The sequence below is a fragment of the Aythya fuligula genome, chromosome 2 (assembly GCF_009819795.1).
Source record: "Aythya fuligula isolate bAytFul2 chromosome 2, bAytFul2.pri, whole genome shotgun sequence".
Lineage (NCBI taxonomy): Eukaryota > Metazoa > Chordata > Aves > Anseriformes > Anatidae > Aythya > Aythya fuligula.
In genome coordinates, this window is record NC_045560.1 from 150,242,246 (window position 1) to 150,530,603 (window position 288,358).

Consider the following 288,358-nt stretch of genomic DNA (forward strand, 5'->3'; position numbering starts at 1 on the left):
GAATGGCTATGGCCACCTAGGTTCCCCATGTAGTCACAGGTGCCTTCAGAAAGTCATTGATCTTGTCTGCCTAACCATCATATGATAGGATGAATCAATGTAGAGGAACATCTCTCTCTACATCTCTCTACATAGGGAGCTTAGATGAGACTCCTGCTTTGATGTAGTTGAGGGTAGATTTGATTAGCCCAACACAAAAAGACTTGCCAGAAATGAAGGTGTTTGGGGGAACCCATTACCCTTTAGGTACCTTCATCTTCATCTCTTCAACATCCAGTTCCTTCCATTGCATATTGCAAAGTGCCAGTGTAGCCATCCTTGACTGCCCAAGAGCATGAGGAGCACAGGGAAAACTCTGTCCTGGTCAGGCTGCCTCCTCCCTTCCCTCTACTCTGGCTGCCACCGCTGCTGGGCATGAAGTCACTTTAATCCCAACTGAGGCTGAACCTGGCCTTTTGTTGGCCAGAGCCAAGCAGTGAGATGCAAGAGCTAAGAACGCACCCCGTCTTCCCAGCACACCATTTTGCAGAGATTTCCTCACACCTAGACTTTATATTTGTTTGTTTGTTTTTGTGTGTGTGTGTTTTGTTTTGTTGTTGGTTTTTACCATGATTAATTTTTACTGTTTTTATTTTATTTGTTTGTTTCTGAAAGATTCAATGTATTATTTCTAAACACACTCATGATTTTGGGGACCACAATCACCAGGATGCTATCTAAGTGAAGTTCTGAATAATAAGGGTCATGTTATTTCAACCACTGACTAATACAGAAATGAAAGACAGATGTGGGGAAAAGTTCTTTAACTGCAGTCAAAATAATGCCCTAAAAACTGGAATGACTTTTTAGTGTTCATGTTGCTGAATCTTTAGGTTTCGTATCATGGAAAACCATGTGATAAGGTCCCTGCACAAGATGCCAGGCATTTCCAGGCAAGCCATACAGACTGCAGTATCATTAATTTAATTTTCCACTACTCGACTCTTCTCCTGACTGAAAAATCAATGCTAATAAGGAGCTTTGGGAAAAGACTGTGTTGATGCTTGATCTCGTATGGACTAATTTTAACCTGCTATCAAATGACTAAGTGGCTTTAAAGCACCTATAAACCCAACAAAGAGATTTTTAAACGTCTCTTTCCCAAACGGTGCTCTCTGCTGATGAAGACATCTAAATGCATGAGGATGGGTTTATGTGTGCTACCTCAGCCTCTCCGTCAAGAGCACTGGGGACGATGGCCAAAGTCCTGTGCTTTGGCTGAGCCATCCCCGGCGCTTGTGTGCAGGAAGGCACCAGGCGCTGCAGCTGGCAAAGAGCAATTTCAAGCAGTCAGAGACACTAATAGCATCCGAATCAGCTGTAGCTGGAAGAAAAGAGCACCGTGCTATCTGCTCATTCAGATAAATTGCCTGCTAGAGCAATAACTGAAGCTGAAGAACAAGCGTGGTTTTAAGCAATAGCTAAGATGGGATAAAGAACAACACCGCAAGTAGTCTTAATGTTGCTCTTGAGCATCCCCTCCAGCACTGAGTCATGGTGCCTGCCTCTGCTTTCAAGGTCTTTGGGGAGGCAGCCCAGGGGGTCACAATGCACCCAGGAGACCATTCCCCACCTCTGGGAGCTGCAAGACAGAGCTTTGCTGAGTCACACAGCCTTTCCCCACCTTTTAGCAAACTTCCCATCAAAAATAGCCACGTGGCCACATTACCTTACTTTAAGTCATGCCACAATACCTGTTCACTTGGGGACACTGAGCCATGTCCAGAAGACAACAGTTAGCTGAATTAGGGTATGATCTTTCCTGGGGAACTTTCTTCATTTCACAACTATTCTTCATTTGTTTCTTCTGTTCCACCCTGCATCCCAACATGTAGCCACTCTATTTCTGTTGATCTAAGCACCAGAACAGTAACCCTATTTCTTATTTTTTATACAGCTCCTAAAATTAAATCAAAGGTCATGAGGTACCACTCGAATACAAATAAACACACAGACATTGTTAGCAGATTTTTAGAAAGACACAGCCAGCTTTGCTTGCTAAAGATGCACATGTTGGTATGATTAACATTGGAAAGTGCCTATGAATTTTTTGAGAAAATGCAAGGCTTCCAGTGGATAGCTTATTCACTGAATATTTACTGAACTTTCAAAGTCGGATTGTTTCCTTTTCTTTCTATTCAGCACCTTTGACCATGAAAAGAGGGATAGGAAAGGATGGATCCAGGTTTAAATATTCACTCAGCCTGGGAAGAGCTCAGATATTATTTCCCTCATTGCAAAATTGCCGCTTAACACCCAATTTCAATATTCCCTCCTGAACAGGGTAATTAACTTAAAATATTGACTGCTATTTGTACATATAAAAACAAACAAACAAACAAACAAAAGCAAAAACACATGGCTGTGGAATACAGCAGTTTATCCCAGCTAAACATCAATGCCTTACCATTGTGAAAAGAGTGAGGAGGAAACCAAACTCCACGACATCAATCCAGCTTTTAACATTGAGATCCCTACTGATAACATCACGGCAGGTAGTTTATCAGCAAGATTACTAACTCCTAATAGGGAGTCTATGGTGAGGTTATCATCCTACCAGAACCCCTTTTCATTATCCCAGTGCCTCTCTTTCATCCAAGCAATAACAAGCCTGACAGAGACCACTCCAAACCCCATAAGGCTAAGCCCAGAGGGGTGAGGACTCCTCTGAAAGGCTCTGTACACTGAGGCCTTGCCAGCTACCTTCTCCCTTGCATGTGAACCAGCATCATGCCATGCCTTGGCTACAGCTTCCCTTTGATGAGGCAGCTCTCAGGTATCTGTTGAATAGTGCCGCAACCTATGGCTCATACAGAAAACATAGCCATGGTCTTCTGTTGGTACTGTGTTCAGCATGAGCAAGGCATTTGGCTATTCAGTTATCAGAAAAGCAGCTGCTGGGTGTGTGCATGCAGCTAGGCCATACACCCCCAGTCACACCAGGCGAGTCCAGCCCATCACACATCACCACATGCTGGCATCCTCATCTTAACCTGTCTCACCTCTGCTCCAAACATGGCCAGATCACCCACCAGAGACACATCTGCCTCTGTGACGGCTCAACTCACCTGCTCCAGGCTGCATGAGCTCCCCAGTATGCTGTGCACAGGCCTTCCAAAATTTCACAGCTCCAATATTTCCATGGCTGGATCATTGCTGGTCCTCTTGTCTGCACCCTGCAGGCCAACACTTGCCGTTCTGCCCCAGAGATCGACCCTGAGTGCGTAAAAAGGAAAGGGAAGGCAATTGGGAAGGGGCTGCTCCAGACCAGATCTCGAACCCCAGCACCTGGGGTGGCTCTGGGCCAGCAGCACATCACAGCTGGCAGGTGGGCCCCAGCCTCGGGGTCTCCACCAACACAGAGCCATCAGGCTGGAAAACAAACCCACAGCTAACAGCACAGCGCCAAAGCCTGTGCTCCTGCTGCAGTGAGTTACATGACATGGAAAAAACTATATATAGGAAAAGTTAGTTGCTTTCTGACAATTTCCCAAAACAGCTACCATTCTTTTTTTGGGTTATCGTATAAATCATTGCTCTCACCCACCCTTAGATCATCATGCAGCAGGAAAATGGGATGAAGCTGAGAGATAATAAAACCCTGGCAAGACTCCAGCCACGATTGGACTTTCGTAACGAGCACGACCAGAGTTACGGCAGTAAATATTTAAAGTTATTTTTGAAATGAGGTCTCAGGAAAGATATAAACTCTCATGATTTGAGGCATTAGCTAACCTCTAATTACAGAGGGAGGAATGGAAACTTTTTTGGAGATAAGGGATAACCTAACTGCTTGGTGCAGGGTTTCTTGGAACGCACTCTGACCGCCCCGCTCTGGTCAATGTCAAAATCCTGGGCTAGAAGGCTCATAGGTCTAAGTGAGCTTAGCAGTTCCTAAATTCCTAGAAATGCAATTGTAGCTTATACTTTGCTTGCTACAAACATTTGAACAAAATCATAGAAATATATTATTATATAAATCAGATGTTTTGTTGCAGGCCAACCATTACCATAACTACCATTTTTTTTTCCCTCAGGAGTTGCAATTAATAGTTTGTCCGTTACAAACATCTGGTTTTTATTTAATGTATACATTATATATATATATACACATGCACAAAAATCAGATGCTGAAAAATATTTATTAAAGTGCATATGAGACAACTTGTAGTATATGAGACAGCTGAAGTGAGAAAACAGTTCCCCAGCACAGGAGAACTGAGCTCAAACACCTTTACTTATTTTCCTTGTGCAGTTTATCGGCAAAGTCCATGCATGTACCAATTCACAAGATGATCTGTTCAATTCACTGGAACTCTTTATTACACAGCCTGCTTTGCTTCACTTTCCTCCTAGTAGTGTTGGATCCATTTATGGTTTCATTGCAAACTTCTCAGCAACTTATTTTCACCGCTGATTTTGTTATAGCCATGGCAAGAGGTCTCTCCCTTGGGTTGGGGCCTTTAATATCAACACTTCATGGTATTTCTGAGTTAGGGTCAGAGTGGACCCGGGCAGACTCCATGTTGAAGCCCATCACATCTGTGCCCCAGGAAGAGCAAGGCCAGGGCCTAGGCCAGCAGCAGGGGCAGCAGTTGAAGAACGAGGAGGAGCAGAAACCAGTGAAAGGCACAGGCAGACATCAGTGCAACTGAACACTGGTGGGTTCAGGGTAAGAAAAATGAGGCAGAAACCAGATTTGTCAAGGAAAAGGCAGAAAGAAGACTCACAAGCTCAGCAGCAGTCAGTCAAGTAGCAAAGATGTTTTTTGTGGTAATTTTGTGGTGCTTTTGTGGTACCTGCTTTCTGGGACACCATCATGGCCACCATGCACCACAGTTTGTACCCGGTCAGGCTTTAGGACTGCTTTGGGACTGTCTCACAGTGTCTGGGCCCCATCCGGCCTTAGCTATAGGCACATGGTCTACCAAGCCTTCTGCTTTCAGTCTGCCAAGGCAGGCATGTGTAGGGTGGTTTGTTGCAGAAGCTGCTGGGTTTGGGCAAGTCTTCCGTAAAGGAGGTCCTAAAGATGCTTCTCACAGAGGAGGAAGCTTATGGTGGTCCTCAGGTCTACAGCTTCAACACAAGAACATTTCACCTCCTGCCCAGATGCACTTTCTCTTCCTGTAGCAGGTCACCAAAGTAATGTAACGATCGACCAAAAACCTCCACCCCCCAGCATCTAGTGTTCTTTGGGTGATCTTTCAGTGATCTTAGTGCTCTGTAGAAGGGGTAAGATGAGGAATGTCACAGGAAACCAGCACACAGGACCAGAATAGATGTGCTTGGCCAACCAGCACTGATCCAGTAACATACACCATTGTGCAGACAAGTGAGAGGCCAAGCTGAGCCGTGACCAGAAGAAAGCAGCAGTCTGCAGAAGAGGTGCAGACTGCCCAAATTCTGATCCCCTTACACAGCCCCCAGGAGCTGCTCCGGTGCAGCACAGAGCAGGCATCTTGCTCCAGCAGGAACTGAGAGCACCAAGCCCTTTGCTAATGAGAGAAATCAAGCGTCAGAAAGTGTGGGATATTCCTAACCTGAGGCTAGTCAGGCCCCAGAAATTTCCACGCATTGGATGTTTTGTCTGTTGTTATCAACATTTAAATAAAATAAAATAAAATAAAATAAAATAAAATAAAATAAAATAAAATAAAATAAAATAAAATAAAATAAAATAAAATATCACTTTGGGGAAAAAAAAATGCAGCCAAATCCTGCCCCATCACAGGGCTGGGTGAGAAGCAGCACACTGTGCTTGAAGAAATCACTGCAGTGCACAGTATCAATCCCTCGCTTTTACCTGCAACAGAGGTTTTAGTGTAAATTTAGTGATATCACAGCAAATTTAGTAATATCACAACATATTTAAAATATACATATATAAACATATTTTATAATCTATGTGCATGTGTACTTTTATATATATAACCATTGCTGTTCACTGTGAACCCCTCTATGAAAAACTCAAAGATTTTCATGCGTTTTTCTGGAAAAATTCCTCAGTGAGATGGTCAGCAGCACTCACAGACACCTACAGGATGGGAGGCGGTATTTACAGCCATCTCTGCTAGGGATGAAGGGGGACAGACACCGAAGATAAAGGTGCCCTGTGAGGCTGAAGGTCCTTCAGCAGAGCGGCTGATTGAAATGATCCTGCTCTGCGCCCCAGGCAAGACCTTCCCTCACCACAAAGACCTAGACAGCACCTCCCATAACCAAACCCATCCTGTAAAAACTAATTAAAATGTTTAATTAGCTTTTGATTAACAACATATTTCAGACTTGCAGAATGAGGAGGCAGAACTCCGGGGCCTGGGCTGCTGGGTTTGTACACGAGCTGCTCACTTCAGAGCTGACACGCAATTATGCTGCAGCACCAGTTGTTCCCCATTTGCAAAGCCTGAGCGTGAAGCAAGTTGTGTTAATGTGTCGAAATGAGGGGAGAAATAAAGAGAGCAATGGACTACCAAGCCTTTGAAGGGAAAAGTAATATTGCAATAATTTATAGAAGGGAGAGTTGGTGGGTGGGACAGTCACTCTCAAAGAACAGTGGCATTTAGCCAGGAAATATGGCTCATTTGAGAAGAGCATCACTGCCATCTTCAGGACAGATGCTTTCACTTCACGGAGGTGCGACGGCTTTTCCAAGGCATTTTTTGGTTCATGCAATATATAAAAGAAAATGTTTGCTGCAACTCCTGCCAAAGTTGCATTTGTAGTTGTTATGGATGGGGGTTTGGTTCAGTGCCTCCCAGCTTCTGAACTGTGGCACCTCAAGGTACCCACGCAGGAATGCTTCATAACTACAGTTTCCAGTGCAAACGAGTTTAAGATGGAAAGGACCAAGCAAGTCAGCGCTGCCCGGTGTGCAGTGCAACAATATCTCCTTACAGGCACCTCTCAGCCTTTATTCAGTCTCACTCCAAGGTCTCCCAGGTGCCACCTTCTTCCCTGTCTCTTGCAAGATGCCTATGTTAGCGTAAGAGCTGTGTTAGGAAACTCCTCGTGACATCAGCCAACTTTCCTTCCCTTAGCATTAAATCATCGTTCTCCTAGCCTGACCACAGCCAGCCAGCTGATCAGCCCAGCCAGCTCCTCCAGCCTGGCTCTCCCACTGGCATTCCCCTCTCTCTACGAGCCATTTGGAAGGATACACTGTGCTAAATTCAGATCATCACCCTGAAAACAACAGTCAGGATGCTAAAGAAAAAGCTAATTGCTTAAAAGCTAGGAAATAGCACAGTCAGGACTTCCACATTACTTAAGCAGATGCACTCTCACACTGCTTTGAGTTACACCAACACTGACCAGGGGTCACAGAGCTGGTGATGGAGACATCCCCTTTGCCCTGCAACATATCCCTCTGTGCTGCAACGGGACGCTTGTCTCCTGTGCCCCTTAACATGATGGGCTCAATCCCAGCGGCATGGGATGAGCTGGATGAGCACCCGGCCTCCTTTCCCAAGCCTGGACACCAGCCAGTCATTTGGCCAAGGTTTGACACAATGGGCTCGTGTGAACAGATGCAGTGAGGGAGGACGGGGAGCTGGGATGAAATAAGCAGCTCAGCCTCTTCCTTGCCTGCATCCAAGGGAAAGATGGGCCATGGATCAGGCCAGCTGTGACCTGCAGCTGTCTCGGACTCCCAGGACTACAGAGCTCACCTGTTCTTCTCTCTGCCCCAGACAGTTCATGGAGTATGTAGCTACCTGCAGGAAAACCCCAAGCCTTAAAGGTCATACTGCAAGTGGCACCTGCAGCAGGAGCTCTCCACGCCTCTGCAGATTGGTGATTTGCACCAGATGGCGAGGAAGGGGAGAGCATGCAGAGAGACCTGTGCAGGTCACCTGTGGAGACTTTGCTCTCAAAGATGTGCCACCAGCTAATGAGGAACCCCACGGCAGGAGCCAGGCACAGCTCTCTGATGTCCCACTCCACCACCACTGGTCACCAGCTTCTTGTAACTCCCCACCTTGATCATCAGGCACGACAGGGCCCTCTACTCAGGTGTGAGCAGAGTACATATATCCCCAGGGCAAGAGCCTGCGGCGAGGAGCAGACCATGGTAGTTTCTAGCAGCCTGCTCTGGAGGAGAAGACAACTGCACCTTCCTCAGCCACTCCCAATCATAGCCACATGTGCGTGATAAAACAGCACCAAAGCTTTTCCATGTATGTTAATGAATGCTTTGTTTTTCCAGCTGTTACCAAAAAGAAAATAAAGGTTTTGTGTGGAGGTGTAACTGTGAAGCAGCACGGCAGTGCTGGAGAGGCTGCAGGAGACAGTGGCCCCAGGAGCTCCAGACCCTTGTCCTGTGAAGAGACAGGACAAGGGGAAATGGCTTTAAACTTAAAAAGGGTAAATTTAGATTGGATATAAGGAAGGAATTCTTCACTGTGAAGGTGGTGAGACACTGGAATAGGTTGCCCAGAAAGCTGTGGATGCCCCACCCCTTGAGATGTTCAAGGCCAGGCTGGACGGGGCTTTGGGCAACCTGGTCTGGGGGGAGGTGTCCCTGCCCATGGCAGGGGGTTGGAAGTTGTTGATATTTGAGATCCCTTCCACCCCAAGCCATTTTATGATTGCCTTACTCCTTACCTTGCTAACCCCAGCTGGAGAGCTCCAGCCATTGACCAATAAGCAGACCTTACACTGGGGCAGCACATCAGGAAAAAGAGTGAAAAAAGCTTTGGGCCATTAAAACACAGATGGTTTTGAAATACCTTAGTTAGCTACAAACTCAGTGCTCCTTCATAAAAGATTCCTTGGTAATTGCTTACACCTATGGCACAGATGGGAGTTGGGTCACGATGAACACACCAAGCCCACCAGCAAGGTTCAGGAGCTCTCCCTCTGAATCTGCTCCAGCCTTGATAAAAGGATGACCTGCACTGCACCACTGGGACCAAGCTGGCCTCAGGACTCACTGCAGCCTTGCATGTTCATGTGTCGAGCAGCCCAGGGAATCGGCTGCATTTCTGGCAAAGTGAAATCTGATGCGGTTTAGAAGTAGAAGGTAGAGTGGAAAGGATAGTTTTTTAGGACAGACATTTCCATCATTTGGGTATTTTATATGGGAAATTTTAGGATCCAAGGCAGGATGGCTGATGGAGCAGAGCATTGATTTAAACCACCAAGTGCCACCCTGCCCAGCACTCTCAGACTCCATGCGACTGCTCAAGCCAGGCTGGTGCCATCCAAAGGCAGGAGCGAGCAATTCCCCTTCTTCCTCCAAACCTACATAAAGCAGAGAAGCTGTTCAGCAACCAAGAACTAGTACTGTGCCCAGCAGCTGCTCCTGTCCACCACCATAGACAGCAGAAGAACTAAAACAAAGGGAGAAGATTAAGGAGTGGTTTTGCAAGGAAGAGGCAACAAAGCTCCAGTAGCAAACACCCAGCAGTTCCAGGTCAGAAACATGAACAGCTGATGCCCCATGCACCAAGGTCTATGCTTTTCCCTTGGAAAGCTCCCAAGCAGAGAAGCTGAGAGCTGCAGGCCAGCCAAAGGAAGGGCACACAGCTCTAATCTCCTTGCCCAGCTGCATACGCAGAGAAACTGCGGAACACAAATGCTGGAGGGAAAAAGGAAAACACCAATTATTCTCTGTCCACAACCACCATGGCTGGGAACTACGATAGCAGCAGGCAGCAGCAAAGATCTGACCACAACAGTTGATGTAAGAAATTCTGGATTGTTTAATCCATAGCCATTGAGGCAGACAAACAAAAAAGAAGTCTATGTTGCTAGTCCTTCGAAAATGGGACTCAATCTGGATTTACTATTTCAAGTGTTCTTTAATGAGACCAAAAATAAAGACTGCCCTATACCTAAGCAATGCTTAAAACCTGTTCTCTGGAAAATACAGTTCCTTTAAAATGCCTTAACATGTGACAGGACAACTATGACATGATTATTTAATACCTATTTTCTATAGCAAGGCTGAGGTGAAACTTCCTTTTTTCTCTAAAGGCAATGAACTCAGGATGATGGTTACCATTTCATATACACGCAGAATTGTTGGTTGCATACAGATTTTAATATCCATACAATCCTAGGAAAGTTGGTTGTGTTTTTTTTTTCTTTTTTTAATCAAAAAAGTTTTGTCCCTTCTCAACTAGATTCAAGTGTGACACTGACAAAAAGACATGGGAGAAGTACCAGTTCTAAGAAAATTTTATTCCTCTCCATAGCACAGCACATGGCTTGCCTTCTCTTCAGCAGGGACCTCTGCTAAGCATCCTTGACAGAAAAAAATAAAAGTTAATAAACGGAGAATCTTTCTCGATGCATAAGTGTGCCCACAAGAAGCCTAGTACAGTCACACTGGTATTTTCCATCTGTAGCCATGGAAAGTTACATCAGCTGCCCAGCAAATGAAGCTGAGTGTGTTCTTGCTTGCCTACAATTTTAAAGTCTCCTTTCCTCCTTTCCAGGATGCTGACAGCTTGTTTCAGGTATAATCACAGCAGAGACGTGTCAGGTGCATTAAATGTTTGCTGACTAATGCAAAATAAATCTTCCAGGTTTCTTTACAGCAATTATTTCTTGTTTTCCCCTTCAATTCTTCCCCTCCCCAAAAAACTTGATTTTTTTCACCATAGCTTAACTTTGTTCCTGTAAAACACTAGCCAACAACCAGATACCATTATTTACTGTGCTAAGAGAACTCAGATTTTACACACTGTTCAGATCATCTAGCTCTACAAAAGTTTACACCGGTATACACGGAGAGGGAAGTTGATCTCCCCACCACTGGAATGGAAAGAGCCAAACCGGCAGCCTGAGCTGGGACGTCATTCCTGATGGCTGTGCAAGCCACCAGAGGTAGTGATGGTGCGGGTTCTTCAGCAACATCCACTGGGACCTGTACAAAATGGACAGTGTTCTTCCCCCAGGTCTCCTCAAGCCCTGTGCAGTATTTCTGGGGACAAGGAATCAACGCAGTGCAGAGAGCAGGAACCCTGCCCCACGCTAGGTTTAAATCAGCGTACTAGACTCTAGCGGTAACTGGTAATGAAACAGCAGAGTTTTCACTATATAAAATTTATAAATTTATTTTTTTGTAAAAATCCAAAGAGCACGAAGACATCTCACTCAAAATACTGGTAAATCAAACCACACTTAGAAAAATGAAAGCTGATTTTATTATCTTATCCACAGCCAATCATTTGACATGAACATGCATACGTAATTTTGCTACGCACACACCACAGTTTAACGTTAGTTATTAAAGGTTAAACATACAACATACATCCTTACAAAAATGAGTCAAAATGCAAACGTAACTTTTAAACAAAACAGTTTTTACTCATTTAAAAAAACTTTTGTGTTGGGTACCATTTTGTACAAACACAGTTAATTTAAACAAATCTGCTTTTAGTTTCCTCATGGTTGCACATGAAAATAAGCTGCAATAGAAAATGAAGTCATCAAGGGATTTTTAAATAGCAGAAGTAGGCAGTCTTGCCATGCAGAAGAAGCAATATTAAATATTAGTTTTTCAAAAAAAGAAAAAACCACAAGTTTAAAAATATTTAGTTCAAGTCACAAATCTTTCCCCAGTACAGAGAAATCCAAATGCAACGCATAATTAGCTGCCACTTAGGATGGCTATTCTGAAAAGTAGAAATACTTTCCAGAATTGATAATTTCATTGATTTGGCACAGAAAAGAAGTCTGAGCTTACTTAAGAACAAGAAAGTGATAAAAAAAAAAAAAGGGTAAACAGGAAGAGAGAAGAAAAAAAAAAAAAGCAAGAATGAACGAGATAGTAGTTGCAATCACTAAAAAAAAAATCTGTGCATCTCAGTCATTGCAGAATACTGTCTGTCTACAGCAGGTGCGAATTCCAGGTATTTGTTATTGCAACATGGATTTAATTTGCTTGGAGGTAGTCTCATCATTCAAATGCTTTGTTGTGTACCTAAACATAGAAATAAAAGCCAAGTTTAGAAGAGTTTAGATGCTATTATGGTACAGATAGGTTGAGCCATAATTGAAGAAATTATGTTTGTTAGGTCACAGTAAGCCCCTCGACCACTGATCACCCACTCCATGGTTACCCCAAGCACACAGATTGAACATTCAGAAATTTGTTATCGAAACTATACCCCAAGAGCCTTGCAACAAGAGGAATTAAAGAAAAACCTTCAGCTAGATGTTGGCTCATATGGTCATATACCAGTTTGTAGCAGTAAACTCATATGAGCAGTTGTGGTAACCAATCATGAACACTAGCACCAGCTCTGAGCTCTCTGTCCACAGCAATATCTTCAAATAAGACATGGTTGCAGAGATTTTTCTTCCACATTTTCATTGACTAAACCATTTATAGATTCCTTAATGACAATGGATTTAACCACTTTTTAGCCTAATTTCCTGTTTAGCTAAGAAACTGTGCTCCTAAACCCAAAGGGTATAATATGCATATTATATATGTATATTTTATATATACATATGCATTAAAAATCTCTGCTTTGTCCATGTCCCTGTTTGTTAGGTGACTGTCCTCAACAAGTATCAGACCAGCCTTTGCTCTGGTCCTCATTTTCCTGTTAACATACTTCAAAAGGCCTTTTTATTGTCCCTCACACTTCTGGTCAGCTTCAACTCATGACTCTTGGCCACACAAAATCTCTCCCTACAAGGCAAGCATCATCCATATAGTCCTCCCATGTCACTTGACCTTGCTTCCAGAGACCATACACTTTAATTTTCTGCCTAAGCTCTAGCAGAAGATCCCTGCTGAGCCAGGCAGGCTTTCTGCCCTTCCTGCTTGACTTCTGACATTTTGGTAGTGCCTGCTCCTGCACTTCTAGGAGGTGGTATGTAAAAAAAACAACTGACCAGCATCAATGAATCCCAATGTCTTTTAAAACAGTTTCCCAGGGGACCTCACTAACTAGTCTGAATTCTGCTCTCCCCCAGTCGAGGGCTTAAGTTTTGGTGACAGTTTTTTTTTCTATTGCCAAAGATTTTAAATTCGACTACTTCATGGTCACTACAGCCAAGGTGGCCATCTCTCGCCACCACTTCACCCACAAGACCCTCTCCATTTACAAGCAACAGGTCTAGGAGAGCACTTTTCCTAGTCAGCTCTCTTAGTACCTGTACCAAGAAATCACCATCAAGGCACTTCAAGAATCTCATGGGCCTGTTTGTCTCCAGTTTTGTAACATTCATAGTTGACATTTAGGAGGTTGAAGTCCCCCATAAGCACAAGGGCAGCTGTTCTAGAAGTCTCTCTGAGTTCCTTAAAGGATAATTCATCAGTCATCATCCTGGCCAGGTGGGCTATAGTAGACTCCCACCAGAAGTCTACCCACAACGAACTGAACACAATTAAAATATTTCTATGAAATTAATTCTGAACAGCTGATCTCCCTCCAAAATCCTTATCACTTTTAAGACACATTATTTATCTCTTGAGAAAACAAGAAAGCTTCCAACACTCCTCCAGAATCAAAAAGACTCAGGTTGACTTAATTTCTCATAACATCTTGAACCTGCTTCCACCTTGCACACACATCACAACTCACCTCTGCATCTCTTCCTGATAATTCCAAATGTGATTAAAAAAAGTATATATATAATTTAAATATCTTACCCAAATGAGTCAAATGTATGAAATACTAATATCATTAAAATATTTAAGTATGAATTGTGTTAGTGTGGCAAAATGTCAGCATGACAAAATTCACACTCCTTAACACAAAATACACAATGGAGTGAAGATGTGAACTACACTTTCTGCGTACTTTACTAATCAGAAAAGAAGTTTTAATATAGTGCTTTCTCTCTATAAACCTGTGTTTATACTGATCACAAGAGATTCAGAGATAAGTAACAACACAGGTACGGAAACACTCAAGTCTCAAACCAAACCCATTTTTTTCTTTAATAATCTGAAAAAACTTTCAAAGTGAAACCATCTATGCCACCACATCATTTCACTTCTCACCACATCTTAACACAAGGAAAAACGAAAACAAATTTAAAGGAGTTTCACTACTGATAAGAAAAATCAAAACTACCCACTACAAAACTAAGAGAAAGACAAATTAAAGCTTCCACACTTCAAATGAAGTGAATGCATGGATAACCATACCCAGTTTTGGTTAACTATTAGCAATGAAATATGGTAATTTTTCAAGTAAGGACAAGAGCAAAGCCTTCACCTGCCCATCATGGTTCAGCATTTCTTGCCAAACCTCTGATGCTGGACACCAACATGAAGAACAGGTTACTGACTAGAGATACGGCGTTGTGACCCAATTTGCAGTTTCAATTTCAAAGAATTACTCATTCTTTCTCTCTCCAATTTATGTGGTGACTTCTCGTCTTGTATATTCTACAGCAGAGACATTGACTCTCCTGCTTTTTTACTGGGAGGGTGACAGAGCCCTGGAACAGGTTGCCCGGAGAGGTTGTGAAGTCTCCTTCTGTGGAGATGTTCAAAACCTGCATGCCATCCTGCACAATGTGCTCTAGGTGATCCTACTCGCGAGAGGGGATGGACTAGATTTTCTGAAGTCCCTTCCAACTTCATCCATTCTGTGATTCTGTGAAATACCTCGCTACAAATACTTTGTGACAGAGGAACAAGTTTTTGCTGGGTACCTAGGAAATATCTGCCTTATATGTCTTGAACTATTAGCAAAACAAAAATTGTATTACTCATACTCTACCAATAATACATAAAACACTTAAGACACTGTCAAATCACACACAGCTGAGGATATAGCCAATACAAACCAATCCAGCCATTTTTTTTTAGGATGCTGGCAGAAGTCACAGTGCACCTACTGCAGCTGCTCACTTGCATGTTTGGAAGCTCAGTCAGTAGATATGATCAGTTAGTTTCCAGTATGTATTGTACTTCATACCTGAAGGTAGTAACACTGTTGACCAAAAGCCACTCTGTCACATTTACCTCTACACTCAATCTTATACTGCGTGCAGTTGAAGTATGCAGAAAGATATCTTAGAATGAACAAACATGCAACCTAGCTTTTTAAACACTGTTTCTTCACATGTCCACACCTCCAGACACACTGGAAAAGAAGTCTGAAATAACTACATTCACTTTTTTCATGTAACACTGAATGAACACCTCATGGCTGAAGGAAAGACAATAGACAACTTCTGAAAATCCACAGAAAAATATTTCAAATAAAAGAGTACCTGAGAGCATTTAGAAGACCTTCTACACTGTTAGGAGGCTGGTCTTTAAGAACTTTGATGCATCCTTTCATCTAGAAGTTAAAAAAAAAATTAAACATTTTTATATGAATACCTTTTAAGTTTACAAAAGTATTTTATATTGCTTGTCAGTAAAAAAAAAAAAAACTTATTTAGAAATTGCAGCAGCATAGATACGCTTTCTTGATATTGGAAAAGAATTAAGCTTTCAGTATTACGTTTTCCTACAACAGAATGGCTCAGCTAAATTCAAATCTGTTTTATCTTTACACAACTTTGATATCACGCTCTGCTGTATCAATATTAAGAAAAGCAAAGATTGTTTACAGCTCCTTACAATAGATCCATTGAGAACGCCATTCAGCCAGTGAAATAATGACAAAATCTGTAGCTAATACAATCAGAGAATAGCCTATTTGAAACAATCACTAAGCAGCATATGTTAACAGCATGCATTCCACAGACTTTTACTATATAACAAAAGCAGAAAGTTAGACCTTTAGACCTGAAGACTAGTGGACAACGAAGCTAGCATTTTACAAGAAAGTGAGGAACAAACCAGATGCTACTGTTATTTTCAGTCATTCTGATTTGTACCTTTCAACACGACTGTTCAGTGTATTTCAAGACGCTACCTGAACTCCGTTGGATTTTTCATGACTTGACGATAACCAATATGTATCTGAAGGCCTGTTTTGTATTTCTCACTACTTACATTTATGTTTTGCTGACAGTTAACACCATCCTTTTACTATCAATCTGAAAGGTACATCTGCCCATTTGCCCCTGCCCATGGCAGGGGGTTGGAATTGGATGACCTTTAAGGTCCCTTCCAACCCAAACCACTCTGTTATCTGTTAGTAAAACCTGGAGGGAAGAAAGAAAGCCTACAGCAGCTTAAATATTCAAAAGATTATTCAGTAACAATAAACTTACATCAATTTTTGAAGTTTTGGCAAAAGCGCCCACCGGATGCACATGGTCATAGAGTATGATGACACCCACCATTACCCTCAGACAGAATGATACTGTTTCCTCGTTTGTAAACCTGCTTCTATATTCACTGCAATTGAAAAATACAGAGCATTATCTATCAAACAAGACAAGAGATAGCTACTAGTAATGACCTAAAAAAGATTAAAGAGAAATCCTGCTGTATATCCTCAGAGAAAAATACAGTTTTGAGAATTCTCCTTTTTCCTTTCAACAATATGACTACAAAAGTCAGATCACTGCTTAGAAAGTGTTAACTGGAAGTTGAAGATTCTCAAACTTAAAATAGTGCCTTGCTGCTACAATATTCCACACTTTCCCTCAACTCCCCAGGAAAAAAAAAAAAAAAAAGATTAAAACAGAACACACTGACTTTGCTTTGAGTGCATCCTATCCTTTTTCCCTGCACCCTCTAATATACAAGCAACACAAAATTCTGACTCAGAAAAGGAGGGTGGGGGAATGCAAGCCTAATGAACAATGCTTAACCACTTTCTTGAACAGGTCAAATCATTCTTAGGCATGGTAATAATATAAGTGTTTGAAGCTTCTAATAGGCTTCAAAACAAAATTGTGATATTTGGTCTGAAAAAAGTAAGACATCATACCTCCTCTGAGTAGTTTTATCAATGGGAAACTAGATCTCAGAAGAAACACAAAGCATAGTTTGACTTTCTGTTCATACTCCCAGAGCCTCTCCAATTTATAGCAGACAATAGACTGACTTCATGCTTAAACTTGTCTCATGAATTCCCCAGAAAGGGACACTAATTTTGTTAGTCACTAGTCAGTCCAACTTCCAAGAAGGTACCATCCAAAGCACTGCCCACAACCTCTCTTCCAGAAGGCCCCAGGCAATCATGCTCAAATTTTCCTGAATTATATATGAGAGAGCCTTTTATAAAAAATAACAAGAGGTTGCCTAGCTTTCAAAGCCAATCTATTTTAAAATATTAATATGTTCTGAAAAATAGACGTGATTCGCATGGCCAGCAAAATGAAACAAGTTAGTTGTTACCCTTGACATGAAACTAAGTTGGTAAAAAGAAAACAATTCTTAATTACCCAAATTATGTTTTTTCTTATGCATCATGTCTTAAAAAAAATGGATGTAATTCATATACTATACAAGCACTTATTGTACTCACGGGGTTTCCAGCATGACCCTGCACACACTGGCCATGGTGCTTAAACAATCCGTAGTATTCTCTATTGGTAAATTTTTATTCTGCAGAGAAAGATAAACAGTTTCCAATTCAACTACTGTGAAAGATTATACTACAAAACCTAAATCAAATCAGTAATCTGCTGGCACAGAAACACAGAGCAATTAAAAACATGAATACAGCTAAGGTAAGTTAGGTACTGTTGCATTTTTGTTTGTTTTTAAACATTACTTTAAAAATTAGCAACCCATAGAGCGTAGTCTACACTACTGAAGCCTATTTTTATAGGTAGAACTATCACACACCATTGCTTGTAGAACTATCACACACCATTGACTTTTGGTGAGTTTAAACAAAAATCTAAGAAGTATTACAGAAATTACAGAAAAAGTAATACAGAAATTTCTGTAGTAAAACATGTGCATGTGCTGGAACAGTAAGACTTAAAATTGTTTCAGGTGAACATTTCAGTCAAAGAAATGTAAAATGAGATGCAATTTTTCAAGGCATTTCAAGTGTAAAGCTGAATGAACAAGTTATTAAATGGTGTGTATTCTTCCCATTTAGGACAAAATTCCTCGTATAATTATCAGAAGACAATCACAATACTTGTAGTGACAAGAGTCTATCACTGATATTTAGATAAGAAGGAAAAAGGATGGATTATGATCTTGGAATACTTGTTCAGTTCTGTCTCCTCTCTCCTTCCCCAGTAACGTAAGCATACTTAACATTATATAGTCAAGCACAAAGGTGCTTTGGGAAGGAGAAAAGGAAGCAACATTGCAATTCCCTTCCCTATTTCAAGCACACGCAAAAAAAACAAGCTGCTTCCCTCAAAATTTTAGTTTCTGATCCAAGAAACCACCAAAGCATAGGTGACATACTTACCTCCCTCACCTTCCTCCTGGAGAAAAGCTTTCACTGGGAGTGTTGTCATTTATTTTATTTATTAAAAAAAAAAAATAATAATAATAATCCATAGGGACCCTAATTCCTACAGCATCTGAGAAAGACGCTTCATGTTTCCTGAGGACCCAAAAAGCAAGTTTTGTTCCTGGATGACAGATTAAGCCTAGTAAAAGCTTTGTGTTTCTAAAGCAATGTCTGTCCCTGCATGGTTTTGAAGTACACCATCCAACCGTAAATTTATATTCTTACCTCTGACACAAATTTTGTTGTAGCATCACTTAAGGTTTTCAACATTGGTGTTGCTTCAGCGTAAAATAAAGACATTCTGTTTGCCAACTCATTATTTACTTCATTTTCTCCTTCTGCCTATAAAACAGAAGGAAAGAAGAGTTCAGTTGTTCTTTATACGGAAAAAATAGGTGATAGTATAAAGGTAAATCTCATCTCATCTAAGGGTTACCTACTGGGACATTGTTAATCCTCATACGGCTCAGAGTTCTTCTATAGTAGCTGAAGTCATTCTGTATAGCAGGATTTGTCATCTACATAGATATGGAAGAAAAAAAAGTTGTTCCAAACATCTCAAGAAAGATATAAAGACAAGTTTTCATAAAACTTAATACTGAGATCAAGAAACATTCAGCCTTCTGAAGTAAAGTCCTGTGATGTTGCAACAGAGATTCTCACAGCAAGACCTAATGAGAACATGAAAAGCAATTGGTCTTCTAATAGGAGTTTGAGATTAGTAGGTTGAAAAAAGTTCTGGAAATGTGACTTGAATTAGACCAGTATATTAATGTCATCTCAGCTTAGTTCCTTGCACATTAGTAATAAAATAGCTGAACAATTGGATGTGCATATAGAAGAAGCAGCGGCAGCATTATCCCAAGAGATCTGCCAAATTCAGCTTAAGAAACATGATTAATATGTACCAAAATGTAACGAGTGCCTAAAGCTAATATATTTCTTCTGTGTTCCAGTTAAATCTAACCATAGGATGTGTGAACTAGCCATACATAGCAGGTATTTGAGCATCTAATACACGATCTATTCTAGAACAGAACTCAAGACAAACTCCTTCAGCAAGCAGACTATTTTCTTCTTCTGAACATTTGCACTTACAAAATCATGTCAAGTTCTTACCTTAAGCTCATCAAACCGGAGTGTGAAGTGAAGAATTTCTGCAAACTGCTTAGCAAGAGCCTGCTCTCGCTCCAGGTGTTGTGTTGGTGAATATGGAGTGCTTGTCAGGGCTCCCAACAGACCTCGCAATCCCGCCTCTTAAATCAGAGAAGAATGTTTTGCAATATACATCTGCACCTGCACCTTGTTTCTGTATTCACTAGAATTCTGCACACTACACTTAAAATACCCATCTGCCAAGACACATGGCAATTAATAATAAGCAGGATTGATGAATTGTTTCTATGTGCCACTGTTACCATATTTACTTATAAACCACTATAAAAACTAAGTTTAATCAGCACTATGACAGCAATGAAAACTTTAAAAAGTTTTAAAAGTTTTGTCCAAGCCCTGTCTGCAACGTGTAAAATATATTTCAGCAGTCTGTGTTAGCAGACTGTAGACTTTACAAGAAGATAGCATGAAATTCAAGGCATATACCTATCAGCAGAAGCTACATTTTGTTTGTTTTTAAGATAAACTCAAACTCAATGCATTAGCCTACCAGCTGGTTAGTGCTCCTCAGAGTTAATAAAGGGGTAGGGAAAGAAGATGGCAATTATACTCCCATTTTCTCCTCTCAGGTATCCACTAAAATATGTTTGCTTTCACACACAAAAGGTGGTACACATATATAATAAAATCCAATCCAGTGCATGGAAGGAATCTATACAGTAAGAGCTTTTATCTAGTAACAAGTGGTTGACCTGGATATGATCCATGTCTCTATATGTCAAGTGTACCAAATGAAGACAAAAAGCCAGTTCATCTTACCTAGTCTTTGAGAAAATTCATAGAATTTTTTTAGTTTGCCTACTAGTGGAACAACTGCGCCCCATGCCTTCTCTTGCAGCTTCTCATCGTTGGGATGCTGTATTGCCTTAAATTAGAAAGAAAAAGTATGCTTAAATTAAAGATATCTGAGACTTTATTGAAAATTCTCTGTAAGGTGATTGTCTGAAGAACTACTTATTTAGAATTCTACCGAGAAGTTCTTGGTAAAGAGACAAGTGCATGCACTAACCCAAGACTGTTCCAAAAGGATCTAAATATTTCTGTTGAAAATAAGTATCCAGGATACCAGGAAACAAATACCAAAAAATCATAATGAAATCGTTAAAAATAAAGCTACTCAGAGTATGAAAACTTATATGTATCTAGTTAATTAGAATCAGTAACTTCATTGGGTTATCTGCAAACTAAGCAGTTCAGTGATCAAAGACTCTTTGTAATGTTAATATCTATCACCAGTTTCTGAAATTGTGAAAAACCACATATTCACTGTGAAATTCAGGCTAAGTATTACAGTAGGAACATTTAGGTATAATCAGCAACTTAAAGACGTGGAGCATGCCAGAGCTTTAAAGCATAAATGCATAGACCTTATCTTTAAGGCTTTTGGCTTGGAAGCTTACTGTAAATTCAACCTCCCCACATTTTTAAGACAGAAACTAGCACTTTGAAAATTACTAAGAAAACAAATAGAAGTGCTCATAACTCTCCTGTTCAATCTTTACAGTCAAGTCTGTGATTCCAAAAGTCACGTTTTCAGTCAACTCTGGGCTACATGTTTCAACACACTCCTCTCTGGGCCCTAAAAGCTTACTCCAGGCCTTGTCTACCTCCTCTCAGGTAGATGTCTCTCTCTCCTTTCCACAAGGGAGCTGCAGGCTTTGGTGTCAGATCCTACAGCCTCTCCTTGAACAAGCTCCTTTCTTGAAGGATAAATGAACCAACTCCCCTTCTGCGGGTTTTGTGTGGCACAATTACCCTTCCCAAACCTAACTTACGACTTCAGAGAGGGAATAAAAACATCATGTTACTTATGAAAGATGAATAGCTATAAGTTATCAAATTTATGTCAAATTAGCAGGCTTTTGTCTGCTAGGATTTCTTTGACTACGATATAGCAAGTACCTCCTCATTTTAGGAGCATTTATTCCACTCTCTACTGAAGATAAAAGAAAAACAGTGACATGCTGTACAGAAACTTTGCTCCCATTCCAAACTCCTACTGTAGTAAATAAAAGCCAGTTAAAAGGCATTGGAAAGGTCTCGTGTGCTAGGATTCCCACACAGACTTCTTCAATTAGCACACAAAAAGATGTTGACATTACTGAATATTGTCTTGTAGTCATACCATAATCTTCTCAGATCAGACACTAACTCAAGAAGAGCTTATGTGGTAATATAAAAAAAAAGTAACAGCAACAATTCCACAAAACATTTGAAGAGAATCTTTCACTATTACACAAGTGCGTTAATATTACTGAAAAAAGTGACATCCGTTTTGCTGTTAAAAAAGGAACATTCCAGAGAGGGAATTCATGACAGCAATTTTAAGAGACAACATGCTCTGCCAAGACAGCTCCTGCAAGCAAAGTTACATCCAGTGGTACTGTTAGGATCAACGAACAATCACAGGCTGTGCACAATCGTAACGCTCTGGCTCACCTCTCGTATTTCATGGCCAGCTCCTCTATATGACTGCAAGTCTTCCAGTATTCCTTCTGCATCCTTTAACACTACATTCACCTGATTATAAATTTCCTTTTCAGATTCTGTAGGTTGGGCATCTAAACAGTAGAACATATTACATACATATATATGTAACAACATTACGAAATTCAAAAGGTAAACCATCAGCTACGGACAAATTCTTCATGTATCAACTCATTAAGAATTTTTGTTCTCTGAAGAGCTATAACAATGTATGAGGAACTCCAAGAGTAATTGCATTTACTGTAGTGGTCTTTTACATTAATTTAGCACCCCCAAAATCTACCTGGAATCTATTCTGACTTATTTACAATTAGGTTAGGAAAAGAAATCCTGGCAGGTTGCCTTTATATCAAGGTAACCAGTCCTCACATTGGGCAAACCCTCACCTGCGCTACAAACTCAGTGGATAGGACTTGGTTAAGTACTCAAAAAACACGTTCACTGCACATATGCTAACCTTAGCAGGAGGCATTCAATTTCTACTGTTATCTGGAAACACTGGATCAGGTTATTTTCCTGCCTCCTCTGTGGCTGGTTGGAAAGCAGCTGTATCTTTTACTTTTTAATCTATTTAATTCACAAAACATTCTCTATTGCACTAATTGCAAAACTAGACTTGAGAACAAAAAGATCTAATGTAAACGTGTTCTTTTTTTTTTTTTTAAATCCTTTTCATTTAAGGATATATGTTGTCTCTTTTTTTTTTTTTTTTTCAATAACGAACTAAAAACTTTCCAAAAGCAGATTTGATCATTTCAGAAAGTTACACGTGTTTAAAGAAATGTCATTCAATAGGAAGTAAGTTTTGAGAAAACCAAGGCTCTAACATTTTAACAAAATCTCTTGGTACAAATCTCTGAGACCTGGCTTACCTGACACAAGATCAATTTTTCTTTTAAATTTCTGATGGAAGCTATAAGGTTAGTTCCTCTTAGACTGATATAAAAAAAAATTACTGTTAGTGTCACTTATTACAAACGAGATTCTCATCTGTTTAAATAGGAAAAATATGATACTAAATAAATAAATATTAGGGTACTTTAATTCAGGATATCCCATGTTGGAAGTCAGGGGATTAACAATAAATCCCTTTTTTTTTTTCTTTTTTTTTCCAGGGATAAACAAAAGCTATCTATGGACAATATATCCTCATAATCTTGTGCTGTTTAAAGAGACTGGAAAATATCTTTTTTAAATGGAAGTGCTTTTTCCATGACCCACATGCACAACTCCCACTAATGATGATGGAAGTTAGGGACATTTAAATGGAAAAATCACAATATTGCAGTGTTACACACTAGAAAAAGACATTATAAAGCAGAGTGTGCATTGGGAGAAAACAAAAGTTTCACATGCATTGCTTGTCTGGATTTTGCTGTAATTTGTGCATAATACTTATTTTTATGGTTCATTGCAGAGAAAAATAAAGGAGGCATTATTAGTAAATATGCTTATACAGACTCTGCAACAATTTTCCTGTGCTATTTTGATAACCACCAAGAATTATCGTGGATGAAATAGAACAGGTCACTCCTTTAAAGAAATAAAATGTCTAAGAGCACCACATCGATTAGGCATCGAGTAAAAGTGGCCAATGCGTTTCAGATCATCACAAAGGTCATTTGTAATTTTGAAAGCTGCTGAAGACTGCTGTAAGAAATGAAGACAAAAAAAAAATGAGGGAAAAAGAGCAGACAGGTAAGCACCAGTTGACTGGCAGCGGTTCATGCGCAGACATGAAATGCTATAGTGAAATACAGACTAAGACGTGAAGCTCCGTAGCGTTCCAGATTGTGCTGTTAAATAATGCAATCAAGACTTGCCACTTGGATTGTCTCACGCTGAGCACCCCTCCTGCCTGTTTAATTTTTCATCGTACTTTTTCTTCACGCTCTCTTCTAAGGACAGTTTGTTTTCCTACACTGGGGTCGGGGGGTCTGCCCAGCAGAAGGGCCCATGAGAGCAACTCCTCATTTCAAAACCCCCAGACAAGCAGCACAGATGTGGTACTGTGACCTTCCACGTTCAGAAACGATTTGGATCTGGGAGATGATTTTCATGTGGTCATGAAAATCTTCATCTCCACAAGTCCACCAGCTGTATTTTAGTTCCCTAAAATGTTCCTGGAAGGCATAAGCCATTGTTTTAGGTTAATTTGTTGTGGGGGGAGGAGGGGGTTTTTTGTTGTTATTATAGCAAACTTCTAAATATACCCATTTTAAAGTCCAGTAGGCACTGGATTATTTCTTTTGGTATGTATTTTATTTTGGTGCACCTTCGACAGACAAAACCTATAGCTTGCTTTGTCCCAGCTAAGTTCCTCATCCACCTGCAATTCCTCCTGGCCTAGACATGCAATGAAGCATTACATTTTTATTGAGAAAACAGCTCAAATTTAAGAAGTAAACCTAAAGGGATTGTGAAGTGAATGTAAAAGAATTTAGAATGGATTAAGATGGGTTAAAGTGAGACAATGTAGAAAAACTTCAAACTGCAGAGCAGGCTGGCTCAGAGCAATTGACTTCTTTGCTCCCTGGCGTGCTGCATCCTGAGAAGCCCAAGGTGGGAAGAGGGAAAGGTGAAGAGGGAAAGGTTTGTCTTTCCAAGCACTGCTGGAAGCTCAAATAAACAGAGGTAGCATTCCCAGATACCAGTATGTGTCTGAGAACTTCAGCTATAGGACTTTCATTCGGACTTGAACTTGTTTCCCTCACCACCTAGGGCACGGAGCAGGAAAGCAAGCTGGAAATCGGTTTGGCAACTGAGGAAGAGCAGCCAGCAATGCCAGGTATCCAAACAGCAGGATGAGGAAGGAAATTTCAGGGATTCCCTCTTTCCCCTTACACAACTAAGGTCCTGTTACAACTTCAGGACAAGGTTTGGCTTTTCCCTTGCAATACTGTCCATGAGAAGAATAAATTGGCAGGTTTGATATAGTTGCCAAGGGAGCCAGCCCCTGCTCATTCATGACAGCTTTCCACTTCTAATCCAATATTAAAATAAATAAGTAAAGACTGAGGTCCTTCAAGCAAAAGGGGAGTTCTTTAAATGATTTTTAGATCTAATCAGACCATTACTGCACTAAATGCAACACACATTGAGGGTTCAGAAGGCTCACATGATAACAAAGACAAAAGAGTAGACCTGAAAGAACATAGATGCTGTTATGTGAATAAAAAGCTATGAAAGTATGACAACATATTGCATGCTGGAAACACACATATCTAGTGATTATTTAAAAAACATACCTAGCTATCCTAAAGACTAGTGAAGGGACATAAAATCAGGGTTAAAATTTTATGCTGCACAGCAAATGCTATTTAAACTGGTATTTTTCCCAGGAAAGAAGTCATCTAAAATTGGCTGGGACAAAAGCCACCAGTAGGGGGGAGAAAAATCCCAGACTGCTGAAGATGAAATGATTTATGCATCTCTATCATCATTACTCCAGAGAATGTTATCTTTGTGGCTTTTCTGAAACCCAGCCAAGTTCTTTGGAGGTAATGCAGAACACATTCAGGGCTAGCTTGAGATCACTGTCTGCAAGCAAGAGTACTCTGTGCTTTAGCTACTATTCAAATCAGGAAATTTGGAAAGGATTTGCACTGTGACAGTGGTGACACCAACATAAAAGTTGAGCTCTAAGCTTCCAGTGTTGCAGGTCGCTGGTTTAAATTTATAACATTATCTTCACGAAGCTGGGCACTTTGCTCTGCTCACGTCCAAGCAGCACTGCAGAGACATTAGGAGAATATTTGAGACAATTATTTGTTTGAAGTAACTGAGGTGGATGACCAAAGAAAATATGAGCTTAACCTGTGTTAAGGCAGGGTAAAGCCCATTATATCATTTAATTAAATATTTTTTGCGTGTATTTTAAGTCACAGAAATAACTGGAATCTATCACCCAGCTAAATATCTGTAAGTCTCATAAACCTGTCTAAAGCATTTCCAAATTCAGCATCTGTATCCCTATAAAGCTTTATGGACATTTGATTTTTGTCTCTATGGTACTGTGTCAAGAAACATTTAACTAGCCAATTCATACCTGGATTGAAAAACAAAATACCTAAACCTGTATATTATTGGGCCAGGCATAACATAGCATTGGCAAATTTAGTTTTAATACAGAGCTTACTTGCTCATCCCCATAAAAACATAAACTTAAGTATCACGAGATTAAGTGCCAAGTCTTGAAGAAAGATCTTGACTGTGTCAGAGCCAAGTTTCTGTCAAGGCAAGCTATCTGAAACAGAGGAGAAAGAAGCGCAGATACACAGTATAGCAGCAGAAACACACACAGTGCAGAGTCCAAAACGAATAAAGAACAGTCTAACAACTCAGCCATAATACAAGTCATTTCATTTGACTGCGAATGTAAACATTTCATGTCAGCAACCTGCTTACTCTCATGCCAAATCTTGTTCATGCTCAAAACATGCACTTAAAAAAAAAAAAAACTGATAGATAAAAAACTGACTTTTAAAGTAAATTAGCAGCAATTATCGTTGTAATTGATTTTTAGAATTATGCCCCTTGCATCCAGCTAATTTGAAGTAATTTAGTTCTATATAATGGTTAGTATTTGCAGATGAAGCTGGAGCTGCAAATTTCCCCTGCATCATTTCTTCCTACTTCACTAAATTGCAACTACTCTGTGAATATGTAAGACTTGAACTGTTCGTAACCAACACTTTCATTTGCCAGTTCTTGAACACGACCCTGGATTATCTTCCTTTTATGGCCAATCGGTGTGGCTACCATCTTCCCATAAACAAAACGTTCAGAACAGACAAATGATAAAATCAACAGTACAAGACAAGGGTTTAGAAACGTTACAAGTTCCAAAAGCATTAAAGCAAAAACATGTTTCTCCAAGCATTCCTTTTTCCGTTACAACTAATGTAACCAACTGCCACTGTTTCACCAAACAACTGAAAAATAATTTAGAGGAAGGAACAAAGATAATAAATCTCATATTATCCATATCACAATACTTTTTTTTTTTTTTGTTATGGTATCCCATTGTATTTTATTACAATGTCAAAATGCACTTGAAGATTATTTTCTTATTTTACGCTTGCTGATGCGCAGCTGGGGTAAAGCAATAGCGTATCCCAAAGCCAAGTGATTCAACATGCAGAGCAGCAGCCAACGACACTTACCTGCCATTCTTAGGCTATGTTATAGCATGCAACAAAAACTAAAAAGCAGAAATATCAACAGTATGTGAACCTTCCAGAAGGCTTGGCCCTGATCGAAAAAGCAACACGTCTCTTCTTTTCGAAAGCAATTTCATCTCTACGCATTGAGCCTCCCCTTTAAGGAGGGATGAGGTTAACTGTCAAATCCCAGAGCCAAATCACGGAAGGTTTACATACACACCTGTAACGGGGTGTGTAGAGAGCTATGAATAGCTGTTGTGAGCCAGTCAGCACACGCAGCGTTGTTCTGCACCTGCAGGCACACTGGAAGTGCACAAAAAATAATTAGGTTTAATATTTCATCTTTCCTTTAAGATGCACGTATCTCCTTGTAATTTCAGTAGCTCTTCAAATAATTCCAATTCTTTAAAAAAAAATATTTTACAAGTTCTGATTAAAAACAAACAGCATTTTTGTTTTTAAAATGGGAACCATGTCAGATTCCAGAGGTCAAAATGCAGTTTGAAAGGCTTCCCTGAAACAAGGATTTTACATTTTAGAAACTCAGGGTATTTTAAAACAGATCATCGCTTTCATCAAAAGCTCGCTGAACAATTATTCATAGCTCAGGCATGCAAAGCTGTTAGAAAGATGGCAAAGTGAAAACATACATTTAGTACATGACAAATGCAGTCTACTGCAGGCAAAGAGTAATAGGTATATAAAATCATCTTCTCACTTTCAAAATCAAGGAAAAAATTTGGCCCCTGCTCAAGGTCTGTGCATGTCAAAACTTTAAGAAGGTTCCCCATGTTAAGGTACCTGCCAAGACAAGAATGAGAGAAAGAAAAAAAATATTCCTTTATAAGAAGGAACAGCCCAAATGTAGTCGAATGAAGCGGTGGGGGAAGACGACCAAAGGCATCCATCAGGCATGAACCCGTCCTCCAGGCTCCAGATGGAGGGAGACCCCACCTCGGGGCCCTACAGCTGGTGGTCCCAGAGATGCAACGCAGCTTCCCTGTCACAAGTGACGTGTGTCACCACCATCTTCTGTCTCCCCTTGGAGAAAGGGGCATGACTCCAGCTGAAGGTGACTAATTCTGTCCCGGTACACCCTAGCACCAGTGTCCTGAGCAGGAGTGCCACGGATTGAGGGCCAAGTACCATATTGGCAAGCATTGTCATGGTAGCCATGCTACAGATTTTTACCTGATGGGACAACAGAAGGGAAGAGCTTTCATTTTGGCAGCCCTTATAATTTTGTCAGAAAGCCATTAGAGAAAGCTGAATCAGGATACATCATTTCAGTGTTCAGAAAATGCTATCACAGGTATGCCCCAGATCTCTGACATGAGGTGCCTAAAACATTTGAGCAGCTCAGACGACTCCACTTTGGACTTCTGGGTGTCAAAATACACATTAACTGCACTGTGAATGAACAAACCAGAATCAAGAATGATTTCGTACTCACTCATATGTAAGATAGGATTACAGAGAACAACTGCTCAGCACAGATTACCATGGCATACTGACAGAATTTTTCGTTTTATGATCACTCAATTTGCAGGCAGATGGACGGACATCACTGACCACAGAGACCCAGAATGACTAAGCACACGAAAAGAAAATTTACACAGCAGCATGATGGTGGCTTGGCTACTACTGAAAAATAATAATAATAAAAAAAAAAAAAAAAACACAAAAACAAACCACATGCAACCCTTTTTCAATTTGCAGATTTGCAACTGAGTCCCCTGGCCTTCATTCCAGCAGGTATAAGCAACCCTAACGTTACCCTTTTAAACGCACCAGCTGTGAAGGGCTGAGAGACTTACTTTCAAAATCCAAGAAAAAATGTGCTGCATTGTGGTCTATGTCCCTGGTTAGCACCTTAATGAGATTACCCATGCCAGCAAACCTAAAAATAAAAATGGCAAAATAATTTAGTTCCAACAACCGACTCCTGTGTTAATGACACACCTGGGGGCAGCTGGAGCAGGGCTCCCATCCAGCTCTGCATGCTGCAGATTCATCACCTGGTGGTGGGGAGCAGCAAGTGTGCACTGGACAGTGCTTCTCTTCTCCCCTTCTTCTCCTCGATCAGTGGAAAAAAAATGAAAAGTAATAGCTTTGGCAAAAACGAAGTTCTGAAGTACTGGCTCTTTTTATTGGAGTTTGATAGAATTAAAGAATTGTTACCTATGATGACTGAGCAATTGCTTTGCATAGCTGCTACAACCCACAAAGCAATTATTTCTTAGGAAAAGAGTAGCCTCCAAAGGACTGGTGCTGCTACAAGCCTGATTTTGACTCTCTCTCCATAACACAAAACAAAACTCAGAAAGCCTCTCAGCAGTAATCTGTAGCCAATGGACAGTGTTCCCCCCAATAAAATCAGGTAAAAGTGAGAAGTCGAGAACAAGTTAGTCTTTTCCAAAAACAGGAGGTAATCAAGTTTCCACAGCTCTTCTTATATTTGCTGTCACATCCCAGCTAAAAAGAAATGAAAAGTGGAAGAAAAATTAAAAGTTATTAATCTAGGTCAGATAAATTCACAGAAGTTTCAAACTTTACTGTAAGTTTCTGAAATCAATACCTTCAGTAGGACTACGAAAATAGCATTTCACAAAGAGGCAGCCTTTTCAATGACCTTCCAGTGTCTTAGAGACTTACAGAGGCTAAAAACACTTCAAGAACTACAGCCCTGAAATATCAGTTCAGTGGGGTACTGCTGCAAGACAAGCTAAAGATACTACCTGAATATATATTTCAAATCTTTTAAAAATAAAGTTATCAGTCTAACGTTGGTCTCAACCATCAGATCTAAAATCAAGTGTAAGGTTAGTCTAACTCTGCTGATCTACCAGTGTCTGCTCGTTTGTCTTCTGCTTTAAGATTGATGTACTTGGATGAAAGAAGCAGCATGGCAGTAAGAATTGTGAGTTTATGAGGAATTAAGAAAACTGAAGCAGTGTGAACCCTACACAAACTGTTTGGCAAACCAAGTCTTTACATCCTGCGCTGCCAGATTTGTTGAGTTCCAAAGGCAAATGCAACTGGTGTGTGAGAAGAAGCCAGCCAGCACTAAGTTATTTGCTTTTCAGGATCCACAAGATTCAACAATATCTCACACAATCATCAACAGCTGGGGAATCCGCAGTGAACTAATCCCTGGCTTTTTTACACTTGCTCAGGGCCAAATCAGTAACATTAGTCTAACAATTTCTGCAGAACAACCAAATGGGTAAAAATCCAGATTTTTAGAAAAGTTTCTTTGACCACAGTGGATTCTGCTCATAAGATCCAATCATTATGTGTGTGCTTGTTTTTTCTGCACATTCAGCTTCTCCCTTGGATCACCTGAAAACACAAGTCCTGTTTCCTCAGCATGTGAACTTAAATCAGAAGTCCAATCAGATCTCCTAGCCCTTATGTGTGAAGATTTAGATTAAGATGTCCAGATTCAACTCTCATTTTCCAAAAAAAGAAATCAATCTAAACAAATGTTTCTTCAAATAGACAGCTTTCCTGCAGCTTTCTGTTCCATAGCTTACTGAGCAGCTCACGCATGTGCCAACAACACTGTGTAAAGAAGCAATACCAGAAAGCAGGTTATTACTCTTCATCTCACAGGAGCATTCTGTAACACAGGATTGAAAGAATTACTCGGTCCCCTCCCTCAACGAGGACATTCACAGTCTGGAAAATGCTGAAATGGAGACATTCTGAAACACTCTCAATGACAGCAATCAAAGGCAGAAGTACAAGCCGCCTGATGACAACCAACTCTGCAGGTTCAGCTTTAAGACTGAAGATTTAAGATTCAGCTTTAAGATTGAAGTTTTTAAACTTCAATCACAAAACTGTGCCGTAAGTGTTGCAATTCCAGTTAACAGAAGAGTAGCTAACACACAAAAGTGAATGGTGTTAAGAGATTAAAGAGAACTTTATGCCTAAAATTACCAGTTACTGACATGCTTCAGCTCTTCAGCTGCACTATCTCCTCCTCCACAAAAATATTTTCAATATCTCATTTGAATTCTCCCACGTAGGTTTGATATCAAGTGGCCTCCTAACAGCTTACAGGGTCATGCACGTGGTGTAAATATTGTATAACATTATTTCTGAAGGTCAGATTAGGGGAAAGCTTGTAGGGCCGAAATACTTCAAAGGTGAGATTGCATGTAGCCACGGCAGAACAGATCATTTCCTTGATTCCCTACCACTTCCTAAAATGGGGGGTAAATAGGGGGCTGGGGACTCAGATTTGCAATGTGAACAGCTTCATTCTGACCTTTATCTCCCAAAAAAGTTAGAGCCATAGAATATCCCAAGTTGGAAGGGACCCACAAGGATCACTGAGTCCAACTCCTGGCTCCACACAGGTCTACCCCCCAGAAATAAGTTAGTTTATATTCATACACAGTTTCTTTTCTGGGAGTGAGATTAACCAACAGCAAAGCCCAACACAAGGTTGGACACTACCCTGGAACACTAGGCACAAAAGAGACTTCAGCAGAAAATGCAACTGACCTACTGACAGCAGGTTGGTGACCAACCTCTCCCAGAAAAGGAGAGGAACTGAAGGCAAGAATGAATTAGTTCAACCGTGGCAGCAACAAGACAACAGGTGATGTAGGAATGCATTCAAATTTACACAAACACAGAGCTGCACGGACACTTTGTAGTAACAAAGCTCTCAACAGACTTCTTCTCCCTTGTGTACTGAGCACACTGAAACAATCTAGACATACTTTAGCCATATCACAGTTCCATGCAAAAGACACGATCACATTTGCTTTCTTCACAGCCAAATAGCTGCCACATGTTCAGTTTGTATGGAGTGAGTGGAAATCTGGCAGAAGCTGGACAAATGCAGTATCATTTCCGACACTTACCAAGGTGAGTTCTAAGTTACTCAAGACTCTCAAGTATTCCTAAACATCACAGGACTTGGTGTGCTTGAAGAACTGTAGAAATGACGATTCCTTTAAGTTGTAATCTAAAAAGCTAGACCTCAAGAAACTGGGAGAATTAAAAAAGCCCAATTTAGACCAAAGTTGAGGTGATATAATGGATTTAACATTTCTTGGGAGGACAGTTTCTCTCCCCTCTCCCCTTTTTGCACTCCTTGAAGCAAGGAGTGAATGCAAGGTTCAAGAGATAGAAACTGACTCTTGCTGTGAGGCTAAGCACTAGTTTCTTGAGCTCTGAAATGGCCTAGAAGTGAGACAGTGGCACACTGTTACAGTGTGGAGCCCCCCAGATTCATGGAAGAAGCTGTGGATCAACATGCAATGGCTCAGCTTAGATGACTCTTCACTTCTGTGCATTATTTTGCTTCGAAAGGTATGGCTGAGCAGCAGAGCTGACCTGTTGCACATACACATGTGGAACCTATAGAGGCAAAATTAAAAGTGACCGTTCTGTGAGGCTGTGGTGTCAGCAGCCCACCTGAATCAACCCCAGGGTACAGCAATGCAGCTCAGAGATGCCTCAGGCTCCTGAGGAATCCAGATTTAGTAGAGTCTTGTTTTGTTCAGGATGCTTATTTGCATTTCTGCTGGTCCCAAAACACACGAAATTAGTCCATTACTGGCTCTAAGATTAGAGGTGATGACAATCTGCATGTTGGAAAAGGAAACATTGTTAGAGACCAGCCGCTGCAGTCATCTCCAGAGCCCTCTTCTGCTATCTGATGCCCTGTAAAAGCATCAACACAGAAGATTTTAGCAGCTCTATAAAGACTTATCTTGGTAAATTAATACCACAGTGGTACGAACAGATTTAGAATGGATTTACCAAGCACTCTTCCAATTTCCTTGAAAGCCCATGTCTTCAGCTCAAGTAAGTACAACTACTGTTTTTAGAAAGTCGGATATGGTTCCAGTTGCCCGGCCCTGACCTTGCATCTACTCAAGCAGATCTTCCAGTATGAACTGTGTCCTTCTTGAGCACGTTGCCACATCAGTCAGCTCTGATTCAAGAAAGATTTAAGCCTATAGAAAGATCAAAGCCAACGCAAGCACTACTACTGACTGCATTTCCTACCCTGCAGTTTGGCTTCGTCCCAGAGCTGACTCAGAACTGGAGGTGACTTCTGTGGGTGGTGCCCCCTTCTGACCCACCATCACTCAGCTGCAACTGGAACAAAAGCCACACTGGGGTTACCCTTATCAAGAGGGATTTTGCACCTTGCAATCAAAAAATCAAAACATTCACAAGCCCAGTCCTAAGTACAGTTTAGCTTACTACCTATTTGCTCTTCCACAGCTTCAGATCAAGCTCTGACACATTTTATTGAGTATTCTCATTCAGAAAAAAGCATGCTTTAAAACCAAACTTTCCTCTGAGGGGTCTTAATCATTAAGATTTTATAGTACAGTGCCCAAAGGTAACTCATTAGGAAAACAGACAGCGTAAGATGCAGTAAATACACATTTTACACTATTGAAGTTTTCTGTTGCCACGAATCCATCATCACAAAATCAGAGTAGGGAAAAAAAAGCACGCTGCTCGTCCGTGTCCAAAAGCCTCCCATCCCTGTGAAGCTGCCCAGAATCCCTCCTGGCATGCTCTGAGCGCCAGCACAACGCTCGAGCCACGTGGAGCAGGTTGTGGGAAATCGAAGCCCTAGCCAGGAACAGGCTTTAAACTTGACCTACTTGCGCAGAATAAGACATACGGGATGCCACATCTCATTACAGTGATTTGGCCCATTACAGCCTTATGGGGTTGTATGATGTTGAGGGCAGTGCCATGATCAGACAAGCGGAAAGCGAAGGCATATTTTCAAAACAAGTCTTGCACGCATGCCCTTCATGCTGAAAACATCCCTGACACATTGCAGTGCTTTTTTTCTAAGCTAAGCCCAGGGGAAGTTTAATAGAAATACACGATGCAACTAAATTCAGGCGAGCACCGAAGACATTGCCCCCTCTCTCACCTGAAAGAAAAACTGTACGTTAACAAGGATTGTTTTCAACTGGGGAGCAGCTGAAAACTTAACTCTTTGTAAAAGGCAAAGCACCAGGAGGATGTTCACATCAGTCTGAATTTTGCTTTGTTCTGCTGGCAGAATAGCATGCTTCCAAACTAATACCAAGTTAAATAAATGTGAAAACCCATGGCTGTCATCAAAGAACACCTGCCTTTAGAAAATGCCAGCTGACCTTTCGGAAAAACCATACACTATTCCCTGACTCCTTTTAACAAAGCTTAGGACTGAACAGGAACATCCAGAGAACAAAATCTCTGCTCAATGAGAAGCCTGTATCCATGCTCTGGAGTTTGGAGGTGCGTATGCAAGCACACACACAGAGCATGCACTTTCTTTTGGGGATTGAGTTTAAAATTTTCAGCTGGTCAGGAGTGTGTGCTACAAACCTCTCATCCAGGGAGATTTTGGTACAATTCAAAGTGGAAAAAAAAAAAAAAAATAGTATTAACATTGTAGTATGACACAAAGTGCTTCAAGTTATAATCTGAGCGCTACCACTACCAGAAGCCCAGCTGAACGTCTCCCTGTATTGTTCCTCCGAACGATAATCCTATCAGCCCAGCAATTGTTTCAAGGCTTACTGAACATTGCCTGCCTCCAGTATCTGGCCACCAACAGGAAAAAAAAAAGCCAGTGCACAAGTGGCTGCCTGCATGAGCAGAATCAAAGGGAGCCCTCAGCAACACAAGAGCTCACGAAGCAGACAGCCCATCAGGCTGAGTGTTGTTTTCTGCCCCAATGAAGCAGTTCAGCTCCACAGTCAGTGAGAATACAGCTGCCCTCAACCCTAAAAAGCCAGCGAGGGCTTGTGAACTACATTGCAAGATTCCTTTTTAAACCTTTTTAAGAAGTCTTAATATTTTCCTTGGATCCAAACGCGTTTTTCTTAGTCTAATGCACATTTTTTTTTCTTTCCTGAGAAGTGCCCGAGAAGCACAGATACCCTCTGACATTCTAATCCCCACTGCTGTTGTTATCGTGGTGCTTAAAGTAATTAAACACCTGACATTAAATGAAGTCCCAAAGTAACAAAACACATTGCCCAGACAAGAAATAATTATTAAATATTCATTATCACTCAATCTGGAAAAGACCAGAACGTGAGAACTGTTAACTGTGGATTTAGGAAGGAGAAGCTGGTGCTATGAGCTTGAAACGGGTTAGATTTTGGATGAGCTGCTCTCATATTCAAGACCCATCAGAGCTATAATAAAATTATTAATGTTGAAGGTGTCAGTCCAGATGCTGTAATCTGAATCTAAGTGCTGAATCGAATGCATATAGGAATTGCCATTCCAGTCACCAATTCCACATAAAATGTGATATTTCATTCACCACTAAACAATTTGTTCTAGCAAAGGGAGGATTTCATCATTTTACACACACTTTTACAGCATACTTCAGCCTAAACCTATGCAAAGGCCCACACACTGCTTTCCACTACTGACATCTAGCGGTTATTCTTCCACACACCACTAGTTACAAATCATTTTTGATTTCATTCCCATGAACAATTAAAAAAGGGGACAAAAAGCCACTGAATTTCCTATCTTACCCAAATAAAGCAAAAAAAAAAAAAAAAAAAAAAAAAGTACAAGAAAATGTTTCTCTATAGAAAAGGAAGTATTCGGGCTAGCCTAATAAAAGTACTACTTAAAGGTTATTTAGAGCTTCCTCTGACACCAGTTCTTTTGGCTAAACTGCTTTTGATATAATGAACTACCTTTGCTGAAACTGAAGTTACTTTTTTTTTTTTTTTTTTTTTTTTTTTTTTTTTAAGATCACACATCATCAATAAAGGCTCCTTTCTGAACAACAGTGAGAGTTCAAAACCTGCCATATCAGGAAAACGGAGCCCTGCCAGGGAAAACAGCCTAGTGAAAAAGGCTCACATTCCTTGAAACCAGAATTGTAAAATACAGGCAGCTCCGTGTTTATTCAGACCATTTTTCCATTTAGAGGAAACCTAGGGAAAGGATCTGAAGACTCCACAGTTCCTCTAGAAGTGGCAGCGTTGAAGTCTTGTTAATTTGGGAATATTTTAGTGGCACAGCTGACAGTGAACGGCTTAGTTTATCATAGTTCATGTCATTATGGAGTGCCAGACAAGTTTGCAGCAAGACCTAGTTTGTCTGGAAGGATTATTCTGATTTTTAAAACAGAATTTGTATTGGAAAGGGGAGAGATGTGAAAAGTCCACTCTGATTTACCCTTGAGTAACTCTGCAACTATGCCAAGGGGAAGCCTGTAAGTAAAAAAACAATAAATAATAAAAAATCATAACTTTTAGGAGACAAAAGGCTTTCTCTAGACATATTTATACCCAAACGCAATTTACACTTCACTTTCTCCTTAGAAGTTTAAAATCTCAGGAAGTCTTCTGCAGTGCTGTAACTCCTCCAACAGAGGTCACTGCCTTACAATTTCATCTTCCAGATAAAGGGAAGCGTATAACAAATGTGTTGACACTATTTTATACTATCTTAGCATCTTACATGACTGAGAGCCAGCAATTTCCTTCCAGCCCAAATACAGTATTTAACCAACTGAGATTATCAAGGAAAAACTGGCTGATCTTAAAGTATTTTTTCCTCCATACTGATAAAATGATAAAAACTGAATGTTCTCAACTTTCTTTCAATAAAGAAAATATTGAAGGTACATAAAGATAAAAAAATACATTCAACAAGAGATGGAGATTGAAATTTTTTAGAAAATATTTTTACAAAAGCTCTTCTTACTTTACAAAAGAAGGTATGCCTATTAAAACAGCTCTGTTTCTCTATAATAATAAGTTTCGTAATTCAAGGCTATGGTTTAAGAACTATCAAGCTCCTTTATCAAAAATAAACACACAACCAAAATAATTTGTGTGCCAAGCCCTCCTCCTGTCAGTTTTTCATCCAAGAATAAAAAAACTAAGTTCTCCTTTTATTGTCTGGACAGCAGTGAGATATGTTCAACCCCTATCTTCACTACAGGGTCTAATACAATTGCTCTACCACCCTGCGTTGGCATTTCACTCGTGAAAAAGCACTCTTCTGCAATCCTGAGTTTATATGGAAATGTGTTTTCCTTCAGAACAGCTCCATTTCCATCCATGCAAATCAGGCTGCCATACACTTCAGTAAGCAAGCTGGATGAAGTTTCCTCTGAGGCTCTGACAAACGGCCTGCCCAGTACTGCCATCTAATGTACTCATGCAAGGAGTACAGTCATCTGCATTGCTCCTCAATACTGAAATGAAACGTTTCATTTTAGTTTGGCTCTGAACCGCTACACTGAAGCCCTTTCAGTGCCTTGCAGCTCCTATCCTAACAATGTTATATTATCTAGTCAAAAAGCTGATGGATATATCTAGTCATTCACATATTTTAATCTCAAAAGATTTTCTCAGTATGTGCAAAAGCAATCTCACGTGTATGAACCTGATGCTGACTGTCCATTTGAGAATTTCATTGACAACCTGTCCCTGGCCAACCACAGAGGAATAGATGTCCTATGGCCCTCCAAAACTCATAGCAGGGACGGCAGAACTGGGTATTCCAGGAAAGCTTTCTGATTTTTCTGTAGAGCCTTCCTTTACCAAGCCACCCGTCAGACAGAGCATGCTTGCAGTCAGCTAACGAAACCCACCAGGTTCCTGATGGTACAACAGAAGACGATCAGCAGAATGCTACCCCATCCATCTGTTTTCAGAACAGAAACAAAGTCAGACAGGCATTAGGCTGGGAAAAAAAATGGTCTCTATGTGGTTGTTTGCTTCTTCAAAATTTCACAAGAGATTTCTTGCAAGATCAGGTTTCTGCAGCAGTCTGTTATTTCCAGTTAGTTCTTCAGATTGTCTCACGAGGCATAGTATCAACTACCTAGAGTCTCAATACTATTTTTTCCTTGTTAGAATGGTAGTGTGGAAAAAAAAGCCTAGACCAATGCGAACTAATCGTGCTGAATATCTCGTTTTATACTTTTTAATTCCCACCTAGTTTCCACTATTGGAAATACAGGGGAACGGTTGCTATTCTCCAGAGATCACAGAATCACAGAATCACAGAATTTTCTAGGTTGGAAGAGACCTCAAGGTCATCGAGTCCAACCTCCAACCTAACGCTAACAGCCCTCCACTAAACCATATCCCTAAGCTCTACATGTTACACATAGATGTTACACAACCTGCAATCCTGTGAGATCAGCAGCAAGTATGAGGAGCGTTATGTGGAGCTCTGATTTCCTGCACTGGTCCCTCAGTGAATTCTGCAAAGCCATACCGCCTTGCACCACAAGATGTTTGCTCTACAGGTCTAACAGAAAGGGACCTAGAGACTCAAAAATCATCAGGTACTTTAGAGGAGACCCTCTTTGGTCTAGCTATGATAATGCAAAAAGAATAACTTTTTAAGAGGCGATGATATATTACAAAGATCTGTTCTGGGGGCATTACTGAAAGGAGGGCTATCAAAGTGTAGTGAGCCAAGCCAATCAGTAATCCAGCTGACATAAACTAGCTGGATTTTTGCTAAAATTACTCAAAAGAGGGCTTTTAAAGGGAAAAACAAACAAACAAACCTACAGGATAAGAAGGAAGATCCCTGAACAGCCAGAAGAAAGAGACAAAAATAGTAAGTGATCAATTCTCACTACGGAGGGATGTTACCAGTGGGGGGAGTTTCTCACAGTAATGCTGTTCAATACATGGGCAGATGACCTGGGAAGGTCCAGATCAGTAAAGAGAAAGTTTGCAACTCATGGTGATATTCAGGCTAGTGAGGAAAAAGGCAGGCAGGCAAAAGAACCTCACAAAGCTAACATGACATGACAATGAAATCCAATTGTGGAAGTGTGAAATGATGAACCAAAGTAAAAACTATCCTAACTTTATACTGAAGATTCTCAACTCCAAGCTATTACAATTCTGGAACAAAACCTTTAAAGTCACGTTCAGTTTAGCTAAGGTTTGCATTTAATTATGCTCATAAACAGCTAAAAAAAAAAAATATACTTAATCTAGGTGTTCAGAATTAAGAAAGGAATGAGGAACACCATTACACTTCAGTATTGAATCTGCAATTTATACAAGGAAATTCTGGTCCCTTAATCTCAAAAAAGAAATGGAAGAACAGGAAAAAAACAATGAAGGACTGCACAGATGATCAAAGCTCTGCCACAACTTCCACAGAAGAAACAGTTCAGCTGTCTTATTCTCCTCATTTGAAAGATTTTCTGACATGGGGAAAATACAACAAAGAACTATAAAGTCATAAGTAATATGAGGAACGCATAAATAAAGAAGCAAAACACAGACTCTTAACATTTACCAGTTGCACTAAACAAAACTAGAAGGAAACAGGCTGAAGAATAAATAAGGAGCTGATGGGTCTTTTTGCAGGTCAGCGCAATTCACTGAGAAAGGATGCTACAAGTCTGCAGCTGTGCTAGGGGAAAACCAGTACATACGTGGAATTTAAAGCCATTAAAGAACACTGAACACATTTAGCAATTACATTTGATTCAAGAACACTTGGTCTGAAAATATTTATAACCTAGAACCATCATCAATATATTCCCTCCTGGTTTCTGTTCATCCCTAGGCATCTATTTATGTTAAAGGTTCAAGTATTACTGTATTTTAAGCTTTTTCAATTTTTAACCTTATTCAGAAAGTGCCATCTAATTAAGTTTGCCGCATTCTTTAAAGGCTTTAAAGTTTTCAACGGTCTCTAGAACTTTACCATTGTTATCTTACTGGTGTTTTCCCCGTTCAAAATGTTGCTTGGTTAGGGCTTCTACCAGTCCCTTCAAGCCCTTTACACTGGTGATCCCCTTTTGGTTTGAGATGCCATCAAACTTTCGGCAGCTGTTTTGTTTCAGCACGGTTGGAAAAGGTGAAAACATTAACAGTCAGAGATATCTGAACTGATGGGCTGCTCAAGTGGCCAACATCATTTCTGTTTATAACCGATTTCCCTTCAACACCAGAAACGTTGATTCAGTTTCTCCAAAGAAAACAGAAGTTTCTTGCCATGTGCTGTAGCTTTTCTCTGGGCAGCCTTTCCTCCTGCAGGCAGCAGCATTTCCAGCGATACCCTGAGCTTTGCTAGCTGTGAGGGATGACTCACCTTCCTGAGCAGAAGCAGCACTGTCCTGGTAGAGGAGTAAGTGAGGAGTGGGAAAGGATTAGCAAAACCACGTGCATGTATCCAGAGGGAAACAAAATGGTAATTTTTAATGGTACTTGGCTACACAGCCCCATGGTCTGCTTCAGTTACTCTTACACTGTATCCTTTGCAAATGCACAGCCTGCTGTAAAGGTTTGCACTGGTTCAAATTGCAGCTTTGCTAAAGGACTTACCCGTGACTCTGGATTTAAAGGCTACTACCAGGTGAAAACACTACTACTGCTAACACTGGATCTTCTCCTATCCATCTGTTGCAGATTGGGAAAAATATTACTGTATGCTTGCCCAGTTCCTAGACTCACTTCATAACACAGGCAAGATAGTAGATTAGATGGACTGTTTATCTGATCTGGAATCACTATAAGCTCTCCAAAAATTAACAAAAAACGATACAAATCTCAACAAAACCAGTGTTGTTGTTGTTCTTTCAAAGCAAGTCTTTCAACACATTTACCAAATACTAAAATCAGGGAAAATTATTTCTGTGACATTTATGCCTTATATTCTTAATTTCTGAATGGGATATCAAAAGAGTTTTGGACATGGCACTCAAATGTTTTCCCACTATTGTCAATAAAACTGATGAAAAATTAACTGATCTCCCCAGAATTTGAATAACTTTTTCATGATTCATCAGGAATGGAAGAAAAATGAATCCCATCTCACATTTGGTAGTTACCTTACTAATATGACACAAAAGACAGCTATGCTGGCACAGCACAATAAACACATACTATAACACATTGTGAAGTAGCTTAAAAAAGTAGCAGGTTATAAACCTAGAAAGGAAAGCCTTCACATGAGCATATACTACCTGTTCAGATTTATAAACTTTCTCAGAGTAATTGCTTCTGGCTTAAGGCAGGTGGCTCAGAAAAGATTTGAAGTTATGCAGTAACATAAGTAAAGAGACAAAAAAAATACAGAGGAAGAAAAAACATTCAAATTTTCCAAGAATTTTAAACATGATCTTCCAGGATAAGTTTTAAAGTGTGGCTAACTACTGTGTTCTACACACTAAAAATGCACATTGCTACAGTGAGCCTTCAAAATCATTACTAGGCTGTGTGGTGATGTACCAGGTAAACAAAAATCCAAATGCTTGCAACCCATTTAGTATCTTTAACCACAGGGACACATGCATTAGGCTACAGATCAAGGGCTTCCCAAAGAACATGATGGCTTGCAGAAGTTGTGGAAGCAACTTGGGGAAAAGAAGTTCTTGAAGAGAAAATTGCTAATATTCAGTATGGTCCATTTTACCCGTCCATATTAAATTTTTCATTCCTTATGTGTCGGGAGAGTTTTCAAGCAGGTTAAGTTTCGGTTCTTACCTACAGCCAGTGCTGCACTCTGTTCTTGGCCTCCACTCTGTTTCAAAAGAAAAAAAAAAAGATTATGAAAATACATTCCTTAGCACCAAAAACCTTCAGTGTAATGCTATGCAGCCTTGCAAAAGCTAACACATCTGTTCCAGACAGTACTATTCTTCAAAATCTACTTCATAAATGTAGTTCTGAAGCTATGTGTTACTGACTTTTGAAAAATACATGAAAAAAATAGAATGCAGAATTGTTCTATCTGTAGGCATACAAATAAATAGGGAACAATTATCTGGCAACAAACTTGTTTCTAGGGAAAAGGGCTGCTGGTGTTAGATACTCTGAAAGAACACATATGCCATAATAAATTTAATTACTAGAGGGTCAAAGCTGTAATAAAATATCAGTGGCAAAATTAGATTTAATTCATATTCCCCTAAATCCCACCTACTCTCACCAGGTACTTTATGCATGTTTTTTTCCTTCTCATGACCACAGACTGCTCAATTCACACTTTGAGGCAAAACAACAAAAACCAGAACACTAACTGGAAAATGTTGGTCCCCCTACAGGTCGGGGCTGAACTCAAGTTGTGAACAGAAACCAAAACCAGTCAGATCCAACAGAAACACTACTTCAAAAAGCTCATTTCCTGAAATAACAGAAAATTGAAATAAAAAAAAATCACACAGGAAACAACATTTAAGAACACAGAAGTTTCTACCTAAAAACAGATTTCTGGGTAGTCAAGAGCACCGGTTAAGATTATTTTGACTGGAAGTCCAACTAAATTTAGATAGACTAACTAAACAGAGCTATTAACAATCAGGAACAGTCCAAATTCATTAGAATGGCCAAAGTATATGAGTAAATGTGAAAATAACAGGCAGAAAAAGCACAATAGGAGCAAAGGTAGGAAAAATTTAAAAATCCCTAACAGTATTAGTTTATTGCTACAAATACACGACTAAATTTCCAATTGATATAATTATTAGAAAAATGAAGAACTGCTCAGCTCTTCACATCTTTCCATATAGAATATCTCATTTGTAAGCGCTGAACACTTTTGAAAGTGTGCTGATGCTCAGATAGCTCGTCCTCAAGGCTTCCGAGAAATGAGTGAAAGTTGATTATTAACAAAAGTCTTCCAGGGCTCTTGTGATAACGGAGAGGAGGACAGAAGTTTAGAGCCCTTAGGCAAAAGGGAAGCAACCAGGAAAGCTCAGAATTATAGGTCTGTTAGACCAAACAACAGGCAGAAAGACAGGAATCCACTAACTGGATTCCCATCTTTGTCACAGAATCACCTCAGTTGGAGCAGACCTTCAAGATCACGAAGTCCAGTCATCGGCCTGACCCAAAGAGCCCCATCACTAAACCACGTCCCTGTGTGCCCTGTCCACATCTCTTCAATACCACCAGGGATGAGGACTCCACCACTTCCCTGGGCAGCCCGTTTCAATGCTTGAGAGCCCTCTCCATGAAGAAATTCCTCCTGATGTCCAACCTGAGCCTACCCTGGCACAACTTGAGGCCATTCCCTCTGGTCCTATCACTGGTTACCTGTGAGAAGAGGCCAACCCCCAGCTCCCCACCCCTTCCTTTCAGGCAGTTGCAGAGAGCAATGAGGTCTCCCTTGAGCCTCCTCTTCCCCAGACCAACCACCCCCAGCTCCTTCAGCCGCTCCTCACAGGACTTGTGCTCCAGGCCCTTCACCACACACTTCTCCACACACACTACAGCAACTCAAAGTCCCCCAAACTGAACACAATATTCAAGGTCTCACCAGTGCTGCATACAAATGGACAATCCCTTCCCTGGTCCTGCTGGCCCCACAATTTCTGACACGGGCCAGGATGCCATTGGCCTTCTTGGCCACCTGGGCACGTTGCTGGCTCATGGTCAGCAGGCCACCAACCAGCACCTCCAGGTCCAAATTTAGTCCCGATGAGCACGCCTTCATGCAAAACAGACTGAGAATATTTGATGCTATCAACTTGGTTTATGCTGGCAAGCCGATCGGTATGAAGTCACACTGCAAAACCCAGCATCACGGGGTATTTTAACTGTTGGTATTAACACTATGCTACACAATAAAGCACAGTGTAAATAGGTAAGGAATTGACTTACAGATTTATAGCAGTCAGTGGGGAATAATCACCAAACATCCATTAAAAATGGCAGGATGTGAAATTAATGGCGTGATGGATTCTTTCCAAGTCTAACTTCGGGATGCACCTCAGTTCAGACACAAGCGAGTATCTGAATAAAGATGAGCCAGTGGTCAGGGTGCATTACCACATCTCTCTCAGCAGAGAGGACCTGCAATATACATCGCATCTCCCTTCTGAATCTGATTCTCAAGGGCTGGATGTGAAGATTGATACAGACAGAATACCAGCAGGCAGAAGATGAAACATATACCATGTAATTCAATAGGTAGTGAAAAATGAGTAATACAGAATCAAGCATTTTGCTTAGATTTCACAGTTTTGAGGCAGCCAAGTATCAAACATTATGTCACAGAGAGAAGCAGTTGTGAGGAATATTACCTTTTATTCAATGGGTTACCAGCTTGTGGATTTATTTTATTTTAAAAGAGTCGGGCAGCAGAAAGATTGATGCATTTCATTTTTTGGAACCTCTGTTACACAGACAACACAACCCCTGACTTGCAGCCTAACTTCACCACAGCAGGAGGAGGCTGAAGCATATGCTAACAACTCCTTAGGCCAAGTGGAGCAGGAACTCAAAGAGTTGTCACAGCAGTTGGAGAATAGATGGGAGAAGGCCTCCACAGCCATTAGTGCTGGGTAGTGAATCAGCAAGTCAGGAAAAGCCTGGAGTTGACAGAAGTTAAATGCTACCCAAATAGAAAAGAGGCACTAAGTAAACTTGGCATCCTGCAGATAATGAAAAGATTGCTAACAGGCTAACCAGGGGCTAAGCTCTGTGCTTTGGGTATCCATCTCACATGGAAGTGATACTGCTCAACTCAGCAGTGCATGAGAACAGATCCCAGAAGAGCACGAGCTCACCAGTAACTGCCAGCATGCAAACAAGGTCCTCTGCCCAGCTCCCTTGAACTTCTTGAGAAACCCCTACACGTAAGCACCGCCTTGGCAGCAAATATAACAGATGTGGACTGGTAAGAAAGGGGATTTTGCAGCTTTCCAACACCATGGTGCTTCCGCCTACAAAGAACTGAAGAGACTGAGTAGTAAGAAAAGACAACTTTGTTAGAAGGACCTTGATTACTTGCTGTGTCCTAGCTTGGTAGCTCAGCTCATCAGGAAACTTCAGTATTGCTCCACGAGGCAAGCTTCCACCACTAGTCAAAGCAAGTTCACAAAGGATTCCTGCACTCCATTAAGTGTTAGGCACGCAGGCTTTAGCTTAATACTAGGTGTTCAGAGAACAATGCCCTTTGATACCTTGACAGATAAAGTATTTAAATCACTTGAAGTTCAAGATCGCACTGGGATTTGCCTTGCAAGCATCACCAACTTGGACTCCATGCAAGCCCGAGGTGGGCTGTGGCAGAGATGTCCTGGGTCCAGGAACCTGAGCATCACATAAGTCTGAGGAGAATAGGACCTAGCTCAAGGACTGCACTGCTCAGGCATTTTTTTAGACACTCCTCCTCTACTGCTTCAGTTACAAGCTTGAAATGAGCTTGAGGAAACCACTCCAAAAACTGGTTACTCTTAGAGCTGGAAGTACACACTGAAAAAGAATACAAAAAACAAGCCCAGTCCAACACAGAACCACAAGTCAAATACATCCCACATGCTGTGGGTAACAAAGAAAGAACATTAAGAAACGTTTAGTAATAAAACTTGATTTTTGACTTGAGTAACAGCAACTGATGGCTAAGCTATCAAAATAAATCATACCTAAGATTATGTTTAAAAAAAATTCAAGGTTTCCGCAGATGAGCCCAGATTCAATCCTAGGTGGACATGAGCTCTACTGTTGATATTAATGGTGCTAAAAGAAGACTGCTAAATCTGCATGGCAATCACACATTAAGTCTCTGCAGAGGATGTCTATAACTACTTATCTCAGTTCTTATAACAGAGCAGGCAACCACTGGATTTACTTTAATACCACCTTTCTGACCTCTGGCTGTAGAAAGCATCAGCTCCGATCTTTCTTCACTGTTCGTTTTCAATCATCCCTCTAAAGCTAAGTTGGATCTTTACAGTTTGGGTGTTGTTCTCAACTTTTCCCAATCCTACATCATTTCTCAATACTGCTTTATAGAATCCCTTATAACTCAACCCTGTTTTAAACCTGTAATTTCATGACAGAAATGGTGGTCTGATATGAAAGCTTGCTCATTAGTTCTGGACCTGTGCTAGCCACCTACCCAAAGCACATGCTATGCTTCTGGTCCTTTACTCACCGAGGAAAGTTCATTTATGCCAACACAGCCGCTGTGCTATACAGCTGTATTAGCATTCAGCTCTTCACACTTGTCATCCAGACAGCTACGGGCACCCTCAGGTCCATGTGCTCAGCTAGAAGCACAGTTAATTATTCAGCATGCTCCCAGAGAGGTCCACAAAGCACTGTTTCAGTTTCCCTAATGCTTAGCCCAAAGTCCTGGCCTCAAAGTAGTGTGGCAAATAGCTGTCAGGTTTGCTTTGAAGCAAATATTTCATGGAAGTTGAGATGCTGCACTATAGATGCACAAGAAGGGGACAGGGTTGTATGCATAAACCCTTCCATCCAAAAAGGTGGCAAACACAGATAATTCACAAGCTTGTATGGCATAAGAGGATATTCACATGCAGACAAGACTAATACTCAGCATCTAATTTGGCATTTCATCCACTTACAACTACATTTTCCACACAAAAACATTATTTTGGCTTAGCAGTAACCGTAAACCGAACCATCCTAAGCCTAGTTTTTGCATCTTGTCAAATATTGGTATAGAAAAGAAAGCTGTAAGTTGAAGTCCAAGTCCAAGGGATTCCTTACACCAAATCAAAGAGTTCCAAATAACCCTTTTGATTTCTCCAAGCAAGCGAGAATTATGACATGTTAGGTAATGAGAACACAAATAAGGGCTTTCAGGAAAACAGAGATTGGATTTGGGGCTACGCATGGGGCAGGGGAACATGAACTGCTATATTCTGGGCTAAGCACCTTCGTGCCTTACTGCAAAAAATGGGAGAAGGGGAAGAAAGCCTGCAAGAATTATTGAAGCAAGTCCCGTGTCTAATAGCCAATTACACAAACACCTGAACTTGCTGTTTCTGGTAGTACGTTGTGTCCTGTATTTCTTCCAAACTTTCATAGGCCTAAATCCTCAAGCAATTCAGTCCCACACACGTTACACAAGCAGAATTTTGAACAGCTCTGTAGCAGTCAGGTTTTCCGTCCTCTCAAAGCGTTCAGGCATTCCTTTGGTAGGCACAGATACTGAATACCTTAACACCATTAAGTGATATTGCTGTTAGCTGTCTGTTTATTGTGTGTTTAACTTCCCTATGACTACTTAACCTTGCTATTTTTCTGCTATTAATGCTTCCTTTGAAGTTTCACCGTTAACACCCATTTGCGAAGTGTTCCTGAACGCCAGCCAAGTGATTCAACAGCTCTTTATCTGAGCCCTGTAAATGATGCAATTTTTTTTGGGGGGGAACATGACAGTTGAAGAGAGTTGTGACTCACCAAGATGCGAGTAACAGAAACAAAGCCGTACCCTGTCCCAGGAAGCTTGCAGCAATACTCACCCACTTGCATAAGGAAAACATTAAGACAAGAAAAGGTCAAAAGGGCGTTCCCATTCACCATTATTAGGAGTATGTTATCAGCTTTGAGCAATCCCAAGACCCGTGCCCCATTCAGCAACACTTGCACAGAAGAGCCCTTATGTCTTACAGTCTAGATTCCTACACCCAGAGTAAACCACTTTCCTCAGGATTACACTAGGCCCTATCAACAAAAGGGAACTTCTGCCATGAAAGGGAACCAAGGGGGGAACAGAACAACCTACCACCCAAAAGATCTTTACTGTTGCTTTATTTATTTTGGTGAACTTTAACCATAATCCTCAACCATACTAGAAAATAAGAACTGAAGCCCCCATTAACACACCACCAGGTAGAACTGTAGGGTGACTCCAGACGAAAGCAGCTTAGGGTAGAGCTCCAGCAGCAACACAGCAGCATCCCAGCTCTCAGATGCAATGGATTCAGTTATTCCAGATTTTAAAGAAAACACATTGGTTTTTAAAAAGCTTGAAACACTCTTCTGACTGAAACTAGAAGCAGTAAATGCTTCTCTCAGGCTCAAGGGGATACCTATGCAGCTTGCTTCACCTCCTCCCAAAGATCCCTATTCTTCCCCACTAAGCAGCTCTCGGCAGCAGCTCACTCGCAGCAGTTCCTCATGCACAAGCCAGGAGCAACAACATGCAGGTGTCTGGCTCCGTGGCAGAGCCTTGGGTCAGCAGTCAGTTGTGCTGGGAGCCGTCAGAGCAGATCCCCTGCAGCCAGAGGAGCCATCCCACAGCGCTGGCAGTCCCCAAAGCACCTCCTACCTGCCAAGCAGTGCCTTCACCTCCACCCCGGCACCCGTCCAGAGAGAGCGGTGATAACCATTCCAGCTCTAATTACATAAAGGAAGCTTTTCACATCAGCTGAACGGTAATATTTCACTAATCAAAGATCATGATTACTCTAATACAGAGAAAAACATGGGTGATTGCATGCTAGTAAAGAATAGTACGTGAGAAAACTCAAAGCAATCCTATCAATGTGTGTCCAGAAAGGATGAACCTAACCAAGTTATTTTAACCTGCGACCTAAATGTTTAGTCAGAAGCATTTCAGATGAAAGCATGGTCAAAAATTCCATAGTACAGACAAAAGACACAATGGGTAAATACCAGAGTCTGGGCCTAGCTCCTAGGGACCTTCACGTGCATTCAACAGCTTTGTCCAACAGACAGGGAAAAGAAGAGAAGCTGTAAAACAAAGTCTTAATTGCTGCACTGTAATTTAGTGATACGGAGTCTCAACACCTGCACAATATTTCTGCTCAATAAAATCCAAAATTACTTCCAAGATGAGATAAAAGGAAGCAAAAATAATAAAACTGCAGCTGCGGCCAAGCAGTAAGCTGGGCATTAACCAGATCTGATGGGACTACATGGTAGTGGTCCAGCTCCCTACAGAGCTTTTTTTAAAAAAAAAAAAAAAAAAAAAAAAAAAAACCAAAAAAAAAAAAAAAAAAAACACAAAAAGCATATAAGAGCCCTTCTGTAAGCCAGGAAGTGAAATAAGCAACATCTGACATCAACCTCCTAGAACAGACCATATAAAATGTAATGTGAAATCTCAATCACCTGTCTCAACAAGCACAGCTTTTCGGGCCAAATGCCGCTCTAGTGAAAAAAGTTTACATATTTTGCAGGTCTGTTTAAAAGTGACTTTTGAAAAAGTCAAAACAACCCTTAAATTAATGTCTTTGATTTGAAGGTTCATTGAACAAACAGAACTAAACAGTTCATGTTGTCCTGAGCAATTATTTACAGGTGAAGAAAAATAGCAGCTTCACCTTCATAAACAAAACGGCATGGCTCAAGTCTCGAGCAGAGCACAGTGTGCTATGCGAGCCATTAGACCAGACTGAAAACCTCGCTTCTTTTTCTACTTACTCTACTAAGCGTTGCAGCAGGACTACTGCATATAAAAGAAGAACATTTTGGAACAGCTCAGCATTGAATTCCACTTGATCACAGTCCAAAAAAACAACAACCTGTCATTGATCATTTGCAGGTTACTGCCATCTTCATTCAAGGTTTTCAGTAACTGTATGCCCACTGTGGGAGAAAACATACCATGATACATTGCACCAGCACAGGCAGACTAAGCACATATCAGCAGTGAATGCAAAATTAGGCTTTCAAACCAGGACTGCACAGAAGATTATAAGCCTTTGATCTATTCCCATGCTATTGCAATCAGCCGTATTAAACAAGCCCCAAGACAAAATCCAGCAAATAGGAGATGGCTCAGTTCGACCTAAAAACTGCCAGCTATTCCTCTTTCCTGCCTTAGATACCAGCATTAATACAAAAAAAATGCATGCTGATAAAAAAATGAATAAAACCATCAGGATTTCTACCAAAATCTTTTCCAGCGAGTGACAAAAAACACAAGAGGTGTGTGTGCACCCAAGCTCCATTTTCTTAGAACCATTTCAACAAACCCACAATCACAGAGGTGACATCAGTTCAGGCTCTGCCAAACTGCGAAGAGAATTTATAGGCAAACCTGCAGCAATACATTTAGAGCAACACTATCAAAGGAGATGGTTTTTAACTTTTGCCACAAATGGGAAGTAAAAGCGGTTTCCGTTGTCGGAAAGATACTCGTTTTTCTTTATGTATTTACAGTATGTGACCTTACGGTGATGGATTATTATTCTTTTATCCTGGTGGTTTCCCAATATCCTACTGTTGCTCTCTGGTAGGCTCTGCAGTGAAAGCTTTTCACGTTACTCACAAGCACTTGGAATTTCATTCCTTTCTATACTGGCTACATAAGGCTTCCCCAAATGAAAAACCTCCTTCTGAGCACCCACATTAAAAGCTGCAGGTTTTTTAACACCTATTTCCTTGTTTAATAGAGGAAACATTTAGCACTGAGCAAAACAGAACAGAACCTTGCTTTATATCTCTTGCAGCACGTTTAACTTTTATATAAACTTCCCAGGCAGTCAAAGCCATACAGAAGCCTGTAACACGTGCAATATGGCCTCGCTCAACAAAGTGCCTCTTCTGGATGAGATCCCTCATTACTAACCTTCCGTAGGCACACAGGTATGGGGACAGACAGAAACAAACCTTCCTGCTCTTTTCAAGTCTGACAGATACCAAGGGATCTGCACTAAGAGACTGAAACAACTGCTGAAGAAATTTTAAGGATTCTGCCCACAAGGAAGCAGAACATTTAAAGTCGTGTCAGCCAGACAAACGCTACCCTTGGAAGAGCTATACAAGCCACAACAAAGAGTTCCCAAAATTAATAATGAAGTGACATGGATGCGTTTTGTTTCCACTCGGCAAACATTACAGCAAAGGTGTTTTCATGCTTATTAAAATTAGCACAAAATGCAAAACCTGTTAATCCACACACAGTGCAATAGGAGCGCTGGAACAGACTCCACAACATGTTAATCAGTTTAAGACATCTCCCCGCCATCGTTTTACAGGGGAACAAGTTTAAGTTACGTGGAAAGATTTTTAAATCTTCAAGTACGTGCACAAGTTCAAGCTGCCGCTGAGAGAAACAGCTACAGAATAAGAATGAATAATTACGACAGATTATAGCTGCTCAAAAGCAGAAGATGGTTAGCAAGATCTTCTCTGAATGATTGATGCTCTGAAAAAACAATCCTGTACGAGGTAATACAATGAAAAAGAAAAGCTACTACATGAAAAATAGGGCAAACACTACAATGTCCTTCACTGCCTGTGATAATGGAGTGCTGAATCATTACAGCCATTTGGGCCAGCCTGCCCCACACTAATGCCCAGCTGGCTAAACATTTCGATCTCAGTACCAAGATGCAGACACGTTGTGCCCCAAGTGATGCAGTGCTCGCAACCACGTTCTCTTTTCAGCATATTCCCAGAGTTGGGAGCTCCAAACTGAGACCTCGGTGAGCTCTAAGATGTGCTACAGCTGAGCAGGTCCTCACCTGGTGTCTTCCCAGCCTTTAAAGCTCATGCTGGAAACAGTGAGATCAGGTTTACGCAATGCTACCCCTGAGCTAATAAAGCCCTGCTTGGTCCTAAAGGAAATACTGAAGGAAGACAAGTATTTTACCACGGTTGCAGACAAAGAGCTCCCTTCTAGAGCTACCCAGTTTCACTCAGCACAGCCATCCTGTTTAACTTCTTTTGGCAAGAGATGGGGCTAGGGGAGTGGGAAGGGAAGCTCAAGTAAGGAAACACACAGATGACCTCTAGCACTGCCCTCACTGCTGGGCCAACAAGCTTTTCAGTTGTGCCCAGGGCAAGCTGTGCACTCAAATTTAGATGTATCATTTGTTCTATCATGTATGATCAGAATAATCCAATACTTAAAAATGATTACAATACTTAAAAATGATAATTACAGTGCAGTTCAAGACTGATGTCAGTGAAGTACCTCAAACTGTGACGTACTAGAAACCACAAGGCTTTTTTTGCTGTAAACTGAAGGGGCACGCACTTTCAAACTGGGCATCTGGGAAGAAGTTTTATACGCATTTTAGTATCTGGAGCTATTTTACAGAGCTCAGCACCAGAGCTCTCCAAATTATAGCTCACAAATAGCTGTAGCATGCAGACTATATATAAAAAAAGCCTAGACGAAGTCAAATGTTCTCGCTACGTCATTTCTGACAGATGCACATATATTAATGAGAGCAAAGCTCTGAAGGCTTGTAGGCTTGGCAGAGCAGCAGGACAAAGTGTTTTAATATTCTCTGTCAACCCTGGTTATTAGCAAGAGCTGTACAACACAACTTTGTTCTATCTCCAGTTGTTTATAAAACTTCGGTAAATTAACTGGCATGGGAAGCTTAATAAGCATCTGTAAATATTTGGGTCACTGAAGCTTAATGTTTCCTTACTGGCTAGGACGCTGCTTCATTTCGCGTTTATCCTTGGACCCAGCTGCTCATCCCATTCTGGGCTAACGACTGTCTCCTGGGTTACTCAGCCCTGTAGCTCGAATGGTAGCACTAACAGAAGCACAGGATTCAAGTTTTATAGAAGGTGTATAGTAAGGGATAGTCACAAAGGAAAATTGCACACTTAGTTTCCATCTCTCTGGATGCTTCCCCTCCCTACTGAAGACTACTATTTTATTTATACTGAGTATGTGAGAAGTGAGCTGTTAATCTGGTACCACCTATGGATGCACACATGTCAAGTCACATTCAGATGGCCTAAATTCTCATGTTTCCTTGTGACTGGCTTGGAACAGCATAGCTCAACCCCTTAACTGGGTTGGTACGCTGCCAGTAAGAGGTTGTAGCTCTTCCCTGATGATCTTTTTACTGTTCTGAACCTACTGGCAACCTACAAATGATTATAAATGCCTGTGAATTATGATACATCCTTAATTATATTATCATGTACTATTTTCAGTGAAAATTATGTCTCATTGAACACCCTTAGAATAATTAAAAGCACACTAATAACATCTACTAAAGCACCTGGAAATTTCAATTAGCATGCTTAGCCATGTTCAGCTTCTAAAACAGATTTCTTTTAAGTTTCCCTTTTTCTCTCCCTCCAGGCTCTGAAGCATCAGATCAGAAGGTTCAGTGTTCAGTTATGTTTCAAGTAAATAGCCTTTGTATAGTAAGAGGCACTGGTACATTGTATTGGTCTTACTGGAAAATGCAAATAGATGATGTTCAAAGTTCCACTCCAGAACAAAAAGGTTAGTCTTTTTTCTCACTTGGTAGGGAAGAATTTAATCACTCCGTATTCTATTTAAATCCCCACATGCTATTGACCAATATTTTGCCTTTTGTCTGGTGAGCTAGAGCTAAATACAATAAGTTACTGCATAGATTATTTTTGGATTTAAATAGATCAAAATAATTTGCTCTTCTTGGCCTAAAATATTACAGAAAACAAACACTCAACAAGCAAAGACACCTAAAGCAGTGTTTACCAGTTGGTAGTATCTTCTTGCAGTCTTAACAGAGAACTCTCCTTCCTCAGATTACCGATGCAGCAGCTTCTCTTCAGAATCTGAACAAACAGAAGAATTCCATTAAAATGAAACAATACACAGCATTTCAGTTACATCAGCCAGTGCCAGTGGTAAATCAGTGTTAAACCTGTGGTGCCAAGGAGCCAATGTGCTTTAGGGATCCAAATAAAACATAAAACACTTGTGATTTTATGGAACTGACAGTACAAGCAAATAAACAGGCTTCCTTACAAACTGTTCTGTGAGTCAGTAAGGCAATTAGCTATCCATGATCACAAGCATCAGAAATAGATTATTACATCTCAGCATTACGGAGCCAAGTTATATTTCATTGCAGCAGAAAAAAAGGAAGTCTCTATGGACACATACGTATATATTATATATGTATATATAGTACATAGTGGGGGAAATGCTTTGTTGCTACAGTTCTCATCATTTAAAGACAGATGAGGTCAATGACAACTTACACCTTTCTGAACTTACTAAGATGACTTACATTTGCCACTTCAAAATTAAGTTTCTGGTTTAGAAACTTAAGACTCTTACAGTGCAACTGAACAACATTTCCTATGGAAATGTTCCACTGAGATCTACTGCAAGCACTCCAGGTGTCTTTCTGTTTATTTGGAGAAGGTTTACACAACAACCAACGCCTACCTTTTTTAGTGCAGTAACTGGGTGATGAACTAGCCAAACTAATGCCTTTGTGTTAGGGTATTACATAAACCTGTTCCATGGGAGGTTGGCAGGCTTATCTCTCAAGGATTTCAGCTAATTTACCTATAGTTGAGGTGTGACACTTCACCTGCCTCCAGTGAAGCCACTGCAGGCATTGCTCCTGGTACCAGAATCTACCCTGCAGATACTTCACATCTCAAGGGTTCTTTTAAAGACTGATCCTCCCACTTGATCCTACAGTTCTCTTTGTTTCAGTAGAGAAGTCAACCCATTCCTGCAATGCATCTCATATTAGAGATTGTTTTAGAAATATAAAATACTGTCACATTAATGACATCTGTAGATCCAGCTGAAGAGACATGAAATATTCAGTGATAATTTGTACTACTTCAGCTTCTTTTACCTTAGATAATCCTGATTAACGAGCATTTAATAGGAAAGTATGCTGCTTCACAGTGAAATTTCTAATCAGAAAACATAGTACTACGGATTTGTCCCAGCTCAGGAAGGAGGAAGGGAAAGGGAAGGGCTCTGCAGTACTGGGGCTGGCGGATTATTTGAGTTTTCTGAAAGCTATCATCAGAAGTTACTATCCATTCCCTCCTCCCCTTCCCACCAAAGAGTACTGAAACCCAAACAGCACAGCTAGGAGGAGAAGGCAAGGACTCTAAAGATTAGTAGGGGTCACTATCTAAAATTTAACTGATAAATAAAATAAATTTGTTCTATTTGCAGTCACACTGAAAAAGTCTTTTGCTACAAATAGTTCAAAAGTAAAAAAAAAAAAAACAAAAACAAAACAAAAACACTGTTAATCAATGATAAGTTTTGCTAGTTTGTGTGCACATACAATAAGCGGTACCTGGCCAGTTATCACCCGCCCCCCCTCCCAGCACTGTTGTATGAAGTACTGACTTGTTCCCCTGAGGAAGCAGAAATCCAAGAAACATCCATGACACCTTACTCGTTTTGTTAAAGCACAGGCTTTGTTTCAACAATTGTTCTCCTAGCATATTTCAGGCATGGCTCCTGCCAAGGAGCTCTCTAAAGTTAACAACTCCTGACAATTCAGTTAAACCCCCCTGATGGAAGCCGTAAGGTCTTATACTCACACGTAGCTCAGCACATCGCTGTCTTCAGCCCTGACAACTGGATTTGAAAGTTCTCGGGGCTGTGACCACTTATGCAATTGCAACATGCGTAATTTCCTTCAACACTCAACAAATACTTGGATCCTACTGCTACGCTGCAATAGAAAAAGCTTCCTATTCAGTACTAGAAAACAGATTCTTTTTCAAGCATGACTGCTGATTTCATTAAACAGAAAACTTGGGTTACACTTCCACTGGACCAACTCACATCGCCAGCTTTGTGTGTTCAAACCTCGTCATAATTACATTAAGTAGCATGAGGATTTTGTCTTACTGAAAGCTGTATCTAACCCAGCGTGGAGATCCTCCTGCCCCATGCTACCCCAGCACTGCTCTCCCCCTGTTCAGCGCTCCCCATGCTGCAGCTTCCCCCAACACCTCATTCCTGTGTGCTGGCCATTCAGCCCAGGATTTACAGCTCCAGAGCAACTCCAGATGGTAAAAGTCAACATAGTAGAAGAGCAACAGGTAGAGAGGAGCAGAGAAATCATGGCAACATCCACTCCCAGACGAACTCTGTGATCTGCTGGTGCTGAGCAAAGAATAAAGCCTGGTGCAACATGAGGAACTGTTGAGGAAAGGCACTGCTGCAGATTTGGTCCCTACAGAAATTTGGAAAAAAAAATGAAATAAGAAAATAATAATCGAGCTTTCAAAGTAACTACCCCTTATATTCTTTTATATGGTCTAGATGATCTGTTTCCATTGATAAAACCTGTCAAGAGCTGGTAACCTATGATATAAATGACAACACTGAAGAATTAAGCAGCTGCCAGTTTAGCTCTTAGCTTTCTGTCAGTATTCATTCAAAAAATAATTTTCTTTATTTCAATAGACCTCTGTGAAGCAAATTAACACTGTCTCTTTGACAGGCTAATTAGAATAGCTGGTAAACAACAGCAGAACACGCTCATTCTCAGAAGACATCCTTGCTTGCCCTCTGCATACTGCCCTGGCATGGCTTTGTAAGGACAAATCCAAAAGAACGAAGCAGACAATAACCCTACCTGTTTCTGGCAAATTAGGGAGACCTCACCTGTTTACTTCAGCACCCATCCCTCACACCTCACCTATTCATTTAGGGGACCATCCCTTACCTTAGTTTTGTCACTGAAGGGGAAGGTGGAATTCAGCTCCCCAGCACAGTGCCCCCATTAAATCTAGCCCTCCATACCAAACTCATGCTCATGAAAATTATTAACCATAAAGGTGCAAAGAGTCTTCCGTGAGTCGCATGGTGTTTGTTTTGCTCTGGTGTACGTGTTTCAACAGGCACAACCTCAGCCAACACCTCCCAAGCCTCCAAGTGTTGCCCTTATGTAAGCTACAAGAACCTGCTGCCATTAAAGGCTGCATCCTCCACAGAAAATAGTGAAGCCAGTAACAGGAGGTAATGCATTTTACTGAAAAAAAAAAAGAAATTCAGAGTACTCCATGCTACAAAGTTTGCTGAAATATTGTGGCAAAACAGCCCTTATTGCCAGATACAGCAGTTTCTAGGCAGGGGTTGAAGTCACCTTAAGAGGTTTTTCAGGCTTTGCCAGTGTAAAAGCAAGAGCCCACTCATAGGCCAAGCACGCCCTGTGTTAGAGCTGGGCCCACAGCATCACAACCAGGTAACAGGGATTGCTTGGAAAGAAAATGAAGTCAAAGTGTTTCCTTTAACTCAGCACAAACCATCAGCTGCCAACCCAACAGCCTCCAGTGTTCTGTCTTGCTCGCTCGGACACTGGCCTCACAGAGACACCAGCATGGTGAGGGCCTGGGGCAGCCTGAGCTGCCATTTCCTCCGTGATCCCTAGTGATCCCTAACTTGGACGGCAGGCAAAATTTACATCTCTGTGGGCTTTCAAACAACTTGACAGGGTAGGTAATTGTAACTAAAAGCTCTGCCTGGCTCCTATGTATAGGAATATTGAGAGCAGCCCTGAGGAGAAAGGCCTGAGGGTTGATGAGAAGCTCGACATGAGCTCTGGGGAGACCTTCAGGAGACAGCGCCCTTCAGGAACCTAAAGGTGGCCTACAGGAGAGCTGGGGAGGGACTCTGTCAGGGAGTGTAGTGATAGGACAAGGTGGAATGGCTTTAAACTAAAAGAGAGGAGGTTTGGATTAGATATAAGGAAGAAATTCTTCACTCAGAGGGCAGTGAGGCCCTGGCAGAGGTTGCCCAGAGAAGCTGTGGATGCCCCATCCCTGGAGGTGCTCAAGGCCAGGCTGGATGGGGCTTTGGGCAACATGGGCTGGTGGGAGGTGTCCCTGCCCAGGGCAGGGGGGCTGGAACTAGATGGGCTTTAAGGTCCCTTCCAACCCAAGCTACTCTAGGATTCCATAAATAACTCCACCTGGCATCAACCTGTATACCCAACACTGGTGCAGAGACACAAACCGCATTTAAAATCACGTGTTAGACACATCATTATCTGTGCTCGACTTTGCTTAGCCCAAAACACAGAAAGTGGAGAAGACTGCAAAAGGAATTTGAGGCAATGCACCCTCCCCAACACGGATCACAACAGACTGTGAGTGACAACAACCCATCAGCAGGTTAATGTATATCTGAAAGGCTCAGCATAGAAAGATGGGTTAGAAAATCCCTATAAAGATCCTTAAGGATAACTAAGTGTCAGAAGGCTTCTGGTAGTTTATAAAGAATTCTGTTGCCAGCCATAAGACAGCAGGCAAACCGAGCAGTCAAAATAACCCCTGCAGAGCTTCTGACAGACTGCTTGCTCTTCATAGTATGGCAGCTATGAAAAAAAGATCCAGTCCCCTATAAAAGCAGGAAAACCAATAAACACTAGCATTCCTATAGATAGTTTCCACAGAAAACAAAACTTGGTTGAAAGCTTCCATCACTCACCAGAATGATGCAAAGTTATTTTTTCCTTGCCAACTTACAATGCCAAAACTTCAATTTCCAGTTGGAAGAAGAAACTGTTCTGTGACTTGAGGAATTGCTGGTCAGAGAGCTATTAACATATCCCCAGTAGTTCCCTTCTACACAGCTGAAAAAGTAAGTTCTCATTTCTTTATTTTCAGGAGAGTAATGAAGCTGTTTAAGATCAAAAGAAACAATACTACAACTCAATAGTCTGAGCTTCAGCTGCAAATCACACAGTTAATAATGATGATGCTCCAGTGCATAACAAAGATTAAACGAGTTGTTTCCAAAACACAGTCCAGCTCTGCTTCCTCAGAGCTCCATAGCACTCGAGAGGTGCTCTGACCATTGTCAATTGCTAATTTTCTTTATTTACCAGACTTTAACATTTGATGATACTCCTTATGTGCTTGAGTGGGAAGGCACTGAAACATTCACGTACCAGAAGTTAATTCTGTGTGTAAAGTGAGGATTGTTCAGTTAAATTAAGAGTTGCAGAGATGGAGACAGAAAGCACTCACACATAACCTTTCCCTGTCCCCACAGCAAGTGTTTGGCGTGGGTTTATAGTACTACCAGTCCAACACAATGCATTAGCTGAAGTATAGTTTACCAAACAAAACACTGACCAGCTTTTCTCTGTGAATTACTCCAAAGTCACAGAAAGGATTTCCAACTGTAAATGCTTTTCTCCTTTCAGTGCCATATCTCAGCCATCAAACACCAGACCTGACATTCTGAGCTCACAGTTGCATGGCTTAGCCACTGTCCTTTAAAACATAGGTTCTCAGAATAACCTGAAGTATTACAGAGGGTCTGAATCTGGGAATACTGCCCTTACCAGTTTTATTATAAAAATCTCAAGGCAAACTCATGGGGAATAGCTCAAGATGCAGGAGAGCTCATTCACACTTCATGTGCTTTGGCTACCATTAGACCATCCATCCATCTTCCAGCCTGAATTCACTCACCTAGTTGGAGCTCAGGAACCTGTGCCTACATTTACCATAAACACAGCAGCAGAAACATCACAGATCTTGCATTTAACATAAAACTGAAACCGCTAACAACAGATCTCTTTAACCATACAATGAGCATATTTCTTTATTTAAAAGAAATGTGGAACTGGAAGTACAGCTGTACTGATAGGAATCATTTGAATATTCAAACATGAGACAGAGAATTTAACTATGGGCAGCCAGAATATATCTGAGGCAGGACTTGAGAAAAACACAAACATAACCAGTATTTTATTCAGTTCCTCTTTAAAATAGTTATTCATATAGTAAGGAGGTCAGCTCCTCGAGTGGCTCAGCTCTGAGGTGAGCAGGCAGGACACAGATGAAGCATTCCCCAGCTTAGTAATGAAATAGGTTTTCATAGCAGGATGAAAACGGCAGGTCCACAGTTATACAGACTGAAGTAGGAGCAATCCTACTACTGGTGAGAGGATGCTCCTGATACCAGGCGAGGAAGAGAATATAGGAAAAGAGAACTTTGAAAATTTCTTCATTCTGAAGCACAGGCATCACATCTTTTGACCTGATATCTCAAGTTAATATTTTCTCCTTAATTATACTACACCTGGCCACGAGACTGAACAAAACACATTGTTAGAACTAGGAATTAATCCACAGGATGAACACAGGACCAGTCCTAATTTGTCTACTCTTTAGAGAGGTGGAATAAAGGAAGGTCTGTGTGACACAAACCAGCAGACCAGCAGTTGGCATTGACTACTCTAATGGTTGAAGATAAACAGCCTACAAGAACTCTTCCTAAGTAAGGCTCATAGCAAGAGGATAGCAGTTGCACATCCAGGCTCCAAGAACAGTTTCAGTTTTCCACTGGACAAAGACCTATTGTGAGCAAAGATTAGAACTGAGCCATTTCCCATGCCATAAAAATACCTTCTCACCAGGTCGTACTGCGCTGAGCCTTCCCTAGACCCACCCCTTAAACCTCTATTTGCAAAGTGCCCCAGCTCCCGCCGGGACAGGCACCAGCCAGGCTCACACAGGCGCTGAACTCCCCAAACAGATCAGAGGTTGGTTTCCCAACTATGCAGAAGAGCCTGCTTCTTTTGCATTAGGTGCAATTTAAATGCTCTTACTACTGAAACCAGGTAGCAGGGAAGGTGTACGAAGCCCTTGATCTAGATATCTGGTCAATATAGCCTTTTTTTTTTTCCTGTTTCCTAATCAGCTGGATTTAGACAAGCTTGTTATCTAGTCTACAGGTATTACTTCAAGCTCTTAGCCTTGTTTACAAGACCTAACTTAATCTCATGTTTAAGTAGCCTGAACTCTTCGCTTAGATGGCCTGAATGATCTTTTTAGGGCCCAAATATTTACCATTTGCTCTCTTAGATACTGCAGTGCTTCAGACCTCGAGTAGGAAGTCTCACCCTCGGAGGGCTGTTTGCACGCTGCCTCAGCTCTTACATCCGCTTCTCACCAGAGTCATTAGAGGCAACTGGACTCCTATTTCTGCACAGGAAATCTGATGAACTTTAAGCCATTCTTACACTCCCACATCCTCCCAGCACTTCAGTCTGCATCTACAGTACAAGATCTTTGTTGACAACATAGTTGGAAGGGCCATCATCTCCACAGGCTTTGCACCATGCATTCAGCGCATGTTACAGGCGAAGTCAATACAGCAGCTCTACATTTTTTCTAAATTGCTTTGTATTTGTGGTGACAAATGAAGCATTTAACAACAATTGCTATATTTTCCTACTGAAGTGCAACAACACCAACATTCAAACAGTCACATACGTGTTATAGAGGCTACGACAAAGGAATCAGCTCATCCTTTCCAAATCAAAGTATTCTGGAACAACAGGTAGAAAAAAAATCTACTTTTATTTACAGACTGGTTGGACTGCAAAGCATTTTTGCTACTATGAGGCTAGAAATACTTGTTTCAAGATTAACACCTTCTGGGGTACAGTTTTTCACAGAGAAATGCAGCTAAGAACCTGACGTTAAATACACACATGAAAGAAAGGCCCCGTATTAGATGAAATTCACATTGTAGAGTCACACCCAGCACAAGTTCTTGTGGATTTTAAGTTGCTGTGCATAACTAAAAGTGCAACAAGAGACGGACATTACGGCTGCACTTCATCTACTTACCAGTAAATCAGAGTGGATGAAAGCACAGGTATCATCAGTACAAGCCCTGTACCCACCTGCAGTCATTGACACAAAGTTCTAGGACCACGGATTTCAAGAGTAATAGAATAACAGGAATAAATGGTATGAATAAAGCTTAACTAGACTTGAAATTGAAGCGCCTGCCTTCTGGAGTCTCCAAATTTACATCAGGGACTTCATTTGCAAAGAGCTTTACAGCCACGTGACAAGCGAGTTGCTCTACAGGTGGAGCACGCTCCCAGCTGCTCCTTCCTGAGCAGCCAGCAGGGCCCTCACCCACCTCATGTGGCCAAATGACGGGCAGCAGCACCATGTAGGAGCCCCACACTCAGTCCTACAGAGGCAGAGAGTCGTGAGCTCTTCTGAAACACGGCATCTGGAGGAGCGTTACCTGCGTTGTGCAACAGGAACCTGGGAGCAAGCTCCAGCTTGGCAGGAGGTACGAACAAAGTACGCACACGCAGAGCAGATGCATGCCTTCTAGGAAGGAGCTGGGTCCACCGTGTGGTGCTGCAGTGCTCACCTGCTCCAGGACTGTGATTCAGCGCCTACAGAGCTGCGCAAGGACGATGATTCAGTGCCTACAGGGCGTGTTGGATGGGGTACAGCTGCACTGATGAATTGCACACAACATACGTGTCTGGCTGCTGGCAGGAAAGGGCTACACATGCAGCGTGGAGCACTCAGAAGTTATCTGCTACAGCAGGATTGATTAAAGTCTCCTTGCCTTCAGGTTCCTTCAAGATTTTCCTTCAGAAATCTTCCGTATCATCTATTTTAAAGGAGCTTCAGAGCAAGGGAAGATAGTTAACTGTCACGAGAGACAGGATTTAGCTCAAGGCCTGTCACGCCTAGCATGGGCTAGAACAAACATTACCTACTATGGGATTATTTGCATTGCCATTCATGAACTTAAGCAATTTATCAGGGACATCTCATGTGGCAAAGGCACTGCCAAAGAACCGGATGATTTATTGGTGCTCCTCTAGCAGAGCTTCCTATAGCAGGAACTTTCCAAACACTGCAGACGTTTGCGAGCAATCTCCGAGTATTGGAACACGACAGAAACAAGACCGAGGAAGTGAGACTTACAGAACTATAAATCCCATTAATAAAGATATGCTTGTCACTGTGACTGCACTACAAAATTACTTTAGCATTATGGCGCTGTCATGAGCACCAGAGAGAAACTAGAACAAACAAGCTGAGTTTACACAAGCGATGCAAAACCACTTGGCCAATCAAGGGGCTTTTAGTAGCTTTCCTCAGTCTATCTATAAAAATGAATGTGGTGTTACTAAGCCTCTGAAAACCATAAATATTAACCGTATTCAGTGTCTTATCATCAAAATACAGAAGTGGATGTTGGCCTTCTGTGCCTGTATCTCTCATATTTTTGTGGAATTTTGGTTATTTGCTTAAAAATACAAATAGCAGCAAAAATAGCATTACAAATTTGAGCAAGATCTACCAGGTCTGAGAGAATGAAAGCTTTTCACTTGGACATGCTTCAGTCAATGTGCAACTGCAGAGAAAACAGAGGAGTTTCACAGATAATTATTCATCTTGCTCTTATCTTACATTAGAAGGTATTTAGCTACAGGAACTCCATCTAGCACTGCAGTAACACGCATTCAACCCCAGATTTTAGCACAGGCTTCCTATTTGCTTTCAGGTAATTAACACTGCTGTACCTGTACCTGCAGCGAGGCTGCACATACACCACCAAGCATCACAGGACCTGAGCCAAGCGTGCAGTCTTTGAACTCTGCTACAGGAAGAGATGGCAAAGGTAAAATTGGGTGAATCTGGAAAGAGATAAGCGTAGCAGAGGCTGCCTAGAGACCTTCTGGCAGTCCCTGAGGACACACCATGCCGAGCACAACAGGTAACAGATCTCCCCACTGTTTCACATCAAGAACACCAGCTGCTGACACAGGGCAGCTCCAAAAATCAGAGTGCAATTATACCTGACAAAAGCACTCACGTTAAACTCTTCGGCATCAACTGAGAAATAATGGAAGTTGTTTTATTGTTGAAAGCTCTTGTCTTACAGGCAGTAAAAAGTTAACTATGTGAGCCAGTCTACTCTAATCCTGGACGTAACAGTAACTTTGCTTCAACATATGAATTAATATTCTACCCCAAAGATGCTTTATTAGTACTATTTCAAATTAAAAATCATGCAAGGCATCCCAAATCACTGATCAAGTCATCTTTTCACAGAGGTTACAAATAAACATAAATAAAAAAGTGATGAATATATGTCAAATATGATATACATGGAAAAAAGTTTCACCCAGCTCAAACTGCAACATTGGTTGTTTTTGGATTATTAGAGGAGTGTCTTAAAATGTTGGGAAGTATCAGGTTAATGATTTTTAACAAATGAGGACAACTTTTTAAGATCAAAAATGAGTGTAAAAGTACAGTTTTCATTCTACTAGGTGTATTAGCAGTACCATACGTATAAATAAATTGCTCCACGGGCAAGCCTTAGATTTGAAGATAAGTTTGTGGTCTCTGTGAAAATGCTGAGCTAGACTGAAGCCATTAACAGGATCCACCAGCTCTGTCCTTTCCTGCCTCCCTGGAACAGGGCCACCAACCTCTTGGCTGGCTCCTGGTCAGCCCCGCGGGCAGAGCCCTGTCCCAAACAGCAGACACCATGCTTATGGCAGCTGAGAGCACGAGCAGTGAACAAGCTACCAAGCAGTTCCAAAAAACGTGATCAGGATTTCTCAAGAAGTCAAAGAAGTCAAGAAGTCAGTCAAAAACTAGGTAGGGAAGAGATGCTTGCTCTGGAGGGTGGTCTCTCTCTCTCTCCATAACCCCAGAGTCCACGCGATTTCTGTATCACCACAAACCCCTGTACACACACACTTAAAATTTTGATTACCATAAGAAATTTCACCAATACAAACAGTGTTTTACAGACATTTAGGGTCTGCCATTGCCCACTCTGCCCACAACACCAACGAGCTGCTTCAACGCTACCTTACCCCAAGGATCACTGTTCCAAAGAGGCACTTTGTTGTTGGGTCGAGCTAGTGCAACACCTGCAATGATGGTTTCTGAAATAACTTCCCTACCAGCCACTAACAGCTACCACCCCAAGGAGTGGCTCAACCTTTTTGAGTTGCAACTCTCTCTACTTTGCGTTGTAAGCCCATGCTCTGTAAAGCCAAAGGCAGAACACTTACGTTCTTCTAGACTTTGGGGTCTCTGTTCTACCCTTTCTGAATGCCGCTGTTGTCGGAAAAGGTTTTCAGCCTGAGGTCACAGTACTTAGAGCACCCTGGGCTCCACAAAGGTGTTGTCACACATGCACACACAAGAAACAGAGCTGGAAAATTCCTGGTTTAAACTGAATATTTTAAGCTATCAACATTAATATATTAAAGCCAAGTTGTGTGTCCTGGTAAGTGAATATATATATTTTTTAAATGCATTTCATATCTTAATTTTAGATGTTTCCAATGAAAACAGAAACAACGACACACAGAACAACTCTGCCCTTACACAGACGTTACTCCAAATTGCACTCAGCCATATCAGGAACTCCCAGGAGCTGTCAGGGACACACTAGACGAGAGGAGACACCAGCTCGGAGCTTTTATCCGAACTTAGCGCTGCGTTTCATCACAGCTCAGTAGCTCCCCTGAAGGTTGTGTTTTTTTTAAATAAAATGTTTTGAAAGCTTAAGAGTTAGCAATGGTTTTAAGTGATATTATTTGTCATTGTTCACGATTTTGAAGCTGCCAAGAGCAAATTTCAGCTGTCATCAAGCTCCACGGTTACCCTTAACAGGCTCCTCTGATGCGCAGGCATTGTTATCAGAAATATTCATCACTAAGGCATTCACCAGTGTTGCAACAGTTCAAAGACACCACCGTAAACACCAATCCCAGCACACAAACGTGTAGCTTTCAGCCCTGTGTTAAAGGATAAAAACTTATTTCTGCCTTGCTTACTCTTTAAAACGCCTGAGTGGGTATTTTAGGGAAAAAAATGAGTGCTTGTGAAGTAACTGATCTTCAAGACTAGTTGTGCTTTCCAAAATCCTAACCAAGTCTACTCTTATCCACTTACAAAATAAATGCTCCAAGAGACTGAAGTCAACACCACTGCAACTCAGAGAAACCTGAAACCTGTCCACACTTTTTTTTTCCCCACTTGTGAAGGCAGAGGGCAAGCAGCTCCTGATGCACACTAACAGTCAGAACCCCTGCAGTAACAAAGTCAACAAAACCCAGTAATTTCCACTCCTGTCACTTGGAAATCAGTGGGCACAAGTCAAACTGCCAAGAAACCCAAGCCACAGGGCTGGCTTTAGTTAGAAGAACTAAAAAACACACACAGCACATCACCAAAACAAACCAAAACCTGTCCCAGGATTATTTGAGGAAAAGCGACCAAGCCAAAATAACACCGTTGTTGGAGAAATCTCAGCCTACTGGAGCTTCACGCTTGGTATCGAGGCCTTGACTGGGGTTTCATGGGCAAATCAGTCAAACAGTAAATGAAGTCAGCCCACAACTTACCTGAGGTGCTAGGTGAGGAAGAGGAGGCACCTGCAGCTCCCAGCTTTGCTCTTGTAAATCCTCAAGCTGGGAACCATTTATAACATGAAGTTACACAGCTGGATCACATTAAGGTAAGTACAGGCTGGCTTTTTTAGCCTGCTGCTGGTATTTGACTGAAGGGGGAAGTTAAGCCCTAGTATCTGCTCCTTCAGTCGAGGTGAACCTGCTTCTGGTTTCAGAGCACTGGTTAAATCACACTGCCTGTAGCTACACTCAAAGAAATACAGAAAAGTATCCCTTACTGGTAGAAAAGTCTGGCTAGTTAGTTCCTTTCCACAGCAGAAAGGAGATGAAAAAATAATCCAGGAGTGCCACTCTTAGATGCTTTCAACACTGCAATGGCATACGAACTACAAAAACAATCTTGTATGTATATGAGCGAGCATCCATAAAACCAAAGGGTGAACAAAACACCTCCTTACAGCTTTAGTCTCCCAAAGCACACACAAAACCAGTACCTGAAAACAAACAAACAAAAACCTGGTACGAATGCACAGAATTCAAAGGCGGCACCAAGGCCCCAAGTAGTCGGTCCCCCCGTTATTCCTGCAGTCACACTGGCAGGGGAGCTGCTCGTGACAATGATCAGAGGATTGGATTCACCTCCCAGCTTTTCTTAAAAGCATTCACCTTCACAGCTCTAATGGCTCTAATGGGAGGACTGACTTTAAAAGGTATTTGCAAGACTTTCAGTGGTTCCTAGCTTAAAGCTCTGTTATCAGACCCAGAAGTGCTCATTTCCCCTTCCCATGACAAAAAGATTAGTTGGCCAAAATGACCAACTTTTTTTTTTTTTTTTTTTTTTTTTTTTAATTAAAAACAAGAAGGATGCTGGAATTGCCTAGGACAGCTCTAGACATTACCCCTTTAAGTCCCCCATGAGAAACGTGTTGGTTTATCCAAGCTGGACCAGTAAGCATTATTGTTGCCTCTACACAAGTCTGATATTGTCAGAAGAAAAGCCTTGAGATACGCAGACCTAAAAATACCTGATGTTGAAAATCAACATAACCAACTACAACCTTGAGAAGAACTGCTAGAAAATTATTTAAGCTTAGAAAGAGCAAGCAGGCAGCAGGGGTGGCAGGAGATAACATTAGCCACTTTCTCACCTGTCCTCATTACCTCCCAAGGGGAGAGGGGAACACGGCCTTTGCTGCTGCAGGACGCAGGAGGTTAGCTGCAAGGAACAGCAGGAAATGAAAGAGACAACACCATGAAAACTGGGGGGCAGTTGTTACACCAGAACACAGAGCCATACCATAATTAAGAACGGGATTGTTGTAGCTGGATCCAATGAAGCAGCTGAACTCATGGTGTTGGCTGTAACCTTTTATTTTTTTATTTTATTTTTTTTTTTAACTGGAGTCAAGCTTTCATCAACTCCCGCGTTACGACAGTTTGTTCAAGGAGTCGGGCCTGTCAAGCCCTCTTGCAGGACTTCAAATCCGTACACACTTACAGCTTCCCTCAGTCTAACCATTATAAATAATCTCAGCTTCACGTTAGCAGCCTAGAGTCAAAGCCGCGCTTTTCATCACCCTCCTGTTATTCTAAGGTTACTCAACACATGCCCGTGACGTTGTCTTGAAGAGACCTCCGTTTTGCTTGGTGTACTTACTCAACGCAATTCCTCCCAGGATTAACCAAGGCTCCCATCTGATTTACCCTTCAGACACCGCAGCGGGGCTGCCTGAGTAAAGCTGAAGCTCAGCTCCTCCCCCAGGGTCGCGGATGCAGTGAGGCTGATCTATCTGCCCAGTTTCCAGAGCAGAGACTTACCCCCAAACAGTGCTTTTATTTATTTAAACACCTCCCATCCTATCTTCCACAGGACAGAGCCTCTGCCTTCCAGTTACCCTAACTTCCAGCTGCATCACAGGAAGAAAAATCCTGTTCATGCTCAGGAGCTAGCATTCATTAAGCACTGCTTGATTAGATGTTACTGCAGAAGGCTACACTCAAAACTCAGGTACACCAGGATGAAAATAGACAACAGAGACAAAAAAAAATTGCTGGAATGTATAAAAAACTATTTCGCCATTTATACTCCATTTATAGCACTCTGCCAGTTATTTTCAGAGCAGCTCGCAGAATAACCCGCTGCACAGCGGGGACTGCAGCCCTTCCCTGCTCATCTTTATACACACACACACACACACAAAGCTCCAGCTCAGCAACCAAAATTATAAAAAAAAAAAAGGCATAAACAAATGTTTCTTCAGCTGGATTACTGCTTCAGGTACTCGCACAACTCCTGCCAGCGTTAAACTAAAATACGGCTTAGAGTTTTGGTGAGGGTTTCTGTGTGAACACGAAGCCACTACAAAGACACGGTGCCCAATTACACTTAACGCCGTTTGTCAGAACTACCCGGGGAGGCCGATGCTTATCTCAAGGTTGCTTTGAGGCAACAGGTTAGCAAAACAACGTCTTAAGTAAGGACCACATAGAAATCTATTCTGAATGGGACTCGATTGTGCTGAGAGGATCGGAAGCACAGCATCATTTTAACACAGATCTGAATCAGAAAATGTGCAGTTTAACTTCCCAGCAGGGCTCGTGTATTAACACAAGATGCAAGTCAACCAAATCTCGGGGCTTTAGGATATCCCACTAACCGCTAGCACCACGTACGGCTGCAGTTTCTACGGCTGCTTGGACCAGCAGCACAGAAAATAAGCAGCAGAATCAGCTTCTGCTGGCTTTCCTCCTTAACACGTTATTGACCATCTTTTGATGACCTTCAGGTTAGGATAAACAGCTCAAAGACTTGATCTGGTGCAAGGTTAGGGTATTTCTGCTGAGCTCTATAAGCACATTCAACTAAATGTGTGGTGGTGAAACTGTTCCTTCCTTACCAAAATTTAAGGAGACTTGGGAATGTACTGGTGACTACAACACGTGAGTCCATAAGTTAGCCTGTACCACACTGCTCTAAGCTGTCCTTTCTGTTCTGATGACCTACTCGTCCTTAACAAACCCAGATGGAAACATGCAATCCAGGCTGTGAAGAAACAAAATGATGCAAACTTAAATCACCAGACAGCAGAAACATCTGAAAATAAGTTTTCCCACCCCGTCACTCGCTGCTGGAGAGGCACACGAAGCTATGTAAGGCTCTTAACTTCAGGGAAACACGAAGCCACCAAAATAGCTGCAAAAAGTCAGTTTACACACGGCATGTGAATACCAACAGGAATCACGGTGACAAAATTAATCTGAACCACACCTGCTAGCAGAAAACTCCCATCTTCAAGCAGAAAAAAAAATCCAGTTTCACGCACAGAGCATCAACAACCCACTCCTAGGGCAGTCACCCAAAGGGAAGAAAACCAGAGTACCGGCACTGAGAAGCAACCACCCCACGAGCCAAGCATTATCTCTAGCGTGGAATTTTGCAATTCTGCATATTTTAAACAAGTCTGTTTAACACTGAATAGCGTTAGGAGCAGCTCTGTTGGAAAGCTGCTGGAGCTTTTAATTGGCAGCTCCATTCCTCCTGCCCCTGCACCCCAAAAGCAAGAGGAAGGAGAATTTGGTTTTTCCTCATTCAGCAGGTTAACCTGAGCTTCTCCTGCTGGACACAGCAGCAAAAAGACAAGCCTAATTCCACACAGAGGCTGGATTTGCAGAGCAAGAGATGCTAAGACTGATGCAAGTGATCTGGGAAAAAAAAAAAAAAAGTATGTATACACCCCCCCCCCACACACACAGAGCTTTACAAAGTCACCTTCCACACAAGATGGTGAAAAATGAACAATCCCTTAGCATCTTTACTAAGAAGGAGACCACCACATGAAAGACTCTCAGGTCCTGATCTAGAATGACTTCCGAAGCAGCTCTCAAGGCACAGATTTCACATCCAGTGTGATTTACCAGGATAAGACTGGCTCCCCTCCCACGCTATTCTTTGGCATAAAAATATCTCACAATCGATCTCACAACCAGCACTACCACTACCTTTAAACACTGACTTTCAGTACTGCTATGAAAACAAGTACAGGAGTGTTTTGTTTTTTTTTTTTAAACTAAATTTATAAACACAAGTGTCACAGCAAGTGCCACAGTTACATTATTATGTGGAGAGAAAAAAAAAAAAAAAGCCTGATTTAATTTATTTCACACCTATTACGCCTGCTAACTGGATGCCAACTTCACGTACCGCGACGAAGTTACTCATTCCTTGTCACCCTGTGCCGTGTTATTTATTCCATATCCCTTGATCACATCACCTCTCAGGTGCCTTAACATCAAAGCCTAGATAAGGTCAGCATCCTGTCTCTGCGCTCCAAGGTTTTCAATCATTTTAAGCATCAGCTCGGTCTGCGATCAGATTTTACAGAAAGCAGACGTGTCTATTAATTTACCAGCCAAGAAACTAGGTCAGCCATTTCCTGAGGTCCATGTAGATTCGCTACAATCAAGCAGAAAAAGCCGACGGTGGTGCACGTGGACAGAGCCCCTCTGCCCACCTGTGCTCCTCTCGTCTCTGCTGCCATCGAATCTCCCCATCACTTAGCCTGTTCCTCAAAGGGCAAGGTCAAGAATGAACTTACAGGGTGGAAGTCCTGCAGCAGCCTCTGATGAGATATTTCCATCGTATCACGACTTTCTGGTCCCATGCTGAAATATCGGGCATTTCCACTCCCCTCAGCTGCAGTGAGTGCCAAGAGCGGTGTTTGTATGGCTGTGAGAGCCTCTCCCTAGTTCAGAGGGGCCACCAGTTGTGCTTTAAAAATAAATACAAGGCTGCTTTCAGCTGACAGCTCCAAATGGCAGTGCTAAAGGCAGTTTAGTGACCCACCAATGGTCAGCAAGATTTCCTCAGTGCAGGCACGGACAAGACTTGCCACGTTTCAGAACAGCAAGGGGAGTTCGGTCAGTGATTGGCACCTGTACGGTGTGGATAAAATCCATTTTACACCTCGACCAAGGAGTGAGCATAGCTGGTGCGCCAAGTCACCAGGGTGTGTTTGTTGTTGTTTTATTTTCATTTTTTCCATTGTATAACCACGCTTCACAATATTATCCATACCCCACTTCAGGGAAGAAACACCCCTAGGGTACTACGCTCAAGAAGATGTTAATTCCTTTAAATCTGGAACACCCTTTCAACACTAACTGTAGAATAAAAGGAACAAAAGAACCACGTTTTGCTATTGTATCTTCTTTGCCTTAGCTAGCAGGCTTCCTTTAGATAAAAAAAAAAAAAAAAAAACCTACCATAAACCAAGATGTTTAATACTGACGCTTACCACTTAGGCTCCAAAATTGGTACTGATCCCAATTTCATTTGGGATCAGCAGATGCTGAGAAGAAAAATAAGCAGAGCTAGCAGCATTGCTGTCCTCCTGTCCACAGCTTACCCATTTGCTGACTTCCCTCACCTCAAACCCCCACCTGATACAAAGCAGGATCCATGGCATTTTGTGTGTAGAGAAGAAAGCGGGAGCAGGGCTGATTTCAGACCCCTTTGGGTTTAAATAGCTTAAAATAGGGTGTGTGGGGTGCTTTTTTGTTTTGCTTACATGCAAGATGACATTAACAGCCAACGTTTTTTTCATAAAGCCGAGAACACACACACACAGCTGCGCTCTCCCTATTTTTCACGCAGAGTACAGCAGTTCTGCATTTATTTAGCAACAATACTGAACCCTCTGCAAAGGTTTGCTGCAAGTTCAGAACAGGAGAACAGCCTTCATTTCATGTTTCCTTCCTTCTGTAAGGTTGAGTCACATCCTTCGGTCTCCTTTTAGAAAGCTAACAGATCACGTTAAAAGAAAAGAAATATCTTTTATGGAAAAGTCTCGCATCCAGGAGAACACACAGCACTGGCAAAGGCCACAGTTCAATTCCTTGGCTCATTTTCCACGATGACACAGACAGAGAACTGCACACCTTCTCTCCTGCTGGAAGCAAAGCCTGGTGCTCCTCACAGCCAGCCAGCTTCGTCAAAGGATTTCACAGCTAAAGGAAAGGCTTTAATGTTTATTAGGAGTGAATTAGCGCAAGCCAATTCCTTGAAATGACCGCATTAAAAACACACCTCACGTATGGGAGAAAGCAGAGTTCGATTGCCCTTGGAGACACCAACAGAATGCCCTCCTAAAGAGTATGAAATTTGAATAAAAAATGAAAAAAAAAAAAGAATGAAAAGAGTAGGAAAATCCAAATGAAACTAAGATACGTATTTGTTTCCTTCAGTCCCTCTAAAACTCCACATAAAACAAAGCTTTTATCCCACTACACTTTAAGCCCTCACTGCCAGCAGAAGGAACACCCCTTGCCTCCTTCCCTCCGTGGTACCAGCACGAACCCCGCTGCCTTCACACAGGCAGAGCTCCCCGGTTACAGTACCACAACCCCAGAAGTTGGCTGAAACCTGGACCAGTTTCCCCAGTCAGCTTAGCGCAGCCTAACTGGTGCCTGGGCTGGGACAAGCAAAGCTGTTCACCTGCAAGCAGGTAAGTTTCAGCTTTACACAGCTACTTCTAGTCATGCAACACACTGCTGTAGCCCTCTTCATCACGCTGGAATGGCCAGGCCTCTTCAGTCACTGCATGCTTTTATGATTGGCACAATTCAGCAACTGGAATTAAAGGAACTCCATTAAAACCAATGAAAAAAACATTCCAGACCTGCCGGAATAAGTTGTATTTGTCAGTACAACTTCCCAATGAATACACTATCAGATTCTGAAACAAACAATTACTCACGTCCCACGTACCATGTAGCATTGTGTTTAAATATTTTATATTGATAAACAATAAGCCTGTGTTTATATTTATCACACATTAGGTTATGCATTACTATCCACACCTGCCACTGAGTCAGGATATGGGCAATGAGACAAATGCAAATACAATAATTTTCTTATAAATGGGACAGCCAGAAAGAGCCGATCCCCTGCTACCAGGGGGACGAGGCATTTCCATCCTCCCTGCTCTGAACAGGCAGGAGGCCCTGGTGCACTGTTTCAGCCCTGATGTGCACCCTGGTTTCCTATAAACTACACCCAGGTTTCACTGTAAACCCACTGCTCCCATCGCTTTTAAGTGGCGCAAGACTCTTTAAGCATGAGACAATTCCAGGGCTGCAACTTTCAGCAATATTTTCAAAACTCAGTTCTTTGAAGTCTGGCTGGCTCTTAGAACAACAATGCAGCACATTTAGCACCACGACCACACTATTTCCATGTAAAGATTAAACTGGCCCCATTTTGCAAGGTACACAGAGCCAATTATTCGGAGCAGGTGCTACAGCAAAGAAGGAACTAATAGTTCGGTTTCCTGGGCTGAGGACATGGCTGTGTCAGAGACGAGCTTCCCCAAAAGGTTTCTCTTGCTAATTGACCTACAAAATGTGGGCATAAAAACAAAACACACACACAAGCAACCTAAGAACAGAAGATTCCCTTTCAGACTTGGTCAAGACAAACACCAAAAGCTCAGCCCAAGCAGATTTTCAGAATGACTCGTGCACAGGTCAGAAATTTGTCACCATGAAGTCTCAGGGAATAAGAGATGCCAGCTAGGGAGACCTGCATCTTGCAGCAGTGGTATCTGCAGCCTGGGACAAACACTGCTAGGCCTATTAATGATAAAGATAGGAGATACCAATTTTACTTGTACTGCCCGATATCCTACTAAAAAAGCTTATAGTACCGACCTTGAAGATTAGTTTCACTGAAAAAGCAAGCATTATCTTCCTTTTTTTTTTTTCCAAAAAGAATGAAGAAATTCAGTTTCCTTTTCAGACAGCGTTAACAATGCCAAACGTAGGAAGCAGCAGGACAACCAGCGCTATGGTACTGCCACATAAGACACTGCTCACAGCAGTTCCCCCAAACATCTTGGTTTTATGAGCGTTCAGGGGACAACAAAGCAGAGAGAAGCGTGGTGGATCAAAACAGAAGGAAACTCAAAGAATGTTCCCTATGTCAGATATTTCCTGACGTACGAGCGAGAAGAACATTCCCAATAAATGCCAAATAAAGAGGATTAGGAGGGCAATGAGTGAAACTGCCCGACCAGAAGACATAAGGCAAGGGCACGAGACCCACCGTGCAGTTACTGCTGTCACGCTGCCCACAGGCAGGACAAATTTCAAGCCCATCCTGTAGCAGCAGTCTCAGCAACTTATAAAGCACAGCACAGCTGCCAGCAGTAACGAAGAGATGTTCAGCACAGTAACTGGCTGAGGAAATAAAAACACACTCCTTAGGTGCTCCCCTTCAGTGAAGGGCAGCAGCAGAAGTGTAGGAATCTGTACTCTGAGACCTCCTAAGGAAAGGGGGAAAAAAAGGAATGCCTCAACTCAACCAGCTTTAAATCAAAAAACAACACGAAAGTATCCTGAATAAACAGGGTCTTTATAAAACCTTACCCTAAACAAGAGAGATTATTCGGACATCTAACAAGGATTTCACTCACTGTCCTTCATTTCTTCCCCTCAACTTCCAAAGATGAACCGTAACAGCAGTTTTCATTTACGCTGACCACTGTCCTTGGAAAAAGATACACTTAAGTGCCTTCGTAAAATAACAATCAAAAGAAAAATAAGTTATAAAAAGTATTTCAAATCGTTAAATGAAACTTCTGCTCATTTACAACACACGATAAGAATGAAACACCCTATCACTTCGCCGAGAACAGCAGCTTACTAGGACTAAAGTAAATACTTGAAATTGTGTTTTTTTCAAAAGCTCTGATTCAGAACCAGGAACTAGACCGATTCTGAGCACCACAACTGTGCTTGTCATCAGAAAGCCTTTGGGTTTTGTGTTTATTTTTCCACACACCAAGTACTGGGAGATGTTCTGCGAGCAAGTTAAAAGCTCTATGCTTGGGGAAGCCAAACACAAATTATTTGAAGGTACCAAATTATTTTTAGGTCTTTGTCTGAGCATATTACACATACACCAAGACAAAATCAAGCAGCATTGAGTCATTCTAGCAGCGGCCTAAAGCCAAAGCATTGTGAAAATTGCTCTATATTGTACTCGGTCGGTTTTATTTCCTGACAACTGTCAGCAACATGCGGCGTGCCCTGATGAGTGCATGCAGGCTTGGCCCCTGGCAGCGGGGATCTGCCCTCAGCATGTGGAACAAGAGCATAAGCAGCGCCTGCACCGCTGGTGTACCAAAATAGAGGCCTGAAAATCACTCAAGTATTTTGGCCAGCAGTTAAACTATACGTTTCCTAAAAAGACACGTGGGTTCTACATCAGCTCGAGTGCGTTTGGGATCCAAACTGCCCTACCGGAGATGCTATTTTAGGATATAACACAGCTAACTATACTGCAACGTATGTGGACACATATGGGTCCGTGGGTGCGTGTCTGTGTCTATATATACCCACCAAGCTATACATGGAGAGCGATGGGAAGATCCCGAGGACGTCGCTTCACTGCGCTCCTGTCCTCTGGGTTTGTTTGTTTGCCTAACTCGAGATGAAGTTTTACCATGACTGTACTTCCTCTTCTTCTTCAGGGCTGCTGCTCCCCGCTCCCTCCTGACTCAGCCGCACGCAGCCGTGCTCCGGCACGCCGTGCTCCTGCCGGGTGGCACCGCAACGCTCGCTCCAGCCGGCGATCCCCGGGTTGCATAAATCCACCCACGGAGGTGAAGGTGGGGAGAGCTGACAGATCGCGTAGCTGAACGCACAGAAAGCCTGCAGAAGGCCAGAAAACAGCACCCGAGGCTCTGATTGTTTGATCTTTGTTAGCTCAGCCATTTTTACACGAAGTATCTCCAGTTTGAACGCCGATGTTCAAGTTGTTTGTCACCTACCCTGTACCACATCGCAGCCAGCTGTGCTTCTAAGAAACCCCCAGCACAGACTTGGCTTTTCAGATCAAAACCATTCCTAGGATCACTCCACTCCCTAACAGGGGTCAGAAATCTCAACTTTAAGGGCTCAATAAGATATTTGTCACTGGTGAACGCAAAGCTTTCAAGAGAAACCTAGAAGAGAAGCGTTCTTAGCCCTGCTAGCTGCAAAGCTGATCAGCCAAACATGAACTGAACGGAAGCCAACACAGTAGGCCTGGCAAGAAAAGGCAAAAAAACCACAGCTCCATCAGCAGAGGCTGCTGTTCTTTTCTTTACCCAGGAGTAAACTCGCTTTTTCCTCCTTTTAAAGTACCACGCAGCTCTCTAACCAGCGTAAGCCACGTTCGTAGGGCTTGTCTTACACAGAAGCTCCCTGAGCACGTTGAGCTAGCAGGAGGATCCAAAAAAATGGAGCAGCAAAAGCGTTTTTACCCTTCCCTCTAGTGAGGGAGCAAACAGATAGGGTTCTTCTAACGAGAAACTCGAGAATGAAACAGCAAGCGGTGGTGGTTCCTGCCTTCCAGCGGCTGCAGCAGGACTGCCTGTCAAACGGAGCAGCCGAGCAACGTGGAAGGCTGAAACAGAGCCCTGGCTGCAAAACAAGGCAGCTCACCCCTCCTTCGCCACACAGAGAGAGAAAGGAGCTCTGTTCGTAAAGCTGCACCCCCGCTCTAACTTCCCCCTAGCACCTGAACCCTACCAGGTAGCTTTTTCTACCCCCTGGGAGTTTGACCCCAAAGCTGCGCGCTGGGGAATGCAGGAACCAGCGCTATCTGCAGCGCAATCAGGGGGCTGGGGATTACTGATAGCACACAGCTCCGGGGAGCCACACAATGCCAGGATTAATCCTTCCGCATTTCTCTGAGCGAGCAGCGTATTTACATGAGGAAAAAAACAACTCCTAGGAATACCTTTGCCTTTATGACAGCGAAATGGCAGCGTCCTGCCGCAATAAACCGAAAGACCTCGAGCGCTGCCGTGTTCTCCAGTTGGGTTACGGTGGCTGCAGGTCCCAAAAGCAAATTAACACGAGATGTGAAGTCAGAATAAAGCCTTAAAATAGAATCATGGCAAGAAACAGCAGCGGGTTTGGTAGGGATGTGGCTGCAGTATGTAAACTAGTCTGAAGAGACGCGGGTTCCAGTCATTTCCAGCCATGCATGCAGAACTATCTGAACTTCTCTTCTTCGGGCCTCTGCTCCTCCTGTGTAAAATAGGAAGCAAGCCACTTCCTCATCTTGCTAGGCCATTCTGATAATAAATAACTGCACAGAAAGCGTGCTATACTACAGTAGAAACTATACTAGAGAAAATTAGTTGCATTTTGGGAGCGAGAACAAGTGAAAGCATGGCAAGGACTGAATTAACGAGCACCTGGCACTGCACCCTGGGACAACACAGGGCACGAAGTGAAAGGGTGGCACAGGGCTGGGTGTCCTGGGCTGCCCTCCTCCCAGTGATGGGTGGCTCAGCTGCAAAGGAAAGCCCAAGTAGACAGCCCTGCCTAGCAGGTAACTGCAGGCACCTCACCTCTGCACCTAAAGGGCACGTACTTGTGAGAGTTAATAGTAGAAACTGGAACACACTCACTTAACAATTACTTGTAACTTCAAGACCTCGTGATAATGTATGAAATGTTATAACTAGGACCAGGCAGCATGAAATTACTACAGAAATGGTCTCATAGAAAATGAGATGTTCTTGCGACAACTCTGATGGAAAGGAGAGGCAAAACTATCTTTGTCGTGTGTCTGAAAAGCTGCTTAATGGCTCAGTGCTCCAACTTCTACCACCTTGCCACGTATTGGGCCAAGGCAGCAGAGACACGCCGGCTGCTAGCGGTAGTGGAAAAGACTCAGTGTGCTTTAGCTGCAGGCCGTTCCCAACAGCTTTCCTGACTAATTTTTCCTGCAAGAGCTCTTTGTCCCAGTGACTGATTTCCCTCACTGACCCCAGCAGGCTGGGTGAGCACGGACCAGCGCTGCCGTTCCTACACGATCCCGCAGCGCCTGCCCCATGTTCCTCACAAGGCCAGCGAGCTTCCAACACAGCCCTACACTAGTTTTTGAGCACGTTTTTCCCAAGGCAGCCCCAGATTCTACTTAGCATTTTTTCCTATTTTCAGCTCCAAATAAGCTGCTCCTCCTCCTAGCTTACTGCTACCACCCCTCACCTCAGCTCATCCCCATCCAACCCCTTTTCTACCCCCATGTTGTCTGACTGGACACGTTTATCAGAGCATGAGTTGTCATGGGGTTAAAACAAGGCACACTTTGGACGAGGGATGGGGGGAAAAGCAAAGTGAGATGCATAAACCCCGCAGAAAAACCCTGCTGCAGAGCTCAGGCACGCCAGAGCTCTTTGAAAAGCTGTCAAAAAATTTAAAGAATAGTTACAACATCTGTTCCCAAGCCTCACTTTTGGCAGCTACTGAAGTACTTTGACTGAAATTCTCTCGAAAACCTGACACAATATTAACATCAATATTATGCAACATTATTTGCTCGAAGTATTAAGTCTTCCTCAACAGTGACTTACACCGCCAGCCTCACCTACAGGCAGCTCCCTGCTGGGACACAATCCCACCCCGTGCTGGCTAAGAAGCCTTCCTCACTGGATGGTTTCTCCAGAAACAAGGTCGAGCGTTGCTAGAAGTGGAAACTTCAGAAAAGGTAAGAAAACAATTTAGGATTTGTTAGGATACTCAAAAGCTCCTGTAAGATCATCCTCTGAACTTCTAGCCAGGAGATGCCAGCAGGTCACGGTCTTCTGTCACTGCTGCTAGGTAACAAATTCAGCTCTGAACTCCGAGCTGCAAAGTTAAGCACTGCTAAAGCACTCCAAGTACCCCTTTAGCATGCAAGAGAATTACATCTGCTTGCTTCTTGTTCCCACATGCAGCTGGCCATCTTCTGCAAGAAGCACCCAGAGCAAAAAATTGCTAAACCCTTCTTACGGTTCAGTTGGCTGTTCACCTGACAGATCCACATCCCTTCCCAGAAAGCACACAAACAGGAAATCTAAACCCTAAATCAACTGAATACCGTCCATCACCAGCCCCTGTGCTCTGCCTTGTCCATAAGATCCCCACTTCTGTAAGAGGTCAGCGATTTTATCTTTAAGATGAAGCTTCATGGAGTCTAGTGGTTACATATTTCACTTCCACATGACACCAGTTGCAAGTAACCATATGCCTCAGCACAGAAAAGGTGCAAAGGCAACACCAAGAAGCGAACTGGCTTTTCAGGCTCTTGCCCAGGACACACTTGGGCTGAGAAGTTTCGCTCTCACAGACGCTAAACAGGGAGGTTTTGTTTGTTTGTTTTTAAGAAATAAGAGCCATGAATATATTTCGTAGTCAGACTTACAAGGTTTTTTTTTCAGCCTACCAGTGCCTTTGAACAGACAGCCTAGAATTCATAAAAGCACACTTTTTGCAGTAAAAAAGATTAGCCTGACCTGTACATCGGCAGAAGTTGAAGCACACACCCTGTTGTCCAGCACAGACCCCAAAATCCCCTTCTGCGTGAGGATGTCACCCTCAAGCCTGCCATAAATCCAAAGAATGGGAGAACCAGTAACCTCCCAGTGCCACACCTGGCTGGAAGCAGACTCAATTACATTTGACTTTTGAAGTTCCACGACTGCTAGATCCACTCGTCACACAAACAGGGCTTTCCAGTCAGCTCATTTACAACTCGGGCTCCTAGGAGCTCAGCTCTTACCTTGTACAGCACCTCAGAAGAAGTTACTCACGCTAGCACTGCATTTAATTTAGTCATCCGGTGCTACAGGAGAACCAGAACCGCCTCGTGGCTGAATTTCAGAGGCTTGTGAACCACACCAGTTGAGCACAACTCACTCACGGAGCAGCCTCCTGCTACCGGGGAATGGTTAAGCACGCAGGCTGGAGCCGGCAGGGCTTTTAAAAGATGTATCTAGGGCAGCCTTCTGCCGGGTTTCCTCCTTCCTCGACTGGTTATTGGCGCTGAACTTCTTTTGCCTGGTGGTCACTGATTCAGGCCGAGCCTGCTGATGAGAACCAGCCTTGCAGACAAGCATATGAACTGCCTGCGGGATCAGGCTCTAGGTTTTGGTGTGGGTGGCAGACAGAAGGCCTGTTTTGCAAGGCAGGCTATTTTGGGAACGACAGCCACACCAAACCGAGGGCGCTCAATCCCACAAGCTAAGCTGTCCCAGACCCAATTCCTATTTGCACAGAGCCCACCTGGGAATCCCAAGGGCTGCAGCACCGGGCAGGCACTTGGGAAATAACTCCACAGACCATAGGGCACTTCCACCAAACAGGAGCCTCCCCCTGAAACGTTATCAGAGGAAGTTTTTATATACTTGAAGTTTGGACTTATTTTGTTTCAGAGATGTTTAGTCTCTGATTTTTCCTGCAGGCCCATGAAGACCCCGTGTAAGAAAAAATTCTGGCTTTGGTCAGTCACACACCATGCCCTACATGCAGGGCTGGAACCGTAGGTTAGAGCAAACAAGGCAGACAACGATCTTTCCTCACATACCCAAAATGGTTAAAGAACACTAAGAAAGAAGAAGTCTGGTACCTAAAGGCCTTGTAAAAATTAAGATTTATTTTTTTTTATTTTTGAAACCTGCAGAGCTCCTCAGAAGTACACAACTAACCATGTAGCCAAGACCACAGGACTCAGTCGGGAGCAGATGAAGGCAGCACACCTGATGACAAAGGTTGTAAGAACGAACGTGAGTGTGTGTTACCTCAGGATATCGTCAGCCTTTACCTCCTACCTATGACTCTCTTCGAACCACCCTGAAATTTAAGCTATCAGGAGTGAAAGGCAAATGAGCACACCATTTTGCTTTCACCTTTCAAAACGCTTTGTCTGTGACTAGTTTCGCTGTCTCCACAGTGAAGGTATGCTCTGTGCGTCAGGCTTTCACATGAGAGGGGCCACAAAGCACCATTTCTAAAAAGGAGAATGCAATTAAAACCACAGGAGACGGGGAACACAGAAGGAAGTACTGTAACTAAAAATACCTCCTGCTCTACCTAGTCAATTCTAAAGCTACTCATTGTTTGTTGGTGGTTTCTGCTAAGCTCTGCTGCTCACATAATCGCCGTGCTCAGACCCCCAGTAAGAGCTGGAATTGCAGACGCAGAGCAGCGCCTACACCAGGCAGCTCGTTACTCTCAGCAAATTTCAGACGGTTTGAAACGTTCTGCCAGCTGCAGCAGCCAACTTTTGGCGCTCCAGAGAACATTCCTGAAGCACAGAAGGAGGGAAATTGAGGTGAATTTCGAAAAGACCCGGGGACTGACAGCAATCTGATAAGCCACTTTCTTCGTACGCGTGAAGAGAAAAAGCAGGCTTCTCCTTGATGGGTACTTAGAGGCATTAAATTAGATAATCACAAGAAAATATTAATACTCTTTACATAGATTAACATTACAGGAAGACTTATGATTTATTTATACCTGCTCTTGATACATGCGAATGAATGGGTGTTGAAAAGAAAGGTGCAGACAACTGGTCCTCACTTACAGCTGGAAAATGCTTTGAAATAACCCTTGCCCTGCCTACCTGATGCACCTATCCCAGGTGCCAGCACCTCACACCCCCAACTCCTGACTCCCTGTGGTCCAAACACTGCCTGGTAAGCACAGGAGCGCAGTGCTGACACTCAGGTCTTGGGTAGGTTCAGCATTTGTGTTCGCTTGGGCTTCACACCTCACCTGTAGCATTTTTTCTTGACTACTGATAGTCCATGAGATGCAATCTGACAACACTCGAAGTATTCCAGCTTTGAAGATGTATTTCCATTCATTTTTATGGTAACCCCCATAATATTGGCTTATAATATACTTCAGGGTAGCTAGCAGCACCTTAAGAGGCAGCAGTCATCCTTCTCAACTGAAGCCTGACTACATCAATGACTAGAACAACTCTTGTAATTACAAGAGAACAAGTGTTCAGGAAGGGCAGGCAGAGGTGATAACCTTGATTTACTCTAGCACAGTTGTTTCTTAAAAAGAACAACCAAATCATCCAGCGACTGCTTAGAAAAACAACCTGGCTCCTCACACATAAGCTTTACCTCTGCCTGCTTCTACCACAGGGCACTCCTGACTTCCATCCATGCCCCAGCTGGCAGGGGACAACAAAATGATACTGCAGGCAGCCCAGGCACCTGTGTGCTCCTATGCACAACGTGGGGGGAAAATCCTGTGTTTACATTCACCATGCCTAGGCAGCTACCGAAATCCAGAGCGGCCCTCTCCGTACTCCTGGAGTGTACACATGATGAAGTCAGTTCCTATTACTGTATCACCCAATAATCCAGCAGGCAGCAACACAAACATTCCCCACCTCTCTCTTTATAACATCCAGGTGTCTAGTGAGCACCAGCAGAAGGCTGGAGACAGACACCTCGATTCTCTTCCCCACCTACCTTTCCATGACCTCCTCATTTCAAAATTACTGATTCCGCTAAGAATTATGAGGAGATACACCGTAAAATACTTTCCATATTTTCCTTGATGTAGACGTTACAAGACTCACGCAAAACTCAGGGAAAGGAGCAGAAGAGTTATGTTTGCACGAAGAGAAACAGCTAACATCACGCTTCTGGAGACAGCGAGGCTCCTGCAGGAAAGGTTTCCTAGGAAGAGGCAGAGGATTTCAGAAGACAGCCTCTCCACTCATCAGTCACCTCAGGCGGCCTCAGCTAAACTGCAAACAATGAAGAAAATCTGGAGCACCTGATGACAAAGGGAAGTTATGTAACAGAAGGGATCCAATTCATTCCTCCCTTTCACACAATGGTGAGGCTTCATGACAGGGGTACCCTAAAACCGATCCTGGGATCACTTCTTTCTACAGACCCTATTCTCTGGCACCCAATATATGTAGCCAGGAACCTCACAATCTGACTTCAGTAAAACACTACCTACCTTCCTCCTAAAACCTTGTTTCAGTCATGAAACGCTCTCTCTAGGTCAAACAAAAACCACTCCTATTTCAGGGAAGAGCGGTATTTTATTCACCTGATTTAGGTTTTTACAGTTACCCTTGCCACGCAGAATTGAAAATGTTTTGCAAGCCTAACGAAGTATCTCACTAGAAAAAGGTATTTGTCAGGCAGAAGCTGACAAGTTTAAATACCAGTTCCAACCCTGACAATTGTAACCTCAGGTTAGTGGCTAAATCCCTCTGTCCAGCACCCTTACCAACCAGACCCTATTAGAGAAAACGCTCATTAATTTACAGGTATAATCAGAGTCCATGCAGACAGAACACAATGAATGAAACTACTGGTGTACAAAAGGGAAAAAAAAGTTTGAGTAAAACAAACTTCGCAGTCCATAACAGAAGCGGTAGCAGGGAAGGAGACAGATTACTGTATTAACCGAGATGTTTTGCTGGTTTAAGGATGCACGTACATATTAATGCAAGGCTTGTATTTCCCCATCACCCCGTCAGAAATGCAGGATGACAGATTTTAAACGTCGCTGCGACTCTACCACCACAGCAGAAAGACAGCTGTCACGCCGCCACTGACATTTGGATCCAGGGCTTGCTGATGCAATGGAACAGATAAAAAGGGGAAAAAAAAATAATAAAAAAAAAATAAAACACGTTTCAAGAGCCGTGGTGACTAACAGGCTCTTGATTTCGGCGGCATCCAAGGCATTCCTGGGCAGGAGGCTGCTGTTTATTAATAAACGAGACCTCAAAGTAACAAAACCGGGCTGAGCTGCGTGCGCCCTCGTTCTCGGGCGGCACAGGGCGAAATTCAGCCCCAGCCCGGGTTTGGTTTTTGGTTCAGTCGCTCCTGTAAGTGGCAGCTTGAGGCCACCACCTTGTCACGCCGCTGCAGCGAGAGCCCCAACACCTCGGCCACCCTGAAATGGGGCTGAGCACAGTGGGGGGGCAAATCCCCTCGATTTCTGCATTCCCCCAAAAATTTCCACACCCCCCCTTAATTTCTGTATTCCCACCAATTCCTGCATCCCCTCCCCGATGCCTCCACTCCCCCAGATTTCCGCACCCCCCCCCAAATTTCTGCATCGCCCCCCTTACCCCTGCACCCCCCTCAATTTCCACATCCCTCCCAATCCCTGTGTGCCCCCCCAACTCCCACATCCCCCTAAAAAATTTCCACACGCCCCAAAATTTCCCCATTCTCCCCCAAATCCCTGCACCCCCCCCCCCCCCTTCCCCAACCACCACCCCCAAGATGCCGGCAACACCTTCCCCAGTCCACCCGCTCCCAGCAACGAGCCCCCAATTGGGGGGGGACCCTAAATCCCCCTGGGGACAATCCCACACCGAGAGACCTGGGGGACCCAAACCCCCCGGGGGGACCCCAAATCCTCGGGGGGGACCCCAAATCCCCTGGGGGGACCCCAAATCCCCCCGGGAGCGGGGAAGGAGGCAGCGAGAAGTTGCGGGGGGGCTCCCTGAGGTGGAGCAGCGCTGAGGTAACGGGGTGAGGGCACCAAGGGGGGACCTTCCTCCCTCCCTCCCTCCCTCCTCCTCTTCCTCCCTCCTCCTCCTCCTCCTCCTCCTCCTCCTCCCCGCCACTCACCCAGAGCTTCAGCCGGGAACCGGGAGCCGCTGCCTCCTCCCCTCCCTCCCTCCCTGCGGGCCGGGCCGGAGGCAGCGAGCGGCGGCCGGGAGGAGCGGGAGGAGGAGGAGGAGGAGGAGGAGGAGGAGGAAGGGGAGGGGGGGGGGGGCAGCCGCAGGGGGAGCGCCACGGGGGAGCGGCGGTGCGGGCGGGCGTGCGTTGACCCGGATGTACCGGTGGGGAGGGGGGGGAGCAGCGCGCATCCCGGCAGGTGAGTGCGCAGGCGCGCCCGGCTGCCAGCGCACTGCGCATGCACCTGCTTTGACTCCTTGTGTCTCGGGCACGGGAGGGGGGGGGAATGGAGGCGGGCGGGTGGAGTAGGGGGATGTAGGGGGGTGAGGGTGAAGGGGGTGAAGGGGGTGAAGGGGACGAAGGGGGGGGTGGGGGGAAGCAATGCTTCGGTGCGGGGCTCCAGGCTACCCTGAGGGTCTGCAAAGAGTGTGTGAGGGGGTCTAGGGGAAGTGAGGGTATCCACAGAGGATGGGGGGGTTGTCCTCAGGGCATCTCAGCCAAGCTGTGAGGGCTGCTGTGAGCACAAGAGGTGTGTGGCCATATAGAGCTGTAACGGTTGGGGAAGCCCTCCAAGATTGTCTGCGCCAACCATCACCCCACAACCAATGTTACCACTAAAGCATCTCCTCAAGCATCACGTCCAACCTCTCCTTGAACACCCCCAGGGACGGGGACTCCACCACCTCCCTGGGCAACCCGTCCCAGTGCCTGACTGCTCTTGCTGAGCAGAAATGTCTCCTCATTTCCAGCCTGAACCTCCCCTGGTACAACTTGAGGCCATTCCCTCTAGTCCTATAATATGTGAGCAGAAGCCAACCCCCAGCTCCCCACAGCTTCCTTTCAGGCAGTTGCAGAGAGCAATGAGGTCTCCCCTGAGCCTCCTCTTCCCCACACCAACCACCCCCAGCTCCCTCGCCCGCTCCTCACAGGACTTGTGCCCCAGGACCTTCCCCAGCTTCGTAGCCCTGCTCTGGGCACACTCCAGGGCCTCGATGTCCTTCTGGCACTGAGGGGCCCAAAACTGAACACGGTACTTGAGGTACATACATCCATTTACCCTGCCCCTCCAGGGTCCCATCCTGCCCAAGGAGGTGGCTGCTGAAGGAGAAGGACACCCAAGTTCACCCAAAAATGCCAGGGGTGCAGCACAGCCCTGAAACCTCCTCACACACCTCAAAGTCCAGGTCTTTGTCCTCGTGAGTCGCCACCGCCATTTGTTTTGACATGAGCAGCCTTTGCAGGTGAAGCATTGAGACTTAGCACCCTAAAGCGAAAAGCCACAGACTCAAAAAATATGCGTTGTGCCCCAAGCCAACTGTGTGATTTATTTATTTTTATTTTAAGGCCTGACTCAGGGGTTCTAAACGCTTGCTGTGGGCAAAACTGGGATGGGAAAGGACATAAAGCTCCTTCTTGGTGAAAAGCAGGATTGCTGACTTAAAGGCGTACGTAAATCTCTTTGCAGGTGGGTTGTGTTTTAAGAAGTAAGCAGAAAAAGGGAAAAATTAAATCCTTTGGTGAACTCTGAGCTGCCAGAGCATCCTGAGAAGGAACGTCCCACTACAGCAGTGGCAGGAGTCATCGTGCTCTCCGTTTCCCACAAAATGTAAAAGATATGCAAAATGTGTTAACAAATACAAAAGTGTCCTTTAATGACACTGTTGATTTACTTATGTAATTTCCTCTCCATGTAGACATCTGCATGCAAAAACTAAATTCTGAAGGTTTCACCTTTTCCACACCTCTCTCATAACTCTGGTTTTGGTGTCATTACGCTCTGGGACATGGCACACCCCGAGTTACTTTTACTCCTGGTAGAGACTAATTTGCAAAAGCAGAGGGATAACATCAATATCCTGTTTTGGGGCTTGCTTCTTTTGGAAAATTACATATACACACACAGGAAGACAAAAGTTCTGCTTTTTTTTTTTGCTTTTTTTTTTTTTTTTCCTCTTAACGTTATCAGGAATCTAGACAATTATTTTCAAAACTTTCCCATGAAGTCTCCTCTGACCTTCGCATTGAGTGGCTGAAGAAGCCAAAGGCCAGTTTACATTACGTTTGGTGAGACTTCTCACCTGATGGGTATCAAAAAGCCACCTTGGTGAACACAAAGCAACTGCAGATTTCAAGGCCTTGACTGTGATAATTGGGTGCTGCCGTGTACTCTCCACCAGGAACAGCCCGGAGAATGAGAGGACAGCGGGGCAGGAACACACAGATACAGCCAAGACAAAACAGGTGGCTGGCTCTCCCTGCAGCCTCGCATGCACAGCGTCCAAAGGTAAAGCGTTATCATCGACAAAGGTAATTACTCAAACTGAAAGAGCCATACAAGACACCTGAAAGTCTAACCACGTCAGCTACTTTCTCTTCTGAAGCCAAGCGTCAGTTTGATAACTGTCAAGTAATAGTGAATGCAGAGCTCTCCCTCCCCAGGCCAGTCCGAGAAAGAAGAAAAATAGGAAGTACTTCAGAGATTTACATGTCAGTGTATTTCTCTTCTTTGTGTTTTCACAGCTGTATATATGTTAACTTGAACTGATAAACTTAGGTTTTCTCCTAACTTGGCAAGGGGATTAGCATAGATGATCTTTCAAGGTCTCTTCCAATCCCTAACATTCTGTGATTCTGTGAAGTACAGATTCAATAAACTAATGATTTGAAAGGACTGTGGATAAGATAGGATCCTGGGATATAAAGGAAGCAGTCCGTGAGGATAGTTGAGCACCAAAACTTGCCTGACGAACTAAATTTACACTACACTATAAATTGGGTCCTCAAAGAGCATTCAGGCAATACCAGGGCCGGTAAACCACGCTCCTAATTGTCTGCTGCCTCCACCTAAACAGGGAAAGGGGAGTGCTCAGGCAAGCCTGGGGGGGCTGTTACAGGTTAGTACAGATTGGAGCAAATAGGTGAGATGTCCAAGAAGATATGAAAGAAGATTTTCAGAGAAGAAGCTGATGAGCAGAGTGGCAGAAGACCAGAAGTCCCAGTTCTGCTTGTGTTTGATTCCTGTAGGTGGGTAGGCTAAACTGAAAGTGCCTGACATGACTTTTCACTTCTGCTGCAGTAAGAATTTTTTTGCAACCAGCAGATAAAAAAATCTGCACTGTAGGAGATCGATGCAGCCTCCTTCCTGAGATGCTGGCAGGTCACTACCACATTCTCTCTTCTCTGAAGACATTCAGAGTCTGCTTGCCAGGCAAGGAGAGATCCAGGTCCCACTGAACTGGATTCAAGGGAAGCAGAACCACGCTCCAAGTTTATGCTGGATTCATCACGTGGGTTTAATGCGAGCCTGGGGGCTCTCACCTCTCTTGCACAGAACTTTGTCCTGTTGCGTGGAGCTAAGGAAACAATGCAACCGGCCTCAGAGAAGAATGATTTTTGATGTTCATGACACTGTGAACTGCAAGGAGTTTGGGGAGGGGAAGGCAAAAGAAAGCCTCTCCTACTGAAACTATAAGGAGTTTTACAGTAATATTTACTCTTTAGGGCTCTCCCAAATTTTAACATACCCTCTCATCTTTCAGGAGTACAAGTAAGAGTGCTCAGAACCTGAGCATCACTGATGCTTTAACAGCAGCTGCACACTAAGACATCCACATCCCATGTAATAATTGAAGCATGAAAATTATTGAACAATCTGGAAAATGTTACATGACTTAAAAACCTGCCAATTCTCAATTAGTTCTGACTTCGCTTTTAATTTCTTAATTGCTCCTTCTGAATAGAAAACCATTTAACCAGGTTAGTACTGGGATAAATATATATATATATGTATATATATATATATATATATATAAGGTGATATTTGCCAGTTTGCATGATAAAATTACAGAATGGAAATAGAACATAACTGCTGCTAGGGTCCTAAATGGCTGTTGATTGTTTTGTTAGCAGGAGTAGTGTTGCTGGGTAGGTAAAATTCACCCTTAGGAGAGAAAATGGGTCAGAGCATGTTCACAGAGCAAAGATTATTAAGCTCCAAAAGTACTGTTGGATGTACATGTAGCATATACACGTCCATATGTACCAGTGACAAGAGATGACTTTATTTTAGCTATAGATAGCCAGACAAATTAAGACAGAGAAGCAAAACTGCCCTTGGGTGCCATGCACAGCTACAATACTTCGGCTACTTTTAGGCTTAATGGTAGCCTAGGGGAGAAAGTCAGAAGTAGAAAAGGAAGTCATCTTTTCTCATTTGTACTCAGCAGGGACAACAGCGTGCGTTGTCCACTGACAAGTGCTGTTTGTGTGGCGGGGGGGGGGGTGGGCAGCACTAACTTTTCCATTACGTGGATGAAAATGGTAAGTAAGCAGCCCCTATCCATATCCATACAGAGATTTTAATTTTTAAAGAGACGAGATTTCTCGCAGCAAAATTTCTAGGCTGGAAAACGGCAGCAGCTTTGCAGAGATCTTTTGTTACGCTGCCGTGGTTCATAGCACCTTTCAGCCCGGATAAAGCTCCCATCAGGTTCTGCCCTCCCTCTTCCAGGTTCCTCCACCTTTTCGAGTGCATGCCTGGCAGATGAGGGATTGCAGGAGCAGTCACATTCACACTGCAGTGTCCTTTAGGGCTCTCATTTTGGGTAGCAGAAATCCTCTGATATAAATGCAGCAGTATAAACAGTTGCAACAAAGTGTAGATGATCAACATAAATTTCAGAAAAAGCACAGACAAAACAAAAAGCCAAGGTCGAAGCATTCTGTGCTTACAAGGATGCCTGAAGTGCTTCCAGATACCATAAGAGCAAACAATTACAATGTTTTATACTTGTGTTTTATACTTGTGTGGAGTCAGGCAATGCCATCTCAAACTGCCATCCCTCCCCTCAAAGGTCGTTTTGATACCTAGGTGGCAAATGGGAAGAGCAATGCATTTCAGAAGCTCTTTCTTTTTACCCTAGCAAACCTGGAGAAAGTCCACTGTCTCCTGGTGCTGTGCCCCAGTCACTTCACGTGAGTACCTACATTAGTCACCTCCTCTTCTGCCACTCCAAATCTGAGATTATTTTCGAGTTCTCTCATCTGTTGATGCAATTGCTCCCTGCAAATGATCAGCACAGCCTCTCGGCATGCCTCAGCTGAGAGCCGCGACGCACGCTCTGTTAATGAACAGCTCCTCTAAATCAAATGACGCAGGAGACTTCGGTGTTGGATTGTGATCAAAGATAATAGGGATTTTATACAATAAAGCTCTTTTGTTTTTACATTTTGCTGCCCTCCCTCAGCGGAGCAGCTTACCCGTATGAGACAGGGAAGCAAAAAGAGGAATAAAAAGAAAATGGCAGGTGTTAAGCCTGCATTTGAAAAAAGAAAAAAAAAAAAAGACTGTAGACCAGTAAGCATAAGGGAAGGTGGAAAGAGGAACTGCAGCTTCTATTTTAATCATATTTTCTCTCTACTGGAAAATAGAAAGACAAATTATACTGGTAGACCTGTCAGAGAACAGAGCAGAAGGCAGCCTGAGATGCTAACATCTTCAGGCATCTCATTCAAGTCTGTGATACGCAGAATTTCTTCCCTAACCAATGCATGGATACCAGTGTGCTCAGTACTCTGAACAACCACAACGGCAAAAACGCTGTGGGTAGCAAACAGGTGAACTGGGTGAACTGGGCAGCAAGGGCCCTGCCAAGCACGGGAGATAACCCAGCACGACCAAGGGCAGCGGGTCATGGCAACAGACTGCAGTTCCTCACTTACAGCACTCAGGTGGGAAGAAACACGAAATGCACGGGCTTTTTGTGACCTGTCCAGCACCCAGAGGTCTGCTCCTGGTCGCTCAATGCAGTGGAGAAGCCACGACCACTTCAACAGGTGCTGGGTCATCACCTCTGTGTCTGTGGAAGCACCCGAACGTCACCGCACGGGTTTACTCTGGGGGGCAGCTTCGGTGCCTTGCTGAATCGGGGTGCGTTGGAGAGTGCCAGGCACTTCACCTGACCTCCCGTTAGCCCTCAGTCAAGTCAGTCTGTAAAACCGAGCTAACCACCAGGAGCACCACAGGAAACGAGCACCCTATGTGAGCTGGAAGCTCCCCACCAGCCTCTTTCCCTTTTTTTTTTCACAAAATGTTTCGGGTCAATCAGCAGTGTAATGGTGTTCCAGCTAATGGATGGAATCAATGCTTCAGAGAACAGGGGAGGCAATATTTAAGAGGGCCAGACTGTTTCATTACCCTCTGGAAGGGAAAACAATTTTTGTTTGGTGGATTTCAAGCAAAGGTAATAACGCCACCCTGACGGAAACAAATATTCATCGATTTCGTCGAGAACTCTGCCTACCTCAGGAGCAGGAGGCTGCATGAGGCTGGTATTTTACCTTTGATCTCAGCCTTTGTAGTGATGTAATCATTTTGTTTGGCTGTTTCTGGGTGTTGTTTATCAGCATTTGGTTCATAAGTGGTTTTGGGGCCTCGTCTAGTTGTTACCAAGGGATGCTGTCAAGACGTCAGGAGACCATTTCACTTCGTCTCAGCTGTTCCCTTTGCTGCCGTGGCTGTTACTTTCCTCTGGGGATCGCAGGGGATGCTGAAAACTTCCAGCAGGGAAATCAGTAAGGTAATTAAAGCACCTCAGTGCAGGGCGCTGGAGAGGCAGTCTCAGGGGGGCCAATTTCAAACCCCAGTGTACGAATGCAGCTTCACAGCCCAGGAGTGGCAGCAGGCATTGCTGGGGGAGACTCAAGCAGGGACACGCTAAAGCCACTGGCTGTGTCCCTTGGCTTGGGTCTCCTCCATCGCTGATGGCATGACCGCGAGCCGAGGGTGCTCTGCACCCCACGGGGCTGCAGTGCCACTTTTGAGGCTTTTTCTGTCCTTGTCCCCCTCGTCCATGTTATAAAGACCTGGCTGCTTGTGCCCATCTGAAATGTAGAGTTCAATTTAGCTGATCAAAACCTGGAGTGGTTTTGTAACATCTACTTGAAGAACTGCAAAACAAAACTCATCTCCATTTATGATCTGAGCGATGTTGAGTACAAGGCTGCTGAATAATGAGAGAAAAAGGATTTAGGGTTGGGTTATTGGCTCACCAACTGTTTCACCAACTGGATCAACTGGATCTAAGAAGTCTGGGTAGCCACAACGACAGCAGCAGAGTCCATACTGCTCATAAAAGCAAAAGTCTCTAACGGCGAAGAGGACTTTGCCAGCAGAGGAAATAGAAAGCCAGGACTCCTTCCCATGCGGTAATCTGTGAGGGACAGACTGGGCGCAGATGAAGGCTGCTGTAAAACAAAGCACTGGGGCATGCCCTCCAACACTTCCTCCGCTGAGCAGCAGAAGGGCTGCACACCAGACATCTCCCTCTTCCTTCTTCCTGAGCGTGGACGTGGCACCTTGGGCTGAGCCCAACCCTGAGCGCAGCTGGCCAGCATGCAGTCAGCAAGAAAAGGGGCTAAAGCTGATGCTGCACGTTTCGGTTACTTAAACATACTCCGAGCTTACCTGATTAATGAAAAGCTAATAGTGTTCATGTCCAGATGAAACACCCCACGCATGGGTTGGGAAACATTCTGCTCATACCAAGCAGGACACAGCCCTGCTCAAGGCCGGTGGATTCCCCAAGCCAGAGCTGAGGTGAGGTCTGCTGCTGATCAGAGTGGAGCCTCTACCTGAATGCATCATAAACCTTTTATTTTTCTTTTTTATTTTCAATGGGTGGTCATATCCACCTCGTTATAAAAGATTACCATCTCAGGCAGTGAAAGACCCAAAAAATTGAAAGAAGAAAAATAGTGTTCTCCTGTGAGGTGCTAGGCTGTACCTTGGAAGAGCTTTGCCCACTTTTCTGGCCTTGGACTTCTTGTTAAGCATGAGGAGAAGAAGCCTGGAGGTTTTGCAGCGAGAAAGCTCCAGTGGGAGACAGAGGGTGCACAGACCCAAATCCATAGGGATTCCTTAGTTATCCTTTTCACAAGACTTTTTATTTTTTAATTCTTATTCTCTTCCAGGCAAAAGCAAACAGTATCTGCTTCTTCATGCTTCTGTTATGTGCCCATTCTTATTTTAATCCTAATCACTTCTATGATAAACTTTAAAAGTGTGGGAGGGGTCGATGTAAGCAAACAACGTTGCTCAGAGAAGACCAGCAGAGATGTGAAAGGGTCACGGGAACCACGTGGGAGCAGAGATGAACATAAGGACAATGAGACGATCCTAAGTGTGCGTGCTCCTAAGTGGTTTTAATGGGGTCACTCCTGTCCTGAGGCACAACACGCTGCAGCTCGGCTGGCAGACTCCGGCCCGGAGCTTGTGAAAGGCTTTGCAGATGATTTTAGCATGGAGGGGAGTGTGCTCAAAGAGGCCCCGTGTGTTGCCAGATGGCCAGGAGGGGCACGAGTCCCCTCCAGAAGACTGAACGGCGATCCCGAAAGAAGGCAGAGTAGGGGAGAGCTGTGCACAGAAAGGCGTCTCGCCTGGCTGAGGCTTGGACACAGGTTTCAGAGGAACAAATGGATGGCTTTCAAAAGGCTGCAAAGGGAGGAAGCATTACAATATAGTGGTGGTCACTGAGAAGGAATGGCTGCTAGCTTATTCCGCAAGAAACCTTTTAATTTCTTCAATGCAGGACATTTCAAAACCTTCCTCACCCACCAGAAGTCGAGCTATTCCAGCCAATGCCTCAGCTTTCACTTTTCAGTAGGGGATGTTCTTCTGTTATTGCAGAGAAATAGAGAATATACTGTGAAATTAGGAGTGAAATTACCTACACGGGGTCAGTAACCAACACCTCGGGGCAGCTCAGCCATGTGGCAGCCGAGAACTCTCCTGGTTCAGAGCCTCTGTCACAAACCCTCCTGCAGAAGCCGGCTCCCCCTGCCCTACAGTCCTCGCCGCAACGAGGCGCCGCAGAACTGATCTCCACTCCACTCCATGCAGAGGCTTTATTTCATTCTGAAAGGTGCCGAGGGGAAAACACACACGTGCACCCAAAGCCTTAGGATAAAGATTAAAAAATGGTTACTGTTTTGTTGCCGTTCCTTTGTTCGTTTGTTTGCTTTCTGTAGTCTTTAAAAATGCTTAACACCCTGCTTGGGAGCTGCGTGGTTCACTTTAATGCAGTGTTAACCATTGCAATTCATTAATTGACTTTTATGTTCCCATTAACTGTTGCAATCAATTCCGTCCTGATACTCCACACTTTTATCTCTGCTATGAAGAAGCTCGATTAGCTTTGCTTGGCTCCAAAACAATGCAGTGAACTATCCTCAATTATTAATAATCTGCTTCCCCTCCAATAAAGCTTTTTGGACCTTCACTATGGTCCAATGATATATTTATTTGGCGTGCAAGGATCAGAGCAATCCTGTGCACTCTCTCTGGGAAGGGACCCAAAAATAACTATCTGCTTGATAGCAACCCAAGGGAGCTCCTAAGGGAATGAGAGTATCGTTTCAGGGCAGGTCATCAGTGGCTTAGGGAAATTAGTCAAATCTGTGCCTGGGGAACAGAGGCCTCAGGGTTTGTAAATGTGCGAGAGAACCTTTCCCCTGCCGGTCACCAGTTCAGTCCCAGCTGGTGCAGCATGGCCTGGAAGCTCTGCAGCATCTCATGAACTCCTGGAGTCCCCTGAAACAAGCAGCGGGGTTGCTCACGGGCACGCACTTACACCTTGGAGCCACTCCTGCTACAACCACAGTCTCAGCAGTGACAGACAGACACAGAAACGGAGTGATCCCTGCTGCAAAAAGTGGTAGACTGGCAATGTTTTAGCTGCCAGATGTGGAAAGTGGGCTTCATCCTGGCCGGCAGCACAGCTCTGGATTTACTGGGGGCACTTTTCCCTTCTTGAAAGGAAACAAAACAACGCATTACAAAGCGGTTTGTCTGACCCTTTCCTCACAAACTCCGCCAGAAGGACCCAGAAACCTTGCCAACCCCCTCCTGCAGTGCCCTAGCTCTCGGGAAGGAGCCGATTTCACACCCGGAGGCCGGTGCTGGGAGCCCCAGGACTGCAGGCTGCGCATCCAGCCCCGGCACAGGTCTGCTCGGACAGAGAGGAGACAAATGCTGAGCACTACAACCGCAAACCGCAGCTGTTGATGGGAGCTGGCAAGAGATCAGGGAATGCCGGGAAGCACAGAGGGCCGGCAGCAGAAGGTAGCAAGCCGAGGAAGGCTCTCTGATACTGGAGCTCTTTCGCTCGCTGCTTTTCCATCCTGGCAACTGGTTCCAGTGACGGTGCAAGGGCCCTGGGCCAGCACGGTGCAATTTTACATGGTTATGCCTAGGTTATGTTGGCACTTCCCTGGGTAAACATGTCTCCGTGCAGGCTCAGGTCCACCAAGCTTTGAATAATTTGCAGCTACGCTCTCTGCCGATAGCTGATTCCAGTTGCCTCTGTGTTTTATTTGAGGAGCAGAGCCCTGGGGCTTGCCAGGCACCCTCCTCCCTCCTAACTCAGGACAGGGCTGTGCTGAGCAGTGGGGACAAGCCGTGGAGAAGCCCTGTCTGCCAGCACGGCTGCAAGCAGGACACACGACGGGGCTGCTGGCTCTGTGCAGGGACCCATAAAGCTGGAACTGGGCGTAGGGGCTGCTGCGAGACCTCAGCCGTACCCTGGTGCTCCTGTTCCTTCACGCCCTTTTGAGTGGAAGCTTGTCAGGGCTCTCTTCATGCACTCCTAGGGTTTAAACCGTGCTCACATTCAGGCAGGGGCTTCAGGATAGTGCAGTACTATGAATGGCAAAGAGCACAAAAGCTTCCATGTGCAGAAAAGACAAAAGATAACAATAAGGCAAGGCTTCCTGTAACGCTCACCCTCTTCTGTTACCAGGATGTGCAAATCTAGCTCTTCCAGTCCATTATGATCAGCTAGCTTACACTCAGTGGCAGGTGAAATGTCACACCTCGGGGTTCATTTTCACTGCAGTAGGCAGAGAATTTGTCCTTTAAACACCCTTAGTATTAATGGGAAACTGAGCCAGCAATTTAAACTCCAAGAGACACAAACGTCTCATGGGGGACCCTTTGCAAACGCATTGACATCTTGATTCACAAAATGAGACACTTTTAAAAACAAATGCAAATTCGTTTCATTCAGGATCTGAGGTCAGATGGGTGCTGGAAGAGAAATGTGCCCGGAATGTTCAGTGCATTTGTCAAATATCTTCTAATCCCTGTATACTCAAGGGATTGAAGTGACATCAGGGAAAGGAAGGGCAGTTTTCCAGTTCTCTGCATTATCCGGTACCTCTTCAGACGGGGCTGGGACATAAATTCACCTAGTTCACTGGCAGTAATGGTGCTGAGGGCAAAAGGAGGCTTTGGGATAAGGAACCAAGTTTCAGTGACCTCAAAATTATGTATTTTGCAGTCTCGGATATGCTCGGATACAGCCTGCCATTGCCTGTGTTTCGTGTGGGAAGTGGGATGCTCCAACCGGGTACGTGGGGGCAGGCACGAGGCTCCTTTTCCTCCACATGGTGGGGAGAGAAAAGGGAACCCACTGCCTGCGGTGTCTCCTCTGGCAGAGCCTTGCTTGGTGGCTTCACAGTGGGGTTTGCAGGACCAGGGATGTAAGCATCCCTGCAGCACAAAGCCAGCTGCCTCCCAGGGGAGCACAGGGGCTCCGATTTTGCCCACCAGAAACCAGTGGAGGAGGAGGAGAAGTGCTTGGGAAGTTCCTCTCTGAGGTCTCCCCAAGGAGCCCCTGCCCCTTCCCTTCCCGCAGGGGGCTGCGCTGCCGGGAGCCGCTGCTCAGAGGAAGTTGCACGACTTTGGGCCCTGACTGAGAGCAATACTTTCTTCCCAGACACGCGGACGGCAGCGAAGAGGAAGAGGAAAAGCCCCACGCAATATGCAAATGGCCTCCTGCAGCTCGACGAAAACATCTGCCCAGGAACACCTCTGAGGCGCAGGCCCCGATTGCTGCCTCCAACTGGCTCATTTCTGCAGGAGAAGCATATACGGGTCCTGCAGCACCTCCGCGAGCCCCCCGCAGAAGCAGGGGGCAGCCTCCTCGCCCCAAGCAGCAGGACCCCAATAAGAGCGCACCCACCGATTGCTTCGCACAGCAAGAGATTTATTTAAAAGAAAAAAGACAGATCAAACAGAACCTCAACAAGCTAAAAAGACCGTTTTTTGCATGCACAGCAAATCGAAGTCCTAGGCATAATCACCCCTCGAAGGCATAAAGGTATTTTAGAGGTATGACGATTCCTGCGACAGCCCAGGATACAGCCCTGGGTAAGAGCAGCCCTAAAACAGGCATGACTGAACCAGAAGCCAATTTTGCTGATAAAAGCAATGCCAGTAACACCTATAAGTAGGGCATCTGACCAGCTGTGGGCGCAGGAAGTCCTGGTGGAAACTTTGCAAGGTGAGAGGGGCAGGAGGCCAAGTTTACAGCCGGATCCCTTAGCCTTGCACTGCTTCTCCAGGCAGCTCGGCAGTTCATCTGCTCTGGGTAATGCCAGCCCTTGGAGTAAACTTGTCAAAGCTGTGCTAAGGCAATGTTTAGTGTTGATTTCCAAGCACCCTCCAGCCCCTCTGAACATACTAAGGGTTGGGGAATATCCACGCCTGGCAGTGAGGGCACTCGCTGCCTGCTTGCAGGTCTGCACCCAGCCTGGATCCAGCCCCTGAACCCCATCTCTGGGATTTGGATGATTTTAAACCCTACCTGCAGCTCTCCTGACTCTAGGTATCAAAATCTCCCCTCATCAAGCACATACGCAGCCCACAAATATACACACAGAGCCATATGTCACCTCCACCAGCAGGACCAGACAGTTTCACCACCACAACTCCCTCCCCAGCAGCTCCCGGTCCCTTTCTTCTTAACATTTTCCCTTCCACCAGGAAGCTCCCACCTTTCCCACCAGTCCATTGCCCACTGACTCGTTCTCATAAAACCATTTGCATGGCTCATGCTGCAGGTGAAAACAACGGCGGGGTGCAAAGTGAAAGCTGGACCTGCTAGGAACCGAGCAGACTGAGTCATTCTTGTAATAGGAATTATTTCGGCAACTGGTTTCTGCTGAAGCCCATTAATAGCAACGCCATCACAGTGGAGGAAAGCAAACCATAGCTGGGGAGAGGAAACAAGAACAAGTGTCTGAGGAGCACTTCTCCCTCCCAGGAAATGGGAGGTAGAACCAGGCCACACCTGGGCTCTGATGACAAGTGACCCCGGTGCAGGACACCCAAAGTTTCATCCATAGCAGCCAAGGAAAGAAATTAAAGGTAAAAACGTGGGGCACTGCTGACATGTCACAGCACTGAAAGTAGCACTGGGACCAGCAAAATATTAGCAGGTTTGGGGCAGCTCTCCCCTAACTCCTGACGACAATTTGCAGAGAGGAGAAGCCGCAAGGACAGGAGTGGGACGAGGCAAAGGAAGTGCGAGCTGCAGACCTCTGCTCGCCTTCCTTGGCAGTCAGCTGAATATTAATTCCCTGTCGGTTTGCGTAGCCACAGATAGGCCTGTTCTTTTTTAATTTTAGCCCTTGCCTAATTTAAAACTACAGGCATGCTATTTTCATGGGCTTCTTTTTTTTCTCTTTTTGACGGGCTGTAAGCCGCCAGATGCACCCCACAGGGTTGAGTAATTGGTCTTGTCCCAGGGGAGGTGGCAACCCTTAGTGAGAAATGAGGAAATAGAAAAAATTACCCATAGAAAAAACTGTCCCCACAGGCAGGGACAGCAAGCAGCACCCAGCCCGGTCACACACGGCCATCCTCCCTCTCCCACCCTCGTCCCCTCCAGCCATACACTCACCCTGCTTCCCATCGCTTGCCCTGGCTCCTCTTGTCCCTATGTGCCAGTGTCACTTGTCTAACACAGAAGTGCTCTTCGTGTTTGCAGGGAGCCTCCTGCATGCTGGTTTGTGCCCAGTGCCTCCTGTCCTGGCACTGGGCATCACTGGAAAGCGCCTGGCTCTGTCATTGTGCCCTCCCTTCAAGTATTTGTACACATTCATGAGATCCCCCTGAGCCTCTCCTCACAGGAAAAGGGCCCACCATCCCTTCAGCACCCTGGTGGCCTCCATCAGACTCTTCCCAGTATGCCCAGCTCCCTCTTAAAAATCACAGAATCATTAAAGTTGGGAAAGCTCTCCAAGATCACCTGCTCCAACCACCCCCTACCACCAATATCACCACTAAACCATGTCCCCAAGCACCACATCCAACCTCTCCTTGAACACTCCCAGGAACGGGGATTCCACCACCTCCCTGGGCAACCCGTCCCAGTGCCTGACTGCTCTTGCTGAGCAGAAATGTCTCCTCATTTCCAGCCTGAACCTCCCCTGGCACAACTCGAGGCCATTCCCTCTGGTCCTATCACTGGTTACCTGTGAGCAGAGGCCGACCCCCAGCTCCCCACAGCTTCCTTTCAGGCAGTTGCAGAGAGCAATGAGGTCTCCCCTGAGCCTCCTCTTCTCCACACCAACCACCCCCAGCTCCCTCAGCTGCTCCTCACAGGACTTGTGCCCCAGGCCCTTCCCCAGCTTCGTAGCCCTGCTCTGGGCCTCAACGTCCTCCTTGTAGTGAGGGGCCCAAAGCTGAACACAGCACTGTACTGGGACACTCAGAACAAGCCACAGCCCTCCAGCTCCAACCCCACCAGCACTGAGAAGAAGGGAGAAGATCCCCTGGACATATCCAGATGCCTGTCCCCTGCCTCTGCTGCAACACTCGCCCGCAGTGAGGCGCCGACCCCCCGACCAGGCGGGGATCCTGCCCACAGCACGTGAGGCGCTGCTGGCTGCTACTGAGAGGAAGCGAGTGGGTGGAGGGAAAAGCCCAAAGCGAGCAAAAATCAACAAACAGCACGCAGAGACACGAGCACAGAGTGCCCGGCAGGGTTACAAGGACCCCGAGTTTACAAAATGCTACACAAATATGTGCAGGCCACGCAAACGTGTGCCTGAGGTGTGCAAGGAACCGGGAGGCCCTCAAAGCCCGAAGGGACCAACAGTGTCTCGCTGGGCAAGGGCACAAGTCCGAGCAGTTATTAATAGGCTGCACACCCCGGCATATTTTAATTGAGTACTTTCAAGAAAAGCACTTTAAAGATAATATTTTTTAAAAAAGAGGAACTGTTATTTCTAAAACAGGCACACAGGAAGCCCAGCTCTGCTGTCAGTTTTTGATAGAGCCGTAGTTCCTCAGTGAAGATTTCTCCCTGAGTTTCTCAGTGAAGATTTTTTGCAGCCGTGCCCAGACCTAGGAACACCACCTCCAGTTATCGGCCTCTTACTTGCACATTCCCAAGCTGTAAAACTTTCCTTCCTTATCAGCTCTCGTGGAGCAAGATTGGCAGTGCTGTAGGTTCAGTAAGACACCATAGAAGATGGTAGAAGAGTAATGAAAGAGGTCGGAGCTCTGGCTGTGAATTATTCCCCAAATTTGGCAGCAAAGGAGGATTTCAAACGTACACGCTCAGCCCGGCGTGGCTGCCTCCGAGGCCGCTTGGCGGAGAGCTCTTGGAAAGCGGGCAGCGTGTCTGCTCCGCCGGTTACAGTGATCGCTGCTGACAGGTCCTTCATGGTATCACAACAAATTAGGTCACAGATTAGATTTTCATAGTGCAGATTGCATCTACTGCCCGTGATTTTTTCCCTCAAATAGCGAGGGTTGTGGCCAAGAGGCCTGGGCTCAAGACTGGCAGCAAGGCAGATGTGTGGGGTGGGAGTCCTAATTCTGGCTGAGACAGAGGCTGTCCTAGGCAGGCTCAGATAAATGTCCTCATTTGCTGCTGCAGTTGGAAGGCCTGATAGTCTTCCCTTTCTACCCAGGAAGCCTTTGAGAAAACAAGAAGAGCTTGTTTGCTAGATACCCTGGAGTAGGTCTCACAGCATTTCTGCAAAGCAGATATCAAAAGCAGCATTTATTTTTTTAGATTGCATTTCTGGGTGATAGAAAAGCATCTCATATCATGTAAAAAACCTGCTGGGAACGGAAACCAGAGCTGTACATCAGACTTGTCCCACCTAATTCCACAAGGTCACACATATACTCAATTTGAGCATCTCCAATGCAGGAAGGTTTTAAGGAAATAAACTCACGTGTGCAGCATTCAGAAAAACAAGCAAACAACCAAACAAAAAACCCACAGAACTCTGGGGGGAAGAGTTTTAAAACCACACCCAGCAGGGACAGCAATACAGCTCAGAAAGCAAAAGAAAATCCACGCTACATCAAGATCCACATAAAGCAGCGCAGAACGAAGGTTTTGAACAGCTGGGCAATTGCAGACGCCATGCAAGGCGCTCTCTATCCATCACGAAACACAGCCTGGCTGCAGATGGGAAATCCCCGCTCCAACAACTGTATTGCAGGAGCCTGGAGCTCTGCAGGCTGCTCCGAGGCCATCTCCTCGCCCAGGGGCACGCTCCTGCAGGGGAAAGCTCCTGGTGGGACCGTGCAGCTCTGCATGACAGCGGTGATGCGGCAGATAAGCAAGCTTACAGCCACGGTAAGCACTAAAGGAAAACCTAAACCAGACGATTAGGAAGATAGATCTCGGCTGGAGCTAACCTCAGAGGCAAGCCTTTCTAAGCCATGGTTGAGACAGGCGCAGTAGGAACAACCTTCAGCTTACAGGAGCAGTCCTGGTGACCATGGTGGCACCGTGCTCCTGGACATTCGCTGGGCAGACAGGAGACCACACCGTGGCCACTCAGCCTCCGGAGCAGAGGCAGAGCGAGGCCAGGTCTGAGCCTACTGAGCAAGGCTGTTTGCAGCAGGGGAACAGACTAGGCCATCTTCCTGTTCTCGGTGAGGCAAGAGAAGCACACGATGCTGTGCCTGTTCCCCCACTGCAGGCTCAGACAGCCCAGCGTCGGGTGCCCTCAGCTTTGCCTCAGCTGAGCCCCGTCCCGATGCCAGCGTGGCTGGCCTGAGTCACCGCAGCTGCGACTCCGGCTCCAAAATGATCTTACCCCTCATTTCAGCAAAAGTTTTTTGCAGGAAATAAGCTTTTACTTTCAAAATACTCCTGTCCTTGTTCTTCTCCAACAAGCACAGGAAGTATCTCAGCCGAACATTGCCCTTTATTCTTCTAAGTCACTACTTATTCTCTGACACCTTTGAGTAAAAAGAAACAGCGGTGCACGGTGGCTGTGCCTTCCCACACCTACGGGCTGCGTTAGGCTTTCCGCTGCCCTCTCACACTGCTGCCGCTGGCCGTGCCACCTCTAGAGGCACCAAACGAGGCCTCTTTATTTTGTTTTTTTCCCCAAGCCTGAGCTGCACCATGGACATCATTGCAAATCCATTTTATGTGCTCCTTGCTGAGCAATCCAAACTATCGATCTTGCTTAAGGAAAGAGATGCTCTCGACCTTACTGGAAATATTTTTGAAGTCCTGTTTGTCAGACAGCTCCTGCTGGCTCCCAGTTTCAATGTGGGACACTGCTCTCCCTGCTCAGAAACCTCATCTCTCCAGCGAGCTTCTCCTCCTGACCCACAGGACCATCCATGCCACCAACCCCGCTGCACCCTAAAAACCAAGGGGTTACAACCAGTGGAAAATGCGCTGACCATGCCCATCAGTCTGACCGGGAGCAGAGCAGCCAGGAGCCGATGAAACCCCACACTGCTGGGGGTTTCATTTATTAGAGATAATGAATTTTTAAACCACAAAACGATAACGTGACTCTACGCTGTGCAGCCAGATCACGGTTTAGGGGTGGCTGCGTGCGATTTCCTCTCCGTTTCACCACGGATCCTTTTGAAACGCCACGACTTGCTCAAGAGGCCAGGGCAGTTTTCGCACAGAGCCACCACCGTGACCTCGCCGCCATCCCTGCCCAAGCCAGGCAGCCCCCAAAGCAGGCGTTCTCGCTTCCTCGCCCAGCTTCTGGCCACCTGAATTTCGGCCATGCAGCCAGGAGCAGGTGCTAGATTGGCGTGAGGAGCCTCCAGCCTGGCACCTGTCCTGGCGCGAGGGGACAACCCAATGCAACTCGCCCAGCCTGAGACAGAAACCGACCCCCAGATCTCCATCCATCGCAGGCAGTGGGATGTGGAGCCAAACCCCGGCTTCCTCCCCAAAACCATCCACCCCATCTCACCCTCAGCTTTCCATGGCCATTTGGGGCTGGGTCTCCTGCCCCCCTCCGTCCTCCTAGGAGGGAGTTGAGGGACCACCACGGGGGGATCCCCTCCCAGCCCCCCCGCACCCTCCCTTCCTCGGGGCGAAGGCGAGGCCCCTCAGCGGAGCTCGGAGCCCCCCCAGCAGACCTCGATGCCCCTCTGCAGGGCTCCGGGAGCCCCCTCCTCACCCTTTACCCCTCGGGACCCCCCTCCCCGATTCCCCCCGGTTCCCCTCGGGGCTCGGTACCTGGGCGCGGGGCCGCCCGCGGCGCTCAGCCCGCCGCCGCCTTCCGGGTTGCCGGGGGCCGGCTCCGCCGCCGCAGGTTGGGCGGCGAGAGCGGTGCCGCATCGCTATAAAAGGAAGCCGAGCCCCGGGGGGAGGAAGAGGAGGAAGAGGAGGCTCCGGCACCTTCATCGGGCCCGGCTTGGCCGCCCTGCCCCGGCCCGTTGCTAGCGAGCACCAGGGGAGGGCGAAGCATCCCCCCCCCCCTCCCCAGGGGGCTGGGGGAGCGGCCCCAAAATGGGGGATAGGAGGAGGGGGGCTGTGGGTTGGGGACTGCTGGCCTCAGGGAGGGGTGCTGAGGTGGAGGAGGAGGAGGAGGGAGGGGGATGAAGGTTTGTAGCCAAAGGAGGATGTGGGCACAACCTGATACACTCAGCTGTTCTGCAGGCACCAGCGTGTCCCCTTCCACCTCAAGCACCTGGGGTGGTGACAAATCCACTGGGGTTTCTCCCCACCTGGGGTCCCCCCTGGGAGCCTTGGCAGGACCCTTCTTTGCTGTGAGGGTGGCAAGGCTGCCCACAGAAGCTGTGGGTGCCCCATCCCTGGAGGTGTTCAAGGCCAGGCTGGATGTGGCTTTGAGCAACCTGAGCTGGTGGGAGGTGTCCCTGCCTATGGCAGGAGGTTGGAACCAAATGAACTTTAAGGTCCCTTCCAACCCAACCCATCCTGTGATCAGATTCTGTGATATGACCCGGCCTCATCCTGCTACCTCAGCATGCACTGTGACAACCTCAGCATGGCCACCCCAGTCAAAACGCACATGAAACCTGTGAGGAAGCAGAGGATGAGGCAGCTTTTGCAGAAGTAGGAAGACAGCAGCCAGCAGCGACACTCAGAAGTGTCCTGGAAACTTTAAATGCGTATATACCAAAAATAATCTCCTACAACAGTCTTCAGAGTGCAAAGGGTGACAGAGCACTGCCCTCAGCCCGACCAGCTGGCTTGGGCTGTGGGCTAGCAGCTGGAGGAAGGCCCCACAGCTCGTGGTCCTGGGGACAGGGCTGTGCTCAGGCACCTGTGACAACCCTGAGGAGCCCTGCATGGTGTCTCCTCTCTCATACCAACCATCGATGGCATCTTGCTCACAGAAGGAGCAAGGATTCCCCCGGGACCCCTGTCCCACCCACCCAGCACAAAGGGCTGCTCAGGCTGCATCAGGGCTTTCCCTCCAGCGACAGATGCTGTTGTTCTCCAGCACCGTCAATCCCTTTCAGGAAGGGACAGGGATTAGATGGGGTAACAGCTCTTAAGGTAATTTCTGTAAATGGTATTCTGCTGGCCAGCTTTACTGGCAGGAGCTTGCAGGGGACTGATACTGCAGCTCGCTCTGCAGCCCCAGTGAGGCCCTGTGCAGTGGCACACAGCTCTCTGCAATGCCACAGTGACTACAAAACCTGTACACGGCCCAAAGCAGATGGAAAGGTGACAGCAGGGAGGCTGGAGGCAGAGCTAACAGCTCTGAGATGCTACATAGGAAACAGGACTGCTATACAGAAGCACTGAGCTCAGATCTCTTCTATTATTCCACCACTTGCAAGTTATTGCACTAGATGAACCAACACTGTGGAGCACAAGCAGAACAGATGCCAGCTATGCAGAGGGGGAGGTGGCGACCCTAGGAAGACCCTTGGCTAAATAAATATTGCTAGGGGCTTTACTTTGCACAAAAAACACACCACTTAGGCAGAACACTGCCATTGGAAGATGGCAGGAAGAAAGTTCTGCTCTCCACGGTTTTGAAGTAGAGGGGGTTCCTCCACACCCACATTCATTATTGTTTTTTAATCTCAGCTCTCTCTGCGCCCCAGCCGGGAAGGAGGAACAGGAGGAACTTTTCTGCTGCACCTGGTAGCATCTCACTCAGACCTAGCAGGAACACAGATGCTGGGTTGAAGAATGATCCTGAGCAAAATCCAGCCCTCAGCAAGGTAGCTGTGTTCCAGACCTGTGCCATAGAGATAGAGGTGATGTCAAAATCTCCTCTGAAGAAGCCCCCATCTTCCACCACTCGATGCCAGTTCATTTCACATGAAGCTCAACGCTGGAAGCTCCTTGCTCTCTAGCTGTCCGAGCCGAGCTGCTACGTTTCCCTCGTAAGCAGGCTCTGTGCACCCTATGGAAGCAGTTTTAACATTTTCTCTCCAGTGCCTTTCTGTAGAGGTTGGCCTGCTTCCTATATAGGGAAGACAGAGACTAAGGAACATCCTGGATCATAGATCTGCCCTTCATCCCCACGCTTCTACCGACGCAACATCCCCCGAGTTGTTACACACAGCTTCTTCCAGCTCCTGGACGAGTTTCCACCCAAGAACAGGTCTCAGCTGGAATAAGAGCACATGGCTGGCAATTTCAGGAAGGAGCTGCAGCTCACCGACTGCTCAGCTGTAGGGGCTCTTGCTTTCCTGCCTACAATTACTGCAGTAGAGCTACAGCTCTAAATTCAGCATTTACAGTGAATCAAGGGAAGGCTAGGAAGCACGAGTTTATAGGTCTGTGGCCAGGGGTGGGATAGCTTGCATTATAGGCAGGTGATTACAGGCAGTGTAATCTGTCCTAATTTGGAAAATAAAAAAAAAAAATGCGAGCTTTCATTTTCAAGGTATTTTTGAAACTGTGTGGCTCCTGGGGTCATCAGGTCACTCAGGCAGGCTGCAGGCTCCAGCAGAAAGCCATTACAAAACCCCTGCTTAACCAGCAAACAGCTGCTGACTTTGGGACAGGCTTCGCTCGAGATGTGGCTTGTCTTTTTCAGTCCCAACGTTCAGCAGCACTTTTTAAATACTTTTCCGTAAGTAGCAGGTTTTGACTTTTATTTAAACACTAAACTCCAGCTCAGAGGCATGTTTATACTTACTAGAGTAGCAGGGATGTGGAATCAGGGAGGGACAAAGAAAAACAGATTACAAAAAAAGGTTTGAGAACAGCTTCAGACTTCAAGCTACTGCATATTATTCCCTACTGTTTACAGACAACTGTAGTAAAATCTTCCTGTAGTATTTCCTGGAAAAGAGACTAAGTAAACTAGTTAGCAAAAAACTTGTTAATGCCACTAATTGAACCGAACAAAGGTAAATATAGCGAAATAACCTCTATATGCAGCCATTCTAGGGCAGTCTTACATGTCCAAGGGTGATTCATTTACACAACGTGATTAAGAAAAAAATATGAATTCAGATTTCTGAATTTCTGGTGGTATCTGAAGCATAAAAATATCCTCAAACTTTAAAGGAAAAAATAAAAATAAAAATGAGGGAACGGACATAGCTACAGACCACCTTTCAGCAAAAAATAACAAACATAAGGGAGGGAACATTTCTAATCAGACACAACATGAGCCAAGACCAGGCAGGCAGGAGCTGCACAGCAGCATTAACGCTGGATTTAAAGCTCCAGGTAAGCTTAAAGCTTGTTCTAAACACCCGTCTGTCAGGCAGTACAGCAAGCTATTGATTAGCTTCTCCTCTGCAGCTATAGCAGCTGCAATAGCCACCACAAATTGTTTGTCCCTCGCCCCCGCTATTATAAAAGGAGACTGGAGCAGACATCTGCCCTACTGCATACACTGGGGTCTGTTCTGCAACTTGCAGAGGAACAAGGCAAGGCCTGTACAGTGACACACTATCGGTTTTAGCGTTACTCCAACACCAGCTGACAAGAAATAGCCAAAACTCGCAGGTCCTGTGCACGCTGCGGCACAGGGGGCTGCGAGCTTAAGTACAAGTTGACAAACAGCACTTAGCTTATCTCAAGAAGAAACTTGAGCACTCTCTCGGCAGATGGCTGGGCTCTAAATCATGTCCTGTATAGCCCTGAAAGTATCATTAAGACAACTTGACATAGTTTGCATTAGGTAAGAAAATGTGGGGCTTACAGCTGTATAGATGGAAACATCTCACAGTCCTGTGTACGTTCTGTGTCCATCTCATAAGCCTCTGTCTGTTTTAGAAGGGCTAAAATAAGTGTGTCACCCCCAACAGCCTTAAACTCAAGGGCAAGCTGCTTAGTTGTCTGTAAGAAACCAAGGTCTGAAGCTGAACTTTAAATATTAAGGGATAACTTTTGCTCTTCTGTCATATTCTGGTTTCCTGACACCAGAGTGTGACCAGTCCAGGGTGTGAATGGCACGAAGCTGTGAACTGGGAACAGGACAGCCTGTTGGGAAAGTAAAGTTACTTGTTATTGATGCTCAAGTCAACTATCACCCAGAACTAGAGTTTGGGGAAGGGGGAAGAATCTGAAAATTATAAAATCATATTTATAGGACTGGAATATATAGTGCTTTTTTTTTTTTTTTTTTTTTTTTTTTGGGGGGGGGGGGGGGGGGGGGGGGAGGGGGAGGAGAGAGAGGGAGGCTATTCAGAGTTTCATTGATTGGTATTTAAGATTTGCATCATTTTCACTGGTGTTGACCACTAGTCTTTGTTAAATTATGAGCTTTAAGTTTGCCATAGAAAAGAGTGAAAAGGCTGAAACTCTGTAAACCTGAATAACAGGGGGTGTTATTGGAGCATGTGCTTGTCTTGGCCTCTTCAGCACCAAACAGTACATGAAATACCCACCTCAATTTTGGCTTGCAAAAAGAAATCATGCATGTCAGTGAAGAGCAAATAATAGGACAAAGACTGAGGTTACTGGAACCAGCAGATCTCTGAATGCTGCTGTGTGAAATACTGAGACAAGGTAGAAACAGAGCAAGAGCACCACTATTTAACCAGACTGCTTCTCCTGCTCCCTGGTCCACATTTCACTCCCCCTCCTCCAAAAATGTGTAGGCTATGCAAATTCAAAACCCCAAACTGAGCAAAATATTCCACGAAGAACCCAGGCGATGCCTGCACTACAGCACAGCGCTCAAGAAGCTACCTCATCGCAGCAGCCTCCTGAGCCCTGTGCTGTTGCAGTTACTATTTTTGATACAAACCAGACCTGATAACTCTACGCTCCAACTTTTCCTCCGGCTAAAGGATGAGAAAGTAATTTCAAGCGACTTGTTCGTTTTTGGAGCAGTTGGGTGTTAAATGAAAAACTTCCAAGCACCCAGCTGGGGGCAAATAAAATCTAGGCGCTGGATCAGACCTGAAATTCTAAGCAATAACGTCACCTCCGTCCGGGAAAGGTTAATACTGCTCCAGTCAGGCTGAGGGCTGCTGCTGGGTTTGGTTTTCCTGCTTACAGACTCACAAGGCAGAAAGGCAGAGGACCAAGCTGGGCAGCTCTTTTCAACCAGAAGGGCCAGCTTTAGAAAACAAAGACACACCGGGGTTTCCACGGGGCCTACTGAAGCCACAGAGAAAGCAAATTGAAACTCATGGACCAAAATGTTTCGATGCTAATTTTAGTAAGTCAAGTTTTCCAGAAAAAAAGGGGATTGCATCCATATTTAACAACTGTTAACACATTTAAATGGCACTACAGAAGGGGTGGTTTATAGTCAAGAGGAAACATGTCAAGTGTTGAAGTTCTACCTGTTGGGAATCCAACCTTTCTCCCTGGATGATATTCCAGTTGACAAAAGGGCCTTGGTTCAGATATCTGGGATCAACTGAATACATTTATTTAAAAGCAATTTTAAATATTAAAAAAGTAGAAATTAACACATACAGTACTCAAAAACTGTCACATTAAATACATGTGAATAGACATGTGTACTGATGTTTTACCTTAACATTCAATGAGAATTCAAGATTTTAACTAGTGGCATGATCAGATCTGATTTCTGTACATGTGATGTTCAATGTAATAAAAAAATAAATAGCAACTGTTGTTCAACAGTAAATAAGACATCTGCAGAGCATACTTCCCCCTCTGGGGGCACCTTCCCCTGGCCCTCCCCCCAGCCCCTATCAGCTAATTTTCCATAAAGATTTAGACTTTCCAAATACTATGTCATGTACAAAATCGCAGACAGTGGCTCATTGAGTTCAAATATAATACTGTACTTAAACTCAATCAATATCATACATTTTCAGATTTCTTATGACCCACAATAAGCCAGAATAAACAGAACTATTGTTCCTGATGGAACTCATTTAATTTTATAAAATGCATATGTATACTATTTTAAAGAGCATAGAAAAGAATAGACATTTGACTCTACATAATTTTACATGCCTAGGTTTTCTCTATATGGTTTGCTTTTTTATCAGTTTATTTCAAGATCACTTAAAAATACAATTGACCACAAAAGTGAATAGGTTTTGTTCTTTAATGCAACTTAAAACATTGTATTAATGGCTAAAATGGAATGCTAAATAAATGCTAATCCTGACTTCCTTTCCATAAAAAACAGAGTAAAGTCTGAAATACTGGAACTGGTAATACTGAAGATTAGATGCCAGCAGGCTTGCTCACTCATTGTGTAATTTTATTTTTTTAATAAACTTTTATCATAAGTGATAAAACCATTAACAGTTGATAAATGTTTTTCCATTTTTTTCCATCTGGGGTTTAGACTCGTATTTGTTTCCATATTAACCACAAACAGAATTAAATATTCACTGACTACAGTCTTGTAAAACTGAATTAAAAATGAAAGCCCTCAGAGAGCCTGAGATGTGCTTTTATGAAATGAAAATCTTTCCATGCAGCCAAGACAATCTGCTTTGAAATCGCACTGCTAGGTACTGAAGCCAAAATAACATTTAACACAAGTAATGCAAAGCTACGTATGGAAGTTATGGAACCCGCTACAGACAAACCATGGGAAAAACCACAATTGCATTATGTTTCAAAGTTAAGAAATGATCTTGAAAGTGACACAGTTAATGAAAGTTTTCGGTAATGCATGTAAGTTTTTTCTGGCAATGCAGCTTTAAACCAACTTTCAAGAAACCTCAGGTCAAATGCAGCCTTCTAATGATTTTCTTACCAATTAGTTTTATAATAATGTTTGTTAGCTGGTGCTTTGAATTGAGACTACTACAGTTACTGTTTAGTGAACTTTACTAAAACCAGCTCGATACTTGTCATCCAAGTTATTAACAGCCTGATCAAATGTATGAAAGGTCGTATTAACTTCCACTTTCTAAAGCAATTAAAAATAATTTAAATTTATCCTTATACCACCACTTAAGAAATTTTATTTAGATAACTAACTTTTAGCAAGGTTGAAGACAGAGGAAAAAGAACCCACAAAATCATTTTTCAAAGAGCCAATTTAGCTATAAACAAATACTGTTGCAAGCTCACATTAATCTGAATAGCAATTAAGTTAAAATGTTCTCTTCTTCAAATGTAGCTATATGACTACAGTACTACTTTTGTACAAAGGCAGGTTTCAAGTAAGCATCTAAATGCATGCATAATGTCAACAGTTAACATTTTCTAGAAGTCCTTGGTTACTAAGAATTCAGTGAAAGAAACCAGCAAATTTCACATATATCTACGAAAGAACAATGACTAATTTTCATTAAAATAAGTTTTCGGATGAAATAAATTTGTAACTTGTCAAAGTGAGGTAATATCACAGGGGAACTGCAATCACAGTTTGGCATAGGTCCACATAATATAAACATGAAATGCTGTATGCACACCATAAAACATTACTGTTATCTGTAAAGTCAGTGAATATTTGTCTTCATAATTACACTTAACTGAGCACTATATTAAATAAATACCGAAGTGGGTTTCATAGCTGTAAACTGCATACACTTAGAAACTGCAGACTGATTTTTAAATTGTCCAAAACCATTCACTCATTCTAACTTTCTGCTAATTGTATATTGAGAATACCGAGTTATTAGGAACAGTCCTTTCTGTACAGTTACATGGTTGATGGAGACCACCTATGTTTGGAAAGCTGGCAGTTCATACATATTTTTAACAGCTTAGACAGAGATGTAAGTGCTAGATGCCGAGGATGGCTTCAACGAACCCAATAAGGCGTGCCAGGTTCCAAGGCTACCATAATACTGGCAAAGGCAGAATAACACAGTATATTTACAAAACATATAATTCAACCTCATGAGGTGAAACTTAAATGAATTCTTAATTTGTAACAGCAGCTATATATACAATTGTGCACAGGATTACAGGGAGGCAGCAGCGTTTGCTTTTGCTAAAAAGCCCGTCTTGCATGAAGAATGTGCAATGCTCAAGTTTAGTTCTTTTGTTGTTTGTTTTTACTAGTCTGACAGAATGTGCACAAAGGACACTGGAAAGACCCCTTTCCTCTCTGGCTGTCCTTCGATGTGGCCAATCTGCAACACAAGAGAAAAAAAAATGTAAATCTGCATACATATCTTGTTCACAAACAGCATTTATTCCATTAAAAACCAGCTGAATTGCATAGATACTATGGAGCCTCCGCAAGTTCTTTGATAGTTTAAGGCATACATTTGAATTTTGTAAAGGAGCAAAACAAAACCACACGAGCATATTATAAATAAGACAAGCCAACTACAGCTAAAGAGAGCAAAGCTACAGCTGAATTTAGAAGCCTGTAGGGGCTATATACACCACTGAATTTCAAGAACCTCATCAAAACTGAAGGCCGACTCTTTATTTTCTGACAGATTAACTTGCAGTAACAAGGCACGTGTCTCTCAGAAGCATTCATCTTAGTTAACTGAATAATGCTAAACATCTCACTTGAGGGAATGCCTGCTTACAATTGTGAAGTTACTTATGATAATCTGCATTGCTGGATACAATAAATCCTAGATAAAATTCACTTATTTGAAGTGATAAAGGCCTAGCTGTTTGCTCATTCAATTATAGCATGATTTCTAACGATTTATGTGCATAGTAGTGTTTGTAACAAACGACAGCATTGTCTCATTAAGCACTTTCCATATACAATTTCTTACATACTTTGAATAATAGTCATTTATAAAGAAATTTTCAAGCAACTTCTAACAAAGACAGCACTTTCTATATGAACTTTTCGTGTTCAAAATGCCTTATCGTAAACAATTGTCAAACTGATAGCACGGGGGTAGCAGTCTCGACTGACCACATAACCCTCTTCTCATCCTGCTACAGCACTGCTCACTACTTTCAGAATAATAATGTGCCTCCTTCCTCTTCCACGAACTAACAAAATGGGAAGGGGAAACATGCAGGGCTGGCCATTTCCTCTTGTGGAGCCAAATTTTTGAAATGTATGAGTCAACAGCACTCATTTCCCCCCTCAGAAATGCTCGAACCGGAGCGCTTCATGGAATTTGTCAGGCATGTGGCTTCATAAAACCCCTGCGTACTTCACAAAACAGAATCAGCAGCTAACAAAACTATAGTCGTGGACTGAATGGTATGGCGAATACAGCAGCTTTTTGCTGCCTGTTGCCCCTTTGATACCATCTTTTCAGCTGAAACTTTTCCACATTTCAATGCCCTGCTGATCAGTGAGAGGAAACCATGCAGCTAGAACCAAAACAGCAAAGATTGCATCGCACTTAGATTAGGAAATCGTAGGCAGCACTGCAAGAAGAATTTGTTTTAGTCAAATTGAAGGCAACCTGTCTCATTTTCCCCCGTAATAACTCTCAGGTGGGGCAGTTTGATGCAGGAGGGCTTTGGAAACAACAATTAGAGTTTCAAGGGAGGTTGGAGCCCCTGAGCATGGCTGAGAAAGCCTGAGGTTAGCACTAAATAACCAAAGACAACAGCATAGAGAAGGGGGAGGAGTATGATACAAAATTATGACAAAGGATGGGAGAAAATGTTGATCGGCTACCTCTCATTTAGGGAAAAAGAATCAGCAACTGGGAGCACTAATTTCAAATAGTTTTTCAGACTCCCAGCAGCCCCTATAGATAAAAGTTATCATTTCTGGTGCACTGCAGATAATTACACTTCCCATTTTTCATGAAGAGCGTAAGCATGCTAAACAGGGTGAAGATATGACACATCCTCTTTACTTGATGGAAGGCTAGAGTATGATACAGCCCAATTTACGTAAATAAATAAATTTAGATGTGTTGTTATGAGCCTGCAATGAAGCCAAACCTAGTCAGAATGCTGCTAGCAGACTCCCAGGACCTTGCAGACCCTAAGAGAAAAAGGGGGTCTCTTCTAATATGAGTTTAAATGCTGGACATCTGTTTGTGCAAAACAACCTGCCCCTGCTGCATTCCTCTCCTCTTCCTTCCCAGTAAAAACAAACAAACAAACAAACAAACAAACAAAAAACAACAGAACAACAACTACAAAAAAATATAAGAAAAAAGAGGCTGTCCTTTAAAAGTCGTAAGGAAGTTTTGTGGAGCTATAAAAGGCAAAGATACATACCCACCACTCTTGGTCCTCTTCACCAGTTACAATAATTACTTCTCCTTCAACAAATGTGAGCTCATCATCGTTATCTGCCTGGCAGTCATAAATGGTCTTCACTCGCCTAACCTTGTTCTTTCCCTAAAAATACAGAGAAGTTTTAGATGAAAGACATGAGGAACAGCGAAAATGTACCAAATGAGTTATACCTTCCAGTTATGCTTTGTGTTACGAAAATGTGAAGCCCACCAAATTTCCTTCTCTGTAATTAGGGCATGAAAATCTAAAAACTACAATTCAATAAGGAAAAAAAAAAAAGAGAAAAAGGAAGATACCTACACAGGTCTAGGTTTTTTCTTAAGATTCAGAACTCCCAAGAGACTTTTATACCTAGTGCACTGCATAAGTATCCTACACATCTTCCATCAAAGCTTAAATAAAGTCATTACATTCTTTCAATGCACAACCACCCTTTCTCCTACAACACATACATAACTAAAAAAAAAAAAAAGGCAGAAAATGAATTCCAATCTCCTCTGAACACTACAGGAGTGGTACAGACTGAGGAAAATGCTGCCTTTAAATCCCAGTATTCCTTTAAATTTGGGGTTTGGGTCTAGCAGGAAAATACAGTATCCTCTGACTTCAAATCTGCTTATAGTATTGAATCTGGAAATTATTTCTGAATGGGTTTTGATCCATAATGTTAGTGATTTCTTATTAAAAAGAATCATAATTTCAGATGGCAGCATTATTTTGTGATGATAGTTTCCAATAGATATTGTCACAGTTCCCCTGTTTTGAGTCCAAGTATTTTCTAGGTCATATTTTGCTGCATGCTGCTAATTCATGTGAAAAAGCCTGAGCCATGGACTCCTCCCTGAACATATGTTTCTCATGGCAGGAAAAATGCTTTAAATTATTTCCAAATAGACTAAGTAAGCAATGTGAACAGAAATATGCTGCTACTTTATATTCACAGAAATATGCTGCTGCTTGAAAGTCCTGTGTTTTTATACCCACACTTCTTCAGAAACTGCAGTTCCTCTTTGAACAGAAGTAGTCAGAAAACAAGAATGCAAAAAACAAGAAGAGCAGAAGGAGATGAGAAGCAGGAGGGCTACAAAGAAAAAGTCAGCAGGTTTAGAGGAATTTGCGCCAAAAGTAACTTCACTGAGGAAATTTCCTAGGGAGTCTTCTCTTTGCTGTTACCTACCCTCTGCGTTTTGGCAAAAAAAAAAAAAAAAAAAATGCTTGCAGTTCAACAGCAGAACAGACGCATAGCAAGCAGCACTCACACTGAAGTTATAGAAAAACAACAATTACATACGTAAGGGGTGATGCAGTGAACACAAAGTTAAGACTAGAAAAAATGTACTCTTGAGACAAATGAATAGAAATACCTTAGGTGAAATTCATATGAGATCAAAGGAAGGTTTTTTTGTCCCCCTCTCCCTGAAGGATTTACTGCAGCAAGAAATTACTTCAAAAATGCTCTCTCTCTCTCTTTTTTTTTTTTTTTTTTTTTAATAAATTCAGGTAATTTGAACAGAAATCTTAACTATCGCAAGGGATTGAAATTCAATTTTAATGCATATTTGGAGCCCATCCCAGCTTTCAACTCCAGAGAAGCTTTGCAAACTAAGACAGCTCCAATCAATGCTCACTGGATGAAGGGACACAACTACTTTTGACAGATAAAAATCGTATCATTCCGCAAGGAGACTGCAGGAAGTTTTATTCCTCTAACCTTAGAGGACTGTATGCAACTCTGTTTGTAAGAGCCCATAAAAAAAAATGCCTGAAGTTGCTCCTGGTTCTTTTTGCCTAGTACTAGAGACAACATTTTAATATTTTATTCCTTTCAGCTAGAAGAGAAGTAGAAAGAAGAATTCGAGCCTGAGGTGGTATTAAACTTGGGAAGGTTTACAAAAGGATGGATATGAAGAAAGTGTATGTTTTTAGAACAGAGACTGGGGCACTGGTGTGTGAAAAAAATGAAAGTAATTCCAGGGCATGTAATTTGCAACTATAAACAAAAACACAAAAAAAACACAGCCCTGTAACCCAGTATTAGTATCTATTCAGGAACACATTTCTTCTGTTCAAGACCAAATATTAATCAGCTGTTATAGTTATTAAATAATCCCTTTATGTTCATATTTCCACTCAATAATTGTTTAAAAAGCATTTTTTTCTCTGTAAAACACATACACACACAAGTGTTCAATGTTATTTATGTTATTTTACAATCATTCAGAGTAGGCTTCATTTCTCGAAAAATATCCTTTCAATACCTTATGTGTTATCAGTGTTGGTATTTCTACCTAATAATTTTGAACAACCGGTTTTCTAAAACTTCCGAAAACTAATCTTTGCTCCTCTATTTGGTAGCTAAACAGGCAAAAACAAGACTGAAGTACCCACACGTACTTGTGGCTGTTCTCACAGGTCTTAATGTTGCACTGTCATGTAGTATTTCATCAGTTTGTGCTGAGAGGAAATAGCGACAGGTTGAAAGTGCAAGCAAAACACATTTAAGATGAACTCTTGCACATTATTGCTGGAGGAAAAAGAAGTGCAGTGGACAAGAAAGCTGTATGTGCATACACAATGCTGAGCAGAGGAGTGGAAGGTAAGGTGATGGATACATCATCATTTTGATCACTCCAAAAGAGAGGAACATTTAATGTACTGAACATACGAAAACGGCTGAATTTGGAGAACACTGAATTTTTACTCGTGATGTTTCTGTATAAAATAGGGGAAGAGTTTAAAAAACACAAACCCAAAAACCTTATCCACCATTTGCTGTCATTCCCTCTATTAGAAAGGGAAAATAGCTGACCAGTGTCATTTGCTTCCTTGTATTTAAAAGCACATAAACAAACAAATCATAGTTGCAGACACCTTTTGATCAGATCCCTGGACTTTTTTATTTTTAATCTAATCTCCAGAGTGATCAGGAAGCCCTAGCACCAACTGTCTTCCTCAGCTCAGATAGGAAGTTACAGACAAGTCAAGCACAGAAGCCAGGCAGAATAATGGCCCTACACAAAGTGTTCTTTCTCAAACAAGCACACGAAGGGAGAAACTCACCCTCTGCTTTCACTACCAGAACGGAAGTCACATTTCCTTTCACATAAGTGCTTTGCATAGCCAATTTGACAAGCAAAACCAGCTCCTTTTTGATGTATTCTTAATGACGAAAATCTTGAGAGCACTCTGGAGTTTCATAAAACGATTTCAATATACATATGCATGAAAAAAAAGCCTCCGTTGGATGGAAATTGCACTTGCTAGCAAGATGAATAGCAAGATGAACTGGGGATTGAGCAAGGAGACTTGGAACCTAGTTATAGCCCCAGCTCCGTTATGGCATGCCATCCAGCCAGGTCTATTTTAGAAATTGAGCAATATATCCGAACCTCTGTTAACCACATAAGTACACTTACATCAAATATTCATGACAGGAACATTCACAAGTTTGTCACAGTTTACCTGTAATTTATTTTTTTTTTTTTTTTTTTTTTTTTTTTTAAATCTACAGATTAATATCGGTCAGCACTAATAGGTGCTAACATAATTTTTAACAGTTACAAAAATCAAATATATAAATATTCCAGTAATCCACAAAGCAGTCAGCAGACAGCAGAGAAAACCAATTAACTCAGAAGTATGACTTGCACAGATAGACATGCCCAAGTTCCCTAGTAAATCTAAATACATCAGCATGCTCCCAAGACTACCATTTTATATTACTAGTATTTGCTTCAGCATGCAAGAGGCCTTGTAAACCCCAGGGATTTGCTGAAGCTGCTTGGAAGTACAAAAAGAGAACCTCATTCCCTGTCCCAGCCCATAACTTTACCAGCTTTGTGTGCTTAGCTCAAGGGCTTTCTTTTTTGCACAGATACTCCTATGGCAACTTCAAAGCCTTGCATGGAAGATTTTAACTAGCTGGAATAATACCTACCATATTTATTTTCCTGGGAAGTGGCACAGGGGTTTCTGGCAAGGTATGCGTTATGTCATTAGACTCTTCAGATGCTTGCTTTTGGACGGTGTCTCTAGATTGTACATTTGGAGAAAGATCTAAGGAGTGAGATTTTTGATTCGCCTCTGAGGGCTGAGGCTTTGGTGATGCTTCTCCACCTTGAGTTTTAGCCAACAGCTCTCCAAGCTGAGGTTTTGGAGGAAGGTCCTTCATTTGCGGCTTTGGAGGTAAGTCTCCAAGTTGCGGTTTTGGTGGCAAATCTCCTAGCTGAGGCTTTGGGGGTAGTTCTCCAGGCTTCGGGGGTAAATCTCCCACTTGAGGTTTCTGAGTTAGTTCCAGAGGCAGAGGCTTTGGGGGCAAATCTCCAGGTTGTGGTTTATGTGGTATATCGATGGACAGTGAGGGCTTAAACATTTCCGTGTGCTGATTGGATTTATCTATTGAAAGATGATGACTGGTTTCTATTTTTCTTAGTGCCACTAAAACAAAAGAAGAATGTTTATTCACAATCTCATTTTAATATTAAAGAACTGAGGTGCATATCAAAATCATAACGGTATAATGACCATATGTTCACCGAGCTCTGATAACTACCCATATGTCCTCCTAGTCTGTGACAAACGCACAACAACACAACTTCACTTAACCCTCTTTCGCTGAGGACAATGCTAGGTCTCATTTCATTGCCCCTACTGGAGGCCAGGAGTGCTTAACCCAACAGCTACTAGGTATCAATTTATAGATTAACCACTTGTGGTGAAATAAGGTGATTGGTACTTAGACTCGATACAAAAATATAAAATGCAAAAAAATATGCCTTTTGCAAAGAAGTCTATCAACCCGCTGATGTGACTGCAATAAAAATTCTTTTTAATGCCAATTATTCATACATACAATTGAACTTCATACAAAAACAAAATGAAGTCTCGGGATTAGTATCTGTAAAATCTTAAGGAAGAGAGCAAGCGACCGTGTATGTGTGTACAGCCTATACAACAAACTGGAATATAGATTTTCAAACTAAAACTAAAGTGAATGATTTTAAATGTGTACAATTTACTAACGAGGAGATATTCTACAATAATGTATTTTATGGAAAGAAAATGAAAATAGCTTTTCCTCGGTGTCATGCGCTGATTCTACTGCTTATTCCCTTAAGAAAAATTCTAATGGTATAATGCTACTTGACTAAAATCTATCTTAAAAACTTAAATTGAAGACAACAAAAAGTCCCCAAGCCAAACAACCTTGTATTAAAGGAGATGCAAGGGAAAATGAGAGAAAGAAGAAAAAAGTTGTGATCCATAACTAAAGTAACAAATTTTGACTAGAAGAAATCATTTTATATTGTAATCAACATTGGTTTATTGTATTGTACCAGCCAAAAAAGGTGGTATGACATTTTACTAAGAAAGCAACACCACTCACTTTGGATATCACCTACTACAAAGAACCTTTTCATGCTGTTTTATGGTTATTTATACCAAAAGAGCAAAAATTTGCATAATTTACATGGAGAAACTGAATAGCTATTATCAGAAGCCTCAATTAAAACAGCTACTAGACTTAACTAGTAGGAAATGTACAAGCACTGATCATCCACATTGGTTTGAGACTTAAATAAATAAATAGTATGACAAACCAATGCTAGCCCTTATCAAAGCCTTATGCTTTGATTGATCCCATATTAAAATGATATAGATGGTTACAGGTGAAAATTTAAGTCAAAGAAATGTTGATTTCATTACTCTACTGTAATGTAGAGTAATACTACTTTTCATACACTATCATACCATTAGTGTCTCTTTCAAAAGATGATGTAATATCATAATTATCATTTAATAATTTCACATTTGCATTTTCTGTTGAACTCGTTTGTGCTCTACAGTTCAGCCATCTAGTTTTAAAAGTTTGGACAGGCAGTATTCACCTCCTGATCTTCAGGCTCTATAATCCTGAGTAATCATCCACTCATACATGCATAATGTATTCTTGATGGATTCTGTATTATGAGGAAGTAGCAGGTAGGCCTGCTTACTATTTTATAGTCTGATGCAGAAGTGCAAAAAACCTTTGAACTCGTAAGGCAGGTTTTATTTAAAGAGGATAAAAAAAGCGTTTCTAAAAAGAAAAAGACCATAAGGTGTTGACTGAGATGATGATCTCAGCAAGTTTGTCACTGATATACATACGTATATAAATGAGCACATAAGAGTACCAGATTCCTTTCCAAGTAGTTAAAAAGACAGCAACCCTGTTTGCCAAAACAGGGCAATGGACACACTTGTTTCAAAGATATTAAGAAATTGGACACATGGATATTAGGTAAAGAATTCAATAATAACAGTTGCCGAAGATGAAAAAAGGAGTGCTGAGAGAAGTTATCCACCCAGATACTCAAAAAGTGGTTGCAAATGGCATTCAACAACCTGCTCTTGTGTCAAAAAGTTCATAGGATCGTAGAATCATTCAGGTTGGAAAGGACCTCTAAGACGATCTATAGTACTAGTTTAGTTTTTAAGTTGTCCCTGCTCTGAGTGGGGTATTGGACCAGATGACCTCCTGAGGTCTCTTTCAGCTTCTATTGTTTTGATTTTTTTTTTCCTTCTTTCACTACGTTTTATAGATCTAACTAACTTTTAGTTTAATAAAAAGTTTCCCAATCTCCAAAACCTTTTCAGTTAAAGTTCCATGTAAAGTTCCATGGTTTGTGGTGTTTTGGAAATAAAGCTTTTGCTGAAAAGACCAGTATATTTGACACAAACACATACTGTCACACACATTTAAGAGAGAATTATGACAATACCCACAAAAAACAGTCTTACCTTTCTGAGGTAGTTTGGGAAGAACTCTAGGGCCAAGTGCAGTCTTTGCAGTCCCAGTGCTAAATCAACAGATGTGAATTATTAGTGCAATTGTTATAAAGTGTATTTCTTCTATTTTTTTCCCCTACACAACCATAATTTAGAAAAATCCACTTTTTTTTTTTTTTTTTTGTGTAACCAATTTGTCACCTTCTCTGTGCAACACTCCCAAAACTCAAAGTGCTGTTAAGAACAGACTGCTTTTCTAAACAGAGAAAGGGACACACAAACACCACTCAGCTCTACTGCTACAGGGCAGATTTATTCTATAAACAAAATGTGCAAAAATGTACTCTGAAAATGGATGAAGCTGAACGCCCAGACCAGCTCAGTGGAGAGACCCTGAACTTGAAAGAATCTTCAGTCTTTCAATATTAAAATAACTATATAGAATCATTTAAAATATCAACTGTCCTTTATGTGAGTGGTTTGAAGTTTTCCAGGACTGGGTCTATGCCTTGCATGAGTGTAACTGCACACAAAACTGCAACTGCATTAGGCAAAAACATATCTGCTACTCAAGTACTGGTACCTGCAGGCAAGCAACACCCTACATCATTGTCAACTTCTGAACTTCTGTTACAGCCATGTTAGCTACTCATAGTGGTAAGCAACAATACAAGCAGGACAGCTGGGAGTATTTCATTACAGTACAAAAATCTGAGATAGTTCCATATTATCAACTTTCCTCCTATGCTTTCTTTCCACTCTGGACTTTTTTTTTTTTTTTTTCACCCCTGGAATTCATAACAGGACATCTCAACTTTGCAAAAATTGCTACGAACTTCAACAAAAAGAGAATCACAATCCTTCCAACAATAGCATACCTTACTCATTTTTATAGAAAAGGACTGGAAAAGAATTACACAAATCTGTGCACATACTTGTATGCTTTTTAGAACTACTCTTACACCAGTGAGTAAGAAACACAAAGATGACGTTTATAAGACCACCACACCTTGACTAGCAGATTGGAATTTTCATTTTTCATGTGGTCAATTTACACATCAATCACAGGCACTGAATTATACTTTCGTAACTTGCTGTCAGCAGCCAGGTCTACCTATGTCACAGGTAGCTCTCCTTGAGACACATACTACACTGTCTTAGGACACTGAACCCTATGAGGCTTTGCAAATATCAGTTACAAGTATGTATAAATAAATGGTTGTGATTCCTTTTGCTTTCTATACTCAATTAGGAAGAGGCTCCCCAGAAGAGCTACTTTTTTATTTGTTTTAAAACAAACAATGCATTAAAATGAACTCTGATCTTTAAGGAAATAAGCTATTTGTTGAAAATGTTTCGCCCCTGATCCAAACACAACAGTGACACCTGTTTCCTCAAACAAGCAATCTTATAAAATACTTGCTTCCTTAACTCAGTTTAATCCTAAACTACCATCTGGCTTGGCACCAGCTGAACCCTGCCATAAAAGGGAAAATAATCTGACAGGTTGTTCTGCTTTAATGAAGCTACAATTCTGACGAGGTTTGTGCCTTTGGACTCCAGCCTTCTGAACGTTTTGCTAGGGTAACTTCATTTCTTCTCATTTAGAGGCTCTTTAAGCATAGATGATGAAGTAATAGCTAGCTCTGCTTCTTCATGATATATTTAGGTTGATTTCAATTTCCTTCCCCAAATAAAGCATTATAAAAGAGACTCAAGTAATGGAAAAATTTGATCAATAAATAAAAATCAGTATAATTTCAGAGTAATTACTCAAACAAGGGAGGGGAGTGACGAGCTCGTCAGTATACGTTTAACAAAGCAGAGTCTTCTGCTGCATCAGCAACCTTGATCCCAGTACTCCTTGTTTCTGAAGGTAACTTTTGAAAATGAGCACAATGGAACACTAAAGCTTAATTTCCTGGCTTTAAAAGCTAAAATATATCATGACATAAAACTGTAAGAGCCAAACTCAATCTTCAACATGTAATTACCCAGGCCTTTGACTAATACCATCAAGCACATATCTCACACTTTTGCCATCACCTTACACACATCAAGTATGGCACCAGCTCCTTGCGATGCAGAACATCACCACTTTTTCTTTGAATACCAAATGACACTTAGATGGATTCAGCAAATATGGCAAGTCTGCTGTGCTACCAAGAACACAAACACAGCCTGTCCAGGCAAGGCAGATCTCACATTGAGCATGTCCACAAGCTCCATCTGCACATCTCCTGTGACGTGCATGATGTTACGCATCCATCTCCATGTCCTGACCACACACATCTGTGGCCAGAGAAGGATTCCATCATCCTGCTTGAGGCACGTGTTTGTTACCACTACTATGCTTTGAACCTAAGGACTCTGGAATTGCAACACAGATGAAGTAACGAACAGTGACAGGACTATGTGGCTATCCTTACTAGTCCATCTATTGAAAAAGACACTTAACCAGATGAATGTTTTGTGTTCCTACAGACTTGTGTGTCAGCACATAAACCTAGCAGAAAGGAAGAGAGTCAACCTGGAGGACTGAGACGATCCCTCTCTGCTATAGAGCTAACTTCTATGTCTACCTATATCAAGAGTGACACTGTGAAATGTTTTGTTTTTCCACAGCTACGGGTATGAGACCTCACATTAAAGCAGATAACATGAAATGTCAGGAGACATGGAAATTAAACTTTTGTCCTGCCGGACTGTGATCCGAGGCAACATTCCCTAGCTCAGGCCTCGCTTCTGTAGGAGCAACAGGCAGATATTCTGGTACAAGTCATTCTGTCCATCCTGTTCAAAGGGTGAATTGTGTACGGGCAGCCACGAACGAAGCGTAGGAGGCTCGATGAAGCCAAAGTATTTGTATGGCAGTAATGCATGCAGAAAACTAATGAAGAAACAGCTAGGATTTTACTTCATACAAAAGACTTTTTTTTTTCCTAATTCACAGATTAGTTATATTTAGATAAATTTTCATCTTCCTTTTTATATGGAGATGTTTACCTTGACTGCTGAGACATCCCCTCAAACTTATTTGCAGCCTTAGTTGAAGGTGGGCCCAAATCATTACCTGAGGCGAAAAAAAACAATTACAAAAATTAACATTAGGATAACTGAAATACGTTCAGCAGAGGGTGCAACTTAAAGCAAAGTCCAAAGTCTTTCAAGTATGCTCTATACAACGCCTGAAGATTTTAAAGATCATTCTTTGCTAACAATTTAGTAACTGAAAAAGCTACAGGGACCTCAATAATCCAATCTGACCTTTCATATAGCACATTTCAGAATTCACTGCTAGCTCACATCTGCTGTCAAGGGAAGACTGAATTACATTGCTGAGTTGATGCTGTAAGGCATTTGTTTTGAATACTGTGTTTCAATTTTCTCTGAAAGGGAGATACTGCAGGCCAGTATCCAAATATATTTATGGCAGATGTTTACATTTTGAATTATAAGGCAAACCGTTATAAAAATCAACACAAATTTGATTTTATTCACAAAGTATCAACTTTCTAAGGATTGGTATTTTATCGTACAGAGTCATTAAATCAAAGGCTATTCTTTAAGCCTTGTTACCATAATGTTACCATAAATTGAACGTTAACTCATGGTAAAAACAAGATCCTGGGTATATTCAATTATATCAAAAGGTAGTAAAATCCAAACCCACATTCTTCTCAGCTCCTTCAACAGAAAGCTTTTCTTTCATTAATAATTATCCAACTACTTTGTTTTAGTGTCTTTTTTGTTCCCCCTTCTCCCTTATGTTACAGCATATCTCAACAGCCTTAAAGCCAACTTCAAAAACGTTACATCTATTTCAGAGACAAAATTGACTAAAATGGCATTTAATGATCCGAGAATGCACAATACTTCCTATGCAAAAGAATGACATACCTTGCTAGATAGCATTCTTACTGCATTGAGGTCTAAATGAAACAGAGAAGGCTGAGCCTCCCTAAAAGTTTTTGTTTATATTAAAGAAAAAAAGAAAGGAGAAGTACAAAACATTTTTAAGACTAAAAACAAACTAAGCCTTTCACATATAGATCCTATGGAAAATAAAAATATCTCACGGTTGCTATGGAAATCCAGCATCATCAAAAAGACATTTCTAGAACATATGTGAATTGTAACTTAATTTGCTTAGACATAAGCTAAGGATTGTTCTGCTTGAAGCCTCAGCTAATGCACAGACTTGACAAAAGCTGAAATTCAAAATTACAAGAAATATAGCAACACAGAAAAGGAGCTTCTGAAAGGGAAAGCAGTGAGCATCTTACAACATTCTTACACCAAAGCCACAAAGGCTCGTATCTACAAGGGCCTTCCTCTTTTATAAACACAAAACTTAATACTTGCTTCAAATCCAAATGGACTTTGAAACAAGTTTTGTGCAGTTCTCAGCAAAGAAAAGGAGGAGAAAATGCCCCTCTTCTATCCACTGAAGTTTAGTCTATGTAGCATAGGCAGAAAGACAGAAGAAGCAATGTTCCACTACAAAAAAGCCTAACTCCACACTTGCACCTTCCTGTATTTTGGTTTCCTTCAATGGTTACCTGGTATTTTTTAAAAGAAAAGTTGACGCTAACTTAGCATTGGCTCCCACCACACCTTTCATTCTGTTAGTGTTACATTATGTAATATTCTAGTGTATGGTATTCTAGGAGTTGATTTGGACTTTAAACAAAAAAAAAAGTTTTTAAAGTCCAAGCTCTTCCTACGTCTTTACTTCCTCTGAAATAGTAGAGGACGACTATAGGAAACATTTTTCCTTATCCCAGATGTCTGAAAAAGTAGATAATCAAAAAGATTGCCATTTTGAACTCCTTGAGAAAAAAGTTTCACTTTTCATTGGACTCTGTATTTCACTTCATATTAAATCCTAGATTAAGTCAGATAACATTCTACACGTGAGCACTACAGGATTTAACACATGTAACTCACTTTGCTGGGGGAAGAAAAAGTGCTTTTATGCATTTATGATATTAATTTTGTGTTGACATGCAAATAGAAAGAGGACACTCCTAAGATACGAGTAGTGTATGAATGACCCCCTTATGGAAGTAGTAGATTCCAGCTCAAAAATCTATGCATTTATGAAAATCCTGCCAGGAAGACTAAAATTACAGAAAATTACATAGGCTTAAGATTGATAGCTATAGGGAGAAGTTGACGGCATACAGAAACATTTATTGCAAAGAGGAAGAATTTGAGTAGAATGGAAAATAATTTCTAAAAAGCCTGTGTCAGAAAGGTATCCTGTTAAAAAAAAAAAAAAAAAGTGCTGTTTCTGTATAACTTCTGCTGGTAGAAGAACGCAAACCTATCCGTGTTTGCATACAGACAACATCACAAAACCTGAAAACGTAAGACAACACATCCCACCAGGTAGGTGTGAACACTGTACAGGAGAGACTTGGCACAGAGCCCCAGGCCACGAGCTGTTCTGGGAATCAGGTGAACTGCACAGACCCACCGGGGGGCATCCGCCCCCAAATCGAGATCCACCCAGACCAATTGGCTGGTCAGGGCAGCAGCAGGGGTGAGAGAACAGATGCAGAGAAGATGCAGCAGATGAGAGGGATGGGGTGAAGCAGCCTTGGAAGCTAAGGGTAGAGAGAGGGAGGCAGCAGAGGAGACTGAGCTGGGCCCCAGGGAAGCGTGGAATATTTTCAAGTTTTCTCAAGTGAGACTCAGATACAGAAGCCTGGAAGCTACAGTGCCCAAAGACAGAACTGTTGATTTATCTGAGCTGACATTACATCAAGCTGCAATCATCGGAAAGCAAGTACCAGGTGAAAGAAACCAAAGATCATATATCATCCAGCATAAAGGCTTTTCCCCTGCCCTTTTTGTTTTGCAGTTCAAAACTCACCCCAAGGAATTGGGCCCTTATTCTGGGGTCCATGAGGTAGTGGGCTTGGTGGGTCAGAGAGGGTTCTTTTGTGTCCTGGGGGTGGGGGAGGTGGTCTCTTCTTGGAAAGAGTGGAGCTGCCACTAGAGGTTTGAGTGCTTAGAGGGAGGGTTGAAGGAGGGCCTGCAAGATAACAAACAACCTTCTTACAAATACATGTGCATAAACAGCAAAGCAGCACCGAAAAAAAATCACAGTCAGACCACAGTGAAGTGCAGCAAAGGACTAAAATCAAAAGACGAGCCATGCCAAAACACCGTTTGGATTCAACGACACATTCACCGCATTTGTAACCAGGTTAGCTGTGGGGAGATAAGCAACTTGACAATAAAACAACACGCATACTTATGTTTGAAAATACAGGATTAATCGCTCCAGGATTTCTAATTTCAGGTATCGTTTAAAAAAGATCTTAAAATTAAGTAACATTTAGCAATTGGGGTTTCACTTACTATTTACTCATACCAGAACAAAATAGCATCCTAGGTGTTCAATTATGTGACTAGTTGTTGTTGTTGTTGTTTTTTACCTCCTTTCTCAGGGGCATGACATACCAACTCTCTAAGAAAGTGGAGGGGGGAGGAAGGGTAGAGAAATGTATCTTCAAATTTTCTTTGCTTTGTATTTTGAAATAAACCAATTTTTTTCCTACAGTTATTTCCCATTTTTTTATTTCTTAAACACATTCTTAGAGCAATGAAAATTGTTGAATGCTGCATATATATAAATATATATGAGAAAGACCTTTTGATCAGGTTGAGATTAGATAGTTAAATTTGCTTGTAGGACCTTATACAGTCACCTAAACCCTGCATGTCCCCCAAATAAATGTTGGCACAACTATTAATCAATACAGCGTGTTCTACATGCCACAGGAACAGATACTACTTAAAAGAAAAAGTAACCCTGGGGAAGACAAGAGTTTTCCCTATTTAACTTCACCATTCACCTTCAAAATATCTTCAACAAGAAACTGAAGGAAGCAGGCAGCACAAGGCACAAGCATGCAGCGAGGAGACAACTGCTCAAGTCAGCCATCATTACTGCCAAAACAAATTATTTGTGACACTTATCTAATTTAGTTCTACATTACTTTAGATTAGCTTAAAGTTCATTTGTTTTTTTTAATCTTCTCAACTAATAACACTTCCCTGCAGTCATGATCTTGCAGTAAATTCTGCATGTAAGAGAGCTTTGTTATCACAGACTGTGGATAAATGCAGAAGACTGACCAGACAGCCTTAAAAGCCAAGTTTATTTATATCTGAAATTTCATGTCTGTCATTGCATGCTTTGTAGCACTATACAATCAGCTTATTTCTGAAAACTCAGCTTATCTGAACAGCATTTGAGACAAGACTTTATTTTTTTTCATCAGCACATACCCTTAACCTGCACACAGAACTGGATTTGCATCTTTAAAAAAGATTTGTCTGATCTCTATAGGCAGACAGAAAAATACTGAAGTCTGCATTCCTTCCCAAATATGTACCATAAAAGTATTAAAATCAGTGAATTTTAGCAAAGATTATTCTTCATTAGCTGAAATACTGAACATTGAGAAAAGTAGCTTCAATTACCCCATAAACATGTGCACATTTGCCAAGTATTTTCAGCTGGTGACCTTCCTCTTTCTTCTTAACCTCAAATAAAATGTTAACAAGACTGCCCCTAACGATCCAATCTCTTCTAATCCAGAGTCAAGGCCTTTCACTGCTCAGCAGAATCTCTCACCCAAAACCCCAGCAGGTATTTTAGGCCTGGCTTTTTATTACTTGCTCTTTTGAATCGAATTATACATTTTTCAGTTATCCCTCTCTATTTAATATACTCCCAAGTTCACAAAATAATTAACAGAAGCAGCAAATGTAAATGCAAATTCGTAAGACTGTATGCTCTTTTTATTTTTTTTTCTGTGACCTTAAGTTATTTAAGAATGCAAACTAATTTAAAGCATGCATTTGAATGTTTCTCACATAAATAAATAAAATAAAAATACCGTACTGAAATTTGACAAGCAGTTACATACTTTCAAAATGTCTGCAAGTAGCCCTGGCTGGCAATTCATCCATTCTAGCATGCCACCACCTGGTGTCCCGTGCTGGGAACTACACTACAGCCTCACCGCGCAATGCTAGTCCTCCCCGTCCCTGCTGCAAACCACAAACCGTGCAAAGTTTACTTAAAGAGAGAGAAAAAGTGCAGGAAATGCACTGAGGTAGTATTGCACATTTATCTGTTACAATAAAAACCTTCAGAATTGAAATAAACTTTGTACTTATTGCCAACAAAATGAAGAATTTTTCACTGTAACAATAACATTTAGTAGGATTAAGAACTCTTTCACTATGTTTATGAAGACGTATTTTACTCTTTGCATTAGTAAGATGTCGCCAGACATCAAAGTTTAAAAACACCCTCCTCTCGTTGCTTTAAAGCATTCACACGGTATACAGCAATTACAGGAAAAGGTGTTAAGCTATTAAAAACAGGACATCTCTTCAGACTCCTGGCCTATGTTCCTATATTAATTTCACAGGCGAGTAAATAATAACTTCGAATTCATACACTAATGATCAGATGGTTGAAACACCACTTTCAAATGAACAGTAAACAAAGGAAATCTTCAAACGTCTTTTCAGAAAAAGGTATAGAGTCACATGATGTTTTGCATAAAACAGACATGGGGAATGTTCTCAGATCTAAATCAGTTTGGGGAAACAGCTGATGGAATAATAAAGAGATCTGATACTGTACTGTTTGTAAAATTATAAAGTATTTCATATCACATAAAGAAAATCTCAAAAAAAAAAAAAGTTATTTTTTAAAATTAGCCTTATCTAAGTAATAATCAGAGCAGTTGCTTTTCTAGATCAAAGATATTTTGTGATTCTAACCAGACAACAAGTAACCCAACCATTTCTTCTCCACAGTCATCATAACGATGTTTTCACACATCATTGTGAATTTCACGTTTCACAAAAAACATCTTCCTCCCAAAGGCCAAAAAAACAAAGAACCCTCTTAACCTTTAATTTTGTTTCCACCGGGCTCTCCCCTTCAGTGAGCTGGGCAGTTGCTTTCAGAATGAAGTACAAGCTATTGGCAACTTTTATGACTTTCATCCATTACAAGAACCAGATTCACGTGTGAACAGACCATATAATCTTAAATATTATACTACAGGAAATAACTGGAAAGAAGTCTGCAATTAATAGTGCACTGCGCTTCAGCTTTTGTGCCGTTAGTATATTATCCATTAGTGTACAGGTGAAAACATGCAAAGCTGTTACCATCCACTCAAGAAATGGTGGGTTTATAGTGTAAAAACCTCACATTTCTATGCGTTTTTTTTTTTTTTTTTTACCACTTAATGAGAGAGATGGAAGAACCAGTATTCCAGTTAATGGTAGAACAGGTACTGAAAAGGAAAGTAAGTTTATATTAAAAATTGTATTTTTATTAACAAATGTTGGTGTTTTTATTTTTCAAGTTCTAATGATTGACACTTTTTGCATAGATATAACTAAAAGCCTTCTTCATTTTGTCTTACTTTAGACCATAATTAAAGAAATTGATCAGTCAATGCAAACAAGAAAGCTAGGAATACAAACTGATTCAATATTAGCACCTGAAAAGCCAATGCTAGAACCCATCCTGTTTAAAAAAAAAAGTACCAAAATTTACATTAAACAAATATACAGTTTGGGTTGCTGCCTGAACAGAAGAAAAGCATCACTTGTCAGTTATCTCACCCTTTTTATTATGGTACTAAAAAAATGCAAAATTGGACTGGAATAACTATTATTTGACTTTTTTTTTTTTTCTTCACATTTCTGTAGATGTGTTGTAGTAACTTTTGGTTAAGTCTTTATATGCAAGAGACCTGTAGAATCTTGACAGCATTCAAAAGAAACAGATGAAACTGAATGACCTCAAAGGCTGAAGTAAGATTATTTAAGAAATATTAAATATAACAATGTAATGGACAATGTTAAAATTCCAGAAAAAAAACACTGTCATTACACTTCCCAGTCCCTTGTAATCCAGAAGGTTTATTGAAACAGAAAGGTATAGAGAAGGGCTAGCATGATGAACAAACAACTTGAATTATAGCAAAATAAAAATACTCTATTAGAAAAAAAAAGAGCTGTTAGATTTGCTTAGTCTAACAAAACAAAGACAGAGACTTGTATGATGTCTCTCCAGGCAGCAGCACCTTGATACAGACAACGAAAGAAAAATCACTGAAGGTAAACAATAATGTTGATACATGAAGTAATCTACCAGGCTTCAGGAGACTTCTAATCTTATGAGCAATGCAGTCAGGCAACTTGTAGAAGTCACTACTGAGTTAATTTGTTTAGAAACGGAGTCTGATCAAGAAAAGCAGCAGATTATCTGACATGGTATCTGGAACCAAAGAGGTGTCCTCCAGTTTTATGTACCTACTACTAGACCTGCAAGAGAGTGTAAATGCTTCAAAGCCTGCAAATTTTAAGATCCAAATTTCCTGACGTTAAATTGATCCCTGACCTCCATATTCAACCCACACGAGAGAAACAGGGAAGACCACTGAAGACCAATTAACTTTCATTTAAAATTAAGGAAACCTGGCTTAGGTTTTCTAACCCTTCTACAAAACCAGCAATGTTGCCCTCACTTTGGATTTGCAATTAAGCTTCTGCAAGGGTTTCTTTAGCTATTGTTCTGATTCATTCACCTACTTAAAGACATAATGCAGCCATAAGCTGGAAAGTTTAATGAAAAATATGATTTTCAAACAGTTACTGATCACAGACGACTGTCAAGACAACTAAGTTGAACCTCAATAAGGTTAAACCAACTACTGGAAAAAGCATAACCATGGTGGCTTATGCAGCTACCGTACTCATTCTGCATTCTTTATTCTCTTAAGATTAATTAAATCCATAGCAGAAAATGTGAAAAGTAAGATGTATCCATAAACAAGCTGCTTTAGTGTAGAATACATTGGCTTAGCCAATATTCGTTATCTGTTAAGGCTCACTCATCCTCCTTTGCACAGGTACAGCTGAGAGGCAGGCACATCTGTTGTGCTGCAGGAGCCTTCACTTCAACACTGACAGCAAATGCCTAAGGAGCAGTGAAAACAATCATTCTGTCTCGCTGCTTTGTGAATGTAAATAAACCTGAAGACAAATACTCTTGGCTCCAGCAGTTGTTTTTTTGTTTGTTTGTTTTTTAAGAGTTATCAAACTAGAAAATTTGGACTTACATTACAATGATGTATGGATAAACTTTTAAAAAAAGTCCCATATACACATACTCCAACAAGTTTACTTCCATCCATACCATTTTTTGATGAATCAAACTATTTTTTAGACATCATATCCACTAAAAAACATGGGTAAGAGTGGTGTGCATTACATTAATTGCTTTAAACTCACCTTCTTTCCCCAACACAGAGTTCAGACTCGATGGCTTCCACTCCGCTGTGATATCTCATCAAACACCATGGAACCTTCCTACCAATGAACTTCACTGGCAAATGAAGCCAGCTTACAGAAGGCTAAAGGGAGGTGGTTTTGTTTAAATACAAAACATGTTCTGGAGAGATTTATCATCTGTATATCCCAAAGGATATAAGACATTATGAAACTTTCAAAATGTCTCCTTCTAAAACAGGGATCTCTTCAGCTATTAACCACCCCCTACAGACTGTCTCCATGACCTAGCAGTGTCCCATGGTATCTGTTGGGGCCTTGCAGCAGAACAGGAACAAGTAAGAGTTTACATGTGGGGACAGAAGGTAAGTTTAAATTTAGATTCTATATGGTAAAATACAGTAAGGTTTTTTTCCTAATCAAATAAGAGAAGATTTATTTCACCTACCTAACAAAACCAGATTTGATAATCAAACTTGTATACTTAACTTTGATGTAAGGGATACACTGTTACTACATCAAAAACCCATCAGATTAAATTTTGAAGGACTATTTTTTCCCTATAGAAACAAAATTTTGAAACAGTCTGACACAATTAAGATGTGTCAGTGTCTTATGAAGCAGAGATACTCTGATTTTTTTCTCTTGTAAGTGATGTGTTCGGGGAAGTGTGTGGGGTTTTTTTTGGTGGTGGGGGTAGATAAGGTGCAACGATACCACTAGAATAACTCTTCCACACAGATGAATGTTCTTCGTATTTACCATTTCGTTCCCCTGTCCTTTTGAGTCTTTAAGTTATTCCTGTAATTAAATTATTCCTACACAGACAGTGCAGATTTAGGTATTTAATGGATATTTCTAAACAATGATTAGAAATGATACTTTATGATGTTATTCAATGGAAACCAACCCCCAAAAAAACATTAATCACAGCCTGAAATTCTGACATATCTGAAGCAGAGAAGTCCAGTGACTTTAACTTAACAATAGTTCCATCTAATCTATCCCTCAGAAAGTAAATCTGGCACTTTCCACTTGGATGTAGTATTTAACATCACTATTATCATTAGAAGGCAATGGGTCTCTACTTTGTGATAATATCATATTATATTGTTGCAATATGAATAAGGATTTCTTGTGTATACTCCAAGACATGAAAACACAAAAGAATTCAAATTGTCATTTTTTCATTTGATTTTATTTTTAGTTTCACGATTGTGTTGATGCACTCATCTGGCAAACAGTTTGCAGAAACACCTAGGAAAATACTTATTTCTGAAACTTGATTATATACTTGGAATGAAATATGCAGGCAAATATTCACCTTCCTGGAAAAAAGACAATTTTCTGAATACATCCATATTAGAGCTATAATGCTAAAGAAATTATGTTCTTTATAATCCCTTGAAGCTGACAACATACTAAATACATATACTAAGATGCAAGACGAGCTCCTTAACCTTCTGAAGGAAACGGGATTGACAATTAGTCAGGATTCCAACTCTTGTAACTTTTATAATGATACACACACACAAAAAAGAAGTTATTCTGGGTCAGACTGAAGGAACAGCTATGCCAATATTCTGTGTCTGGCAATGGAAACTCAGTAGCAGTCATTAGACAGAGAATATAAAAAAAAAAAAAAAAAAGTGGGGTGGGAGGGAGGGGAAAGGTTATAAACTTGTAATGCCCACAGGAAGCTCAACACAGTGAAGTCACAAGCAGTACAAATGAGTCCCCAAATGAAACTGATATAAAGAAGTTCAGACTGTGAAATCTGATGTGAAAAAAGTATGTATGCCCTGGCAAAATTGCTTTGTCTTTTAATGGAAAACAAGCCTGTATAAAAAGCAGAGCCAAGGGATTCTGAAGTTGCCAGTACATGACAAAGACTGATGGTGGAACAGTAGTTCTTAAGTCCAGCATCTGAATTGTATAAAAACTGACATTTGATGTCAAACAACTCTGTTCTGTCCATTTTACTCCTTTACTTTTCTGAGAGCTTTTCACCATTATTTCTGAGAACAAAGTTGACTACAAGTTAAGAAAAGAAATATGAATTTACAGCAGTGCTAACAAAAGAGGCACTACCACTCAAGCCTTAAACTATGTTGAAGCCTTTGTAACAACCACTTCTCTCTAACAAGTCTACTACAGAAGCACAATTCAGTTATTTCTAAATTAAGAAAAATAAAAAGATGATTTTTTTTCTCTAAAGCTATATTTGCATAAATTATGGAACAACACCTGTTATATTTCCTCTAACTTCAAAATTAATACTTATTTACAGATAAAATCATAGAATGGTTTGGGTTGGAAGGGACCTTAAAGATCACACAGTACTAATCTCCCTTTTCCATGGGCAGGGACACCTCTCACCAGACCAGGTTGCCCAAATCCCCATCCACCCTGGCCTTGAACATATCCAGGGATGGGGCACCCACAGCTTCTCTGGGCAGCCTGTGCCAGTGCCTCACCAGCCTCTGAGGGAAGAATTCCTTCCTTAGAAAGATAGGTATGTTACAGAACCACTATCTACATGACAGAACCACAACAGCAAGACTAAGTCTCACGTAAAAGTAAATTCTCTTCCCTTTCAAGCACTACCAAAAATGTCACTATTATTAATCACAGGAGAAAATGTAACTCACTTATTTTGACTGAATGAAGATTGAAAAATCAACCTGTAGCACAAATACTCCTTATGGGTAATTCTACAAAACCTTCTTGCCCTCTGCCAGAGGCTATATCCTATAGCCTCTGCCAGAGGCATCATCCTATAGCACTACAAAACAGCAACCTTTTACTAAGAGACCCATATTCTTGTGAATAAAACTGGTTTAAAGTGTTTCTCCAAAATATAAGAATAATTTCTACATAAAATGAATCAACTTCTATTTAGCAAATTATTATTTTATTATTACAACATACACAAATGAATGAAAGATGAATGAGTCCATCCATCACAAAGTGCCCTTTGATTTTGAGAACATGCATTGAATCATATTAAAACATCAACATAATAAGAGAACTATGCTACATCTTGAAAAACTGTAATGCATTTGATTAAAGGAAGGACAGCTGTGGAAAAATTACTGCTTGCAAACAGTTTCAGAACAGACTTACCTTTGCCAGCATTTCTAGGAGGAAGAGGAGGAGCATCTGCAGTTGGAGAAGTGGGTGAATCTGTGCTTGTAGAAGCAAAAATTTGATTGGTAAAAGCTCCATAGGAGAGTCTCTGTTTGTCTCTAGGAGTGCTAAATCCAGGAAGAGTCATTTTGTCTTGGGGGGAAATACTTGAAGAGTGACAAAAACTTTGGGGTCTTGGAGATCTTTCTTTTTTTATAGGACTAGGCTGTAAATAGAAAGACAAATATATTATACAGGTGTCTAAATACTAGATATAGTTCATATGTTCAGGAAAGAATAAAACAGAACATATTCTAGCAGACACGAGCGTAACTTTATTGTACAAATAACCCCATGTTCCTTTCTTTCTCAGGATCAAACCTAGAAGATCCTTTCCTCTGTAACTGATAAAGATTGTAGAATCAACAAATCTATACACAGAATTATTACTAAAGCAGTAAATATATAATGTATTAAATAATACACTAATAAAAACCCAGTAGTTTTCAGATTGTAACAGTAATTGTTAGTTCAAATAGCACTTTACTCAGACCAGACACTTAACTACAAAGATCAACAACACCCATTAATACATATTTAAAATTAAACAACCATTCCTGACACATGAGATTTGTTTACTGAAGCAGCAATATATTCAGTGGTATGGCTCATCTTTTAAGTGTATATAACTGTTCTTAACAGCTGCAAACAGAGCTACACAATCTGCCTCATTCTAGCTCTGGTTCAGGCAGGTTTATTACCTCCAGTATAGCATTAGTCATCCTCCTGAGGATCCTTGCACAGATTAACATTTTGTTCTCTACTGTCCTTGAGGATATGTAAATTATTTGGGTTTCTGAATTTTTCAGTCCCAAATGTGTTTAACTTTATTATCTGTGAAATTTCTTTCTACAGCACCCATGTAAAATATGAGAGGTGTATTCCCATTTACTACAGAAACAGAGCACAGAGTAATTAACTCACTTGCTAAAGTAGGACATTGAAGCTAAGTTTTGACATCTTCTCAGATGGCAATTATCCTATGCCCTCAAGTTCTGTCTTTTCATTACTTCTTTTTAAATCAGGAATAAATTGCACAGCACAGTTTTTGAAAAAATACATAAAGTTACTGATTCAACAATTAGGATTTTTTTTGTTAACTTATGGAAGAAGTAAGTATGCAAGATGTGGATTTCCTTCAGCTAAAAATGTAAAACCTAGAATTCTGAAGGGAATAGTGACCACAAAGTAATCTACGTTTATTGATTTGTATTCTCTTGTATGTCTTGTCAAAGCAAAACTTCTGAACCTCAAGCCTAAAATAATTAGGTTGACAAAGTGCATTTAAAAAGCACTCTGGCAGTCTTTAAGCAGACCTTAAAACTAACTTCTCTCCACAGCCCCCACAGTATCTGTAAGGAAAAAAAAAAGTTAAAATGGATATCAAGTTTTCACTCATTTCCACCGAATGGAAACACTATCAGCTTTTTGCAAAGTCATATCAGTAACTCATGTTTACCTTATCATCTAAGTCATCGTCACTTTCATCAATTTCTTCCTGCCGAAGATTCCATTCATACTCTACGTGGACATGTGGGTTTAGCTTTCCTGCCTTGGCTTGAGAAAGCTGAAAAAGTAATTCATATTAGAATACTTGCTCTTCCTTCAGTGTCAATGAAGTTAGCTTTGTAATAGCAAGCAATTAATGGAAATATTTAGTTTTAACATTTCTGAGACACTACAAAGAAAATTTCAATCAAGGCAATCATACAAACCTCCTCCATTTATTTGAGGTACTGAAGAACTGCTAAAATCCAAAAAAAAAGGAGGATTTTATAAATATGTGTAGAAGATGTCATGTTTGGCAAGCATTTGAAAAGATGGTATGGAGAAAACATACATGCACAAAAGCAGTATGCATCTGGAGACTTCCTTTCCAAAACAGAAGGGCAAAAACTGTTTATGAAGTCTTGTACCTAAGACTACTACCTCTCTAAACTCACAGTCCTTGTGTTGGAATCACAGCGAAGGTACCTATCCTCATTTAAGTATTCAAATGTTCTTTACCTTCTCCTCACTGGGATTAGGCCAATTCCTCTACTTTGCCAGTCCAAACAATGTATTCACATTCTTTAAAAATCTACTACTACTTCAGTGATCAGAAAAAAAATGCAGTTCATGGTTATTCTGAGGATATAAATCTTCTGAAGTAAATTCATTGATTTCCCGTCATTATTTATTCCTTCACATGCTTTAAACGTAGGCTACTAAGAATCATAGAAGAGCTTGCGTTGGAAGGGACCTTAAAGACCATCTAGTTCCAAACCCCTGCCATGGGCAGGGATGCCACCCACTAGATCAGGTTGCCCAAAGCCCAATCCAGCCTGGCGTTGAACACTTCCAGGGGATGGGGCATCCACAGCTTCTCTGGGCAACCTGTGCCAGTGCCTCACCGCCCTCTGAGTAAAGAATTTCCTCTTAATCTCTAATCTAAATCTCCCCTCTTCTAGTTTAAAACCATTCCTCATTATCTGGCTGAGCAAAAAGTTGCTCAGTGTCTTTTTTATGATCCCCCTTTAAGTACTGAAAAGCTGCAATGAGGTCCTCCCAGAACCTTCTCTTCTCCAGGCTGAACAGCCCCGGTTCTTTCAGCCTGTCTCCATAGGAGAGGTGCTCCAGCCCCTGATCATCTTCGTGGCCCTCCTCTGGGCCTGCTCTAACAGCCCCACATCCTTCTTGGGCTGGGGGTCCCAAACCTAGATGCAGGGCTCCAAGTTGGGCCTCACAAGAGCAGAGCAGAGGGGGACAATCCCCTCCCTCAACCCTGCTGGCCACCCCTCTGGTGATGCAGCCCGGGACACAGTTTGGCCTTCTGGGCTGCAAGCATGCAGCTTGCAGTGCTTGGTACTAACTGATTCAGGAGAGGCTGTAGCCAAAAAAGATCTTTTCTAAATAAAATTTGCAAGAGAACGTATTTACAATATCTTATGCAAGTATTAGTAATTATCAGTAAGTAACTAATTTAGTTGAAATTTAATGTAATTACACAGTTAAGACTCCAAGCAACAGAAATTAGCTCAGTAGATCTATTATTTTGCAAGCATTTAGATATTTCTTATTTCATCTTTTGTTTTTGCCCATGGCAAACAAGATGCTCACTCATTTCTGTTTCACTCCTACCCTCATCTCATTGTTATTTCTGAGAAAAATGCTGATAATTTTGCTCTTCAAGAATGGAAGATATGGAAATAATTAAATGAAGCAGAGCATTTACACTAACTATAATAGATTGAGGTATTTGCAGAATTTCAATTACAATAATCAATGCAATTATTTGCTAGATAAATTCACTGATAAAATCCATTTTTTTTTGTGTTTCTTTTTTAATACAATCAACTACTTCACTTTAATGGCAGATATTACTTTCTTAAGTATACTTTGCAAAGAAAAAAAATCCATTCCAACTGGATGTTGTAGAGCAGACCTGTTTTTCAGCTGCTGGAACACTCAAAACACTGGAAACTGCTTACAGCAGACATGGGAGTACTTGAGATGTCAGCAAGAGTACCACCTGATAAACCACTGGAAAATGTGGACTTGCGTATATAAAAAAAGAAAAGATTGTGAATTGTGAAGGACAAGCTCTCTTGATTGTGTAACAACTAATATATGACAAGAGCCTTTCATTGTCAAATGAGAGGTATTAAGTTCACTAGCTGCAGAGAACAAATAAATATCCTCTCTGGATTGTCAAAATGAGGCAGAAAAGGGCTGAGAAATACTAGTAAGCAGCCTACCGTTTTGCAAATTCTTCTGGCTTTGTCTTGTATGTGACATTTCCACAGTACTTAAGCTTTCAAATCCCTTAATAATACTTAAATTCACTTGCCTGCTAAATGCATGCTAGTCTGGAGCACATTAGAAGGCTAAGAACAAACAAGCTTGTTGCTCTGATCTAGAAACCTTATTCCTGGCTAACTGTTTCAGAAGAGCACCTGGGAAACATCTTTTAAATCTAACACTTCCTTCCTCAAATAATTAAGTATTTCCAGTAGAAGTAAGTTTTTACCGAAACTGTTACAAAGAAAATGATTGTTACATTGCAAAGTTAAAAAAAAAAAAAAAAAAAAAAATCTGTGGTAGGGCCTTCAGATCACAGCATAGCCAGCTGGGAGAGAAGTTTGAAATACAGTGAAAGGTATATCTTAAGTAGATCACATCTTTAAAAAAAGTGAACTTTTCCCCCACCCACCCCATTCTTACCAGTTCCTCACATTGGACAGCTTTCAGTCTTTTTGCCGTGTCTAGAGCTGTCTCTCCAGCTTGGTTTACTGCAAAATCAACAATAAGAAAGAGCAATTATTTGAGAAGTTTAAAGGATCGATTCATCAAGTTTCGCTATTCTTAGCAGAGTAACTTCTAAAAGTTTTCAGAGCACCTATTTACTCTACAGCAGCTGCAGCTCTAAGACTCCACTTTAATTGCTCATGCATTTCATGTATCATCAGGTTCTTTCTGAACAGCAGCATCTGCTGGGACAGTTCCCAAATCCCTCCTAACCATCTTAACAGAGAATACACAGAAATTTATTCAAGTGAGTTTTACTGGCAAGGGAGTTGAGTGGAGCTTGAAATGACTAAGTAGGAAAAGCAAGCAGACAGAGGAAGATAGCTCAAAAGAGAGAACTTCTAAAATAAAAAGAAAAATGCCTATGTTGATCCAAGCACATTTTACTCAAAGTGATTAACACAAAGTGGTATCAAACCTGAATTTGCAGACAGAAGTTTTATTCTAAGTTGATATTAACAAACTTTCTAGCTATTTTATATTTATGAAGACTGTAAAATCTTTTACATTTTAAAATAACTCCTGGCAGAAAGGTGATTTTAGTGACTGAGCACTGGAAACAATCAAACTGAGGCCTCGTAGGTAAATATCTCTATGTGTTATGTTATACATAGAATGCCAATCATTAATTCTAGAAAATAAAAAGCAGTCAGCTCGAAAGGCCACATTCAATAACTATGCATTCGAGGAGGTTTTATACAAATTTGAAAGAATTAAGATCCCTGGAGGAAGAGAGGGCTCCTTACTGAACGATCTGAGATGGATCAAGAGGTTTAGCATACTTAAGTATGAAAACACAGTATTTCTTAACACATGTAGGTTAAGAGACTACATAAATTCTAAACTTTCAGACATTAAGAATAAACCTGTGCTTCAAGATGTAAGAAAATGTGGTGTTCCTACTTGATTGTTCAAGGATTGGGGTACGGAAGGGACACCAGAAAGGTAAGGACACTTCTGAGTTCTGCTTAGGAGAGAGTGACCAGAATGACCAATATACACACTTAAGCTTGTTCAGTTAGTTTCCCCATTTTATTAATTAGGGACATACATGCTAAAAAAGGTCATATCAAGTTCTTTGACATAGTTTTAGAATCATTTCATATTTTAAGGGTGTACTAAAAGGCAAAGATTTCTGCCATTGAGCTATGAACTTAACTTTAAAACAGTTTGTAGACTGGCCAGTGGAGGAAAATGATGTCAAAGATGAAAAAGGGAAAAATAGAAGTTCATGCTCTTCATCTTGTGCTAACTCTTGAGAAAGCTTCCTTCCTACAGCTAGAACTGACACAACACACAGAGAGATGTTTTATAGAGAGATGATGACACAGCTCTTGAACCTAACAAGCTAGATTCAAAATACATTCCTACCCTCCAGCTACGACAGGGATGGGGAGCACATAGCAAATTGATTATATTAAGAGTAAGCAAAAGTTTACAGAGATTCCATTTCTTGTGAAAACTTCTGCTAAGACATGATGAAAAATGAACTGATACAGGTATAGAAAGCGTTGTATCTTGCACACAAAGACAGCAAATAGAGGAAGAAGAAAGGCAGCTGAGAGAGCTAATCCCTTCTCTAATCAGCTACTGTGGTGGCTTGGGAATGCTGGGTGAAGCCACAGTGCCAAGTGATATTAACATTAAAAACAGAATTAACTGTTGTGTACACAAAGTCCACGTGCATCTGGAGTGGAATTAATGTGAACAGCCATTTGAAGCTCCTTAACATACAAGTACTAGATGAATTTTATGATACAAACAACAAACCTAGAATCCAGAGTATTCACAGCGTGTCAGAATAACGAAGAAAAACTAGGGATTATCAATTAGTATATCATATTAGAAATTTCTTGTTGCTAATCTTTTAAGACTAAGTTCAATTTCTTAACTGAATGCTTTCTTTAGGCTTGTTGGCAGGAAAATCTTCATCTTTAAAACACAGCGGAGGTTTGTTTGTTTGTTTGTTTTAACAAAAAAAGCTCAGAATACAGTGGGACATAAATAAAAGTGGTTGAAAATTTAAAGGAATTTTTAGGAAATCACTGTTTTCTAATATTAAATAATGCACTTACCTACATCAATAGTTGGTTTCCCCCTCAAAAGCAATTTCAAACACTCAGGCTTGTTATATATACTGCAGTAGTGTAGAACCGTATTACCCAATGCTGTTTGCTTATCCAGGTTTCCACTAAAAACAAATGGAAAAAAAAAATAAGGAAACATACAGTATATGCAATTCATTTCAGATCTAGCATCTCTATAAATAATAAAATAGTTATGATTTCACTTAAATACTTTATTGGGTGAATATGAATTAGAAGTAAAGGAGAAATTAATATTTTATTCATTCAAATGAATATTACTCCAAGACTATTAAGAATTATGGCTCAAAGCATATTGCTGGAAATTCCTGAGCTGCAGTTGAAAATGACTGAGAATCTACAGATGTTCATAAGGGTACACAGTTAGGGAAAGACAAGCTGTGCAAAGGGCTTCACAGGGTTTTTTTAATAGTGTCCTTCCTTCAGTCTTCAACTTCTAAAATAAAGGTTATCCAAAAAACTTATTAACATATATTTGGATCAATATAATACACATTTATAAAAATGAAAAGCTCAGGAGATGACAACTATTCCTCCACTCAGTATTACCCATATTGAACAGGAAGAGCAGGCAAAATGCTGAGCCCATATGGTGTAAAAGTCCTCTTACATTTGAGATTCAGACAAAAATATAGAACGCTGACAGAAGCACATATGAAATGATAGTTACCCAAAGAAACTATAAAGTTACATAAATAACATATCAAATTATAAAAAATTTAAAAAATAATCCAAAATAAAATTTTCAATAATACTCAAAATCATAACTTGGCTTCTAATACAACTATTAAATTATGGACCCAAATGGCTAGTGAATATCAGTTGCTTAGTTTTTTATTTGTTTAAATAACACTTTTATAATAGTCAATATTCCATTTAACTTAAACAAGTAGTGGTAGAATAAAGTTCAAGTGACTTGAAGGTTACAGAGCTAATCAGTGCCAGAGATGATGCCAGGAACAAGGACTCTGAGTCTGCTGTTACTGGAGGACCAAACTTCCTCCCTAACGATGCCTAAATGCAGTGCTCCATTAACATGGAAGGGAAGGAAAAAAACATTCACTCACTGCATTTCAAATAGCAGGTATGATTTCCTGTGCTCAAGGGGAAATAAATCATTCCTGAAATCAAACACCCAGCCCCTAGGTCAAGCATGCCCTGATGAATCTTTTAGGTTTTCCCTCACTGTCCAATCTCTCACCTTTCTGCAAAAGCCAAGCAATTACCAACTCCTTTAACTTAACACAGTTAATGAACTACTAGATTTACTTTGAAAGAGGTGTTCTAACTTCTATTCATCATTTTCTGATAAAGATCCTTGTTTTCCACTCTGTTTCCTTGTGTTTGTCCTATATTTAGAAACTTGTCATCCATACTTTATCTGAACTATTCATTTTCATATGTTCTAAATCAATTATCTTTTTGCTCTACGTAAATGAAATTAAGATTAAAACAGAAACTTCCTTCTGTTTTTATTCTACTCTTTCCTCCCCCTCTACTGACTAGGAACATAAAGGTCAACTCAAAGGTATTAAATTAAGCTTTTTTGAAAGATATGGAAGGATAATAATTCTAAGTGATAAACACCATCCAAAGCATTGCAAGGATGGCTTTGAACACCTACATTTTCTGTAATTTTATCAAAAATGTGCAATCCATACCAGTTTTGTACAAGGAAGTCAACCAGATGGAGAGAGGTTTGGTCAGCAGTCCGGACTGCTAAATGAAGTGCTGTTTCACCTGGCTCCTAAACACATGCAAATAAAAGTTAGATTTTTGCATTTTTTTTCCCTGCAGAACTTATACCAGACCTGAAATATGTCACTTTTTTACAGTAAGTTATTCTACAGAAAAATATCCAGAAATATCTCAAAAACAGACACTGCATGCTTCAAAGGAAATGGCATCACTCTTTCTGAGATCATAGCTTGATCATAACCAGTCCTCCCTTTGGGTGGATAATGATGGATAAAAAAATCCCCAAAAGCCTTTAACTATTGAACTTGCTAGTAACTAAAAGCATCCAAAAGGGTTTCCATAACAAGCATCCTGTGGTATCTCCAGTGCTGGGGCTATATTGAACTTAAACTCTCAATACCAGCAGGTGCTCTGACCTTTGCCAAGTTATCTGCTTTCACAGAACTTGCTGAGAATGTTCTGAGATCTCTCTATATTGAGTGTAAAAGTAATGGGAAAAAATTTGGCTGATCAAGTGGTTGCACAGCATTCTATAAAACCTCTACAACCTCTATAAAATCAAGTTATGCTGCTCTAGAGTAACATTCCTACATGGATACTTGAAGTGAAACGGGACTGATTTTCAGAGAAACCATTACTGACTTCAGCAGGAACTGTTAAGTATTCAGAACTGTGTTAAATAAATTAAAAAAAAAAAAAAAAAAAAAAAAAAAGCCTTTTCCTGGCTGATAGAATTATACTTTTGTAAATGTTTAATTACAAGCTGTGCAGGCATTAAATTTATTGCTTCCTCCTATAGAATACACAGAGACCTGTATACAGCCAGTAATGTATTCCTTCAGCAGCTACTTCAAATGCAGATGTGATACTGCCTGTGGCATCAGCTGACTCTGGGTTCTCTGGGTTACTAATAAGCCAAACCCTCTCTGTCTGGTCCTTTTCCTAAAAGGAACATACTGCAGAACCCTGATTTTCAACATACTAAAGCTGTACCTACAATAGTGTATCACAGTACTATTGCATCTCACACTCCTTCAAACTAACTGCTGGCAACACACACAGTCTTCTATTGTCCCCCCACAAGGGCATCACATTAAGGAAAGCCAGAAAAACATTTTCATCCATTTTTTCTTTTAGCAAAATAGGCAGCAGCCTGCAGTACCGGACATTTTACAGATATACTTTACTTAAAATACTCAGCTTTGTTTACCTGATAAGCTTACCTGTCCAGGCTCTAACAGTGGCTCCATTAGCTCTACCCCCTCTGCATAGACTTGAATTAGTGCAAGTAAATCCCTGGATTTGACAGCCTCAAGTAATTCACTCAGTTTAGCTGCTGAAGATGCACAAGTCTTCCTAGAGAACTTATGATCTACATATTTAGCAGTGATAAATTCTTTACGTGCAGTCCTGTGGGGTGTGAAAATAGAGCTTGGTTTAGAAATTTTTAGAAAAACGGGTCAACAATTTAAATTTTAAATCACCTTGCCTAACTCAGTTTTCCCCCTCCCTTTAGAGTTTCTAGCAGATGAAGACTTATTTATTACTGTAACATATGCTTTTCTTGTAAACAACCCTGAAATAACGTATTTGTTCAATTGTATCCTGCATTCTTGCTAAATATGAAAGTTACTTTCACTCTGGTAACTAATATCAAAGATAAAAACAAAGCCTAAAACATGATTTCTCATGGAAACACACCTACATATTAAAAATACAAGCATGAAAAACAGGCTCAAAGAAAAAAACATACGAAAGCAGCTACAGAACAGCCTAACAGATGAAAAGGTCTTCTGGCAAAACCACATCTGTTATGCTCTCTGTTCAACTCCTACACCAGGGAAAGGAAGAGAAAGCGTGTCACAACCTCAAGACAGTACTGAAACTAATGTCAGCGTAGTCCAAGGGCATTACCATTTGAGGTTGTACTACAAAATTGAAAAACATTCAAGATTCAGTAGCATGCTCTATAGAAGTCCAAACTTACAGTTTTCTATAGGGAAGCTCAAGTAGCTAAAATGCAACTAGATAGCAGAAGACTAACTTTTAAGAAACACCACAGATGGAATTAAAAAATAAGTTTTCTGCCATTGTAGTCTAGCTTCTAGCTTTTTTTAAGCTTTTTTTTTTTTTTTTTTTAAATTGCTTAAGACATTTTACAAGCACGTATATATTCCATGGTAAAATTAATATTGAAGAATTTAGAGATTCAAAACTTACATATCACTTGATGGACTCGGTTTAGGTGAAGGACTAGGTAAATTCCCTTCCATAATATCATTAAAACTATTATTTCCTACATTCTTGGCCAGCTGCAATAAAAAGAAAAAAAAAAAAAAGGTTTTTGTTGTCTTTTTTTTTTTTTTTTTTTTAAATACCAGAAAGCTAAAACCTGGACTAGTAATATGCACTTTCCACACTATTAACAAAAAGTAGAACACAAAAATTTGCAAAATTAAAGCACAATACTTACGTTAAAATGGAAAGCAATTAAAATCAAGTGTGAATCAGGATTTTTTTGTAAAACAGACTTCTCAGCCACAGCTAATTATTTGTATTTCTGGATAAACTGCCTCAGATACAAAAACAATGAAAACTAGCAGCATGAACACTGGAACAATGCTGGTACTCTAATCTGGAAGTTCTGGAAAAATGCTCAGACTTAACAGAAACTTATGCTTGGCAAAATTTGCTTTAAGTGAATACTAACTTTGTGAACTCACAAAAAAAAAAAAAGAAGAAAAAATAAACTTACCAAGAGTTCAGACGTTCCTAATTTGTCTAATTCCAAAGACTGGATTCGAGAAATATGGACACCCATTTCTCTGTGTATTCCAGAACACTCTATGCAGGTTAAAATGCCCAGATTGGTTGATAGCCACGTTGGATCTGTAGAATTGAAAAACAAAATATTTAGTGGAAGTTCAAGAAAGGGTTTTCTATGGTGGAAAGAAATCCAAATGTAATCCGAAATAATTCCTCATTTAACCTTTTAACAAATGGAAATAAACTAAGAATATCTCGTAATTTTCCCCAAAATGCAGTGCAAGTATAACCATACATTGTGACCAACAGAATTTGTTTTTTTCAGATTTAGTGACAGTCCCAACGGCACTGAATTTAGACTTCTAAATCCATAATGTATGACTACGTTAACACGTATAACATTTGCTTCTTCTAGAAAGAGGGTTAGCTTTTGTTTCCCATTTCTAAAAATAACAGGCATCCTACATTCCACTGCTGACAACTTCTGAAGTCTTAATATTTACTTCTTAAATAGTATTTCTTCATAAAAAAATTGACCATAGCATTCTGCAACACGTAGAATAGTAATATGTTGTGGAAAATTTAAGGAACTAAGGGGTTAGTCCAATAAAAAGAAGTGCACTGTCGTGGAGATCTCCATCCTCAGATTACAAATGTTACTTAAGGAGCAAGATCAGTCTTTTGAAGGAAAAATAGTAACTGTAGACATACTTTGTATACATACGTGTCTTCAAATTAATCTTCCTTGTCCGAAATATTAACAGATAAAGCATTAAATCAAGACTTTAAAGCACAGAGCTGGGGTGCAGGAGTGAAGCTTAAAACTCCACTATAGATTAGAAGATTAATTAGAACTGTAATCCAAAATTTCTGTAGCTTTACACAACTAAATAATGGAATGAACCAATTCTAGGACTTGACATAATTAATTTGCAATATTCTACTTTGTGTTTCTATCTAGGTATTTCTCACGTGGATCAGTTCTGCATCAGTGAGCATCTCCAAGATACATTCTATCTACTCAGTTCCCAGTGAAGATCATCTTCTTGAATTACCTCCTTAGATTTGAAAGCTGTAACAGCTACCAAGTACCATACCAATTCAGTAGTCCTATGCCAAGCTGCTGCTTCTTAAACTCCAAGTGACATATAACTGGCCTGTAAGTGTACTTCTGAAGATAAAATTGGATAGGATTCTAACTCTGGGTCTCATTTCTTTGCATAAAACTACTTATTCCATCTACAAATATTTTTTGATACTGCAATTCCAGTAGTCTCATGCCAAGATAAAACCTCAGAGTAAGATCTGGGCCAGGTCAAGTTTTCCACAGTCATTTACTAAGCATTACTCACTTCTACTTAGTAGCATGCACAGGATCAGTGATGCCAAGCAACTTCCATTCAAGTGCAACAAGCATCTAGAGACAGTGCAACAAGAACAGTTCAAACTCCAGAGGGGCTTGAACTGCTGGAAGTAAGCACAGACAACACACAAAAATATTTTAGTGAATTAAACAGAACTAACGTATGAAAGTCAATATTTGTTCTTTTAAAAGCAGGTTGAAGACTGATCAATATATTGCTTAAAAATTAGTTTGCACCTCCAAAGAAAACACTTTGCTAGCAACAAGAAGTTGATGACATTAGCAAATTGAGATACCTGGTGAGCCACAATCACAACAGACTTCATTGCCGGGTAATCTCTGTATGTCATCAATAATGGCTTTTGTCAGATCCTCTAAACTGTTCTCCCCTGTGCTCTGCTCTCCACGGAATGCCATATTTAATGCTTCTTCTTTGCTGTTAGTCAGTACTGATATCCATCTAGCACAAGATAAAGACCTTAATGAAGATCTGCATTTGCAAATACAAATTTATCTATAAACAGTAGAAAGTTTTCCAGGAACAAAATATTAGTGTTGATATAGAGGAAGAATCACATTTTGGGACCGAATAGGGGAAAAACTGAGACACAAAGGAAAAGAACTGAGAAAAGGTAAGAACAGAAAGACAGAGAGAATACAGGTCTCAAATCTAAGGTCCCTTTTGGCAATCAAATTTTAGGTTAAAGCAGTGCAGTTTTCAGTTTCCTCAAAGAAACAGACGCTGTGGAAGAGAAAGGCTGCCAATAAACTCCTGTAAATTTAGCTGTCGTAAGTAGGTGTCTTCCTAAAAAGTAGATTTTCCTAAAGCCTATCCCATTAGTAGAAGAAATTCTAACTACTATTTTCTTCCATGTACATCGTTCCTTGCAGAGGACAGAGCAAGCACATTTTGGAATATGTTGATTGCCTTTCAAAATGCAAGTCTCAGTGCACTAACCAGAGCCAAGCATAATGGCCACATTAATGAAAATGGCCATGGCAACAAATGGGTAAGGAGTTCAAAAAGAGAAGATGACAGGAGAGTAACGATATTGATAACCAACATTGAGTTTTAAAAGCACCTGCTGACTGCAGCAAATCAAGATTCCCTAATGATATTTCAGGCATTAGATTTCCCTGTGCAGTCACTCTGCCAGTTTTTGATTACACCATAATGTTTTAATTAAAAACAAAACAAACCTCTGGCTGCTGCCTTAAAGGTCAAACCAAAGTGGAGAAAGTGATTACACTAAAGACAAGCACATTGCAGACGCAGCGTTACCTAATTTACAAGAAGAGCATGTTAAGAAATCCTCTGAAGTATAATGATTTTAGTTGGTTTTAAATCTACTTCTGCTGCAGATATTTTGCACAGAAATATTTTAGCAGTGCCCTCATTCCATTTCCTGTTTACAGCATTACAATCAGCTCCAACCATCATTCTGAAATGTGCTAGAATATCTATGATCATCCAAATACACTAATAAAAATTCAGGCTGAAGTTTATAATCTCTCCTTGAAATAATAATGCAAAGATAATTTTAAAGGGTTTCAGAGGTAAATTTATGTAAGTAGTCTTGCAATGCAGATTCAGAGCCTGAACAGGTATATGGGCGGCATATACTATATACTTCATATACACATGCTTCTGAAATATGTGGGCTGAGAATAATCTGGGAACTTGTACCTTAAAGAAAATGCTTTAAAGAGCTAGTGAAAATTTAATCTTAAAAATAAAAGAAATGGAAATGTTTGGAAATAACTTCGCTCCATAGTTTATAACCTGAAATCAACCTTCACATGCATTTCTCTCTCCAGTTATATGACACAGTATAAGGACCCACGCTAGATGGCACTCTTCTGCAATTTTTCTGATGAAATCTGGTGGTATTAAAATGTAAGAGGAGGCAGTGCCTTGCTTCTAATGATATAGTAATGTTGTGGTAAACATAGGAAGTAAAATAATCATTAAGCTTAGAGCAACAAAATTTATCCTGACCTTTGTTGACAGTTCTTTTCAGGGTTACAATTTCATTAAAAAAATTAAGAATCTGAATAAAACTCAATTATGCAGTAACAATTAAAAATATTAGATGTAATTAAAATAAACATGACTTCACTAAGCCAGCTGTTAGTTCGACACAGATTTCCATATCAAGAGCTTCTAAATTGTAAGACAACAAATTATTTTTGTTTAGTTTCCTCAGCTAGGAGGAAGCCACTGTCCAAGCCCACATGTCCCTGGTGTCATCTGCGAGACGGTCAAAGCACGAGGTAACGCAGCGTCAGCAAGCCAATTTAACACAAAGACAAAAATAGACTTATTCTTAATAACTAATGCTAATTATACATGAAGTCCACAGTTGGTGGCCAGGCCTTCCTGGCATGCTGTACGTTTGGAAAAAAACAATTCATATCAGTAACTATGCCATATTGAGTCAATGACAAAAGTTATAAAAACTTTCTCACTGCTGTTCTTCCTCTTTTTCTTATCTGTACCAGTCATTTTTCTTTTCTTCCTTCCCCATTTTTTAATTTTCTTTCTTTCAATATATTTGCTTGGTTTCACAACACTACCAGCATAAAGCTGACAGTCAAAAAGCTTCAGGTAATAGCGTAGTGTTCTTTCAAATCATTTAAAAATTACTCAAGTCTCAAACAATTGCTTTGCCTTGTATCTAACAGAATAAAATAGGTAGTCCAAGTTTTCTGCTGCACTTTTTCTGGACCACAATAGTTTCCCTTGGTCCATTTAGTTTGCTGGAGACTCCCAGATTCTCAAACTTGGAAGACTAAACAAAAATGAGGCATCATGGGTGAGCTCTGAATCCAGTGAAGGCAACAGAAGTATTTGTTAGCCTCAGGTACAACAGATTCTTACTCAGATTCCTCTTATGTCTTCAGTATTTCTAAGCTAATCGAAATCCAGAATAACTGTGTTAATAGTTTTGGTGGTGGTGTTTTGTTTTTTCAATAAAACTTTGTGTCTTCTGAAAATCTGTACCACAACATTGCTGTTTTCATGTAAACATAAACAGAACAAAATTAGCCTAGTAGTTTTCAAACTTTCAGGCACAAGTTTGTATGGAACTAGCAACGGGACCTTCCAATTCCATCTTCTCAGTGAAAGATTGAAGTTATATGTTTGCATAATAGCAGAATAGTTAATCCCACAGAAAAGGATATGCTCTTAACCTTCAAAAAAAGGAGGTAGAAAAGAACTAAAAAGTCATGCCTACTGTATATTTGGCCTTATCCACGATTATCAAAATTAGAAAGCATCTACTATTGTAAATGCTTTTTAAAAATCTGTTTAAAGTCAGAGTGTGTGTTTTTTACAATACACATACAAATACACACACAAAACCACTGCACCCCACCCTGTGCTTTATCTACTGGAGAAGTGAATAACCACCTGAGAATTCTGAAGGACAGTCAAGCAGTAATTAAAGGTCAGCAGACAGCTGGCTGGATAAGAATCAAAAAAGGCACTGAACTCAGGGAAGTATTTGAGGGAATACAGTAACTGAGCTGTAACAGAATGTGAGCTTCAATTACTTGTCTTTTAAACTGTCTGCTATTAATGTATTTTTATTTATTTCTTTATCAGTGAAGGTCTATTTGGAAGCAGTTCAAAATGAACAGAAGGAAAAAGTATGCAAGGTCATCTAAACGTAAAGAAATGCATCTTGCTTTTTTTCCATTTAAACGTGAGGCTGGAAGGAAAGTGATTTGAAAATCTATTTCTACATTTATTTCTCAGTGGATGCACAAGGAAAAAAGGAGTAGTGGCAGCACTAAAATTAGGTGGGAAAAACGCAACAAAGTGGAGGAGAAAGATGAGAGAAGCGCACATACAAATCAAGGGGAAATTGGAACCAGAGGGTGACAAGTATTAGCGAGGAACTGCAGCCTGTAGTACATACAGAACAGTCTTAAATCAACAAGTTTGGAAGTCAAAGGGTTCTGTTCACATGACATGTTAGATAACAAAGCTATTAAGCTCCTACTCAGTGGCTGCACAAGGAAAACAAAACATTTGGTTTTATTGTAGTTTTTCCATCAACACATTAGCAGCCATTCTGGTTCATGAACTAAAACCAGTGTACAAATGTTCTTACAGAAAAAAGTAGTGATTCCACGTGCATCTCAAATCACATAGCTTTATTTGGGGCACTACAGTAATTTTCTGAAACGGAACACTTGACTATGTAGCATTACAGTAACTTTTCGCTGGTGGCCTACAGTGCCAAAGTGCAGGCAAAATGCCCTTAGCTTCTATCAGTTTGTCAGCATGTGTTGCAACACTGGGATGCAAATAATGCCTCTTTCGCTAAATGAGACCTTTAAAACTTGCAGTGGAGTATTTTAATGTTGTTGCAAGTCCAATTTCCCAGCCTCTTTATTTTAAAACGATAAACTAGATTCTAGTGCAAAGTAGATGGGATTTATCCTTTTAATGGGAAACAAAACCAGCCTGGAATTTCAAGAGTCCAAGGGCAGCCAGCTAAACTGAATTTATCAACCTGCCAATAATAAAAATTATTTTAGTAAGGTATTCCCCTGCTCATGCACTGAGAAAAAAAAAAAAAAAAAAGCAGCTTCCTCTTTTAAACCAACATGGTAATTTATGGCCAAGACACAAAAATCTCTGCCATATTACTCATAAAGAGCATTACTGACCAGCAATATTTTCTTGCTTACTAATAAACTTACTGGAACAATTAAGTTCCAGAATGACTAAGCAAGTCAGCTTTGCACTGATAACTCATAACACACTAACTGCACTCTGCCAACATAAGGCTGTGGAAGACGCTGGGAGGAACCAGGTGCACGATGAAGAACTCTCCAAGCTTCTCATTTCACCTGCTCCTCCCAGTGCTGAGCTGTCGACATTGTTGCCTCCCACTACCGCCAAATACCTTGAATATCTATCAAACATTCTCCATAATTTTAAAACAGAGACAACAGTCTTCCATTAGAAGATGGACAAGCAATAAAAGTACAACAATCCTGAAAAACAAGGCAGCCTGGAAGGCTCAGGCTTGCTGCACTATTCACTGTAACTTTATTCCTAGGTTTTTCAGGTGATGAGCATTGGATCGTGATGTTCTGCACAACAGCCTTTTGATGACTGTGAAAGCAATATTCAAGGGAAAAAACAAGTGGCACATGGCTCTCAGGAAAAGGGGTTCTGGCATAGCAGGAAGTTGTTTTTTTTTTTTTTTTTAATGAAATAATCTGTTTGGAAACATGCACTGATGAAGCAAGTTACTGGATTCTAAAGTACAAAATCTCAGAAATATGCTTTGTTACTTATTTCTCGGCCTATTGTAGAAAAGACGCATTACTTCTAAATAATTTCTGTATGTTATATAGAGGTTGTTTATCTACTTAATGATTTTAACTTAGAGAAAAAGGCAGCATCAGAAGGATGTAAAAAAAGACATAAAAAAGGGAAGACGTAACTGCAGAAGAGAGTTGACAATTAAGATAAGAAGAATTTAAAATATTTCATTTGAACCCTAATAATCTCATCTACTGTATTAGCCAAGCAATTGGACACAAAAAATGTTCTGGAAGGGTACACAATCCAAATTAGCTCTTGATTGTTTTTGTTTATTATTTTAATGTTACAAGGTTTTCATAGCACCTTGTAGTAATACATGTAAATCTAAACACAACAGTTTACATGTATACACTCAACAACCAAAATAAGTGTGCATTACTTTTGCATTAACTGAGAAAAATAATTCCACTGCTACATACGATTTCATACACACACCTCTACAGACAGAAATCTTGAAAAAGTATAAACATTCTTACGCTACGTATTCTTGTTCATCTTCTGCTTGAAAGTGGTATGTTCTGTTATCTGAAATAAACAAACATCTTTTAATTTGACACATGAAAAAAAAAATATATCAATGAAACTGTTACTAAACCTATTCAACAACCAGAGTCTTTAAGAACAATATATCTTAACCTATGACAGTAATTCATGGCTGCGGAAGACAATTCAAAAAAAAAACAACAACAACACACAGAAAGATGAAATGGTGAATTCTGATTTACACCAGGAATATGTATTTCAAAAACCTATGCTTCAAAATGTTAAAGTATAATTAGCATAAGTTGTATTTTATCTCACAATCCTTTCTGAAGTCAAATCTGATACCTCAGTAGCAGAAAATAGTTTATTCCCATTGTATTTTTCCTTCTGTCTTGGTTAAAACATTTTTCTGCTTATTAAAGAATGAGGTACAAACTGGGTATTAGCCCTCACATTCAAAGGTTTCATAGATTGTTCTTGTAAATATAGAATGCTGAACTGCTTGCTATTTAATAATGTATATGTAAATCTTGAAATCCATACTCATCTGCTTCAAAAATGGTTAAAAACCTAAAGGATACAAAGACCAAAACAGGGAGAAGTGAAATCATAGAAGCTCTAATGCTGAGAATACAGAAGTTGCTACCAATTTTAGATAAAATAATTAATATTTTGCAAGGAGTATAAGAGAACAAGAGAAACTGGGTTCACCTTGCTGCTTCTACTCCCTCACCTTCAACCCCAAATAGTGCTCAATAAATCAAACAGATAACGAATTAAAACAAGGTCTTCCCCTTTACCAAGTGGATACAGCTTATGTTTAACAGCTTAGCACAACGTGTGTCCGTCTGAATTTAGGAAAACAGCACTGCATTTCATGGCTTGTCATAAATGAACAGTACTAATGTCACACACAACACATTCTGTATTTATTGGTCTTTTCAACCTGTTTTCAAAACTAGAGGGATCCAAACACTCATGAGACACTGCATGTATCTGGATACAGATCTGAATTTGAACTGTAGCCTCATTCTTGTTCTTAATGAAAGTATCTTGTAATCACAAGACTTCAAAACATTTTTAGAAATCCCACATAATGCAAGACGGTACTAAAATTGCTACATACGTGATATTAGATCAAAAGACTTCTTATCTTCTGCATTTGGCTTCACCTGGCAGGTTAATAAATTCAGTTTAGCTGGTTGCCTGTTGGACTAAAAAGAAAATTTATTTTACTTTAAATATATCTTGATTTAGGACTATTTTTCCATTCTGAGAAATGGGCATGTGTGATAGTAGTTTAAAGTTTGGACATGAATACATGTACGCCTCCAAAACAGTTGAGACCAGCATGATTGTGTCTGACCTGGCTTGTCAGAAGGGCCAGATTTAAAACAAAGCTAAAATCCTCATGGCAACTGTTCCTGACTAATTGAAAGGCATTAAAGGAAAGGCCTTAATTTAGAATAAGCTACTACTTATATCTTCTACTGTACTTCACAAACAATGACAAATCCACTTTTTTTTTTTTTTTTTTTTTCATAGTCTTAGAAAACTTTAAAGGGATGTTAGAAGCCGGAGATCTGGAGTTTCAGATCTTGGACTAAATATGGCTACTAAAGTAACAGCAGACAATATGACATGATAGATAAATATAACTCTAGAATAATTTTGGTATAAACAGGCTTAAAAACTATAAAGATACTGTATTTAAGTTAGCATAGCTGTTAGATATAAAATAAACATGAGACGTGTTATGTATTAGTAAATACTTCTGAACTGATTTTCGAAAATTGTTCATGCTAGACATTGTGAAAAAGAAAAAAAAATAGAAAAAGCCATGCACAAGAAACAAACTAAAAAAACTAGAAATGTAGTTCCCACATTGTCAAATGTTTGGCAGGACAAGATAATCAGCGCAGTCTTTTTATCACTCAAGGAGCAACAGTTCCTTGAAGGAGTAAATATACAATTGGATTCTCAGTTTTCAAAGTTTAGTCTCAAACGTACTGTCATGATCTGAACCTTTCATCACTGAAAACAAGAAAATTACTTTCCACTTGGCACTACAACAGAACATAGGAAATGGACTGCTCTTTTTATACAGCTACATACAAGCAATGGAAAACTACAACTAGTAGTGTGATTCAAAGAATTCTAGACTGGCAAGATTTAAGGTTCATAAAACATCTCTCTCTATATAGAGATGATATATAGATATATGATATATATGATAAACCTCTCTCTCTATATAGAGAGAGAGGTTTAAATAGAGATTTAAACTGAACCATTACTAACTTTACTAATTACTAAGGTATTGCTAACTACTCTCAAGTTATTTGATTAAACAACTCCTCAAATTAGGTGAGGATATATTCCTAGACATCACAAAAAAGCGCAACCCTCCAGAGTTATAAATAACTTCCTTTTAACTTTCTTAAGAAAGGAAATTAACTTTAGACACTAATAGTCACGACCATCAGTGGAATTTAGGGAAAAGGTCAAAGAAGGGTGCTGAAATATGCCCATCTCCTTTAAAAAAAGTAACAGGAGTAAGAAGTTTGTGTCATGCTGCCCCAAGGTAATTTTAGGTATTTTTTTTTGCCTCTACTGTGACATTGTTATTGCTTCCTCAAGATTTAGCATTCCTAGGAAGACACTTCAGATATATACCCAATTCCCCAAAATTCCCAACACTTGCTATGATCAAGATCCTCCACCCTCCTCTTTTTTAAATAAAAGTCTTTTTTTTTTTAAAGCAATCAATATATTCACAATTTCCTTAACAAACTATTGATTAATACATTTTGAAATTCAATTAAATGTCAGAGTCTATAGAAGCAAAAAACAACAAAACATGTAGGAGCCTAAAGAAGAGTTTACCTACCGCAAATCTTCCACAGGAAGATTCGAACTAATTTCAAATTACTTTTTTTTCCCCCCTTTTCTCCTACTGAGTAGTTGAATGATTGCAATTTATTTCTTTAAACAAAAACCAATGTGTGGGCATTAAAGCGATTTATGTTTTTAATATCCTATGAAGGAGTAAAATGTCTGTAGTACAGACACCTATATATGAACCAGTTGATTAGTCATTCAGTACAGTCAACAGCTAGAATTGAGTTTATGACATCTCACCAAATCTACCCAGACTAGTTCTCCAGTGGCTCAAAGAAGAGTCCATAGCATCTTGCTCTAATGCAGTCTCTTTGTAGACCACTCATTTTAGATAGATGCTCATAACCCACTACCTTTGACTCTACTCAAAGGTAGAGTTAGAAAAGGTGTACTGCTCAAAAAAGAAAGTCCATCTAACTTGAAACTCTTCATACTAACGGTCAGTAACAGCCAAACAGTTTGAAAACATAGCAACAATTTATAACCATACCTCCTTAAGTCTATCTCCAATTTCCGATAACTCACAGAACTTTAACAGTTTGAAGCAGAAGTTGCATCTTTTTTGTAATAACAGAATGCAAACAGATTCATTGTGAAAGAGTAATCAAAATGTATTAGTTTAATAAAGACGTATAAAAATAACTTACAGTTGCATGTGATATGGTAAGAATTCCATTTTTAACAGTGCACTTTCTTCTTTGCCATACTTTCCTTAACCTAGGTAAGAACACCAACAACAACAAAATCAGTATCTAGACATGATTTCAAAACACATTTTAATCCCTTATATGTTTTGACAAGATTATCCTTGAGAAACAGAGGCAGTCGAAATTTTATTAAATGCCTTAACAAAACTAAGTTGGATATTTATGACAGGACTTAAGTGCTTTTCAGAGACTTATAACAACAGCTTTCTTTTTAATTTGACATAGGATTTTTGTTTTGACTTTTTTGTGTTTACTGTAATAATTTCTGATTGTGATCTGATTCAAACTGCAAAAATTCTTCAGTACTTATGGCACATGTAATAGGTGAACGTGCCTTAAGCACCCAGAGTACAAAACAGTAAAAATCCATGCATAAACAAGAGCTCCCACTATGTATTATGCAGTCCAAGAACATACCCATCACTCTTCTTTAAAAGATAGCCTTTCTTCTCACTGCCATATTCCTTATTCCCCTGGAGCTGATGCATACTGTATCCTCCTTGCCTGCTCTGAGAATCCTAAAAAAAGAGAAAACACTGTTACTGTGCACATCAGGATACATTAAGTTTTCCCAACCTTCGCTCCTATTGACTTCTTGTCTCTACAACAACTTCACAAATGAATCAAAACTTAAAAAAGAGAGAACTCCTAACAAATGTTTTACATCCATACAAGAGCTTGCTTTTGCATCACCTGATATTGAGCTAACTGCGCGCTCAAGACTATTACCTCATTAGGAGTGTTGAGTATAGTATGGATGACCAATATGTATCTAAAAATAATGCCTTTTTAAAATACGGGAGCATAAACTGCATAATCTTATAATTTAAGAACAGAAGACTGACATCAAATTTCAAAAATAAAGCAACTGAATAAAGCATGCATGTATACAGATATATACATATTTACACAAACAAAACCAAATGCTAATAACTGTTTTTTTAATCCAATTAAAAATACACATGTAATTCATGAGTTTTAGTGAATGATGTCAACTGAAATGGCTTTTGACCTGACTTAGTGAAACAATTAGGTGGAATGGATTAATAAGAGCATCAGAAAATCCCCCAAAGTTCATTAAAACATTGACTTACTCTCCTAGACTTCGATCACGAAAGGCAAAAGCAATAGAGGAAAGAGAAAGCACATAATTTTAAACAAGAATTATTATTTTAAAACATACTCCTTGAACATATATTTTATAGCCCCCATATATAACAAAACAATTATCTCCCTTTCTAATGACACTGCTAGAAAGGCGGCCAACAATTCTTTATTAGGCATACTGGTGGTTTTGCTCATTAAGTAAAAAAAATGACAAAACTCTGCACGTTACATATATGACACTGACTTCATAAAAGCAACTAAAACCACTGCAGGATCAAATCCTACAAAGCGTCTTTGCATCTTTATTACATTTATAGCGTCTAAAATGATAGCCACATTGTGTTCTCCAGCATACTGGAGCTAATTATGAACTTCTATTAAAACCCATGCCCAAAGTTAACTTTTAATTTCTTGCAAAACTGTATAAAAAGATATAATTAAGAATACATTAATACTGTTTTACTGTAGCTGTGAAGCAATTATCTGCAAAACATCTGAAAACCACCTCCCTCCCCCCCCAAAAAAAAAAAAAAGGAAAGAAAAAAAAAGAATGGAAGTTAGATTACTTCCCTGGTTTCCCTGTCAGGGCACTTTTTTTTTTTTTTTTTTTTTTTTTTTTTTTGGTAAGACATTTGTCAGATGAGTTTAGAGAGAAGTGATTTGGTAGAACTGTCAGTTGTGGTTGGAAGCATAATGAAGAGTACTACATGTAACGTGCTGCCACCAGTATTTACACTACCACAGTAAGAAGCTGATTTTTTTTATACATAGACTTTGAATCCCCATTGGAACAAGAGTTCTATTGATATCAGCATTGGAAAGAACATAATTCCTGTTCTGAACATTCCTGAACATATAATTCCTGTTCTAAAGAGTGCATCAGATAAGAGATTTGGGGGAAAAATCAAAATGCCAAGAAGGAAAAAACAAAACAGACGTGAAACATAAGTCTAACAATTAGCTATACTGAAAGTAAAGCTGTCAGATGCATTTGCAAAAATAATAAAAAAAACATAAGAATACTAATAGACATGCATTTTAAAGGCTCAGTTTTCTTTGAAACCTAGAAGTGCTAAATGTTTTTAACCTAAATGTTAAAAAGCTTAACATACAAAGTATTTCACAGCATTAAAATTACACTATTATTGCTTAAAATATTTTTACCCAAGGATTTAAACCGTATTTATTTTACACAGATAGTTCTTATACAAAATTAATGAAACGATATTAAGACAGCACGTAGTGGCAAAAGACATTACATGCAGCAGTGCCCTTGTAAGTTGTACTTCCCATTGTGAAGTTACAGCACCAGCACTTCTACACAAACCAACATTCACAGATTGCCAAGATATGTCCAAGAACCAGGTAACTCCAAAGATTACAGTAATAGCTTTTCACTGATGCCAAGGACAGGCACGCCAGCAAAATGTGTATGAGCGTTACAGATGTCTGTAGTGATACACAAACACCTTGAATGCAAGCAAAAGTTAAATGAGAGTTGTATTATAAAGCCTTGAAAGAGTAGGGAATACTGTTAAGTCACTTAGGGAGTTACTGTTTCTTCTGAAGTATGGGTACTGAGTGTTAGTTTCTTCATAGGTGTTATTTTAAATTCAAAATTACCTTAAATGCTTTAGTAGATTTAATAGCTATGCTATCTCTCATCATCTGTGACAGAATGTCTGACTGAGACAAGAAGGAAGTCTCATTTATCTAATGGCAATTCCAGAGAGCCTTACTGGCAGAATTTACAATCTGGATAGGAATCACAAGTTTGGCCTTCCCTTCTCTTACAACAGAAAGTCAAAGGAATTTAAACTTCGGTTTCAAACTGTTTCCCTGCCAGAATAGTTTTTAGAAGTGTACTTCTGAATCTTTACAAACCCACCTGAGAAAATCCCATTCATTTCATCTTCTTCAGCATTTTGATTAACTCACAATTGTTTTTTTTTAATTTTTATTTTTTAATGGTGAGACTATAATGAACTAATGTAAGGGGGGAGGAGGGGAGAGAATGTATTCTCATTCATAAGCAAGTAGGCCATCTGCTACAGCAGTAAATTCCAGCTTTGTGTACTTTAAGAGTGAGACACACTCAATCCTGGACAGATGACCTGAAACTCAGGCCACATGTCTTCAAGTTTCATTGTCACTTAGCTAACAAATAATGACTGCTGCAATGCTATACCAAGATTGAAATACTGAATACCTAGATAGCAGAGACATTGTTTTGTTGATCTCCTCAACGTTTGCAAGTATTATTTCTGAGTTAGGTAACGTAGCAGAATTACATGAGTGAAAGTTCTTATGCTGATTTTGAAAGACATCTGTGATCAATTTTATCCAAAATAGTGTATTCCTGCATAAGAGCAGATTTATCTCTCTCCTGATTTGACTAAATATCTGAGAAACACAATACCACTTCTTTTTCTTCAAAGACATGATTTCACTTCTCTTCAAGCCAAATATAGTTTTTACATTTACCATGTTTTCTATATAGATATCATAAATATCTAGTTGCAGTTTCTTAAGAGGCCTAGAACGTCTACATTATAATTTTATAGTTTATTTTGCTGATGCCTGTGAAGTTATTTCTATTACAACTTGTATCTAAGTTTCAGAATTTGACTTTTTATTTTTATTTTGAAAATGAGGTTACTTTCCACTGAAACAGAACAATTCTCGCTACACATTCAGGAAAAACATAACCAAAAAACTAACAGTACATCTCTTGTAATTATTCAACTTCTGTGATACCCCACAAGCAGTTTTTGAAGTTTGGCTCGTTCAATATGCTGCCACACATGTACACTACATGGTACTTAAAAATAAAGACCTGTTTGTCCTAATTCTGAGATTCACTAGCTTGAACTTAGCACATGCAGCAGCCAGGAGAGAAGGGGTCATTCTTTTGCTTCCCACATAAGCAGCTTGTGCAAAGAAAAAGGTACTAAGAGGAGAACGGATTTTGTTTCCTGATCTTGTATCCTGAATTGACCCATAAAAACACTTCACGAATTTAAAAATTATTTCCAAATACCTTTTGAAAGCTAACGGTCTTTGTTCAATTTCTGGCAGTGAGCATGGAGAACAAGCACAAGTTACAGCCACAGCGATTCAGGTAGCAGGGAGATTACAAATGTAAGACATGTATGTGAAGTTCTGTATGTTTTGTGGAAAAAATCCACTTGGTCCATGTGCACATTGTTAGTTCTTTCCTCCATGTGCAGAGTATTGGGAAAGATAGCAGAGAATGAGATAAGGGAACACCAACTACTAGAAAGAGCTGGCACATCTTACAATAAGTTGGTATCTACTCAAAGATGCACCTGTTATCACGGGTGACATATCCAAGAAATTATCAAAACCATGTTTTGAGATTGCGTTGTCCTTCAAAGTGATGGGATTAAAGATGCAGGGAGAGACACAGCCTAGTTGCCAAGGTTCATCTGTTTCAGAAATACATCTATATTATGAAAGCACGCATATGCAAGTATTCAAAAGAAAAGAACACTAAGATAGTACTCAATCATTCCTTATTAATTGTGACTGTGAAATAATTCACTAACTTCAAGGCATTTATCTATATGCAATACCTAAAATTACAACATGCTACCTAAAAAATTATGTTAAAACCCATAAAAATACTCATTTTCCCCAATTACTGAAGTCACATTTTTGATGAGGTTTCCAAAAGGAAAAGAGACATTTAGTAAGCTTCACACAACATGAAGAAAATTATGAAAATTAATATTAATATCCTTTATTATCCTTTCAGTATATATAATACTGGAAGAACTGGTGCAGCTTATGAAGAAAGGTTATGTCTTAAAAGTCTCCTGAAATTCTGTGAAAGAATCAGTAAGCAGACAGACTTGAGAAACGTGTGATACAGTCTATCTAGACTTTCAATCAGCACAATTTTCACTTCCAAAAGTGAAACAATTACAGTGCTACAGGAGCAAAAAAGTTAAAACCAGGAAATAAATGAATTTCATAGAAAGATGTGACAGGACACATGGTGTCAAACATTAAAACAATCTAGAAAAGGCTAACTGGCAAACTGGCTAAGCTGTCCAAGTTTGTTAGATGGTATTACATAATTCAGGATACCCAGGAAAGTCTTTCATGAGGATCTCACAATCATGAGTAACTTGACACTAGATAGATGAAGATAACTGTAAATTAGATACTGTGAATTGGCTATTAACATTCAGAAAAGGATGCTATGGGTATAAGTTTTTGTTTGTTTGTTTTTAAATACTCTGCTGCATTAAGTGTTTGTGAGTTAAGTAAATGTAAGGACATCTATGGAAAGAAAAAAAAAAACATCAGAAAAGGCAGTGATGCTATCATAAATCCTCAAGCACTGCTATCCTGAGAAGGGTATGCAGATCTAAAAGTTCAAAACAAATGAAAAAAGGTTGTCAGATAACATGCCATGATGGTGGGGAAGACATGGGTGAAACAGGCACTACTAGTTTACACTGCTTCAGAAAGCAACTGCACAAGTTCAAAGAGAAGAAACAATAGAAGCATTCTAAATATAAAGGTATCACTGTCAGTATGGAAACATGACCAGAATAGTCTTACTATTAACAAGAAAATGCTGTGGGAAAGTATTAGCATTAATTGCTCTACATTTTACTCAAAACTCATGACTGATCACTGTTGGAGACCTTTGGCTCACTCAGTGTAACTGCTCATAAGTTCTATTCTTATGTATATTTGATACTAGTAGTACGCTCCAATTATATCCGTGCATGATCAAATATCTGTAATGGAATGCTAACTGTCTAATGAATAATCATTAAATCCCTCATATTTAATAATAAATATTTAGTAAGATGAACAGATATTTGACAAATACTATTTTTCTATTTACCTAAGAAAAACATGAACAGAGGAGAATTAAGTGAACTTTTCCTAAAGGAAAGCAAAAAAATATAAATAAAAATCAGTTCTCAGGCATTATGACTTGTACCTGTTATCATGGGTAAAAACTCACTATTTATATCCTAGTTGCTAATTTAATGAGTATTCCAGAACACCTGCAAAGGACACTGCATGTTTTCCCTTCACTTCTGATACCACAGTGCAACTGATGATGTATTTTAGTTTTTAGCTGCCCTGTCTCAAGCACTTATCTGGTTCATACATAAATTTTCCTTATTATGATACAGCATTAGCAAAAGGGGTTTGGGGAGGAGTACAGCATAATAAAATCCATATAGTTGAGCAGATGAACAGTAATATGGAAACCACTATGTAAAGGCTATGTCCATGTCTACCCTGGACCACTTAAGTCAGGAAAATCCTGAGCACAACATGGCTGGAGGATGGCAGGATAAGAAAAGCATGCATCCCATCACTTTGCATTTTTTCCTGAACATTTATTCTTGATCATTGCCAAGGATAGGATGCTGAGGCAGATGAAGTATTTATATGATCCACTGTAACTGTTATAGTTAATTGGGTTTACGTGGCAAGGTTTTGCTAGTAGGGGCTGCAGACGTGGCCTCTGTGAGAAGAGCCCAGCAGCTGCCCCATATCAGATCAGAGCCAGCTCCAGCTGGCTCCAAAGGGACCTGCTGCTGGCTCAGAGCTGAGCCAGTGAGTGATATTTGCACCTCTGTGAGAGCAGATTTAAGAAAGGCAGGGAAAAAAAAAAAAAAAAAAAAAAAAAAAAGTAGCTGGGAGAGAGGGGTGAGACCCAGCCCCACAGCCCCCAAGGTGAGTGCAGCAGGAGGGCAGGAGGTGCTCCAGGCAGGCAGCAGCAGTTCCCCTGCGGCCTGCGGAGAGACCCCTGGTGGAGCAGGCTGTCCCCCTGCAGCCCATGGGTCCCACATGGAGCAGATCTCCACGCTGCAGCCCCCCCATGGGTGGAGGAGCCCCCAGTGGAGCAGGTGGATGTGGCCTGGAGGCTGCAGCCCATGGAGAGCCCCCGCAGGAGCAGGCCCTGGGCCGGAGCTGCAGCCCGTGGAGAGGAGCCCACGCAGGAGCAGGGGGTCTGGGGGGAGCTGCCACCCCACGACCCGTGCTGGAGCAGTTTGCTCCTGGGGGATGGACCCCATGGGATGGAGCCGTGTGGGAGCAGTTCCTGAAGAGCAGCTGCCTGTGGGCAGCCCCTGCAGGCTCAGTTTGGGAAGGATGGCATCTCATGGGAGCATCCAAGGACTGACCACAGGTTCCCCTGTGCCACTCGGGGTCAAAAGGTGTTTTTAGTTTACTTTTAGTTTCTCACTGCTTTGTAATAGGCAATAAATTATATTAATGTCCCTAAGCTGAGTCTATTTTGCCTATGATGATAATTACTGAGTGACCTCCCTGTCCTTATCTTAACCCTTTAGCCCTTTCCCATCATATTTTCCCCCCCTTTCCCTTTGAGAAGGGGAATTGAAAGCGCAGTTGTAGTAGAGCTCAGCCACCCAGCTGACTAAAACTACCACAACTGTAAATTAAAAGATACATGAAAATACAAAACTGTACAAAAAACATTGAATAATTTATTTTGATACATTAAAGTGAAACAGAGGATTAGTCAAGGTATTGGTTGTTGAAATGCTGTTGGACATTAAATGTTACTTTATGAAGAATGTGATGAAACTAAGTCTTCTGAATAAATTGATACACAAACTGAGAATGAATTAAACCAATTTATGAATTCAGAATTCATAAATTCACATTACCTCTGAAAATAGTACATCTAAATTATTTACCTCCTTTTGATCAAGCTGCAGAGAAGATTTTATCAAATCACGAAGAGCGGTAAGTTGTTTCTTTTCTTCATCTTGTGTCTGCTTTATCTATTGAAAGAGATTACCATTACGAACTACAAGTCGCAAGCTAAGGTAAATATACAGTTCTGTATACCCTGTTCTGTTATACTTTAACGGTTCATTACATCTAACGCAACTAAGTCACTGAAATATTAATTAAATAACTCCAATAAGCTTCACAGATGACTTAAGGAATGGAAATACTGTTTAATCTAGACACAAACTACAATAGCAAATGGAATTATTGTAATTCCTATTATAGAATACAAAAGCACTTGGGTGACAAATGAGCTTTGATTCTACTTTACTACGTGACTTCCACAAACAGCACAGGAAAGTTAATTAACCCAAACTGTGGTGGTATCATCAAGCAGCTGTACATGGGAAAAAAAGTGAAAGTGGCAGCTCAAATTGGTGCTAGTTATGTAATCCAATTCAAAGATTCCCATTTTAAACTAGGTCTATTTTAAATGCAACATTAAATCAGTAGTAGAATGACAGCTGCTTTTCATTTTAACTGTAACAACAGGATATAAGCTTTAAGATAGAGACAGGATGTTTTTCTTCAGTCTAGTTATACGCATAGAATCAAATAACATAATTTATATGATACAAATATCTAAAGTGTATCCATATAAACATACAAAAAAAAAAAATCGATTTTCAGACATTCAACTATTTACAAGCAAACTTACGTTATATAAGTCAGCAGCCAACTTTTCAATATATTGTTTAAGTTTATCAGCTGTTTTCAAGCCATCTTGGAAGAAACTATAATGAAAAATACCTGTGATTCATCAGGAATACAAATAATTCATCGAATAAAGTATGTTGGTTTCACCTTTTTTTCCCCCCCCTCCCATTATATTAAAAACTTAACCAGCTCCATGTTCAGAAAAAAAGAACACCTCTATCCCAATGTGAACGGTTTTATTATCAATCTAACCATTTTACAGCACAGATTAGACATTCCTCTAAGAGCAATATACTTTGAAAAGGCCTGAAGGTTGCATTTCAATCCAGAAATATTTAATTTACCTTGCTGAATTTAGTTTCACTATATAAAAATATGCGCCAAACAAGAATTTCATGTTAGTAAATGAAGTGGCAACACCTAAAGTACATGTAATTCTTGCCAGATAGTAATCATAAAAGTTTAACAATTAGTCTTGTAAAATGTTACAAATGCTGCACATTCAATTAACTGCACTGCTGAATTCACTAGTTAACAGTTTATTGCAGGGCATACATGCTGTTGAAGATAAACAATTCCTACTTCTATCCTCGGGCATTTATTCTAAGTTAGAAATGTGAAGGAAATAAATTGATTTTTATCACTGTGAAGCTTTTTTTTTTTTTTTTTTTTTTTTTAACCCCTTCAAGGGATAAGGATTTCCTTAGGAAGCTTTAGGATTTCAAAGAAATTAATGATTTTCACAACGATTTAATATAATTCACATGAGACCATTAAACAGAATAAACAAGCTACTTCTAAAATTCTGTTCTACCATGCCTCAGGAACTAAAATGAACTTTGTATGTAACATGTAGTGTTTTCCTTTGGCCTCTTTCTCTATCACTCTCCTCCACCAGTTACTTTTTACTCAAAGACTTCAGCCTAACAAATCAGCTGGCAGGTCACAATTGTGGTAAGAATTCCTAGGGTCACCAAAACAAATTCAGAACAATGGAAAGCAAACACCGATGTAAATTAAATATTGTAAATAAAGCTTAACAGCATTTCACTTACTTGCATTGTGCGTGATAATACTTAATGAGATTTTGCAGAAGGTCCACACCTTTTTTTGTCTTGATTTCATTAACCTTAATAAGATACTGTATGGACAGTGAAAAAATATGCTGATTATCATATGCCTTAGAACGTTCAACTGTTTTCAAACAATAAAACATCATTTGCTCAATTAATTAATTATCTTTGTGTTCAACTTGGGTGTTAACTCAAACTATCAGTCCACCACAGTTAAGCAAAATGTAAATTAGGTAACACTTTATATGGTCATTCCTAAAAAAATTTATTCCTGAAAGCTCAACCATACACCTGAAAAATAAGAAAATACTTCTGTGGTGCATTTTCAGCCCACAAATCTTACCGTAACAATCTAAAAACAAAACAAAACAAAGAAAACCAAGTTTCAGAGTTGCTAAAGAAATTATCCTTATATTGCTGTACTATGTTACATTTAAATACACCCCCACTAAATGATAAAGTAGATTTCATCATACGTAAGTAAGACCCACAAAGCACTTCATGTTACAGTATCTTAATTAAAAGCTGAAACTTCTTACTTCACACATCTGTAGCTGAAATAGCCGCCTTTCCTTCTCCATTTCTTCTGCTATCTCAGCTCCTGTTATTTCCGTTCGTATCATCCCATGCTGTTTCGCATGCTCTCTTTTTTCCTTTTCAATTTTTGTACTGAAATTAGAATAGATTTTAGAGAATTTCTTCTACCTCGTGATCATTTGTTTGTTTTTGTTTTCTTAAGTGGAGTATTATATTAAAGAAGCCATTCTGAAGACGAGTACCCCTATGATAGTACATCCCCTCCCCCCCCTTTTTTATTATTATTATTTTTTATCCAGCCATGAAGCTGCCCTTCCTCCTTTAAATCCTTTAACTACATTACGGGGGGAGTGGGAGAATCTGTATGTAATTTTTTTTCTGTATGATGTTCTCCATAGCTGTCATCTTTATATATTGCAATCTAAATCATACATATAAAATATGTATGTATGAAAATACTGACTTGATAAGAAAATGGCAAGATATCTTAAACAAGTTTCTCATTTCCTACAGCAGGAATTAAGAAAAGCAAGATGACAGCATGAAGTTTACCACAAACACCAAATGATATGACTTCCAGCCATTACATTTTCAGAGAAAGCCAACAGCGAAAGTCTGAAATAGTGAAATACAAATATAGAACTAAGACGCCATCCTGAGATTTTCTAATTACAGCTTTATCATGTGGCTCCCCTTATTCAGATTTCAGAGTAGTTTCTCTTCTACTGCTCTGTATTTCTCAGTACAGAGTAGAAAAATCTGAACTATTTATTTCTCCTCTTTAGCCACCCTTTTGAGAAGATAAACACTGAACCTGTGCTTCTAAAACACATGACAAAGCAGTGTGTGTTTTAGACTGCTGCCCCTTGTCAGGGCAGGGAAGATAGGGGATGTGGGGATTTGTGTGTTTACTGATCTCTGAACTTTAAACAATAGAAAATTCCTTATTCCTTTCATTGATATACTGAAAAAAAAGCAAAAATAAAGTTTTTTTTTTTCTTTGTTCCCCTGATTAGACGTAAGTGAAGCTAATAACATGATTATTTTGGTATCCTCTATTTCCCTTTTTAAACAAGCAAAAAAAAAAAAAAAAAAATCAACTCCTGAGACCTCTTTAGTTCTGATAAAGCAACTGTCGCTGCCTTGGGAGCATTCTGAACCATTCCACTAACGTTTCTGAAACTAAAGTGCTACTTGTTGCCAGCTTTCTATTTTTACAAATTATTCTTTACCCATAGACAGGTACCATAATAAGAAAACTGTATTTTTATTTTTTTTTTTTTAAGCACAGATATTTCAGAAGTGACATTAACTTCACTAAAAAGTTTGCCTCTCAGAAATGTAGTTCTACAATACAGAATGACATAATAAATTATTTTTTTAAACTATCATTAGATTATATCCATGTGGCGTGAATGCCATCTGAAATCCCCACAATTATTTGCACAGTGTTCAGTATCTAAGCATTAATTATCTTCCTTACACTAAAGAAATATTGGGTACTCTTACACAAAGAAAAGAAACTATTTTATTTCTATCAGCGCACATGATACTGGAAACACACAGATTTCTTGCTCATATTCATATTTATATCTGAAGACAAAGTACATAGCTTGGGACTAGGAGGAAAGGGAATCTAGAGAGAGGGAGGAAGGTCAAGAAACACTTACAATTTCGTTTCATAATCCTTCCAGGCTTTGTCAAAAGGCTTTTTGAGGTCCTTCGGAAACAGAAAAATTACTTAAAACATTTTTAAAACTTTGTTTTTAAAGTTAAGGTATCAAGTCATAAATTGTAACAAAAAACTTTCTTTTTTTTAATAGACTCTCAAATAACTATTGAAAAAAATCATTTCTGAACCTTGTGAATTATTGCTTTCTTGTGCATCTTACAACAAGCATTTACAATGAAATTCTAATGAAGCATCTGAAATTGTAGCCATGGCAAATTTTTATTTTCCTCTACAAAGATACTAATGGATGCCAACATAAGAAACAATCTCATGGTGAATGGAAGAGCCTGGATGACAGCAGACCCTAAAAGCATTTCCATAAATATAAAGCTCATTTTCAACACTTACCCCTTTGACACCTTTTAAGTCTCCTTTTAAGAGAGAATCCAGCGTGAAAATAACATTGTGGCTTAAGCCCTGGAGCTGCAATGAAAAAACAAAACAAAACAAAACAAAACATGACACTGCTGCTATTTAAAAGTTTATTATGATTTTATCAAACCATGAGACATGCCAACATGTCTTATAACTTCACTAATGAAGTTGCGACCATCTCAAATTTTCTAAATTAATAGGAAATGAAAGTCTGGAAAGAATTAATAAACATTCACTTGAATCAGAGAGAAAGGCTTAACAGTTAGCCTTTACATATACAGGGTGATATAAAAACTGATTTTTAAAAAGAGCACATAGTTAAGTTCTGAAAACATCAAGATAATCTTCAGTCTTTTTAAGCTCATAGTTGAATACTGTTTAATTATTTAGGAAGCCTGTTAGCTAGGGGAGTGGGGGGGGAATGAATAATTTTTTTTTTTTTTTTTTTAAAAAAACTTCTTGAGTAAGAAGCAAGGACCTGCTGTGCTACAGGCAGGTAACGTGCAAGGCACACGTTAATTCACCTACCAACTTAAATTGCAATGATTTCTCAGGTCTTCGACTGTTCCTAACTACTTGAACTACTTGGGAAAACTGTTCTTCTCCTTGCCTGGTATAGAAATGTGGCATCTGCTTAGATACTCAATAGTTTGAATTTCACCCCATTAAATTACTGCCTGGTTGATTACATATCAGTGGAAATGCTCCTGACAGTAGAAAAATCTATCACTATACTCCCATCTGAACACGTGCGGGTATGTCTGATTGCTGAAAAATCATATCAGTGCAAAGAGATGTGTATCAGTATTATTGTAGTCTAGTACCCACAAGAAAAGTGGGTTGACTCTCCTAGTCCACTGCTTCCTTCATTTCTTCCTAAATATATCTGTGAATTCTTCAGCTCCTTGCTAATTTTATAGTTTCCTCATGAGGGGAGTGGAGGGGCAGGTGCTGAGCTCTGCTCTCTGGGGACAGCGACAGGACCTGAGGGAACAGCATGGAGCTGGGACAGGGGAGGGTCAGGCTGGGTGTTAGGGAAAGGGTCTGCACCCAGAGGTGGTCGGGCACTGGGACAGGCTCCCCAGGGCAGTGGTCATGGCACCGAGCCTGCTGGAGTTCAAGAAGCCTTTGGACAACACTCTCAGACACATGGTCTGATTTTGGGGTGATCCTGTGTGGAGCCAGGAGCTGGATTCAATGATCCCTGTGGATCCCTTCCAACTCAGTATCCTATGATTCTATGATCTCAGAAATAGGACAAACAGGATGTTCTTCTTCATTGTCATGTAATGGCAACTCTCAGTTTCTTTTCCACTGGACCTCAATTTCTATTCTTGTATCGTGAACAACTTTTGTTGCCGGTGTAATTGTATTGTATTGATGCTTAAGCAGAACAGTTGGTCAACAAAGCAGACTTGCTTACAGAGAGAAAAGAGGTGAAAAGCTGTTATGAAATGCTGCAATATTTGTAAAATAAGCTTGCTTGAGACTGGTAAATGAACAAAATTTTGCAATAGCCAATTTTACAATCTGTCAACAAGAATTTAGGTAGATAATGTTTCATGGACCAGCTGAAATAGTATGATGTAGCCTTGAACACATCAGGTGTGGCTCAAGTCAAAGAGTTTTTTCTTCTTAACGATGACTAAAAACACCACCACCACAAAAACAACAACAAAACAAACAAAAAATCCTGTAATTCTTGCTTGCCAGGCAAAAGAAGATAAAAAAAATTCTGTAGAAGCCCTGCAAGAAATCCTGTGGTCCAACAGAGAGCTTCCAAGAAACGAGTTCTAGCCTCAAACTATCCAATTTAACACACATTTTAAAATACTGATTTTAATTGCATGCTAAAAGAAGCTTAAAGGAGACTAAAATGACCCAGAATGACAGAAGTCTTCAGAGAAGAAAGCAGGCCCCTGGCATATCTACTGTTCTTTAAAATTTCCAACACTGAAACAAATGAGATGATCCTGGTAATAGGATCACTGGAATTGGAATAACTAAGAATCAGCTAGAAAATCAGCTGTCATTCCTCTTTAGCTTCTTCTGGAATCTGTAAATTCGTGGGAAAAATATGTTTTTTTTTTTTTTTTTTTTTAATTAGATATAAGAATCCAGGAACAATAAATTAAACCATCGAGTTCAAAAGCAATAGAACTGATATTTCAAAGCAGTTAACTTCAGCACTCTGAAGGAACCCACCACACTCAGTGCCAAGCACAACATTCATTCAAGAAATCCTTAGACAAAGTAATGGAAATAATACCTAACAAGGGCTACAAACCAAAAGATACAGCCTCCAGCTCCAAAGTCTCAGCTGCAGATGGTTTTATGGTCACAGCACAGAAGTCAAAGCCAAGGTATCGGTTACATGGAGCTTTGACCTGACCTAAGGCAGCTGTGATTGTGCTGGGGGCTCTCAGGATTCAGAGACAGCAGCCACCAAATGCTGCAGGGGTTGGGGAAAGACCAACTCTTACGTGATTCCACCTTACACCAGCTGAAAGTCCCTGATGCAGAAATAATCGAGGACTAGAGAGAAACACGGAGTTCATTTGTGACGACAAAGAACTTCAAGCTACGAGAAGAAGTTCTTCAAGTTGAAGTTCTTCAAGAACTTCAATGATAATTCAATTTGAATTATTTCTTAGGTGAGTAACATCATTCAGTGCTAAAAAAGTAAACAAAATCAGATGTCCCCATAACAAAGTATCTGCCTGTAACAATGATGTCCATTTACTTGTGCCAGCCTGCACTGGTTTTGGCTGGGATAAGGTTAGTTTTCTTCACAGTAGCTGAAGAAAACCATAGTGCTATGGTTTGGATTTGTGGTGAAAAATGGTGTTGATCATACAGCAATGGTTTAGCTGTTGCTGAACAGTGCTCAAAAAGAGCCATGTTTTTTTTTCCTGTTTCTCATAATGTGGAGATGCATATGTTAGGAGGGGATACAGCCAGGACAGCTAACCTAACCAAAGGGAGATTTCACAAAATTACAGAATGGTTTGTATTGGAAGGGACCTTAAAGATAACTTAGTTCCATGCCCCCTGTCCTGGGCAGGGACACCTGCCGCTAGGAGGGGACTGGAAATACTTCAAGTGATGCCAAGAAGGATGTCAAGAAAGCTCCTGGAAGTTTTACAGTTGAAAGAAAGGCTGCAACATTTGCTATACCTTACATACCAAAAGACTTGGAGAGAGCCCAGCTACAAGAAAAATATAAAATTGATGCTTCCACTTTCTGAATATAATGGCAATTAAACCCATAAATTGCACATTCGCAGGAAATGGGGCTTCATTAGTTTCAGCGTTCAAAGATCTGTTTGCTGTGACTGGTTTTATTATTCATCTCTCATCAGAAGAAAAAGGCCTAATACTAATTTTAGATAAGAAAAACCTTTATTTTCATAAAAAGAAAAAAACCTTTACATCATCTTCAAAAGCCTAGTATTTAAGCAATGGATACTTTGTATACAAGAGGGAAAATGGAGTACTAACATCAGCTAAGCATCATTCCCAAATCATTAGTTTTTTCCAAGAGGTGAAAGTTTCTGTTTGAAGTAAGATAAAAAGAACCATAACTAATGGTATTTTTAACCAGAAAGATTTGAAATTACAGAATGAGTTAGAATTAAGGTCCACAGAATACCTTAAATCACTTGAGAATGAAAGCTCAAGATTTTCATCTTTCCTCTTAATTGCCAATTAAAAATGAAACACAGCAAATTTGTAGTAACATTCTTTCTACAGATAATCTCTACATGTAGTATTTTGTTAGTTTCCGAAAAAAAAACAGAAAGCATCTTTAAAATTATCAGGAACATGAAGTACAATACATAAGAATGTACTGTACCACCTTATTTTGAAAAAAAATAAAAAAACAAAAAATGAAATCTCTCACCAGGTTCTTCAGCAGCGTTGATAATTCTTTAGTAAGCGTGGAAAATTTTACAAAAGCTGTGCCAAGATCTGGATTATCCCGACTTAAAAAATTACTTCCAAATTTGTCTAATACTTGTGCATAGTTTTCTTCATTTTGAACATGATCTGCAAAGAAAAAAAGTCAAAAGTTTCTTGTAAACAGTATTATTTTAATATAGCTCAAAATGTATTGCAATGTCGTAAAAAACAGCATTCTTTCCAAAAAAGCCACAAAATAACGCATTTACTAAAAACTATTATTTATTTATTTTTTAAATATTTAAAGTGATTAATAGGGAGACATATATGCTTCTTTTAAACCAGACACTTGAATTGGTGTGGAGTACTTGTATTAAGAAACTTCTGTGTCAGTCAATACAATAGTAAGATCAATAGAAGAACAACCAAAACAAAAATATATCCTCATTTTGTGTTGTGTAAACAATTCAGAAATGTATAAAGTGCAGACTGAAGTAGACACTTAATTGCTTGCAGCACAGAATGCTTTCACAGAACAAAAAGTCAGTGGCATCAGATATAAAACCAAGGAAAACAGATCTGAGTCTGATAGCATGTTTAAAAGAAATTTGTCCTACAGGAAAAGATTCCCTTTTAACCTGCAAAACTGTGTTATCCCCGCAGAATATATCCCACAGTATTTGGTATATAGCCAAATAGTTGTTTTAATAGCAAATTTGACATACAGAGAGGTCTGAACCAAGAAAATGAAACTGAAGCCAACAAAAACAAGAGAAATTCTAAACACAAAAATGAAAAAGAAACTCTGAATTACAGACCATTGTTCCTGACCATTGTTTCCTGCTTTTTTTTTTACCTTCCTGTCTGGTATCTCTTCACTTTTTTTTTTTTTCCTTACTTCCATTTTAATGTCTTTAAATAGAGAATCTACTGCTACAGCTGTTTGAGTGACTTTATCATCTCCATCTCTCTTTGAGGAATTTGTTGGTATTAGTTACATAAGCATTTAACTTTAATGAGATTCCTAGTCTAGTCTTTTGTTCCGTAAGCCACAAAGACAAAACCACAGCTATTCCAACTACTGCCTGCTCTGTGCAGTGAAATGAATATGTATATCTATCTAACTGTAGTTGCCAATAGGTACTGTGTTTTTCCCCAAAGGCCCTGCAAAGTTTCATTTTCTGGTTGCATTGCCTGAAACTATCTGAATCACAAGGGAAAAAGAAGAAAAGGGAAAAAAAAAAAAAAACTGAAAACACCAAAAAAACAGAAAGCTATAAATTTCAAACCAGGCTTAGGGATAATTTCCCACAGTGCATGGATCTACTTTGACATTAACTAAGAGCTGGTTAAGAGTTAAGGAACACTTCCAAGGTATTACAGACACATAAAATAGTCCACTAAGGGTCCAACAAAAAAGTGAATCTCCTATTAGAAGACCAAAAAAAAAAAAAAAAAAAAAAAGTAAAAACAAAACCAAAACAACCACATTGCTTATTTACCAAAAACAAACCCCAAATCCCACAGCAGACAAGTAACATTCTAACATCAGTTATTAACACTGAAGTCTTCAAACAGACAAATATTTAATCATATGTTAATATAGTATCATAGCTTGAACAGTATGTTTTTAGTAGGATTAAAACTGTTCCAAAAGCATATGGTTTCGATCAAATAGGTTAGTATTAAAAGCAAGGAAAACACTATGTAAAAATAAAATATGCATTTTGTTTTGATGTAAAAGCTGTTGCATAAATATACACAGAAGGCTTGAGCTACGAAGGAGCTTTGGCTTATACAGTCCTGAGCTAATAAAGCTCAAAAGTAACCTACTGCTTTGAGGGAGGAGGAAGGGTAATTCAATAAAGTTGGTAGGAAAGCTGTTAGATCATCAAGTCCCTGCGCTTGCAGGGACAGAGTGAAGCACTTCTGACTCCAGCATATCTCCTAGCATTTCCATTTTAAACACTGTGTGTTGTTTCACAGAGCACAGACATTTTCAAGAATAATTCTCAAGGAGACTGAAAAAGAACAAGCCCAAGACTATTTCCTTTATCTGTGGAAAGGCGAAGTAATTCTGCCAGAAAAAGGAAGCAGGAAGCAGATGATTGTCCTCGAACAATATAGAGGAAACTCTCCGGAATCCCATACCACAAGTCACCTACATCTAGGCATCAGGCTGATTACAGAGGTATTCCTTTTACTTTGCACGCAACAAACAAACAGCATTCAACTACTGTGTACAAATAAGGCACAGAGGTTTTTGTTTTAATGTAAGTATCAACATAAGTCCTGTGAAAGGCATAAAAATATTTTCTTTTTACTAAGATGCATTGTAGCTCTTTACTTGGCCTTAAAGACGCATTGAAAATTAAGTCTATAACGTATCCTATGCTAAAAAGCAGCATATGAAAACCCAGGATGCTTAGAGCAAAGACTGTTTGGAGCTCCAACTCCTCGTTCAAACACAGAAGTGACTTCCCAGTGTCCTAATGTAATTTCCTTTGCATAAAGTTTTAAGTGTGTAAAGTTCGTGCATGGCTTGATGTTTACTTCCTTAGACACAAGTGGTATAGGAAGGACTTCAGTAACCCCCCAGAAACGTGAACACTGACAGCAGTATACACAAACCATGTTTTCCTTCTCAAACTGGCTCATGTGTTCCCAATATTGTAAACAAAGCTCAATATTGTGAATATGTAACAGCTTCCCCAGACATCAACCCACTTCAGCAGCTCCCTGAGAGGTGGTACAAGGACCACAGACATTTTGGGGTGTGCTCTGCTCCCACTGACAATGGGAGCTGTAAGTGGGGTCAGGGGCTCACAAATCGTCCCCTCCCCGATGTGTCCTGGCAGGGGAGCCAGTGGCTGAGCCCACGTCTGGATCCCACTAATGCAGGTATGGAGCATTGTCTGTTAAGAGCAGGAAATAACAGACAAAATACAATGAAATTAAAGCCTTAACTCTCCTTTGTCTTAAAGGATTCTGTTCTGACCTGAACTTGTGAACACTGAAGAACAGAAAAGGAGCTAAATAGCTTACAGAAGAAAAATGCATAAACACAACTCCTTCCTTTTAATGATTTGACCTAAATTATGCCTGAAGAATATACAATTTACTGAATTAGATCTGCTTATCTGTTTGAGTCTGAAAAAGAGGAATCACAACTCAGAATCAACTTGGAATTGTTTTAATGATGCATTTATAAAAGTGCTTTGTTCTCTGGGCAGCCAAAGGAAAAATAATAAAGGTCAGAGCCAAGCTGCATTTATGAATGGAAAAACACACACATGAAAAAGACTCAGAAAGAACAAGACAGCTGGCAAAGTTAAAGGGGATGGCAAAAGAAGATATTTGAAATCATAAAGCACGCTTTCTTATTTCATCCTTCAAAAAGCTGAAATGAAGAGTAGAAAAAATCTTTGACCATTGTATTCTCATCTGTACTTGTTGATAAAGCCTTCTGGACTGAGATTACAGCATGCAAAATAAAGGTCTCTTTCAAAGACATCTAGAGCAAGGTGCAGCTCTGGGAGTTGCAGGTTCTCCACATCACCATGCTCTAAGAGCACCAAGAGAAGACGAGCCATACCAGAAGGGTAAAGGACTTTTTGTATTTGTGTTCATCACTAATGGGCTCAAGCAGCTCTCTGCAAGGATTTCCTTTCAACGCTGCTTCTGAGGGCTTGTATCAAATTTAAGTGCTAACAGGAGAATTCGTAGAAGCTGCAAAATATGAACAGCAGCAAATCACTTAGACCAAGATGCAGAAAAGAAGAACATGTAAACTATATAGTTGTAAAGTAACGCCTCATATTTATAACAGCCTCAATATAACAAGAAAAACGAGACAAATCTAATAGCTGTTTTTAATAAGAGCTCCACAGAGAGCAGAGAATTCAAGTGCACACCAACAGAGCAGGAGCACCTATATATTACTCAGGCAAATTGGTAGGAATTACAGTGCAGAAAAGAACACGCAGATAAATATAAAATGCTAAACAAGAAACAGTTTTTTTTGTGAAATTTTATTTCACAAAAATATTTCCTCTCCCCTGACCTCAAGGAATTGACAGGCATGTAGGGAAAGGAATTACAAGTTCAGCATCCCATTTGGATTCCTGAAAAGATCCATCCCTCACCTAAACATCCAAAGGAACTAAGCAAAGGACAACAGGGACGAGCTGCACATACAGAAATAACTGGTCAAAAAAAGATGAGGTGGGGGAAAGGAAGGAAATCAGTTACTTTTCTCTGAGGGATGTCACCAGCAAAGCCCTTTATGAAAGGGCCCACATCATTTAACAAGATATAGTGGAATAGGAAATAAGCTTCATAGAGATAAACTTTGTTTCTTTTTTTAACATACAATACTATGGGTTATTCAGGGCAATAAAAACAAAAGCTGATTCCAGATGTGAAATTAATTTGTCTAAACAGATGTTTACAACAAAAATCCCCGTACTGGAGTTTGGCATCTACCCTTCCCTTACATTCAAGGCAGAAATTGTTCCAGTTCAGCTCATCCTCATGTGAACGCACAGGAAAGCAGATGTAGCTCACCCCAGAAGTCTATGATTTGATGGGCTGAACATCTGCATTAGGCAGCATAACGCACATGGGGAAGCCCCCCTAATTTTAAGAAATCATCATGTCTAGTTATACAACCAAGTCCTGGAGTAACAACGCCTCGATATTCAGCAACCAAGCAAAACAAAGCTGAGCCATGAGAAATGGTTAAGAAATATTAGAGGATGCTAATCCTAAAACTAGAGGATGCAACAGAGAAGGATAAACCATCCTTGTGTGTTTAAACCCTCCATACGATGCGTAGTTCCTGTCCCTGTCGCACCAAATGCTCTCTTCTTCCTTCCTCTTTAAAATGAAAATGTTATGCTGCCATTTTGGAGAAAGACAGTAAGGATGGTTGAACGTATGTGACAGTTTATGTAATAAAAACAAACAAAAAAGATATTGTGGCTGACAAGGCAATCCATATCGTTCAACAGGTAGAACAGCTGACACTGAATCTAATAGGGGTTCACCTGCAAAGACCAGTCCTCTAACACTACTCCAGCAAGTTTGGGTCTCCAAAATCCCCTACTAACTCTTATACCTCAAATTTTCCGTGGGCATTAAGAACATGGGAAAGTCCCTCAATTTCACATCAAATGGTCCAAAGGAGACATGTACAGGGCCAGTCTGCTTCTCAGGGGATTTGGGGCCTGAATAGGATGCTCCTTTGCAAAGGAGCGAGAGTGCCTTGAATCAGACTGATTCAAGGATGTGAATGCTGAAGGTTTACGTGAATTTATAATATTTTATTAATCTTGACTGAAGTAATTCCATATCTTCATAACATTGCAAGCTAAAAAGAAAAAAGAAAAGTAATGAATAACCCCCCCAATCTTTGCACTGTTCTGCTATTTCTTCAAGCATCCTCTATTTATCATTGCAGGAGACCTGATGAACTGCTTGTCCCACACAGTACCTTTGATCTTGCATGCCATTTCATGTTTTTATTTCTCTGTTGTTTAAATTCTTTTGACTATATCTGGAAGTCATACTGTAGAAATAGAACTATTAGTAATAATTAAAAAAACACTACTGAAAATCTACAGCAAAACTGACTGCAATCTACTGCTCTTAGAATTCAGACTTGATGTTATGGGGAAGCTAGTGAGAACAGATTTGCCATTAGTTCATGGAGCAGTCACATAAGACAGGTTCCTATTACACATTCCCTGTATCACGACAGAAATAAATCACAAGCTGTATATGAAAGAAGTGGTGAGAATGAGGTATTAATTTGTTATCTCTGGATTTCATAAAAAGTACTTTCCATAACAGTACATTCTGGCAGAAAAAAAAATAAATAGGAAGGGATCTTTAAGGGATTTCCACATTTCTGTGCTGGTATGATTTCATTTCCACAGGCGTAGTTCCAAATCTAAATCTGACAGATGGGGGAGGGCCAAGCACAAAAAGCAAACATCTTTGGGTGACATTTAAATTCTCTTAGTAAAAGAGGAGTGTCCCTTGAGGTTCATTATTCAGCAACAAAGAGAAAACCCAACATACCACAGGGCTGGAGTGCTCGGGTATTCTGAAGAATTGCGTATGAAACATTATACTGTGTAAATGGCACTATCCAAACGTTAACCTCAGGCAAAAACAAACAGACAAACAAAAGACACAGAAAAAATCAAATACCCACACCCCAATACAACCCCCCAAAATTCTAGCTATGACTTTTGGTAGAGTATAAATTGGTTTACTGATCTCAAAAGAGAAGAATCTGTATTAAAGCTGAATAACCATCCGTCATCAGTCTGGCTAGAGTTCTCAAAGGAGATTAGGAAGCACAGGAGATGCAAAAAACATTTCCTGCTCTAGAATTTTAGATAAGGTTTAGCAAACAATAAAGTTTTTAAACAAAACAATTTCAATTTCAAGTTCTCAAAAATATAGAGGCTTCCCTCATGAAAACAGTCAGCTAAATTTTGCCTGAACAATGGGACAGAGCTCAATACATGACAATGCATTCCACAGCTGTTTCTAGCATGCTTTACATGAAGATAAACATCAGCAAAATCCACTTTCACCAGAGAAGCATAAAATAGATGCCTTAGCTATTCTCTTTGTACAAGCAGGAAAAGGGAGTTTGAGGTTTAATTAGCTCAATATTTTTATATCAACTTATACAAGCTTCCACACGTATAATAAAAACTTCCACTTTTTTTTTCTCCTCTTACTAATCCTAGTTTATCAGTTACTATACAAATTGCCTCCTGTGCACATTTTCAAATTATACTGTAGCCTATTACCACAGCATTCTGAAGAGGGAGCTAGAGTATTAGGAACGGTATGAATTCTTTTGAAGAGAGCACTAACTTGTACTTTCAAAACAATACTTTTTAAAAAAAGAAAAAAAGAAAAAAAAGGAGAAAAACGGCTACCAAATTATCTGCAGTTCTTTTTAAGTACTAAGACAGCCAATGGAAACCATTAACCAACCTGCTATTACTTCTACTCGATGTGACAAATTCATAACATAGCACGGCCTACTTACAAACACTTAAAATAATATTACTTTTGTAACAAAACTCAAACCAAACAATAGGTAAAAATCCCCAGTAACGTTTAAAACATGCAGAAAACTTGTCACACGTTCGATGATGTCCAGCAGCTTTAAAGTTCAGTAAATAGGTACTTTCAAATAGAAAGAGCTGCTTGGAACATCTGAGTACTTTTAAAAGCATTAAAGTAAATACACATTTAATCAAGTACTATTCTCATTTTGTACCTGGCTTCACATCCTATTAGGAAAAAAACACTCAGCAGCAGCAGAAGTTATAGAAAAGCTAATCAAAATATGATGCAAGTAGCACAACGTTAGTGATTAGCAGAAGCATGAAGAACCTACAATTCATTAAAAGCTCACACACATCCATAAAATGGAGTCAATGGGACAACAAAAACACTGTCAAAACAACACAGGAACAGTCATTTTGGTTTTAAACTAAGGCCATTAAGAAGTGTCTCTGCAAAAGGAAAATGCTTGCTAAATTCATAATTTCTGCTGGGGAACAGGAACTGGGATTTACTAAACCCCATTATTCACAACCAGATGGTTACTAGAAGGTGTACAGCTCTGCTACCATATTTGTGTTTGACTTTTTTTTTTTTTTTTTTAACCTTAAAAGAAACAGAGGTATAAGACATTTAACACATCTTTAAAACCCAGTTTGTGTTTTGAGCGGTGTTTGATCATCATTTGTTACTGAACTCTGATTATTGATTCATACTCTAACCACCTATCCTTCCACCAAAGTCACTACTACAGCTTCAATGCAACATCAACAGCTTCTGAAAAACTGCAAAATAATGGTAAGCCTCCACTATTTAGGCATACAAGTGAGATATGCCATTTTTATTGTGTTACTAGTAGAAAGCAAATGCTGAAGGAACAAAATACATCCAGCTGTAGATTTTTTTTCCTAGAAGTTTTTAACAAGTTATCCTTCTTATTTCACCTAGAAGTGTGCTCTATATATATTCAACCCAGGATACCACCTTAGGACACTGCCTTATAGCTGCTCTAGTTGAAGAAACCTGCTAGAAATTTTAAGGCAGCAGGAAAAATTTCCTCATGGAAATTCTCCTAGAGGCCTTTAGGAAGCACTACGAGGGTAAAAGAACAGGAAAACATTGCTTCTGATTTTGCATCAAACCAAAGTAAGTTTTTAAACATTTAATCTTAACACTGGTAAACAGATAAGCATCCTACATGCTATGTACTTAAACAGCATAAATTGTAAGACACACTTTTCAAACTTGAAATCAAATTATTAGGTTCTCATGTAGAACTGGAAACAATGTCTTACCTTGGCCTGAATTATATATTGCTTTCACAGATTTTTTTACTTTCTGTAGTGCAGTTCTGTCTTGATCCAATGCCTGTGAAAACAACAAATAAAGGAACTTTATATATGTCCTTAATCAATCAAAAGAATACACTAAAACATTTAAAAACACAAAATGTATAGTTTCACAGGCTGGAAAAAAATTGCCAATACAACACATGCAGCCTGCAGGAAGGTCTCAGGTCATTCTGCCCCTTCAAGCTGCATTAAAGAACTGATGTGAAAATGATCTGGAGGCAGAGAAGAGCAACAGTGACAAAACTAAAAGAAAAAAATGAAACTATTTTAGTTTTGCAATAGGACAAAGCATTTATTCAAAATGTAACATATTTCACACAAGAAACCACCACCAAACAACCAACAGTCAGAAGCTTCTACTGTAACGCTTATTGTTTCTACTATAACTAAGCTGCTTGTGGACTCCATAGGTTGCCCCTATTAGTCCCGTTCCATCTACAGACACAAAATATATTCTCATATATAAGTACGTATATACCTAATGGGGGGGAATGAGAAGAGGAATGTGAAAGAAATCCATGAAAAATCCTTTTATTCAGTTATAAAAAATTTATAGCTATTACTTTGACAAATACCAGAAGTTTGCACAAGCAACCACACTAACCATTTTCCCCAAGCCCCACAACTTTTATAAATATAGAAGATGAAAATACCAAAGAAAAGGAGGTACGATCTGATTTTGCACAGCACTGAAAAAGAGTATTTACAAGACTAATATTCAAATATACATTTTCAGGATCCCCTCATGGATTTGAATAGTTTCAAAATCCAGAAGATGAGGTCATTATACAATAATGATGAATTTAGATTAGATTTCTGGACACTTTCTTCTTTGTAAATAACTTAGCTTCCTTACCCTCTTGCAATCTGATGTAAGAAATCTAGTTAAGATAAGAAAGAACTGTTATGATATAGCAAAATATAAAATCAAAATAAACACTACTCTAGACTTGTGGAATGAAGACTTACAGCTTGATACTGGTACTGTTTGCAGTGATCCAGTTAATTTTGCTTAAGTGTGAGCTTTGGACATCCTGCATGCACAGCACGTTTTACACAAGTCCTGCTGTACACGGAGAATATATAGAAAATAATTTCAACGTTTCTATTTTTTCCCATTTAGATCATAGCTAATTTCCCATAAATGATGTCAGACCGATAATCTTATTTTTTAATCAAGCTGGCAGTGTTTGCCATATAATATTCCCATTCAAGTCACTGAAAATTGGATAACGCACTCAGAATTATTGTCAGGATAGCAGCCCAGCTAATCTGTCAGCTGGAGCAGACCACAAATTTCCCATGGCAGGGCTGCCTGGGTAGCTATCATCCACTGGAGGAAACTTGGAAGCCTGAAGCTCCTGGGGGTCTGGTATCTGAAGAGTGGTGAACTGATGCCGAACTTGTTCCTCAGCAGGCAGAAAGGCAGCCACGCTCATGGCATGATGCATCTTCTCAGAGAGGGTCACCACTAGCAATGGTATGGATGAAAACTTCCTAAGTTTTTACTGTCCAAACTGAGATGATTGCAGTGCACAGTGGTAGGCATCAAGAATCTCAAAAACAAAACAAAAAACACTACCACCAAACAAGAACCACCACAACCACCACCACCACACCACGGCAGCCACTCCAGGACAACAGGAGCGCAGAGAATTGGAGGTGGTGGTGGTCACATACACCAAGGCTCTGGTTCACAGCAACAAGAATTTCAGTGTATGCATGAACCAACTGAGAGAGAAACCAGCTGAACTATCTCAGTTCTTTTAGGGTGGCCCAAGTTCAACAAAGCAAAGTGTATTACAATTGAACAATACATGAAAATCTGGAAGAAAAAGTAGAATTTCTGTTCTTTAACATGCAACTAAAAACCACCAGATTCTTAACCACACAAGCATTTCTACAGTTGAAATAACTAGAAAATTCGCAACCACAGAGTTTATAAAAATGTTTTCTAATACTGTTTAATCCACTTTCCATTTGCATCAGAACTAACTCAAACAGTCAGAATTAACAAATATTTCTTCTGCTCCACAATGCAATGCTTGCTTTTACTTGACTTCTAGACATCTAGACAGAAAGAGTTAAATTTTTTACATTTAATAAAATATTAAGAACTCTGTGTTCTTTTTCAAGCCAGTGCACAGCAGGCAATTCTTCTCAGATTCCTTTGCAAGAGCTGTCAAAAGCTTTGGCTTCTGTCTGCGTGCTATGCCAGACAGTCACTATCAGACATTTCCACTGAACTTCTCCATCTTCAACTAGCAGAAAAGACAGTGTGATTCACTAATTTATTGAGTGTTTGAGTGCAGGGTAGTATAAGAAATCAAAACCAACATTTTGGAAAAGGACAAATGTTAAGGTTGATGAGACTCAGAAATACAACTCAGTGTGATGTTCTAATACTGAAGCAAACTGGACACCCAGAAAACAATACCAAAGTGGAATCTTTCTTGGAGTTTGCTCCTAAAGATGTCAATCCGGAAAAATTAGAACAGGTAGGCTAGAAAAATTTCACAAATTGGACTTTGATATTCAATTACATTTAGTCACTAATATGGAGGGAAGAGGAAAGGGAACATTCATTACTTTGAGAGCAGTCACTGAGCAAAGCCATATACAGAGATGACATCCACTGCCTGAAGGAGCCAGAGACCTAAAATCGGAATGACACTACAGCTCATTTTTTTTATTTTTTTATTTTTATACTTGCAAACACAAGCTTTATATGAACTAATTTGTCACAGTCCAAAATTCTTTAAATAAAATAAATCCACACGCACTTGTAACTATATATCAGGGCAGCGCAGAAAATGCCTACCACAGATGGAACTCAATGCTACATAGGATTCTAGGCATCCAAACCCTGTTATCTCGTTTTTGATTTAAAATACATACATATATATATATATATATATATATATATATAAATATGCAGACATTTTGTTTCTAAATAAATTACATTCCTCTTGAAGCCTTTTGCTCATAATTTATAGCTGCATTCTGCTGCCGAGGCAGTACGCTGCACTCAACGCTCGATTCCATTTTTATTCCCGAGTAATATAACCTTTGCAATATGTTAAACAAGGAAGACACAGTCTTGCTCACCCCAGTTACGTGAAAGCATGTTTTTGCAATATCTGTTCGTTTTATTTTGCAGTATTTAGAATACTAGGTATTTTTATTCCCCAATGTGGAAAAGACAAATGACAATGTTCCCATAAAAGTGATGTACTTTTTTATTATTGAAATGTATCATGTCTTAGAGAACCAAGGAATTCTCTGACACAAATCTTCAGGTACTCAGACATGCTCCTGGCTACCTTCCTGTATACCTCAACTCTTCCTCATCACCATCCATTCATTCCTGGAAAATACTTCTTTCTTCATTGCTATGATATGATCTCCCAAGACATCTTTTTAACTTCCTTGGGAGAACATTTTCTTACCCTCTGAATACTTTGAAGCATTCTGAAGAGACAGATTATTAAAAGGTACCTGCAAACACAGGTTTGCTACCTCCTTGGTTGAATAATGCTTTATTCTCAAAACCAGGTCATCTTGGAGACAACCTCCATATTTATTCAAAAATAATGCAAATACAGCATTCATATAAAAAGCCTTGAGACACACTTGTGAAAAGAAAAAAACAACACACACACTCCACTTTCAATCTAATTATATAAAACTAAACAAGCAAAGCTGCTTGCTCTTCATAGCAGCAGATTTGCTATGCATGATCCCTGAGATATGGCCTGTTAAGGTTTCATCTTCCTTCACTCCCTTGGGTTGAGGCGTCCACACAGGCGCTGCTTTTGACTCTCTTTAGAACCTCATCTCTTCTGAATGAAGCATAGCTTATTTTTGGACCAAGTTCTATTTTAATAGCTGCTAAATATTAAACCAGAAATTACCCTACTGTGCAGTACGAGAAGTGCTAGATGCTGGATTTCTATCTTTGATGTACAAAACCAGCCAAGGTTGCATTTAGACAAACTACTAATTGTTTCTTTAGAAGCTTGGGCCTTTTTAGCACCCTTGTATACATATATGTACATACATACATTTGTGTGCATGTGTGAAGATACAAATCTTTGTATCTGTATGCACATGCATGTCAGTCTATACACTAGAGACCATAATTACAATCATTTAAAGGTACTTGCTCCTAATAAGCATGAAGACATGGTTTGACCAACACAGAAATCTTCCTTTCTTGACTGACGTATAAACCACTCTTACAGGTACTGATCGCATAAGCATTTCTTATATACACAAAATTTAGCTCTTCTAGACACTGACACTGTGACACATGGACACTGTGCTAGGGGCAGACATTTGCAGAGGATGCTGTGGCCCCTTACTTCCATTAAATCTAATAAAAACTCCAGTCTCAGTTGTTGCCTGTGCTTTGTGCACCTTTACAGATGGAAGACAAGACTAAAACTGATTTGTTTCAACCTTACAATAATAAAAAGTTGAGTGGCTCAAGATACTGACAATCACATTTATATATCAGCAAATGTTATTATCATCTTCAATTAGACTTAATCCAGACAAAATACATTTTCCAGCTGGAACAAACTGCTCATCTATGTACCAGAGGTTTAGAATTTCACTAAATATTTAGGAGGTTAGCCCTAAAAATTTTCATGCCCAAAGCCCACCCACAAAAATAATATACCAAACCAGAAATGTTTTAAACAATTACAATATTTTGCTTAAGACAAACCCATGGCAGAAGCCTGAAGGCCATCCAAGCATGCATGTGTATTTGTGACAAAACAAAACAAAAAAAACAAACAAACAAAAAAAAACAAACAAAATCCAACCCTCCATGTATTTTAAGAAATTAATTTCATATATAAAGTAATCCATGTGAAGCATAAAATATTTGAGGTCAGACATGCAAATGGGAATAATAAACACTTGGTAGTCACATGCACGTTTCGTCAGATACAAGGCGTTAAGTTATTTCACAGAAATACATGGGGTGATACATTGGCTTTGAGGGACTATGAGACATCAAAGTCTTTCGCTCACCAGCTTAACCCTGGCACAGAAGTGACTGACATTTACTTGTCTACTACAAATATGTTTCCCATCTGCTCAAGTCCCAGCTGGGATAGCCACGTAACCAAGCAGAGCAAAGGCACCTTACTGGTATTGGACAGGCATTTACCTTTTATATATATATATATATATATATATATATTTATTCTTAACAATAAAGTCCAGCCTTTGTGGGATGGTTAATAAATGTATATACATTTTTATATATACATATATATATATATATATATATACACACATATATATATATATATATATAAAATATATATATAATGTATGTAGGTATTATATACCACTGAAACACGGCAACAAAAGAAGCCCTGAAGATTTTTCCAGCAAAATATAACCAAAACAGAAGATGAAAGTAAGCCTCTTGTAGCCTTCCCCCTGAGAAACAGGTGGACTACCAAGCTCTCTTAGCTCTCTATATGGAGATGATTTGGGCCACCCTTCCTTGTCCTTGCCCCTCCACCCTGCTCGTGCTGGCCTTGCCAACCACAAGTTTGCCGTCTGTTTCCAATTGCTACTCTCAGCACATGTCTAAACGACAAAAATAGGGGAGCAGTTAAGAATTTTCTAGAGACACTTAATCCCTTTGAGCAAAAGATGGATACAGAATGGTGTATTTGAACTCATCCTGAATTACTTAAAAACCCAAAGGGTCCAAATGAGAGAAAACCAAACATAAGTGCTTGATGATGTGTTTTTTCACTGTAATAACCAACACCATCATCATTTAGTACACCATTATTTACCAGCTACTCCCAAAATAAGATCAAGTTAATCTTCTCAAAAAATAAAAAAGAGAGTAATTTCCTTGAAGTTTTTACAATTTCCAGGTTGTGTTTAACCACAAACTAATAAAAAGAGCATTGGTAATCAAATTGAAGAAATATGTATCTGCAGAAAATATTTTCTTGGGGTAATGCAACGCTTTACAGACATCCCACCAACGAACTTCTCTTCTATCACATGCTGCTCGCGTTGCATTGGGCTGTGTAACAGCAGCCCCTCTCCAGGCTGATGTACATGGGGAACGCCATCGGCCCGATTGTGTTATCAAGGTCACAGCAGAGGAGCAAATCACTCGCACAGCCTCTAAAAAGAGCTGCAAAAATAACCATCACTAGATTATTCTTCAAGCATTACTCACATGGCAGGATAGTCAAGATTGCTTATAAAATCTCTATAAAAAGTCAAAAATAGTTAAATTTTAATCTGTCTTGACAACTGCCCTTTGGATCCCCACAGGCAACCACACTCCTACCCAGATGCCTTTACCACAAGGGCACAACAGCAGCTGCTAATTGCTATCCAGGTATGATTACTTGTAGACAACATGAAATTAGCAGCACGCTTTTCCTAACGAGCACGGAGGTGATCTTTAATCTCGTACATGCTAAGACGCATTTGGGAATATGTAACAGTATTTTGGGAACCTCCATCCTTTATGATGGATATTAATATTTGAGTTCAGCTAATTGTGTGCATAAAGCATCTTTAGAGCTAACTGAAAAACAGAACTATGACATTCGTTTCCAGATCCAGTGATGAGACAGGTAAGATTCCCTTTCTAACTGATGTGTAGGAGATGCTAAAAGCCCTCTCCTAGTGACAACACCTGAGGGGAGCCAGTGACAGATGCAAAATATTCCCCCATGCACAAGCTCTAAAACAGCTCATGCTGGGGATAAACTCATCCGGATGATAAACATCCTTACCTTTACACAGGCATCCACATGCCTCTGAATGTGCACTACTGATAGCACCTCTACTATCACTCATAATATCCAGATTCTCCTCATTATACCAGTCAGCTTAATCACTAATTATTACAAACCTAAGCAAGAACACTGAATGGGTTGGCTTGGAAGGGACCTCAAAGCCTGTCCATTTCCTACTCCCCTGCCATGGGCAACTTTAAAGGCCCAAAGGGAATGATGATCTTAATCCAAGAAAGAAAAGCCCATTCTCTGCTCTTACACACCCCTCGTTACACTTTTTTTTTTTTCTTTCCCCAAAGTCAGGTAGAAATGCCTGCGTGCAAATATTTTGAGTGTTTTGAACATCAGTACTGGCTACCAAATAATACTCAACAAAATGGTTTTTTTTCAGTATACAAATATGTAGTTCTGTAGAAGTAGTATATAAGTGAAGTCCTTAATTTATCAAAGATGCTTGTCATTTGGAAAAAAAACAATACCGTATAAAGCATAATTCTTTCAAAAAATCTAACCCCAAAAGCATATTTATGAAAGGCGTAACTAAATACAATTCACAACAGCCCAGAACGGAACAAGGTTATTTTCTAAAACAATCAAAAAATAAATATGTGAGATAACATCCAACAGTTGAGGCAAGGTCTTTCAAAAGTCAACTAGCCAAATAGGAGATAGCACGCAAACAGCACAAACCCAAAACCACTTTCAAAGAACAGACATGCTAGCTGACATGAATTTGTAAGGAAGTAATCTGATTCTTAGTAACTTGACTTGGAAAAAGAAAAAAAAAAAAAAAGCACAAATGAAAGTCCCCAGTCGCTCCCCTCCCACCACACTTGACTGTAAATTTCACTAACAGGGGAGTCCTTCAGCTGCCCCATCACACTTAAATACCACAAAATATTTTCCTTCTTTGTTAGCTCTTTTCTCTTTTCAAACCACAAAATATTTTACAGCATGCGTTGTATTTAAACTGTTATCCCAGTAACTCACAGACATTATCTAGCCAGGGAAGCAAGAGAAACTGGATGTGGATGCGTGAGTTACGGTTATTACCACCTTCTCAGGCAGAAAAATTCTTCAAAGTGTTCTACAGAGATCCGATGAATTTTACAGGAGCTCAAAAATAACATTCAGGGATGAATAAAGTACTCACTCATTCAGCCATCGCCAGCATGACAGTGGTGTTGAAATTGCACAGTACGCTTACCCCTGCCAGCTCTAAATTTGAATCAGTATTATTATTTGTTGATATTTGGTATCAGCTAGCAGCAGAGATATGAAGGACACCAGATACACAGTTGTGGTAGACCAAGCTGTTCCAAAGGGTTACTACTCCTACTGCGGCCACTTTTTTCCCTGCAAATAAAATTGCATCAGCCAGTATTTCTTTTTCTTTACTTCAGAGCAGAAACAACCCATGTTCCTTTGCCTCCCACCTCTGAAGAAATACATAAATGCACACACTGATGTGTGATTGCAATGTTACATTTCAGCATTCAGAGAGAGAGGAAAAATATTAATACATTACAACAATTGTATATAATATTTCGACTTCTGTCTACTGATTCCTAACTATAGATTTCAAAAGTTACATTAGGTTAAAAAAAAAAAAAAAAAAAAAAAAAGGAAGGGGAAGTAGTATTTCCATTACAGCATATCGTTGAAAACTACTGCAGCATTCTGGGACTCAGATGTTTGATTTTTGCTATTGGAGAGGACTATGAGGACAGATTCAATAAGACTTCATCTCAAGCTATGTTAAACTTATGATCACCAGCACGTACTACGAAATTCAGAGCTACGCCCAAATAACCAGCTAGAAGATTCCAGCATTTAATGCTTATCACACCCCATACAATGCAGGGTGACATTGTAGGAGAGTAACAGGAGTGAGGGAAAATATCAAGTCCAGAAACAGTACAGAAAATAAGGACACGTTCCAACACACATTTAAAAAAAAAAAAAAAAAAAAAAAAAAGAAAAAAAAAAAAGAGGTGGATTACAAAAACAGAAGTAAGTTTTGCGATGTATAATGTTGTACTTCTAATTGCTATGTTTGGTCTTGGGCTAGAGATGACTTACAAAACACCCAAGAGGGTAGGGGGCTCAAAAGGGGGAGATTTTTATTTTTTAAAATCTGAAGTATAATTCAGGTATTAAGTACTAGAGTTAATTTTGAATTTCAACATCATGTTCATCGATACAAACGTTCTCTGAACATACTTAACTTAATAAGGGAAGTTACACGACAGGAGAAGTGGCAATTTGAATAGCCATCACTGTGATACAGAGAACAGAGAAACATAAGGCAGAAAAAATACAAAAATGTGTTACATATGTAACAATATATATACACTTTAATTACAAGAATATTTCTATATACAATGTAAGATACTATTGAGAAAGCAGATCTCATTCAAAGGCAAGATACAGTGAAACAAGACGCAATCTCCAACCTAAAATGAAGACCTCTCATCCAATTAGGTTCTCTAGAGCTTACTTTGGAGACACAGGCACACATCGTGATCTGGCATTAAGCTTAGAAAGGAATCGCCAACTTACGTACAAAGGCATTCAGCTGTAGGGTGAAATGAAGGGTGAAAGAAAAGGGTGCACTAACAAGACAGAAATCCTATACTGTAAAGTAGTGTAACCTCCTTACAGTATGAGTTGCCCCAACTATGTATATGGCCTGACAAAGTCACTGGGACCACACAGAAACCACCGCTTTCCCTTCCATAGGAAGGGCACTTTAAATGTAGTGTTGATTTTAAAGGAACTGTTTGAAATTCACAATGAAACGTAACAGAACTTAATAGTAACATTTCCAGTATGTTAGGAAACAGTATGAGCTCTTTGTAATCTACCCATTACTTATTTCAAAGCAATTTTTAACATAGCACTGTGTTTCGGTAAAAATAGCACTACCCCATTTCTCTTTTAAGAACGTATTAGAGAACAGATGCTCTCACCAAATATTCTATACATTTTCTGAAGAATATCAGACAAGTTAGAGCCAAGATCCTAAACATGACTAAATTGTACTAGCGTATATTTAGAAGAAAATTTCTGCTGTCATATAGAATAATAGCTGCATTGTATCCCATTTAGAAAATGCAACCATTATTTGTCTGATCACAAATTTAACTGAATATTGCTAACAGAAGTGATGTCCTATTTATAACATGAGTATACAGTTGTGACACTAACTGAATAAATAACTATTTTGTCAGGCACCACTTAACTTCCCCCAGAATATCCCAGTTTTATGATGCTTTTCAATTACAGATTAATCATTTTAGGAGGTATTATGAAGCAGCTTGTGCAAATTAGAAACAAATAAACAGAAGAGTCTATAGGATGAAGAAAGTCTTTGGAATAAGCTGGGAGATATGAGACTGTTTGAGATCCTGGAGCTTTTAAGGCATTCAAATTCTGCAGCCTAACCAGCAAAAGTTTTTCCAAGGTAACAACTTCCTCATACACACAGCACCCAAATACCACATTCAAGTTCCGTGGAGGTGAAGAAGATCGTATCTTGCACAGCCATCCCCATCTTCCTCAAAATAACGTGAAAAGATTTTTGCCCATACTTGTACAAGACTCTCGGGCAACATATCCATGCTGCATGTCAAATAATTATGCAACAAACTTTGCCCTATCAAATACTATTTCAATGAATTTTCATTAGATAAAACATAAGCTTTCCAGATAACTCTCAGATAGTAAATCATAGGCATAAGAAGCCTAAACACAGCAGTAAGTATTAACACCCCAGAAATCAATAATCTTGCTCTACTAATGGCAAGAACAGTTTTTTCCTTAACAGCCAGATTCTAGCAGCTGCTATTGATTTTTGGTTTATTTCACTTGGAGTCAAAAACAAAAAGGGAAGTCTTTCAAAATCTCATATTTTAATCACTTCCTTTTCATGCTAGATATCACATGGGAAGTAGGTTTTCCGCCTGTTTACTCTCCTCACCCTTTTTGGAAGGGGCATTCCTATATCAGAAAACTGCTTCTTATTTAAGGGATTTAGAACACATAGGGACCTGGAGTGCCTCTCCTGCAACAACAAGTAGGCAAGGGGAAAGTAAAATTGGCTTTGGTAGATCATGAAACACCATTTCCAGCAGGTCTGGCTAGAATATAAATGCAAGCACTCAGGAAAAATCTGTCTGTAAATAATGCTTTTGGATACAGGAAGAATCAGAAAACAGTAGTGACAATGAAAATACTGTAGGCTGCTTGTTTTTTTAATACTAATATTTTTCAAACGCATTCTTACAGCTGAAGAGGATGTACAGCACTTCAAAAGAGAACAGCTTGGCAATACTCTTTTCTCTAAAGCGGAGAGTGTAATTTACGATTTAAGACTGAAAAAGGAATCTGGGCAAGGTAATGAAAACCAAAACTGCTAACATGGGGAAACAACAGCACGTGGACAAAGCTGATCATTGCCATACAGCTGTTCATTGTTGCCCAATATATAACTAGAAGATACACATTACACCTGAGCATAGGACGAAGCAATGGCAGAGTTTAAAACCCACCCAAAATAGTAGTAATTACATAATGAAATATATTTAACTTGAGACCACATCACTCATATTTTGGTCATTTTTTATTTATTTATTGTTATGTACACAATTCCCTCCTTCCCCTTTTTGAAGCACAAAATTAAGACTAAAGCTAAAATCATTAATTGATGGTATTTATCTGAAAGTTACCCTGGTTCTCAAAAATGATTTATTCATCCCAGCTCACACTAAAAATTATAAACAGCTAATCCCAATGGAAGTAGTTAGTGCTTAAATAGAGCTAACGCATCAGTCAAAGATGCTCAGGAAGCTCACTTTGTTGATGATTTGAAAGAAAAACAAGACAGACTGAAGTACTGAACAACAGTAGATGAATAGGCTGCTGCATTTTAATTTTAAATAATATCACAGTAGATCTCACGAAGTTTCAAAGCAGCAGCTATGAACAGAAGATTAAATTCTAAACTTATGCAACCGCGTACTCTTGACAAACATCCTTAGACTCAGGTGGTACGGGACATGATACAAGACCATCACCAATAAATGCAGAGCCTTATTATAACCACTTTTACTGGGCCAGAAAAATACTTCCTTCTGCACTCCCCTCCACACCCATCTTCAAGGTTTAAAGATTTTCTCTGGAATGCAGAATGGATGTATAATAGAAATGATGAGTAATATGAAAATTCAGACAGGAAAAGCTAAATGGTTAAGCAAATTAAGATCAAAATCAACAGCACTACCTCACTTATCCTTCATGTTCTGGCTGGTGTATTAGGACAGAAGCACCAGGCCAACAGGCAGCCCTGGAGATTTTTGTGAAAAGCTGGACTGCTCGTTTGCTCTGTAGGATCTGAAAGAAATGGTTTTCCTGTTTCCCTCTGCCAACCACTCGCTACCACTACCTCATTTGTACCTGCACGCTGTAGTCGGAACAGCCACAAAGTCAAGAATAGAGATCAGATGAAAATTGCCCTTCTGCTGCATTACTGCCAGCACAAAGGAGGCCAGCTACACACACAGTGGCTCTACCCCTTTCAGTGGATGCACAAACTTATACCAGATCAAAATCACTGTATGACTGTGACCTGAGAAGACTCGTAGCATTAAATAATTTTCCCTGCACTGAGATCTGTTCCAGTGCAGCTGCATCCCTTGTAATCTACCTACATTTGAACCATGAAGATACACTTTGGAGTTGTAAAGCTTGGATCTTTAGAAACCAACTCTGAAAAGTCATCAGTCCACATGCATGCAGAAATGGCATTTACTCCTTTGCCAGCAGGGGTGACTCAGGCTACAGTTTTACTTCTCTAATCTCACATTCCTTCACTTGCTTTTAAAACAGTTATATCCTTCGGAAACTCAGCCGCTATTTAAAGTAGAGTAACTCACTGGAGTTCCTTATGCCTTTGCTTATGATCTTCATAAGTGCAGAAACTATTGCCAAAGTAGGAACTGAAGTTTTATGTTTGCAGTGAGATATGGAGCTGTAGAGAATTACTGCACGTGACGATACCAATCTAGCAAAACATGAACAGCACGGTGCACAACTTTCAGCGTGCTCTGTCGTTCACTCACTCGTAACCCAGTTTAAACACATCCTGCTACTTTGGTAAGAGCATTTATCCCCTGCACCACAGCATCACTACAGCAAGCAGCATCCCCTCTCAGCATGCTCCTCACAGAGAGGGAAGGCATTATTTAGTAAAAAAAAAAAAAAAAAAAAGGCCAGAAGCTGGCCTTGGTAAGGTTTTCTTTCTGTTTAGGCCTTCAAGTGGAGCAACACAAATCACTGGAAATAGACAGCAGCTTTTCCAGAATTTGCCTTGAATTTCCTTTCACGGGGCAGCCCCCCTGAAGTCCTGCCCACTCCTTACTTACCTGAGCCTGCCAGTGTAACCCGAGACCTCCAGAGCTCTGTGCCCCCAACCATTAAATGCAAGTGCGATCCCTTTGGCCTGCCTTGTCCTGAGCCACAAGTCCCTGGAGCTGGGAGATCGTATTGGAGAAGGTCTCCCTACATTTCTGCCCTTGCCATCTGCCCTCGGCTAAGTCAGATGAGATCCTAGGCTTTTATCAGCTTCTGTCTATCCCAGAACAGCTGTTCTTCTCTCACTAATGGTATTTCTGCTGTATAAGCTGCAATGAGAATGAATTCACCAGAAGATAACTACATAAGCACAATACCAAGCCACAGACAAACATCAATAAAAAATAAATAAATCAAGCAAAACAAACTAAGAATAAAAAAAAAAAAAAAAAAAAAAAACAACAAAGAGCCCTATAGCAGCCTATGACAATTTTTCTCTTCTTTGTGATCTAGGCTGTCATTGCAAAATCCTATTTAAATATAAACTTTTCCAAAAATCTTCCCCTTTCTAGCAATAGTTAGGTATTAACCGAACAATTCCGTTCACTGGTCCAGTGAAATATTTCATACGCTTTGGTTTTCAAACAGACACAGCCCTTATACACCAAACCACACTCCACGAATTACACTGATATGCTTTAGCAAAATCAAATGATTAAACTCACAACGGAAGAAACAATTTTTCAAACTTCAGTTTTATATTTTATGGTAGGTCTTAAAACTCGAAAGAGAACAAAAGCCTATTTTGTTTCATGTATAGAACGGGGAATGTTTGCTTTTACAGTCACACAAAAACCATAGCTCTGATTTATTGCCAGTGTTAACAAGGACAGCTGTTTGATATAGCATTTTTGCACTAAACCCACCAAGAGTTGATGTCAGTTAACTTCTTTTTTTTTTTTTTTAAATATTATTCCAGACCATCCATTCTTTATACAATCATAGGAAATTTACTGAACTAATGCATTTAATTGAAGTTCTGAGAGGACAGAGGATCTATTCAGCAAACCCTTTTGTTTTGATAAAATCCATAATCCTTTACACAAAAGATGAATTAATTGTTATCAAGCTGGTTGCTGGCTCCTAGACTTTTTAAAATACCATTTTTGTAATACAGATTTTCTTTATACATATACTGTCTTGGAAAGAACCTTGGGGCATCAAACACTGAAAAAAAAAACCACCAGGCTGATTCATCAATCACCTTACCAATGAGGACACTTGGGGGTTGGAGCCAATAATCTCTTCAGGTCCCTTCCAACCCTTACAATTCTGCGATTCTGTGACAACAAGGCATGGCGATTGAGAAGCATTTACCTTGACCCAGAATGTTTTGACAAAAAAAAGAATACTGGTGATTAATAATCCAATGTCTACCAGGCAAACCACAACCATATTCCAATTTACACCATAGATGGAGGGTACTGAAAACAGAAATATTAACATGAGACAGTACGCGGTAACAAGTCGCTGCCTTTAAAGTCCTGGTTCGATACACAACAGTGCCTATGGAATTCCAGCTCAAAACATCCCTGTTAATAAACCGGTGGAATGGTATAGCAAGGCAGATATCAACACATACCATTTTTGCACTCTCTCCATACGCATCAATCTCTCCCTTTGGTTAGAGACAGCCAGGAGCCTAGCAAGCAACAGTATTTATGGTCACATGAATTTAAGTCTTTCCATGTGAACTCACACAAGAATATCGTAGGATTCCATTTTTGCCTTGCCTCATTACAAGCTTCCAGTAGTTAGCAAGAACAGAGTAAATCCTATACCTGGCAACTACAGGCTCTGAAACTTTTCATGAATGTTGCATTGGCTGGCTCCCAGCTAGCAGTGCGCAGAATGCTAAGGGCTCCACTTGAGCAGGGCTGCAGGCAGGACACAAATAGGGCAGTAGAAAAGGAAGCTGTGTGCAATGATGCAAAAAAAATCCTATTGCTGATTTGTATTCTGCCTGAATAAGAGGAAGAAAGTAAGTAAACCTCCAGCTCATTCAAATGAGGAATATAAATAGAAGATTCAGTAAAGAACTATTTTTCTAAGCACTGGCATTTAGAACACATTCAAACTCCAGCTATGTACTGGATTATCATAAAAGGCAACACTTGTTAATCACAAAATTGGAGAGTCCCAAAATTTGGATATAGACTGATTTAATGCCAATGTTGCACAGTTTGTGTAACGTACACAAATAGGAATTAAAGACATGCAGTACAGTAGGCGATGGCAACCGTAGATAACTATCTCCCACGGTGGACGTGATTGTATGGTACATTTCACAATAGTTATCAAAAGATGAAAGACAGAGCTTGAGGACCATAAACAGGGGATTATTTTGCAGACATTCAACTGAAAAATCACAGGCACTGAGGAAAAAATTGGTGTTAGGGAAATTATACAAACAGTGAAGCAAAATACGCTTCACAGTGGAAAAGCATTTAAATTACACCATAACAAGGAAATGACGAAGCAGAAGATTTGCAATCCAGAGAATTTTCAAGGGCTATTTATTACTTGCAGCTCACTTTCCAGGAGAGTGCACAAATACAAAGCTACCTCAGAGAGGGCGGGAACTCCTAGGTTTGCTGTTGTTTAAAGGAGGGGAAGAAAAATAAAATCAACAACAAAACCACACCACACATATTTGAGCCGCTCCATAAAATAGAACCCATATCTATAGCGACCAGCAGAGCACAGTATTAGGATAGGATCCTCTAAGCCAAACACACTTTATCCACATTAGATGCATCTCAGACAGGTTTACTCCCGCTCAGACCTAATCTGCTCTGTGCACTGAATGCTCTCTAGCAGTTGGAAGGCATCTTCCACTTTATTTTTGTCCAAGAGCAACTCAGTTTTGTCTACTACAATACTCTGTGACATGAAACACATCGTAGCAAGGAGGATAACTAGGAAATTTACTTCAAAATAACACTCATGCTCCCAACATCAACCCAGCACAGAGCATTGAAATTTGAGATTGCTACCAAAGGTTTCTTGTCAGATGAGGGAGATTTTCAGAAGATGATGGTTAGATTGCCATACACTTACTCATTCTCCAGTTCTTTAAATTTTGTGCTCATACCACACCAAGATATATCCATTCATTGCTTCTTGAAAGCGGGAAACAGGGGTTATAGACTGCACAGAACAGGTCTGCCATCACTAGGTTTATACGAAGAGTCTCTTTTGGTGTTAGATATGAGCCTTAGTACTCAAAAAACAAACAAACAAAAAAAAAAAACCCTAAAGTTAAAAGTGATACTTGTTGCATCTCAATGGCTTGCTATCCTTAAGCATATAATTTGGTAAATAAACATCTTTGGAATCAAATCTATAAAAAACTTCATTGACATGTTGGCAACATCCCAAGAGCCACCCCAAAGAAAGCAGAGGAAAATGACAACCATACCCACAAACTCCATCCAAATGGCTTATGGGTGGCTGATTCCAGCAGCTTTGCAGAAATGAGGCTGCTGCAGCTCCTTGTCCCTAGGTTCAGCCAGTGCTGAGGCTGAAAATGCATTCCCGGGTTGCACACACAGCACCAGTGGCTCCATCCTGCCCTCTCTATGGCTGACCAGGACAAAAATGCATTTCTGCAGTGCAACGCACCTCATGCAGAGGCACACACGTGCAGTGTCCCAGGACACAGTGTCTCCAGTGGCCAGCTTGGACCCGCTGGTCCCTCCAGCAGCCATCTGGCAGACTTTCCAGTCCCCAGCTCTCTTACGGATGCTTCAAAACCTGCTTCCCAGGTGACTAACTCAATAGTTTAATACTAGTCCTGCTTAAGATTTGTTAGCTTAATATTGCACACTGCCATACATACCCACACAGCACGCATGCACTGCAGTCACTGGCACACACGGCACACAGGCCCCTATCATCCACGGCGTAACTCCAGTTTGGCCACCAACTAGTGTGGTCTGACACCAGCACTTAGAGCTCCATATATACACACACACATAGAAGAGCCCCCTCACCTAGGGAAATAGTTAAAAATTAAGTTTAAGGAAGTGATAGATAGACTGCACTGGTGAGACAGGGCATGGCCAGAAAAACACGCTAACTAGCAATTTTTTGACATGCAACCAGCTCCTTTATCCCCTTATCCTTCCACTTTCCTATGCTTGTTCCTCCCCAAACCACCTCAAACCCTCGCGTTCCCCACCTTTGGTCCTGAGCACTTTGTAACAAGCCCTGTACAATCAATCCCCTCCATCCCACAAGCCTCGTGGTCCTGTAGGTACAACCCTCCCTCAGTCTGTAAGGTGATCTTAAGAGCCCTTCCCTTTTAGCATCCCAATGGGTTTCATACCTGGACAATGGAGCTGTCAGTCTTCCTGTGATGGGCTCTGGAAGAGCCAGGTCAGGAAGCTCCATCCCTGCAATTAAGATTTCCCCTGGCTCCCTTTGTGTTTGTGGAGAGGAGCCTTTTATCACACAACTTAACGTTCCCCTCACTCAGGGGAAAAGCCAGACAGGACTGCACCGTCATACACTTTGTACCTCAAATACTCAGCAGTTACACTGCTGTAATATGACAAAATACTTAAAGCCTGCAAATCGAATCAGAAACCTATTAGTACGCACATGCCAGATACCCTTAAAAAATTTGAAGAGAAATTAATTTGTAATGGGATTAGGACTTGCCCTATCCCATTAACCATTAATGAGAGCTATCCCACAGACAGCATATTGTAATAATTCCAAAAATAAAACTTAGGTCAAATCATCAGCTTCAGTAAAAGCTGAAATATTCTCTTATGCAACCGAAGTGCCCGACCACAAGCCGAGCTCCTTTGGGGTGAGAGCTCTGCACGCGCTGAGCACAGCCTTGCATCAGACGGAGGCAACACATGAAAGGAAGCGAATATGCTTTCTTACAAAAAGAGGAGCACAACAGGACAGCACTTGATGGCATGACAGACAGCACTCTTTTCAAGTTTCTTCTGACATCATGAAAGAGAAGCACGCAACGTCTGAGCATGCTTAGGGGAGTTCCTAGCAGGCATAACAGGTATCACACAAGTCAAGGAAGCTCCTTTCAAGTTTACAAGCCAACTTCTTAGGCAAACAAGCAAAGGTAGCCAGAATCAAGGATGGATGAGAGTAGGAGACAGCACATAAGAGACAACAGGTTAAGTGGAGAGCTCTAAGATTACTCCTCCCCCAAAACCAAACAGCTGACAATTTACATACAAGCCACCACAGCTATTTTCAAAGAATCACAAGAAACTCGTTCTCCACGGGAACGGTCTTTAAGATAAAGCACATTCTTCATCTGTATCCCACAGACCAATAAATTTGTCAAGGACCAGATTTTATTATTTTTTTTTAAAAAGCATCAAAATCCCTGGGAAAGCAGAGGTTCTCACCCTTGCTAAGGTCAGACCTCAGCAAGACCCACAAACTCCAAGATACTGCATTTTACGCCCCTCTTGAAGTGCTACAGTTCCTGATGGCTGCCTCCTTGCACGCCATTCAAAATACACCACCTTGGGAAAAAATTGTTTTAACCTACTGACCTGAAGATCTGCAGTTTGCTCATGTAACTGTCTTTTTCTCTGCCTGTCATTGAGTTTTACTAGGCTCTTCTCTTTTCCAAATCCTTGATCAACTTAACCCAGCATGCCTAGTCTTTCTTCCATCTAGTCTATCTAGTCTCTTCCTTCTCTCATGTTCAGTATTTCAGTTCTCCCCCAAGTCTCCATCACTCCCATCCTTTCATTGTCACTTGATCAGTGTTTCAGAGAGCGAGACCATTGTAGCTAAGCACGTTTTGTAAACTCAGAACAGGGAGAACAGGGTGAAAGCTCACATCCTTTCAAAATTGTATTAATTCCACTCCCTACCCAAACAGCTGATAGTCTAACCAACAAACTTCAACACACTTCCAATAGAACTGCAGAACAGCCCGAGTCACTTACTCGAAGGCTAACCAGTTAAGGGAATTCATAGATTAACTCAGACCACAAATTTAGAACAAGCAAATGTGATATAACATAAACCTTTACCTAAAATTGCAGTAAAAAAAAAAAAAAAAAAAAAAAAAAAGTTTTCCAAGGTACCACTACAGGAACAGCATACTAGCTAAATTAAAGGAAAAATGCAAGACTTCTTCAGAATTTCACATTTTTTTTTCAGCAGAACGATTTTCCAGTTAGACAATTTGCAGCCAGGAACATGCAGGAACACACATCAGCTTCAGCTGGTCCAGTGTCTCACTTGCAAGGGCAACTACTACAGAAATGTTCCCTGGGAACCTCTGAAAAGCCAAGATTTTGGTTGTGTCCTGACAGCACGATTACAAATTCAACAAATAATTACTTAAAACTTACACGTTTCATGCTGCTAATATTTACAGTGAAACAATTTTAATCTCCAAGACATTTAAATTGCAAGGACTATATCAAATTGTTAATTCAAGGTGGTTCAGTGTAATAAAATCACACATGACAACAGGGCAAGGTCACTCAGGTAACAAGGCACGTTCATCTCTTGCAACTATTGTGTGCACGTTCTCACACACAGGAACAGCAAAATTGAAGAGCTTCATTGCAACATTTCACAGCAGTTCGTAGTAACCTTGCCCCTCTGCTCAGCTGTCCACTGAGGTTAAGAACTAAAGATTCCTGTGCAATTTGTGGTAGTGCATAGCTTTATTTTGTCTAGATACTGAATGCACGAAGTGCTATTCCTGTGATGAAGCATCAGCAGATTTCAACTATGCTCACGTTATACAGTCTTTGGTGCTGTAAGGAAGAAAACCTTTCTGTGAGTTCAGCATGAGCAAGTACTTCTGCCTCACAAAGGAGCATCTTCCAATCCCTAAACGTCATTTAACAGGAATTAAACTATTACAAACTACTGGAGTTAGGTGAAGTACTAGATTATAAAGTGCGTCTGATTTCCTGGGTATCTTGAAAAAAAAATCAGCTCTATTCAAAGCTTTGTGAAACTGGAAGAAAAAACACATAATAAAGTATTTAGCTGGAGGCAATTTTCTACTGCAGAAAGGATTTTCCAAGGATATGCATACAAAAATACCACGGGATGCTCTTTTGGTATATATTTCTAAAACTTACAGCTAAAAAATCAAATACCTTGCAAACCTTTCAGTTTTACAGTTGAGTAGCTAATCTAAAAAATTAAAAGTTTTTTTTTCCTGGTTCTCCCAAGGCAAAACTCAGCGTTGGTTCCATTAACACCAGGGATCCAAAGTATATTCCTGCTTGGTAAGAGAGTGCTGATGCAAAACTGATACTCCAAATAAAAAGAGTTTTAATAAAACACTTTGCATTTTATAGTGATCCCAGTGGAAGGGGCATTCACATGGCATCCTGGTTTTCTGACAATGGGAACTTGTACAGACCCCTTATTCAAAGGCAGGCCTGTCAAAAACCTACCAGTACTGGGTATGCAGAAACAACGCTATTTAAAACCAACCTCTCCCCTTAATGTCTTATAGAACACAGATGTCTTGGCAAGGCTGTCACTACAAAAAAAAAAAAAAGAAGAAAAAAACAAGCCACAAGCTATTCAACCAACTTCCTTGATTGTGTTACGCCTGAACAATCACATGCTCAGTTGAGACCTCTATTCTGTTTATGCCTCCAGTCAGTATAAGGTTGTTTATTAGCATCAGCAGCAGTTTTGGTTCTCTGCATCACAGGAAATCATTTGAAAACTCTTCCAGAATTCATCCATCCAAATTAATAAAAATAAACACAAGTCTTGAGAATCAAGAAATTATTAACAATTTACAAATGTCAAAACAAGTGTTTTTATTTTTTTCCCCCTATTTAAAAAAAACACACCTTAGACATACAATCACCATACAGCATCTCAATAAGTGAAAATGAAATCTAAGCACCCCTGTGCATGCTCCCAGCTTGGAGCCCACCTTTGTACAGGTTACTTCCATTAACAACACTGCACAGCCACTGCAGCTGCCCAACTTACAGGACTTGACTGCATCTGTACCGCAGATTACAAAGGAATATTACAACCAGAAATCACACTTTCTGAATCATCTAGCAGTTTCCAAGCAACTCAACTGTTAGGAGGAGCATTATTTTCAAAAAGTACCACAAAACACACTAAAATGTATGTACCTGAAGGGTACCTTTTAGGTTTCATCTTCTTTGAGGTGTCTAAGTGCCAAATTGGAGCCAGATCAATCCCAACTGCTGGGAGAATGGGATGAAAAACAAACCATCCACTGTCTTGCTCGCCTGTAAATACCATTGTCTGAGGTGTCTTAAACATTCAGGTCGAACAACACATCTGGGTGGTCTTTATATCACAGAAGTCACTCATGCAGTTACTGAACTCAAACAAGTTGTTCGCTTAACACTGGCATCAGTAAACAAAGGAGTAATGTATTTATTTTATTTTATTTTTTTAAAGTTGAACTACAACTCTTTCATCATGCACTACATCATATCAGGAATATTCTCAATAAAATATTTACTGATATATACTTTTCTTCTGAATTTTGCACCTTATAACATTTAAAATACCCTTAGAGAATATGAGAGTTCTTCAATGAGTAATTCTTTCCTAAGATTATGCTTTTCTTAAAAGTTGTATTTAAGAGAATTGAATGCACGTGATCCTGAGAAAAGACAGACAATTATGGATAAAACAAAGGTGTTTTTTTTTGGTGGTGGTGTGGTGGTTTTTGTTTGTTTGTTTTTGGAGGGGGGTGTGGGTTGGTTGATAAATATAAGTGATAGGTCATTCCACAGACCCCTTCATTCTTGAAAAGCAGGAACAGGTTACTGTCCACTCTTCTCTTAAATTTAGGAAAAAAGTCGGAGATTGATTATCCCAAGAACAATAGATCTCATTGTGACTTAGAATTAATTCAGTACTAGTAATGATACACTTATCCCAATCAGTCATATAAATCATATAAAGTATGACCAACAGAGAATATAAAGTTCAATCGATTAAAAAAAAAAAAAAGGCAACAAAAACAACAACAAACAAACATTGCAATACTGCAATGCAACATGCTTAGGTGGTCACCAGAAGGGACAGGAAAATCTTACCCAACCCTCAGGCAAGTATTGGCCAATTAGCCTGTTCAACAGGCTAGTGGGCGAGACCTTGTCCCATATTTGCCTCTCCAAGGAAGAAAGAAAAATTTGGAGAAAGACTGTATGTCTAGACCTTTTCCCATCTTCTACCTTCAAGGATGAGATCAGTCACACACAGACACCCCATACCAAGGCTGGCTGTGCTTTCTTCCAGGAGCAGCTGGGGTAAGAAGACAGAAAGAAGGCAGGACAGGCACCTGCTTACCCAAATGACCCAATTGCTAACATGAGAGAGAGGGCAAGAACCCAAAGCGAAGTCTGGTGCAGTCCAATTAAGTATCACTTCCCTATTATTTATCTCACCTCCACCATTTAGAAACATTTGTGATTGTGTAGCGTAAATCATGAGTTAATGCTTTAAGATTTGCTCTCCGTTTGTGCCATTACAACAGAGGGGAATGCTACAAAACGCTCCAGCTGCCTGCTCTGTCCTGCAGAGCCCTCAAAGGGCTAAAGCTCCCACCTCAGCTGAGCAGGGCAGGCAGTGAAGGGGCAGGACAGGCTAAGAAATTCATACCCAGAAAAATTCAGGTTTTTCTGCAGCTCTTTGGATTTCCAAAGGCTTTGTGACCCAACATATGGGCAGCAGAAACTCCTACTGGGCCTGTAGATATTCAGGAATCTGGGCATCGGCACCCATGCATTATATCCAATCTGCAAGACCTACAAGGCATGCATTGTAACTCCTAAAAGCCCCGCATTTATTATCCGCTTGCAGACCAACTCCTACAAAAAGCCCATTTCTTCCAAAATTGTCAAACTTGCTACACATGCAATAATCCTGAAGAACTGATTTAAATGTCCCTTAAAAAAACTTCTCTGTAAAACTAGTTCCTGGCGAGTACTTGTAGGCGATTTCATGTCAGTCTTACAGAAAGCATTACACAAAGTGTGTGCTGATTCTGCACATTTTGATCAGCCTTTCACTATTCTGCTCTCTTATCCACATCCACATTTGACCGCCACTTGGCTAAGGACATTGTCAAACTCAATTTTAAAATAACTTTACTGCTAAGTAGATGTCAACCCTACTTGGCAGGGTTTTGTGTTTGTTTTTAAGTTACAAACTGACTGTGGAATTTGTTTTCAATTTTGGAGTTTTTTTCTTTTTAATATTGTATTTCATTTTTCATTCATTCTTATCATGAAAATTATCATTTTCATGAACTGGGCAAAGCTCTTCAGATACGTTGTTTATAATCCCCCTTAATTAAAGGCTAACAACCAGTAAATGCTATTCATTAAAAAAAAAAAAAAAAAAAGAGAAACTGAAAAAATTACACACATGAAAATCAAGAATCCTTTGAAGATATGACTTCTCTTAAATAGCCCATACCGTTTCTGACTGGTCAAAACTGTTCTCAGCTGTCCCAGGCATGCACTGTGACCTGCTGAGGTTACCCTGGTTCATAATGATTACACGACCAGGAATCTACTTTAGCCATCCTCCCGTCACACAACCTAACCCTGGTATGGGTGCCTCCTCTGCTTCTGGCCCTAAGCTGAAACTGGGTAACTTCCTAGACACAGGATGATGCTGATCTTCATTGGTACTGTTGCAATCTTCTGACCTCCTGGGTAAGCTCCTTCCTCTATGGCAGTTTCTTCTAACCTGTTTGGTAGGCATGCTTGACACCTGGGTGTGGTACCGGCTTGCCCACTTTACTGGACACAGAAGTTAAAAATGTGACGACTGGCGAAGAGTAAGTATATTGAGACTGGGGTATGAAACAGAAAGGAAACACCAGGCACACTTATGCAAGCTAAAAATAATGAAGTAATAGTTTCTATTTGCTGTAAGCAACAGCTTGCAGGAGTAACTACTTTCTCTCTTCCAAACTGGTAATTTAGTTTAAATGTGACAGCAATTGTGAAGTCCTGCTAATTTTACAAGGAAGAGGCTTAAAGGCAAATCCATTAGACCTAAAAACAAACCTTTAAGAATATTTGAAAGCCAAACACTGAACTACATAAAACATGAACCTAAAATTCATTTACAGCTTACTATCAGCAGAAAAAATGACGAGAACACAGAACACAGCATCCAGGCTGTAATGTTTGAAATACTGGCTTTAATGACTACAGGTGGATAACCTATTCATCCACATGCAACTTTATTATGCTGTTAATAATAATTACAGTCCTTTGAATGAAACAGAAATAACACTAACATTAGAAAAAAATCTCAATTTTTCTTTGTGTTACATTTATTCTCACATAACTTAGATTATAAATTTTCTAGTGTAGTAGCATGTCTGGAAAGGAAAAGCTAAACAAGAAACAATTTCTCCTTTTACTTCTAATAAGAGACAGTAAGACTGCAGTTTGCAAAGGAAATGACAAAAGCAACTTGATAAAGTAAACATCGCCTGGCACCAAAACAGAGCTACTCCCTAACGAACATCAAAGACCCACCCCAAAAGACTGTGCTTTTGGTATCTTTGGGCCTGACACAAATTCCCAGTTAAATCTAATGATACATTTTGCTATCTCTGAAGAAAAAAAAAAAAAGCCATGTGCTGAAGATAACATGGAAGCATGACGAACATCATCTCCCAGAAGTGCATTACTTTACATTTCCAGCAAAAAGCCACTTCTGGGGCAGAGAGGATCCTTTTGGGAATTTTTCTAAATGCTTTAAAAGTGGCAGGTGAAATATCCAGCTCAGGAAACAAATATGCTGCTGGTGGAGACCTACAAACAGCCAGCCACCAGGAACAAAAACAAGCAATTGCCTTCTTCAGCAGCAAGAGCTGAGGAAGTTACCCTTGTTGTTGGACTGTCCAGTGCTGGCTGTGCAGGTGTGCAAGGAAGGTGAGAAAAACAGCCTGGGGAGAAATACACTGGGCACCCCAGCTGAACACACCACTACCACTGGCTAACTGGGAACTGTGTAACACCAGCAGAGTGGCTCACCTACCCTCTGACATAGGGATTTGTAATGAAACAACAAAGAAATGCCTTGGTTAGCGAGTTACACTTGGAGGAGCGCACCCTGTACCTCTTTCAGACCTACTACATGCAGATGTAGAAAAAGGGTAGAAAAAAGTAAAGGAAAATATGCCAAACGGGAACATGAAAAACCAAAGTCTCCTTTTTCTATGACTAGCAGTGACAGTCAGCTAAGTATTTTTAAACACACGGAGATTTTCTCCATTCAAAGCCTGGTAATCTAACCTTTCCCCCTGCTGAGAAGCGCAGGGGAGGCTTGCTTTTTCTTCCTGCCGCGGGCAGAGAGCTTCACGCCAGCAGTGCCACCTCCACAGCCCGTGTCCCCGTGTCACAACGCTTCTTGCAGTGCTGCTGAGAAAGTTTCCGCTTCCTCTGCAGGCGCTGCTGCGGTTGATAGCGGCTCCAGCAGCGCAGGAGCTGCCTGGCAGCAAGGTGCCGAAGTGAGGAGGGGAAAAAAAAAAAGCGAACAAAATACTCTGCGTAAAGACACAAAGACGACACTGGAAACAATTAAGGTTTTTTTGTGGTTTGCTTTTTTTCTTTTCTTTTTTTTTTTTTTTTTTTTTTGTAATTTAACTCATCTACGTAGGTCAGAGAAAAAGCAGTTGGTGTTAACCTTACCCCTCGCTGCACCCGCACAATTCTCAGATGATGTAAGAAAGCCCTTCACAGCATTTGCTCTGCAGCAGGATATTCTAATGTGAGAAGTGCTGTGTAATTTTCCACAGGGAAAGAATAAGAAGTTTCCTGACATTTTCAATATCAGCTTGAAGGACAGGGCGAATGCACAGGAAGCATATTCTCTCATCCCATTTTGCTGGTGGATGACAGATGCTCTTCAAATAAATAATTAAAGGAAATTTAGATGCTGATGTCTTCAGCTTACCTCTAAGCTAAAACTCGTCCATAAGCATTCCACAGGCTGCCTGGTTAGAAGGTCTTTTTGCTTGAAAATTGGGTATTACCCCAATTGTAACAGTTCACTTGCAAACACAAACCTTTTGGAAGTACATTAAAATTAAGTTTAGTGTGAGATGAAACTCCTGCTGAAACACTATAAATATTTAGCTCTACCAAGTTAGTGCTTACATATAATTTTCACTGTATTTCAGCAAGATATGTTGAAGGAGGCTTTCTCCCTGATAAGCAACTTCAAATCTTTGACAACAATATTTTAAGTGATTGTACCTAAGTAAACGAATGGTTGTCATTTCAAAAACATATTGTCAGAAAGACCACAATGGCAAAATAGCCAGTAAAGGAGACTACTAGAAGAAAACATCCTTCAACAAATTGTAGTCATGAACAAATAAGGAAATTACAATAGTACTCTGCAAATTAAATGTTAAAAAAAACACTCGGGGTGTTTATAATAACATTCTTCTAAAATACATAAACACAAGGATATTTTTCAAACACATTGGAAGCAAAAACTTTGCCTTAATTCTGCTGTGCATCTTCTCTCACTTCAAACCAAGAAAGAAACTGAAACACCATGGGGAGGCATGGACCAAAACCAAAACACCAAAAACTGGAGTTCAGTAAAGCGATCTCTCAGGACGTGAATCATTTAATAAGGTTGCCAGTAAACAAGCGGACAAGGCTATCTGACACGATCCATCTGAATTTCTAAAAATATCTAAGAATGTTTATTACCAAAGGATCTTAAAAAAAAAAAAAAAAAAAAGACAAAAAAACAAAAACAAACAAAAAAAAAAACACAGACAAGACATGAGGAGAAGCCATTCTTCTGAAGCAGTAACTTTTTTTTTTTTTTTTTTTTTTAAAAAAAAGGGAATAGATACTAGGAATAAACTGCTGGTTTTTTCATTCAAGCAAGTCATCAGGAAGTAGTTCTATGATCTGCGCAGCTCACTGTATTTGCAAGTGACCTAGAAAAGGCTGTGAATGGTGAAGTACTAAAAGAGGGTAAGTTCAGATTAGATATAAGGAAGAAATTCTACCCTCAGAGGGTGGTGAGGCACTGGCACAGGCTGCCCAGAGAAGCTGTGGATGCCCCATCCCTGGAGGTGTTCAAGGCCAGGCTGGATGGGGCTTTGGGCAGCCTGGTCTGGGGCGAGGTGTTCCTGCTCAGGGCAGGGGGTTGGAACCAAACGGGCTTTAAGGTCCCTTCCAACCCAAAACCACTCTATAATTTTAAGAGTTTTCCTGAACCATTCCTTGAATATTCAGGAGCTACAAGGACAACAAATCAGCATGCTGCAAGTCATCAGGGATGGAATAACAGCAGCACAAATGGCACGATTATACCTACATGCAAGTTCACAGGACGTTTATAGTTTTTATCTCAAAGAGGCAAACAAAGCAGAATAAAGGAAGGCAGCCCGACTGACCTGAACTAGGGAGACAATTCCCAAGAGAGATGAGTTTAAACATACATACACTAAGATTCTTCAACCTCAAGAAGAAATGTAGAACAAGAGAGGCCTAATATCTGGAAGGCATACAAGAAAAAAGGGAATGATCTCTTATTTTCACATGCTACACAAACTAGAGACTTCAAATGTTAGCATCAATATGCAGCCTTCATTTAAAAGTCCACCTTTTCCCCTAAGCAACGTCGAGGTAAGCCATGAAGTTTAGGTTGTCACAGACACCAACTAATTCTTTCTGAACCTAAGTAATTAGTAACAGTGAAATCTAAAACATCAGCATGTTGAATAGTTCATCACCTTCAGCTCAGGAAGTTTCTGATCTGAGAACTGATAGAAGAGCAGCACAGTAAGTTTCTCTGTTCTTCATGTTCTTCACAAGGCATATCCTATTGATCTCTGATTGTCAAGAGGCAGGATACTGAGTTAGGAGAACTCATGGCTTGATTCAGCAGGGTAGCTATTTCTGGTGAAAACCTGACAACCTCGAAAACTTCTGAGAATAGTTTGTGCAAGTAAATTGTTTTTATGCTTTCAGCCATAACAGCTCAAAAGTGTTTCTCAACTCACCTACTGTATTTTAATTCTACCGATTCATTCTTCTTTCTTAACACAGGTGGATCTCATTTATGTAAACCAGTGAGCTTGAAAATCTTTATTTTGAAGCAGCTTTGAAAATGGAAAACAGATTATAGATAACTATAGATAGACTATAGATAACTATATTCATAACTAGTACAGTTCAGTGAGACATAGATTGCCCATTAGAACAAACTGATCAGCAAACAGGATCTTCAAAGTTACAAATATTTTTAATACCTTCAAAATAAAAGCACTCTTTAAAGTGCTATATATATGTAAAGGGTTGTTATACAAGTATTTTGGAGTCCTTGCTACAAGGAGTGAAGCATTTAAAAGCCTTTAACATAAATTTGAGAGGGACCTGACATTAGGTGATATCAACAAGGATGAGGAAAGATACAACAGAAGGATGGAAAATTGCGTGAAAAACATGAACACCGATGTAAATCTAAGTCAGCAAAAGAAAGTAATTTTCTTCTTGTAAGAATTTGACTTTTACATTCAATAGCAAATCTACTTAAGATAAATCTTGCAGGTGTAATGAAACTGTTCACCACTGGCCATAAATTGGTACCTTCCAAGTGTTTCAGTCAGATCCTTCCTTTATATTCACTGCAATGTTCTGCCCCATGTCAAAGCAGAATTTCATATAACTTCAATATAGAGGAACGCTCAAGTTTAATACTGGTGAAGTTTTAAAATACAGCTTCATTTTTCCTTGATTAAAATGAGGGGTGGGTGGGTGTTTTGTTTTTTTGCCTCTAACATCCTGAAGCAATAGCATGATGCCTCAGCTCAGTAAGTACTAAGCTGTATGCAGTCCCCAGCAGTTCCTGGAACACGATGATAATCTTTCATTCTCTACCTTTGCATTGTATTTCATCATCAACACCTCATGCAGAGTTTTTTGGAGAGCAGGGTTCCAGACAGCACAACCCATTCTACCAATGCATCACACACACTTTAGCAGTGCATCACTTGGTCTGCCTTTGACCTGTCATTCTCCTGTCTGCATTTTTGTTTTTCTAGACAAGCTATCTTTTCAACCTACATTTTCTTCCATTCCACTGTCAGCTCTTATTAAAAGAAAAGAAGAAAAAAAAACGCTTCAAAGGCTGCAAACTCGATGTGGCAGAACAGTACATCCAAATCAGGCTCTAAAGGCCATCCACACACACAAAGTATGCATTTGTCCACGTTTATTTTTAGCACCTAAGTAGGGCTTCAAACTCAACTGGAAGTTTCTTATGAAGGCTCAAAACAGATTTGAAGGTTAAACCAAACACTGAAGCCCAACATAATCGTAACTAGTAATTCCCAGAAGCTGATCTGAGCCCACAATGTAAAACCGAGCACCTGTACTGCCCCAAACACAGACTGCCCTTAAGGTCCAGGAAGGAAGTGACATACCCAAGGCCACACTTACTCTTTGTGCACCAGCCTGATTCCAGCAAAATGCCTATTCCACCAAGGAAAGCGCGCTGATCCTCTGCTGGCCTTGCTTTAGCAGGCCAGAAACAGAAAAGCAGCAGTTGCATTCAGACAGCAGCCCTGTACCGATGCTTACGTGTATTTTGCACTCGCACAAAGGGTAGAAGAATGAGGTTAATGAACACAGAAGCCTGACCGTGGGCTCCATTCACATCTTCCTCATTACCACGTAACACACACACTGCCTCTGGGAGACCACGTGCCTCTATTTTAACTTTGCCCTGGCCCATCCTGTGTACAGGCTGGGTGGCGTTGTGTGAATGAACAGGGGTGGTTGTTTATAACCATTTCCATCTACCCTGATCATACTCTCATTGGCTTGCCCTCTTCTTCCTTCCTGTTAAAGCTTCACGATATTCAAACCCTGCTCTGAAAACAGAAATATTACATTTCCTCTTGCAGTTTTAGGATGCTCCTGTAATCTCACAGCTTTACAAGGATGAATGAATTTGCCCGTACCTCTGTCAAAAACAGTAAAATGATAGCTTTGGGTTAAAAGCTTTCATTAATGTCAAGCACCGAGTACACAGACATTTCTTAACATCTCATGCTTTCAATTAACGCAATTAGTTGTCTTCAGGTGGAGACCTCAATATTCTCTCTATTCAATTAAACTACTCAACTTTTTAGCAAACTCTCAGAAGCAAAAGAAAAAAATAAAAAATAACTGACACCTTGGAAGATGTCTCAAATTTGTTAACTGGACCCATGTCTCCGGCATTTGATTATTTTCATCAAGAAATCTTCATTTCTTCTTCCTGTACCTCTCTGCTTCACATCCAGGTTTTAAGGCCAGACAGGAAAAGACACTAAAAACCTCTTACTGCTTATATAAACAATAGTTTGTAATTCTCTCTATCAAAACATGGTGTTTAATCATTTTAGTTTACCTAAACCTGTGTTTAGAGTGATAAATCAAGATTATATCAATTTCTTTTTACATATGTTATATAATAGCAATAATAAAAAGTAATAAAGATTAAATTCTCAGTGATGGTCAAGCAGTAACTCCCTGTGTAAACGATTCCCACAGAAGCACCCTGAACTCTCCACGTGGTGGAGATGCCCAGCAGGTTGGCAGCACAGCGCATGCCCATGCTGACTGGGAAGTCCTTCAAGCCCTGCACCAGGTGATAACACACCCAAACCCTGATGCTCAGGAATCACAAGTAGCTATCACACTTGTATCACATGAAAGTAAATGGAGGTACCTGTAGAGAATGTATTAAAACCTCAAGCAAAGCTCCAGCTCTGCTTCATGCTGCCATACAACCAGCATAGTTCAGGTTTTCTTCCTCTGCCACACAGATGATAGGATTGTTTCATAATTAGTGGTTCATAAATCCACTTGATGAAAGATATTCAAAATGCCCTGTTAAATCGAAATCACTGCCAAAAGTTAAAGCAGAAGGCTAACGAACAAAGCCCGGCCTGCATGTTTATACACTGGGCAAAACTGTTTTGTCAGAGAGGAGGCATCCATCCAAACATCTCTGTCTTCAGCACAATACAGCTACCAGCAGACAGTCACCATCCCATCCAGCAGTTCACCCTTATAGTTTGAGTCATAAAATCAATGATTTCATGTTAACCCCCAAGTCAGCCATTATCTCCTCAATCTATACCATGAACTATGCTCAGCACCTAGCCGGACTCCCTGCATTTTCTCTCCTCATTTCCCTTTTGCTTTCCTCCCAAGGCAAAGGCACACACAGACAAAAGAGACATGGTTATATTGTTATAAAAAATAGTCACACTATGCAATGCTCCCTGCAAAACAAACAAGACCATCCTAATAAATACTTCCACACATTGATTTTATTGCATGGTTATCTTAGGATATGCAGGCAGTACACACATCTGGACCCAAAGCACCATTACTTGTAGGAATAAGCTATATGACATGAAGCAATATAGAGAGTGACAGAAAAAACGAAAAAGGTAAGACAGCTTTTTATTGTTACTGTCAGAAGACAGCAATAGAGAGCAAAAATAAATCCAATAAAGTTGAAAGGGAATACACAAAGGCAGATAATATTTGTAACTAGGTTTGGCCTGCCACAAAAACATTAAAGCCATAGAACAACGTCCACAAATGTTGTGAGATCCAGAAAGGCAGTAGCTGCTTCCATATTTAGAATATGCGCAATATTCACTGATTCAATTTAAAGGAAGCTGCTTTGCTGCAACTTGTTGCCCAATTAAATGAGAAAAACAGGAAGCTATACTGAACTACAAATGAGCTCAGCAAACAGACGGGGTTTTGCTAAGGTTACAGACATTATAATCCTGTTACAGATATTTTAACCAGAAGCTACCATATCCTATATGCATGGAAAAATAATATTTTTTGAAGAAGCTGTCCTAGACGTGCTGAAACAAAGCGAGCAAGGCAGCGTTCGAAGAACTCCAACTGGAACGGAGAGACAAGGAAAGGCAGGCAGTGAATCTGAGGGTCTGAGTCAGCAGCATCTATGACAAAGAGCTTAATTAACCTCCAAAGTGTCAGCAAAGAAATAAATCGCATTTCTTCTCACGTTTTCCCTGCCAGTTCGTACAGCAGCTCCTTCCAAGCACTTTCTGTGAAAGCAATACTAGTTTGGCAACAAGATCAGCACCAAAGGGCTATAAACATTTCTTAAAAGGGAGGTGTTGAGAGAACTAGCATCCTCTTCCCCACAGCTGTACTGGTGAACCAACAGTAGTTTGGTATACAAGCTTCTGCAGGTGACCCCCAAAGAGATGCTATTTGTCTTATATACTTAAATCACATCAGCTCTTAAACACCAGTATTTTTTTTTTCCAAGTCTGTACAGACAGCCCTGGTATGCTAACACTGAAAAAAAAAATAAATAAATGAATAGGTCTTCACATCAAAGAGCTTCTTCTCTCAACCCTCATAGAAAGGACTACAAGATGCAAAAACAATCCTCCCCCCAAAAGCAAACAAAAAAACAGTGAGAGTGCTGCAAACATGACAACATAGGACAAACTACAACACATATCCCTCTGCTTTGCAAAACCCAAAATGACTTTGCCTAAGTAATTTTCCCTAAGCCATTATCATAAAAGCCTTAATTTTTATAAGGTCTCATACCGAGAACTATTTGTAAAAGAAATCAAAGCATTGTTTACGAGGTTAGGAAAATGTAGTATGCAGGACCAGTTTTACAGTTAAAACCTTCAAGGCAACTTCATTCAACTTTAAAGTCGGCAGAAGCCTTAAGATCACATGATTTAACATCCTGTTAATTAGGCATCTGCAGTGATGCCTGCTGTCTGCTATACCGAGCTCCATTTGAATGGCTAACGAAAAGTGTCAACACTCTTCTAGGGTAAGAGGTTGGATTAGACAACAGACTTAGGATATTCCACTTGAGCTGGCAAAGCACCATCCCTCTTTTAGTTTCTCATTTCCCCCTAATTCTGACACTTAGTGAGGGACAAAAAAAAACAAAATGCAACCAAAAAGAACATCTGTATGTCAGTACACCTTACATTTACACCACCTCCTGAAAAACTCCTAGTTTGAAGCTTCAAGAACACTTACAAGCAGCGCTGAGCGCTACAAGAACACGAGGACGGACAATCACAGCCCCGCACGCTCCCAACGTGGCACACACTTGCCCATCTGCTATACTTTTACAGACCACTTTTCTTGAGTTTCCAGACAATATCCTCACGGATTGCTCAACAAGTCAAGGGACTTGAATTTCCCAGACCCACCCCAGCCTCATTCAACTTCATGAAACTTGAATTTTAATAAACTGTCACTGCAATGGCTATTAACAAATAGCTTTTGAAGGCCGTAAGCAGGCACACTGTCACCACCAAATAAAAACATAGCTTATTTTAACCTCCCCATTCCATTTTTCTAGCAGCTGTCCACACTTCCTTGACGTCCATTAGAAAACCCAACAGCTCAACTACTTCCAATGCCCACTTAGAGGCAAGCAGTGCTACTAAAGGCTTTGTAATACTACTTGCCACCTTTAGGACTAAGTACTACCAAGATCAGCACTACGAAAACATCATGCAATACAAATTTGAATATGGCAAGAGTATCCCTTCTCCAGAAAATGTGTAATAACCCAAGTATTGCTTGGACAAAAACAGTCTTCATTAGCTAAAAGCCGAAGTATCTTAGAAACTCAAGTTTCTACACCAGCAGTCACACAATCTCAACCTCTTAAAACAACCTGAATATAACAAATACCAAATTCTGACAATTGCAGTGTACTCACTGAGGTTTAAAGACTGAAATTAATAAGTCAGTTAAAGTAAAATACAGAACTTTGACATAGATATATGAGGAGCAGAGCAGAACAAAAATGTTACAGGAGTCTCGCAATCATTAGGGGGTTTCAAACTTGTTTTAAAGAAATGAAGACTTACCAACCTAACTCCTAATAGTGTATTAACAAGCTCAAACTCTCCTGGTGAACAATCTTGCTGTATTTTCTCCTCTCTCACCCTCCCACCTAAGAAGCTTTTCTGGAGTGCTGTGGAAAAGACTAAGTTTCCTAACAAGAACACACCTTCAAAAGTTTCCGTTTTCAATCCCAAATTCTTGCTTTGTGAGACTCAAAATCAAAAGATAATTTTCCTGAAAAGCAAATTATAACACAAGAGAAAAGGAAATTATTGAACTAAATTCAAGGTTGGTGCTCTAAAACATAAAAACTAGATCATTTTATTCATAGAAGTTAAACCAGCAGAGAGGTAATTAAGCTGTAACATAATCATTACTTTTTAGAATAAATTGACTTTCTACAAATGCAGGCTGATCATTTAAAAAAAAAATAATCATATCTTTGTCAAACACTCAACAACTCTTGAAACTACTCTTAAAATAATCATATTCCCCTCCCCCAATTTCATAAACGTTGTGAAAAACAGATTCATAAAAATATGATCTCCATAAAGTCCTCTCCCCACTATTTCAGTAGTCCGTCATCGAAGGAAAAAGTTACCAACCTTGCTTCCATTAGTTTCACTAGGTTTAAACATGTTTTTGTCAAAAACAAGCTCAGCATAAAGTTTTAGTTGAAAAACACAAAAACACATTCATGAAGCTAAGTAACTAATTTATTCTGGCTACGTATCTTCTAGAAGATTAAGTGATGCAGCCCAAAAAAAGTTAAGGAGGACTACATTTACCATCAAACACCTTTACGGAGGACTACTTTTACTATCGAGTGGAGTTTTGAAAGTCTCTGCCGCCAGAAATTCCAGCCTGTCCAGACAGCTGTTCACCAGATTCATGATTCAAAAAAAAAAAAAGACGAACAAATCCAAAAACCAAAGACCCCCCACATTAATCAGATTTCACAGCTTCCACGTTTCCTCCCATTACATCCCTGAAGACAGAGATAATGGCCTCCCCTTAGCCTTGTAAGTTTGGGGAGGCCAGCATGAGGATGACCTTCATCACCCCAAGAACGCAGTGATGACCCACATTCACCTTGTCATCCACCTGTGTCCAAGGATTATTTTTTTCAAGCTTTTTTCTTGGAAAGCTGCCTCCTAGCCAGTCCCAGCCTGATCTGGTGCTTAGGGACATGGTTTAGTGGGTGACATTGATAGTAGGGTGATGGTTGGACGAGATGACCTTGAAGGTCTTTTCCAACCTTAATGATTCTGTGTATTTTTTTTTTTTTTTTTTCCTGGTACAGGACTTCAAGTTTTTCTTCACTCAACTCCCCCAGGTCCCTCCTGTCAGGCTCATCCAAATGGTGACTGCCTTCCAGCATAGCAACCAACTTGGCACCATCAAAATGTGCTTGTTGGAGACCACACTCCAGTTCATCATCCAGACTGATGACAGTCACCCAGTCATACTGGCCCCAGAACAGGTCCTGGAGCGATGCCACTCAGCCTGCCACCATAAGGACTTTGCTTCACTGACCAACAGGCCCTGGGCTAGGTAATCCAGCCAACTCCCCACACGCCCTAATGCCATCTTACCTGGTCCGTATCTCACCAATCTGGACAAGAGGACATGATAGCAAACCTGTCAAAGGCCTTGCATTCCTGCAGGCTTAGTTTGCAGCATCAAATTAGATTTTTAGTTCTTAGACAAGGGGGAAAAAAAAAAAAAAAAAAAAAAAAAAAAAAAATAAGAACAGATCCCTGGCACTGATATTGTAGAAATATTTCTAGCTGAACAAGCTAGGACCCCATTACCCTATTAATAAACACAAATTTGTGCACCAAAAAGACTTCTGTGTTTCTCCTGATAACAAATGCAATAAGAAGGATAAAAATAAGTAAGGTCAAGATAGAGGTGGCGATTAAAAAGGGGACAAAAAAGAAGCATACAACCTCTGGCTTAACCATAGGAATGACCTTCAGGCCTGTCCTTTCACCAGAGTGAAAGAGAGACTGTGTGTGTGTGGCCATGTGGTCCCAACAGGGTTTTGTTGCTTTTTCACAGCAGCTTTAAAGAAAAAGTTTCCCATATTCATCACAATTAAATCCACTGTTGTCCTCAAAAATCTCACTTGTCACACTGCTCATACAAAACCTCAGCATTAGCCCACAGGTATTAAAAAACCCACACATACAATGCAGATCAATACTGTCACTTCAGAAAATAGAATATAACTGCTGCGCTTTTGAGCAGGGACTTGACTTTCAGCTGTATTCCTTCAGGAAATAAAACCCCTGCTATCATCTCCGGAGTTTCTCTTTCACACTTACCAATAACATTTAGGCCTCTCAGCCAGCATCAATCAAACCTGACAAAATACTCCCCAAGATCAGTACCAGAGCACACAATATTAACTGGATTCTGAAAAGTTTCCCCTGAAATATAAAAATGTGCTGTTTGTTTATGGCACTTTTTCAGAGCATTTTTGTATTGCCTACCTCTGCACCTTACAATACTAACAATTAGTAGTTTGGGCTTGATTCTGCCTAATGATTTTGTTACAAGGTACTATTCAAGACTGAAGTTACATTCCTACAGTTCTCTCCTGTAAATTTGTTTCATATTTGTTTTAAAGAATTATTGCCTAACACTTCCATTCACTGTTTCAGAAGTCACAGTAGTTAGCAAATGAAATCAGTCAATGTAATTCTGTTTCAAATTATTCACGTTCAGTCTTTCAGTGATGCCATGGCTAGATTTAAAACATATTAAAAAACAAAAAGTGCCTTTTTTGTTTTTAGTAATAGAAGACCATTTCACTAGACTTCAGTCTGTATACGAGAACCAACTTTAAGCCATGTAACTTTAAGTAGCTCTTTTCTCAGTGAGGGCTCAACGTAGAGCCCAAGTTCCCATGACTACATGCTACACCCTCTGTTGGGATTTATCTGAGCAGCATACTGAGCAGAGGGCACCAAAAATCACCTTCACAGCTTCCTTACTGATGAGCAAACATGAAGGCGCCTGTTGGGAGTTCAAAAAAAAAAAAGAGGCAGTACTTCTCTAAAAAACATGTGAGCTACCTACCACAAAGTTATAAGTACTTTCGAAAGTGTGCCTAAAATGAATACAAAATCTCAGAAGGCAAAGCTAATTAATCTGCCATGACTGAGACTGTGACTTAGAAAGATTCTGTGATTCTGTGAAAATTTTCCTTTTTTTTTTTTTCCCCTCACATCAATCAAATTAGGGAAAATGATATTGCCTGCTTATTGTAATCAATTGTTTCAGCTACTATCAAATGAAGGGTAAAAACCGATTTCACACTAGATGAAAATGATCTGTAGCATCTAAATGTAAGAGCATCCTCAACTACATTTTTGTGAGACATGCTATTGTAAATATGGGATATTGCTGTCAATATCATCTCTTTCTTCACCACATCTTCAGTATCATGATCAGGAGTCACTCCCCATGAGCAGACACTGTGGCCTCTGTTTACATTATAGAGCACTCATTTTTACTTCTTTGGTGCAATTTGCCATTCAGTGTAAGAACAGCAATCATTAGGCTAAACTGCATTTATTGGCCAAGAAACATTTTTTTTTTTGTCTGTTTCTTCTAGGATGGTCTGCCACCGAAAGCATACTTCTTCAAAAACTGAAGATTGCTTGTGACCAGTTACACAAGAACCAGATCCTGAGTACAAAGCTCCCTGTGGTGCAAGACTGTTTCTAACTGCCATATATAAAACATTACAAGGTTTGGAAAAGCTGGGTTTTGGTCTGCTGCTGGAGTCTCTAGGACTTTTTTTCATTATTTTATAAAAAATAAAGAAGCAGGATGTTATGATTTATCTGTTGCAGTTATACACAGGTGACCCTTCAATGGAAATTAAGTGATAGAAATAGTAGAAACAATCTTTCACTTCAGACATAAAATAGATCTTACCAGCACAGGCTAATGAACAAAATCTCTGCAGACTGCCAACTAAAACAGAAAGCTGACTTAGAAACAAAACGCTACTGCTCTCTTGCCTGGTTCCATCTGCCTCCCTTGATAGAGTATCTCTGCTTAAAAAGGATCTTACGTCAGAAAAGCATAAAATCACAGTAGATGAACTGACCATATAGCAGTTTCAGTGCTAACTACAGCTACATGTTTCAAGAAAATTGTGATCAGGCAAAAACCCAGTTCCCTTACCCTTGTTCTACAAGTTTTCCCACGCATTAGATTAAGGGAAATCTCACAGAAACTAAAGTATGAAGGGAAAGTTGCACATGGGAAACTACAAAGAAAGGCTATACACTAAAAACCAACCAACCAAAAAAACCCGCACGCAAATTAGAGTATGTTCCCAACTCTAACCTTACGTAAGTGTTCATGATGATGAAGCACACTGAGAAATCTTCTCCCTTCCAGTTATGTTATATTATACCAAACTGGCACTGTGAACAACAGAATTGGCTGTTTGGCTCCGGCTCAGCCTAACACAATTATTTCACTGATGTAACATGCATACATCTGTTACAAGACCAGTCCACACCAACAGATCTTCCAACCCTAGCAGATCAGCACAATGGAAAACAAAATAAGCAACAGACATTGGGTTATTTTTTTAAACATATCTGCAGCCATATTTTGTATTCCACTCACCAGTTAAATATTTATTAACAAGTGTATGACAAGAGCTAATTTTCAGACAGTGTGTTTTCAGTTTCCAACTTCTCAATGAAGAGCAAAAAAAAAAGAAAGATACATTACTGAAGGTGATCAAGTAGCACAGGAGCACAGCAGTAAAACAAGCATCAGAAGTAACTGTGGCTCTTCCTTGTTATACCAGCAGCTTCCAAATGATCCAGGTACTGCAACTTCTTATCTAGCCAGCCTGCCTAAAGGGAACTTCAGCATTTAAGCTTAACCTCTGTATGTCATGACAATCCTACAAAACATCTGCTTTAGAACAGGCTGGTCATGATAACTGAGTTATCCCTCATGTGTAAAGATGTCCTTTCAGCTGGAGCTGGGGCACAGTGAAATGGTAATCAAGACAGTCTCGTGGAGATCCCACACGTGCAGCACTTATTCTCTGAACAGATGTCATCATTACCTAAAAATCCAAACTAGCTCACGCAGTAATATCAACTCAGGGATTAAAATCCACTCTTCAGAAAATCTATTTGAGTAACAAAGCATGGAACAACTGCAAATATAAAAACATGTTTGGTTGGAACAAAGCAGAGGCTATTATTTTAAGACGCTGCATCAGTGATCTGTCTATACCATCTTAGGATTTCCACAGTTTGATTGTTTTCTAAGTGATTAACCACCCATTTAGATAATCCACCTCTTTATGAGAATGGTATTATAAAAGCTTCTCCCACTTTCATGCTGAAATATGAATTTAAAAAATGTCTTCATCATACAAATGCAATGCTATCCTACAGAGAACAACACGGAAAGGAGCAAAGATTTCAGTTTCTCTTGAATTAGACTACAATATATGGTTTTGTTCCTTCCCCTTGGGGTTTGAAAAGAACTCATTATTTTAGCATTAGAAAGAATGAACTTTAAAATCTGTGTTTACTGATGGCCAACAGATAACACTCACACTTATAAAAAGTTATGATTAAAATATTTCTTGTGGCTCTTTGGTAATTACTCAAGTAGTAGATTCCTAACCCCAGCTACAAAGCTGACAGGGTCTTTTTGTTGTTGTTGCTCTGGTGCAACTGGATGACAAAAAGAGTTTTGTCTCTTTAGAAGAAAAAAAAAAACAACTTGCAAATTTTCAAAAGTTTCAATAGTTTAAACAGTGTGAAACCTTTCTAGTCAATCTGCTACCTACTACCATGTACTTACTATTTTTTTCTCTGAGGATATTACAACAGATTTGAGTCAAGTTTAGTTTTACTATTTAAAAACAAGTCACACTGAAATCTGTTCAGAAAATCATTCCTGGGCTCCTGATTTTTTGAGGTCTGCCTTTGTATTTTGTTGGGCTTTCCAAAGACTTGCCAAAATTCTAAGGCATCTTAATTTGTGAAAATGCCTGCTCTGATACTTTACCTGAAAATTGTCCCAAAATTGCATCTAACTGGATCCCAAGTCTAATCTGAAAAGAATTATATCTGGAGAGAGTCGTAACTAGGAGAGAATATGCATCTATCTACCTAGAGAGCTGAATAAACTGTACTTCTACTGGAAGAAAAACAAGTGAGAAAAAAAAAAAAAGAAAACAACAGCAGGTGATTCCATCATCTACTTTATTATTTCAGAAAACTTACTAATTGTGATTAAGGAACAGTAAATTCACAATTCTGTGGTGCCTTCACAGAACTAGATACAGACGCACATACACAAACATGCAAACAACTATTTCTTTTTTGTCACATTCTTAATGAAAAGGTGGTTTAGTTCTTATCACTGGTCTGAGCTACAGCAAGAATTACCTCAGACTGAGAGGCCATGAAACAGATCCAACTTCTGTTAATCTGGTTAATTTCCCTAGTGTTTCAGTTCATACAAGAGTTTTAGTTCTGTCTCATTTAGAATAAAGAAAATAATTTGCTTATCCAAAAATGACCTTACAGTCTCTGGGGTAGGTGCAGCTTGTTTTGAATTATGTTCACTTTAACTCGAGCTAAGAGACTTCATGCTGCAGAGAATGAAGCACAGAGCTTGACATTGTCTGCAAAAGCCTACTGAGGCTCCAACCCACATGCAACATTAGGTTAAAAATCAAACAGCTGAAAGGATGGGATCATCCTGTTTGCCTTAATATAGTGGGCTCAGAATTGAAGTTCAGGAGCTGCTTGAAGAGCTCTTCAGTCATCCACGATGCACGGACAATAGCAGCTGTAATAAGAACCACATAACAGCCACTTCAACCGTTCAATTTCAATCCACTGTTCCATATGAATCACAGCCTTGGGTGAGCAGATGTACAGAAACCAACGCAGCTTTAAAGTAGCACCAGGAGAACTGTGTATGCAAGCTACAACTACAATAAAGTCATACAGCCAAAGACTGTAATGGAGCACATCACTCGCCACATTCTGCCCATCTGCATTTCTTCATGCAAATTAATACAGATGAATTTGGGAGAGTTGCAGGTCTTCTGCAGTACCTATCAGCAGCGTATATCTGTATCGTTTCCCGTTAAGTAAAACTTTCCTATACTGACAGATAATCAAAAAAACACAACCCAAGTCCAGAATCAATTTAAGTAGCAGACATTAAATAGAGCACACAAAATAGTTGCAAAAAAGAAACATATGAAATAACGCAAGCACTAGAAGCACCCAGTATTCTCTTCTGCTCTGATTTCTTACTATCAAATCTACCATTAAAACTTTGAAAATACACACAATCCACAGAAATGGTTCAAAAAAAAAAAAAAAAAAAAAAAGAAACGCTGTATATTTATCTTCTATATTTAAACTGCCCTCATTTGGTTCTATTTGGAAGGGCATTACCACATTAGTACAGTCTGAGTATATCTCCCAAATTATAAAAGCATTTTACTGTATTCTTACCCTGAAAGTCACCAGTGATGGGAGAACACACGTTTAACTCTATGAATGCTGTCATCAGTACTAGCAAATAGAGAGTGGCTGTACCTATTCCACATAGTTAAGACCAGGGGGCAGCAATACTGTCAAACACAAAACAGGTTGATTTCTCACAAGTCTACAAAAGCAACTACGGCCTAGTTACAAAAAAAAAAAAAACAGTTACAGGTACGGAAAAAAAGTTGCAGAAGTTAGTCAAAGTTACGTAATTTTTAAAAAATAAGATAAGTGATTTTAAATGCAATCTCACAGTCATTCTATTACCTAGTCAGTTTCTGTAAACAACAGCACTAGGAAAAATTTAAACATGGAAACTTTCTACCAAGCCAATATTAAGCCATTTTAGTCCTATGGTATCCGATTTCCCATATCCAGGACCACCAGAAGAACGCCATGATCGATATCCTTTCCTTGCATGCCAAATACTTTGCTCCTACCAACACATTCAGCAAAACTAAAAAGAATCTGAAATCCATCTCCAAGACAGGCACTGGCTCCTCAAATATCGACAGATACTTGTCAAACTGAGAGCGTAATCCAAAACAAGAACACATTGTGGTTTATGAAGCAACAGCAAAAAACTGTTTTCTTCCAGTGTCGTTAGGCTAGAAACCTTCAACTGAGTGCAGAGTAAGAGATGAGCTACACTTAAAAAGTCCTTTGGAAGACATTTCCTCTTAGCTGCTGACCTAGTCCCTAAGAAATCTCATTGAAACCTCAAATAGGAAGCAATAGCCTGATATCCCATAGAAAGCAGCTCTCTAACTTTGCCTGATGTAATAGATACGTTCCCTGATAGTGAAGCAGGATGGACATTTAAATGACACTAATAATAAGCAAAGAAAGACAACACCGAGGCTTCAAGGTTGAGACGATGAGACAATCTGGCCACTTCTACTGCCTTATTTTGCTCTCCTTCCACCACTTACTTTGCTTTCCTCTCTCCAAATTTACCCCTCCATCCTCCACCTCAACCCTCAAAGTCCCCCTCCAGGTTTCTGCGGTCGGATTTCTGCGTTGCCTTGATCTAACGACATGGGGAAACCTCTCAGGCTCCCAAACCAAACTCAACCTCCAGAACACCCAACACCCACACTTTTTTCTCCCCTGCTGCAGCAGCCACCAGGAGCCCGAAGAAGTACGATGCTGGCCCCCAAGTTCCAGCAGCTGCTCCGTGCGCTGGTCTCGAGGATGTGAGGGCAGGAAAGCTTTCTGCAACTGGCTCCACACAAGCGCAAAGTCCCACGACTCAAAGAGCAGAGGAGACTACGTGCATACCAATGCCTCCAGCTCCCGTGGATTTGGGCTGCAAGCGCTGCCCCGTCCTGACGCTCCTTAGGGAAGCTAAAACATTAAATAAGTAAATAAATAAATAAAATGAGGGGGGAGAGCAGCGAGGCTCGGTTACCTCTTCCAGCAGCGTGACCGTGTTCCTGCAGTTCTGCAAGCGGGTGGTGAAGCTGGAGGTGGTCGGGGAGTTGTAATCCTCGGTGGTCTCGGCGATGAACTCCGACACGGTGATCTGGTCCGGCATGATCCTGGGGAGCCACACCGAGCCAAGTTTGTTTTGTTTTGTTTTGTTTTTTTGGGGGGGGGTTGAAAAAAGGAGGGTAAACGGGGAAAAAAAAAAGAAAAAAAAAAAAAAAGCAGAGGGAAGATGTTAAGAGGCGGCAGAGCCCCGCAGCATCAAGGCGGCTGAGTCGCAGGGAGAGGCTGAGCCTCCTCGCCCCCCACACCACCCTCCTCCTCCTCCTCTTCTTCCTCCTCCTCCTCCTCCTCTTCCTCCTCCCGGGCAGGAGGTGAAGGGGGGCGAGGCCCCGCCGGTGGGGAGCAGCTCCCCTCGGCTGCCTGCGGGGCCGGGGCCGCCTGTGAGGAGCGGGAGGAGGAGGAGGAGAAGGGAGGAGGAGGAGGAGGGAGGGGAGGGGAGGAAGGCGGGAGGGCAGCAACACCCGCCGCGCTCAGCCCCTTTTCCCCCCTCCCTCCGCCCCTCGCTTGTCCCCGAGCTGAGCTTGGGGCTCGGGCGGGAGGAGGAGGAGGAGGAAGAAGAGGAGAAGAAGGGACAGGGACAGGGGTATGGCGACGGGGGCTGGCGACAAGAGGAGGGGGGGGGGGCTCCGCCGCCGCTGACAGTCACCGGGGAGCCGCACGCGCTGCCCTGCGCCCGCCCGCACCCGTTACGTGGGCCAAGGAGGAAGTGCTCGGCGCAGGCGCGCCCGCCCGCCTCGCCCCCTGCCGGGCAGGGAGGTCGGGGAGGGGGGGGGGGGAGGTTGGTTTAAAATTAAAATGTTTTTTAAATTTCAAATCGGGATGTTGCTAACGTCGGCGTTGAACGAAAAGGCGGCGTGTGTGTGTGTGTGTGAGGGGGGGGGGGTCGGGGGGGAGCAGGCGCGAGAGCGGTGGGTTTCAGAGTGAAAGGAAATAGTGTGAAAATGTGAACTGTGTAACTAATGGGGGGGGGATTAATGGCAAATAAATGCTAACTGTAAAAAGATAAACATTAACCATATAACTAATAGAGGGAAATTAATGGCTTGATATGAGCGATCGTTAATGATTTTTAATTAATAAGATCGATAATGAATGACTTAATTAATAATAATAACAACTGCTGGCAGACTGCTGAGGGCTGACCGGCTGTGACATCCCGCTCCCCAGCCCGGTACCAGGCTTGGTTCCTGCATCCCGGCACCAGTGGAGATAAATCCCAGGGGTGACAGCGGGTTTTGTTTTGTTTTATTCTCCCCTCAGTCCATCGTAGGCAGTTAAAGCCCCGATTGGCACTCACAAGCCCTTGTACTCTGGGTGCTTTATGATACAAAGCATGAAGATACCAACTATCGTCCTGCGACTGCACTACTGATAATGTCATCGCCGTAAGCAACCTGTGCTGATTTTTCCCCTCCTTACAGCCAGGTACTTTTTAAGGGCCCCGCTCTGGCTCAGCACCACTCTGGAAGCCTCCAGCACCGAGCTTCTCTCCCAGTCCCACTTCTGACTGACTCGATGGCTGGGGCTCAATGGCTCTGACCCCAGTGGCAGCAGCACCAGCACCAGCCTGAAGCCCCCATCCCAGCCCCAGTATCTTCCCTTTGTGCTGCTCATCAAACCCGCACCCTTTCAAAAGCACTATTTCTTCATAAGTCAAACTGTTAAAATGTCCTTTTTTTTATTACTGCATCATGGAACTCTGGGAATGGACGGACAGTGATAAGGAGGTTTTATTTTTCCTTTTTTTTTTTTTTTTTTTTTTTTTTCTTAAAGCTCAGATTCATGGCCCCATATGTGCCTTTATAAAGAAGGCTGGGTCTCGGGAGACTCGAGTAATTATGGTCATCTGCCATTTCAGCCTGATTTATTTAATCAGAGTATGTGTTTTCCTTCTCTTTGTATTTGGCATGCTCTCCACAAAAGCCAGAAAATTCAGGACTGGTAAATGCCCTGACATCTGAATAATTGAAAATGAGCAATATGATACAGATACGTCCAATTCCAGGGTTTTAGCATTCTGTACGTCAGCACCTGCTCCTGTGCTACAGCACACTTAGGCTGGTACATGGTTTTCAATGTAATTCTAACAAAATACTCAGAAACAGCTTAAAATACCAACAAGAGGCTGCAACGCCTGAGTAAGCATTAAAAGGAGATACCTGCTTGGTTTATACCCATAAAAAATGATGTCACCAGCAGGATTTGCAAGCAGCTCTGCCAGCAAAAATATGACCAATGCTCCAGAGACATGGGCCTGGCTGTGGTTTCTGTGGCACAGCAGAAGCCCTGCATGGCCATGGGGTTGCTTTTGGGGCTTACTATGGCACCAGTGGCCGTGGGATGTCACAGGGCTATGAGAGGTAGGGTGGGCAAGGGGCGGAGGACACCAAGAAAAGAAGTGCGTGGGAGTTGCACTGGAAAAAAAAATTGAGCGGGTGGAAAAACAGAAAAAAAAAAAAAGATTGAGAAAGCGAACGGAGTAGGTAGGAAGAAAATCAACTGAGGATCGTGTTCGTAAAAGCAGTGGAGGAGGAAGAGAGAGCAAGGAGATAAAAATGGTTGACAAGATGAGGAGCAATCTGGAAAGGAGAGTGGAAAAGAATGATTGGGGGGTTTGGGCCAGGAAAGGGTTGTTAGAAGAAGTAAAAAGAGCTATTCCAGCATGCCCAGCATGTCTGGATACTGGATAGCCGATGGATATGTCCCTGGGGCCAAACAGGGCCTCTGTGGTCACCCTGGGTGACCCATGGCACCCTGCGGGCCATGGCCTATCATACAGCTCTCCTTGCCTCAGGCCCACTGCTCAGGGCCACTGCAGCCAGGGACCTGGGCCTCCCCTGACAGATTTCACATGAGGGTAAATCCATGACAGCATTTATCCGGGTTTGGTGAGCTGAGTGCTCCCACTGCAATGTGTTGCTTTGTTCTTCCTCGGGTTGATACTACTGGGCTTATGCACTGGTCTTTGGATGGTCTTTGCTCTCCTAGGCAGACTTTTGCCCGTAGAGTGTGTACAGATTTCAGGAGGGATGGGTTCTTTAATCCTACTGAGAGAAATTTAAACCTTGGAGCTGAAGAGCATTGAAGAGGAAAGGAGACAGGGCAGGGGAACTGTAGCAGCAAAGAGTGGCAGGAATGAAGGCATAGCTGGGCAGCTTATGTGTTTCCTCATCAGGCAAAAAAAAATGATCATCTGACATAAAATATTAAATATATAAAAAGCAGAGAGAATACAGAAGAATACCAGGAAATAAGGAGAAAAGCACAAGGCCTAGAGATGAAAAAGTTGCCACTAATGATAATTGCCCGGTAGTCTGTTTTTTTAACTGTTCTGAAATTGTTCGCTTTTTCCTTTATAAAGAATGTGGTGCTCAGTTCTGCTGCTTTGAAGCAGCAGTTGATATTTCCCCATATAAATGCTTGTATAGAAAATAACCCTATGGGCATGACCTCTTTAGGCTTAGATTATCTCCCCGCTTAAACTCAGTAGAAGCAGGATTAACTAATTAGTAGCATGTTAATAAAAAATAAATGACACAATTTGCCTATCAAAATGTGCTTATATTTAACCTAGTCAAATTATATAACTGTTTCAGATATCTTTTGGTGGATTTCAGATTTAACCATGTTTCCTGTTTTGAATGCGATCAGCATCTGAGATTTACTTCTAAATGTGTAAGATGCACCTCTCTATAAATTCTCACTAACTGAAATCACTGTTTCACTTCACAAATGCCAAAGAATAATCAGCAGAGTGTGAAAGTTATATTTCACGGCGTCTGCTCTAATGATGTCTGCGTCTGGGCTCCGGGGGCAGGCTCTGCTGCAGCCTTGTATCATGCAAGGCTTGCCAGCAGCAGCCACACTTATCTCACTCCTCTCAGTTCCCTGAAGGGAAAGGCATCACTGTGTCCATCCTCGGACATGGTAGCACAGGTAAGAAGGGTGCAAGCAGCCCTGGAAACACAGCTTTTTGCTGGATGATACATCACAGTCAAGGAAGTTGTGCTGTTCTGCCATCCCACCCAGTGATTCAGTTTGCAAATCCGTTTGATTCCTTTGGCCTTTCTTACCATGACTGCCAACAGGAGAGTTAATTACAGCTATAAGTGCATGTTAGCATGTTGATAATATTTCTGCAGGATTTGTGATACCACACAAATACTGCTTAGGGAGAGGCTGAACAACATAGCAACACCAGCAGAAATTACTAACGCAGGTGTTTTGCAATCAGCTGAGTAGCAACTGTGGCATTTTTCATTTTATAGTACTCCAGTCATCGTGTATTTAGATTGAGATCAACAGCTCATTCACAAGAGCCAAGCAGTAGTCATCAGGTGATGATGACTGTTATCATTGCAAACTTTCAACCACCACGGATATGGGCCAGGGGTGAGCAGCCACACTGCGCTTGCACAGCTCCTCATGGCATCAGCCCCATTAACTGCTGAAACCACACAGTGGTGTGAGAGAGAACAGGAGGATTATCTTTCTACTAGATAGAGGAGGTTGTGGCTCCCCTGAAAGCAAGCAGGATGTATTTTTGGTCGTGTAGCCATGCAAAGTCAGCTCTTCAGCACTGCCGTGCTACAGCGCGTGGCAGGGCTCTGCTGGGTGTGATCATGCAGAGAGCAGCCCCAGGACCACCCCAAGGCCACTGCTGCCTGCTGCAGGGAAAACAAGCTGGCAAACACACCTCAGGTGTGGCAGCCTCCAGGTTTTGGGAAACGAGCTTGACCTGGGTCCCTGGCTGGGTGCCAAAACCTCTGCCGAGCATGCTCAGACAAGCTGCCACCTGCATCATGTGCAACCTGCCAGCGTGACTGTGAGAAGAAGGAAATTGCTGTGTGCATGGCTGCTATGTGGATGGCTCTCCTTCCCCAGTATGGACACAGTCATGCCAGGATCTCACATGTCAAATCTGCTCTTTTTATTTTCTTTCCCAAAAAGATTATGCCACTTCGTGCCTACATTCGTTTCTTTACTTGTGAGTTTCCCATCTTGGCTATTACTGCTAACAAAATTAGTGTAGATCAGGCATTAATGTTAAATGAAAACATCAGATCATTGCAATGCGTATGTCTTTGTTAGTAAACTATGTCGTTGTTCTTGTTATGCTCCTTAGCATCTTCATGAGCACAGAGAGTATCAGAATAGCAACAGAAGTAGAAGAGTGCTAAAACCCATCAGGAAAATATCCTTAGGCTATATTACTATACTACACTGATATTCTGGACAAATCTGTGCTTTGGTGTTATATTCATGCATTTCAGCTAAACACAGCAGTCAGTATTACTTCTCATCTTCTTAGCTCCCCTGACTCCCTCTATGGAAGCACTGTGTGGACCAAGGCCACCATGGTGTCCCAACACCCAAGTGAATTGTCTCATAGAATCACAGAATAGTTTGGGTTGGAAGGGACCTTAAAGATCACCCAGTTCCAACCCCTCTGCTATGGACAGGGACATCTCCCACCAGACCGGGTTGCCCAAAGTCCCACCCAGCCTGGCCTTGAGCACCTCCAGGGATAGGGCAACCACAGTGTCTATGGGCAGCCTGTGCCAGGGCCTCACTGCCCTCTGAGTGAAGAATTACCTCCTAATCTCCAATCTAAATATCCCCTCTTTTAGTTTAAAACCGTTCCCGCTTGTCCTATCATTATCTGGCTGAGCAAAATGTTGCTCTCCATCTTTTTTATGAGCCCCCTTTAAGTACTGAAAAGCTGCAAGAAGGTCACCCTAGAGCCTTCTTTTCTCCAGGCTTAAGAGCCCCAGCTCTCTCAGCCTGTCTCCATAGGAGAGGTGCTCCAGCCATCTGATCATCTTCATGACCTTTCTCTGGACTAGTTCTAACAGCTCCACATCCTTCTTGTGCTGGGGGTCCCAGACCTGGACGCAGCACTCCAAGTGGGCTCTCACAAGGCCAGAGCAGGACAGACCCATGAGGGACACCACTTGTCACTGGCCTCCACCTGGACATAGAGCTATTGACCACCACTCTCTGGGTGAGGCCTTCAGGCCAATTCTTATCCACTTGCATTTTGTCAGTTGGATTGAGCCTCCCTGAGAGAACGTGTACGCCAATTGCTGTTGTTACATTTTTGTAAGTTTATTCTCAGATAACTTTTGACAAAATTAATTGGAAATGCTCTTTTAAATGTATGGCCATAAGTATTAGAGCAAGCACAAATATTTCTGATTCAACACGTCTTTGAGTTGAGTGTTGGGTTTAGGGGATAAAAGGAGCTTCAAATCAACAAGAATCTTAGCAGGGTGGGTTTGGCAGCTCACTTTGGAATATCTCCTGCATTAAAACTCAGGAATCATTTTTTTGTTAATGGAACTCCCATAGCTTTGTTATAAAAAATAAGCCCACCCCATTTACGTAAGGGCATGTAACACCACCCCTTGGTACTTCAGCTGGAAACATTCAGTCAGGAGAAGGTTCACCTCCAGGAACAGCATCCTCTCAGAGAACGGTCCCATCGGCTAACTGAACCTTGTATGAAGGGTAGCAACTGCATTTTTTAACCTGCAGCATGTTTGCACTTTTAATATCACATAAGTGCATGATGTACTCACAGGAAAAGGCAAAGTCTATTTTAGACAGCAAAGCCTACATCACACATTGTGACTGGTGCTAATTTGCTTGAAGGGAACTTGCATGGTAAACTGCAAGTGGTTTTACTTGAGAAAGAAGGCTGTTGAATTTGACATTTGCAAACAAATCTTTAAAATTATTATATTATTGGGACAGAATAGTCAGGTAACTTTCCGGTCAAGGAAAACCATTCATATCTAAATAATTTCTGTGCATGCAGAAAAGCAGACTCCAGATCCAGCAAACATGCTGATTGCATTTCTGTATTTTTAAGCTACAGTGTCCTTTAATTTGGCTCATGAAATACATGAGCTGCATCAACAATTACTGTTGTTGCTGTGACTGTTTTGAATACAAGAATCAGCTGATTTCAATTTTAATACTGGCATTTCCAAGCATTTGTCTTCATTTGATATTCAAAAGTAGGTAAGAAAAGATAAGCAACTGTCTTAGAAACTACAGTATTCATTTAAAAGTATGTTAGCATGAGCCCTGGTGGCTTAAACAAAAGCTTCATTCTGCATTCTTTCAATATTAATATGATAGCAAAAAGAAAACCCATTGTGTTCTCATTATATGTGACATTTTGGTTACATTTGTGTTTTTAACACTATATGTGCCAAATGAAAAATCCAAACATATAACTGAATGATATATTTTGCATCTTTTTTGCATCAACATTTGCATGTTACTTGAATGTCCTGTGCAAGGAGCTGAACTGAATGAGAGGTAAGCCCAAACAGCTATCTCAAAGGCCAGCTGAAAATAACAGCACTGAAAACTGAGCATAGCATTGAGTTACGCAAGATTAAACCAACTAATTTGCTGATTCAGTTTTGCCTTTGTTGTTTTGGTTTTGTCATGCAAGATCAAGAGCCATGCAGACAAACACGTAACAGCATTCTGGGCTCACAGTCACAACAAGAAGTTCTGGAACCTCTGCAGCCTCCAAAGGGAAAAAACAGCAAAATGTCAGCCAGCAGCAAGTGGAAGCAGGCTGATGATGGAAGGGATACCCACTTTTTGTTGCAGGTGTGCTGAATTTGATATTTTTGTTGCATGCAGGGTTTTTTGTTGTTAGAGATGCTCATTTATGAAACCTTACTCTAGTTCATCAGATGCATAGTACTATGTGTGTTAGGAGGCATCAGATTCAAACACAGACCTTAAAACATCTATAGAATATAAAAACCCAGCAGTATATTCTTACATAAGTACCATGTTTTGGAGAGTTCAAAGAGCTCAAACTCTTGGGAATGTCAGAGGAGCCTCTGGCATATGTAACCCTTGTCTGTGGTGCATGTGATAGCCTGCTCCTTGCTGATGGAGACAACCACTCTTGGGCTGCTGGCCCTATGGGAGCTGCTGGCCCAGCAGGACCTGCCAACATGTGCCAGTGAGGGTGAGAACCTGCAGGGGAAGCCTGTGCGCGGTTATCCTGACCATGACCGAATGCTTGGACGGTTTTTGGGAAGGGCATAGCAGACACATTTGAAGGCAGCAGGAGGAGTTAAATGTTGGTTAGCATGAGAGTAGGGGTTGCAAAGCACAAGACTAAGCCAGTGTAGCATGAAGGGGAACTCTGTGATTAAACCAAGAGAAATAAGAGTCTGTTCAAAGCAAGAATCAGTAGTAGCTGAATACATTTTTTAAATATGGGAAATAGCAATGACTAAGATCGGAGACTGTTACTGCAAAAAAATGAACATGTTGCAGGGCAGCTGGCATAGCAGGCTCTCCAAAAGAAAAAGAGAATGAAAAAAAGCCTCAACCCGCACTGCAAACATTTCAATATTTTCTGTTTCCCTCTGGAAATGATATAGCTGTGTCATTATCCAGGCACAGTTCTGGTTCTACCTAAGCTGCTAGATGTATACTGATGGCAGCATGAATCTTGCCTGCAGTGAAACTGGAGATTCAGGCCAAAATGAACCTGGGAAGCAGTTTGAGGACTAAATAAAGGCTCTGTAGACCTGGTGGTATCTTGTCCTTGAGCTGCCACTCGCAGCTGTGACATGGCATTTGATCACTGTGTGCATCATTTCTCTATCTGTGGAATCCAGACAATTGCATGTATTTTTCTGGGTGAAAGCACACTAGGCTCTCCAGCTGAGCAGTGCTATAGCAGGACTGAGTATTTTTATTGTAGATTTTATTGCATGAGTTTTAAAAAACAGCTGAAGGATGAGAAGAGCTCTCAGGCCAAACAATTTCATCAACATTTTATTGGACAGACAAAAAGGATTCGCAGGCAAATAAAAGGACTGCTTCTACTAGTTGTTCATGATGTGAAAACATAAAGGAAATAGAGAGTTTTATTTTTTTTTTTTCGGAGGGGGGGGGTGGTGGGGGCTGAGCTTCTGCTGTGCTAATCAGATGAATCGAAGTCATTTGCAAATGTGCACATGTATGGACCTACTGAGCTGAAGTTCAAAGGCTGGCTTATAGTGTTGACTGAACATAGTTTGTTTAATGCTCAAAGGATTGTCATCAAGCAAAAATGGCTCAGTTTTAAAATTAGGGTCTGAACATTTGTCTATTAAAGCATACATTTGAATGTCATCTTTGTGGGGTTCCCTTAAAATCCAGAAGAGCAGACAAGTGTCTGGAAACTTTTGGAAGCTGGTCTTGCCACATGGACTTAGTCCCATTGATGCTAAACGAAATAAAGAACCTCAAAATTTCAGTCTGGAATTCTATCATAGCATCCCCTCTCTCTGTCTACTTATTTGCTTCTACTTTTACTCATTTTAGGTCACTAAAAAAGAGCTTGCTGCTTCCTAAGTTAACTGGTTTTCCATTGACTTCAGTGAAGCATGGTCATCAGCCCATCCATCCTGCCCCTAATGAGTTTTTTTAATGCATTGCCAATACCATAAAATTCAAAAAGGGAGCAGGAAAGGTTTCAAAATTCTTCTTTTCTGACAAGTTTTGTGGGAAGATAAATGTGAGTGGAGAGAAAAAATATTTATTGTCTCCATGGACAGAAAAGCTTTGCCCTCATCTTGCTCTTTATCAAGAGAATGAGTATAGGAAGAAGATCCTGTGAATGTCTTAGTCATGAGAAAAGTCTCATTAATGGTTTGCAGCTTCCTGGGAGCTGCAGTCAAGAAACAAATCCTCAGGAAATCAGGTTTCACTAATTTCAATGATTTTACCACTACTTATTTGCTTGTTTGTGGTTGTACTTTGTTTTATTCCTGCAAGAAAATCTAGGAGCAGTATGACTCAAAAAAGTAAGTCCTGTTTCAAAATCAAGTGGAAATATCAAGCTTAATAGCTTCATACTTTTCAAAAGATGATTGTTTGACTTCTGGACTCTTGCTTATTTAGGCATTATGGGCTTAAAAAGGAAAAAAAAAATATATGCATATGCTTTGTGTGACAAAGCAAATACACCAAAGGAAGATTTATTCAGTTTTCAGAAGATCAGCAGCAGTGATTCACCCTTCTTGGCTGGGCTGGAGTGCAGTATGGCCAACCTTTCCCCCAGGGACGAAGAGAAGATGAAAGACCCACACTGCTGCCATCCCCAAGCGGGGAGCAGTGACCTGTGCCAGGAGAGCTGCATCCAGAGCACCAGGTACAAAGCAAACTAAAGCCTCCACTGCAAATGTTGTTGTTGTAGGGGGTTCAAGTCAGGCAATCCAAATGCCATTTTAGTGGTTCAATGAAATACAGTAAAAGCTTTAAAACAAGAGCACTCACCATCCAGAGACTGAATAAACAAAAGCATATTTAGACAACTGTGTGCTATTCAGCGTTTTGCATCACAAGAAGAAGAGAGTCTCTCCTCTTTCAAGCCCCCGCACAAATCCTGCCATAGATTTTGCAGGCTGATCTCAGAGATGGGTTGTTTGCAAAGTTAAAACAACATCAGTTACCAGATCTGGACACTTGAAAGGAGTTACAGAGTGTCATTTTTATACCCTCCCCTCCGCATCCAACTTTGAAATCTATGAAAGCAAAGCAAAATACATAATAAATATTATCGTTTGCTCCAGTACTTGCGAAGGCAGTCAGTGTTTTCTAAGGATTTACTGATTTGTTCAATTTTTTGATCCTTTAAGGATCAATAGGTAAGATATTTTCTGAAAAACACTTTCTGGTAACATCCAAAGTGGCATTTAGCAAATAAAACAAAAGCAAAAAAACTGGCAGGTATTGAAATTGATAAAACCAGTTTCTTTGGGGCCTATTTTCCACATTTTTTGGTCTGCTTTTTACACTTCAAACCTGGTTACTTATACTTATGTCTTTCTTCTTCCTTACCGATTCCATAATGAATCTCTTGAAGAAAAACTTGAAAGCCTGGAAGCTGAAGATCTCATGTCTCATCTGTCACGACCAGAAACCTACCTAGATGAGGAGAAAAGATGGCACAAATAAATAAAATTGGCCAAAGCTGTGGGACTGACAAAGTCACTTATTCAAACAGTTTAAAGCCATGTTTATTAATTAATTCTTCAGGGACAGCAATTTATCCTATGGTATTTGATTACTGTATTTGATATTGTGAGTTTCATTAGGGTAAACAGACCCATTAGAAACCCGCTGAGAATAGCACCTTGTGAAAAGTGCTACGTCGTGAGAGCTTCGTTTAGCTGACTGGGGAAACTCTCAGTGTGTAACTAAAAGTGGCAGCACTCGCTCAGCTGCTGTGTGTGCATGGCAGTGAGCACTGCCTGTCCTGGCTGTCTGACACTTCCCTCTAGAAGACCCTGTTTTCAGCTATAACTTCAGTTTAACCATTCAGGCTGAAAATTTCCATGTCAAATGCATGCAGCAAAATTTTTTTTTTTTTTTTTTTTTTTTTAGTGGGGAGTAAGGGACAGATATGATTTGAAGGACGAAGAGTTTGGGTGGAAAAGTGATGTGGAAGGATGGATGCTGCATGTAGGAGAGGGGAAGAGGGGATATGGTTGTGCCAGGACATGGACTGGTAGTTCCAGACCCTTTAATCAAAATTCTTCCCTGCCACGTGGAAATGGTCCATACTATTTCCAGTTTAAGACTTGTGTTGCTGTGGGGGCAGGAAAGTGATGGAGATGCTGCAGAGCCTCTGGAGGAGGTAGACAGGACGGGGACACTTCAGCCACTGGGCTGAACTCCACATTAGGTCCAATAGAGGGAGGCTGCCCCAGAGCACAGCCTTCAGTCAAGCACCGAGCACAGCCATACATGACCAGACTGCCCATTTCCATCCAAGCACCCCACTTAATTCCTCCGTGAGTCTTTGTTTTCCTCTCTGAGGGAAGTCTTGCTATTGCTGTCGACCTATTTCCCTAGAGGCTGCTCTAGTTTGTTTATGGGTTTTGTCCTGTTTGTTTTATGTTTCCAAATTTGCTATGTGGGTCTGGAGGGCTGCCAACCCTTAACATTAAAAACAATGTAGGATAATCCCAGTCTCCAAAACATATGGGATTCAATTAAAAATTGCGACATAAAAGTTCTTGGATGGGATATTACTATCTTTCTTTTCCCTTCTGTTTCTGAGCCTTTTTAGGATACTTTCAAGTGATGTGGTCAAAATATGTTTTGCCATTAGGAGGACTAGAGGCCTCATTAACCAAACAGATTTCAGATTTTTACATATATACATAAAGGATTTGAGATTCTACCATGTGCCACCAGCTTGGCAGCACCAGAGAAAGCATAGTTACAGCTCTGTCCATAAGACTGAGCAGTGCTTTAAAGGAAGAGCTGTGTTCTTTGATATGAAGTCAAGTATGTAAGGTATCTAACATACACAGAATAAGGTATAAGTTATCTACCTTATACCCAACAGAAGTATATGCCTTATGTCCAGAATATTATGCTTGAATTTATGAATGAATGAATAAATATTATATGCAGGGAAAAGACTATTAGAAGAAGAGTTGGGTGCTGCACTGTTTTTCATGGGCTGGGAAAGGCCTCCAACAGCAGATAACAGTACCACAGTCTTACAACAAAATCACAGCCACTGGCAACCTTGGATCTGGCTCAACCCATGATGACATGTCTGTTGTTTAACATTACAGCACATCTGTTCTTTTTAATGATATTAGCCATCTCCTTAGGCAAAACAGTCACCTTGATGATTGCAGGTTTATGCTATTCAAATTAAAACAATGTTAGATTAAAAAAGAAAAGAAATATGTAATGGCTTGTTGCTTTTAAAATGAAGTGCTGACCCAGGTTCACAAGTAAGTATGATTTACATTAGATTATGTTTTGAACTGATAGTAATTTATTTGTATTTCATCCATTTTTCAAAAGTCCAAAAAGTCACAGAATTTCCTTACTTCCGCTGTAATATGCTACTGAAGATTATTTAATTACCCATTTGCTATAGGCAGTGTTAACAGCATTTGCAGTTAGATCTCAGTGGCTCAGGGTCATTATATTCCCTTTCTAGGTCTCATGTTCATTTCTGGGCCTCTCAGTACTACACTAACTAGCAAACAAAGTGAAATGTGGAACAAATCCAGAAAAATATTTGTAAAGGAATCAAGTTGGTTGAAGTTATCAGGAGTGATTGATGAGAAACAACAATGAGAAGGAAACATACGTGGCTTCCCCAGAGAGAAGAGAGTTGGCCCGAGTTGAAGAAGCTCACGTGCGTCCAACTCCTTGTCTCAGTGGCCTTGGACAGGTTATTAGGCCTGCATTCAGATGGCAAATTCCTCAGGCCTTGAACGCACGAGAATGTTTCATCTTTCATAAAGTATTTCCAAGGCTAAATACAGCTTTTAAGAAACTTGGCTCAAAGACAGATGACCTCTTGCCTCTCTACTTCTCGCCTGAAAAAAAGAAGGCTGCCCAACCATCCCTAGCAATGTGAGGGTAACGTTATCAGCTTTATGCAAAGTGCTCATATATGACAGCATGTGAGTGGGAGCAGGGAGTGAATAGGAAATAGAAGAACCCAGAATGGATGGAGAACAATGAACACCTGGAGCAATATGATTGCTTTTTGCCTACGGACACCCACAGCTGAAAAGAGAAAGACTAGTTGGGGCTTAAGTAAGAGAAAGAGGCCTAACGAGGAACAGGATGACATAAAAGTCACATGGAAACTGGGTGTCAACTGAGATGTGTTAATACAATAGCAAATTCTATTAGTCCTCAGATGAGGAAAGCATTTATTCTTGTGCCTGATTATGAGTACATGCAATCATATTAAATTAATTGGTGCAATCTAAGTGCTTGACTAATCCTAGCTCTTAACTAACAAGTATAATGAGTTGAATCCCCATATTTTTAAGCTTTTAGAACTGGTAAAATAGCATGGAAAGCCAATGAATACTCAGGGTAGAATATAAAAATTGCAATGTATATTGGATAACAGGCAAGAAGAAAATCTTATGCAAGGATTTTGCAGAGAAGAAGAAAATATCAGGAAATATTTTTGCAGTCTGTAATCACCTGCATTTGATACTGCTTAAACTCTCTGTGATTTCATGCATAAGTCATTTAATGACCTATTTTGGTTTGCTTTTAGTTATGGAGGATTTATTTTTGCTTTCATAATAGAATACACAGTCTGAACAACCTGGGGAGTATATACCTAAGTACATATTTTGCATGCCTAATGAATATTTTAGGACAAATATTAACCAGAAGTTTTTCATGAATGTTTGAACTGGAGTTAACCCACCTAGAAAAACTCAAACAAGCAAAAGTTAATATTGTTTCTACAGTCACTGATGTAGCAATAATAGTAGTTGTACACCACCATGCTGAAAATCGACTCCCTTTATGTCCAAACAATAGCGTGAATCACAGAATTCTGACCTTGATATACAAATGTGATCATGTAGTAATTATAGCTCTTGTACTTTCTGTATAAACAGACTACTTCATCTGGAAATGCTGTAGAGTACTTCTTCATTCTGCAATTTACAGCTAATGACTGAGCAGAAAGCTTTTATATCCCAAGAAGTTTTAAAATGATGCAGGTAGAAAATATCTTATTTGCTGCAAATGAGCAAATGAAAAAAATAGGCTGGTTATTTTAACTACTGGGAATCAACTATTTGCTCTATCTAGATTCTGTTGAAAAGCATGTCTTGCAAATTTTATGATTGTTTTCAAAATCATGTTTTACAAAGATTATTGAAACTATTTTCATGACCAAAATACAGAATTAAACCACTCAATTCATGTAATAACTGACATTTGCTTGAATCAACTGTGAGATTAAAGAAAATATATTTTATTTTATGCCAAAATCTGCTATAGGTTCCTTTTGCTTGTGTCTATGTTGTTATCCTCCAAACAGGATGCAAGAAACCTATGTTCTCTGGTTTCACCCTAATCCATGATTTGGATAACACTATTAGCATGTGGTCTAACATATGAAGGGAATTTGAGGATATTTGTCTCTGGACATGTCACCTCAGACCTGATTTTAATATATCCTAAGCAATGAAAGCCCCATCCTGACCTCATACATTAGCAGTGTCCTCAGTGCTTCCATAAAAATACACCATCAAAGCACTGGCATGCTTATGGGAATGAGCTGAATCGTGAAAGAAGTAATAATAGAAAAGTCATCATTGAATTGCATGTACCACGGCAGTACACATATTTCTTTGTTAAATAGTCTGTTTTACCCTGGATGTCCGCACACAGCTGTCCTTACAAGAGGGCTCGAATAGGTTTTTAGGAATTGCTGTAATTAACCTCTGGGAAGCCAAGGGCAAGATGAGTTATGTGGTCACTGCCTGGCCTGAGTGCTCAAGGCAGGGAAAGTAGCACTCAGCAAAAAACACAGAGGCTGGCGACCACCAGGACTGGATTCTTTGTCAAAACATCTGTCACTTGTCTTTCTCTTTCATCTCACAGCATCTTTCTCTTTCATCTCACCTTGTGCACTGGTACCTGCCTTACTGTGTGAGCAGATCACTGCATACCACCTGTCCTGCTCTGTGTTCACAGTGGTCTCCACTCAATTTCTGCTTGTTTTACTAGCGATACTTCTGCTTCTCTTACAAGTTATGGATGATAATGTAGAATAGCTTAGAGCCCAGATAAGACCCTGAAAAATTGAGTGACAATCTCTTTGAGTCCGTATTTATAATTGTTTCTGAGAACTGTCAATTGCTCAATTCATAATCTATAAAATATTTACAATATGACTTTAAATACCTCTAGTTTCTTAATCAAAATGCTGCTTGGTGCCAAAAGCTCTACTAAAGTTCATACTTACTACATCAATAGTATTGATTTTTTTTTTTTTTCAAGAAAATATAAAACCTCAAAAACTATGAAAATAGCTTTCTTGAAATAAAATACATTTCCTTTAATTCCATCCTGGTTGCCATGAATTGCATTACTTTTCAATAATTCCTTTTGAATAGTGTCTGGAATTAGCCATTCCAGTGTTTTACAATGGATTGATGTGAGGTTGAGAGGATTATTAATCCTCAGGTCATTCTATTGAGCTTTAAAATATATTGGCAAAGTAGTTTTCTTCCATGAAATAGCCATGTGTTTGAATACATATTGAAAATCAACTTTTAAAATTCAGGTAATTCCTTGTACAGTATTCTTAGTAAAAACAAACAAACAAACAAACAAAAACTCGTTTTAGGAGATGGCATTGCTGTTAGAATGGAAAATCATTCTCCACATTCATCTGATGATACAATCCTCCTATGATTATGAAATGATCATATGATATCTGGGCTGTACAAAGGGCTATAGAATAGTTGCACTGGACAGCCTAAATCTGCTTTAGGAATTCATGCCACAAAAGTTGATAAGTCTAGGGTTTAACAGTTTTGTAATATATCACCACTGTACAATTTTACAACACATCGCTACAGCCAGCCAGAGGGTTTAAGTGCAATTGTTTGGTAATTTTCTGCAATCTTCTTCAAAGGTGAATTTTCAAGACTCAGGTATATGACACAGAGATTTGTGTAAGTATTTAGACTGAAGGACTCTGCAGTCTTTGATGCCTGTCTTTTGTTATTTGTTGAAGGCCTTCAGGACGGCGGTGTTGTGACTTAAACCTCTTTGGATCTACTTACGAGTGACCTTTTTATCACTTCCTACGATATCCATCAGCTGTTTCTTGGGCTTGGGGAAGATTTTTTATTTTGTGGAGGCAGCAGTTAATCAGAGTGCCTGATTCCCAGCTGCAGACCTCTAGAGAGCTCTCACAGATCCTGTCAAGGGTATTTTCTTATATTTGATGACAAGGCTGCCATCCACAGTCCAAGATTTTGAGTTACTTGCAATCTACTTCTGAAGCCTGTGAGAAGCTCATGACATGAGAGTGTTTTCCGCCTGCTCTGCAAGGTTAGTAACTGTTTAATGATTAGTTCAGTATGGAGTCTGCAGTAAATAGTCCTGTGCACAGTATATGGATGATAGATTAATAATACAATCTGAATGTTACATCCTCTTGTCACTGTCCCCACTCATTTTCGATAGCTGTTTATTGTGGGCTGAATTCAATAACGGCAACTTGCAAATGGATTTATAGGATTGTACAAATCAGAAACGACTAAACCTGTTGTAGCCATGCTAAAAATCAGCTTCTCTCTGCATGGTGCATCTGAGCTTTCCGTATCATCCCTACTTTTCTGCTGTGTGGTGGCAGCTCTCAAGCAAAGCCAGTGGCACGCCTCCTGCTTCTAGCTGTCATCGATTGTTCAGGCACTCATCAGGTCTCGCATTGTCTGAACACATCACGAAAGTCAATGAACACATTTCCTCCTGAAAGGATCATTGCTAATTCTTCTCCAAAGACGAGTCCCACACAGACGGTCTGTAGCAGAGCCAGGAACCAGACCCCGATGTGCTCATCTCAGTCTGCTGTCTCCAGCACAAAGCCAGGCTTTGAGCAGAAGGATGACTCCACAATGCCTTCTGCCAGCTCCTCTTGTCTCGGTACAGCTCTGCCCTTCAAACTGCCGTTTTTTTCATGCCTTCCCCTTTGGCACGTGCCAAGCAGTGCCACTCTCCTGCTTAGGGACCCTGTGTCTGTTTCACATCCTTTGGCTGGTACAGCACTGCTGGCCGTTCTGGCTTTCAGCAGTGCAGTCAGGCACAGAATTATCAAAGTCTCTCTATGGAATATCCAGAAATACAAGGCACATAGAAACCTCAATACAAGAACACAAAGATGTTCTTAAATATCCTCTCCTTTCATTCCTCACGTCTGTATCTCCTCCTGTACTGAGTCATGTCCAGATCCATGAGCATGCCTTTGAAATCATATGCACTATTTATATAGAAAAATGAGATTATCTCAAAGGAAGTGACAGAACAGAGCCTAAAACTTGATCCAGACTCAGTCCATGTTAATGGGATTCTTTACATCCACTTTAGTGAGCTCTGACTCAACTTTTAGACTTTAAAAGTGGGATGTATCTGACAAAGTGTCTTTGCCTGGGCTGTTCACCCCAGGCTCCCTTTATAGTTACTGATGATAGAGTCAATACTGTCAACTGAAACTAGGTTGCAGCTCACCTCATCCAACAAGGGTAGATGTTGAAAAAGACATGCTAAAGGAGATATCTACAAAGGTCAGATGAATCACAGCCTAAACTGTCTCTTCCATTTTACTGACTAAAAGAGAGAGTAGGGTGCCGAGCACAGAGGCAGACACCTCTTGGGGTGCTGCATGCCCCAAGTGCGTCACAGTAGGGCCCTCGTATTTCTGCCTAGACCATCCTGTGGGCATATACAAGGCTGTAGCCCTAGTTCTACATTTCAGAAGAGATGCCAAGACAAAGAAAAGAAAACTTAAAAACTAGGCTTTTTATGGAAGCCCCAGGAAATAGTATCTATTTGGGTATGCTACCATGACTGTACCTACCACTAGCAATCTGACGAGAAGTTTTAACTATCTTTAGAAATTTTTAGCTACAAGAAATTACACAAATAATATACAATAAAATTATAGTACAAGTTTATATTAATGAACTGTGATTATAAGTTTAGATACTTTGACCAAGAGAAGAATGATGCAGCTGAAAAATAAACCGCCCTTTTCCAGTTTCATTTGTATCAGTTTCCCTTTTGAGCTCACATGATGGTGGTGCTTGGACTGCTTGTCTTAGTGACAGCATGAATTTACTCTGAGACAGAAGCAATCAAGTCACATAGCTTTCAGGAAGATGGGAAAGCATCAAGACTGAGTCTCTCCAGGCTCTGATGGTAGTTAAAAATATGGAATAACTCATATTTTACCTCTCTAAACCTCCCCTATTACTTAATAAATCACTTCACAGTGAAATGAATTTGACCAATGTATTAATTAGTTAAATTGGTTAATGAGTTGCTACTATGTCAGCAGGTGACAATGAGATGATTTTTTAGACGCGCTTTATGGTTGGTGCATGTTGCAGAAAGCAGAGATGTGCATGGTGGGAAACTTGAGGTTTCTTCTGCTCTTCTGCAGCTGTAGAGCTGAGCTGCCTGCTAAGCGAATACTTGGCAAGTACCAATGTTAAAAAAAAAAAAAAAGAGAGAGAGAGAGAAGAAGAATAAAAAAGAAAGAGATAACTATTTCAAGGGACAATTATCTAAATGAGTTGGAGAAACCAGGAATGACTAAGTCCCTGATCTCTGGAGAATTTGTTCTGAGCACTTTGATGAATTTTAAAATGGTGTTGCATTCTGGGTTTTAATAATGTAGTCTTGCTCTTCTTCTCCTGGCTCTAGGCAACTGTTGTTAGGTCCATTTTTTACAAAAGCCTAGGGAAACTGAGTTAATAAGGGAAAGTCACTAAGCCAAGTGCTGCAAAGCTAGCTTGACAGGCACCTTGCCAGATGCCTGAGAACAGGCAACAAGGCAGGTGTCTGGTACCTTCAGCATTGCACCTCCTGAATGAACCTTTTTATCAGACATGTTACAGACCTGCTTCACTTTTACGTCAGCAAATAATATTAATTAAAAGGAAAACAACAACAACAAAAAAAGTTTTGGTATCTCTAGCACAGTCAGTAGCTTAGGTAGCTTTGATTTCCTCCTCTGTTATATTCATGAACTGCGTCTGGTTCTTGACAAAAGAACACACATCTCTGATTAAAAAAAGCCACCAACACCAACAGGAAACTTCAGTCTCAGTCCGTGGCTTATAATTTTAAACCTGTCTCTTCAGTGAACAGTGTTAGAAACACAAATATTTTGCTTCTCAAGGCTGAAGCCACAAAAAAATCTGGGACTGAAACATCAACCCAAGTGTTAGCTTGGAAAGCCTCAGTCCCGGGGGGAAATTCAAAAGCCTGAGTCAGCTGCCCACGTTTCTCTTTAGCCCATATCGGGAAGGGTGGACACTCGAAAGCAGATTCACAGAAGAAAGCACAGGAAGAAGGAGCCACCTCAGCCACCTGACAGTGAACATGAAAGGCACAACTGGACTTTGATAGCAGTCTTCAACAATTCAGTAGGTATCTGTCTTTGAGGCAGACCTGTACTCATGAACCTGCCCCTGGAAGGAGAAACCTTAAGTGAGCCCTTAATATCTTGTAAAACTATAATGTTGTCTATAATACTTTAACAGTTAATGAGACTGTGTGCCATGGAGGCTCTGTGTTCAGTCTCTTCCTTGCCTGCTCAAGACCAGGTTTTCCACACTTCTCCTGTAGGCACCTAGGACCACTTCTGCAAGGTCTAGAAATTGTCAGTAGTTATGACACAATCAAGCTAAATCTTTCTTTGTGAAAAACAAAAGTACTCTGAATCTAACTCAGATTTTTCTGGGGAACATCTGATCCAATTTAATTCAGTAAATCCCATTCCAGTCATTAATCTCCAGCCAATTTTTTTTTTTTTTAATTTTATTGCACATTATGATTTACTCCAAAGCCCTATGTTCATTGTTACGTAAAGAAGCAGTTGCTCAGATCCTCTTTCTCTTGATCTCCTGATTGGGAAAATACTGCACAGATGTAAGACTATTACTCCTCTGAGAGAACTCTTCCCCAATTAAAAATAGTGTCTCTGAGGGAAATTATGGTCTTGTAAATAGCTTCTGCTTCTAAGAAAGACTACATTAACAGTATAAATTAGGCTGGGTTTCTTTATATCAGATCTACTGTTTACTGCAAAACCATTACAATAACAGACACAACTGATATTGAACAAATATCCCGGGAGGGCTTAAAAATGTTGAAATTGCACACATGTATCTTTTGGTACTTAAAAGAACCCGATTTGCCTCATGCATTCCTGAATGAACCTATTTCCTTTTTGGGAAGAAAACCCAACAAACGTCTTGTTTTTAACATGCACAGGAAAAGACAAAACAGAAACATAATTTTCTCATGATAACTACTGTCGAAATCAGAGGGTGTTGCCAGGGTTCACACAGATGCTGCCTGGTCACTGTTGTCCGTCCTCCTGTCTGTGGAAAACCACAGCAAAACCCACTGCAGTTTGCATCTGGAGTGGGAGCTGGATGTGACTGTTCAGTTCTGGTGTTCGTGACCACCACTCATCTCCTGCTAAATCTAGTACACTAATACAAATTGCAGATGGCTAGAGGTGCTAAGGAGTGAAAACACTCAACTGTCCTTTCTGGGGATCTGAGTTTCTTTCCCTTCTAAGTTCTGGAGGGAGCCCAGCGTCTTTCTCTAAGACATGAATTGACTTGTCTTCAATGGTCTGGCCCAGCTGGTGATTTCTATTTAGAAGGGATTTGGATTGAAAAAAACAAATGTTCTGCAGCTCACGACTGACATACATTGTCTTGCACTGGGAAAATCAAGCAGAAGTGCTGAACTCTTGTCTACTGAAACCTTCATTACTGGATTGAAATAATTGACCTCACTTTCCAAAGAACATTGATATAATTTATCCAGGACTTTGGTATGAGCTGAGGCTCTGAATTTTAGGCAACCAGCTTTTGAAAATTACTGATTTAAGCATTATCTACAAAGGACAGCTTTAGCAAACAGGGTTCTTTCCTGGTACTGCTTGCCTAAGCAAAACTTCGCTACTGTACTGGCAGTCAGCACTCATAGGCCAGTAATACTGATGTTAGGATATTATTATTCCTAGGGAATGCTTTCCCTATTAATGTGGTGGATTAATGGTCCATGATATTGCAAACAGGCATGTCTTTCAAGGAGAGAGAATTAAAGTAGCGGGATAAATAACAACAGGTGTCTTTCACCTAACTCTTGTTGCTCCTAAAGCTATTCAGGTTTGCATGAACACGGAGAGAGGACTTTGGGTGATGAAAGCCCACAGAGGCACCCTGCTGCTCCTAGGGGAAGGCTTTCAAGTGGCAGAACGATGGGTGTATGGCTGCTTGTGGACTTTTACCTCCTGTGTGAATGTAGCTCTGGGTATAATGAAGTACAAATGCCTGTTGAAGCTTTTCCCACAGGTTGTAGTGAGCACAGTGCCTCACTTCCATGCAAGTTATGTCTTTCCTCTTTTTTCTCACAGTAGAAGTGACTTTTTCATTGGGGAGGAGGTACTCAAAGATAACAAACTGTTTCTTTATTCTGTCTATCTGCCTGTGTTCGTGAAATATGTAGCATTTGAGTTCTCTGTTCCTCCATAAGAATTGACTGAAGGGGTTCAAAATCACAGAGGGGCACACAGTGCAATTGCCTTAGCCTCATTTATAGAGACCAGACTACGAACGTTGCAGATTTCTTAGTAACACATTATTTAATATCCATTTCAATTATCAAAGTCTCTGTGATTTATTTTTTTTTTTCCTCCCAGAACATAAAACACAACAAGAATGTGATTGCTTTCTGTTCTTTTAAATGGCGATTTGTACTTCAACATCCAGCATCATGAAAAAGCATTATCTAAGATTCCTTGTTTTCCTAAGCTTCAGCCTGGGGTCATGTTCCCTCTTGTGCATATCTATTGTAGGAGTTTATCTGTAAACCCAATTCTCTTCCTCAAGTTGCAGAGATTGAATGACTTTTGCCCTGATATGACTCATGGGACATGGGTCTACTTCAAATCCCAGCTCTCAGAAGTAGACACTTAGGACCTAGGGTCTCTTCTGGCTGTTTGGGAAAGGAATCAGTCCTAAAATGGGCAGAATTAATCTTATAAATGATCCTTGTGGCATGGAGCTTTCTCACTAAGAGGAACTTCACAGTCAGGCTGTTCTCTGAAGGCAACAAAAGGAATGAATTGTAAGAGTTTGCAATATACCATGTACATATATCTATATACTACGCTACAGTGGCAACAGTACAATTACTATTCTGAGCTTCCCAGGAACTCTAGGAAGAAAAGCATAAATCACAACTGTCAAGTGAATTCTCTAATTCAGACCAGGTGCCAGGTAGACTGTCATATGGCTCAAGCATACAGGAGCAAAACATGACTTACAATCACCTTTTTATCCTTATTCCTGCCGTTACTGACACCCATTAATTCTAATATTCTCAGTGGTATGGAAATTGGTTTCAACTGAACCCAATCTCATTTCACTGTCTAGGTGGTGAGAACAAATACCAGCTGTAGATCATCTTGTGTTAGGTGTAGATTTTTAACCCCAACATGACCAACGCAACAACACATGGCTCCTTCTCAACAACAAGTTCGTAAACACACAAAATAAAATGATAAAGTATAAATGATGCATGAGATCTAGGATTCTGGCTGACTCCTACCTTACCATTGATTAAATCTGGAGTCAGATTATGACATTAATCTAGGACAAGTGTGAAATCAAAATCCTACCTTGGTGGCTGATAAATAATTTAATGTAGAATTATAATATCCATTAGTCTTCATAAAATATTTTCAGAAATTACCAAGGTAGAGATCCCCTTTGTTCATGAATATAGATAACTGAATTGTAGGATTTTTGGATCCTGACAAGCTTTGCTAAATACTCAGCTACTAATTATGAACAGAAATAAAAGGACACCTGCTGAAATAATTATTAAAGGATATGCATCTATGATCTGCCTCTGATCAGATGGATGGAACTAGTATCCTACACCAGTAGAGAATGCAATCTTCCACATTTTATGGAGAATGTACCATTAGGTAAATGATTATATCGGTAAAATTGCTAATTTGGGTGACTATTAAACAACTGGTTTTGAAAGCAGAAGGAAAGTAGCAATATAGTTACACTCTAAATGAGATGAAATAAATCTATACACTCCATGGTGCTGGCATAGATTTTATTTACCCACAAATAAATCTGGAATATTTACACAAAACTCAATTTGTAGCAGCACTATAAAGTTACTAAATAGCTAAAAACCTCATGTAGGAGACTAGGATTGGACCCTGACTGTCAGTAATGATTTAACAGCTGTAAATTGAAGACATTTTTTTTTCCCCATGAATTTGCCTAATTGCATTTTGAACTCATATAAGCTTTTTTCATGGATGTTAAAAATGTCTATTAGTTTAAAGGAAAAATAACACATATCCATGCTGCAAATGTCTATCCAATACAAGTACAATGTAAGCATGGGCTTTGACTCCAGAAGTTTTTCAGATGAAGTGCTGGGAAACTTGGATTTTAATCTGAGGAATTATCACTATATGTAGCCCTGTTCGGCTCTTGCTTCCTACGTGTATGTTATCAGCCACTGCTGGACCAGGGTCTTGAAGCACTGGCTGGGATAGTTTTATCTTCTCATATGGAACCAGAGTATCATGCTAAGGCCTTGGTGTTATGCTGAACCTAGATACGAGAAGGTGTGTCCTTGTGCCTGAAATGTCCTGCTGCCTCACAGTCTGGCAGTTCTGGCCAGAACAAAATTGTTTCCTGTGCATTTGGCCAACTGCATTAAAAAGCGCATGCAGCTGCACCAGACTTGGCAGGAGACGTCTCCCTCTTCCTGCCCCAGTAGTTTTGAGGAGCACATTGTCTGTGTGCCCTGCATTTCCCATCTGCACACTCCCTTCTGGCTGCTCCAGGGATGAAGGGGAGGAAAGTGGGAGTGAGCCACACTTCTGCTGCTGATCTGGGTAGTGCCATGCAGTGACTTGCCTGTGGTCACACCATAACTCAGTGCCAGAAGGTGGCTGTCCCGTGGCTGTGGTTTGGCCACTAATGGCCGATTTCCTTCCTCCCCAGACTGGAGAATATAAATGGAGAAGCATGTGTAGTCGCAGATCCTGCCAGGACCCTGGGGACACAGCTTGGTTTCCAGCTGAAATCCCACCCCTACCTCTTCCACAAAGCCACAGCTCCAGCTGATGAAACAAAGAGGGAAGACCTGGCAAGGCCTCATTTGCCTTTTCTCCAAAGCAGGTTGAATTTTCAGCCTTAGGGCCTGACACCAAAAGTCATTTTCTTTCCTAGATTAAGGGCAATTCTGGTAATGGTTCAGATACTGTATTTTTAGCTGCTGAATTACAAATGAGGCTTATAGCTGGGTGAAGAAAATTAATTGAAATTCAGTATTTGCACAAGTAACATTTAGAAACTTGTCTGCTTGTTCTCAAAGACGGGCCCTCCTGGATATAGACTTGGGATGAACCAGAAATGAAGAGAAACTAAAAACCCGTGATCTTCTGGGAGCTGCAAACTCACTGAATATCTCACATGGGTCTCCTCCAGTTGTAGTCTTAAGATGTACTGGTTTCTTTAAGCACCAAATCCTTTAAAACTGGACATTATGTACCCCGACAGCTCTGTCCTGACAAGCACTGTGGCACGCATGGACGCCGGGCCATTTACCCCCACAGACACAACTACTCCCATCGCTTCTGTGCATATCCTCCCTCCAGCCTTTCCTCCCTGCCCAACAAATTCAGGCCTAGAGGGACAGAAGAGCATTTTTACCACCCCAAGCTACAGCAGGGCTGCTCCTCGCTGCCTTTTCCCCAGCGCCTCCTTGAGCCTCCTTCTCCAGGCCTACGCTTCCCTTGGAGATCGCCCTACAGTCGCAAGCGTGCTCTGCTTCACCGCAAAGGCCTCCCAGTTTGTTTGTTATTTTTCCTCCTGATTTATTTATGAAAGTTGTGTGCTGAAATGCTCTCCCACTGGCCGCCACCTCTTTTCTCTGCTGTGTACTTCCTGCTGGGTGTTTCGCCCTGACACACCAATAAAGACGTGAAACATGACGTGGGGGACATCTGCCCTGTGCTGCCGTGCATCGACAGCAGAGAAGCTCCAAGAGTCACAACCTTCTTCTTTTTTTTTTTTTTTTTTCCCCTCTTCACAGGACTATATTGCAGGATGTACAGGGCTTCCTGCTGCAGCCCGCTGTGGCCCGCAGCCCCTCGCTCTCGCTAACACCACCGCAGTCTGCAAACGTTTAAAGGCAGTTTCTTCGGAGTTAGCCACATGCTTCGAATTGTTATGTGGTTAACCACCAAGAACAAACCCCCACACAAATACCTACGGATCGACTTGCGGAGCCAGGGTGGTAGCGGTGGGGGTGGAGGGGAGGGGGGGCTTCCTTGTTTCGTTTTTGATGAGAAGAAAATCAAGTTTTCTTGACTATTCCAAGCTGCTAGCAGCAGCCACATCGTGGTATGCACCGCTTGTCGTTTCTGCATTTGTTCATGTTTACTTCTGATGAAAGGAGCCTTGTTCGGCAGCCCTGGTCTTGTATGCCAGGGGCTGCATCCTCAGCTTGGTGTAAATAACCTTTCCTGGTGAATGGGAATGGAAAATGCGACTTCCTCTACGTGAGCACTGTGCGAATGAAAAGCCGGGAGAAGCCTTCTGCGCTTTGACATTGCCCTATCCCATGTCCCTTAACTCTTATAAAAGCTGAATGCTTTTCTGCTGACTCACAGAGGCAGATGGGTTTTGTTAACTCCAGCCGAGATAAGGGAGAGTACAGGGAAAGCATCACTGCCTCTCTGGCTTTGCATTTCGGGGGGATCAAGCAAGGACCCTCAGTGTGGATGGAGCTTGCCTTGTGGGTACCATGTGGATGAGAACCAGGCTGGATGGGGCATTGAGCAGCCTGGTCTAGTGGTAGGTGTCCCTGCCCATGGCAGGGGGTTGGAATTAGATAATCTTTAAGGTCCCTTCCAACCCAAACCATTCCGGGATTCTGTGTTCTACAAGGGCAATACCTGCTCCAGGCTGAACCCTACCACTTCCCATTCTCACACTAATCAGTGTCTGAAATAACAGGGCCTAGCATCCTTCTCTCACCACCTGGTGCCCTCTCCCTGAAGCACTGCTCCTCCCCAAAGCACAAGAGAGAGCCTTAAAGCACAAGCACAAAGAGAAAAAGTGCCCCAAAACAACAACACACCTCCAAAATCCTTGGTAATTCCACTGTGCCTATTTAAGTCTTCTTGAATTATAGAATTATGTAATGACAGTTCCCTTTGCTTGTATTTCCATCTGTTCATGTAGCACTCATGATAGTGGACCCAAATGGAAATAAGAATAATCCTTTTGCTGTGTACCTAACTTTAAGATCCACCTAAAGTTCATTTTCATTTAAAAAATGGCTGACAAAAGACCCTACAAGGTGGGTAGAAGAGGCTCAATGAAACAATTTTAATCCCAAAGTGATCAGGTAAGGAATTGCATTCTTTGCTTTTTCCAGAAAATAGCGTGGAAAGGAGGGGTTAAAAGCTTACATTGTGGGGAAAAATTTCAGGGAAAGTGGCTTAGTTCCTCTGGTCCATTCATCATCTGAGCAGAGAAATATCACTGCATGCATGAAGTTAGCTCTGCAGGACTCTCTGCCTGTCAAAACTGTTTATCTGAACTTGCCAACAACAGCAAGAAAGGCTGGAGGACTGGCGGCCGTGATGGTGAATGAGTTGGACACATGTGGAGAAGGTGCACGAGCTGAACTTCCTCACTGATGCAGAAGAGATAGAAGAAAAAGGGAAAAAAAATGTGAGGTATCTAACTGTAGAGAGCTTAACAGTGCAATTAGTTACGAAAAAGAATTGGTCTTTTGCCACATTTCTCCATGGGCAACTGGACAGATAGGTCTTCGTGTCCAATCAGCCATCAATTAGCTGCCGAAGGTATGGGGACAAATGCCAACATAACCAGTTGCTGGAGGATACTGGCCCATTAACATATAGCAGTGGGGAGTTGAGCTGGGAATATTGCATTTAGATAATACAGAAATAATCTGATAATCATTTATTAGGGCACTATTCAATGCTTGGTACAGTTATATAAGAGGTACCAAAAATTCCCACAGTCTAAATCAAAGCAAGCCTTAAACCTTTGTGAGGGCTATTTGGACAAAAGAAAAAAAAATAAGAAAAAAAAAAAAGAAAAAGAAAAAAAAAAAAAGGAGGGTGGAGGGGGGGAGGGAAGCGAATTCACATTTATAAAAAGAAATCCGCACACAATGAGCTGAAGGTTGTGCTTCTGCACTTCCTGGTCTGGGTGTGAGCAGAAGAGGAAATACCAAAATACCACCAGAAAAAACTTCCCACAGCATTTCCAACCTGACTTAAACCAGAAAGCTCTGACCATCCTGCAAAAAAGAGGGAAAAAAGCAACTGAACCAGTCCCAAGGCTCCTGCTCATCAGACAGCCAACCACATTTCCAAAGCTAGGGGATCTGGGTAGACTTAGAGAAGTCTTCACATTTCCCCTCAGTCTTCATCTGTGCTCTCTATTTTCTGCAGTTCACTGATCATTAGTGATGTTCCGACTCTTCTGCCAGCTTTGAGAGGAACACGTTTCTGCTTTGGCCACTTCAGTCACAGCCATGGACAGAGCACAGCCACGAGACAGGACACCAAGGTCTGGTCTAACTCAGGTGAGGAACTCCTTGTCCCCACTTTCATTTTTTGGGGATCCCCCACACTGAGAATACACACCTATGTACACAGCAAGAACCAACATTTAGATGCATAAAATACCATCAGTTTCAGTGTTGCCCTGCGTTAATAATTAAAATCGAGTTCCTGAAGGCTTGCAGGCAAAAAGACGCCAGTTTGGTCTGGCTGGTATCACACAAACCTTCTGCTGATACTGAGGAAAGAAGAAAAGCTTGAAGAAGAGCAGCAGGATCACATTCAAAGGGTTGTGCAGAAACCCAGCACACTAGGCAATTGTTAGTTTAAAACTTCAAATTTGGAAGCTCTGGAAAGAATTTGGAAAATGTATTTTTCCCTTTATTGGTATAAAAAAGTAAGGTATTTTCTCCTGCTAAACCCCAACATTTTAAATGATGATTGATGTGCAGTATTATATGCTAGAGTTCAGGACATTTTCAGTAGTCTAATGAAAATCAGAGCTAAAGTAGAGAAAGCTGTTTTCATTATATACATTTCCTAGTATCTAAGCAATTTCTGAAACAAGATTTTTCCCTAAAATTAGAGAACCAAGTCCCTGGAACAGGTCCAAGGAGCAGCTCAGGAATGTGCAGTGCAACCACAGCCTGCAGCTAAGGGACACAACAAAAGCTGCAACAGTGATGATGTTTTATCTTCCACATCTGACTCCAAAAACTCTTCCATGGATGCCAGCAATGAAATCTGATTCAAAGAGGTCTGAAATGAAGATTTTTTTTTCTTTTCAAAGCTGACTCACTGATTTTGAAACCAGTCAACGTGTTGCATTTGTGACCATGGTTTAACTAAAAACACCTCAGGCTAGTAATAATGCTGCCATGGGCTCTCGCATCCAAAAATGAAGTTAAAACCTTAGCTAAGCCTCATGTTTGAATATAGCTTTCCAGTTTGGAGCAGCACAGCACTCAGCATTTTCCCTCCAACAACGAAAGCCCCTTTCTGGCCTCCCGGAACATTACTGCAGAAAATACGCTTTCACTCCTACTGCAAACTTATTTAAGAGACAATAGGAGAAATAGTTATCACATGGGTTTTTCTTCAAATTTAAAACTGGATCAACAATAAAGCTTAAAAGACCAAGGAAGCATACAATGACACTCATAAAATGATCTTTTTCTTTTACGATCAAATTTCACGCAGATTGAGTTGTTGCAATTTGCTACATGTGGCCCCAATTCTGCAAGCCTTCCCTTAATACGAGCTCTTTTAAAAGCCACTGAGGTTGTTTGTGTGAGTAGAAGTTACTCACATGGGTAAGGACTGGTAGAATCTGGCCTGATAGATTTAGCTACGGTAAAGTTTACCTAGATGTTATCTAGGCTGTAGAGCAGTGTGTATTTTTAGCAATGAAAAATGGACTTAATTATTTCTATTTATTTATTTATTTATTTTTAAGAAAAGTTTTACCTTCAGCTATACCCCTCTGCTTTTTGCAGTTTGCTCAGCAGCCACACTCTGGCTGCGCTCAGCCTTTGTCCTTGTCCGAGAGCTGTACGGGACTGAGCACCCTCCCAGCCGATGCCCTGTAACTCACCAGGACTTGTGCAGGCTGAATTCCCATTCCAGATTTGCTCTTCAAACCTAAGGCCATTGTTCCATCTCAAACTAAAATGTATTCTCCCATGGGCAGCTGGAAAAGACCATTTTTCTTCAAGTTTTATTTCCCAAAAAAAAAAAAAAAAAAAGGAATAAAAAAGAAAAAGTCAAATAAAATTAAAAACAAAGCAAAACAAAACAAAAACAGGAAATCCAATGCACGGCAAACCCAGAGTTCTGCAGTCTAAGAGTGTTGATCTGCATCCATAAATGTCCTGACCGGTGAGGAGACACAGGCACTACAACTGGAAAGAGAGCAGGAAGGAAAGCCTACCATGTGAGCAAAGTTAAAAAAAAAAAAAAAAAAGTTTAAAAAAAAAAGTGAGAGAGAAAAAGGTCTGCTCAGTGGACAGCACTTGGGCTGATAGCAGGGATTTCAGGAAATCCAAACACTCAGACAGGAAATCTGAACACTGGATAAACACACCATAATCTCCACAGATACAGCTAACGTGCAGCCTCTCCTGTTAACCCTTCGCCTGCCCATGGTGGGGGCTGCAGCCAGATATGTGATGCCTTGTAACACAAGCTGCCCGGGGGGGGGGGGAGCTCAAAACTCCGAGCCCTCCTTTCCCTGCATTATAGCATTATAGCAGGGAAAGGAGGACTTGTACCCAACCTTGCTGCTCCAGCATCCTGTTTTCCTCCCTTTGTTCCTAGATACTGATGCTTTAGCTAAAAAGTGTATAATTTTTAGGTAGGGTTTCCTCCTCCGAGATGGAGTTGATATTGCACTCGGTGCACACTCTGTGCCATCAGCTGTGGCTACCTGGGACTCCTGAACCAGTGTTACCTCTCTCTCTGCTTTCCCCCCCTCTCTTTTGCTGTAACACAAGATTTATGTGTCTGTCTGTGGGACACTTGCAGGCTGCCAGTGATGATTTACTGTAGGGTTGGTGCAGAATGGGAGGGAAGGGAACCTCCAAAATTAGAGAAAGGTCTTAAAGGAGAAGCAGAGTCTGAAAACTCCCTTTATGGTATTTTGTCAAGGAATTTAGGATTGAACTCTGCAGTCCTTAGCAAAATTAAGATTTAGCCTGCTTGGTTGCTTGTTTCTAGTGAATACACTCTCATCACTTTATTTTTTGTTTGAGTCTTCTTAATTGATTTAATTATTTCTATAATCTACCTTGGTTGAACTATAAATGTAAAAATCTTTGTTAGCTACAATAGAAAAGGAAAGCAATAGCACTTCCTATCAAAGTAGGTGTAGAACTCCTTGCTCCCAAAGATGTCATTCATAAAATGAAGTTTTTGTTGGAGTTGTCCCATTGAAATCCAAAGGGCTATGAGCACATGCAGAAAACTGAGCCCCAGGGTTTTTGCAGGATGCAGACTGCTGTGTTTTTGTAGGAGGACAATTGCAGGCTTCACCACTTTTCAGAGGTTACTCACTCCTAAGGCAAGGGCCCACTTCCAAAAATGTGGCTTCTCTGTAAAAATTGACTCCACCTTTTTGACACAGCCCTGACTATAGTATGTTAGAAACAAAACTGGTGTCTTCAGATTTTCTGATTCTCCTAAGACCTAATGATTAAAAAAAAAAAAAAAAGTATATTGAGTTTCACATGCCCGTTTGCTAGAGAAGTATTTAGGCACAGAGGTAATCTCCACTGGCCGGTGCCCTGGCTCAAGGCAAAGGCAATTAGCTCCTCTGAAATAACCTTAATGTAAGTCCCACATGCAGTACGAGCCTATATAATTTTTTAGGGTACTCACCAGGAACAAAATATGAGCACTAGAGGCAAACAATTCCTTCATCACTTTCTGCTAATTACGGCAGGTTTCTGCTTCTTATTTCAAAGAGAGAAGCTCTGGCAAAAATGTAACGGATTACAGTGTTCCCTGGAAGTGGCCAGGTTTGGCAATCATGCCCGGTCTACTGAGATAGGTTGTATTGGCCAAGTGGTGCTGTGGGCAGTCTGGCTGCAAAGTTGGAGTGGAAAGTGTGGATTTGGGGGCATCTCTGCCTTGGGAAGTCTGCTCTGGTTTCCAGTTGAGTTCTGAGTCAGGACACAACTTCCAGGTTGGGTCCTCTCATTGCCAGTCATCCTCCCACTACTTTTTAGGATGCGTGAGGCCAGTGATGGAAGTCAGTCCCTACAAATGCAGCTGGAGCGCTGGCGGCAGCATCTGTGCAAGTGGCTGGTAGAACAAAGGCTTTGCTTTAGAGGCATGAAGTCATTCCCTTTGCCTAGCACGTGCTACATGAAACAAGTACCAAATGGTTGCTTGATGATGTCAGGAGAGAACTGGTTGAAAAAAACAGGGAAAAATTAAAACATCTGAGTTTTTTTTCCCTTCCCATGTATTTTGCCAGTGAACTACTTCAGTAATTCACTTTTTTTTTTTTTTTTTTCCATAGAAGTTTTTCTGTTGTCACTTTTTTCACCTTCCCTCTTGCATTCTCCTTTTAGTTCCACTTTTCCCAGTAGCAAAAGGAAAACAAAAACAGAGAAAAAGAATAAAGCACAGCCTTTTTTTTTTTTTTTTTTTTTTTTAGTTTAACTGGAAAAAAAAGAAAATATTCATAACCTCTCAAAATATACATTTTTAAAAATTTCCTTTTAAGATTAAGAGACTTTTCATTTGAAAACATTCAAGCAGCTCTACAAAAGAAGAGCTGGGGGAAGCGGAATATAATTTATTACCACTAACATCTGCTGTAAATCAGTTAGAGGTAGACAAACATTCCCTGCCAGGGCACAGTTAGGTCAAGGTGAGAGGGGATAAAGCAATAATTAAAAAGCCTAGTGTCCTCTGGCTACCTTCAATAGGCTGTGAAGAGAAGAGCAAGTGCTTGCTGCAAAACTGGCTTTTGTCTTGAAAAATTTCAAAGAGAAGAAAAAAATTAATTGTTATGTTCAATGGACAACTATCAGTTTATAAATTTTTCCAAAAATTTCTGTACAGAACTGCAAAAAGTGGTTACACTTTTGTGGTTTTCTAGTTAAAAAAAAAAATGACAAAAGGTTGTGTGTACTCTGAAAAGTTTCACTTGATGAGAAATTTCTATTGAAAAATTCTACAGAAAGGAGTCTTTGTCAGTCCTAGTGAAAGGGAGAAAAGGGACAGCATGGCAGGTAGTATAACAAAGCTGACAAAAATAAACCATACAGAAATACTCAGCAGAAACAAAGTAGAGAGAAAACTTCAAATAGGCCAACAATCATCGAAACTAAAAAAGTGAATGAAGATTCCTGAAAGGGCAAAGCAGCTGCAAAATTCCCACTACCAACTGAGAAAAAAAAAAAAATAGCCAGTGGCCTTACTCAAGACAGACGTGAAGATGCTTGCTTTTAAACTGGAAGAAAACAAACAAACAAACAAACAAAAAAAACAACAAAAAATAACAACAACCCCCCACCATGAACAACAACAAAAAAAACCACCACATTAATCCTTGACGTATCCACAGCAGCTGAGATTTCTGCTCACTTGTTCTATATCCCCAGAATATAACTTTCTGTAGACCTCCAGCTGATAACGAAATTCTCACTTTTTCAACAAAGAACTCGAAAGCTACTGAATTAAGACAGATCAGTTCATTAAAGATTAAAAGGGTTTAGCTATGTATGTGAAAGATAAAGCACATGGAATTATAATTGAGATTGTGAACAAAATGCTTGTGAAAGAGTTATCATTAACCTGCAAGGCCCCAAGCTCTGTTATTCTTCATGTTTCAATGACAAGCCTTATTATAAATAGTTAGGAAAATTTTTCAGTATAGATTTGAAACAAAGATCTGTTCTTTATTTTCCACCACCCTACTTATTGGATTTGGAAGAGACTTCTGCTACATAATGAAAACATTTGGATACAAAAAGTGATGGTCCCATTTTTGTCATTCTTCACCCTTCAGTCTCACGGAGGCTTTATACCCTTGAAATAGTGACAATATATTCACATGAAACTAATTTACCCTTTTGAGTGGAGCCAGCCCTGTGCACTCAGCAGTCCCACATCCTTCAGTAGCTACCAGAAACTGGATGCCAGAGAAATACTGTGGCACGCTTACACCAACTTCCACATTCACACTATGGCTCTATCTGGATTTACAACAACATATGCTTAAACTTAGCAAACATTAGAGAAAATGAGTAGAAAACACTAACCAAAAGGATTTCATAAATACTGACATAACTTCCCATAAGCTATAAACACTATTTTTTTTCCACAAAATTTCAGTAATTAGCTGGTTTAGAGACTTCTTGCCGTGCTACAAAACATATCTCTTTGTACACTGACTTTCAGTTTGAACATGTTTGCTTGGAGATCCCTGCCAATTTTATTACAGTCCATTCCTTCCTAAATGAGCAGCCAAGGAGGTTTACTTTTGAGATCAGCATCCCTGCTGGCACTTCTGCACCAGCCAAAGCACCGAGCCCCCTTCATCCAGCAGCAAGCCATGTGCTCTTACATTAAACAACAAATGTTGCTGCTTTCCCCACTGTTCATTCAGTGAAATACAGCAGAAGTTGTGTTTTAACAGGTTTAACAACATGTTTGTACATTTATTAAGCAAATAACACCTCTTGACGTTATGAAAAGGTCCAGGAATTGGAAACTGCCTTGACAAGAAGCACTTGACCCTTGGTGGTAACTACAGGCTGTACCACTGCACAGGGGGCTGTGCACATTTAGTTTTTAACTGTTTTTATGTTCAATAGTTTTTTATAAGGAAAAAAAGACCAAAGCATTTCATTTTTTCTACTTTCCTTTTCATTCCTCCTTCCTAGCTGTAATGGCAAAAGGGGGAATGTTTTCATAGTCCACTTTTTCTCCCCTACATATATTTTTTCTAAAATGGTGTGTGAAAAGGGAAATTAAAGACAAGTTCAAAAAAACTTTTTAAACAGTTCTGCTCAAAATATGCTGCATAGAAATGCAATCAATAAAGGGCACTAAAGAAAACAGCTGTCACCTAAAGACATCTCCATGGTGTGAACATAGCTGCAGGCTCCATTGTTTGCTATATGTGGAAAGTCCAGATAACACTGAGAAAAAAACAGAGGTTGAATTATACACCACAAACACTAGCAGCAATAAAATGCTGCCGCACAAGGAACAGGCTGATATATGAATTTCCGAGAGTCACTCTGCATTGTTCCCTGGAGGTTTGCAGGCTGGCAGCTGTGCTGAAAGTGCCAGGTTAGGAGGACACATTGGACATGCTGTGAGCATCACTCTAGGCTTGAGTTGCTCTGCTTTTGCCACCAAAGACTTCCTCAGCTTCTTTTCTAAAAACTGAAAGAGATGCCTCTTCAGTGTGTTGTCATAGGTTGGCTGCAGGAAATTTAAATGACAAATGCATCATGTGAACTTGTGAATAAACACTATGACAAATGCCCAGATGATCACCAGGTTGGTTTGGCAATTAGAGATTTCTTAAAAAGAGAAATAAACTTCTCATGATCTCAGCCTTTGGAAGTCATATGAGAAATAATTTTAAACATTTTTTTTAGGAATGAAGACCAGACATACACATAAAATTAGTGCTAAAAATCTTGTAAATCCCTTATTACTACGAGTTGAGTATTTAAAAGTATGGGTGGGTGCCAGGAGACTTGTCATAGAGATGTGAGAGTCAACACTGCTATAAATGGTACAAACTTCATGTGCTATAAACACTGTATATTTGTATACAGCATAGACTGTATATAAGAGCTATTAGCCAAGGAATCTTTAGTGGGATCTGGAAAAGGAAAGGGCATAGAGAAAAAAATAAAACATATTTACAATACCATTCATGGCTTTTGTTGGGAAATAGGTGATGACCATTGTGACAACATCTGTAACTGGGAAAACAGTGCAGTTGCCTCCATTAGATCTGATGAGTCAGAAAGTGCCGTATCTCATGATCAGAGGGGCTGCAGCTCCCCTCCTCTCTACAAAAGCATGTGGGACCATCACCACAGAGGTGTGATGGCTCATGGGGAGAAGAATGCAATGATTAGGAAAGAGACTTGGTATTGTCATGGAAGGACTGCAGCACTTCCCCAAAGGAGGAACATGCTCTGCAGATGTCTCATCGCCATCATAATCCCCATTGCTTCACTCTTGTCTGGTTATGCTCTGGTTATAGGCTTCTCCTCAGGAGACATGCCTTCAGCTCTTCTGTGGGAGGCAGTGGCTGCCCACATCTCACTCACATGCCCCCTGGGAGTGGGCTGAAGCATTCATCCTGGCTCATTCAGGATCACATTCCTCTATCTCACTTCCACTCTACCATGTTATCATCAGAAGTTTCAAACGCTGCAGCACACTATGCTCACTGCACATCTGCTTTAGGGCTACACAGTACACGTGTGAAGGAGGGTCATACGACATCAAGCATGAATTAAGTCTCCTGTCTGCTTTTTACTCTGTTTTGCAACCTGCTGTTCCAGCATGTTTGCTGGTGGGCAACACAGTGGCTCCTTTTGGAGTAAATGTCTTGCTTTTGTGCCTTCTAGTTGCAACATACACTGTCCTGCTGGCTTTGTTTTTCAGAAGGAGGTTCCTGTATCCCTGGTGCTCAGGCTACTGTGGAGTAATGTTCAGGCAGTGCTTCTCATACAAATGAGGGATCATACACTTTTCATCACGTGGTGGTCAGATGAGTGATCTGCTGTTTGATCTTTGGTTACTCAGTGACTAAAGGCTTTATAAAGGTTTTATAAAGGCTTTAAAGGTTGATAACCTGTTCCTAGCAGCCTCACACCCACAGACCAGCCTTCCTGCTGCCTGAGGCCTGCACCATACTCCAACCCAGCAGTGCTGATGAAGTTTGGGGTGGCTCCCTGCTTCTGATCTCTCTCCAGTCATCTTCCCATACATAGGAAGCAGATTCTGTTGATGTTATATAGATTGTAATTCAGAATAGTTCAGCTGGACCTTCAAAGATCACCAGGTCCAACTGCCTGACTTCTTCAGGGCGAGCCAAAACTTAAAGCATTATTAATGAGGGCATTGTCCAAATGCCTCTTGAACACTGACAGGCACGGAGCATCAAACATCTCTCTAGGAAGCCTGTTCCAGTGCTTGACCACCCTCAGGGTAACGAAATGTTTCCATATATGCAGTCTGAACCTCGCTTGGGGCAGGTTTGTGCCATTCCCTCATGTCCTGTCACTGGTTACCACAGAGCAGAGACCAGCACCTCCTTCTCCATTTCCCCTCCTCAGGAGCTGTAACATGCAGTGGTTATTTAGTGAATATTACAGAGTTCAAGCTCTTCTTTTGGCCTCAGGTCACTCACACAGGCTTCATCTAAACCAACAAATCTCAGGTCACTTCCAAATTTCTGTGTCTGGTTGTGTTTTGGCTTCATCCTAACCTGGAGCCAGATCCAGGGATATGCACTAACCCCACTTTCCTCATACATCACCCCATATCTCTGGCTCAGGTGAGACACTGCCTTGGTCTCCCTGACTGTGTCTCTTACTGTGTCTCTTACTCTCAAACTATGCTTTGGTTTGGGGTTGATTTTCTCCATACAAGCCTTATGTTTGTTATATTTGCACTGTCAATTTGTGGTTCTGAGCCTGAATTCCCATGGGTAGTGAGCCCCCAGTCTTCCTCCAGACTGAAGCCTGTGAGCAGGTCAACATCTCAGTGATGTAGATGATCAGAAGTGTCACATGCAAGCTCGAGGCCTAAGCCAACACAGAATTAAACATCTGTCTGCCTGAAATTCTCCATGTACAAATGGAGAAAATGACAGTTCATGACCTTACAACACATCATTCGGATATGGTACATGTCACAGGTTGCTCCAGGGATAGGATTTGTAAGGCCTGAGCATGTATGGTAAGCATGAGATGCTTACGACATCTAACATTTCCACTATTATCACTCTACTGGTCAACTGATTCTTCACTGTATAGGAAACTAGAGAAAATATCATAAAAAGCAGACTGGATGACATCAGTTTTCCCCCTCTTTCTTCAGCACTCTGTATACATTCAATATGAAACCCTGGTTTTGTCTCGTAAAGTGTACAATAAGTTTAGATGAGAATACATTCTTGTCTAGGGGAGCTCCAAATTAAATGATTTCTAAAATGGGCCTGGAATCAGGAGCCACTGCTGTTTGCTATGTGAAAAAGAAGAGGAATATTAACTTCTGTGGGAGGAGGAGCTGTACCTTAAAAAAATAAGTTGCTATTGAACGCAAAGCTGGTTTGGAAAGCTCGGATAATTGGAAACACATGTTCCTGGCTGCAGGCATACAGCACATAAACTGCAGAGAAAAAGTAATAATAGAGAAGACATAGACTATTTGAATATATAGCGAGAGAAGTCAACATTTTACAACTTGCTAATAGTGATTATACCTGAAATATTGTTTTGCTTTGTTATTATTTGCTTAAGAATACAAATATATCTGTAGACTTTCTGGTGTACATGGACTTTATATTAAAATAGAGATCCCAGGTATGTTGGATGATAGTATTACATAAGGAGAATATTTTAGTAAACTATCTGAGCAAAAATGACTCATAATGATACAGCTGAATATTTTATTTTAAACACAAAATGTGAATTACTTAGCACCTAAAAATAACACGCCCCCCTTTTAACTTTCAATGAACTGTGTTGACGTTGCAGGAGTTTCTAACTTTTTCAGTGCAGCAAATCATCCATCTTTTGTAGTCTGTTAACGCAAATATCTCTTTTCAGGCCAAAGCTTTGAAACCAAAGCACACATAAACCCCCTCACACCCACACTCCCTTCAGTTTTCAGCTTTTTGTTCTGCCTCTCCAAGACAATTCCTTCTTGGGTAGTAAAAGCCACAGGAGGAAGGAAAGGCTGTGAAAGTCTGCACAGAAAAAATGAAGATTTGATGTATGCAGTGGAATATACTGAATATTACGAACCTGCCTCTTCCCCATCTTTGACCACTGAGTTTCTTCCCTTCCCTGTAGGATATGTGTTTCTCACTCCTTGTATCATCTGTGATTTTTCTTCCCTCACTTCTTGGCAGAAGTGAGCTTTGTAGCTCTCAGACAAGTGTCCAGCAAACGCTCAATACCAAAAGTATTTGGGGCAATTTTGGTTGCTAAAGCTTAATTTTGTCTACATTTATGCTGGCATTCAAAGATGTGACAAAAGGCACACTTCTGTCTGAAAAGCCATTTTAATGACAAGTTTCAAATTCTTTTAATGGATGGAAGGAATGAAGCTCCATGAAAAAGGCCTCCACAATGCTGTAATGTGGGGGTGGGGAGAGGAGGTGGAGAGGGAGTTTTCTCTGCAGCTTCATCATCTGGAATGACTCAAGCCTTTAAACTTCCATAAAGAAATAATTATTTAAAATAGGTCAGCCTGAGACAGACAGCTAATGTATATAATGTGGCAGTTGCAAGCAGATGCAGTTTAGTGTGATAATTTTCTCTGGGTTTTGACATGGTTGAGGATATTTCAGTAATCAGTGGTGCTCCCTGCAAAAATTGCCATCTGAAGGCCACTGGAATGAACAGAAAACTTTCCTCAACTTCTATGATTTTCAGGTCAGCCATGTGAAGCCTTCAGTGCTATACTTTTTATTATATTCATGGGCAATATGCCAAATATGGTGGTTGGGGAAAATACCTTGGCGCATCGAAAGCCAATTCTAGCACAACATCTCAGGATTAGCATAAACTTGCATTTCACACATTTGTTGCTTCACTTTGCTGATGTCATTCAACTTATCTTCACTGAGGGCCACCTTAACTATGTGGCTAAATGCTTTCTCTTCTGCTAGCAGCCACATATATTTTCTCAGCCGTGAAAAAAAAAAAAAAAAAGAAAAGACTTTTCAGAGGACAGACAGAAATAAATGTTGTACAGTGGGACCTTAAAAAGCCTGCACCATGTCCAGGGTGTATTTATTCCAGCAAGATTAGAAACTTATTCCCACGCCTACAGGTGTTTTCCAGCTTTTCTGCGATGAGCTCCACATCTCAATAAAGAAATTGCCTCACGGGCATTTATCCTCCGAGTCATTGTGTAACATCCCTGTGGCAATTTACATTACATGGAAAACCATACTGAAAAAGCATTTGTGCCTCTTTTTAAGAGGCCTTTAGAGGAATATGGGTATTGACCTTCCTGTAAAAGTTGACCATGGTTTCTGCTTTTGCTGTTTATCTCATCTCTTCTCCTTTCCTTGGCTCTGTTCCTCCCAAGTAAAATCCAGGATGAAAGCCAGCATACCACAGGAACAGTGAGCTCACCGGTACGCTGTGGACCACAGCTAAGGAATCTCCATCCCAGTCCTTTTCTGGTGTGAAACTTCCGTGTGACATGCAAAGTGCTAACAGGATCACAGATCATATTTAATAACCAAAATAAAAGAAAGGCAAGTCAACACCCCCAGTGATTACTTAGGAGAGGGCTTTACAGCCAAGTGTAACACCTCTCCCTGATGCACTCTGCTGTATTTTTCCAGGATCGTTTGCCCTGTTCTTGCAGAAACAACAGGATGGCACTGGGACCTGAACTCTGACTCTTTGCTGTTTCTGCTATTCTGGTTGCTGATGCTGCTCTTTCACAGCAGCTGAGTTGGATCCAGATGGAAATGTGAGTTGTTTTTTCTCTGAAGACAAAACATTAACAAAACCCCTGCCACTTTTATATAGTTAAGAAGTTGTTTCTATCATTTCTTGGCATGATAGACTGTAGACTAATTAACATAGTCTAATTACATGTGGAAATACCATATTGTTTCTTGTTAACATAACAGATTCACATCAACCTCCATCCATTTTAAAAACATGATTTTTAGCCCTTTTATGTATTTATGTAAGGAAAGTGTAAAAAGAAAAGGACCCATCTTTTTCTTGTACTAGTAGAGATGGGCATGTTGGAGATTTCAGAGTGGAATGATACATAAAGTTAACATTAGCTATGACTGCCCAGGATAATATATTAATACATGGAAATGTATGTAACTTTGTGAACATTATTCTTTTCTTACAACAAAGGCAAATCTTTAATGCCTGGTCTATTCTAGAAGGTTTCTTTAGGACCTGTCAAATGTCTGTTCCTATCATGCCACGTAGGACAATCTGGGATAAGAAAATAATGTGACAGTGATTATAGGTAGAACTACATGTAGTAACAGCAGGAAATTCCTATTAGCTGATGTCTGCTCCAGCTCCCCAACTACTTACTGTCAACTTTCATTGTCAGCTTTTAAAAATTTATTTATGTTTTCAAGAAGAGTTGTTGAATCAGTCAAAATGTGTACCTGAACGGTTGGCATAAAGCAACCATTGCTGGGAGCAACCCAGTCAAAGTTTTCTCATTTGGGACATTCTCTCTAATTAAGAGGATGTTCATGATTTCATAATAATAATTAATAATATGAGAGTTCATCTGAGCATTCTTGATCTAAGAAAAGTGTTGATGGTTTATAAGAAGGTTACAGAAAACAGGAGAGATGAATGAAACCCTGCATAGGTTTAACTTCAGATAACCTATGACTTAAGTGACTGACTCCTTATCTGAGCTCTTCCTTCCGAGGAGCTCCTGATGCTCATGACTTGGTGTGCCACAGGGCATCAGGCAATGGCCATGTTGACTCCAGAGCACTGGAGGAGGTTGGCCAGCTCCCAAGAATCAGAAGCCTCCCAAGCATGCTGCATGCTGATAATAAAATGCAGCAGAGAAATTTTCCTCTTTTATGTCCATGGGCAGGAAAACACAATACGTGCGTTACCCACATAAGATGCTGTACCGTGTTCTCACCTCTTCTCTGAGCTCAGTTAGAGCTGAAGCTTTTGAGGGGATTGAAGGGAACTGTTAACATGTAATGTAACAGTTATTCCAACATCGATGAATGCCAGGGTGCCATTTTTTTTTTCTGGAGTTTGGCATGCAGAGCAATATCTGATTTTAATGAAAATTAAAGCACTACTCAGTGCAAGTGAAGGAAGCAGTGTTTCTTCACATCGTACTCATTCCCTGATTGATCCCAGGTTGTCCGTTGTGTGTACAGAGGCACCTTCCCTCACCCATTGGAGCCACTGCAGCTGCTTATTGGTGTTCAGAAATCCAGCCGAGACCAAGAGAGAACAGGAGCCCATGTGGGGAGTGCAAACCAGAAAGCTGAAATTACAGCAGCTGGATCTTGGCCAGCAACACAAGGGCTAAAAACTGAACTCTCTGAGAAAGCTGCTGAGACCTTATGTGGCAGTCATGGGCAGGATGTTTGTTTTCCATCTCCTCCAGGGGACGGCACATCCACCAGTACTTTCCCATCTCAAAGCCAGGCTGGGACTTTTGTTCAGGACTGACTCAGAGGAAAGGGTGCCACTCAGTGAATCACCGTGCGATTTCCCTCAGTTTTGGGGTTTTCCTTAGAGACCTTAACGCTCACGCTGGAGCCATACTGCCTGATGGATGGAGCCACCAGGACGGATGCACAGAGAGCAATGCTGCAGACAGGGCACTCTGCAAGCACGCTTGTTGCCCGAGGCCTGCACCAGCAAACACATACACATGTGCTTAACTCTACACTTCTGAGGCATAATCCCATTAATTTAAATGGGATTACTCTTGGGCTTAAATTCCTGCAGGATCAGCACTGAGGTCTGTAGCTGCAGCTGCTGGGGGTAGCACAATGAATGGTGTAACAAGAGCTTCAACCGTTCTGTAAGGAAGAGCTGTTGTTGCTTCACCATTTGGGCAGGGTGGTTCTTGGCTCTCCCATGTGGGTGAAATTCAGGGAGCACTGAGGAGCCCTGACTGGCTGACCATTCCCACTGCTCATATGCTCAAGCCCGACAAACGAGCCCTTCCTCAGTTCCAAGGTCTCCTGAATCTTAGCTTTGCTTAACCTTCCTTTACCTGCAAACCTAAATTGAGCTCTCCTGTGATCTCTACCTCTTCTTTGTCATCCCCAGGCTGCATGGAGGACTTTTGTCTGCCACTGTTCATGGATCACCTTAGCTGCTTTGATCAGTACAGTATGGGGAGCCCCTCCCCCTTGATTATCTTCTCTAAACAAGCATGTTTCCTCCTGCTTAACATCCTTCTGCTAATCTCCTCCATCCTGCTGGAGCAGACTGCCCCTTAAAAGAAATAATGTCTCTGCTCACCCTTGGGTCATTTTGGTCATTGGACCCTAGTGCCAGCGCAGGAGTGAACACATTGCTTGCAAGAGGAAAGTTAGTTACAGCTGGGGGTGAATAAACGTCCTAAAACTACTGCTGCCCCAGCATGGATGGATTTTTTTCTATGCAGTTGCTGTTTTTTTTTTTTTTTTTAATTATGATTATGATTATTATTTTGTTTTGTTTTTCTATCTGAAATCACCTGTCCAGTTGTTTTTGGTTTTATTTTTATTTTATTTTATTTTATTTTATTTTATTTTATTTTATTTTATTTTATTTTATTTTATTTTATTTTATTTTTAAATAAATCAGTAAGCCTGTGAATTAGTGACTTTATTTCAATAAATAATCAAATAAATTAATTAATAAATAGTTTACCTTTAAAGGTTGATGCACAATATATGTACATATATGTCTAACACATACAGATTTGGGAGAGGCAGTATCCAAGAGAAAGTGAATTTCTTTTGTTTAACTGCATGTACTTTAACATTTTAGTTTTAGGGGGGAAAAAAAATCTCCCACTGGAGACCTTTTATGCCAAGTTTGAGCCTGGAGCAACTTTTTATGGCTGAGTTGCAGTAACCCCTTGAATGTAGTGGTTTATAATGGAAACTCTGACAAACCCTTAGCTAAAGTGCTTCTAACAGATGTTTCTGTAATGAAAGGGTTGTGCAGAACAGGCAACAGAGAGCAAACTGTATTTTGTATTTTGCAAATATTACGAGTGATTGTGCACAATTTGTAAAATGATGGTGGCTTTAACCCAAAGTCACAACTCTCACACCAGGCTGCACACCGGGTGTGTGCATAAATTAACAATATCCCGTTTTGGTAAAGCAGCCAGCTGTTGAACGTAACTTGCTGCCTCATTTGTATGGATTTGAAAATACAGGTCATTTTGCTCTCCTGAACAGCAATTCAACCATCTGGTAGTGGTGGTGGTGATAGCTACGCTCTTGTTCATGCCCTGGAGATGGATGCCATCAGTGTTCAATTAAACAGCTGGTCTGAACAGAAACCAAATGTACTCCTCCATAACTGAGAGCTGTCTTTCTTGTTTCTGCACGCTGCAGCATCTTATGCAGGCCCAGACGTGGCAGACTGGACCTCTTGGTCTCCTTCTCTTGGGGGTGGATGAGTAAAAGTAGGTTGAGATGCTCTGGGGATGCAAATGGGCAGAGAATCAGGCAGCCATGTCCTCACAGCACATTGCTAACCCCAGATATCCAGATGCCTTGGCCCATGGTCACTGAAAAGTTGAAGCTTTGCTAAAAACGGAATTAACAAGAGAAAAAGAACTCAAGCATATAGCTTCACCAGAAGGGCAGGTTTTAATTCTAGAAAAGTTATCAGAGGGTATTTTGTGTTTTTGTTCTAATCTTCCTGTCAGCACTCATTAAGTGGCAACCAGAGCCACTGGACTGTCACCTGAGGGTGTGCTTGATGGTGCTGCAGAGACCTTGGCAGCCAGCTACAAGCCACACAAGGCTTGCATAGGCAGGATAGAAATTATTTATGTATGTCACATGCATAGATTCGTTCCTAAATGCCTTCCTTTTTATGATGGTGTTTTGTCAGGCTGAATTCCTTTTGGGTGAGTAGTAGTGGCAATATGTAATTAACGTTTTCCTCGTTAATGCTCTGTTAATACATGGTACCCAGAAAATGCAGTGCTTGTGGCTGTATTCATCATAGCCTCGCAGGGAGTTTGTGGAAACTCCACTCTCATCCATCAGTACAATGAGCAAAGGCATATGCAGCACCGAAAGACTGAGAATAAACTGTGCTTAATACATCTTCCAAGCAACAGTGGAGAAATTGGGCCCCCGAATTACAGAATCACAGCATCACAAAATGGTTAAGGGTGGAAGGGACTTCTGGAGGTTATCAGCTCATGCAGGGCTACCTAGAGAAGGTTGCCAAAGGCTGCATCCAGATGACTTTTGAAGATCTCCAGATTGACTTTATCAATTCACTTTGAAGATCACTGTCACGTTACTTTTAAGGCCTTGATAACATGAAAGCATGTGTGTTCAGGAGTGCTTGCAGGAGTGGGCTTCTCTATGCTGTTGCATTTGCTGCTGTAGTGGATGCAGGACTCCAGCTACTCACCATGATCAGGCTGCTCTACCCTTGCAGGGTAGTTTATGGCATCAGCACATCATTGTCTAAATTAATATGTCCATTGAAAGTTCTGTTTAGCCACCTGCTATTAACTTCTCAGTTATCTACTCCTTGGATGGGACTTGGTTGCAGCACTTCACAATTTTCTTGATTTTCCATCTTTGATTTTTATTTGTCATGGTCCTGACACAAGTCGAAGCAATGACCTTCTCAAATGCCACCTTTGATGCATCAGAGCTGAACTGGCGTGCCAGTTGCTCCAGCTTCCCCGAGGAGAGCACAGCCTGCCCTGGGGCAAGGAGCTCATTATCACCTGCCTGTTTCATGACCACAGATTCCTCTTTTCTGAGAAGTTCAATGTTTTTACCAGCCTTCTCTTATCTTTCTGTGGTGGAGCTGTCAAGAAGCAACAGATACAGATATTTTTTTTTTTCTTTTCCTGAGTGAAAGAAGTAAATTTGTTATAATGGATTCAAAAGTGGGGAAGTTATGTTTATCTTAGCTGAGGGACAAATAATACAGTTGTAACCATAAACAGAGAGGAAAGGAAAACCAGAGAAGTGCAATACAGGAACAGTCTCAGGAGAACACTCTCAAGCTTACCCTTCATCAATCACCATGGCTTAAAGGGATAAACATTTTATGCCTTCCTTCGCCTACGCCACAGCCACCTCATCTGCTGGCAACTTTGGGCCTGTACTTTCCTATCCTTAACAGACCCCTAATAATCCTCCTCTGGAGAACCTATTTTGATATTTAAGGGAATTACATTCAGAGGAAATAAATTGTAATCAAGTGTTCATTACTTGGACTTAGGAACTGCTGATCTCCGATGTGCCTGCCAAAATTGACTCCCTGCAAAATCTTGGGCAGAGCACAGGTGTGCAAATTTTAGTTGCCAAAAAGATCAATAGTTATTTTGGACTGAAAATTTCAGTAGGTCTGTTTCCATATCTGAACATATGGATAGCCAAATATAAGCCCACTAAAGTATTATGGTCATTAAAACACACAGACACTATGTAAGTGCGATATACATTACTTTAATGGGAAACACTGAGCAGTGTATTCTTATTGTTTAAGTGAAAGTGAAGTGAAGTGAAAGATCACTCCATCCTGAGTGATCTCTACTAGGTCAAACATGACCCATGGCAGTGAATGACTTTCACTACTTACATAAATATGTTATATATATTTCATCCAATGCAATCCTTCCTCCCATGCTCTGTATTTTGTCCTTCTCTTCCACTGGCTTCTTGGCAGAATGCTCTGCAGTTTTCTAGAGGATTGGAGTGAACTGATCCATCCATTTGCTGACCATTTGAAATGACGTCTATCCTCCAGTCATTAATCTGTTCCTCACACAGGTTCATGCATAAACAATAAATTAGCTATGAGTGAGCAGTGATATATTCTGAAACTTTTATATGTATTCATATTCAAAGCCATCCATAAAAAGATGTTAGAATATTGCTGAAGTTCAGGATCTATTACTGTGTTGTCTATACAAAGGGAGTCTAAGGTGGTAGAGAATCATACCCTTTTAGTGCTCAACCTTTTAAAGCGTGAGTGGTAATGACAGATTTTAGTTAGCAACATCATCTTGGTTTGTGATACCATTATCTTCAACAATTTATTGTATTGATGCAGTTCATGGTAGCAAAGTGGCTATGAAAAATGAGGACCAAAGGTTAATTTCTGGATGCCTTTAAATTGATGGCAGAACTCCCAATGACTTCAAAGTGTGAAGATCTCACCTTGTTTTTCAGCTGGTGTAAGTTGACATACCTCCATATACTTCAATAAAATCAATGAAGCTCTTATGATTTATTGCAAGTGAGAATCTGGCCCTTAAGCTATTAAGGCTTGTAATTTATAAAGCTATAATTATGGAACTATAATTCCATCAAGGGCTTCTGGCAATATCATGGACCAGAGTTAAGTGAATTGTGCAAATAAATGTAATGGTCTTGAAGTGCAGTAGAAATACTGCTCTCTTTTGAGATAGGACTCTTAGCACAAAGATATTAAAATATATTTTATCCGCTCACAACAATAATTGGAAAAGAAACGCTAGCTGTAGACTGAAGATACCCAGGGCACTGAATTAAAACATGCATTTTGAAGCAGCCACTCCAAAACTGTGGAAGGTCCCCTACACTGCTGGGATAACTCCAGGCGTAAAATCTCATCTTGAAGCTGATTTTTATGTTAGTTGTCATTATCCACCACCTTTGATAACAAGGCTCTAGTTTCAAAGCTGGACATATCCAGATAGCACATAGGAATCTGGACTTGTATTACCTAGCAATGTACACCTGTGTGCATGAAGACGTGCCTGAACAGCAGGTGTGGATGGAGACCCACAGTAGGGAGGGAACAGCATAGGTATATGGGATTCAGGAACATAGACTGTGTATGGAGGAATTTATATTCCCCTTTTCTGCCTCTTTTTGACCCTCTTTCTCCATTCTTTATGTAAATCAGTATCTGGATAATTAGTCACCCAGTTAGGCAAAGGCATATACAAAAAATCTATAATGTTCTTGCACATAATGACTAGGCCTATAAAGCTATATGTGCACCCTTGAGTCTTCCCCGTCTAAGAATCTGCATCTGCTGGTCTCTCTGCTGCCTTTTAGGTCTCTGAAACCACAATGGAACCCATATGTAATTAATCTTCATTAGAAAGATGAGTCTGAATCACTGTCCTGAATCTGAAAAAGTCTGGGGCTTGGAGAAAGCACATGCACAGATCAAGATTTAGTTTGGACCAGATGTGGTAATTTTGAGGATACAGCTCTATTTTGACTAGCAAAGACATACTTTTTGTGAGTCAACCTTTTAAAATCAAGGCAGACAAATGAAGAAATTAAAAATAAAAGTAATAATGAAAAACTTTGAATAACACATTGCCCCCTTCTTATTTGCTCATGTAGCACAGGATTTTTCAAGAAACATACTTAGCTGTGGGCATGAGAGACCAGTCACAGCTCCAGATATTTGTAACATCAAGTAATTGAAAAGTGACTTCAAGTCTCCTTTGTGCCATGGTAAACTTTATTTTCTCTATATTTGCTCAGTAGGTACCGTAAGGAAAATAAAGGACAGATTTTCTCTGTGGAAAACTCCCGCTGAATTAAATATTGGTGAAACTAGAGGATCTTCAAGGATAAGGGACTCTAGATAAAAACATAACTGCCTCCTGAATTCAACAGATTTTCTATTCATTAAATAGCATTTTATTTGTAACGTCCTGTCAAAATTAAAAGTATTCCTCCTCCACACCCTCCCAAAGTCTTGAAAATGAGGTACACGGTTAAAGTTAACTACCTGCTTGAGCAGTGCTTTGCTGTACCAGGCATAGGCCTGATCCTAAAATCAAAGCATGGTTTTTTGTTGCCTTCCATGGGCTCTAGGGCAGGTGCTATGACAATTTCTCCCCCGCACTAAGATACAGAATGTGTTATGCATCCCAGTGGATTTCTCTCAGGATGCAGAAAAAGACACTGTAGTTTAAGGCTAAAGTCGTGTGCTAGTGAGATAAGGATCATATCTGTATTTGCAATGATACCGACCCAGTTTATACAGCTGAAGATCTAATCCTTGCTAATAATAAAACAGTTAATCTTAAAAATCTTTTTGTTAGTCTATGCTGAAGGAACCCCAAGCTGGCAATTAGCTCAAGATTTTAAATACACCACGAACACATTTTAAATACATGCACATAATTCTGGGGAAATGATTCATAGAGAGGCAAGCAGACCTGAGGTGAAAAACATCTCAGAATAACTTGGACGGATGATGCCATTTATCAGTTCCTTGTAGGAAAAGGAACCTAACTTTTATTGAAACCTCAAATAAGGAAGCTTCTTCTTTATTTGGAAATCTTACCAGAACTGAGTGGCACTGCCTGCTTTAGTACAGGCTCTTAGATGAGTTCCTCTTACCACAGCAGACATGACTGCATATTGTACCACACACCATATATTACTGTTTACTGTCATTCTGTTGGTTTAATTGACTGCAATGTGTCATCTGATTTATTAAGCTACAGTAAGGCACATGGATACTTAACTGAAGTATATTTTACTTTAACATAGCTCTAAATGAGTGCAATGACCAGACTCCAGATCCAAATTTTCCTAGCAGTTGCAGTGATCTATTTTCCACAAGAAGCAATTTATAATGTGTGCAGGCTAGGATTGCTTTGGATTTCTGGTCAGCCCTCTCCCAGGTCTAGCATGCAGTGAACGCACAGGCACTTGCATGGGCAGTGCAAATGGGTGGTGTGGGAGGTGTGGGCATGACAACAGCGTGCAATGTGTTGTGATGCTCAGTGGATGTGTGGGTGTGCAGTGAGAGCCCCATGGCCACTGATGTGATGGAAGTGGAGGTGCTGAGTAGACTCATGCTCACATTCATAACGTCTTTGGCTCATGCAGGGACTGCTTTCCCCTGACCAGCAGCCCTATGCAATTCCCCTACACTATTAGTGTTGCGGAGCTGCACCTTCAATCACAGAAGTCCTGTTGTCACCTGAATGTACTGAAGACATCTTATCTACATCCTGACTAATAAATTTAAAAGTATCGGGGGATTTCCCAAAGGGTTGGCACTTTTCTACACTGTTATATTGTTAGAAGAAGTCTCCAGCATACCTCAGGACCCAGCATGGACCAGACACCTTTCTCAGCAGGCCATCTAGAAGATATTACAGTATTTTGGAGGGAAAAACTGTGGGACTACGAGTGCAGGTTATCCCAAATCAGTTGGCCTCAGTGCTAGAGAAGTCCCAGGCACAACACACTCTCTCATTCAGAGTCGCTAAAAGAACCTGACACAGGGCCAAGCACAAGGGTGGAAAAATCACATTTTTAATGAGGGGGCTCCATGCCGGGCTGCAGGCAGCACTGGAGGCCTGAGGCCTGGCACAAAGGGGCGTGCAGCCTGGGGGATGCCGGGCCTTCTGCTGAGGCAAACCTTGTGGGAGTGCTGGAGGATTACCCAGCCCCACTTGGGCAGGTGCCAGAGGCTGAACAAAGCCACTCGAGCAAGCTCAGGCTGCATCCCTTGTTTAGATTTTGTCTCTGCTTTCAGAGGATTAGTGATGATTTGCCGCAGGGAGCACTAGTCTCTCCTGTGCTGTCTGGATGCACACCGGCTGCCCCAGCTGGGCTCTCTCTGGGCTTTCAGGTCACTCTCAGCCCCAACAGAGCTGTGTGGACACTTTCCTACTTTATTCTTGCTGGGGAAGCCCCTGAAAAGGGCTGAACATGGCCAGGGGCTGCCCACCCTTGGCCCTCACATGAGCTGGGGGTGAGCAGGCAGCTTGGGGTGGCTGGAGCTGTGCCCCTGCCTGTTCCCCATTGCCTGCTTTCCTCTTTTTCCTGCTCTGAGGCTGTGCTCTAAGTGCAGTAACCATTTTGGTTTTAATTAGGGCTCGATACTAATTGCCTTCAATGAAGCTATTTTCACACCACAGCTGACCAAAGCCAGAAGACGTTAAGTCTTAATAAATCATTCCTCCTGCTCCCCAGGGTGGAGACAAAGAGTGAATAGGCAGTAGGCACTGCCTTAGCCTAATTGTCTCCTAAAATATGCAGGCAGCTCCTGCAGCAGTCAACAGACAGGCACGTGTGCATCTGGGAGGGGGGTGTCTCATGTTGGTATCGATGCCCTTGTGCCAAGGGAAAATTGCCAGCATCCCCCACCTGCCCCGGCCCTGGCAGGAAGGCCTGCATGTGCTGCATGCTCAGGAAGAGGAGGAGGCATCTCCTTAAAGTCAGACAAAAGAAGCCTCTCCTCACCCCAGCTGTAAAACAAAGGCTGGAAATAAATCTTCCTTTTCCACTGACTGGGCAGGTTTGGGGAGAGAGATGCCAGCTAGGGAACTCTGACACAGTTGAAAAATAAAAAGGATTCTGTGAATCAACAGTCTTGGCACTGCAGCCTGACAAATCCTCCCCTAATCCATGCAAAACCTCCCAAACCAGCCAGCAAAATGCAGGGGGAAATTCAGCTGGCCTCAATTTGTCCATCACCTTCATCATGCACTGATGAAGCTCCAAATACCCTGGGAGCTCCTGGTCCCTCCATAGCTCCTGGCCCCAGAAACTGAACTTCATGCTCAAAACCATGCCATAAATTGAGCCTGCTGAGCTCTCTGCTCCTGTAACACACACTGCCTGGCCTCGGGTGGTATAATTTGTACCAACAGGGAAGGCTTGATCCCTTGTTAAATAACAGACATCACAGAAAAATAGGGCAGGGAGGGACTCGGAAGAGCTGTCTAGTCTCTTTCCATCGCCTCCGGTTAGCATCAGTGGGAACAACCTGCTCCTGGCAGATCTGTGCCCTGTGTCACTGAGGTGATACCCCTTGGAGCTGAGACGAGCAAACACCTTCCCTTTTGGCAGCTCATGCAGCTGACAGGTCTCTCTCTGCTTTGTGATAAACGTATTCTTCATCTCTGAATGATTATGATAATTAACAGAGGCTGAGGGCCAGATCCCCACCTGGCAGGAACTATTAGGGCTCTGGACAGGCAGTGGAGCTGTGCTAGATTAGATCAGACAAAAGCCCAACAATGCTCCTGAAATCAGTACAAGCCCCTAGAGTTGGTAATGACCCCAGACTTTGCTCTGGTGTCTGTAGAAATTGCTTAATCCAGGAGCACAGAGGAGGAAGAGCATGGTAGGTGCTCAGCACTACAGCTGATACATTACTCTGCCTTGGAGCAGGAACAGGATTAAGGCAGTGAAATCAAGGAGAGCATTACTTTTCCCAATCTACCCCATTACAATGGAAAAAAATAACCCTCCTTTTTAAAGAGACGAAGGTTAAATACACTCACGCACACACAGAGACACACACAAAAGAGAAATATTAAAAGTACCTTCACATTTTCACAACGGTGGGATTAGATTTTCTGATTCTCTTATTTCACAACACTGCAAAGGATCTTAAAGGGATTGATGGCTCTGCAGGGCAGAGGCTGTGCCTTTATTTTCTTTGGGAAGTACCTTGCTCGCTGTTCCTTCTTGCTACCAGAGAGAAATAACAAAAAGCTGAAGGGATAAGACAAATATGCTTCTTCAAGAGTTTCTAATAAAATGATAACATTGAGCGAGGCTGCCAGTATGTTCTGTGTCCAGATGCACTGCAGCAGAAGGGAAGAATTTAACATGTTTTGAAAATGCCAATTGTCTGTTGCCAAAGATGCATATGATCCCGCTGCCAGCAGGGTAGGCGGCGGGGATTAAGATGTCAGAGGAGACGTCATTCTACCTAGGCAACGTGGGTTTCACTGAAGAAGACAATGCAAAGACAGTACTGTTTCCTGCAAGGAAGATTCCTTTTTCCCTCGTGGTTCATTCTGAGTTCCTCATCGTGGCAAAGCTACTTTTACAGAAGCCCTTCGTATTCTCTGGAATATCCTGAATATCTTTACAGTGATAGCAACCAGGACATAGGATGGAGGTACTTTTCGACCTGTAAAAGGGACTTCTCTGGTCCCCCATGTCTGTGAGCATCTCCTGGTCCTCCATTTCCACCTGAGAGGCTGGGATGCATGCTAGAGTTACTATGTTGCAGAAGGAATGTAGCCCTAGGTCATGTCCAACATATGAATCAGAACAACATGGATCTCCTGGTGTCCTCAGCATTCACCTGCCCCAGCCTGTAAGCAGGGGATTCATGCAGAATGGTGAAGCCCCCCGTGTCCTCATCTTCTAGCTGCACTGCTGCATCCCGAGGATGTGTAATCACCATGTCTCACATGCAGGGTGAAACCCAGCTTTCATGTTTGGCCCTTCTGAAGCGTCTCCTGATCATCCCGTTTCCTTCAGACTTTTTCTTTCCATCCTGGCTCTCTCTGGCACTTTTGCTGGAGGCTGGGTGCAAATTTGGATCACCGGTCTTGTCAGTGCAGACTCAGGAGGCCTTTAGGTAACCCCTGCCCAGTTCAGAGATTTTAAACATGTGCCTAAATCCCTCCCTGCTGGGCCAGCATTAACCACACTCTTAACCTCAAATGTGATTAGAAGCTGTATTTCAGTGGGAGTTAAGCATATGCTTAAATTCTGCTCCATTCTAAATGGATGCTTTCTTGAACTGGAGCCTACATTTTTTGTATGATCCATCTTTGCTCCTCCACATACCTCTCGTGCAAATTATTCTGCAATACACATATGGCTCAAAAAGTATATCATTCTATGGCTTTTACACAAAAAGCCCAATTGATACATCGCATACTTAACCTCTTGAACAAAGGAGTTAACTTTACAGGATCAATTTACATGCAGGGGCCAAAGCTTTTGGATGGAAACTAGCTGTCATGTGGTGTGCAGTCGAAAGAGCAAACAGCTTATTCATTATGATAGCATTGGATTCAGAAACAAAACACAGACGGCAGAAAGAGCCTGCCCAGATTTCCAAACATATCGCCTGTCCCTGCACTGAAGCATGTTTATTTAAACCTTCTCTCTGTGCTTGCAGTCAGTTATTAGACTTAATTCCCAATTTCCTCACATTAGGTGGTTCAAACTGGACCCTACTGCTCACATGCTGCTCTCCATCACGTACAAGCAGCTCCTACCAAAGCGAGCAGGAATTTCATTTCTGTGTCAGCATTGACACCAGTGCTCAAATGGACATCAAACACTGGGCTCATTTGTCAGTGGAACGTGTTTGTGCAAGAATACACAGCACTCACTGGACCCACAGATTCCCAAACTTTGAGCGTGACTCTTTGAATGACATTTACATGTACATACTCTTCATATAGTATCTTCACTTTACCACTTAGTTGTCTGCTTTTTTTTTTTTTTTTTTTTTTTTATTAATCATTTGCAACTCTAGGCACCCAGATGTGCTCATTTCACTTTCAATATAATGGATGTGAAGGCTATTAAGATGATGACTTAAGTCTGTTAGTGCTTGGCCATGGAAACTTAACCCCTGTCGGCAAATGCTTGGTCACAGAAATGGCCTCATTAATCTGTTGCTGCTGCGTGCATGTACTTGCTCTGTAAAGCTCATGTGGGCTAATCCCACAGGACTTGATCCAAAATTTGCTGAAGGGAGTGGGAGTTCTTCTATCAGTTTATTGAGCTCAGCCCCAGGATTTTAAGGAAAAGAGAAAACATTATAAGAATAAATTAAACTGTTTTAGAGAGAAGCTATTTATAATGTAATGTGGCATCATCAGTTGCCTCCAAATTTAATCCAGCAGGACACCTACATTTTTTTGCATGTCCTCCTACAGTAGTATCAATCGGAAATTCAAAACCAGAAAAAAAAATGACTTATGTAGATTATTTTCCCTGTTTTTTAAAGATGTATTTAGAGAGATTTCTATCCATGTCCTTTACCACATACACAGTCTTGTGTTGCTGGTTCGTACTGCTCTGCAGTGGTGTACTGGATCAAACTCAGGTATTAAGCCTCGCATTTGTGGCTGTCTCAGTACGTCTACATGACTGCAATAAGCAGGGAGTCATAGTCGGGTGAAGCAAACATACAAGTGGCAGGGAAGGAGAGACAAAAATAGGGAAAACATGTTTTATATCAAAACCAGCCATCTGGGCTCACTGCCTGTCCAGTGAAAATAGGCTGTAAGTGGGACAGTACACGGTCTCCAGACTCCCTTGTTAACTGCAAGGGAATTCAGGTCCCATTGGGAATTCCCAGTTTAGACTCACAGGCTCAGCACAACCCGCGGTGCTGAGAAAATTCAGCTTTGGACTTGACTCCCAAGTCAGCCCCTTTGGCTACAACTAGGGAGACGCACAGGGCCAGGGCACAGGCTAGAGACCCTCCTTGGTAAACCATTAATTAGAATATTGCCTCAAAGGTTTTTGATGTTATCCAACCAGCATCGTCCCAGGAAGCCTGGCAGCACTGCTCAGAGGAAACCAGGACCAGCAAGAAGCAAGGAGGGAGGTGTTCTGGTTTGGGGGTGCAGAGCTCAAAGGACATGATCTGCATCACTTCATTTGCCCTTAAGCAGATGTAAATCAGAATCATAGAACGGTTTAGTTTGGAAGGGACCTTAAAGATCATCTAGTTCCAACCTCCCTGCCATAGGCAGGGATACCTCCCACCAGACCAGGTTGCTCAAAGCTCTATCCCACCTGGCCTTGTACACTTCCAGGGATGGAGTACCCATAGCTTCTCCGGGCAACCTATTCCAGTGCCTCACCACCCTTATAGTAAAGGTTTTCTTCCTTATATCCAATCTCTTATATCTAAATCTATTGTATTTTAGTTTAAAACTTTTACCCCCTGTCCTATCACTACAAACCCTGGTAAAAATTCTCTATCCTTCTTTCCTATAAGTCCCTTTTAATTATTGAAAGGCTGATATAAGGCCTCCTGGGAACTTTCTGTTCTCCAGGCTAAACAATCCCAGCTCTCTCAGCCTTTATTCTTAGGAGAAGCGTTCCAGCCATTTAATCATTTTTGTGGTTCTCCTCTGAACCCAAAGTATCCTGGCTTGTTTTATTTACCAATTCAGATTTTGCCCTTGACCCTAGCATAGTTTTTTTTTTTTTTTTTTTTTTCTTCCCTAAGGTTGTGTAACAGCACCGATTCTAGCTGCCATGGTGGGTCTGGCTCCTCCACTCCTGGACATTAACCTAAGGGGTGAGGAGATAGACCAGGAGGGATGTGTAGCTCCCTCCATCCATATCTCCCTGCAATACACTGAGGTCATCATCTGCCTACAAAGTCAAAGCACTTGCACTGGTCCTGCTCATGACAAAGCCCATCACCCAGACACAGTTCAGCTGATAACACAGACCCGGGCCAGGAAACAGGCACACTGCTTCGACAGAGGAGGTGTAACACAGTAGGGGCAGATGAGCCAGTTGGGTTCTGCTTCCAGTAACAACACTTGGGATCTTCACTAACAGATGGAAACTAACTCTAGATGCCTCTATGCATTTCTTTTCAATGCCAGATGAATATTTATACATATCTATAGCTTGTTCTTTTTTAGGATTTTCCTCCTGCAGAACAAGAAAAAGTATCTGCAGTGACTTTGGCATAAAGCTTACATATATCTTGTCCAGGGCCACGTGATGAGTAGGGATGTAGGTATGCTCACAGAGTTCAATGCTGTATGCCTGAGAGTGTCCTTGTGACACACTGTGTGCAGAGACACTCTATCCTTACAAGTGAGCGTAACTAAAGGAATTAACTGTCCTCTTCCTGAAAATCTTTAGGAGGTGGGTGCTTAACCCCTTACGCATTTGAAAATCCCCATCATGGTACTCAACAGCACCACTTCTGGCAGCATAAGTGGTGGTGAGGGTCAGATCTTCCAGGACTGGGAAGTGCTCCAGAAGTAGCCAAGAGCAAAATAATAGCTGGAGCTGTGATGTGTTGAAAAGCATGCCTACACAGGTAGGGTCCAGACACTGAGTCCTTGGGATGAAGAGCAGCCTCGCTCAGCAAGCTTTGAAATGTTTCAGACTGTCATGCAGGGTGAACCAGGAAACCACTTTTCAAAGCAAGATTTCTGTGCCCATCAATGGATTGGAGAATTTTTTGGGGTGCTGTATAAGGTGGGGTTTGCTGCAGCAGTCTCATTTGATTAACACCTGTGATCAGGGGTAGGAGCTGTACGCAAGTGGGGGCTGCTCCATCTGCTCAGTGTCTGTGTATGCCATTGTCCCCTCATTTTAACTACAGCATCACCCCAGCCGTTCTCCTCTGGATGGACGTAACCTCATGACTTAGTGTTTTTGAGGGGTAACAGCTCAGATGCTGCCCTCTCTCCTTGGTCTTGCTCTGCCCCATTCTGCTAGAGACATCTTTATTGGCAAGGTCTCCTCCGTGTCAATGCAGAGACATAAATACAGGCTGAGCTGGCTGCTGTGATTTCAGATTTGTTTGCATAAATATTCTGAAATTATCAATATGCTCTGAGCAGATCCACACAGCTTTTGTGATTGGGAAGGAAAAGAAATGAACTCCAGTCATTAAGTGATAATCACACAATTACTGTTTTACATAGGCAGACCTGGCAATGAAATATCTGTCTCGCTGGCTGCAAAGAGATCACCAAATCAATTATTTGCGTTAACATTTTATTCCTTCCCATACTAGACATTTGTTCAGCTTGTTTATACTCACACCACATGGCCACAAGCTGTGTAGTTAGTAATAAATGAGTGAATACATTTATCTTTGGAAACTTAGGCTAAGCCAAAAACTTGATTGCTTGTTTTTCTAGGAGAATAACACATGTGAGATTTAGTCAGATAAATCCCATTAGCGGTAATGGGATTGCCTATGTTAATTGCCCATATAATAAATTCCGATAAAACAGTTAGGATTTTACAGTATATGGCAGGTTTCTAGCATTAAATAACTGATGATCACAGCAATGTGGGGAAGTACCAGGACTTTATGTCTCCCTAATGGAGGTGAGTCTTAGAGGTGGGTTCTGCCCGTTGGACACCAACATTTAAACCAACTTCTGCTCATCTCCTTCATTGTCAGACCATGACACAGCTGCCACTTCACTGCCTTAGTGCTGGTCACTGTTCTACCTACAGGTGTGAATGTCCCTTCAGAAAAGAGAAAAAGGACAAGTCTTCCACCTCATCTTCTCCAACTATTGCCAAAATTAAACCCTCTGCTGAGGCCTACTAGCCATGAGAGGTCGCCTATAGGGGTGACAGTTTTCTGTTGTCACTGCTGAAGATTACTGATCTTTTTCTCTTTCCAGTTCTTGTTTATTGTGCATTTTGGGTTAATTCAGAATGGCCAGGAGATTTGGGGGATGACAGCTGGCACAGCCAGATGTGGCATGTGCCTGACCAGCTCCATGTCAGTCTTGCTGCGTAGACGAATGGAAGAATCTCAGCAGTTTTGCATGTAAACTGCTGCCACGCATGCTGTGCTTCTGCTACCCCTCTGCATTTCCCTAGGGCCTCTTCCCCCTTCTTATTGGGCTTGGCTTCCTTGTTTACCTCTCTGGCCCTATCCCATGCAAAAGGAGGCTGTAGAAGCACAGAGCAAAAGAGTCCAGTACAAGTCAGATACTGAAAGCTTACATAGGAAAAGCATTATGCAATTTTCCCTGCCTAAGCTGCTTAAACATTGTGAGAACAAACACATTCCACTAACTTTTTTGGAATAAAACCCTATGATTGAGAGTGAGCACAACAAGCAGTTTACGCACACAGACCCCGTGTTGTCTCCAAGCTTGTTATTTTGTTGGAGTATGGTTGAACTGAGCCCTCCAGAACCAATGTGTCTTTAGAGACACACATCTCTCCTCTTCTCCCTTTCTTATAGCTTAGAGCAGCTAATCTAAAATTTAATTTCCTGAAAGTCACCATTCTCACAAACACAACCAGAATGCCCACTCTACAATAAATCTATTTATATCTCCAGCCTGAGTAAAATGAAGCCACTATTTTAAAATCTATAAGGGTAAGTGGATCCAATACTCACATGGACATGCTCCTTTTCTGCTGGGAAGCTCTTACACACAGAAACGTTAACAGGATTTACAAAATCCATCTGTTTGCAAAACCAGCATCTCCAAGTGCATTCAGATTTGTAAGTCACAGCAGGTGCACAAACTGTGGCTGACTCATGCAGCATGCAGATAGACTAGTGCTGCTCCCCGTTTCCTCTCGCTGACAAAGATCGCGTTTTCACTCCTCACATCACTGTGAACAGCTGATTCGAATTTGCCAAGTCAGAAAATTAGAGCTCAAACTGTTTGAATCAGTGGATTCAGTAGGGAAATTTTGAAAGCTGGAGCAGAGTGACAAGATGCAAAGCGTTTCTGCTGGCATTTCCAGAGCCCCTTATGGCTGAGGATCTCTAAGCTCCTTATAGATATTAATGAATTAAAGCTGCAGCATTCCTGAGTGCTGGGTAATTTTATTATCCTTTCTGCTAAGAGGAAAATGGAGACACAGAGAAAGTGGCTGGCCTGCGGTTTGTCTGCTCAGCTGCTGGAGGAGGAGGCTGCAAGATTTCAGCCCAAACCACATGGCAGCAGCAGTAGAGGAAAAGCTGTTGCCTCTTTTGGGGAGTGGGGAAAGTGTCTAGAGAGTCCTTCTCCTCCTGGGCATACATGCAGCATATTCTGCCATCCTAATGACAGCAGAGGTCTTCTCTCTTCTCTCAGTGTGATTCCCAAAGGATCACAGTAGTTGGCTCGCGTTTGCTCTGCACAGACTCCTCAGAGAAGCTGTAAGGATAGGGGTCCCCTTCCTTAGACTGTGTGCTTACATGAAGGACGGCTGGCATTTATTTATACTTAGCTCAGGTATAGGGTAAAAAATGCCCTTTCCATCTGTTCAGCACTCCAGAACTGACTAGGGAATTTATCTTTGCTAACACAAGTGTGAAAAGCTCAGGGCTGCTGAGGTGGTTTCATTTTGCTGTTTTTCTGAACACTATTTTCTTTCCCCTTCATATCTTTCCACTGATGTTTCCTTCAGTCAGTTGCTTTACATGTTGTATTTTGGATGGATGTCCCATGCCAGACCCAGTAAGGGAGGGGAAACCCCATTGCTTGAAGCAATATAATAATGACAAAGCTTAAGCTGAGAGAAATATTGGGAAATTATGGAATCAGACCAATCTAGCAACATATTTCAATTGCTCCAGATCTCTGTTGATTTTGATTCAAATGAAAATCTGGTGGCTAGCTTCATTCTGGAAATCACCAGATCTGGGCATCCTCAGAGGAAGAGTCAGGGGTTCACAGACAGCTGTGCTGCAGTGTATGCCAGCGTGTGGGAACGGGAATCGTCTCCTGTTCGCCATCTGTAACTGAGCTTGTGAGGGGCCTCCCTGCATTACATTAATGGGGAGACATCAACTCTCCACACTGTCCTGGGTTTGTGTGGCCAGGTTTTGGTAGTGGGGGCTGCACAGGTGGCATCTGGGAGAAGAGCACAAGCTGTGGGTTCATGTGGGCAGAAATTGCTCATTGCTAGACAAGAGCCAGCAGGGCAGGAGGTGCTTGAGGCAAGCAGCAGCAGTTCCCCTGCGGCCTGTGGAGAGGCCCCTGGTGGAGCAGGCTGTCCCCCTGCAGCCCATGGGTCCCACATGGAGCAGCCCGTACAGGAGCCCCCGGTGGAGCAGGCTAAAACAGGGACCAAATTTTTGTATACTGCCAAGAGTAGCACTGGCCAGATGTAGCTCTTTGTGGCCACTGCCCATGCGAAGGCTCCAGGCAGGGGTTGGGGTTTGGCAGAGGCATTCAGCTTAGTTTAACTTTGCTGCTAGCAGGATATAAGTTGCACTGACACAAAGCTCAGAATCTCATTTACCCTCTCTCTTGGATGCTTTTTGCAGGTCACTAAGAAGTTTGCAGTGTGAATGTGGCCTGACAGACACCTTATTAATAGCAGGCTCCTGTATGCTGAGATCCACTACTCTTGCAAACACTAACTTGCATCGCATTGTGCTGGTGTCTGTGTTTTCAAAGCTTCTTCACAATAACCTTATGTAACAATATTGTAATGAAGAATTGTAGATGTCTGTAGCAGACAACTGTTTTTACATCTCTGGTCTCAGCTTATTTTCTTGCTGTTTCTGAGGGTTTCTTCTTGCTCTACTTCCTCTACTTCCTCTTTTTTTTTTTTTTTCTTTATTTCTCTTTTTTTTTTTTTTTTTTTTTCTTTTTTTTTTTTCTTCCCTTATTCTTATTCTGGAAAAGAGATTTGTGAAGAAGGTGAGTCATGTGCCATGCATGCAGAGAATGGTCATGCTCACAGGCTCCTTCTGTTTTCCTGTCAGGGGTTTTGAGTCAAGAAGGAGCTTTTTGCCTGGAAATGTTTTGTCACCAGCAGAGCTGGGTCAGCGAGTCCTGAATGGAGAGGCTGCTGAAGCAAGAGCAGATCCTTCATTTTTTGCCTGAAATGGATTGGAAACAGCAGACCACTTGGGTAGTAACCTTATACAAAGGGTCTTTGGCCCTTTTTTTGTCACAGGCCAGTGTTGCTCCAGGTTGTTCCACAACCACAGATCTCAATATGTTTTCTTTTGGGCTATGGCTGGGGGTGTGCACCCTGATGGAAACTCTGCTGGGACCTCCTCTCCTGCTCTCAGCATGACCCAGCTTCCCATTCAGGGTGAAGAGGAGCAGTTTCTGGTTGAAGATGTCAGGGACTGTTTCTCAGGGCTGCCCTGCACCATGCAAGATGAGCCCAAGGCTTGGAAGGTCTCATGATGGTTTGCTGGCTGCCGGGGAGAAGTGGAGGCCTCTGATGAAGGAAGTAGCTCTTGTCTGGTTTGTGCCCTGTCTGATGTGTCTTGACTCATTTTGAAGAAGCTGATTTTCATCTTGCTGGAAGCTTTGTGGTGCAATTATTTTCTGAATTAAGTGGGTGATATATGAAACCAAAATAGAGAACAACTGAAAGTCTTCTTCATTTTCTATTGCTCTTTGCTAGATGCAAATCAGATCTTTTGGGAGGGCACCTCGACACAGCTCTCAGAGCCAATTTCCAAAGGACAGGGAAGAGAGACATGCAAATTAAAGGTCTGTAGACACTTTCCCCCAGCTGCTACCACTGTCTACTGTGGTACCCACATGAATATGGCTCTGCCTCTGCGTCATCTTCTCCCCACGCTGCCTGGAAGTACCACAGACTCCTACGATGCTAAGTAACATCTGAGGCCTTGCTCAGATCTCAGAGAAACTTGACCCAGTTTCTCTATCAAAACACCTGCATTACTGAGCTTACCTAAGTTGCAGATCACAGACTGAGCAAAATCTTAAACATTAAGTTTTTTTTTCTTCCCAGAATTAAATTTAAAGAAGCATGTGGTTGACAAACAAAGCCTTATTTCAGCTTGATTTATTCTAAGGTGCCCTAAATACTTTGCTTTCCACTTCTGTTGAGTGCAGTATTTTTACTGCAGGCTCATGGTAACATTGCAGAGATCTGGGGAAGACTGGGATTTCTGGATGTGTGAAAGCTATGAGAAGAAATTAGGTGGTGAAAAATATTCCCATGATAACAACAAAATTATTAGGAGGTGTCTGCTATGTTGGACTGTGCAAAAATAATTAATGGAATTGACATTTATGTTAGATGTAACTTAAGATTGATTGCAATGAGATTAAATAAGGAGAAAATATTTCTTCTCAATATAAAATGCAGTCCAGCTAAGGGGTTCATATGTAGAATGTTTTTTCTTTCAACTGACTGGGCTAGGATCTTAGTTTCTTTAAAATTATCACACTTAAGGTTCTGCACTCCAGGTCAACAATTTGTTTTTTCCTGATAATGTCCCAAGTCAGGGAACTGCAGACCAGTGAGGACAGCAGGTCCTGTTGTTATGGGATATTTTCCCCAAGATGTTGTCCTGGACTTTATTTCAAGCAATGAAATTAAATAGTGACCCATAAAGAGGGGAGTAAAAGAGGTAACCTGCATATTTACTTGCAGGAGGAGTAGGCATTCCCATTCATATTTATGCAGGACTTCAGAAAGCACAGCACTCATCAGTTTTTTCTTTTGACCATGTTGGCCATGTTGGTACAGCCCCAACATTTTCCCTGTGGAAAATGGGTTTCCTTGCCCCAGTTGAAGAACATCCTAGGTAAATTGTATCCCTCCCCATTGTGCTCTTGTGCCTGCTTAGTTATGTCAGGGCTGGGCACAAATGTTTGACCTTAACAGCTCTGTTCTCCTGCCCCATGTTATGGGAATTCTTACTGGAAAAATCAAAATGCAAACACAAAAATCAAAACCTTCAAACGGCATGGCTCTTTCCCTCAAGGAATTGGTTTTATTATACCAACATAAAGATGACTTTGACAGTATAGCTATTTCATGGTTTTGGGATAGAGTTAATCTTCTTCCTAGAGGCTTGTGTGGATGCTGTGTTTGGGATTTTTGATGAAAATAATGGTGCCAGCACATGGATGTTTCAGTAGTGGCAGAGCAGTGCTCACCCAGAGCCAAGGACTCCCCAGCTCCTTGTGCTGCCCTGCCAGCAAGGGAGGGCACTCCCAGTGCCCCAGGAGCTGGAGGGGACACAGCCAGGACAGCTGGCCCCAGATGCCCAAAGGGACATCCCACACCATGAGGATGCGCAGTGATGGCAGCTGGGGGAAAGAATGAGGCAGGGGTCACTGGGAGCAGTGGCGTTTGTCTTCCCAAGACACTGCTACATGGGGAGCCCTGCTGGCCTGGGGGTGGCTGGCATCTGTCTGCCAGTGGGACAGGTGAAGGGATTCCTTGTTTTGCTTTGCTTTGCCCGTGTGTGTGGCTTTTGCTTTACCTGGTGAACTGTCCTTATCTCAACCCATGGGTTCTTTTACCTTTACATTACCTTGCTTTTAACTTTCTGATTCTCTCCCCTACCCTACCTGGGGAAAATGAGTGAGCAGATGTGTGGTGCCCAGCTGCCTGCCACAACAAAACCATCAGACTAAGAGGACTTGACCAGCAAAGCTGTCCTGGGGTAGAGGTAACCCAAGACTCTGCTTCTCTTACAGCATGATGTACTACGCACTGCAGTGGCCTGGCGAGGATGCTCGCTGATGTTGCATATAACTGCAATGGACACACAGAGTATTCAACCTTGGAGAACTTTTCCTCATGTTCATGTTCATGTTTTCCTCATGCTTTATTTTGGAATTTGCTGCTGCCAGGAAGATCTGCAATGTGTCCATAAGGTTTCTAAGGCAGATGCGGGATGTCTACAGCCATCATTTTCCTTATCTCATGCACCACCTGGTGTCAGACATGGCCTCTGAGGGCTACCTTTCTGCAGTCTGCTTATATGGAATGGTGTCAGCAGTTATTTTATTTGGTGAAAATTATCTTGCCAAATAAGAATTATGGCAGAGGCAAGGAGCAAAGGATTATTTTTCTCCATGTTTGTGTGACAAGTCTGCCCAAGGCTATCTGGCCACACTTCACAGCACAGCTGAGAGAACTTCCCTCTCGCTCACAAATTCAGCCAGTTGTCCAAGTTCTTCTCATGTTGTCCCAAGCTAAAATACTTCCCTTTTGTCTTTAAAAAAGGCAGGAAGAATTGCCAGTTCCACACATGTGTGTACTCACACTAGGACGGAGAAAGCGCTATTTAATACTCGCATTATATTTAACAGCTGCACTTCTTCAGCAAAACAGGAGTCAGACCAAAATATAGCTCATTGTTTTTAATAAAAGGAATACCAGTCTTGCCAGATGTGGTGTATGTTTTTCCAAATGAACTAGAGCAGTGTCCACAGCTGGGTATGATATGGGCTTGTGCAATAACATCACTTGTTTTTGCATGCCTGTGAATGGCAAGGCACAGACTGGTGTTTAAGAGAAGACACAAAGGGTTTTCCTCATGAGAACAGAGTGAACCTAACAGAAAAGGAATAAAGGCTATTTGCTGTACTGTTGACCCTACTACGGCAGTAGTCAGCCCTTGGATTAAGGCATGTTTCTCCCAGCAAAGAGAAACAAGGCTGACGTATCCCTTATGATGGCTATTTTCCTGTCACACTGATGAAAGGTGATAGCACTGAAATACAGAGGGAAAGCTGAGTGTGTAAGATGGGGAAGTGGTTCTGA

At 41.0% G+C, this 288,358-nt stretch overlaps 2 protein-coding genes across 8 annotated transcripts; both read right to left on the reverse strand.

The window, feature by feature from the left end:
• Positions 1-11,798: 11,798 nt before the first annotated feature.
• Positions 11,799-102,645, reverse strand: CYRIB (CYFIP related Rac1 interactor B). Of its 3 annotated transcripts, none has more exons than XM_032181351.1 (13): positions 102,616-102,645; positions 53,345-53,424; positions 41,662-41,698; positions 27,888-27,970; positions 21,957-22,078; positions 20,277-20,382; positions 19,461-19,597; positions 18,782-18,859; positions 18,567-18,683; positions 17,388-17,467; positions 16,183-16,309; positions 15,229-15,299; positions 11,799-11,968 (listed from the first exon to the last, which is right to left on the reverse strand). In XM_032181351.1, exons 4-13 carry the CDS (start codon positions 27,958-27,960, stop codon positions 11,905-11,907), a joined length of 975 nt encoding a protein of 324 aa, XP_032037242.1. In that variant the 5' UTR covers positions 27,961-27,970; positions 41,662-41,698; positions 53,345-53,424; positions 102,616-102,645; the 3' UTR covers positions 11,799-11,904. The 3 variants fall into 3 exon arrangements, with proteins under 3 accessions (XP_032037242.1, XP_032037241.1, XP_032037243.1); XM_032181350.1 differs by lacking the exon at positions 102,616-102,645 and adding an exon at positions 84,254-84,340; XM_032181352.1 differs by lacking the exons at positions 27,888-27,970; positions 102,616-102,645 and adding exons at positions 28,987-29,069; positions 84,254-84,340.
• Positions 102,646-108,563: 5,918 nt separating this feature from the next.
• Positions 108,564-234,641, reverse strand: ASAP1 (ArfGAP with SH3 domain, ankyrin repeat and PH domain 1). Of its 5 annotated transcripts, none has more exons than XM_032181637.1 (30): positions 234,567-234,640; positions 223,615-223,744; positions 180,456-180,528; positions 172,067-172,212; positions 168,136-168,210; positions 167,726-167,775; positions 166,058-166,187; positions 165,501-165,586; positions 164,447-164,522; positions 163,692-163,778; positions 156,960-156,968; positions 156,283-156,383; positions 155,806-155,875; positions 153,387-153,474; positions 152,254-152,302; positions 146,724-146,887; positions 145,054-145,187; positions 144,519-144,610; positions 143,522-143,708; positions 142,262-142,347; positions 140,571-140,686; positions 138,412-138,479; positions 135,668-135,775; positions 134,146-134,374; positions 125,555-125,716; positions 122,680-122,746; positions 119,686-119,744; positions 116,840-117,339; positions 112,882-113,004; positions 108,564-110,849 (listed from the first exon to the last, which is right to left on the reverse strand). In XM_032181637.1, exons 1-30 carry the CDS (start codon positions 234,623-234,625, stop codon positions 110,775-110,777), a joined length of 3,399 nt encoding a protein of 1,132 aa, XP_032037528.1. In that variant the 5' UTR covers positions 234,626-234,640; the 3' UTR covers positions 108,564-110,774. The 5 variants fall into 5 exon arrangements, with proteins under 5 accessions (XP_032037528.1, XP_032037530.1, XP_032037529.1 ...); XM_032181639.1 differs by lacking the exon at positions 234,567-234,640 and adding an exon at positions 224,341-224,355; XM_032181638.1 differs by lacking the exon at positions 156,960-156,968.
• Positions 234,642-288,358: the final 53,717 nt, after the last annotated feature.

What these genes read in the sequence shown, in the direction of transcription:
- ASAP1 (XM_032181637.1), bottom strand. Translation starts at nt 234,625, where the DNA reads ATGAGATCTTCAGCTTCCAGGCTTTCAAGTTTTTCTTCAAGAGATTCA. An exon ending in TTCAGCTACAGATGTGTGAA is followed by an intron (nt 165,587 to 166,057) that starts GTAAGAAGTTTC and finishes CTGTCCATACAG; the next exon opens with TATCTTATTAAGGTTAATGA. An exon ending in GTCTTTTGATCTAATATCAC is followed by an intron (nt 152,303 to 153,386) that starts GTATGTAGCAAT and finishes TGTTTATTTCAG; the next exon opens with ATAACAGAACATACCACTTT.
- CYRIB (XM_032181351.1), bottom strand. Translation starts at nt 27,960, where the DNA reads ATGGGGAACCTTCTTAAAGTTTTGACATGCACAGACCTTGAGCAGGGG. An exon ending in TGAGGATTAACAATGTCCCA is followed by an intron (nt 18,684 to 18,781) that starts GTAGGTAACCCT and finishes TCTGTTTTATAG; the next exon opens with GCAGAAGGAGAAAATGAAGT. An exon ending in GGTCTTCTAAATGCTCTCAG is followed by an intron (nt 11,969 to 15,228) that starts GTACTCTTTTAT and finishes TTCTATGTTTAG; the next exon opens with GTACACAACAAAGCATTTGA.